This window comes from Miniopterus schreibersii, assembly GCF_964146895.1.
Source record: "Miniopterus schreibersii genome assembly, chromosome: 8".
Classification (NCBI taxonomy): Eukaryota; Metazoa; Chordata; class Mammalia; order Chiroptera; family Miniopteridae; genus Miniopterus; species Miniopterus schreibersii.
The window spans coordinates 40,751,383-41,000,178 of record NC_138109.1 but is presented as its reverse complement, the minus strand read 5'-3'; the positions used below and the strand labels follow the sequence as shown (position 1 = coordinate 41,000,178).

Here is a 248,796-nt window from a genome sequence, read left to right as displayed (position 1 = left end):
TCTCACATCAATGGTTCTCTCTCTCCCTCTCCCTTCTTCCCTCTCTAAAATCAATAAAAACATATGTAAAAATAATAAAGCCTAAAATCAATTTTCTACATTGAACACAAACAGTACCCCTAAAATACACTTCATTTGTTCAAAAGATTTTAGCAATTCTCAATTAAATGAATTAGTAAAAAGCAATGAAAGAAAAACACTTTAAAAATTTAGAGGAAATTGAAGAACAAATAAAGCAAATTTGAGTCTCCAAATATTTAATAAATAGAAAAATTAGTATCAACTATAAAATTCTGCTACCTTAAGTGCTAGGAATTTTTTCCTTAAATAAATGATATTCAAACTTTCTCAGACTAAAAGACCATCTCCAGGCCCAGAACTTAATCAAAATTAAATATTCTACACTTATAGTTGCTCCACAAACACTTTTTGAGCAAAAGGAAAGGCAAAGGGAACAAATATATGCAAATGAATACTTCATTGTCAATTTATAAATGATAAAAATATAAATAAATAATGACAAGGAAGATTAGATATTAAAATATTTCAGGAAATTCTTATGCTCTTCTAAGGAGTTCTAAAAAGGTTTTCTTGGAGTTTAAAAGAAAAACAAAAACATATTTGCTATTTATATAATAAAATAAAAAGATATTTAGAAAACACTTATATGAACATCTACCTACACTCAAATGGGCATATCATTACTTTTAAAATTTTTAAATCTCACATAATTTTCGTAAGGTACAGTCTTGATCATTTTATTCTAGTACTCAAAAGTATCTGTGGTTCTCCACTGCCTACAAAGTTTAAACTCAGTCTGACATTCAAATTCATTCTCAGTGTATTGTCTGAGATTTTATTTACCAGTGTTTTCTTCCACTACAAAGGACAACTTGTAGTTATCTAAACACACCTTTGCTTTTTTTTTTTCTCACTTCTTGCTTTTGTTCAGCATACTATTCCATCCTGAATGTCCTTCCTCAACTTCACAACACCCCATCCCTTAGCCATCACCCATCACCGTCATCTGAGGGTCAAAGTCCAAGCCAATACTCCAAGATCCAACCAAATTTCAGCTATGTTATCTACGGGCTGTGATAATTTGGAAATTTATTTTGTATCCATTCTATCATAAAATGCTTTCTGGTCCATCTAATGGTTAGTTGTGCAAGTATCTATAAAAATGCCCTGGGGGCAAAAGTTGTGTCTTATCAACTTTTTATCACAGTATCTTGGATGTAGAAGTTGTACAGTTAATATGCATTGAACAAAAGTATAAAAAGCGTATCTTATAGTTTTCCATTTGTATAATTAAAAAGAAAAAACAAAAGTGCTTTATTTTATAAATATTACTTTACAATGATTATTTACCTACAGTATCATTTAAAATTCACATACCAAAGAGAAATTTTTATTTTAAATTTTCAGAGAATATATAAGAATCCTATATGTAAAATTACTCAATGAATTTTTAAAATATACATGCACAGGAAAAAATGATGAGGAATATACCAAAATGTTAATAGTGGCTATCCCTGGACTGGGGAATAATAGAAGAGTTTGGTTAGTCGTTTATTTTTACATTCCAAGTTACCTACAGTGATCATATATTACTTTTATAGTTAGAAAATTTTAAAAATTATTTGAAAATATCTATATAAGATCATGTGTTCTTTGGAAACTAATCCTGGGACCTAGAGCCATTCTGATGCTCCTTAGGACAGCCCAGTTACTGTTGTGTAAGCATTTAGGCTCCTAATTTGTTGGGACATCTTTTCTTGCCCTTTAGCATGCTACTGGCATGGATATGGGAGACATGTATTATTCTGACTGCCTAAAAAGCTACATAGCAGCAATGAAACTCACAGCAGCTATTTAAACTGTGATCATAAGACTGTTTAGAGTTGAAAGGCAAGTCAATTGAATTGTTTGTTTACACACAAAAAAAGGCTATAATAAAGAGTTGTCTAGAATCATTTCAAAATTATGCAGCTAAATGAAGTTTTCATAGAAATGTATTTCAGCTTTAAGTCCCTATGAACCTTAAAGAAAAGTGGCTAATATTTCTGATAACCTTGATGATTGGTACACACATACTATGAATCAATTTTCACATAGCACAAAGCACTTTGTTCTTTTCAGGAGTATAATGGGATTTGAGAGCAAAAAACAGCACCAGGTCTATTCGTTGGCCTATAAACCAAGTCTCATAATTAATTAAGCTCCTGCACGGTTTACAAAAAACCTAAGTGTGTGTTTGTTTTCCCAGAGCCCAGGTTCTAGTTCTGAACTAATGGGTCATAAGAGGCATAGTCAGCACCTTCTTAATTATTTTAGTTATTTGGCTTGATCATATCATTGTGACATTAAGGAAACCTTTATCAGTAATGGTCCTACTAGATAGATTTCCAATTCAAACAGGCCGTGGAAAATACTTATTATTTTGCCCTAACCTGTTTGACTCAGCGGTTAGGGCATCACCCTTGTACTGAAGGGTCCCAGGTTCCATTTGGGCCAAGGGCATATACCTCAGTTGCAGGCTCCATCTCCGCCCCAGTGGTCAGGGTGTGTGCGGGAGGCAACCAACCGGTGAGTCTTTCTCACACCGACATTCTCTCTCTCTCTCTCTCTCTCTCTCTCTCTCTCCCTCCCCCCCCTTGCACTCTCTCTGAAAAGCAATGGAAAAAATATCCTCAGGTGAGGATTGAAAAAAAAGAACACATTATTTTATCAGCTAGCTCCCCTTCTCATCTTCCTCCGGTCAAGGTTTCAGGAGTTTTCTGTTTTGTTTTGTTACTTGGGGTTTTTTGTTTGTTTCTTTATTTTTGGCAGAGAAACTACTTCTGCAGCTTCAAGCCCATGAATCTAAGGGGATGAGGGGCTGCAAGTTTCAGCATCCTGGTTTCAAGACCACACCACATGTGGCCCACGCTGGATCTATCATATCTCACTCTACCTACTCTGTAATTGGATAATGGGGTGGGAGCACGACTAGAGGAAGGCCAGTCAAGATTGCTCTATGAGGAAATATAGCCAATAATACTGAGGTAATTAAGTATGGGCACTTGAAGGTTGGGCGCTTGAAGCAGTGGAGGAACCACTCTGTAACATACATGATTTTCTAACCACTTTGCTGTACATCTGAAACTAAAACAGAATAATGTTGAACGTTCTGTGAAACTCTTCAAACAGGATCTGGGATAGGGGGACCAAGGGGTGGAAGTCAAAGTGCTGAAGACCTTTTTCCCCTCAGAGGGTGAATCTATGTGGTTGTGAGCTGCAGCCAACAGGAGCCAGATTCTCTGCCACATAGAAGAACATAGTCTGCAGTAGAAGACAGAATTTGAATTTCGGGCCATATAAGCAGGTGCTCTGGAAGTATGACAGTTTATTATACAACTAAACATGATTTCTTCACTGAGATCCTGTTTCACCAATGGATGGACACTAAGCCTCAATGGATTCAGGTTCCTGTTTGTTTTCCTTAAGTTCACTTCTAACTTCTAAGCAGGGAACAGTGGGTCAGGAAGGTAGGCAGGGCCCAGGATAAGCAAAGGTTCTGACCTTTGGTCATCTGGTGACTTTGTCATCTGACTCCTCATCCTGTCTTGTTTTTCAGGTGTTGATCTACATGGATTCATGCCAAAGGTCACTTCAGGATCAATGACTCCCCTTGCTCCCCTCTGATTATGTTCTGAAATGCACCAAGTAATGTTCTACAAACACTTCTCTGATCTTGAAGCAGCCTGGTGAAGCTTTCCAAGGCTCAGAGCCATATCTGTGCTGCTCTCAGGAATTAACCTGTTGTTCCTACCTCTTACTGAGTGAAGTGGGAATTCTAGGAGGCTGCCTCAGAACTGACTGCCCTCACCACACAGCCATTTCTACATGCTGCCCCGTACTACCCCAAATGCCACAAACATTGGGGTCTTCTCTCCACCGCTAGCTCTATCTAGGATAAGGGAAAATGACTCTTTCTACTCTGTGATTCCCTCAGCTCTTGAAATCGCCCCCAAACTTTTCAGGAGTGTCTGTTGCTGCTTCCCTATAGGGTTCAGTCCTTGAATATAAACTTCATAGATTACTTCAAATTTCTGTTTCAATTATAGGTTGGCTGTACAGCAGCCCCCTCTATCTGCGTGTATACATTCCAAGACCCCAGTGGATGCCCGAAACAGCAGATAGTACCGAACACTATACATACTATGATTTTTTCCACACATACATATGTATGATAAAGTTTATTTCCATTTGCATGAAGTATCTTTTACCATCCTTTAACTTATAGTCTATGTGTATCTTTTGCTGTGAGGTGGGTCTCTTGTAGACAGCATATATATGGGCCTTGTTTTCTTATTGATTCAGCTACCCTATGTCTTTTGATTGGAGCATTTAAACCATTTACATTTAAAGTGATTATTGATAGGTACATACTTATTGACAATTTATTCTTTATAACTATGTTCCTTCTTCCCCTTCCTCCTCCTCCTCCTCCTCTTCTTTCTTTTTCTCCTCCATCAAGAAGGCCCTTTAATATTTCTTGTAATACTGGCTTGGTGGGAAGCTCTTTATTTCTCCTTCAATTTAAATGCTAGCCTTGCTCAGTAGTCTTGGTCATAGGTCCTTGCTTTTTATCACTTTGAATATTTCATGCCAATCCTTTTTCACCTGAAATATTTCTGTTAAGAAATCAGCTGACAGTCTTATGGGAGCTCCCTGACTTTCTCTTGCTGTTTTTCAGATTCTCTCTTTGTCTTTTACCTTTGCCATTTTAATTATGATGTGTCTTAGTGTGGGCCTCTTTGGATTCATGTTTGGGACTCTGTGCTTTTTGGACTTGTGTTTCCTTTTCTTTCACATTAAGAAAGTTTTCAGTCATTATTTCTTCAAATAGGTTCTCAATCCTGTTCTCTTTCTTCTTCTTCTGATACTCCTATGATGCATATGTTGTTACGCGCAGGGGGTCCCAAGGGTCCCTTAAACTATCTTCATTTTTTTTAATTGATTTTTCTTTCTGCTGCTCTGTGTGTTTTCTTCTACCTGGTCTTCCAAATCACTGATTTGATCCTCTGTTTTATCCAACTTACTGTTTATTCCTTCTAGTGTATTTTTTTTTCAGATATTTTATTCTTCATTTCTGACTGGTTCTTTTTTATGGCTTCTATGTCCTTTTTTATGTTTACTATCTCTGATTAAGTTCTCATTGATTTCACCCATTCTTCCCCTAAGTTCCTTGAACATTCTTAGAACCATTGTTTTGAACTCTATATCTGGTAAATTATTTGCCTCCATTTCATTTAACTCTTTTTCTGGAAATTTCTCTTGTTCTTTCAAATGGGGTATGTTTCTTTGTCTCCCAATTTTGACTGCCTCTTTGTGTTTGTTTCTAATGTGTTGGGTATATCTGCTATGACCCCATTCTTGGTAAGGTGGCCTTATGTAGTAGGTGTCCAGTGGGGTCCCATGGCACAGTCTCCTTGATCATCTGCACTGGGTGCTCCAGAAATGTCCCTTATGTGGGTTATATGGGCCGTCCTGTTGTAATTGAGACTTGATTGCTATTGACCCATTGTGTGTGGGGTCAACCCTCAGGCTGGTTGACTGTGAGGATCAACCCTGACCATAGTGTATGAGCTGCTATGCAGGTGCTGAACACCCAGAGTGGAATTTGCCTAAGCAGGGTGTGATCCTAAGAGATCCTACCAAGGTCTCTCTTTGGATATGCCACTTGTAAAACTAATTGGATCCCACTTTGATATTGTCTGAAGCTGAACTTTTATAGTTCCTTCTATTTTCCCTGATACTGTTCCTTTCTTTACCAGGAGTGGGACAATAAGTTATGCAAACAACTGAACCCTAGTAAGTTGAGTGCCTGCCAGGAGAACATTCATATTGGCAACTTTCACCAAATTTGTAAGATTCTTGTGGTAAAATGAATTACAGCTGAATTCCTTAATGTTTCAAAGTCAAATACTCATTTAGATCAATGGTTCCCAGACTCTGGATTTCAAAAGTGAAATTTAAAAAATGTGTGGTGAACCAGCATAGATTTGCCAACTTTTTCTTTTGCCAAGTAGGGTTTAGGGGAAATACTGTTCTCTACTTTCAGCATCATTTCACAAAATAGAGGACATTTTTAGTCAAAAGGGTAGGTGGGACATTTTCTCAAGCTTAAAAAAAAAAGGCAGGGGATATTATTCCCCAAGAACAGAGAGTAGGCAACTATACACTGTATCAGTCAGGATTCTGACAGGGAAAAGATGGCTCCTTCAAAGGGTTAAACTAAAAATATTTCAGGGAAGAGACTATATATAGAAGCACAGGCAAAAAATTTTTAAATCCAACAAGAGATGGTGAGTTACCAGAGACTAGCCACAGCCGGAAGCCATTACTTCTTCTGGGCTTAAAGGGGTGAGGAAAGGGAAGTGTTTCCAGAACCAAATGAGAGTTGGAGTTGGGACAAACACAGCCACTGCCAGAACCATGATGAGGAGGGGAAAGAGTGGGGCTAAAAATGCCATATCTATTTCTTTCATCCGGTCTGAACCCAACTGGAACCAGAAGACAAGGGGCCAGAGTGTTGCCGTCTACAGAGTCATCCTCCTAGAGCACAGAACAGGTCATAAAAGGGTAAAAAAAAAAAAAAAATGGATTCAGGGTGGGGGGTCCACTAGAGCACATTGATATATTCTGGTGGGGGCACTGGGACCAGACAAAAGAAAGGGCCCGTATGTGAATATCTTTTTTAATTTCAATTGCAGGAAAATTGCAAGAGAACATATTTTAAGATATAATAGTGTTTGTTATTATGTGCTTGGAATATTTGTCAGTTAGTGGCTCAGTACTCAATAGTGTTACACCAAGTGGTGCTCAAATGGGCAACTTGTTCCACTACGTTATTTTTAGCACACTCATTAAAAACTCAACTTCACATAGGTATAAAATAGAAGCAACACTCAACAGGTTCATTTAGTTTGGAACATTTCGAGTGAAGTCAAGAATGACAAAATATAACAGTATCCATGCCTCAGAGACTTCTCCTATACCAGAGGTTCCCAAATGTTGCTGCACGTTGATATTATATGGGTTCTTTAAAAAAAGTAATGATTCCTGGCTCACGCTCCAGACATTCTGATTTAATTGGTATGGGGTGAAACTTGTCATAGGAATTTTTTGATACACTTTTTATTTTAGACGTTTTAGATTTAAAGAGAAGTTGCAGGTATGATTTCACTCATATGTGGGATATAAAACTGAAAGCAACAAATGAACAAACAAGAAAAACAAACAAAAATTCATAGACACAGACAACAGTAAGTGGTTACCAGAGGGAAGGGGGTAGGGAGGTCTTAAAAGGTAAAGGGGGCCAAATATGTGGTGACAGAAGATGATTTGACTTTAGGCGGTGGGCACACAATGCAATATGATCATGTATCATAAAAATGTACACTTGAAACCTATATAATCTTATTAACCAATGTCACCCCAGTAAGTTTAATAAAAATTAAAAATGAAAATTTATAGAGATAGTAGAATTCCCAAAGTCACATAGCTAATAAATAGTGGGGCTGATATTTGTAACCAGAAATTTGGTGTATTTTTAGGCTCTTTATTCATTAACTTACCCCAATCCATCCTACAGCTCATATTGCGGTTTTGGATTATTTGGAAAACATTAAATGGAACTACACACTTTTTGATTTTGTACCAACCCCTTCAAAATGGGAAGAATATTGTGAAAACACAGCAATTCTTTTGGGGAAACCCATTGTATTCTTGAATTGCAGTTGGTTTGCCATGTTTCCCCCCAATCCTTCCTATCTCCTGAAATACAATGTTTCACTATCATAAGCATTTAATAGCTTTCCTTTTCCCTCTGGGACCAGAGGACATCAGGTGCATTTTGACATAATAAAGAAAAGTACCCCTTTGAATTATGAAGTGCTGCTATTCACTGAACATTGGCTTTCCTTTTAATATAGAATCACTTAGTGTTTCTCTGTTAGACCTTCACTGATGACCATTTCCCCTTGAGACATACATGAATGAATCAGACAATTTATTAATGACGCTGAATTGGGAAAATGGTACCTTGATTCCTGCTTGTAAGTTTATTGTACCAAAATAAAAGTACACAATTTTAAAGAGGGCACTTTTCTGTGCTTGATGAGATAGGACACAGGTGGGTCTTCAATGAACTTTTAAAGAAATCCTTGATTTATTTATTTTTAATTAGTGAAATATTATGAAATCAAACATATACCTGCACATCTTGAGCATTTAAGGAAATGGTCAACATTGTTGCAAGGTAACTGGCTGCCATCTTTTGAGAATTTAAACTAAACTAAAAACAAGACAACTAGAGTATTAGGAAAGAAAAGCACAGGGAACAAATAATTGCTTTCCATCCTTCTGTTTATATAATAAATGCACTTAATGTTGCCATGGCAAAGGAGCCAGTTTGTTTTTCCCATTCCTGTTTGGACCCATTATTATATCCAACATGATAAAATGTCATATTTTACCATCATCTTTCTTGGATCATTATGTTTATCCATCTACTCTGCATTTACTACTCTCCTCACTGTCTTTTTCGTGGTAATCCTTACCTAGAAAAAGGCAATTTCAGGTGAGGGAAATGGCTTCAGATACAGTTAGAGGAATCGGGAAGCAAAGAATGATGGAATGGAGGTGAGGGGAAAAGACTTCAGCATTTATTTCTCCAGGAGGGCCTTCCTAATCTTAGAAAGCCCCTCAGATCCAAAAGGAAAACACTCTAAAAATGCCATTTAAAACAAATTACACCTTGTTGATAAGCTAAATCAACTTTGTAGAGGTCTATTTTGGCTTTCTACACACAGATAACCATAATGATGGAGGTCATGTACCCTTTTGTCATAATTAGGCTGAGCTCATCAAAACATAAAGTCTAAATTAATGCAACTAATAACACAAAGACTCTATAATAGTCATACCACATATGCAGTATTCTGCCCAGTTCATGATGCCACATTTCGTCAGCACAGTAGCACACTAATGACTAATGTGTTTTCAAAAGATGGCAACCAAGGTCTTGCAACCATGTTTCCCACTCGTTAGATCATTTGTGTATTCAAAATAATTTTTTTCTTTCTTTTTTTTCTTTTTGTTTTTTAAAAAAATATTTATTAAGAGCATATTATGTGCTGAGCACTGATCTAACTTGAAATTAAAAACAAACAAAAACAAACATGAGTAATACTTTTTTCCAATCTCTGCAAAAGTTCACATTTTAATCCTGCCAAGCAAGAGACAATTGAATGAACAGGGTGTTTCAGTTTGGAAAAGAGAAGGCTGAGTTTAGAGAGCTGTTCCTGAGAAGCGAGCAAATGTAGGAAAATGCCACAATCTGTAGGAAATAATCAGTAAGTGTGAGATAAGTGGTTTCTTCCTGTTTATATGTTCTAAGGCTTCAGTGTATAAACAATCAGTTCAAATGTTCTTTCTTTTATTCCCATTCTGCCAACCGTGAGGGCCAAAGGATGAGGTAACCTTTCTTTCCATAAATCCTTCAGCTACAGACTCTGGTATTCTTTTTTTTTCTATTACAGTTGACATTTGATATTATTTTGTATGAGTTTCAGGTGTACAGCATAGTTGTTAGACAATCGTACACTTTACAAAGTGTCCCCCTCAATATTTCCAGTAACCACCGGGAACCATACATAGTTATTGCAATACTACTGACTATATTTCCTATGCTGTACTTTACATCCCCGGGACTATTTTGTAACTACCAATCTGTACTTCTTAATCCCTTCACCTTTTTCACCCAGTCCCCTAATCCCTCTCCCCTCTTGTTAAAACAACCCTATGAGACAAAGGTACTATGGGAAAGCTCAGGGCAGGAAGGGTTTCAGCCTGGAACAGCCTAAGAAGAGTCCGGCAAATGAACAACCTGGATTCTACCATCAAATAGTTGAATAGTTTTCATGTGGCACAAGGAGTAGACTAGACTTATACAAAGTTGCAAACACTAAATTAAGACTAATTAATGGATACTATCAACAATAAGCTTTCAAATAAATAAATAAAAACTTGCAAATTTGAATGTGCATATTATGAAGCACTGGGGGGGATCCTGTGAAATGGAGGTTTTTTTAGGTCCTGTGTGAGGCCTGGGATTCTTCATTTCTAATAAGATCCCAGGTTGTATTGATGCTATTGGTCCTAGAACTGTATCTCCTATATCACTACTCAGATTATCTGACAGTGAGTTCACTAAGACATGCTGGGTTGCCAGTCACTGGAGCTATTTAAGCAGAAGCTGAATGACTGTCAGGAATACCACAGAAAGTGAGAGTGGGCTAAATGTTCCCTTTCAAATCTAAATTGCTTGATTCAGGGCTTTGTACAAAAGAATTAATTTTACATGTGCTTGGTCCTTTTAAATATTAAAATACTTGTACATAGATAATAAATTAAAGTGAGAGTTTTCTTCCTACCTCAATAGATCTGAAAACGGATCTTATGCATTAAGTGCCTTGCCCCAAATTCCCTTTGTCATACAATGAGAGTATTGAGCGCTTACTCGTAGCCAAGACCTGTCCTAGGGTTGGACATTCAGCACGAACAAAGCAGATTTTTGTCCCCCCAAAATCACAGCCTACCTGAATAGCCTACACCACACCTTTGTGATAAATCACCCTTGCTATTAGCACATGGAATTAAAGACTCTAGGATTAGGGAAAGCTGATTACAATGACAATGAGGTTTGGGGGGAGAGAAACTATCATTTAAAGTGTCAAGTGCCAGAGGAAAGCACTGCGTTAGGATGGATAGCATGACTCTGGCACTTTGACAAGACAACTTTTCACCCCACTCTGAGAAAGTGTGATTAAAAGGGATCAAATCATCTTAATGTCTACAAACGAAACAAAAACTCTGAAAAATCCCGTCCTTGCCAGACAATCTACCCTTCTTAACCCCAACTTTGTGGGATGGGACAGAGACCTCTTGTTAGACCTTTTAGAATCCTTCATACTGGGGGGAAAAAAGAAGAAGAAGATGATGAAGAAGAAAGAAGAGAAAAGAAAAGAAAGGAGAAAAAAAAAACAACATACTGAAACCTTGGTGGAAATTAAAACCCACCAAGATATTGCAGGCTGATTAGCACTTACCACTTGTGTGTTCAGTTTTGGTATAAAGTTAACCCAGGTTTTTTTCTTTCTTTCTTCAATGATCTGATGCATACAACGCCTCACTATTAATCTTTCTGAAGCCCCTCACTAATTTCCTAGATGATCCCTATCATATTTTATCTGTCTTTCTAAGACTTGAAATACTGCTAGGCCCATTCTGTCTCAGTCTTACTATAAGGTCTTACTATAATTAAGACAATCTCTTAATTATTTCCCTAAACCATCTTTATTTTCTTTCCTTCAGCCTATCATTCTTCTTACTTAAGATTTAAGCTCACACATTACAGAGAAAGTTGAGATAAGCTGAAGTATCTTTATATGTTTTCAGGTCCCCTCATTGTGTGTCAAAGGTTGGGTTCTCTGAGAAACAGACTCTGAAATGGAGATTTGCATGCATATGGTTTATTGGGGAGTGATCCACAGAACACCAACTGTGAGAAAATGAGGGAAGCAAGGTTGGGTAGCTGGTAAAGAAGAAAGGCAATACAGCTGCCACATGTACCTAAGACAATGTCACAAGGAATGCCGAAGGTGGGATGACCCTTTTAGATGTCCCTATTTGAGGCAAAGGGGCCTAGATCAATGAGATGTAGGTCACTGCTGAGGTGGAGGCATAATCTTGAGTAATTTGACTCTTTTTCCAATAGTTAGTTCTAGGGTTGGACTCAGCTATGAGATGTCAGCACTCCTGGAAGCTGAAGAACTAGAGTCTTGGTTCTTAAGGTGCAATCTGAGCAACACACCACAGCATCTATTACAATATACCTCTTGTGCTGCTTGAATCCATTTGCTTCATGTAAAAAAATCACCTCATCTGGGAAGAGCTCTTCCATAATTCTGATTCGTCTTTTCTCTTGGTAAAACTTTTAAGATAAAGGTTGGTGAGACAAACTGTAACTTCCACCACTGCAGCTGGTCTCTGGACCACAGTTGGTTCTATCGTCACTGTCCTATACTTCCAATTCTAAACTGCCTTTGCTCAGCTAGCACCTCTGCTAGTCTAGGTAGCTTAATTGGTGGGTGAACCAGACTCACATTCTTGAGATGCATGATCCTGTGTTCACCATGCCTTTTTTTCTCAGGCCATGGCTACTTCACCTGTATATTTACTACCAATTTAGGCAGGTTAGTATCAAGAGACAACCCAGTAGATTATCTGGATGCTAAATATATTTTTCCCCCATGTCACCATCTAATAGCAGCCCTACCACTTCCAAGAGTTAATCATCCATGGCAGGATAGTGGTTCTTTTTTGCTGCTTGTCTCTTAATATGAGGAGCCTAAAGCGACTGATGTTCACTGAAGCATGATGTTTAATGGGACGTTTACTATGAAATTGTTACCCTTTTGAAATGCAGGAATTCTAGCTCAAAGCACAAAACAGATCACTGGAAGTGATGGTGAGCAGGGAAGTCCCTACTTCTATCTCTATTGATAGGGGACACAGCACTATATAATAGTCATTGGTTTAGGATGTGTACTGCATCCTGGAGGAGAGCACTCCATCCTTTCAGGTAAGCTTTCACCATAGCTGCCCCTTCAAAGACCATTTCATCACTCTATCTGCTTCTGGATAATAGTCTGGGTGAAAGAACCAATGATCCCATGGTCATGTACCCACAACCATGTCTTCTTTGCTGTGCAGTGGGTGCCGTAATCCAATGCATTGCTGTAAGCTCTCATTCAGTGATGTGGACTGACACACTATAGGGAAGAAAGGCAAACTAATACCTAGATTATGTGTCAATTGCAGTAAATATGTAATTGCTCTCCATCCAGGGTGAAGAAGCACAATATAACCAACTTGCCTTCAAGTGATTGGTAGGTCTCTCAGAAACATGGCTGCGAAACACTCTTTACGAAAAGGAGTAGTTAAAGAAGCCCAAAGTCAAGATAGAAGATAAAAACAAGACTACTAGAGGAATTTAAAGTCTCTGGTACATATTGCTATAGCAAACATTAAAAACTCCCCAACCCTCAGATAAATTAATATAAATGTTATAGGCAGCATGAATGACACAAGGTGTTAGACTGGTGAGGTCCAACTGGACCTGGGTTCAGCAACCTCGGTACTTGAGTTCTGGCTCGGAAAGAATTCAGAGCCAAGACTCAGACTATAAGAGAATGCTTATTTATAAAATCACAGAGGTAGAAGAAGTAATTTGTAGAAGAAATGGGCTGAGGAAACAAATTATAGAGGTAAAGAACCCAGTGGGCGTGGCTCAGCAGTTGAGCATCAACGTATGATCCAGGAGGTGGTGGTTCGATTCCCAGTCGGGGCACATGCCCAGGTTTCAGGCTCAATCTGCAGTAGGGGGCGTGCAGGAGGCAGCCAATCAATGACTCTCTCATCATTGATGTTTCTCTCTCTCGTTCTCCCTTCCTCTCTCTGAAATCAATAAAGATATATTTTTTTTAAAATTATAGAGGTAAAGCAAGGGACCTTGGAGCTGGGGAGTGAGGAAGGTAATGGTAACATGCAGGGGGAGGGGGGAGGCTCAGGTGTGCTCCCAGGGAGGGAGAGCATATTGGGTCCTCGGTCCTAAGGGTTTTAAGGGTAGAGATTTTAGGGAGGTCCCAGGGGAAGATCTCAATGGAATATTCAGCAGTTTTCCAGGTGTGTGTCCTTTCAGGGTTGTGGTCTCCACTGGTTGATTGGCAGGTACCAGGGCAAGGGGTCATATTCATTGTGAAGAATGGTCATTTCTCATGTCTCTTTCCTCTAAATACCATTCTTGCCACAGCCCAGACTGAAACTATTAGGACTGAGAAGGGAAAGTTTGAGAAAACCCACAGTACATTAGGGAAAACAAACTCTACTAAGAAAACAAAAATCCAAGATGCATAAGGGAATTTGTTCTCACAGAAAAAGAAACCTGGAATAGTCCTCACAGGAAAATTCATATTATCCCTAGGACAGACCTCAAAATAAATTGTGTTACCAATGACAAATTCTTAAGATTTTTAAAACTAACATCAGGACTACCAGAACATGTACTATGCTCTTATAAAATGCTTCTCTCAGTCCTCTACCTTGTATGTTGTTTTCTATTATCTCTCTTTGGAGTCATGGACAGCAGACTTGCACAGTAATAAAAATCGTAATAAAAGCTATTATCTGTTGAATAGTACCAGGTGCCAGGCTCTTTGCTAAATATTTTACAGACATTAACTATTTTAACCCACACAGCAATTCCTGTAAGTTGATAGTATTGCCTTCATTTTACATACAAAGAAATTAAGAGAATTGCAGAAAGGTTGTATTGGCTGAGAGGAAGCAGAGCCAGGATGCAAGTTCCTTTTCTTAGTGACGTACTGTTTTGTTTTTGTTTTTTTAATCCTCACCAGAGGATATTTTTTCCATTGATTTTTAGAGAGACTGGAAGGGAGGGAGGGAGAGAGAGAGAAACATCGATGTGAGAGAGACACATTGATGTTTGCCTCCTGCACATGCCCGGGACCGGAGCCCGGGATTGAACCTGCAACCCAGGTACAAGCCCTTGATCAGGAATTCAACCTGTGACCCTTCAGTGTGCGGGCCAACGCTCTAACCACTGAGCTATCGGTCAGGGTGGTGCTATACTGTTTTTATTGCTGATGAAAATAGAGGATAGACCAAGTATAAACTTGGCTATTACATTAGCATTTGACCTACAAAAAAAATATGTCTTCTTTCTCATGTTCTCTCTCACCCCTAAAACTGAACCCACAAGTGATGAGCGCCAGGAGGTTCCATTGAAATTGGGATTGCATAAAAAACAGCTTGGAAATGGGTGTTTAAATGTTGGTTAATTGGGTTGAAGTAAAGAGTGGAATGGAAGACATTAATTTAAGGCCCAATGAATGGCCAAGTTTAAGATGTATAATCAGAGATAAAAAGTCCCAAGTATATCTGCTGGTCTGTAAATGTAGCCGATTTTATTTATTTAAATGTAATCAAACCTTCCTCACTGTTGCATTTTGGTAGAAATCTTGATGATAGATGATGATAGATAGATGATAGATAGATAGATAGATAGATAGATAGATAGATAGATAGATAGATAGATATAGATAGAAATATTATATATAGTTAGATAGAAATTTATATAAAATATGTGTATATATATATATATATATGTATAAAATCACCAGTTATCCAATATTTATTTACTATACCGTCAACAATCCAGAACCTAAGAGGAAAACAAAGAGTTGGCAAAATGTTCTCTTTGCACCCATAATAAATACAGTAAACAGGATGTACTTTGCTCAGTGCACCATCCCTGCAGGGGCCCGCACTCAGAGCTGACCAGACCTTATCTAACTCATTGCTGCTCACCGGGCAACCCATTTGCTTTGCATTCCACTGCTAATAAGAAGTAAATAAAAAGGGAAGATCATTGGAGGCAAAAAGTGACAACGGACAGGCAAACGGTGAAACTAAAAAGTACAGTCACAAGTAAGTAGTTGCTTCATATACTGTCGCTAAAATCCCTTTTAATTCTAAATTTCAAAATGGAGCTTCAAAGCATGGAGTCTGGAAAGCTAATATCCACAGTGAGCCTCGCTCCCCTCCGAGACAGGGCTTCCTCACAGCTTCATTACCTTATTCCCCATCGCCCGCTGCCGGCGTGTACTCTCTGTACAGATGACGTCGCAGAAATGTTCAGACCCGCCGTGGCTCCAAAAGAACATTTTTATAAGTGATGTTGGAGGCTGACTGTACAAATTGGTCAAAGGAGCACTATAGGATCTGTTGTTACTAATCTGTTTTCAGAAAAATACTCCAAAATGACACAGCTTCTAACCAGAAAGGGAAATAGGCTGGTCTGAGCGTGTGTGTGTGTGTGTGTGTGTGTGTGTGTGTGTGCGCGCGTGTGCGTGCATGTGTGTGTGCGCGTGCGTGTGTGTGTGCATGTGTGTGTGCGCGTGCGTGTGTGTGTGCATGTGTGTGTGTGCGTGCGTGTGTGCGTGCGTGTGTGTGCGTGCATGTGTGTGTGCGTGCATGTGTGTGCGTGCATGTGTGTGTGCGTGCATGTGTGTGCGTGCATGTGTGTGTGCGCGTGCGTGCGTGTGTGTATGTGCGCGTGTGTGTGTGCGTGCGCGCGTGCGCATGTGTTGGAAATAAAGGATTTATGTGAGTGACCTTCAAGATCACCTGTCTCCACCCAAGAGGCAATGCTCTGTAGCAACAGTTGGCGCCAGTAAAGCCGAGGGTTTCCGCGCAGGCTTCAGAGGCCTGCGGGCCTGGGATGCCCTGGCTGCCTGTCTCCGCTTCCTCGTCTGCAGGGCGGATACCGTCACGGCGCCTGCGGCCGAGAGAGAATCCGCACCAGGCGTGCAGCCCAGCGCAGCGTCTGACGCCTAGTGAGCGAGCAGCAGGCACCAGTTACAAAATTTACTAACAATGCGCGTGCAGTGAGTGTTCTTTCAAGTGCCCGGCAGCAACACCCCGATTGTTCCCTATGTATTTTCTCCTTACCTTCCCCTATTTTATAGGCAGAAAATTGACACTTAGAGGAGGTAAGTTGTTCCAAGTCACACAGCATGTGGCAAAGCTGAAACTTCAACCCAAGCAGTTTTAAACCAAGAGTTTTAAGCCCAGTAGTTTCTAACTACTAAATATAACTCCATTTCAAGTGCATTCTCTCTGCCCAGCATCTTTAATACCAAGCTTCTGTCCGAAAAATTATCTCATTGTGGTTTTAATTTGCATTTCCAAGGTGACTAATGAGTTTGAGTGCATTTTCATGGTTTTGTCTGTCTTTCTCTTACTGATTTGTAGAAATACTATTTATTCTGAATGCTGATTAAGTAATTATTTGCCATTTTATGTATATGCATGTATTATATCTATACAAGCTCTAGAGTTCTTCAAAATCCCTTTTTCTACCAACCTACCATCATTCTTCAATGTTTAAGAAAATCAGTGCAGTTTTATAGATGTTTTTACAGTTTTCATTGTAATTCACATATTTATAATTCCATACAGCAAAGCTTGGGAGTTCAGATGAGCACCCCATTCCTCCAGGGCTAATAATGGCCAGAAATGCATGTGGGACCCAGATATCCTGTGTCCTAGTCCTGGTGCTTTTCCACTAAGCTTTGCTTCCCTCATAATTTTTATAAAAAGCCCTTTGTGCTCTTCTGTGTACTTAGTTCTGAATTTCTATTTTTAGATATACTTTCTGATTTGGAAATTCTGTAATTAAAGAATGACTTCAAAGCAATCTCCAGTTGAATAATATGAGTGTGGGTTGCTTGTTTTGAACATCAATAATATCAAGAAGCATTCTATTTATTGCACAAAAATAGTCATCCAATGTCCTCTACCCTAAAAGGACCAAGTAACTTTAAAAGCTACTCTAAAAGTATAGAGAGTTGTGGGAAATGACTAAATAGCACTGAAAGCAGTACTCAGCTATGAAAAAGTTCAAAAATTAGGCAATCAGGGTGGTAGAAAGATGTGAACTAGAGGAACCAGGACATAGGACATAGCTCTGAACAAGTCCCAGGATTTATAATGTGGACAAGTTATGTGCTTAAGTTCTAAAACCAGCTGCTGGGCATGTTTTGTTTTGTTTTGTTTTGTTTTTAATCTTCACCAGAGGACATTTTTTCCATTGCTTTTTAGAGAGAGTGGAAGGGTGGAGGGAGGGGGAGAGAGAGAAACATTGATGTGAGAGAGGCACATTGATTGGTTGCCACTACATGCCCCAACCAGGGCCAGGATCCACCCACGCAGTTGCCCTTGACCAGGAATCAAACCCATCACCCACCCTTCAGTACATGGGCAGATGCTCCAGCCACTGAGCCACAGCAGCCAGGGCTGGGCATGTTTTTAAAGATATTCCTATTGAACATGTTTGAGGGCAGGCGGTCTCTTCATGTGGCATCCCTCTCATGTGTGGCACCTGGTGTTAGCCAAATGGCCCCAGGCACTTTTAGTGCTGCAAGGCTCCTGAATCCCAGTGCCCTCCCAGACAACCTAGGAAGCATTCAAGCAATGTCTCAAAGTCCTACTCATCAAAAATATTTCTCTGACACAAACACTGACTTACAATCATTGTAGGAGTGGGAAAAGTACAGTATTGCTGAAGGGCACTTTGGCAATTTTATTCATCATTCCTCAAAAAGGTATTAAGCCACCTCTCTGTGTCACACAGTCTTCTAGTTGCTATAGACACTGCAGTAAACAAAGCAGACCCTTTTGCAGCTGATAGTCTAGTGATTGGGGGAGACAGGAAAAAGATAAGTTTATCTGGGAAAGAAAAATTAATTTTAATTAAAATTAATTAAAGTGTAATTTTAATCCATAAAAGGTGAAAATTTCTATAGAGAAAATTTAAATAATAATGGAGATAGCAGATTGAAGTCCGATATAGTTTGTTTGTTTTTTTCTTTTTTTTAAATTTATCTTTATTGTTGAAAGTATTATAAATGTCCCCCTTTTTCCCCCCATTGATCCTTCCACCCTGTACCCCTCCCCCCAGGCCTTCACCCTACTATTGTCTGTGTCCATGGGTTATGCATATATGCATACATTCTTTTTTTTAATGTTAAGGGATTTTTAGTATTCAAAAAGTAAATAACAAGATAATGACAAGTTCACTCTGGAAACAATGGAGACTGAGGGTAGATACAATGGGTTTCTTTTAAATACAGTCATTTCTTGAGGAGGAATGGGCAGGCTCAGAGCTGCTCTCTCTGTTCCCCCTCCCATCTACAGCGGTGGAGACAGAGACAAGGTTGAAATAACTGATTAGCAACAGCCTGACACTGTGTGTGTGTGTGGGGGGGGGGGGGGATGAGTATCAGGTGGCTGGGGGAGGCAGAGTTTTTTAGTTCTTGGCTGCATCAGACTTTCTAGAGCCTATCCCCTTCATCAGTGGCACAGGGACCCAGAATCAACCATGTAACTAAATGTGAGCTAAGGCTCCTTGTTTCCCTTCTGGATCTTCACTGATAAATCAAATACATTAGCAGCTGAAAGACATTGCGGGTAATAAACAGCCCTAAACTTGGCTAATAATCTGTTACATATAAATCCTTATGTTAATCTCTCCCCACCAACCCACCCACCCCCTCCTTCCCTCTGAGATCCCTCAGTCTGTTCCATGCTTCTATGTCTCTGGATCTATTTTGTTTATTGGTTTGTTTAGTTTATTAGATTCCACATATGAGTGAGATCATGTGACACTTGTCTGTCTTTCTCTGACTGGCTTATTTTGCTTGGCATAATACTCTCCAGGTCTCACCATGCTGTCTCAAAGGGTAAGGGATCCTTCGTTTTTACAGCTGCGTAGTGTTCCATGTTGTAAATGTCCGAGATTTGGATATAGTTTTAAATGAAATGGTCAGGAAATATTTCCATGAAAATGTGACATCTCAATAATAAGATTAAAAGTTTATAGCTACAAAAAGAAAAGGCTGAATGAAAACTCACAAAGTGCTATTTGGGATTTTCTTTTTTTTTCTTTCTATAAAACTTTTTTAATTGATTTTTTTTAGAGAGAGAGAAACATCAGTTTGTTGTTCCACTTATCTATGCATTCATTGGTCAACTCCATGCATTCATGTGTCCTGACGGGGTATTGAACCTGAAACCTTGGCACATTGGGATGACGCTCCAACCAATGGAACTACTGGGCCAGGGCCTATTTGTGATTCTCTTTAGAAGATATGATTTGGTGTCATTTTGTTGTGTGCTGTGTTCTGTATGTGCACTATTATGATTTTAATTAATTGGAATTTTGAGAATTTAGTCAGTCATCTCTATTTTTTAAAAGCTCCCTCAGTCAATTCTGATGCATAGTCAGATATAAAGTTTTTCCCTTCCCACCTTATATTTTAGATTCCCTGGTCAAAAAGATCCCAATAATTCTGGTCATATTGAATTCAGCATTTCAAGTTATATACAGTTTAAATCTTCCTGAAAGTCCCATCAATTAGATTGTTAAAGAGTCTAAATACTTCGTAATGCATTGTAAGAAGTAAACGATGTAATTCAAATGAAGAGGTTAGCATCCTGCGCGATAAGCCGTTAGCTACCATCACTGTTGCTGTGCTTGTGAAAGGCATAATGGACAAAAGCTATTTGATCCGGACCTTGAAAAAGAAAAGGGATATGGCTAAAGGACAGGTAAAGGGTTTTCCTGGCAAAGAGGATGCCTGGCTGAAGCCACGGGAGTGCGCTCAGCGCGAGCAAAGGCAACTCTCCCTCCACTCCGTGTAGGTTTACTGGGCTGTCGGGCCGCGAGCTCCGCGAGCCCTGGGACTGTGCCCGCCTTGGCCACTGCTTTACCCCAGAACCCAGCCCAGCACATTACACGGAAGACATCTAGATACTTGCTGCACATTCAAAGCAGTGTGACCACAAGTAAAAGGCATCCACTTGAGATGTGTCCTCAAGCAATTTCTGCAGCATCAGTCATCATTTTAATAAGATGCTAACTAGAGCCATGCTGAGAAAAGAAGTCAGATGAGACACACTAACTAAAGCTATACCAATAAAATGTAATCATTTGTTGGATTTGTATGCAATAACAATTCACTTATCTGTTGTGGTTAGGAAATTAGAAAAAATTTTAGGATGGAAATATCAGTCTAATGCTAAACTTTTGAAATTTTATTTTAACAAAGGTGGATGGGATTATTTTTATTAAAAATTGTGGCTTTAAAATACTGCATATGAGAGTCTGTGTCAGTTATGATCACTTATAGAGTCTGTGTCAATTGTGATCGCAAGTTGTGAGCAGCCCAAAATACTTTTGGTTAACTTAAGCAAGCAAAGTATTTTATTGGAGTGTTTTCTAGAAGTCCCCCAACTTAAAGGAAAATTGGACAGACGATCTTGAAAAAGTAGGGACCATGCAGTCCCAAGGGTCTAAGTAGAAGAAAAAAATTAAATATCTGTTCAGGGTACAACTTGTTCCCAGTTCCAGTGGAACCATCACTTGAAGTGTCCTCTCTTCTTCCGAACAAGATGAACATATGGTCCAAGCCGGGTCAGTCACTCTCTTGTAGGAATCTGGATGTTGAACACAGCGATACAAAGCTTTTGGGGCTTAGTCATCCTGGTGGTATGCTGTCATGGTTTTTTTTTTAAAGAACACAATGTTCTCTTATAGTTATTTTTCTAGGTTTATTGAGAAATAATTGATAGACATCACTGTATAAATGTAAGGTGAACAGCATGATGGTTTGATTTACATATATTGTGAAGTGATTACAATAGGTTCAGCTAACATCCATCTAATACAGATACAATAAATAGAAAACAAATTAAAAAAAGAAAAAGAATTTTCTCCTTGCGATGAGAATGCTTAGGATTTACTCTCTTGACAACTTTCCTATATACCCTGTAGCAGTGGTACCTATAGTCATCGTGTTTCACCTTACGTCCCTAGTACTTAGCTTGAAAATGGAAGATTGCACCTTTGGGCCACTTTTGTCCGACACCCCCCGACCCCCCACCTCTGATAACCACAAATCTGATTTCTCTTTTTTATGAATTTTTAGTTTTTCTTATTTAGATGCCACATATAAGTGAGATAATACGGTATTTGTCTTTCTCTGTCTGACTTCATTTATTACAATGCCATCGAGGTTCATCCATGTTGTCATCAACAGCAGGATTTCCTTGTTTTTTATGGCTGAGTAATATTTTACCATATATATATATCTCACAACTCCTTTCATCATTCATCCATCTGTGGACACTTAGGTCATTTCCACGTCTTGGCTATTGTGACTAATGCTGCTATGAACATGGGGTGCAGATCTTTTTCAGTCAGTGGTTTTATTTCCTTTGGATACATTCCCAGAGGTGGAATTGCTGGGTCGTATGGTGGCTCTTTTTTCAATTTTCCACGAATTCTCCATAGTCTTTTCCATAGTGGCTGTATAAATTTACAATCCTGCCAACAGTACGTGAGTGTTCCATTTTCTTTACATCCATGCGAGCATTTGTTATTCTTGCCTTTTTTATGTTTTCCATCCTAACAGCTGTGAGGTGGAATCTCTTAGTGGTTTTAATTTGCATTTCTTTAATGACTAGTGATGTTGAACATCTTTTTATGTACCTGTTTGCTTTTCATATACTATGTTCTTTGGAGAAATATCTATTCAAGTATTTTGTCCATTTTTTAAATTGCGTTACTTGGTTTATTGCTATTGAGTTGTATGAGTGAGTCCTTAATATATTTTAGATATTAACTCCTTATCAGATATATGGTTGGCAAGTATTTTTTTCCCATTCCATAGGTTTTTTTCACTTTGTCAATAGTTTCTCCTGCTGTGCAGAAGCCTTTTAGTTTGCTGTGGTACCATTGTTCATTTTTAATTTTGTTGCTTATGCATTAAGTGTCATATACAAAAAATTATTACCAACACTCATGTCAAGGAGCTTTATTCTTCTGTTTTCTTCCAGGAGTTTCGTGGTTTGGGGTCTTACATTTAAGTCTTTAATTCATTTTGAGTTCATTTTTGTGAGTGGTGTCATAATTATTTTTTAAATTCATCTTCAACATAGCACTGAAAAGAGGGGCAAATACTTGCTCAGTTTTATAAATATAAAAATGGAGCTGCAGATAATGTAAAGTACATAGATGAGAGGGCTAGTGCTAGGCCCCGGGTGTCTGGTTTCCATTCTAGAAGTTAGTTAATAGATTCAGCTATGTCAGTATCAGGAGACCTACAGAATCATAGGTCAGAGGCAGCTTAAAACTCAAGGAATCACTAAGGGATATAATCAGTGTATGATAGAAACAGAAAAGCATGAAGAGAATTCTGCCTGTAGCTGTTGAGTATGCACAAACCCTTGAGAACAGTGTAAGTAAATAAACGGCAACAAAGAGAACGGTGTAAGTGAACTAAATGGGAGCCAACATAAATGTCACCATGCAATCACTTTAGCAGCAGCTTGGATAAAATACTGAAAATGTGTTTACCAATTTTCAGGTGACACAAAACTGAGAAGGATTACTAATATACCAATGACAGAAGCAAGATTCAAGCTGGAACTCTTGGTTGGAATTTAACTATGGTGAAATTTAACATAGATTTTTTCCCCCTTATATTTATATTTAAAATTCAAATTTACAAACATGGTAAAGGAGAAGCCTGGCTTGTCAACATTCACAGGATTTGGGCTTACTGCAAATATAGAAACACTAACAATGATAATGGTAATAATACTTATCATTTATTGAGCATAGTGCTCAGCACCATACTAAGTTCTTTATATGTATTATGTCCATTCTCACAATTCTCAAAAGTAGGCATTATCATCATCATCATCACCATCATCACCATCCATGTCAGAGGTGAGAAAACTAATAAATCTGGAAGTAAAATGCCCAGAGTCCAACGGCTTGTCAGAGTTGAAACCAGGGGTGAAACCTATCTAAACCCATGTCTTAACTAATTATGCTACTCTTATTCCTTAAGAACAAATGACATTAGTAAAAGAGTCAAGAAAGTCTCTTTGCAAAACTCACATCTCAAGTGGAGTGTTGTATGCAGTTTTCTGGAGATCAATAACTTTTATATTTATCTATATATATCTTTTATGAAGATACAGTCACAGTTTATCCTGAGAGCATTGGAAAGCATGCCATACGAAATAGGAATGAGGAAACTGAGAGGAAGAGTTTCAGAAATGCCTTCAAATATACAAATTTGAAAGAAGAATTATGCACGGTGCTGAGGAAGAGGCCCAGGCGTTGGATTCGCCGGCCTGGGTCCAGCCCTTGGCTGTGACCTTGCATCAGTCTCTTCATCCCTAGAATGCACGCAGTGGGCCCTTCCTGGCCCTGTTGCCGGGAGCTCTGGAAACAGTGCCTGTGAAGCTCCTTGGCGCAGCTGGGGAGCATTGAGGTGCTCCCGAGAGACTTTCATTGTTACTTCTGTGGAGTTAGAGGGAAGCGGACCTTACCTCGACGTGAGCAAGAGCCTTTAAAAATGGCAGCTGTCAGAAAGAGAATTAGCAGCCTCGTGAGACAGTGAACTTCCATCCCTGGGCGCATTTAGCCAATGTATATATTTCCTTTGGGGGAGTATTACACTGCATTAGATAAGTTTGGGGATCCAAATCCTTTAAAGTTGAGTTTCTGAATGAGAACACGTGCTTTCTTCCATCTGTAAAAGGTGCTGACGGGCGGGCAGTGGGACCCATGTTTTGAGCCATAGCAGTGAGGTGAGGGTGCACAGAGACACCCCACCCTCTTGCCCACTCCCCACTGGGCTCGAGGGCACACCCTTTCCAGAGGTCATCACTCATAAGGTAAAGGACAATTTGTAAGCCCAGCTTGGTGGGCACTCTTCATGTTGTGAAGTAGGTGACTTTGGCATCAATCATACCACAGCTAAATGACCCAGAGGAATAGAGTTGGTTGAACAGAAGGGAATGGAAAGACTGCCTGACCCCACGGGACATTTTTTCGCCACTGCACACCTTTGCCCTTTCTCCCAAATAACAGCCTGTTTATGGATTGCAGCACCTGGTCTGAGTTGCTCCATTTTACTACATCGTGCTAGCATGCCATTGGTGAATTGATTTTGTTTCTTTTTTTAAATGAATGTTTGGTAATACCTCATATTACATGATGTTTTGAAGGCCTGCGTTGCTCTTGCTTTATCTTTTTAATCAGAGTTCATAGTAGTGTATTTATTTACCAAGGCAGAAAAAAAAGTTTTACTGTGTTTCTAAAGTCTGCAAGTTCATCTGGGATAACAAGAAAAGAGCAATTACAAACACTGGGGAAGTGTTCAGGGCATTTTGTTTACAAGCCAGAGAGATGAAATCTACCTCTTTGAAGTTACAGTCTAAAATGAAGTGATGAGGTCTTCTAATATCATGGGATGCTGAGTTTCTATCTTGGACTTTGGAAAATTTTCACATTGTGAAATTCACTGAAGACAAAATACATTCTGTCCCACATGTTGCTCCTCCCGCCTGGAACTCTCTTCCCCTCTCTCCTGACTGGACCATCCCCTACTCGTCCCTTGGGTCTCTGCTGAAAGGTATCACGTCTCCACCAAGCCTTTCCTGTCTACTTCGCATTAGGTTTCTACATCCTCTGCTTTCAGAGCACTCTCCCAGTTTTCTTCTGCATGTCCTCAAAATTGGTAGTTCTGTATTAAATTATAACATATTTGTTGAATGAATGAGTGCATTCTAGCTTTTTACATTAAAATCAAAGTAAAAGAACTCAATGTTAAATTCCTAATATGGGAAGTTTCCTCTAAAAGTTAAAAGTTCAACTCATTTCCCCACTACTTTTTTTTTTACAACTTTGGTTTATATTTCTTGCTTAAAAAGTATGACCCTATGGAATTTTGTCTGTAAGTAGATCCTTTTTGAAGGTATGATTCTGTTTGTCCATCAAAGATTCTTTCAAAGGTCTTTTGGAAAAACAGGGCATCCAGGTCACTTTTTGACTGACCAAGTGGGCAAAAACACTCATGTGCAAAGGTCACAGGCAATGTAAACATTATAAAGGCACGAGGCCTGCCACAGTTTCATGACTGCATTTCCTAATACCTCTTCCTGGGACTATAATGTTGTCAAGATAATGTTTTAGAAAAAGTAAAAATTTAACTCTACATGCTGTCATATTTAACCAATAGCAGTGGTTTCCAATCGGTTTGCCACAAGGATTTGCTTTTTGTTTTTTATATACTCTGAACTCATAACCCTACTCTTACCGTAGATCCGTCAGGGCAGGGCCCAAGTCCACCTGTTCTACACTTTACCCTTAGTGCCTGACACAGACACGGTGCTCAGTGAACAATCATTGAGTAAATTAGTGGATCCTGCCTAAAGTATGCTTCTGTTTGCACAGAGGTAAATTAAGGGTGATCAAAACAATAAATAAATAGAAACTTTTGTATCAGCAGGGGAAGTTTCATTATAAAATAGGTAGCTCTTTAATCCAGCATTTCTTGATTACCAATCAACACGAGTATTGTTTCCTTACTGCCACTTACAAGAACACATTTGGAGCTCCTCTGTGTGAACTGCCTTCAGAAGCTCTTTCTGAACTGTTAAGAAAGACTGTCTTGATTCCTACTCACTCTATTTTTTGTCCCCAAATGATTATCAGATGTCTCAATCGCCCACTTTATTTACCATGCTCAACTTTAAATAGTCTTTGATAAGTATTTAAATTGTTTAATTATTACAAAAAGTTTTTTAACACTTTTGAAATAAGGGTAGGACCCTTCTCCCATGCTATTGCTTTGATAGAGAAAACACTTGTTTAAATATCGAGAGTGTTCATTATTTAAGTTTTTCACATAGAGTTTAATTCTTATCACATAGTCATATAAGAGTTTTCATTCTAAATCTTAATGGCAAAGTCATAAGCAACTTTGGATTATCAGTGGTACATCATTATGATTAAAATCAGAAATTTCCCTCTGTTTGCTTCTTTGGGAAGCGAGCATGTGATTAGAAAGGACTCCTCTCGGGATTTACATATTTGTTTACAACATCATCAAGGTTGCTAATAGTTGCTATTATTAATAAATGTTCTTTCATATCATGGAAATGAGATTAGAACTGCTCTGAGTTGCCTCTCTGGGCAGAACTAGAACCAATAGGTATAAGCAACAAAAGACCAACTTTAATTTATTATTAGAAAGGACCAGCCAATCATACGCAATATCCTACTTAAAATATGTAGCTGCCAGGTTTTTTGGCCTCTGGTTTTTGTGTTTTCAGCACAAGGGGCTTATCATAAATCCTAGAAATGGTATGTGAGCTCCTTGGTGATGGTGATGAGGTAGGGGTAGTTACCTTAGTCTCTCTTGGGCTATTAAAGTGCCAGCATTAGAACACTAAGAGTTTGAAATATATTGCTATTATTTAGGGAGAGAGATGCTCATCTAGTGGCTCAGCGGAATTTGAAGTTTCAAATAAAAATTATGTACTAGAATTTAGGGAAAGGATGCCTGAGGGAGGGTAAAAGGGACAGCCAGACAGAAAGAGAAAAAATCCACCCCCGCCAACACCAAATAAACCTTTTTCATTTTGTTGGCTGTGTGACACACTTAAGAAGACTTCCTGGCTGGCTCCAACCTAATCTCACATCAAATATCACTGCTGTGTGCTGAGCACACAGCTCATGCATGGGTCTCTCCATTTTATTAGCTCTGGATCAATAATCCTTGGAGGGGGGTGGTCTAAGACAGGAGTGAGAATGAGAACAAATACAGTGTTTGCTTACTGGTTGGTATGAAGTTGGGGTGCCCATGGGAGCTGTTTTGACTGGACCCAGATAGGTCAGCCTAGCCCAGTCAGAAAGGTTATTATGTATCATATAACTGCACAAGGACCTATGCATACATACTCTTTGGCTAATTGCTACTAACGGTCACTCAGTACACCTAGTATGCTGAGCCTAGTTGGAATACTCTGTCTCACTCTTTCTGGCTGGTAAGTCCGGGAGTTAATGCCAATTTCTCAGTAGAGCTCCTGATTTCATCCCTACGTTCCTTCAAGAGAACCTGGGGACTAGTCATCTGTTGAAAACAGCGCAAAGTCCAAATGCCCAGGCCCATCATAATCCAGCTCCAACCTAACTTTCTAGACCAATAAATTACCCTTGTCATGAATCCTTACTCCAATTATCTAATCCCCTAAACTCACTCTGTGATTTTCTAACTCTCAACATTTGCTCACCATTGATACCCTCCAGCTCTCCTATTGTCTCAAACTTTCAAGAAGCAGCTCAGACATTTACTCTCACAAACTGATGTTGTCATAGACCAGAGCAGGCCGAGTAACTCCATGCTTTACAAGACACAGGCAAAGCTCTGGCTCCCCTAGACTGGCCCACCTGGCTCAGCAGAGCCCAGGTTCATGGAGTAGTTGCAAACTGGCAGTGTGAAGACCATGTCCATGAAAGTATTTCCTTTGACTCAGTTTGGGAATGCTTGATGTTTAACAAAACTTTCTGAAATAGTTGCCACTGTTTAAAAAGTAGAGTATTCCACATGTTGTTTTTAAATCTGGATTTCCAAGTTCTTTGGAAATAGAAAAATACTACATCTGAGCTTACTCTCCTGCCTAGCAAAGATCAGCTAGCAATGAGTAGCAGCTGTTTTCTCATCTGAGGCTGGTTTTTCCTATTTGCTACAGTTCCCAGGGTTCCTATATATCTTATACCCAACTTATTTTACTCATTTAGATCACATAACTGGGCATTTGAGTTTGCATACCACCTCACCTCCACACACATACACACCAAGAGATTGTCAAAGCTCATCCCCCAGAACGCACGGCTCTATAGAGCTATAGCTCTTCCCAGGAAGAGCCATGAGAGAGCCGAGCGCCGAGCAGAAACAAGCTGGACACCCTAACTTGGCTCAGCTCTTCTCCCAACCAAATGTCATGTCCTTCCTCCCATACCAGAGAGGCATACAGGCCCTAGGCCTTTGTGAATTTTGCTCTCTCTTTTTTCCAAGGTTGCAAGACAAACTACTTACTTCTATTGAGCTATCCATTATTTTAGTACATTGTTTTTGTTTTTAGAGTAGTTCTAGATTCACAGAAAATTTGCTAAAACTATTCCCATATACCTCATAATTAATTTTCTATGTTATTAACATTTTACATTACTACAGTTCATTTGTAACAATTACAAACTGATATTAATACATGAGTATTGACTAAAGTCCGTATTTTATTCAGATTTTTTCAGTTTTTACCTATTGTTCTTTTTCTATTCTCAAGATCTTATCAGGCAAACCTGAGATGAATTCTGACTCTGAGACTTGTTGAATGTGTTATTGGGAAGTCACTTTATCTCTCTGAGCCTCAGTGTCTTCAGCTATGAAATGAGGGTCGTTCATTCATTCAGCAACTTTTTTTTTTTTGCACTTACTACATGCCAGGCACTCTTGTTGGTGGTGTGTAACATGCATTAGAGTCCTACTCTCACTTGGCTTATATTATGTGGGACAAAGGAACATAGTAAAAAATAAATGACATTGATAAGTACTACGAAGAAACTAAACAGAAAAACAGAAGACATTGGAGATAGTTGAGCTCTATTTTAGATTATGTGGTCAAGGAAAACCAAATGAGGAGGCGGCATTTAACAAAAGCCCAAATATTAATAGAGAGCTAGTGATACAAAGGTCTGGGGGGGGAGATTGTTCCAAGCATGGGGTAGAGCAAAGTCAAGAGCTGTAAGGTTAAATGAGCTTGACGCATTCAGATAACAGAGAGAACAGCTGGCACTATGTAAAGTAGACAGAGTAGCATGCCAATAAAAGTGAAGAAATAAGTAGAGGATAGATCATTCTAGGGGCTTGTGGACCTTGGTAAAGAATTTGAATATATTCTAGGTGTAATAGGAAGTCACGACAGTTATCAAGTTATTGCCTTTCAGCTCCAAGTTCACCCTTCTTTGCCCCGAGTTAGGGCTAGTTCCTGTGAACACTTTTCCTTTGCTAGTTGCAGTGTTAAGCTTTGTCAATAGAGGGCAGTAGAAGGACACTGCAGAAGGAAGTGCAGAAAAGCATTTCAAGTGCTTTTTGTTTTGTGATGTTACTCTACACACAACTGCCAGTAACAAGTTAGAGACATAGGGTATTTCTCTGTGAGTTTTGCTGGCACTCCAAAGGGGGATTTCCTAGTGAGTTTGGCCACCTACCCACAGGGAAGCCTCCAAGTGAGTTTCAGTGGCATCCCTATAGGTGATTTCCCAGCAATTCTTGCCAGCACCCTAGAGAGTGACTCTCAGAGGTCAACTTCCTAGAAAATGTTAGTGCAACCCCAGTTGGCTTCCCAGTGAAGATTACCAGCAATACAGCTGGTGGTTTTCTACTTGCCATCATCTTAGCAAAATTCACTCTTCAGGGGGCCTAAGTCTCATACTGGGGATGGCAATCTGTTGCCCTTGGAGCACAGGTGAAGATCTATTAGAGCTAAGAAAAATATTTCTGCCCCCTGGGGAAGAGGCAGGTATACATGCTGACCTCCTAACCAAAAAAGCATAAAACTTCACACTAAAGGTATATTTACACTGGTTCCTTTTATCTGATTAATTATGTCTGGCTAACAGAAATGAAGAATGCCTCTGATGAACTTATCAGTAGACTGAACACAGCTGAGGAAAGAATCAGTGACCTTGAAGATATGTCAATAGAAACTTCCTAAATTGAAAAGCAAAGAGAAAAAAAACCTGAAGAAAAAAAGGAATAAATATCCAAGAACTGTGGGACACTTACAGAAGGTGTAACATAGGCTTAATAGGAATAACAAAAAGAGAAGAAAAAGAGAAAAGTACAGAAGAAATATTTAAAGTAATATTGGCTGAGAATTTTCCAAAATTAACGTCAGATCCAGGGAGTTCAGAAAATACAAATCAGGATAAATACTAATAAATCTACATGTAGGCACATCATATCCAAGCTGTAGATAATCACAGACAAAGAGAAACTCTTGAAAGAAGCTAGAATGGCGGAAAACACCTGCCTATTGTGCACAAAAACAGGTTCTACAGAAAGTAAATCCCACAGGTTGAGCTAATCATATATTCCTGACTGGGCAGGTCATGATGGGTAGTCACGCCCCAAGCATAATACTTGTTTAATTCACAGATTGGAACACTTACTATTGTTAAGATGTCAATTCTTCCCAAACTGATCTACAGGTTCAATGCAATTCCAATTGAACTCCCAGAAGGATTTTTTGTGAAACCCAGTATGTTATCTGATTTTCAGACTTATTATAGATAGAGCTACATTAGTCAAGACAGTGTGGTGTTGAAGAAATGGTAGTCATAAAAAATCAATGGAACAGATTATGGAATCCAGAAATAGACCTACACATACATGTAAATTTATTTTTCATAAAAATGCAAAAGCAATTTAAGGATTAAAATCATCGTTACAGCAGATGGTGCTGGGCCAATTGGATATCCATATGTAAAAAAAAAAATCTTGATTCATAACTCATACTCTACAAAAAAAAAATTAATTCAACTGGACCATAAACTTAAGTCTTAAGTTTTAAAACTTCTAAGTTGACCAAAATCATTATCCAGCAAAGAAAAAAAAAGAAAAATTAAACTTTATCAAAATTTAAAACTTCTGCTCTTCCAAAGGTACTGTTAAGAAAATAAAAAGATAAGCCATGAACTGGATAAAATATTTGCAAATCACATAAATGATAAAGCAGTGTATCAAGAATATAGATAAGAACTTTCCAAATTCAATATTAAGAAATTAAACAACTTAATGAAGAAATGGGCCAGACATGTGTATAGACATTTAATAAAGCTATAAAGATGATAAATAAGTACCTAAAAAATTCTCAACATCGTTAGGCATTAGGGAAATGTGTATTAAATCCACAATGAGATACCACTACAAGTCTATTAGAATGGTTGAAATTTAAAACCTGACAATTCCTTGTGCTAATGAGAACGCAGAACTGGACTTCCATACATTGTCGGTGGGAATGCAGAATGGCACAGCCACTTTGGAAAACAAAGTGGCAGTTTATTACAAAGTTAAGCATGCACTTGCCATTCAACCCAGAAAGCTGGCCCCTAAGTATGTAACCAAATAAAAAGATTGATTGGTGCCAGACAAGAATATAGTCAGCACCTTGGCTATTATCTCTGGTCATTATGCAATCTTATTTGGCTAAATAATATATCCTGAAATTACTTGAAATGACATATCTGGTTTTTTTAGTTGGAAAACAACTTTATCCTCAGAAAGATTTAAAATTAAGCATAGAAATGATGAAGAGAATCAACCCCATAATATTAACGTTTTGTATTAAATTTTCATATTTGATATTTTATGTACTTATAGTGTTAAGAAAGTTTCACTTGTTAGAGTTAGCACGTTAATTTAAAACATGTAATTGAGCAATTGATTTAGTCTTCTATTTTAAGTTGAAATTTTTCTTATTTACTTGCAGAAATGGAACTTAAAAAAACAACAACCCACTAAGTTCAACATCCTTACAGGTTAGAGAAGAGACCCCTAACCTTAAAATTGCTAAACCATTGAAAGATTTGCAGTTAAAGAAAAGTCTCTGTTCAGTTAATGTAATCACCAAAAGCTCCACAGGAAAACAAATATTGACTGTTCCTGGTAATGAGTTTAACCACAAATCTATTCATTATCTTCACATTATAAAAGACTTCACGAAGGAAGATAGAATTACAGCCAGCTCCCAATGTTATCTTACTCACACTCTACGGGAACAAGAAATGCCATTTGGGGCTAGAAGGACAGAAGAAAGGATGAGATTCAGCAGCAACTTTGGCCCACATGCTACATATTAATCTCTCTCTAAACAAGTGACATTCTTTTTACACAAAGCAAATTTCAATTCTGAGTTCATCTTTATTAAGTCATTTACTATTGGCTTAGATTAAAAACAAAACAAAACAGTAAATACAGCCAGGGGGAACATTTACAACCTCTGTAGCTTGGTAAAGGGCTTTTAACCTGTGCTGCACATAAGGAGGGTTGATTTTGTGGATAAAAAAGGGGTGCTATAATAAATCATAAATTCCTACCTGGGCAGGTCATGGTGGGCGGACAGGCCCTAGGAATATAACTTCTTTAGTTAAGGGCTTATCTTTACCTAAGGCAAGCCCTGTCCGTTGTTTCCGTGCATCTAGGTTAATACATCTTTGAAAAGGCTTGTTTCAGACCCCTCCTCCTAAAACGTAACCACCCTCAAGAGAGAGCACATAATCTTAACTGTCCTGTAATCCAACCTCTGCCTCCCTTCCTCCCACCTCCATGCAATTTTCCTTACACTTCTCTCCTTAATATCAAATGCATGGAAGACTGCAGACCTGTATTCTCCCCAACATGTGAGATCTTGCTTCCTGGCCATTGTTGTCAGTTTGGGCTCAAATAAATTCTTATAAAAAATTCTTTCCAGGTTTGTATGTTCTTACATTGACAGAAGAAACACAGAAGTGAGGTTTCCTTTACACCTACACATAGAAAATTGTAAGTGTGTATATTGTAAGTGTACAATTTAATGAACTTTCACTAAGTTAAAACTGCTCTGTAACCATCCAGGAAATGAACATTCCAGGATTCCAAGAGCCTCCTGCTGCAACCACAGCCCCGAGGAAACAGCATGGGTTAGTTCTGCCTGTTTTTGTGTGGTCTATAAATGAAATATATATTAAATCTATAAATGTAATCCTTTAATATGCACCCATTTGGACCCGATGGCCAGTCAACTCAACCGTCACAGGAGATAATGATTGTACCCGAAATTCTAGACTATGATTCACACTTATGACAGTAGAATCACTTTTCTGACTCTGACAGAAGAGAAAGAAATGAAATTGTAGAAACGCCCTGACCTGTGTGGCCCAATGGTTAGAGCAGCAGCCCAAGCACCAAGGAGTCTCAGGCTCGATTCCCAGTCAAGGGCACATACCTGGGCTGCAGGCTGAATCCCCGGCCCAGTAGGGGTGTGAGTGGGAGGCAACCAATTGATGTGTCTCTCTCACATCGATGCTTCTCTCCCTCTCTCTTTCTCTCTCTCTCCCCATCCTTCCCTCCCTTCCATTCTCTCTAAAATCAATGGGGAGAAAAATATCTTTGGGTGAAGATTAAAAATAAGAAGAAATTATAGAGGCTTTTCAAAATCAATTAAGAATGAACCCAAGTATTCCATTTTTCAAACAGTGCCATAGGTAAGAGACTATGCATTTTAAAATATTAACCAGATAGCACAACAAAGCATATAAATATTAAGCTATCAGCTCAAACACTCTTCATTCACATGTTGGTACGAGCTGTGCCATACCCAAACACGCTGCAAAGGGAGAACTTGAGAATTTCTCATTGTATTGAAAGAGACAAACTTGAAATATAGACATTTTTAATAAGACACCACATAATCCTAATTTGCCAAGGATTAAAATATAGGCCACAATGAAATCTCTTTAAACAAAATAAACCTATTTTTAACTAAAGCTTTTTAATCTTACGACACTAACCCTTCTCTAAAAAACTCCGTATCAATTAAATTGTCATTTTTAAAAAAATCATTGATTTTAGAGAGAGAGAAAGGGGGGTAGAGAGAGAGAGAAACATCGATTTGTTGTCCCACCTATTTATGCATTCATTGCTGGATTCTTGTATGTGCCCTGACAGGGATCTGAACCCTAGACCTTGGTGTATGGGGACGATGCTCTAACCGACTGAGCTGTCCAGCCAGGGCTTAAATTGCCATTTCAGATTCAGAGTTCCCACTATGTGCTAGCTGTAGTTGACCTGATTAAAGTATTTCTCACTCCAAAAAAAGAAATCCAAACGGAAATCAATTTCACCTTATAAAGCATGTGAAATGAAACACTTCTAATTGCTAATGCTGCCCAGACATACATGAGATTCAACAGGTCTCTAAAAGCTTTTGAGCACCTGGATAATTACTTGGGTTGTCTCAAAAACAATGGGGTTTGTAATTGCACTGATTTGGCTTAGAATTAAAAAGCCCTTAAGAATTGGCTGTTGTCAGCAGTTCCCAACATGCATGAAGATAATTTCAGGTAATAAAAAAATATGTCTTTAGAAAAATATAAAAAGGAAACCAAAATTTTTTCTGACATTGCCTTAATTAGTCCTCAAAGTTAACAGTCACTAAAACTCAGGAACCAGCAGCTCCTGCTGCCTCCATCTAGGAGGGCCACTGCACTTACCCTCCACCTCAAGCCTCTCTTTGTCAGTGACCATAACCTGGCCATAGTCCCACCTAGCTCATAACTATACTTTCTAGGTTAAGAGCTATTTCATTTATACTTTTTATTTCTCAAACTATAAATCCCAAAGCTAGTTGGAATATTTTTTTAATAAAAAAGAAGAAAAATTAGTGCAGATTTATTCTATCCAATTTAAAAGCATATGATGAAGCTACACATTTTTTAAATTGTGGTACCAGTTCAGGAACACGTAAGTCAAAAAGAACAGAAAAGAAAACCCAGAAACAAACTAGGTGGATATAAATGTTAACTATATGTTAAAGATGATATTTGAGATTAAACAAATTATTTAACCAGCTTACTAACTTCCTGAGATACCTGGCTAAAGATACCAGGAGAAATACTCTTGCCTGATATCATTTACCAAAGTAAATTCTAGGTGGGTTAAAGATAAATGTATTTTTAATGAACCTAAAACTGCTCCAGGAGGATATGTTTTTCTTCTCTTGGAATAGAGAAGACCTTTCTAAGGAAATATGCAAATTCAGATGGGGGTGGGGGTATAAATTAACATATTGGGCTACACAAAACTCAGAAAATCTTGTAGGTAGAAAAATTACATAAATAAAGTTTAAAATCACAGGACTGCCTTTTGCTAGTCTATTATCTGATTATATACATATATATACATATATATATTTGCCAAATATAAGAAACAATACTTACAATCTTAATATGTAAAGAACTCTTTCAAATAAATTTTTAAAAGGTAAACACTCTAAAAGAAATGTAGCAACTCACAACAAAGAGAAAAACAAATATGAAAAAAACTCAGTATTATCAATTTTTAAATATATGTTCAATTTAAAATAACAATGAGGTTGGGGTTTTTCCTGAATTAGCAATTCTCTTAAAATATAAAAACACATATTTTGGTAGGGAAAGAGCATTCTAAGAACTGCTGAGCAGGACGTGGTCCGGCACAATGAAAAATGGGTAGACCCTTCAACCCACCTTTGCTCTTCTAGAAAAGCATCTTAAAGAACTAATTAGGGATGTTCACAAGATTGATGTTTACTTCAGAAATCCACACAGCTCTTTCTCACCTCTTTTGGATCTGAACTCAACTGGCTTCTTCACCGCGAGGCCTACCTGGCCACCCTATCTAACATTGCCAGGCCCACGTACTATTTATGCCCCCTCCCTACCATATTTTTTCCCCATGCCACCTACCATATCATGTATTTTACTTTTTACTTTACTTTTCAATTACATTTGGCATGTAATATTATTTTTTTAATCTAGTTTTTATTTTTCTTCTCCCCTTGAAATATAAATTCTATATGGCAAGTGATTTTATCTGTGTTGATCACTGCTATCTATGGCCAGGGACAGCCTTAGATTTTTTATGGAGCCTGATACTTATACAATTTTGGGGTCTTCCTTAAAACAAAGCAAAACAAAAAAACTGTTTTTAAATAAATTTAAAATTTTCAACTTAAAAAAACCCTGAGAAATAAAACATATTACAAAATCTAGAAAATCAACAACGCAGGTAAACTGAAACTCCCTTATAATTGTCATTATTTTGGTATTGGCTAGACTCCTGAAGATATTGTCCCACAAAGCCTGGAATAACTGATTATTTATTTACTTATTTTTGCAGTTCAGAGATCATTCATTTATTTATTATGTTTTGCAGATTTATTGATATATAAATCAACATACCATGAAATTCGCCCATTTAAATCATGCAATTCAATAGTTTTTAGTACAGTCGCAGAGTTCTGCAAGGATTACCACAATCCATTTAGAAAATTTCATCACCCATAAGTTTGCATCATACCTATCACTTAATTACATATATGGGTTGTTTCTGCTTTTTCCACCCCCCACTTTTTGTTTTTTGTGCTTTTTCAAATTGAGATGAAACTCACTTACTACAAAACTTACCCTTTTAAACTGTCCAAGGCTTCTATTACAGATCTGTACAACCATCACCATTAATTCCGGAACACTTCCCTCATCTCCAAGAGAAACCCTGGACTCGTTACAGTCATTCCTCACTTCTCTCTCCCTCAGCCCTGGAACCTACATACATCCGCTCTCTTTCTATGGAGTTGTTTATTCTGCACATTTCAGATAAATGATATACAATATGTGGGCTTTTGTGATTGGCACTTTTCCCCACTTAATACAGTGTTTCCAGGGTTTATGCCTATTGCAGCACGTATCGGTACTCCATCTGTTTTTAAGGCTGAAAAATACTTTAATATGTGGATAGACGCAGTATCATATTATCCATTCATCGGTTGATGGATTGAATTGTTCCCACTTTTTGGCTGTTATGAATAATGCTGCTCTGAACATTCATTTACAAGCTTTCGTGTGATATATGTTCTCCTCTCTCTTAGGTATATGCTTAGGAACAGAATTTGTGGGTCATATGGTTAGCTCAGTGTTTAACGTTTTGAGGAATTGCCGAGCTCTTCTCTAGCGGCCACACGGTTCTGCATCCCCGCAGCAATTCACGAGGCTCCGATTTTTCACAGCCTGGTCAGTGCTTGCTCCTGCCCGTCTTTTCTGTTCTAGCCGCCCTGGTGGCTGTGGAGTGGTATCTCAGTGGTTTTGATTTGCATTTCCATGATGTCCAAACACGTTGAGGATCTTTTCATGTGCTCATTGGCCACTCGTACATCTTTGGAAATATGCCTATTCAGACCCTTTATCCATTAAAAACAAAAACTGGGTTGCTTGCCTTATTGTTGAAATGAAATGGGAAGCCATTGGCACAGAGTGACATGATCTGACTTATTTTACAGGCTCTCTGACTGCTGCACTGAGACCAGCCTGAGGGGGAACCGGTCAAGGCTGGGAGAGCAGCTGGGAGGCTAGTGCAGTAACCCAGGCGAGACACAGTGTCCTGAGCCAATAGTAGCAGTGAGGCTAGGAGAAGTGTTTTGATTCTAGACACATTTTGAAGGTCGAAGGGCAAAGATTTCCTGATGGCTTGCACGTGGGATGTGCCATAATGAGAAGTTCTGAAGCGCTCTTTGTCCTGAGGAATGGAATGCTAGGGAGTGTCGGGAGTTTGATTTCAGACAAGCCAAGTCTGCGCTGCCTATTAGGCATCCAAGCGGCGGGTTTACCCTGGCAGCAGGGTATACAACTCTGGGGTTTAGAGAAATCTGGACTAGAGATTAACATGTGAATGGAAAAAAAAGGGTTCTATGGAAAGTAACCTCATGGGGTGATCTGAACATAAATTCCTAACTAGGCAGGTCAGGCCCCAGGCATATAACAAATTTTAAGTAAGAGATTTTTTTTTTTTTAACATATCTTTATTGGTTTCAGAGAGAGGAAAGGAGGGGGAGAGATAGAAACATCAATGATGAGAGTCATTGACTGAGCCCGCAACCCGGGCATGTGCCCTGACCGGGAATCGAACACCCGATCTCCTGGATCCTAGGTCGACGCTCAACCGCTGAGCCACGCCTGGCAGGGCAAAGGTTTATCTTTTCCCCCCATTTTGCTTCAGTTTGTGGTAGGCAGTTAAACAGACTTGAGCAGAGCAAGGACAATGGGCTAGGTATAGAAGGTCACCAGGGCGGAGAGCCCTCGGTGCCTAGCAAAGGACAATTGTAGGGTGGGACCACACCCCCAAGGTGGCCTTTCCTGCCCCAGTGTATCACTGGTTAGGCGGCTTGGACCCCCTGACCTTTCCACCCCGGAGAGGACACCTAGGCCTCAGTTGTCTTTCAGCACTAGGCCCAGAAAAGACCAGATGCATTGAATAATGACCCCTCTACCCCGGCACCAACCAATCAGTGGAGACCACAACCCTGAAAGGGCACACCTGGAAACCTGCTGAATATTCAATTGAGATCTTCCCCTGGGCCCTCCCCTAAAATCTCCACCTTAAAACCCTTAGGCCGGAGGACCCAGTGTGCTCACCCTCCCACCTGCGCCCCCGCCCCTCCCAGGTGCCTTACCATTACCTCCCTCACTCCCAAGCTCCAGGGTCCCTTCCTTTACCGCTGTAACTAGTTTCCTAAGCCCATTTCTTCAAATTACTTCTTCCACCTTTGTGATTTTTATAAATAAATGTTCTCTTAGAGTTTGAATTATGCTCTCTTGGCTCTGAACTCTTCCCTCGCCAGAACTCAAATACCAAGGTTGCTGAACCCAGGTCTGATCTGACCCCATGGGTCTAACACCTGGTGCCTTTTCTGCAGCCTACAAGATGAATGTTTTTATTTTTTTTCAAGAGCTTAAAACATTTGCAGATAACTTTTTTTCCAAAGACAAGAGAAAGCAGATCACATGTAGTTCCTATTTTTAAAGACAAGCAAAGGTTAAGGGAGACAAAGTAGAAGGAGGCTGGAGAAAACAAAGGCAGGGAGAAGAGTGAAGGCTGACACAGAATGCATAAAAAAAGAAATTACTTTAGTGCTGGGCATGAAAATAATAGACTCTGATTCTTTAATCTTAAATTGTAAAGAGAAGCAAAAAGGAAAACTGAGACATAGTTTTCTTCAGTCACCAAAGAGGAATTTAAAATAAGCAGCAGCAATAACAAATCCCATTACAATTCGTTTGAAAAGCCCAGGTAAATCCAAATGTGATCAAGAAACTATACCCTCAAAGATAACAATCGTGTTCCCCAACTGTCGGGATGAGTATCTTTGGGATAACAAGGGAAAACAGCCCGTTCTAATAATCCGACTTTAGACATGAGTTTGGGACAAAGGAATTTATAAAATTTCCTTAACAGCTTTGCCTATATGCCCAATATTAAAAATGAGTAACTGTTTCAAATGGTCATCGATAATTTTGCTCTGTGCCTGGTGACCACAGGGAAATTTAAAGGAATTGAAATTTATTTCCTACTTTTTAAAAATATGGGGAAAGGTTTGAAATGTGAATTCCTCACCAACTTCAGTTTTTTAAAAAAGACATTTGTTTTCTACTTCTGCAAAACCAAAGAGGATGAAACTGGACAGATAAATGGGAATGTTTTTTAAATAGCAGGTAGGTACATGCTTTCTCCAGACACACTCACTCTCGGCCCCAGATGAAGTATCTCGGTGCATCCAGCAGGTTTTCTAAATGAAAATGCGTATGTACAAGCCCTTGGACAAGAGACGTTTCTTTTGGAACTTTTTTCTTATGGGCATTTTCTTTACTTGGTATTATCAAATTTCTATCAAAATTTAACTTTAGCCCGGCCAGGCATGGCTCAGCGGTTGTATCGACCTAGGACCCAGGCGATCAGGGTTTGATTCCAGGTCAGGGCACATGCCCGGGTTGTGGGCTCGATCAATGACTCTCTCATCACTGATGTTTCTATCTCTCTCCCTCTCCTTTCCTCTCTCTGAAATCAATAAAGATGTATTTTTTTTAAAAAAAGTTTAACTTTACACTTAGTTGGGCAACACAAAAAATATCTCACTCAGTTTCTTCCTAATCTAGCTGCCTAAATCCACCTGTAAGACATCAGCTGTTCCACAAATATTTTGTGCATAAGGACACGTTATTTCTTTAGTATTTTATATCAGTGCTTTCTTCTCTATAGTGCGCAAAAACTCTTCAGGGCATGTACAGAACTATTTCTAAGTGTTTTTTCCCTTTTCCAATACAGCAAACTCTTGATTAACCAAGCCCCCCACATCCACCTCTACCCTGGGAGTGTTAGGCACAGCAAAGCTGTCACTGGGGCTGGATTCCTTCCAGTCAGCACACGTTCCTGGACGGCTTCACTTCAGCTACAGTAAATAGGGGCTCAAAATGAGTCAAATTCACATTAAGATTATCCAAACAAAAACACTAGGAAAGTAAATCTGCTGGTCTCCTTTCTAAATACAATGTATTCCAAAGTAAAATACATTTTAGTTTAAAAACGTACATAAAAGTCTTTGTTAAAGTATAAATGACAAGTTTTACTTAAAAAGTAATCATCCTCATCATCCATATGTAATGCATTCTGCAGCAGTCTTGGGGTCTTTCACATCACGTCTGGGTCACACGTGTCACTGCTCTCCTCCTGTCACTTAAACGCAGACTGTAAGTCAGGAGCTATTAGATACCGGAAATTTTGCAAATAAGGTACTTCATGAGGCAGAATGGCAAAAAGAAAATTTAATTACACAACTTATATTCATCTACCAAAATAGTATTTCCCAGTTGTGAACTAATTACAATGCTTGGAAAATGCTAGCATCCTCATAAATATTTTGGTTAAATTATGGTGCAAAATCTAAATTTTGTGAACTTTGAAAAAGCACATTTCTGTGACATCTAAGCATTCCCCTGAGAGCATAAGGAATGTTATTCATGTAATGAAGCATTTTATCTATACTCTGGAAGAGTCTTCATGAAGAAGATACCTCAGAGGTAAAAATATCCTGATGAGATGGTAAGAAAAAACTGAGGGGCCCTGGCCAGTGTGGCTCAGTTGGTTCGAGTGTCATCCCATGCACTGAAGGGTGGCGGCTCAATTCCTGGTCAGGGAACATACCCAGGTAGGTGTGCAATTCCCTGTCAGGGTCTGTGCAGGAGGAAGCTGGTCGGTTTCTCTCTCACTTCGATGTTTCTCTCTCTCCCCCTTCCTTCCTATCTCTAAGATCAATAAAAATAATCTGTGGGTTCCTAAGTGGGGGAAAAGAAACAACTACAGAAAGTAGGACCGGCTGAGAACTCACCCTGAGGAAGGGATGAGATGTGACAGGGCGCCCTTGTCTCCAAAACATTATCATCCTTCTATCAACTGTTGGAATGCTTTTTCCACTTGACTTTGAAACACTGCCATTTTCTGTGAGTCGTTGGGTTCCAAGGTGTGACCTTGTAAAAATGCAGCTGCAGCACTGTGTGGCGTTGTACCATGAAGGTACTGATGTTTTAGATGTGGGGAAGATGATCCCAAGTCATTCATTCTTTCTGGGAAGGCGTTTGAAGAGATTTTCTTCTTGTCACCACATGGTATCAGCTGTACTAAGAAAACTGACTGGTAGTAGGAAGGGGGGTGATTTTGGAATATGAAGAACCCCAGTAAGTGGGGCAGGCAAGGAGGACCCCGATCCAGAGAGATGGCCAGCAAACCTCACAGGGGTGTACCTGGGCCCTAACGGCATGAGGGGGGTGGAAAGGGTTGCAAAAACTGAAGGCAGACCTTGTTCTTAGGAAAAGAGATGGAAATTTATACTTTCCTCCCTCCAAACTGTTCACACTCCCTTATTTCCAAGACCCAAATCTCAGGCAGGTACCAAGGTCAGCTACATTAGGGTTTAGTCTGACACCAAAGGGTTGGCCTGGGAACTCAATCACCAATGCACAGTATTGTTTCTTTGGGAAGAGTGTTCCAAAATATACCTGTAAGCCAGATGTTCAGAATGTGATGGAGAATCTTTTTACAAGATTATTTATTTATAGACAATTCTTGATGTGTAATCTGTTTTAGAATGTAATCAATGTGCTTAGAATCTCCAAAATATATTCTATGGTATATACAAAAAAAAAAAAAAAAAACCTACAAAAAAAAACCCATTTATAAGCAAAAAAATGTCCAATGTTTGTGTCGTAAAGTTGTTGTATTGTACATTCATATATAGCAAAACTTACCATTGACATTTATTACTTCAATGATACATAGGCACTCCAAAATAAACGTCTGTTTTCAGAAATATAGCAAATCCAATAATCTACTACTTCGACAAACCATTACATTATTAGGGAACAGGTACAAATATTCTATAGGCAAGTACTTTATATCATTCTGAAAATACAATCAAGGAGCAATGCTTTAATGCTACACATTAAGGCTACCTGGGTTATTTGAAATGTGTGTTAAGCAACAAAGACATTCTTGCAAAAGGTAGCATAAATTAAACACTATTTCCATCTTAGGAAAAGAAAAGCTATTATAAGCCAACTAGACATTCAAAATGGAATCTTAAATCTTATTGCTATTATTTATTGCAGGACAGATTATCACTTGAAGCTGCCCATTTCAGAACACCAAGAAATTCTCACTTTTTTGTTATCTTTTAAGTAATTCTATATCAGAAAAAAAACTTTTAAATTAAACTTTTGTGTTTAAAGTGAAATTTATTACAATACAATAAGTACAAGTGCTATTAAAAATGGTGGTTAAAATTATAAAGTGTATATATAATTATTCTAATATAAATATTGGAAATAGTAACTTCAACAAGTCTATATGTACACAGAACACTGAAAACATAAACTCATGCACAAGGTCAAAATATAACTTTGCATACTGTCCTTTTAGGTATCACTTTTATCTTCTCCTGGTCCCAGTATGATTCCCCAATATGAGGGGGTATGCTAATTACTCCGATTACAAACTTAAAGGGTCAGTGTTTTGAATGTTCGTCAGTTATCAGACATTAACAATACTCTAAAATCACGGTTTATACTATTCTGATCAAGTGGTTCTAATTCCCGTATTTCCCTTTCTCAAAAGGTCTTGAACATAAAGTCGAGCTAGAAAAACTGTGATTATAGGATCCAGCATGACATGTATTCCTAATGATTCATTTAAAAGTGGCCTAAAGTGTTATTACATATATAAAAAGTCCTACATGACACAGAAGATAATAAGTACATCAATATGTAAGTAAAATTAAGCAGCTCACCCTCTGCCTGCTTGCTTACTTGGTTCCATGTCTCTATAGAAAGGAGGCACCAGGTCATGAGGAAGCAAGGGCAAATCGGAACTGCTGGACTGTGCGCTTGGGGGAGGGGGAGCGGCACAGCGAAGGGGTGGGCAGAAGTGTCCGCTTACAGAGGGAAACTAAACAGAATGACCTATCTATCCTTCCTCATCCTGCTAAAGCAGGGACTGGTTCCTGGCCTCCCTCCACTCAGCCCAGCCAGGCTCTGGGGTTATTCTGTTCCCAGCACGGTGAAAACAGCCACTGCCTTTCAGACAGTACAAAGGCATAGTTAGCTGTTCCTACTGAGAACACTTCATAAATGTAAGGAACGGCCTTTGCATCACAGCTGCGGGCATTTCACAAGTACCCCAGAGAGTCTGAACTAGGCTGGGCCTCAGCACGGGGCAGGTGAAACAATTTTCACAAGTGAGCAGGTAACACCCAGGGAGGTTAAGGGTTCAGCGCAGGGAAGAAAAGGAAGCTGCATGTGATGCTGAGTCCTCTATGGCAGTGCTTCTCATCCGATTCACTTGGGATCTCATCAAAATGCACAGGGTCTGGGGTGAGCCCTCAGGTTCTGCATTTGTAATAAGTGCCTAGGAGATGCCAGTGCTCTTGGTCTACGGACCACACTTTGAGAAGAGAGGGTCTACCACACAAAGAGTGTGCCACCTGTCCCTCTGCGCCACAAGTGTATCTTAGAAATCCTGAGCAGAACTGAGACCTGCTCCTATTCAAGCACATCCCCAGGCAAAAGGTGTAGATGCATTGCATACGCGAGCAGCTGGCTACAAAACCATGTTAATGTATTTTCTGAGAGCACCATGAATACATGAACAGCTAAATAACATAATTCAACTTGAGTAAGTGGAGTGGTCTATTTGCTGGTAGTAAAACAAATCTCTTTCTCATGCAGTCCTCCTTAAAGTGAACATGATATAAAAGTATAAAACCCCCCAGCATATTGAATTTCATAGCAAAAGGCCACATGTGCACACACATACATATAGTATGAATTTTAAGAAATTAAATGCACTTCATCAGAACATAGTGCTACCACTGCTCCCAGCTAAAATCATCTCCTCTTCCAAATACTAGGAAAAAACCTTGAATTGTAAGGAAAATGACTGCATTGCCTGCCAGCACAAGGCCACAGGCTCCCCATTTGATCTGAAACACAAGAAAAAAGGGTTAAATCTTTACTTTCATCATATTATATTCTTTGCAAATCTGTTATTTTCTGCATTAGAAACATCCAATGAAATATTATATAAAACTGCTAAAAGGCTTAAAATAACAGGCAGGAGACAGTGAATTATTTGGTAATTAGTCTAATTACTTTGTGGTGCTTGTTAATTAAGTCTAGTATCATCTGTAACATTTTCCCCATTAGACATATTTCTCTACTTGTTTTCAGTAGACAATGATGGCCTTAAGTAAAATGCACGCAGCAGATTATAAAGGGTTCAACTGCAACACTGGGTACTGAAAGTTCTGTACAAATTGCCTCCTTTCATGAAAATGGGAATTGGACAGTTACGAAGTTGTTTCTTTTCTCAGCAAGAAAAGATTTTAAAAAATAATCTGCATGCAAATGAAAACAGCTTTCCAGCGTGGCAGATGATTTTACAGAGGTACTGCTGGGGATGAGAGTACCCTCTAGTGGGCATTTTTTGTTTTAATTTAACCAAAAGAAAACATTCATGAAAGTTGCTTCATAAAATAGAATGCAGTAATGAAAGGTAAAAATATAAATCTTTAGAGCAAAATTTAGAAGTACTTAGTCTGAGGTATAAAAAGAATAAAGTCATGACAACTTTGCATTCAAACACTATCAATGCTTCTCTACTATTTAGGTTCTAGATAGAGTTCAAATTGGCAATGTATTCAAGATCCTTCCCAATCAGGCTTCACCAACCTTTCTAACCTTGATCTCAATCACTCCTTTTTGCTCCATCATATTGGACTACTGCTCTTTATTCCACATATTAATTACATTTTCGCACTTGGGTGCCATTCCATTTAATAGCCTTCCCTATTTTAATCAAAACCGTATTTATCAAAAACCACATCAAATGCCAGTTAGAATTTCTCTCAGTGTTCCCAAGGCATTCTGATACTGTTTTAATTATCACGCAGTATATTATACGCTTACCCATCAGGCTAGTTTCTGTGCTCTTTGGGAACACAGCATCTAGCTCTTATTCCTGGTATCTTACAAACAGCAGGTATTACAGAAATATTTACTAAATGAGTAAGTAAGACTTGTACATATCTAACATTTAATGCCCCAATAAATTTCATGGAATCGTAACAGTATGTAATTGGAGGACTCAAATCAGAGTATGAAAGAGTTAATGTCAAAAAATGGAATAAATATACCCACAATGTTTTTTTCTTTGTATTTTCTAATAGCTATACAATTGCCCCTTAACATATGCCTACTGCATTGACTTGAGAATTGTGTACATGGTCCTATTGAAGGTAAAGAAATTGATATGATGTGATACTATGAATATAATAATATATATTTGATCTTCCTCTCCTTTCTGGCACAGAACTCTTAAAACACTTGGAATTTCCTAAGTGATAACGGTGATAAAGGTGATTTTTATGTTAATAAAGTGACTTTTGTAAAGCACCTAAGGATGGGGGCTGGTTGCCAGAGAGGCCAACCATGTGCTTAGAGGGTCAAAACTTTTAGTCCCACCCTTCCCTGACCTTTGGGGAAGGGAGAGGGGCTGAAGACTGAATCAATAACTAATGGCCAATGATTTGATTGATCATGCCTATGTAATGAAGCCTCCATAAAACCCCAAAATGAAGGGACTGGGACAGCTTCAGGGTTGGCAATTTGGTAACTTGGGCAGAGTGATGCCTTCAGGACATGGAAGCTCCCCTATGCATCTCTCCCATTGAGCTGTTTGTTCCTTTTATAATAAACTAGTAACACAGTGAGTAAATGGGTTTCCTGAGTTTTATGAACAAATCAATCATATCCAAGATGAGGGCTGTGGGGACCTCTGATCTAAAGCCAGTCAGTCAGAAGGACAAGTGCCAACCTAGACTTTTTATTGACAACTGAAACAGAGGGCAGTTTTATGGGACTAAATCCTTAACATGTGGGATATGATGCTATCTCTGGGTAGTGTCAGAATTGAATTGAATTGTTGGGCACCCAGTTGGTGTTGAAAAATTGCTCTTTGAAGGTTTGGGGGAAACCCCAGCTCCACACACATTGAAACTGGGTGATTGAGACTCAGTTAGATGTTCATTTTGAAACTAGAAAAGTACTGCTATTGTAGTTTTTGTAGATTGCCCTAAGATAAAAGGCAAGGACTTATGCACAATTCCAGAAAATACCTTGAAGTAGAAAAAGCAAGAAATCACTTGGTCTAGTTAAAAGTTGTAAGAAAAACTAAGAAAGCATTCTGAAAACATGGCCAAGGTATTGATAGGTAGATCTAAAACGTGGAATAGATTAACTAAAAATAAGCCTGGCTTTGAATTTTAAGTCTAAGCAACGAAAATAAAATTGTGGTTCCAGAAACAGGCCTTTGAAGGAAACTCAGTGACAACCGGGCAAAACAATACAGAACAAAACTCACCACAGCCACACGAGCAAGAATAACAGGAAATCCAAAGGCAGAAACAACAATTCCAGTAGTGAAAAAATATGCCAGTTCCCGACAGGCACTGCTTGTTGCATCAGAGTCATATGTTGCTCTTTTGGCAATGAAATAGGGAATGGGAGAGATGGCGTGAAATATCAGAACGAACAAGGGCCAGTAAACACTGTTGGTTGGACCGAGAAGAAATGCAAAAAGAAAAGTTAAAATTAAGACATTTTACTGTTTCAAAGTTACTATTATTTTAATATTATTTTAAATGTCTAGGCCCCCATATTATTTATTCAATTGTCAATGTTAGCACTTAAGATGATTCCTATCAGGAACAGATAAGATGTAATAATTAAAAATTACTAGTCATTAATTATAGATAACTAATATTGTGCTAAGAAATTGCACAATTTTAATCTAGAATCTTTGTTTTGTTATTACTGAGCTGTAATTTCTTTAAGAACAGCAGCTTAACTTAGACATCTTTGCTTTCCCTATAGAACATAGTACAGTGCTTTGCATATGCTAATAAAGATTTTTTGAGTGCTTGCATTGTTAGAAAGCTTTCAATGGCTTAGAATAAAACCCAGATTCCTTGCCCTGACCTACAAAGTCTTACATAATCTGGTCAACTAATTTTATTCATTTTGTGCCATCCTCCCTACATTCACTTAATCTGTAGCCACACCAGCCTTCTTTCTGTTCCTTAAACACTCAGCCTCCCTCCCCCCCCACATCTCATGGTTATCAGATTGCCCCATCCCCAGTGGTCTACCATTTCAACACGATGACCACCATCCCCTGAGCCCCTATGCCCTTTACCCTTCGCTCTTCCTAACACTTCTACTTCTGATAGCATATACATTTTGAAATCTGTTATTGTCTGTCTCCCCCACTGAAATAGACTCCAAGAGAGCAGGACTCTTTTCTTATTTCTTAATCCCCAGTTCCCATAACAGCATCTGGCAAACAGTAAGCTCTCAACCAAGAGCTGTGAATAAAGAAATTTGTTGAATGTTCCCTCTGCCTGAAATACCCTCCCCTGAATCAGCCTGATAAACTCTAATTTATCCACCAAGTCTGATCTTAAAGACAGCTTCTATGCAGCCCTCCCTGACTCTCCCAGGGAAACTCTGACACTCTGATGTACTTTCTTGAAGCTCTCACTGTACTTTTCACATATCTTCACTGCAGCTGTCTTCTTACTAACCAGATTGTTTACCTCTCTCTCATATTCCTTGAGGACAGGAATATGTCTCTTCATTCTTGTATCCCCAGTTGATCCAGAGTAGTTATTCAATAAATGCTTATTAAATTAATATACCAAAACGTTTTAAAAAATATTTTTATTGATTTCAGAGAGAGAGAGGAAGAGAGAGAGAGAAACATCAATGATGAGAAAGTCATTGATCGGCTGCCTTCTGCACGTCCCCAGCTGGGGACCGAGCCTGCAACCCAAGCATGTGCCCTGACGGGGAATCGAACTGCGATCTTCTGGATCATAGGTCGATGCTCAACCGCTGAGCCACGCCGGCCAGGTGAATATATAAATTTTTAAAAGAGCTTTTCTCTGCACAAGTACAGCTGACCTATGACAGGACTGGGTTCATAATTTGGGCTTCACTAACTCACTGGTTAGAGGTTGGTGTTACACTGACCAAATTCCCTAACACTCATCACACACACACACACAATAGTGACAGACACAAAAAGAACAGTTTTTTTGAAATAACTTACCCATAATCCTCTAAGGCACATCCCAGCATAAGAAAAGTCAGTCCAACAGCCCCACTGAAGGATAGTAACACAAGAGCTGTGAAAAAAACCAAGAATTATAGGTTCCAGATCAGTGGTTACCAGGGCCTGGGGAGGAGGGGAGGAACAGGGAGTGACTACTAATGGGTGTAGAGTTTCTCTTGGGGGTGATGAAATGTTTTGGAATTAGATAGTAGGGTTGGTTGTACACCTTGTGGATACACTAAAACCCACAGAATTTACCATTTAAAAAAAGTTGATTTTGTGGTATGTGAATTATATCTCAATTAAAAAGCTTAAATAAAAAAGTAAAAGGTCCCAAATTTAAGTAAATGTAGCAACTGACTTATTTCATTAGTTGTAGAGGTAGTCAGATGTTACATCTGACTACAATATCATTGCCTACCTATGTCCACCACTTTTAAATTATTAATGGAGAAAACTCTCAAGAATTTCCAGTACCCAACCTCTATCTAATGTATGAATTCCCTCTATATTTGTCAGAAGAGGTCAGCCAGCCAATCTGTATAACTCCAGTGAAATGAAACTCACTACCACCTGAGGCAAGTCATTTCATTCCGATAGTTTCTAAATGTTGAAAACCTTCTTTCCTTAAATTATATACAAGACTGCTTCTCTGTAATATATATACTTAGATCATTTTTGCCTCCCAAACCTTAGTACCTTAAGTGTTTGCAGACTGCCTTCATGTCTTCACAGAAAATGATTCTCAACTACTGAATAAAATATTTATTTCTGGCATCTGTAGGACACTAATCTCTGAGGGGAAAGGAACATATCTGTGTCCTTATGCTGCTGACTTGTTAAAAAATTTGAGCTCTGAGTCACCAACATGGGTTCAAATCTTCTCTGCCACCAACTGGTTATGTGACCTTGGGTAGAAGTCGAACCTCTTTAAATCTGATTTCTCACCTGTAAAATAGTACTAATGGCGCCACCTTATTAGGCAGCGTATGGTAATTAAATGAGATAATCTATGTAAAGTGCTTGGCAAAAGGAGGAACTCAGCAAGTAAATGTTGATTGATGTAGGTATCTGCTCATTTTAGCAAAGTTCTTTGATAAAGGTATAAATCAGAAGCATAGGACACTATATTAATCAAATTTCCTTCCAAAAAAATACATAACACTCAAAATTAGTCACTGATTAAACTAATTAGCATTCTCATTGCTTCCTGTTACATTAAGAGATTTGGAGGTAATGTTCTATAGGAAGATGCAAGTGTCTTTAAAATACATCTGGAAGTATGCAGGTACTAGGGAACAAGGAAAGACAGTTAATTTTATATATTTTTCCATTTAGTAGATGTCACTTTTAAAGAAAAATGTACAAAAGTAAGTTTTCATGTATTGTTTCATTACAGACAATCTCTTCCTAGCTGGCTTTGTTCCCCCCGGGCCTGACCATCTGTACTGCTCCCTCCTCCAGGACGGCTTTCAAGGCCAGGAGCCACACACTTCTTTCTGGTCTGTGACACTCATCTCTCAAAATTCACAACTGTGTGTCTCTGGTTGATTCTTTCTAGTCTTTTTTTTTCTTCTTCAGGAATTGTATCCTCTACATCTCTGCAAGTTGGAGCTGACCAGGATTCCAACTTCATCTCCCTTCACTCTATACTCTTGCTGAGATGTTGCATTCAACCCAAAGCTCCCTGGCACCACAAGGGCCTAGCCACACAAAAGCTGCACCTCCAACTCTAATCTTGACTTGTCCACCTGAGTAGCCAGCAAGGACCTCAAATTCAACATGTGAAAAACTGAAACATCCCCACCCCCTTCTCCCAAACACACACTCTCCCTTTGAAGGGTCTATCTTGAAATACCAACACCATCATTGCACTCTGCCCTCTAGGAAAACAGCAAGTCAAGGGGACTCAATCTCCCAGACCTCACTGCTACAGGCTGAAAGCTTGTACTTTATCCCCACCCCGACCCCTCAAAATTCATGTTAAATCCTAATGCCTAGCGTGACAGTGTTGGGAGGTGAGGCTTTGGGAAGTGAGTAGGCCATGAGGGCATTAAACCTCATGAATGGGATTAGTGCCCTTATAAGAGACTCCAGAGAGCTCCCTCACCTCTTCCACCACATGAGGATACAGCAAGAAGATGGCTGTAAATAAACCAGATGCAGGCCCTCAACAGACATCAAATCTGCTGGCACCTTGATTTTGGACCTCACAATCTCCAGAACTAACAAATGAAGTTTTGTTTAAGCCACCCAGTTTATAGCAGCCCTCTTCTCTCGAAGCCTCTGCTCCTGCGCTAGCACAGGTCCTTGTCATCTCGTATCTGCCTCTAGTCATCTCTTCCAGTCCATCCTCCACACAGCAGACAGTGATCTCTCCAATACATAAAGTTGGTGTCACCCCTTCACAGTTGCTTTCACAGCCTACAAATTATTCTGGCACTTGAGGCTCAACGTGGTCTGACCCCTGACTGACCTTACCACTCTCCCACTAAGCTCCTGGAAAGAACAGGTGTGCTCTTTCATGCCCCCTGCCCTATGTCACATGCTGTTCTCTCCACTTGGAATAAACTCTGTCTGCACCCCATCCTTTGCCGGGTGAAGCCTTATTGACCCTTTTAGCTTTAATTCAAGGGCTGCCTCTTCTGTAGAAATGGTTCTCCTCGTCCCTGGAGCAGGGTTAAGGGATCCCACCTGTATTAGTTACTCCAGCTGCTATTAACAATGTCCCAACTGGGTGGCTTAGAACAATAGGAATTTATTTTCTCATAGTTCTGGAGGCTTCACGGTGTAGGCAAGGCCATGCTCTCTCTGAATGTTCTAAGGAAAGAACCCTTCTCTGCCTCTTCTGAACTTCTGGTGGTTGCAGGCAATCTTTGGTGCTCCTTGGCTTGCAGCTGCCCCACTCTACTTGCTGCTTCCATCTTCATATGGTGTCTCCATATGGTATACCTGTATGTCTCCATGTCCAAATTTCCCTGTTCTTGTAAGAACACCAGTCATTGGGTTAGGGCCCAATCTAATCCAGTGTTATCTTAACTTGACTGCATCTGCAAAGACCCTATTTCCAGATGATGTCACATCAACAGGTTGTGGGGAGTTAGAACATATCTATTTGAGAAACATGATTCAACCCCCTAACACCATCTTTGTGCTCCCACTGCATCTCAGCACACCTTAGCCAGCTAAATAGTAACTATTTCCAAGTCTGTCACCCAACAATAACTTCCCACTTATCTTTTTATCCCAAGTCTCAGGCATACAGTAATCCCTCAAAAGTTGAATTACCTGCAAAATGCTTCCTTCCCTGAATCCTTTTCCATTTCATAACCTAGCTTCCTTCACAATTTCTAACACATTCACACATAAACATCATTATTTGATAGTTTCTGGGCATGACTGAACACAGAGCAATACTGAGAAACTACTTGTCCTAGGTCTTCGGCACTGGCTCCAAATGGCTGTCTTACCCAAGGGACACTGCCCAAGTCAGTCATGTTTACTAAACCGATGTTGAATATATATCACCCAGAAATAATAAAATGTGTCTGCTGCTAACAGCTCACGCACTCGGCTAACTTTCATAGTGAACATACCCATCCGTGCAAACACACTGTATACAAGCTTATGGCAAGTGGCGAGATCTTCGGGTACAAATGTCAAAACAGGAACTGCAGCAAAGAAACAAGTTATGCTCTCATTCAAAAGATTATAAACCTAATGCTTTCCTCCCCAAACAACAGGAAGCCTTCCAATAACGTCTCCCGGCGCTGGCACCCCCCCTTCCTCTGAAGGCACACAGATAAGGGAAGCGGTGTTCTCGGTACCCCCTTATCAACCGCACCCCCGTTTTATCAGCTGCACCATTCAGAAACACATGCTGCACAGACACCACCTTCTCATCGGTCCTAAGATGAAAGCAGAGATAATTTGCTCTCCACAATTACGAGAAACTCAACATTTCTGGGCGCTTTCCATGACACCTGCGCGCGGTCAACTCTGCCTAACTGGAAAGAAATCGCCCAGGAGCCAGAGGATGAAGCGTCCCAAAGCCGAGAACACTGGAGACAATGGCTCTTCTGGAAGAAATGGGAAACTGCGGAGCGGCAGGAGAGGAGAGAAGGCGCGTCAGGGAGGACAAGTCAGGAAGTGGGAACCCCGTTAAAACCCCCGCGGGGGACGGGAGGGGGAAGGGTGGGACTCGGGGAGCCGGGGAGCCGGGGAGCCGGGGAGGGGCTGCTCCGGGGCCGGGGGCGGCCCGGGTCTCCCAGGCAGGCGCCGCTCCCCCAGGGCGCCGCCCGGAGGGTCCGGGAGCGCCAGGAGGGCGTGAAGGCGAGCGGCCTCGCGAATAAAAGGGCGGAGGTCCCCCAGACACCCCTCCACCAGCAACCCAAGAAGCGCAGGGAGCGGGCGCGGGCATTCCCGGCCGGAGGGGCGGGAAGCGCGGCGAGTCTGGGGGAGGCGGCTCCCCGCCCACGCGCTGGGGCCGCAGCACCAAGCTTAGCCGGGACGGAGGCGCGACCCCGCCGCAGGACCTGCGAGCCGGCGCCGCGGATGTACCTTTAATGCCCGCCATGTCTCCCGAGCTGGGGCCGCGGCTGCTTCCGGTTTCCTGCCCCAGTCCCCGCCCAGGTCCGGGCAGGGGCGGTACCGTGAGTCCCGAGCCCGCCCCCGCCACGCAGAGCCCCGCCCCAACTTGTCCGTAACCCCGCCCCCACCCGGGCGTAACTCCGCCCCCTCTCGCAGAGCCCCGCCCCCATCTGGCAGAGCTTGGCTCCAGCCTCTGGATCCATACCCTGGGCCATCCTGGCAAACCCACTTTCTCAGAGTAACCCCGACCTTGCACCGTGATCCCATCTCCTAGCTCCTGAGCCCTCCTCAGAGGGCCATTCTGTACTCACTTTCCTCAAGGGAAAGTAAAGTTTTGTCTTGTTGGGACAATATGCAGAAGAGCTTAAAAATCATCCAGCCTTTCCTGGCCGAGCGTGGCTCAGCGGTTGAGCCTCGACCTAGGATCCAGGCGACCCGGGTTCGATTCCTGGTCAGGGCACATGCCTGGGTTGCGGGCTCGAACAATGACTCTCTCATCATTTATGTTTCTATCTCTCTCCCTCTCCTTTCCTCTCTCTGAAATCAATAAAGAGATATTTAAAAACAAAAACAAAAACCATCTGGCCTTTCCAGGGTGTAGGACTTGCTTGCTTCACACAGCTCTTTGGAGGAGACTGGGTTGGGGGCCACTTACCCCCTCATTCTAACCATAATATATTACTGCCCCTCTTAGACTGCTTTTTCTTAATTTTCAACGAAACTGAAAGATAAAGGGGTTCGTGGGAACCCAGGTTTCCATGGCTACCTGGTAAGTACAAATTCTTACCACCACCACCTTTCAGATTCCTGCTCTGTTTACTTTTTTAAAACTCTACACTGAGCATATTATAGTCTCAACACGTTTAATTACCTGTTTGTTTAGTTTACATTTCTGGACCCTTCCATGTCTCCTCATAGATGGAAGGTACACTTATTAAAACTCCCAGGATCAATCCCTCTGCCTCAGTATACAAGTTCTAGCTAGGAGACCAGGATTTCTATGCCGATTCTTTTTGAAACAGTATTTATGTAGCATGATCAAACTGTGTGTGCCTATAGGGGCAAAGGTGGCAGTGGGGGTGGTTAGAGTATAAATCTAGGAATCCTGTCAGGTTACCTTTTGGTACAAATGTGTTATATGCTTTTCATATTCTTTCCCCATAACTTTTTAAAAATGCAAATCATGTCAGAAGGTGTAATTCAAGCTGGTCATTATATTCCTACAAAAATAACAGATTTCTACAAATATTTTTAAGCCTTTTAATATACATTACAAATATTTTAGACCAATCACATTTTGTTGTGTGTAACATATTTACAAAACAAAAATATATTACAATAAATACGAATGAAATGGTGAATTTGATCAATAAGAAGCTCTGTCACAACCAGATATTTAAAAGGAATGCAAAAACCTGTTGGTCTGCATATGTTAAGGGTTTTAAGATAAATAGGGGCCCAAAGTTATAATGCATTCAGAAAAGAGATGGGAGAACCCAAAATTAAGTTAGGTAAAATTCTTTCTCATTGCTAATTATGTAATGTTTAATAATGTTTTAAACTGTGAACATTGATGAATTATCCAAACATGATACAAAGCTAATATAGTTTTATCATTTCAAAATGTGGCATTCACATAATATCCTTTTAATTATTATCATTATATACTGTAGTTCACACAATATCTACAAATGTGAATGAGAAAAAGAACAAGTCACAGCAACATGTCTCACATTCCAATTTTAAATAAGACAAGCACATACTGAATCAAACATTATTTTATAATACGTTAATAAATAACACCTAGTTTGTTATGGTTACCTTGAACAGTTTACAGCTGTATATTTAACAGGAACATTTTTTGCGAGTTTCACATTGTCAGTAAAAAGTAAAATAAAAAACAAACCCTTTACCAAAAAAGAAGAAAGAAGAAAGAAAGAAAGAAAGAAAGAAAGAAAGCAAGAAAGAAAGAAAGAAAGAAAGAAAGAAAGAAAGAAAGAAAGAAAGAAAGAAAGAAAGAAAGAAAGAAAGAAAGAAAGAAAGGAAAGAGGAGGGAGGGAGGGAGGGAGGGAGGGAGGGAGGGAGGGAGGGAGGGAGGGAGGGAGGGAGGGAGGGAGGGAAAGAAAGAGGAAGGAAGGAAGGAAGGAAGGAAGGAAGGAAGGAAGGAAGGAAGGAAGGAAGGAAGGAAGGAAGGAAGGAGGGAAGGAAGGAGGGAAGGAGGGAAGGAAGGAGGGGAGGAAGGAGGGAAGGAAGGAGGGGAGGGAGGGGAGGGAGGGGAGGGAGGGGAGGGAGGGGAGGGGGGGAGGAAGGGGAGGGAGGGGAGGGAGGGAGGGAGGAAGGAAGGAAGGAAGGAAGGAAGGAAGGAAGGAAGGAAGGAAGGAAGGAAGGAAGGAAGGAAGGAAGGGAGGGGAGGGGAGGGGAGGGGAGGGGAGGGGAGGGGAGGGGAGGGGAGGGGAGGGGAGGGGAGGGGAGGGGAGATCTACATAGAACATGACGCATTTTTTTCTTTTTTCTAATTTGGAACATAAAGCATTTTGACATGCTGCTTTTCTGGTACAGTTTGCCACAACAAAATTAAAATAAAAACAAAAAAAAATGATTGTCTTTGAAAAACAATTTTTGAAAGCTTTTCACAATATTGAGCATGAAACCTTTTAAAATTAGCATGGAAATCTTTTTGCCCATCTGCTTTGCATATGTATACTATGCACACTGCATCTGTGCACACCAAAGAGATCTAGTACAGTCACAGGATAACAACTGCTTACCCCTCAAAATCACAAACAGCCAAAACACTGAACTGAAATCCAACCAGTTTGAAGTCTGCAAAGGTTCATTCTTGCTTTGCTTTCACAGATGTCCCTGTATGAATGTTGTTCCTGTGGATCCCAAACAACTTTTAAAACAATAAACCCCACTGATAATCCAAGGGGTCCGCTTTCACCAGGTGGGGAGAGGAAACTGGAAATCCTGACAAGCCATCTGCCTGGGTCTGAAGGTCAGCACAGCTCTCTCACTGCAACTGCACCTGCCTGGCTACTAGTGTTCAGTGCTGTCTTCTATCCTTTCACCACAACCACTCACAAACCTAGAGGACACTCAGTCCACACTAGATATTGGTCCTGGTAACTTGTGAATGTGCCAAACTGTTTTACAACAAGCTAAGAACATTTTCTCAGCTAAGTAGAAGGAAGAGCATTAAGCCTTATGGCAAAATTAGAAGTTTCTTTCAAATCAGTTGAGTTGTTGTTATGGTATTAAGACTTTTTTCATTAGGCAACCAGTCTTCTAAAGGGAAAGGAAGGTAGCAGCCCAACTTTCTGACCAGGAATAAAAATTTTTACATCCTCAGAGTCCCTATTTTCTTTAACCAGCATTTTCACTAGTTTTTAGGTTATTCAGGAAGAGTTGGTGTTCATCACTGGATTGTAGTATAATCACTTCCCACAATTCAAGTTCACTTGCATCTGTTAGTCCTCTTAACCAAAAGAAGTATAGTGTTATGCTAAAGATGATAATAAATTTCCATTAAAAAAAAATACTGGGTCGTTGTATTCCTGGAGTTTAAAGCAATTGCTCAAATTATATCTTTCCAAGAAAATCTAAAAACCATTAGTTAAAATCCACCATGTAATCCTATTGTTGTAACGTTTGCTCATTAATCCTATTTCCAGACAATGAGATGGGTGTGATGCTTTTGGTGGCCTGTTTTCCATTTCCCCTCAATATGCTGAGTAGGCTCCTCAAAGGGCAGGCTGGAATGTTGTAACTCAGCACAGTCATCTGACTAAAAGGTCCTCTCCTGCTTTGGACCTTTTATGGTGGGGACTTGAGAAAACAAACATCCAGGAAGTAATTCATGAGTCATTTAACAGTTTAGTACTGGATACACGTTACTGGAGTTCTTGGTTCATCTTTGAAAGCCTCAGAATCGTGACATACACTAAGCATTAGCACAGGTCTGCAGCAGAGGTGGCAAAGCTCATAAATTAATACAAGGGCTTTTGGCCTTGATTTTCAAATTCAGACCAGGCATCATTGAGCTCCATGAAAATCATCTTTGCATATTGTTCATAGGGTTGTCCAGTAGCCTATAGAAAAAACAAAACACATATTAGGTACCACAGACCAAAATTTTATTTATATTAAATTTTCACTGCTAATATGTGGGCTCTATGTTATTGAAATGTTTTTCTATTAAGCCATTTCTCTTCTTACAGCCCAATCTATGTGACCCTAATTACTATGACCTCCCCAGAATGCCCTCCCCCTGGAAATTCACATATGGTAGTAGTAATCAGTCAATGTGTAGATAGCACAGAACTTATTGGGCAGCAAAAGATTCTTCTCTATTCTCCAGAAATTTTCCAGAATTACCTATGAAATGACAAAGGTTTATGACAGCCTATCTCCAATTGACTGCATTTCTAAACTCCCATTTTCCCATTTCAAAAAATAGCTAAGTTCTTGGAGACCCTAAAAATGATTCACTGGTGAATCTTATACCTCTCTAAGGAAAGCCCCTTTCCGTTACTTGTAATAGTTTTATTTTTTTTCCATCCACTTTATAAAGTATAACTGTTTGTTTAAATACCTGATTATAGCCCATGGACTTCATTTTATCATATAAATGGCCTAGTAACCAGTAAATTGAAAGTATGCTGTTTTAACACACGTTTATAAACCAATGAAATGAGGGCCAAACAGGCAATACAACAGGGTAGGTTATGCTCACCTTGTCTGGATGCACCACCAGCACAGCCCGCCTGTACACCTTCTTCACCTGCTCGGGCGTTACCAGGTCTGCCATGCCAACTGGCTTCCACTTGGTCTCCCCAGCCCACAGCACAGTGTGCATTGTGGAGAGAAGTGCTCTGATGTTTCTCTCTTTGCCTTCAATCCATTCCAGAATCTGTAAATGCAGGGGAATTAAGAAATTCAGAAGGTCTTTATTGGGACTCTAGGAGGCCCTCCTGCTCTGGCAACATCCAAGTACCTGAGGCTCCCTGCATTCTCCAAGATGTTTCCTCTACCTGGAACGCGTTTCCACCTCCACTTCCTGCCTTCTCTTTTTCGTTAACTCTTCATCATCCTTCAAAAGCCTGCTCAGGAATTTCATACTGTTCCCCTTAGAGAGCCTGAGTTCCTTCCTCTCTGCCCTACCCCAGAGTTAATTATTCAGTTCTAAATTATACGCTCCATGGGGACACACACTACGTCTATTTTGGTCTTTGCTATCTGATTCTGTCTAGTATAGTATCTGGCACACAGATGCAAAAGAAATACCCCTTGAAAAAAGGAATTTCTCTGGGATACTCCCTAGAACATGGTTCTATCATAGTATGTGCCACACTTGATTGTAACTGTCTGTGTGTCCACTGTCCCTGCCAGGAGGCAGAGCTGTTTGAGGAAAGGTTCTGTTTCGTATACAACACTGTATCTCAGAAACCAAATAACTCTCCTGGCACAGAACAGAGCTTGAAAAGATTTGTCAAATGAATTCATCCATTTAGTCACTCATTCAAACTATTCATAGTTTGGATCTTCACATTTTGAACAAATGGGGTGATTAAGTTAGTGGGTTCGTAACGATGCATCAGTACTGAGCGCATGACAGGAGCTCAGTGCATATTTAACGTCAAATGAAGGGTTTAGTCAAGGTCAATGATGGCTACTCTCCCAAATGACTAAATGCCCTGTACCAACGAAATAACCAAGTATGGTTTAAAAGACATACATCACTTTCTTTTACAGAAAACTGTCAGAGTTTGCCTAATGAACAAAAGTAATCAAGATGGAACACAAAATTTTTGGAAGGACTCTAAAGCTCCTGTGATGTTAACTGAAGTGAAAAGCAAATACAAACAAAGGATTTTCTACTGTACTCAAAAAAGTATCCGAGAGCCTATACATCTTCAACAAATGTTCAAATCTGTCTAGATATGTGTTACATTTTTTCAAAATCATTGACTGGCTGTGCTAGTCATTTGTAGTAACAGATTAGACCCTCATCCTCCAGTTGGTTTCAGTGGCAGCATATTTAGCATTTTGTCACATAGGAATTGGACCTCTCCCTCTATGAAGAGCAGTCCTACTCTCTTGATATTTACAAACTCTTCCACACCCTTACACAATTCATCTACATAACCACTCTTTTGTTTCCAGATTAACCTGGGTCCACCTGCCACACAACATCCTCATCTATGAACTATCATCTGTTTTCTCATCTGTGAAATAAAGGCGTTAGAGTAGCTGGTTTGCACACCTTAAAAAAATGGAGAAATATTCCTTTTCCCCAACTCAAATTTTACCTAGACTACCAGAATCAAAAACAGATAAAAGCGGAACTGCTCTGGTTAAAAGTAGAGGAAAGCACTAAGGGGGCCAGGGACTAGGAATGCGATGGCTCCACACCCATGACCTTGTCATACAGGATACACTGAGTCAGGGACTCACTCACCTTTAATTTTTCAGGATCCATTTCCTTAGCCATTTCTTCCTTTCTCATCTCAGCTATTGTTCGAGGCCCCTTTTTGTCTTTGTGTGCATTGAAACCTTGACTAGAAAGTAAGTCTTCAAAGTCAGCTGCTTTTTGTTTCCCTTCTGCAATATAATTTTTAAAAAAATCATTAGTGTTTTTACTCTTAAATATAATACCATACCATTGTCTCCTAACACTTAGAGTCCTCAAGGTGCTTTCACATGCATGAATCCCCTTAATCCTCACATTTACCGTGGGTAGAGTATAAAACCGTCATGCCCATTTTATAGATGAGGAAAGTGAAGTCTAGAGAACTTAAGAGATTTGTCCAGAATCATATACCATGTCCCTGGCAAGCTAGGACGTGAGGCTAGGTCATTAGACTAAATCCAATTCCATAATTCTGTTTCCACTGTACCATCTATTTATATATGAGGGTACTAATGACTCTCCCCTACCCCGTGCCCCAGTCATACAATTAGTTAGTATCAATAATGGAACTAAGTCTGGGTTTTGGTACTTGAAATCTATGCGTGCCACCGCTTTCCTTCCTACACCCAGCTGACAGTTTTGGTCCATCATAGTGGTCTTTTTCTCCAAGTCTGGTTGTGGCCTCAGTCTTTCTCAGTCTGTTTGGAGAGGCAGCCTAGCATGGCGGTGAAGAACAGAGACTCTGGAGATAGGCTCCCTGGGGTCTGAATTCCAGCTCTGCTGCTTATTAGCAATGTCACCTTGGGGCATGTGACTTATCTCCATGCCTTAAATCTCCTCATTGGTACTACTTACCTCACAGGGTTGTGTGAGAACGAATGTTAACATTTAAAGTGCTTAAAAGAGTACTTGGCTATTTAAATGTTTATTAAATTAAAACAGAACCAAAACACAGCAGTCCATGCCATCAGTGCCCATCAACCAAAGTTGGTGTCTGAATTGAAACCCCTGTGCCATCTCTGTACTGAAAGGCACTCTGTACACACATCACACATGTACACACTGAGACTAGGGATTATGTCTGTCCTGTTCTCTGCTCTATCAGTGTTTTCTACACTGAAGATGCTCCATAAATATTTGCTGATGGAAGACACTCACCCCACATCTACTCAATTTAAAAACGGAAAGGGAGTCACAAGACTGGTGGAAATGTCCAAAGAATATCCACTGCTCACCAAAGAACAGACATGATGCTACATCTTCCCAACAAAAGAATCCCTATCCTGTTAGTATTATGAGAAGGCACTGAAATCATGGCTGTAGGGTGTGGCAGTTAAGAGCAGGCTGTCTGGACCCAGATCGCCTGTATGAATTTAGGAAATTGCTTTATTGACCTTTCTCACAAATTTCTCATCTACAACATGGGGTAAGTTTTGATTCTTATATGAAATAATACATGAAAACTATTTAGAATGGCACCTGACATAAAGTAAGTAGGTACTCAATAAATGTTAATTACTGCTACTAGGAAAAGTAGAAGAATTTCTCTCTGTGGAGTCCATAGGAGGGAAAGGCCTGTTTCCTCATCACGTTCCTATGCATTTAATTCTTTGGTATGATCACATCAACCGGAATGCAAAATGTATCATACCAGGCCTTTCAACAAACTGAAATTTAACCATTCCTGCCATGCAAAGTATGTTTTACTCATCAAGAATCCCATTCAAAAAATAAAAATAAAAAAGAATCCCATCCAGAGTATCCTCCAGCCTTAGCTGTTGGCCCATTTTGTGTTCTTTTAACTTTCTTGCCTCTGAGAAGAAAACCATCACAGGAAACCCAATGGTCTCAGAAGCATCCACCAAACAGAGCATAAGAAAGGCTCTATGTCTAAGACAGATACACTCTAATCAGGACCCAAGGGCAAATGTGAACAGAGTATTTGAAAAGGTTCCCAACCTTTCTCTTCTACCCCCCCTTTCAAAGGAATGACATCGTCAAGATCCATGCATCCCTCCACTTATCCATTCAATATTCATTTAGTGCCTGTGGTGTGCCAAGAGCTATGTTATGTGCTAATAATAACAGGGCAAAAATACACACAGTCCCTGCCCTCCATCTGGACTCAGTGTGGTGAGAAACAGACAAGTGAGCCAACGAATGACGTAAGCGTTAGGAGCGTGGTAAACCCAGGTACTCTAGGCACAGAATTGGAGGCAGCAGTCTTGTGTCTCTAAAGCTACAAAATTGCCTCAGAAACCATTGGAACTGTTTTCTGACTGCTGCTGCAGACGTACCCACGCACAGGTAGCATGACACACGGCCACATATCATCATCCTTACCCAAATTCGTCGGTCCTTTCCCACGCTCACTCTGGCCCCCAGGCATGGCTGAGAAGCTCACGTTGTAGTTGGGCCGGTTCTGGGGAGAGGAGTGCGGCATGCTAGGCTGTGGCTTAGACTGTGTCTGCTGCCAGTTGTAGCCACTTCCCTGCTGCCACCCTCCACCCATAGGTTGGGGAGAAGCTTTCTGAGGTGAGCTGAGAGGTGGAAATCCCCCACCCAATCCAGTTGGTGTGGTGGGCTTGCTGGCAAATGAAGAACTACCTATAGGAAAAAAAGGGGGGATGGGGGAGAAATAAGGTAATGCTATTTTGAGTAGCCTCTACGTCTTGTGTCTTGAGTTATTGTTTGCAATAGCTTTAGTGGAAATTGCCTTGACTAATAGCATTATTAACATTCCTAATAGTTTAAAATTAAATGCAGGTATATATTTCCTTTAATCCCCACAATGACATTTTATTTATGTATTAATAGCCCCATCTTTTCTTTAGATGAACCAACTGCAGCTCAGAGCAGTTAAATGATTTTCTCAAAGCCATACAGACAGCAAGCGATTTAGTGAGGCTTGAATCCAAGTCTTTGACTTCAAGCCAGAAGAGCCTGGGCTCTTCCCACGATTCCTTCCCTCTCTGCCATCCCATCTTCTAAGCAGATTTATTTCTTCCCTGGGGTAAAAACTACCAAATGATAAAAACAGGAAATAAAACAAAATATGATCACTCATTAAGGTGCTATTTAAACTTCAATCATCAGGATTAATCATTGTTTGTTATAAATACAAGCGTGGTTAATGCTCATGAGTAAACAAATATGTTTTGAAATTTCACAAGCAGTTTTCAGTTTCACACTACTTGCATTTCATTGCAGGAGAGTAATAAACACTGCCAACTTTGAATAGGACAAAGGATCTTATTCAACCTTTAAAAATGATGTTACTTTGTGCCAGGGATTTAAGTAGAATCCTCATTCCATAATCTCTTAATTTTTAAGTACTCACTGAATACAGGCTGGGTTGTTTCCAAAATAAGAAGACCAGTTGTGGCTTGTGTTTAAAGAGGTAAAATGAGACACTGAAATGTGGTCATCTCCAGGGACCCTTTCATGCACCAAACCCAAAGTAACAGTGATAATAAAATAACTAGCATTTATAGAGCTCTTCAGAGTTTACAAAATATGTTTACGTATATTATTGCCTTCAATCTATGCAACACTCTTAGGAGGTAGGTAGTATTTATTGGCCCCACATTACACATGAGGAAATCAAGGCTCAGAGAGGTTTACTGAAGTGCTCGTGATCACACAGCTAGTCATACATATTTGGTGCACCCAAATTAATTCCTCCCCAAATCTCTGAGCTTTTCACTACAATTCATCCCTTCCTTACTCTCTTCTTTCTATAGATATTTTTTCCTCTATTCTGGTCTGGGATTCCTCCTTTCTGCACCGAGAATGCTGTATCATGGCCACTGGACTTGGAGTCAATCTGAGTTTGAGTCTCAGCTCTCTCTCTCACTCATGCATTCAATCTTGCATGCCTTTATTTATTCATTCATTCATACATTCATTCGTCAGCGTTTGTTGAGCATCTACTATGCGCCATATACTTTGTTGGGCACTCGAAATAGAACTGACAACAGTGTATAGAGGATCCTTTCACTTCTGAAACCTGATGAAAAACTTCACCTCCTTGAGCCTCAGACCCCCCATCTGTAAAAGCAGAATTACATATGCGTCACAGGCATACTGTAAAGACACAATGTCTCTATGAAAGTACTTCAACAATCCTGAATTAAGTGAATCGAGAGGCATATATATTATAAAGTAATGCAAGTTCATATGCCCAGCAATGGCTAGCACACACTACTACATGGTAAGGGCTCAATAAATGCTAGGTAATAGGAGAGGTCATGACAGGGCATATACTATGAAGCTTGGCATTGGCCCCTCTCAGTCTGTGACTCAAAGCGTGAAGCCTCTCTTCATGAGCCCTTGGGCCCACCTGTCCACAGGACATCAACATACAAACCTTAGGCTGGGTATTAATTCTACACTGAGATTTCATTTTATATTTTAAGGATGCTTACTATCTTTCTTCTAAATATATATGTTTATTACTTTAAAATTCAGTAAATATGGACAAGCCTAAATAATTTTTTTAAATGTTTCCATATTCCTATAACATTCTAATTTATTTATTCATTTCTGAAACACTATTGAACATCTGCTACCTGCCAGGCTGCAGATACAGTGGTGCAAAGGTTGATGCTGACCCTGTTCTTACAGGGCTCATCAACACTGTAGGATTTTCTCATGTCCACCCTTCCAGAATATTTCTACCCATGTTCAATAATGCTTATTTTGTTGTAGATGTTAATCCTCACCCGAGGATATTTTTCCCCACTGATTGTTTTAGAGAGAATGGAAGGGAAGGGGAGAGGCAGAGAGACAGAAGCATCGATGTGAGAGAGACACACTGGTTGCCTCCAACCTGCCCCAACCAGGGCTGGGGATTGAGCCTGCAATGGAGGTTAAGTGCCTTTGACTAGAATCGAACCCTCGACCCTTCAATCCCCAGGCAGACACTCCAACCATTGAGCCAAACTGGCCAGGGCTATAATTCTAATTTTTAATGCTACTGAAGCAGAGAACTGACAAAAATACAAAGCAGCAGCAAAACCTAGAGGCCATTGCTATCCTCATTAAAAGCTAAAGCATGGTTAACAGCTTTAGCTGCGCATTAAAATCACCTGGGGAGCTTTGAAAACTCTATTTCCAAGCCACAGCCAGATCCATTAAATCAAAATATCTAGGGAAGGACCTAAGGCATAGGTGTTTGTATCAGAATTGTTAAATGTGAAAATACCTTAAAGAGAACACTGTCTTTTGTCTTTTCTAAATTGCAGCTATATAATTTGGAAGTTTAATTTTTACCTTGTAGCCCTTGCTCATATACCTGTTCACTGTGTAGGCTTTAGGAAAGTCCCTTAACTTTCCTAAGTTATGGGACTAGAAAAATGAAGAAATTTGGGAAACCAATTTCTCCAGCAGTTGTAAAAACTACTGCATTTCAAACATGACAAGAGAACTCCTGAAGTCCTCCTAGTAGATTTGTTCCAGTGATATGCATGCAGCTGTTCTGAAACTATTTCTGTTGTCTGACTATTAATGTTGTTGCAATCCAGGGAAAAAGAAGATACCCATATGCTATAGGGGAAGGCAAGGAAGCATCCTGTGGTACTGGATGGAATTCTACATATTTATACCCATTCATCTACTATCTCTATCCCCTGAAAGGTAGAGAAATGACACCCACCCCAGTACCAATGAACATACTTAGTGTACAGATTTTGGTTTTAAAATAGCATTCCCCGCAAAAGGGAGCAAGGGTACTTTGGAGAACGGCTGGTTCCAGGACTAGGGTATAAAAATCTCAAGACAAGCCTGGAGCCTCTTGTACTATAAGAAAGTAAGCTCTCAAAAGATGGAACCTAGTGAAAAGGACATGGAAGCCAGAACAATGGGGCTCTCACAAATCAAAACCGAGACAATGTGAGCATTAAAGGAAATAATGGCAGTAATGAATGATAACCCACTGAATCAAAAAAATTCATTTGTCCATTCTGATGTGAAGGTGAGGGAGAGAGGGGGAGAGAGAAAGAAAAGACTTTTTTCCTTACAGTGAAATGCCAATTAACAAATGCAGAAAGAAGAATCAGAAAAATCACAATTTTACCAACATCATAGTAACGACTACTTCCGGCAAGAATCATTAACGAATGCTCAGATCAGTGGGTAAAAGTCACGTGGAAAGGAAAATATTCTCCAACAGGATTATCTGAAATAGGACAGTCTCAAATGATCTCCCACAGGTTACTAATGATTTACAAAGGGAAAAATGATCATTTTACAACGAAGGAAACACAGACATCACCTTAAGCAAGTGATTAAATTTAACAAACTGAGCCTTTCTTAACTGGCCCGGGCCCTTCAAGTATCAGTATCATGAAAGGCAAAGGAAGATTGAAGAATGATTCCAGGTTAACTGTGTAAAAGGACATGAGAACTAAATGCAAGACATAATGTTGGATTTTAAAAAATAACTTCCTATAGAGGTCACTCTTCAGAGAGGCTTTCCCTAACCACTTGGTATCTAAAACAACACCCCAGCCCAGCAGCCATCACTCACCATCACTCTCTGCCTTAGTTATTTTCACAGCACTCTGCACATGGGCTACGAGTGAAAACTTTAGAGCTAGGACTTTAGTGTTGAAACCTTAGGGCTCAGGAATGTTACTTTACCTTTTGTGCCCCAGTTTCTTCATCTACAGAAGACTCTACTTCAAAATTTATTTCATTATTGGGAAGATGAATAAATTTACATATGTAAAGCACTTAAAATAGTGCCTGGCACACAGTAAATTCCCCAATAAACACTGTTATTATATGTTTATTCATTTACTATTTGTTTCCCCTTCTAGAGCATAAGCTTTAGAAGGCAAGAATTTTGTTTTGTTTCTGTTTTCTTTTGGTTGGCTGGTTGGTTTTTATTAAAGCCGTATTAGCACATTGAAGGCACTCGCTAAACAGTTGTGAAATGAATAAATGGATAAAAAATGAACTGTCAATGAAGTTTTCTTCAACGTAGAATTTCACCTGATGTTGTTATTTAAAAATTTTAAGCTTACATTAAGATACAAAGAAGGGAAAATAATTTTGAGAGTTCTTAAAATAATTCTAAAACATATATAATAAAGGTCAAGGTTCTGACACAATTACTGTCAAAAATGGTAGTATGCTCTCATTTCCTGAGACAATTTGGCTCCAAATACCCCAGGACTTTCTGAGAACCTGAACTATCCACAGGGCAAATTTAAACCTTTGTGTCAGGGCTCACCCACTTTGTTTACCAACTCTGCACTGCCCAGAGGAGAAAGGAAAAAGGAGGGAGACAAGGCTTCAAAACATCCAATGAACTACTTGAAAAGTGCTTTCTTGGTGAAATAGTTTGAGAACACTGCAAACTGTATCCCTTTTGGGAAGCATCACTGTGACCATGTATTCTCAGAAGTTTTTGCAGTAATCAGAAGTCCACTGAACCCAGTGTTTCCAAAATTACTTGCTCATGTAATGCTTATCCTCTAACAACAATTAACATATGATGAAAAATACTTTGCAAATGTTATACAGAGAGTCTATTTTTTGTAGGTAATTTTACAAACTGACCAGACAGGCACTGTAGTCAATGAGGAGAAGATGGGTACCAGTGTGAGGACCTCACTGGTAACATCATAAGAAGGCCTATGCACAGCTGGCCCCATGTAGCTCAAATCTACCTGACCAGCCTCATCTCTCAGTGTTTTCCTACACTCTCACTACTTTTGCTGCAGCCAAATTCTGTTGTCAAATGCCCCTAAAAGTTCTAACTTTATTAATCTTACTAATCCAAAATTAGGCACTGGAAAAGTGGATTCATAGGAGTGAGTTCCAACACAATATTTGAAGCCTGTGTGTGTGTTTTTAAAGCTAATCTCTGGTTTTGGAGTACATACACTTAAGAATATACAAGATTTTTAGGTACCAGCTTATTATAACACTAAAGAATTAGATTTGAGATTTTGCAGCCATAAGTAAATATCTTAACCTGTTAAGTTTGTACCTAGTGTCCCGAGGTCAGCAAAAGGATCGAGAGTCTGGGGTTTGTTCTGATGGGTGGGAGTGCCATGCAAGGATCCTGTTGGGCTGGTGGCAGCTGACTTGCTTCCCATTCCAAAACCTCCTGAAAAGGAAATAAGGTCGTTGAAAATGAGTTCATTGTCTAAGGCTAAATTCTGAAATTCAGAAACCTAAAGCTATGGCTCATTTTGTCTCTAAGGGCAAATTAGGACAGGATATGGAAATGTGTTAGAAGTTGCTAGGCCTTGCTTTTCTAACTTAAGTGAATAGTGGCCTGGAGCAGAGACAGGGCACAAAGAAGGCATATATGTGGTTTCCTGGCCACACCTGTGAACTATTATGTCCAGTGTTTACCTCTCCTGTCACCTGACTCCATTCTTTGTATGGGATCTGTATTCAGGCCTGGATCTGAATTCTGGCTCTGCTATTTACTGAATGAGTGACCTGGGGCACATTGCTTAATTTCTCTTGAGTTTCAACATTTTCTCATTTGTTAAGTAAAGAAACAGGAACTGCTTCACAAAGTTGCTGTGATAAGCATTTTGTGTGTGTGTGTGTGTGTGTGTGTGTGTGTGTGTGTGTGTGTGTAACTTGCACAGTGCTGGGAATGCAATCACACAAGATGGCTCTCTCTCAATAAATACCACCTACCCATGAGAAAGACAACTTATCACAGACAAATCCAGCCCTCAAGCAAGTCCTTTGCGAAGAAGGAAGACAGTCCAAATTATTTAGCATCTACTTTATGCTAGAAATTTTCATATAAGTTATTTCACTTAAACTATACAACTATGTGGGACAAGAATTATGATCCCCACTTTGTAGATAACAAAACTGAGAGTCAGACTTGTAAGAAAAAAATCCAAGAACTTCTAAGTGGCAGGGTTAGATAGATACCCAGATCTGCCTAATTCTAGCACCAAAACAGACATTCAGCAAATGAGACTTAGAAAAGTAAAATAATGTATAACACACAGCACTACCATGTCATCAAATGCAATGGGGAAGTTCCACCAGAATATGAGCCTTTAGGAAAAAGCAACACAAATTACATAGGCGGCTATTATATCCTGCAAAGCACTCACTTCAACTTGGATGGCTGGTCATGCTCTTGCAATTGGTTACATATGCACAAAAAATAGCCTGCTGACCTTTACCTGGTTTAGTAGGCCAGTCCCAACCTCCTGCAACATCTGGCTGAATGTTCACAGCAGGTGTACTTGAAGCTAAAAATTAGGAGGAAAAAAAGAATCAAAACACGATAGCTCAGAACCCACTTTTCTAAGTTCACACAGGATACCGTCCATGAAATCTGCATGGCCCCCCGAAGTCCCAAGGGATTCATCCCTCCCTCTGAGCTCTCAATACATTCTGCAGCACTTGATAATTTGTGCATTCCGCTATGATGACTTACATGAGGGTTGGTAAAAGCCATTCAGGGTGTCCCAAAAAAATGTACACACAGTTTAACAGCTGATAGCTCAACTGATGTTTCTTTCTTTTCAGATTTAACCCACTGGAATGAATAATGGCAGCCAAAGTGTGTATACATTTTTTGGGACACTGTGTATATTGTTTATCTCTGTTCCTTCTTTGGCTCAACTTTGCTTTACCTCCATACCCATACACTCTGAAATATAACTGTGATATGTCTGTCTTCACTAAATTGTGAATTTCTTGAAGGCAGGAACTACCTGATTCATCGGTGTGTGTCCCACTTCTATACTTATCCGAAAGGCAGTGGGCAATAAGAAAAGATGAAAAAAGCAAACCAAATTTGCCTTAGGTTGGCATGAACAAGTACACGAGAGGCCCGATCAACAGAACTGAAGTTTTGTTTTCTTCTCTGCTGTGACATGAATTGAGAGTGACCAGTCATTCAGAACACACACCGGGCACTGACTATAAGCCATCCACCATGCTCATATCAGGGGTATATCTACTGTCACTCGAAACAAACTCCTTACAGCTTCAAAATACATCTCCTAGCCCCTCTCAAAATTCCAAATGTAGAATTTATGTTTTGCTAAAGAGAATCAGGAATATTAAAAGAATACATATTGGCACCAAGTTTTTTCTGAATCTATAAAACCCAAATAAGAAACAGGATGTCATAAGAAAGTATTTCTTTCTAAGGCACCTCTAAGTTCTGTCCATAAAATCAGTGGGTAAAATGCAAATACTAAACACTGCAAGTCAGATTTAAAACCTACACGCACTCACCACCACCACCATCACCACCACCAAAAGAATCATCAAATCAACAAGATTAGCATTACCAAGCCTTATATTTACTTGTTTGCTTAGTACAAACCAAGATATCTTGTACCTTCCCATCATTAAGTTAAAAAAAATGCCATAATCAGCAATCACAGTTCTTTCCTTTCTGTTCTTATTCCACAGTAATCCCTGAAAACTGAGGTGGAAATTAGGCCATTTTGCTAACATTTGCTATCTGACTTCCTTTACACTCTGATCTTAGTCTTACACCGAACTAGGATGTGGAACTAGGTGTCAGAACGTCAACCTGATTACTAATCAAACCCACAAATCCTTATGACTACATACCATATGCAAGGGACCATGCCAGGGAACACTGGACTAAAAGACACATTGCCTATTCGCAATATTGGAGATGAAAATATACAAATTAAAAGATAATTACCTAATACTTTTATTCTCTAGCTTACCTTTTATTACAGTTATTTGTTTATTTTTTCTTCTAACACTATGCCCCAGTGCTTATTCTCTTCAGATGTTCAATAAGTATTTGTAGAGCTCAAAGGTAATATTTCTTGATTTTCAGAAGAGACTGGTGGTGCCTTGTGGAAATCTAAGGAAAATGATTCCAGGTTTCCAGCGTGAATGGCTGGATATAAGAATGGGAACAGGTACCTTTTGCTGATATAGAAAATTCTGGAGATGGGCAATTCTGACCTCCCAGTCTGACATCTGAGTCTCACATGTATGTTATCCTCTATGAAGAATATGCAACTGAACCACTAACAGTGGAGTGATCACAGATTTCCAAGCAAGGATAGTGGAAAATTCTTAAAACTCACTGGCAAGACCCAGGCCAAAATGAGAAGTGAGGCTTCAAAACAAAGGGGTGCTAACTGGCCTACATTGGGTAATAAACAACATGTTCTAACCAGCTCACAAGAAACAGAGAACCTTGCCCTAGCCAGGAGGCGCAGTTAGTTGGAGCGTCATCCCATACACCAAAAGGCTGCAGGTTCGATTCCCAGTCAGGGTACATACCTAGGCTGCAGTTCTATTCCTGGCTGGGGCACATATGGGAGGTAACTGATCAATGTTTCTCTCTCACGTCAATGTTTCTCTCTCCCCACCCCCCACCCCCATTCCTCTCTCTCTAAAAATCAATGGAAACATATCTTTTGGTGAGGATTTAAAATAAATAAATAAAATTATCTTTTTAAAAAGAAACAGAGAACCAGATCCAGAACTGCCATGCTGAAATATGAACATCCATGCCCATGGGACTTAAAAGGTAGTACTCTTATAAAAATAATAAATTCAAAGTATCAAAATCAGGAAAATATATAACCTTATTATACCTAGCATTATGCATCAAAGAGGCTTAGGTAGGAACAAATGACTTAATTCATTTTATATTTACATATTTAATAGAATGATAGATAGATATCACCTACTGTGTGCCAGTAATTCTCCTAAGCACTAGGGAAGCATCAATGAGCAAAACAAAAATCCCTGCCTTGATAGGAGAGACAGACAACAAAAAATAAACATAACATGTAAGCAAACTATTAAATATATTGAGGTTGATAAGTACCATGGAAAGGAAACTGTAGGGTAGGGGCAGGGGCATGAGTTGTGATGTGAAATGGAGCAGTCAGAGTAGATCCCACTGAGAAGGTGACAGCTGAGCACAGATCAAAAGAGGTGAAAGAGTTAGCCATGTGATGTCTGGGGAAGAGGAGACAGCCAGTGTGACAGCCAGGAGGCCAGTATGGCTGGAATGGAGAGAGCAAGAGGGAGGGAATAGGAAATGAGGTCACTGGGGTGCTAGAGCACATAGGTCCCACGTAGGCCAGTTTGAGAACTTTGGCTCCCATGCCAAATGAAACAGGGAGCTATTTTGAGCGGTGATGTGACTTACATTTTAAGTAAGTGAGCAAAAACAAAAGCTTTAACCTCTATCCCTGCATCTTTCTCCCCAGGGAAACCAACTTCCAATCAGGAGAGTCTCTTGGGTGGACACTACTTCAAGGGCGAGAGGTGCATTTCTTGTATGTTGTCCTCATATGACATACGTACACCTCAAATAGTTTGAGATTTAAGAATAATTGGAAATCACCCACAAAGGTTATTGCTACACTGACTTTAGTCAAGTTACAGCTTGACCGATGTTGCATAACTCACCTTCCTTTTGCATTTGCCTAAATTCCAGGAAGTCAAGCTGATGACTGGACAGCGATCTCCAGACAAGCTCATGGTGCCTTCAACAATACATCATTTTCTAGGTTGAGGCCAATAATGTTCAATAGCCTTCAACATCAAAAATGAGATATAGTTCTCTAGCTCAAAGCCATTTGTCCCTCACTGAAGAGCTCCAGTTCTAATCTGTTACCTAAGTGATACCCTTTTGCACTTACAAATGGATGTGACCACTGTTCTTTCCACACAACTGAAGTCTCTAACATAAAAATATAATGTGGACCACATATGTAATTTTAAATATTCTCTTTTTAAAACTGATTTTTTAGAAAGAGAGAGAGAAAGAGAGAAACATCAATTTGTTGTTCCACTTATTTATGCATTCATTGGTTGATTCTTGTACGTGCTCTGACCGGGGACCAAACTGGTAACCTCAGCATAGGGGGATGACGCTCTAACCTTAACTGAGCTACTGGACAGGTATAATTTTAAATTTTCTAGTTCTCGCATTAAAAAAGGTTAAAAAGACATTGGTGAAATTAATTTTAGCAATATATTTTATTTAACCCAACATATTGAAAATATTAATGAGTAATATAAAAAATACTTATGAGAAATTTTATACTCTTATTTTGTACTGTTTTAAAATCTGAGATGTTATTTCATACTTAGAGCACATTTCAAATAGACTAGCCACATATCAAGTGTTCAACGGCCGCTTCATTTTAGACAGAATAGCTCTAATTCATCTAACTTTTGTTCTGTAGGATACTGATTTCGTGGAATGCTCATATCACATTTTATTAACTTGGCTCATATTTTTCCACATTTCAAAGATGTCTCCAACTAGGATGCATCTTCCAATCAACTAAAAGTAACAGTATTTTTTTTTCTGCCTTATCAGTACATAAAATAGACATCCTACAATCAATGGTAGCATAAAGCTGTGCATGTAGCTCTAATGCAAAAAAGAATCCCACAGTCAAATTAGTTTTAGAAAAGCTGAATAAAACAAAGTTAAACAGACTTATTTATGATAAGATTTCCAGAGCTTTTAATATGGTAATATGAATTGTTAATTTCCAAAAGAGAGAGATGCATTATGTAGTTCTTCCCCCACCCCACCCCAAACACCTACAGGATGCTTTTAAATCTAAGTATCTACTGATACCTTGTGAAAATCTATGTTCCACTGAACACAATATAAAATACTTCTTACCAAGCATTGTAGGTGAAGGACTTCTCGTAGGCTGAAGAAAGGGGTCACTGGAAGCACTGGATGTGTTCAGGAAAGAACCCAGCAAATCTGGACCTGATGGTTTAGGAGGTGCTCCAAATGGGTCAAAGGCAGCACCTAAAAAACAAAAGACAAAATGTGTTTCTTTGTCCTGTGAGTTCATTCATTCAATAAATACTGAAGAGTTGTCACTATAACCAGGCCCTAAGCCAAAAACTTGAAAAATCAGGATAATGTCTGCCTCCTGGGCTGTTCCACAAGCCCAGCCCATCCTTAAATATCCTCTGGGGCTAACAAAAATTTGTGAATCAACTAAGAAAACTAGAACAGAGGCAGCTGAGGTTTCCAGCAACAATGCCACAACACTAATATTGTATCATTTCTTAGGGTTTACACTGCCTGTCATAAAGAATGCCTTAGCTGATCTTCAATACCTCTGTCTTCTATCAGACAGAAGTGGTATTATTTTCATTCTATAGACAATGAAACTGAGGTTTAGAAAGCCAAGTTGCTTGCGCAATATCAGGTAAATAATAAGGCTGAAATCCATGCTCAAGTCTTCTGACTCCAAATTCTATGAATTTCCCAAAGGCATATCACATTTCTCCAGGTGTGAAATGAATTTGAAGGAAACCATGCAGAGCTGCATGTATGTAATTGCCTTTCAATATCTCATTATTGGGCAAGAACAAAATTCCCTTTAGCTCCTTATAGTGAGATGTCCCTGCCTGTTCTGTAAGTATCACACTAATGAGTTGATTGCTTCCTGGAGTGGGACTGACCTATTTAAGAATAGACAACTAGAATCCAACAAGGTAACAAATAAATCACACTCTCAAAGCCCAGGTAAGATATATGGTTTAACATGTTCAGCTATGATGTCATTGCCACAGTGCTCTCCTATGATCTGCTGGGCAGCGAATTAGCCTTGCGTAGCACTAGTAAATCAAGTATCTGTCAGGCACTCTGCTACACAATGTATATCCCTTATAACTTAATACAAAACTTTATCCCTTCTATAAAATGAGAAACTGAGATTTATAGAGTAACTATAAGAGGACATTGGGTTAATTCCTCTACATCTAAGTTTGATGCCAACTAATGAAGGATGCTAAAATCTTCTATTACTTGGTACACTTTTAATAGCAACTTATGTTAAATTAGAGGCATTCTCCAGTAACTAAAAGTGAACATCCCAACACACAAGACCTCAAAATTTAGTCTTTACAACAATAGATAAGTGTTATCCCCTTTTTACGACCAAGAAAAATAAGGTTTTATTAATAAGGCTACATAGATAGTTAAGTGTCGTCCTGGGATTCAAATCCAGGCCTTTAACTCTGGACTGTGTTCTTTTCACTTCCTACTTGAGTTCTAGATCTGGGTTTGCCACCAATCAGCTATGTCCTTGGATAAGTCAATCAATACATCTAGGCCTCAGTTTCACTGTCTATAACCTGAGATATAGATTTATCGAATGCCTCAGAGGGCTCTGCCAGTTTTGACAACTGGAACAGAATTATCTGCATGGGACTATAATGGATTAAATTATCGAAAATCACATAAGATGCACCATCTTAACAGGTGAGCATTGAACATTATGCTATCTTGGATCTTAGGGATTTTTTATAACCCTGATAGAGCTTTTATTCACTTTGGTGAGTAAGAACTGGGTGGAAGGAAATGAAGTATAGAGGAACTACCCTGGGATTCAGGGCACCTCACATCCTGGCTCCACCAATAACATGTAGGAGCTTGAGCCTCAGCACCTACATTCTATGATTCTGAGGCTCACTCTCACAAAGAATGCCTCCAGCTGCACTACCACGAATCAATGCCTGCCCAAGGCATTCTGAGAAGTGAAAAATAAGCTTGGGAAAGGAAGTTCCTACAGGTTACCATATGCCTGGAATGTTCAGACATTTCTCTTCACTGTTCCTAATGTGATGTTATCTTGGTAACCAGGGGCAGCTGGTTCTTGGAAGCTATAATGGGCCTCCGCTTGCTCAGCTACACTGTCTTGCAAATATCAAAAAATTGTGGATGTCCAGCCATAAGAAAGGTTGAGCTTGTAGCAATGACAAGATGAAGTTAACAGCCACATGGGCTCCAACTCCATACCTGGCACCAACAGCTCTGCTACAGTCAGCTGTGCTGCTCGAGTCCCTCATACAAATCGAAGTAACCAAGTACTTCTCTGCACAGCCAAAGTGTATTCAGAAAACTACAATTCCAGGAAAGCATTACAGGAAAAACGGGGAAAGCTCTGGAGTCAAGTGGCCTAGTTTTGGACCCTGGCCCCATCAATTACTAACTGTATAAAAGGGATGCTACTAATCTGACTCTAAGCCTCTATTTCCTCAACTATGAAGTGGGGGTAATAATAGCACTTACTTACTGGGTTTTTACAAGAACTGAGTCAACACTAAGTGTTAAATCCCATGTTTGGCAAATAGTAAATACCCCACAAATATCAGCTGTCATTATTAATAATAATTCATCATTCTACATCTCCATACTCAGGTACTAAAGCCCTGGAAAAAAAAATTAAAGGGTGAGAAGCTCACACATTGACTCTTACCCTGTCCTACCTTCTATTTCCTCTTGTGTTCCCCATTTATTATTTATTTATTTTTAAATCTCACCTGAGGATATTTTTTCTATTGCTTTTTCAGAGAGAGTGGAAGGAGGAAAGAGAGAAAGAGAAACACTGATGTGAGAGAGACACATCGATTGGTTAGCTCCCACACGTGCCCCGACCAGGGCCAGGAATCAAGTCTGCAATTGAAGTTGCCCTTGGCTGGAATCGAACCCAGGACCTTTCAGTCCATGGACCAATGCTCTAACCACTGAACAAAACTGGCTAGGGCTGTGTTCCTCATTTAAATAAAGATATAGACTTCAGAGGAACTTAAAGGGAGACCAGAAAAGTCTAGCTTATTAGAAAGGTTCAATTCTATCTGCTTGGCCCAAAGGTTATGTATTTCAAAACAGAGAAGTACAGTGCAGCATGGAAAAAATTACCTTCTCCCACTCTTAGGGTTGGAGACGCGGAGCTGGAGGTGGCAGACCGGCGTGGTGTTGACTGGGCAGAGGCAGGTCCACTTGGATGAAACACGTCTTCCACCCCAGACTGTCCAGATGGGGCAGGGCCAGTCGCACCTGCACCCCCAAACAGGTCACTGAGCAGTTCAGAATTGGTGGGAGGAGCCACTGGCGGGGAGAAATTCTTACTCACTGTTGACCCTTCCAAGCCCAGAAGGTCCACTTCCTCAGGGGGTGGAGGGGCAGCTGGCTCCTGCTGCTTTTTGCTGGTCTTTTTGGTTGCGTGATGTTTGTCACCGTTGGCATTACCATGTGGACTGGAAAGGGTCAGAAGTTCATCGTCTGATTGCTCACTTTCCTGATTCACTAGGGCAGCATGGTCCTCTTCACAGAATGATTTCTCTGATTTCTGATCTAAGAAAGGCCAAGTATGCCAACAAGTGGTTAGCTACTGGCTACAGCATTGTTGCTGTTGTTTTTTTTAAAAAATAATTTATATATACTCCAGAAAGAGAGAAGGAGCTACCCTGAGCAAAGTGCTTTCAGACCCTTTCCAATAGAATACTTGATGTATTTTACATTATATTCAATACACTTGCTGAACATCTGAGAGTCAGTATAGCAAAGGGGTGAAGAGCAGAACTCTGGAGTCAGATAACCTGGGTCTGAATTCCAGCTCCACTGCTTACTGGCTCTGTGACACTGAGAAAATTACTTTACTTCTCAGTGCCTTAGTTTCCACCTCAGCAAAATGGGGGTAATAAATGCTACCTAACTCACATGGCTGCTGTGAGAATTACATGAGATGATACATAGGAAGTGCTCAGATCAAGAGTAAGTAATACCTAAGTGTTTATATCTTTTCTTATTAATAATATTATTGTTATCATTATTATTATCTTCCAGGCACTGTGCTAGGTGCTTTGAAAAAAAATCTCCTATTTCTTTGCTGACTCCTCTCACTGTCTTTTACTTTTCCATGTGGCTTGTAGCCAAAAGCAAGGCCTTTCTCCCACAGTCTGGAACAGATGTGACCACACAGCTAATGAAGGAATAGAGGGAATGGCTCTGCTTAGGATGGTCCTTACACCAACCTGAAAGAAGATACTTTCAGCATAAAATAGGCAGCAGGAAAGAGGCATCTTCCAGGGAAGAAATAGAGGTGCTGGTGAGTGACTTTCCGGCCCTCCTTGAGACAGCTCCTCCTATGGAACTATGTTATTTAATGTCAGATAGATCCACATTCCAAATTAAGTACAGATGCATGTCCCTTATCCCCAATTCCAAAATGCAAAAAGCTGTGAAAAGGGAAAGGTTTTCCTAAGTTTGGTGCAAACTAAGTTGGCAGAAAAATATGACCAGAGCTGATGTGAAAGTATTTATAGTCTCCATTTATTTCACTCAGGGTTATTATTTATATGTTTCGCTGCAGAAATGTTAGTATGTTTGATTACAAGTTGTTGTTGGAGATGCCACTGGGAATGCTAAGTCATATACAGTACATGTACCATATCACCTTTCTAAAATTCAAAAAATTCTGCATTCCTAAGCACACCTGGCTCTGCAAAGCTAGGAAAAGAAACTGTGCATTTGTGCTAAAACCTATTTCAAAGCCTAATAGGAATTGTTTTTATCTAGATTTCCCAAGTTTTCCATTTTTTAAAGTGTGCTATTGGTCCTATTTCTGAATGTAAGCCTTTCAATTCAAAGGAATTCCAGGAACAATGTTTTCACCAAACACAGAAAATTCTGTGTAGAAAACGGGAATATTGTCTTATGTTCACACAGCTGAGGAAGGTTCATCAAGAAAATTAGACCACTACCAAAGCCAGTTTCCTACCCATTTTATAGAGGAAATCTTTACTACTCAATTCTACCTTGAACCTCGCAGTTAACTCTAGCAAATTCTAAAGCAAGGATTGAGACAGCATGGGGACTTGGGCCTGAGGGGAAGGAATGCCAGACAGCCCGAGGGAACACCAGATAAAATAACCACACAAATGCAACCACACCTCCACTTTCGTGCAGATGTGGAAACCATTGTTCCACATGCACCGTCAATTAAGGTTTGACCCCTGTACTACCTTCCTCGGGTGGCAGCGGTGAGCAACACTGCCCTCTTGCCCTCACTGGGCGGGTGCAGAGGTCACTGCTAAGCAACTCAAAGCAATGAGAAAGTGGTGCGGCCCTGACAGAGGAAAAAAATCCACACCTTGCCCTACTTTTACATAGGCCCACTTTATCCACAGCCTATTAAACAACCCAACAAAGCCACTCGGGAGCCATTCGGGAATCCTGTCCTCACATGCTATCTCCCTAGTACCTGGTGCAAGTCGAATAAAATTTGTCTGGAAATATCTTGGGTGGTTCCTTTTGATTTCCATCTTGGGGAACCCAAGGAACCCAACCAGTGACAGGAGGGCAGATGGGTATCAATTAGAATGCCAATGCCAGTCTGCTGATGACAGCAATCTGAAGTATTATGTTAGAAAGATTCTGAAACATCTCTAGGTTTAGCAGAAAAGGATACTGTGATGGAGCCTGATTTCTGCCATGATTGTTAAAGCAAGTAGCAGAGGTGTGTGGGCAAAGTGTTTGCCTTTCCTGCACCAGGGGAAGCTCAGGTCTGCCCCACTAATGGTTACAGCCTTCTGGGAGAAAATGACAGATTTATATTTTTAGAATATTTAGCTGAGGGCGGGAGATAGAGTTAATTTGTGTGTCAGCAGAGTAAAGGAAGATCCTAAAAAAGATCATGCTTATTTGTAAACCCAGGAGAAATGTGATCCAAAATACTGCATCAAGAGAAAAGGTAGCATTCAGCTTAAAATAGCCTTTTGCATCAGACTGAGAGCATTTATGGACTTGAAAGTAGGGAAGCTGCCTGATCTGAAAAAGGAATGAGCCAAGAGAGTGTCAAATAAGGAGGGGTGGGGATGACTTCTAAGTGCTGCTTTACTTTAGGCTGCTTTGAGAATTAATCACCTTTATGAAAGAACCATGTGACTTAATCACCTAACCACATAATGTACAGAAATGCTTGGAAGTACCTTGCCAACAGAGACTGGAAAAGAAGCCACCTTGCCCAAAATGCCTGGGGTTGTCTGGAGGGATATCTATTGGAGCCTGTCCTGCAAGACAAAAGGCCATGGAGTGTCAATGAAGCAGAGGAAGTCAGTCAGTGTGATAGATAACACCGAGGCTTCACGCTGGAAACAAAACCTTCAGGTGACTCATACCTCCTAAGGCCAGAGTGTCCTGATGCTCCTGGTGAGACGAGAAGAGAATGCTGGGATTGATATCTCTTGTGCAGTAATGTTCCCATGGCGGGGTTAAGTCGACCACTTTGTCCTGGGGCTGTAGTTCTACATCCAGAGTCACCTGAAATAGCTGAGGATATTTTTCTGGTACATCACATGCATCTAACTCAGGCCTAAACAGGGAAATAAAAAGATCAGATCAGTGAAAGACAATGGAACCAGTACAATGTTCAGCACAGACACCATTGGAGGCTGACTCCTAGGTTAACTCTGAGACTCACTTCTAGGGAAAAAGCAATCAGCATTCATTAACCAAATTACTTTATTGGTCTGAGCTTCAGTTTCCTCCTCTAGAGAAAAGAGGGGGAAAACACCTACTCGAAGAATTTGGATATGATTACATGCAAAAGCATTCCAGAACACGGGTGATACATACAGCCAGTGTGCACTGGCACGGCCAATCAGTTACTAAAACAGTGAATAGGCCCAAGGTCACCACACTGAGCTCTTGGATGTCTACTCCTACCCTGACCCAGCAACTCCCATCGATCACCCCAGCTTCAGCCAAACCCCCGAGCTCTCTAGACCAGACTGTAATACAGCAACCAAGGGTTAATGTCTGATGCAAGGGGGTCTCCCAGGACCCTGCTTGAATGCTGTGGCCTAGTATCCAGTGTGAAGGGCCATTGCTCATATCATACTACTGATGACACCGCCACCCCTGTTGGAAAACACAAAGGGTAACACAGAGGCAAAGGATCCCAGCATTGATACTTTGTTCCCTCTTGTTCCTTCACATGGAATTTTAGGCCTTTCTATTTGAAGTCCCTTGAACCATTTTTGTTCAAGACAAATGAAAACGCCAGCCTCTCTGTGCTGCTGAGCTACGCTCAACAGTCCTGCGGCAGATTCAGGGACGCTGCAGCATAGCACCAATGAGCCTCGGGCACCTGGCTCCCAGCATTTCACAGCTGCTCGCTTGAAACGGGTTTTTGGCCCAAGCAGCACTCACTTGGTGAACTTTAAAACCGTTGTTTCCAGTGGTATGAATCCAGTATGAAACTGAAGCTGGAATATCTGAGTGTTGGTCACCTAAAAATACATGAGAGAAGCACATTATAATCAATTGGTGGGAAGGGAATCAGATCAAACGATTATATTTTGAGGAGCCATGCACCTCCAAATATTTCTAAGTCTGAACCTTTTTTACTATAAACATTAAATGACTTCCCCATTTGGAACAGGCTTGGCTTCATTTCTAGCCTGTCCTCTCCACAAACTCTGCCTTGGCAAGCCATTTCCTCATCTGCTAATAGCCCATGTTCTTGCACATTCTATTCCGTCCATCCAGTATGCCCCTACTCCAACCTGATAAACTCATCCTTCAGAGCCCACCTAGAAAGGTCAGAGCCCCTCTGTAGCCTTTCTGGGCCACCAGTGGCTAAAACAAATTGCTCCCATTATAGCATCTAATCCTCCCTCTAACATGGCAGTGGGTATTTGTACATGCATGAATTTCCCCGGCTAGGCTACGTTGTGTTTTTTTGGTTAATCCTCGTCAAGGATATCTTTTTCCCACTGATTTTTAGAGAGAGTGGAAGGGAGGCAGGGAGGAGGAGAGAGGAGAGAAACATCAATGTGAGGGAGACACATCAATTGGTGGCCTCCTGCATGTGCTCTGACAGGGGCTGGAGATCGAACCTGCAACCCAGGTACATGCCCTTGACCAGGAATTGAACCCGTGACTCTTCAGTGTGCGGGCCAACGCTCTAACTACTGAGCCACGCTGGCCAATGCAAGGCTAAGTTTTTTAAAGGCAGGGACACAGTCTTATTCTTCCCAGTCCTAAACTCCTAGGCAATGACTGATACAGCGCATGCACTTAGCAAATAATTGATGAGTTAAAATGCAATTACGTGTAGTAATATTCCAAAAGTGGCAGTCACCCGAATGTCCTCAACTGATGAAGAGATTAATAAAAGGCAGTATAGTCATACAATGGAATATTATTTGGCCATATAAAGGAATGAAATATTAATAAATGCTATAACATAAATGAACTTTGAAAACATGCTAAGTGAAAAGAGCTGGTCACAAAAGACTATATATATTGTATGATTCCATTTATATGAAATGTCCAAAACAGACAAATCCACAGAGACAGAAAGTAGATTAGTGGTTGCCTAGGGGATAGAGGAGGGGAAATGGGCAGTGACTGCTAATGGATACAGGGTTTCTTTTGGGTATGATGAAAATGTTCTGGATTTAGACAGTACTGATGGTTGCATAAGCCTTTGAAAATACTACAAACAACTGCAGTGTACACTTTTAAAGGGTGAATTTTATGTTATGTGAATTGTACTACAATAAAATAATTTAAAAAGTGTAATTACTTAATCCTATATCCTTAATAGAAGTAGCCCCGCATGCTGATCCAAATGGGACACTGTAAAAAAGGCACAAGCTTCTAAAGAGCAAGGTGTGCTAGAAGTTCTTGGGCTGCCACCTCCTAGCAACATCATCTGGGCAAGTCATAACCTCTCTCAGCCTCAGCTCCCTCCCCTGTAAAATGAGGGGAGGTGGGCACAAGCAGTCTGTAATGGCTCCTTCTGATTCTAAAACCATAGGATACTCGAGCCTAAAGTGATGTAGAAGGAAGACTCTGAAATACTCCCACTGAAGGCTCAGAGGAGCTTATGCCACGATTCCTCCTGAGACCGTACCTTGGCTTGTAGCCGGCTCCCGATGGTTGACCTCAAGTGATACATGGAAACAACCACATCTCCTTGCACAGTGATGTTCAATGGAATGAAGATTTTCCCATCTTGGACACGGTATTCCCTTTAAACAGAGACAAAAACATACATGAAAGAGAGTCTGATTTGGTACAGTCACACAGGTATAGACCCCTGTGGCTCTGGCCAAGGGACCTGTTTGCTCAGGTCCAGACTCAGGAACCATTTCCCATCTTGGGCAAAGTAGGAGCACATCCCGTGCCAACTGGGTGCAGACTGGTTCTGCCATGGGATGGCGTTGGTCTGGTGCCACGGCCTCTCTATCCCATTTGTACTTCTACATCAATAATCACCTGCCCCTACCTCGCAGATCTCATTTTCTTCAAAGACATCTAGCCCTGATATATGCACCACTCCATAACTTTAAATTAATGGTAAAAACAGAGATAGAGGGAACAAAAAGTCCAACGGATCAGTACAGAAATAGCAATGAAAGGCTCTGCGAGGGTCTTGGATACTAATCCTCAAATTCAGTCTATTCCAAACTAATTTCTTTCATGTTACCATCTCTTCACACTCCCTCCCACCTCCCACTGGCAGGTGCTCTTTCTTTTAGATTCTATTATGTCTTTAATTACATCACCATGCACCTAGTTCTTCACCTAGAAACATCATTCAGCTTTCTCTTCATGTTCACCAAGTCTCATCAAGATCATGGCTTTTTAAAATATCCAGGTCCTCTCTCCCTAAGCAGTGTCTTAACTCTCGTCAGAGTTTAGGTTAGTCCTTTAGCTTGTATCACCATTTGAAAGGGGGCTATATGATCCCTTGATTTAGTTGTACTTTTCTATGGTTACCTCCTGTGATAAACATTTTTTTTGTATCAGTCATTTCACAATGACATAGTTCTCACAGGTAGAATATAATCCAACTTACAGAAGAATAGAGCAGTTTACAAGAACTGAAGTATCATGACTTACTTCATTCGTTCAAAATCTGTGCAGGTTGAATATATTTTGGTTTCTCCAATCAGTACATCACAGTAAGGGCGACATCCGTTTCTCTGTTTGTTAAAAAAAGGGACTGGACTGACAGTGATCGACTTAATCGTGAGAGGCTTGAAGTGAGGACGGTAGGGTTTGTCTGCCAGGAGGTCACACATATAGCCCAGGTATCTAAAACAGAAGATTGTCATTCTGTTGGGGCCCACCACACCAGAAGAAAGAAGTCATAGATCTTTGCGAAGACATTTGTTTTTGTAAATTATTAACTGACAATAAAAATTTACTATGCTAATTACTTTAATATGAACTAGCGAAAGAGAATGCAGCCAATAATTGAGGAAAGCTTTTATCTAGTGACACTGTTGTACTTCCCCCAAAGAACAGATGGAGGGGTATTTGTTAAATGAAAAAGCTTATGGGAGCTCACTACTGGCTCCATATCTGAACAGCTATTCCTCTTTGATCTAACAGATTAGATTTAGCAGTTAAAGGCTGGCACTGGGAAATTTTTAGAATTTTATCATCAGAAGCACTTTTAATCCACACAAAAAAAGGTAAGGAGATGCAAATTTTAAATAAAAGGAAGAAACTGTGACTGAAGATAAGAAGTCAAGTATCTAAAAGGTTGTGTGTGTTTTTTTAAGTACATGACACCAATTCCATTATGTCTGCACCTACCCCGCGTCTAGCTTACTTTACCTCCTGTGGGATGGCGAGAGTCCGATTCCTGGTCGCTTTGCATATAACAATCGAACAGCTGGGCCGGGAGTGGAGTAGAGATTACAGAAAATGAACATAGCACCAACCAGAATTGACGATGCTGCTCGTCCATCCTGCCAAAGAAAATGCATAAACTTGTCACAAACATGGTCCGATCAGCCACTCACCACTGAGAATGGCTATGCTTGCCATTAAAAGAGAGGAGCTGGGGGTGCGAGGGAGAGAGGACAGAAATCCTTTTAACTGGGCATGCCTGTCAGTTCAAAATTGTTTACTTGAAAACCAAACTCAGTCCCAGCTGTTCAGCTATTTAAATCGCAAAGCAGAAAGGAGAGATTTATTCTTCGGATGAAACTGACTCTCTACTCACCTTGAAACCCTGCAATATAAATTTGATTTGCATATAGTTACTGGAAAATAATCTAATCGTCAATGTAACTTTGGAATTGTGACATCAGAACTAACAGTTGAGGCCTCTTGGCTTAGAGCTGAAGGTAGAGTTCACAGGCTAGGTAAATATTGTATTTTGGAATATGCTATGTATATATGGCATACAATATATGTTCCTAGATTCATATAAAATCATATAAAAGAAGCGTCGCCTGATTCAACCTCATTCAGTGGAGGAATATATACAATCACATTCCTGACAGATGGTGACCAACCTCTTCCAGAACACTGTAAGTGACAGGGAGCTTAGTGCAACTTGAAGTAGGCCAGGCCAGTTTACAAGGTTCTTCCTTACATTGAAAAGGCTGAGTTGAAGTCTATGCCACTCAATGATCTTCACTCTTCCTTCTGGGAAGACCAAGAGTAAACTGACTCCTTTCCTCCTGTAACAACCCTGACATATCTGAAATACCTCCCTTTCCATCAACACTTTTATTTGCCAGGTGAAAACCACACCCAATCTTCAATGGTCCATTTTATGTGTTAACTTGGCTGGGCTACGGGAGCCCATACACTTGGTAAAACATTATTTTTGGGCATGTATGCGGGGATGTTCCTGGAAGAGGTCAGCATCTGAATCACTAGATTCAGTAAAGACATCCACCCTCATCCAAAGGGAGGGGGCATCATCCAATCTGCTGAGGGCCCAAACAGAACAAAAGGTGAAGGAAGGGCAAATTCTCTCTTCTTGAGCTGGGACCTCCACCTTCCCCTGCCTTCAGACATCAGAGCTCCCAGTTTTGGGACCTTTGGACTCCCACACTTACACCAGGAGCCCCCTTGGTTGTGAGGCCTTCAGACACAGACTAAATTATACCATTGGCCTTCCTGGGTCTCCAGCTTGCAAAGGGCAAACCCTTTGCAGTTATGGGACTTCTCAGCCTCCATAACCAATGAGTCAATTCCTATAATAAATTTCATATTTCTCTAGGGTGTCCCCCAAAAATGTATACACACTTTGACAGCTGATAGTTAAATTTTGAAAATGAAAGGTATTTTAATAAACACTGCCTTTATAATTATTCATAGCATGCATACATTTTTGGGGAAACTATATATATATGATATCCTACTGTTTCTGTTTCTCTGGAGAACCCTAACATAAAATCCCTTCAGTTCTTCCTCATTTGATATTCCATTTCAAGAGACATCATCGTTTGGTGTACTTCCTCTGAACAAGCCAGTTTTAAAACAACCACCTTAAATATGCTGCCCAGATGTGAAACGTAAACTATGACATGTGTTCTAACCAAACTAGGGAGGAAATATCATCTTCCTTAGTTTGGACACTAAGTTTTTATCAACATAACCTCAGGCCACGCTAGTTTAAATGCAGGCTAAGTCACACCATAAGCTCGATTGATCTTCCCATACACTAAAGCCCCTTGTTCTTTTTCAGATGATGGTGAAGCTAATGGGCGAATGTATTTAATATTTTAGAATCAGAATTCAAGACTGTACATTTATCCCGTGTTTAACTTCACATAGTTTCTGTTAAACAACCAATCTCCTCAAACCTTTAAAATCTAGATTCATTATGCGAATCTCCCATTCTGAGAAAATCGGTGAGACTGATCTCCACGTTGCCATCAAAAATGTTAATTAAAGGGCAACCAAACGCAACCTTGGGAGGCTGCTGATCTATCAGCCATCTACCTTTGGAAGCAGATATTCAACCACGATTTCACAAGATATGTAACAACCTAGCCCAAGTTTCTCCATCTTGATTACAAGAAACTGGTAAATGCCTTGCAGAAATCCAATAAACTCTCTCTACTAATCTATTAGTCTGTTGCAAAAAGTTCAGTTGGTTTAACATGTGCATTCATAATAACCCAATTTTTGGTGTTTTTTTCTAAGAGTTGAAAATCATCTGTGCAAAAATTTATATGAGAATTTTGCCTGAATTGCCATCAGGCTCACCAGCTGTAACTTTCCAGGATCAACCTCCTCTGTCTTTTGGAAACAATCTCCCTTTGATTGCCTGGCACCACTTCTTCGAGCTTCCTCAGATTACATAAGGGATCCATAATTGCTTTTCCGAGTGCTTTCGGCATTCGGTCACATAATTTAAGTCTGGAGAGTAGATATTGTTCAGTACTGCGAGGCTCTTTTACTATCTCACTACCTATCGGCTTTGTCTTAATTACTGCTACTCCCTTTCCAGCTTGACATTTGTTCCCCGATAAAGGAACAGAGTAAAGGACTTAAGATAAGATTATATCATGTGCCTCAAGCATTTATTGTTGTCCTTATTCCAAGGACATTTTTCTTTAAAAAAGACATTTTTCTCAATCTTAATTTTTTTTAGAATTTAATCTTCCAGACACTCTTCTACCAGACTCAAGGTGCTTTGAAATGGGTCCCTTCCTTTTACCTGCCATGTAGGTCTTCTACAAAATTTTATTTGTTTTTATATTAGAAGTTAAGTATTTGAAGTGGAAAGAAGAAAAAATGTTCTGCGTTTCCCCCTCTTAGCCAACTAGCTTTCAACAAGAAGAGGGAGAGTGATCCAGTAATATCAGAGTAGAAACATGCCCTGAGGTTTTCAGAAGCAATGAGTATTTCCAGTATTTACGCTCATTTGTTTATGTTGTCAATCACTTATTCAAATCTTTCATACCTGGGGTGCAAAGGCAAAGAAGACATAGTTCTTGCCTATAAGATGCTCTTAGTCTGGAGGGACAATAGGGAGTTCACCAAATGCCACAGAAGGCATCTAGTTATATAGTAGAAATGTCCATATGGTGAAAACACTCAAAAGAGTCAAAAAGATTTTACTGAAAGTTGAGTTTTAAACAATAAGAGGCCTCGGAAAAAGGGCTAGAGAAAGGAACTCTGTAAAGTGAGTATGTGACTACTTACAAGGGTATAGGTGTCTTTTTATTTCATTTTTATTCAAACACAAAAAGTAAGGAAAGCACAGGGAATATAGTCAATAATATTGTAATAACTGTATAATGTCAGATGGGTACTAGACCTATCAGGGTGATCACTATGTAAGTTATATAAATCTCTAGTCACCATCTCCTGTCCTTGAAACTAATATAATATTGTATATCAACTGTAATTGAAAAAATAAAAAATAAAAATTTAAGAAAAAATAAATACTCCAATGTGTTTATGGCAACTTTATTCACACAAGCTCAATGGCATCTTTATCTGCTCTTGTCTCCACACATTCAGAATCCCTTTATGATGTGGTTTATGTACATGTCCGCCTGTCCCACTAGTGCTCAAATTTCAAGGCAAGAATAATAAGGTCATTCCTCATTTTTATATCCCCCAGATCACCTAATTCCTAAGTAGGAGCTCAATAAATGATCTCAACTTAAATGTTACCTGCTCATCAATCCGCATAGGGCCAACAGTATTTGAGCAAATTATACCAAACAGCCAAGACGATGACAACAACAATGAAGCTTACTCACCAAGCAGTGGACAACACAGACGTTTTTGGGATTCTGTAGTAGCCAGTTATACATATTCCGACACACAGCAAAGAGGTTGTGCAGACTGGGGGCCTGCCTAATGGGCCAACTGCATTCTGAAACCTAAGGGAACAAGGAAAAGGAAATGAATTCCCCTAGTGACTTCTTCTCCATCAACAGGTATGACACCGAACAACTGCTCCTGGGAGTGACACTCTAGCCTCTTTTAATATAGCCAGGAACAGCTGAGAGCGGTCCAAACACAGGAAGAAGAGTTACGGAATCCAGCAGTCTTTTCATTAAAAAATTCTGTTTCCATAAGGGAATGAAAACACATTTTTAAATACATTTTAAATTCAGCTAGACCATTTAAACTACATATTTGGGTTTGTTTTTTTTAAATTCTGTGAGGTTACCCAAAATTTCATTTCAATTAGCAATAATTATGTCTCAGATATATCTCGTTGGCTATAATACTACTGTACAACATTCCAAATTTAATTTCTATTAAGTATAAAATGTTTTGACCTACCTACTAGGTGTTTAATTACAGGTTTACCATATAAACTCTAGACTGTTCCTTATTTTATACCAGCTCTCATGAGCACATGAAAAGTGCAGCAATATGAGCCAAACCTTGTTCAGGGCTCTTAATTCTTTCTCTTTTAATGAAAGGACACGCAGCTCCATAGGGCCAACCTTCACCATTTTTATTCATCTAACACATATTCAATTATCACATTTTATAGAGCACCGACTATGTTCTGCTTGGCTCTAATCTGTACAGCAATCATATAAGACAGGTATTGATATGATCCCCATTTTGCAGATGAGGAAACTGACTCTCAGAGGTTGTCTTGTCAAAAATCACACTGCTGGTCAGTATAGCATTGCAAGTTGGTCTTCTGAATATAATCATTGTGCCACAACAGTATATACTGGTTGAGATTATTATTTCCTTCAAAATACTAGGTATCACCCTCAATTGATATTCACTAATTTAACTAATGAATAATAAAGAGAAGCTTAGACTAGGGCAAACTTTGTGAACTCTTTAAGGCTTTCTTTTTTAAAAACTGAATTTACTGGGGTGACACTGGTTAATAAAATTATATACAAGCCTTTCTTCACAAAATGTGGCAAATGATGCCTACCTACCTACCTGACAGGATTGTGGGTACTACATGAGAATGTATTTCAAGGGCTTAGCTCAGTATCTGACTCACACAAAGTGATCTATAAATGTAGCTATCATTATTATTGTAGCAGGTAACTGCCAGTACAAAGCCCTGAGGTCAGAGAGAGCCAAAAATGTTTGGGAAAAAAATGAATGAGACACTGTATGGCAACAGCGTAGACTGAAGGGGGTCAGATCCTACCTACAAGGCCTTGTGAGGAACTGGGAGAAGTATTTTAAAAAAGAGTGATTCTCAGATCTTCATTTTCCAAAGAACCCTCAAGATCCAGTACGGGGATTGGATGTGGACGACATGAGAGTAGTCAGAGAGATCAGTGACGAGGCTGCTGAGGAGTCTAAGGAAGGGCTGGTGGTGGCTGAGGCTCAGGAGGGTGCAAGGAGACTTGAGGGATTAAGAAGCAAAGAAGGAAGTGAAATACCTCTACACACTAGAGTAGGGGACTGATCTCATGGCGGCCGTGCATGAGTGAGGAGGGGCGTACTTATGAGAGAGATGGAGGGGAAAGAGTCAAGGATGATTCCAGGCTTCCGGTGTGAATGGCTGGATAGAAGAATGGGAGCAGGCACCACTGGCTGACATAGGGAATTCTGGAGAAAGAATGGGTTTTGTGCGGATGGTGTCATCAGAAAGTGTTTTACAACACTAACACCACTGGCCTATGAAAACCCAAATGTCTCAAATGCCTAAAATTTAACAGTGGAGCAAGGGAAGGAGGAGCAATCTGTTTGGTTTGACCTTTTCTGGTAACCAGATAATAACCACTCCAAATATTAAATTATGTGTGGTCTCTTAAAGCTGACATCTAAAAGAAAACACATGTTTCTCTCTCTGGGGCTACCAAGAGAGCCCATTCTTTTTGGTTGATTTGTAACTTTTTTTTCCTATAAGATGATTACAGGGTAGTGGGAGGGAACCTTTCTGGTAACCCATTTTTCTATACCTTTGGGAATGACAGATGTGGTTTATGAAACAAAGTCGTTGCAATGCTTGACATAGCTACCAAACGCTGCACGGTCACCCAGTATCGGGCTTTTGTTGATTTGAACTCTGCAACATATTGTTCTTTTTACCCAACATGATTCAGGGCTGTATCTGGCCCATTTTTTATCCCCCAAATAGATTCCCCACTGATGTCTCTTCAGGGAATGGAGATAATATACCGATTTAAAAAATAATTGGGAAGATAAGTTTTTGCCATCAGAGGAATTACAAAATGTACATTTCCACAGCTTGCTTCCTGTCTGCAATGTTTTTTCTCCCCTAGTAAATCACTATTCTTCCTTCAAAACCCAAGTTCAAGTGCTCTCTTGTCTCTGACAGTTTCTCTAACACAACCAAAGGCAGAAATATTTAGTCAACTTAGTCATCTTTGTACCCAGGCCCTTGTCCACTTTCATCTATTACAGCTCTTATAGGTAGAGCAACAAGGGTAAGCCCACAGGCCGGGTTTCCATCTTGGCCTTACCACTTACTACCTAAGCCACAATTCTCTTGTGTGTAAAGTAAAAATGGGTATTACAAGATTGTTGTGAGAATTTAGTAGCACAACGACATCAACATAGTGTCAGCATCTTGTCAAGCTGTATTCAAATTAACTGTTTATGTCTGTCTCCCCTCTACACTAAGCTCCATGAGAAGAGAGACCGTACGTAACTTATTCATTTTTGCAACCCAAATCCAGTTTGCATGTACTAGCTGAATGGCAGGTGCTCAGCAGGTATTCGCTGAGTGAATGAATGAGTAAAAGCACGAGCCCCACTTGGCAATCTCTTCTTGTAATCAGATTTGTCTGCATGTGCAAGAACAAGTGAATAAATTTTGCTGTTTTTTTAGATTGCAACTATGTAAAAGTGTAGGAAATTTGTTTTCCCAGGCAGTATTTTTAAACATTTTAGAAACTGTATGTCACCCACACAAACACTGCCAATATTTATAACAAGTCTCAGTTAAAAGTTCGCTAAATTGTTCTTAGCACAATAGGCTAATAGCTCCAGAATAATTAAATCAATCAAGTAAATAATATTAATTTAAAGTGCTCTATAATTACATATTTACTCGATATATAATGACACATCATTAAGCAAACATACAATTAGAACTTTTTTAAAGCATGTGCTCTGTCTAAAGGGGAAAAAACATTAAGGCATAAACAAATCCAAAACATTCTAAAGAGGAATTCAATCACTGCAAGCTATTTTTTTCCTCTCTCTCTGGAGTTCACAGTTTCACACAGTAAGCACTATCTTAGGGCAAGTGACACTTCGCTGTGCCGTCCCCAGTCCTTTTGAACACCTCCCGGAGCTGCAAAGCATCAGAGAACACCATAAGGGTTGCAAGACTGCCATGATGTCACCCAGTGGGAAAAGAGGCCAAATGAGAACCCGGGCTGGATGCCATTCAATTTTCATCTGTCTGTCACCCCAAGCATGAGATAAGATGGCACAAGCATCCCATCTGCTGAGTATAAGAGCAAAAGGTGCTATGGAAAATCAGACTGAAGAGCCATATCCAGTGTATCCAGAATCTGAAACCATTTTTGGAGGACAGGGGTATTTTGGTCAATTATTATTATTTTTTTAAATATATCTTTATTGATTTCAGAGAAAGGAAAGGAGAGGGAGAGAGATATAAACATCAATGATGAGAGAGTCATTGATCGGTTGCCTCCTGCATGCTCCCAACCAGGGATCGAGCCCACAGCCCGGGCATGTGCCCTGATCGGGAATCGAACCCCGATCGCCTGGATCCTAGGTCAAAGCTCAACAGCTGAGCCATGACCGGCGGGCTGGTCAATTATTTATGGCAGCATTTTATTATTACCCATGTTGATCATGGCTACCACTTACTGAATGCTTACTCTATGACAGGCACTGCAATCAAATTTATTTCTTAAGAAAACCTAGAGAAAAATGTTCTAAGTATTTGTGAGATAGGTGTTCGTATTGTCACCCCCATGTTATACAGGAGAAAACTGAGTTTCAGGTGAGGTAACTTACCCAGGAAGGGGAACAGCTGAGGTAGGAACCTAGTGTAATTTCTAAAGTTTAAAATTTGTATGTATTATGCACATTATACCTCAATAAAAATAGTAAATTTGTGTGTTCTCTATTATACCACACTGCCTGATGAATATTTACTACATTTCCATCTTACATCTTGAGGCTTCATGTAATGGCTATATTTTACCACGGTTACTACATTCGATTCACAGCAGCCACAGCGTGGGGACCCCCGGCCGCCCGGCTGCCAGGCCGGGGTTTCTTTCTGCCCCCTATTTCCTGTCCTCACCCTTCCGCATCGCAGCAGAGGGAAAGAGGGAGCGTCGCTCCTCTACCGCCAACCCGGCACCCACCAGCAAACCAAAGCAGAAACGACGGGAGCTTTAGGGAACCCAGGAAGGAAAAGGCCAAAAGAAAAGGCTCACCTACAATCAAGGCCTCTTAAAGAAGCTCAAGTTGATCATATATCTTCCAAAAATCCAGTTGTTCCCAAAAGGGAAGAAATCGTGCAAGGCCATGTGGTTTGGAAAGAGTCAAAATGAAGGGAGAGTCTGAAGGAAGCTGCAGGGCTACCTTTCTGCGCTGACCGACAGCAGACCTTCCTTCCTGCTTGGGCAGAGGGAGAGCGGGCTCACAGGGGCACTGAGATGGCATCGGTCCGGATGCCAGGACGTCACAGCCAGGCCGGATTCGACGGCCATTCACCCAGTGTTCTATTTATTGACAACAGCATGATGTGTAAAGCAGGGGTTCCTGATGTTCTGGGGCACAGCTCTAAACCATCTGTGCAGAAAGGGAGCCAGTGTACACACCCGTACACACCCGTACACACCCGTACACACACGGAGTGGATGGGTCCAGTGTTTACTTGGAGGACGATGCGGAAAAGCTGTGGGTATAGACAGCGATGATGATGACACAACACAGTGGTGTATTTAATGCCACTGATTTGTACACTTGCAAATGGTTAAAAGGATACATTTATGTTATGTATATTTTTCCACAATTATAGTTTAGAAAATGAAGTGGAAGCAGATGCTTAAACTCTCTGAAGCCCATCCATGGACCTAAATACACAGTGGACCCCTGTCTTTTCAACTCAGATTAAGAACATCTGGTTTAGATGATGCATCTCATTAGTTTCCAGGACTTTATTGTCAACGTCAGTACTTATCGCTTCCTCAAGGTGGTACTGGCTAAGAAGAACTAAAAACTGACCTTCAATACCTCCTCTGTAATTCTAAAAGGTATTCTGGCACCTCACTTTGAATCTGGGACTATCTGCCATGTGCTGTTTTGAGCTGAATCTTCTGCTAAAACTGAAACTAAACGCAGAGTCCTATTTTAACTTTCTGTTACTTAGGCAAATACTAAGAAAACTGCTTTTTTATTATTGCATATGATTCCTGTCAAACCATGTGACTTCTAAGCATAAAAGCTAATCAAAATATAGAATCAAATCCCTAAGCAAATAAATTCTTCCTAGAAACAGCACGTCTTTGCCACTACCACCAGTATTCCCAAACACATCACATGGTAAAAATGTAAAGTGACTGAGTTCAGTTTTTAAGGCACAAAGACAGACAGAGCTGGATGCCTGTGAGTCTATAAACAAAACCAGTCTCCTGTTTAGTCTTTTCCAACACTGGGATTTATGGAACACTCTGCCATATACACTTATTAAAATAACATTTAACTGCAGACCTAATACTCCACTGACCTGAAAGGAGGAAGAAACGGCTTTAGTCTTCATGGACTGGAAGATGAGACGCAAGACAGCTTTTCTAAGTAATGCAACAGTAAGACGCAAATCAATTCATAGAGTTACTACTTGGGGACAGAAAGGACCAGAAGCTTGAAAAAGCCACGTGAAAAATAGAGCTAAGATGAATATACCATTTTGGGGCCTAACTCATATGCAACTGAGGGTGCAGGAGCTATGCCAGAGGGTCTAGTTCTAATTTGCAGAGCCTGGGGCTATCTCTGGAGGGCTGAGGATATCATGAAATCCTGTATTTTAGGGAGAAAGGATTGGAAAAGCCTTGTGGAAATCCTCCCTTTAGTGAAGTTAGGCTAACAAAGAAGGGGTGGGGGCAGTGTGGTAATGGATGGCTTTTTAGGGAGAAGGAGCAGCTCATGCAAAGAGACAGTGTGTGTGCCCTCTGGTTGGAGTATGAGGTTTCTGGGCATGAGAAGAGATGAAGTCAGAGAGGCAGGCAGAGGCCAGGTCATGAAGAACCTCTTAAGACACATTCTGCAATTTGCATGGAAAAGAAATAACACCATACCTTTCACCTACACAAGACTTACTGTCCTGGCCGGTGTGGCTCAGTTGGTTAGAGCATCATACCATGCACCTAAGGGTCACGGGTGTGATCAGGGCACATACCCATGTTGTGGGTTCAATCCTCGGTTAGGGCACGTGTGGGAGGCAACCGATGTTTCTCTCCCACATCGATGTTTCTCTCTCTCTCTCTCTCTCCCATCCTCTCTCAGAAATTGAATAAAAAAAAATTTACTCTTAAAAAAAAAAAAAGACTTATAAAGGTCCAGCCCTCACTGCTGTCTCCCTTCACTAATCTCCCTCAGTAGGTACTGTACATATTTGCATTTGTCCTGGGTTCTCTCTCCAACTGGGCTTACGTGCCTTGAGAACAAGAATCAAATATTTATTTTATATCTACGTGTTTAACAGTCCTTGACACATCCATTCATCTGTGAAACATTTAGCCATCCCAGGCACTATTCTAGGTATCAAATAAAATAAACACGCTTCCTGCCCTTTTAAGGCAAGTGAGAGCAAGCAGCCCATGGCAGTTTCAATTCAACATATAATTCCTGGTTCCTCTGGTAAGATTGTTAAGCTTGGTCACAAAATATGTAGTTACACTAATAGGTATCTTTATAGTGACTGCTTTTATAAATACTACCCAAAGATACATCTTCATATGTATGAATGCTTCTATAATGATATTATATCTTTATTTACTTTCAGAAGGAAACTGTTCCAGCCTATCACAGATCTTTTAAGATCAAATAAAATTTCTATGAACAATTGTGCAGGATGTTCCACATTCCTTCAGTTTTAAAAATGATGGCACTGATTTAGTCTCCAAAATAGAAAAAAATCAATTCTAAAGATTTGCATCTGAGTTAGAAACAGAATAACTACCCACACTTTTGTTTGACATCAATTCACTTACTCTGAAGGTAATAGATGGAGTAGAGCTGGTAGGGCAATTAATTATAGGGAATTTTAAGGAGCTGCATTTAAAATCTCTGTTAGAGAGTGCCAAACCGCTTCAGATGGTTTCATTGGTGCTTCTCAGAATGGTCCCCAGGGAGACAGAGTAGCAGCACCCAGGAAGTTGTTAGCAATTTGGATTCTCCCCGCACTGTGTCCCGCTGAATCAGCAATGCTAGGACTGGTATTTAACAAGCCCTCTAGGTGATTCTGATGTACACTGAAGTTTGAGAACCACTGGGTTATCTCTTGCTATTTGGAGAACACTCTGAGAAGGGAGAGTCCTTAACAAAACCCTCCCTTATCATACTGAACATTAGGGCAGGAATCTTAAGAGAGCATGCAGGTCAACCTTCTTATGTTTTTTACAGATCTGGAAACTGAGGCCTGGACACTATCAATGGCAACTGAAATTTGGAGCAAAATGTGTTCTGGTATCAAAGCTGAGATCCCAGATACACAGATACCATTTTACAGTTTGGAAACCAAGTTTCACTTTTAAAGGGTCCAACGTACAGAAAAGCCCTTTGATTTATTAATAGACAAGACGTAGTTGCAGAAACAATTATATGTAAAGGCTAAGTCTAAATATTTGCAGATGTTTTTGAGAGAGAAAAAGCCTTATCTTGGTGAGTAAATCAAGAACTCAGTGACAGGAGACTAGGCTTTGGGTGATGAACACACAGTACAATATACAGATGATGTATTCTAGAACTGTACACTTGTAACTTACATAGCATTAAGTACCTTACCCTAATGTAATTATGTTACTTACATAATGTTAATCCAATAAATGTAATATTAAAAAAGAGAATTTAATGGCCAGAAATATCAGGCTCGACATTAGATTCAAACCAAAGCCAGCTCTCATAGCTCCTGAACTAGGAATATTTCTCAGTCTATTTCCAGAAGCTCCTTCAGAGGGCAATCCATCTTTTCCAAGTAATACTGTCAGCCTGGGGTAATGGTTAAGAACACAGGCCTTAAGCCACTTACTAGCAGTTGTGGTCTTGGGCAAGTTACCTTACCTCTTTATGCCTCAGTTTCTCCATGTATCTCAGAGGGCTGTTGAGAGAATTTAATGAAATACTGCATGTCAAGTTCCCAGCACAGTGTACATGCTCTATAAGTGTTGGCTGCTGCTCTCACTACTATTAATATTAGTAATAGTATTACCAAACCTACCATGTAAACTCTTTATGTGCTATCTTCATTCATGAAAGAAGCTTTTTTACTGAATGTCAGCAAGCTAGTTTCATTAATACTAGTGTGTCTGTACTGGTCTAGTTACATTGCCTCATCTCAATGCCCAAGTAACAATAAAGAAAGGTTAAAGGCATGATTAGTGTTATAGTACAAAGATAGCCAAATGCCTCATGTGGCAGTTCAGTCTCCAACTGAGCCTCATAGTAACTGAGCAACCAACCACAACTGATTTGAGGCCCTAACTTAGATGGTATTTCACTGACAGATAAACTTTCCTGCAAATATCTTCACCCCAAGAAAATCTTCAGAATATCTCAGTAAAGCCTAGTGAATATTTTGTGGCTAGAAATGTCCAGCGTGTGTAGTTTTTCAGCTTCATGTGCCACAGGGTGAAGGCTTTGAGGATAGCTCTTAGGAGGAGAAATACCCTGTTATGTCTCAACCCTGTGATCCCAGAGCTAAAATTCCTTACCCTGCTGTGAAACTTGGCAGTTCGATAAGACTTGGGTGACAGATTGTACACCGTGTAGTGGTCAAGATGTCTGGAATCCAAAAAGCTCCGAATGTCATCAACCTGATTCCTGAATCCTATGTCGACATTATCCAGAGGAAAGGACATCACTGGAGGGTCACACAGAAAGAAAACAGGTTAAACAGGTCTGCTGTCATGATGAGCAGCAATTGAAAACTGAGCAGTTAATAAACATGAGAAACTTACCAATAATTCTGGAGGTAACATAAGTGAAGTCTAAATCTCCCTTCGTGTAGCTAAAAGCCAGACAAGAAAGGACACTCATTAAAATGATCTAAATATGACAAGATTGCTCTCTCTCAATCACCTGCCCATCATCAACGGGGAAGCTTCCCTCTAGCTGGCACATTTTAACTTCCCTCAAGTCTTCTCTCTAACAAGGGAGCATTGTTGAGAGAAGACAGCCTACACCCTAAAGAGCTTAAATCTATCGCTTCCACCCGTGCACCCCAATAGTCTTTACAAACAGATGCCACTTTACGAACAGAATCCACTCCGAAAACAATACTTATTTATTAACATTGTTCCAGGTTCTTTGCCTACAGGGAAATATCACCCATAGGTGTCAGCAGGTAGGGGGTAGGGGAGGAAGTGACTGAGAAAGAACAAAGGGCATGCTTTTTCTGCCTACCAGGCCCCGGGTGGGGATTGAAGGTAAGGGACAAATTTTACCTTTGAACAAAGATTAAAATGTTGATTAATATATTGGACTTGACATTTGAATTTCTGATTTAAAGCTGCACACTGTAACTTAGTAACCCTAAAACTTTGTAATACCTAAGAATAAAAATTTAAAAAATTCATATGGTCTTATAAAAGTTTTCATACAGTGACAGGGTAGAAAATTTCTCCCGCTAAATAAATTTTAAAAGGCTATTAAAATACAAAAACAAAATTCTGTTTTGATTGCAACCCATTAGTATTGCTTATTCAGATTGCATAAACATGATTATCTCATTTAATTCTCAAACACCCAAAGGCACAAATTCTACCAGGATACAAAAGTAAAGCTCAGAGAAGTTAATTAACTTGCCGTAGATCACACAGTTAACAAGGGTAGATAATGCATTAGAACTCAGGATGCTGATTCAAAAGCCAGGGATGGCAACCCAGAGTACTCTCATGTATCAATGAGCTGAGTCCTCCCACCCTGAGCTTGTAGCTGCTGAAAGACTCAACTTCATGGCTTCAGTGACATTGCTCAGTCAACCAGATCCCATGAAATGACATCCCCAAATTGATAGTCTTTGAGCCAGACAAGCAAACGGCAGGTAACCAGATCCTTTGGGGGCACAAAGGTCCATTAATTCAACCAGGAAGAACACACACACCTGGTAACAGATTGTATAACTCTGGAAGATGTGTCTTTGAGGGTGTCTTTCAGGTTGTCCTTTAGGTTACTGAAGAGCCTGCCTGCACCTCCTTTCACCATGTCAAAGAGACCTCCCCCATAGCTGGGCTCCATGTCTGGAGACGAGGCACCTGCCAATGAGAAACAGAAAAGGAGCTTGATGGCACAGACCACACAGAAGACCAATCCCACTTTGTTCCTAAAATATATGCGGACCACCTTTGGCAGTCTGGGACAGATATTCCTGGAAGTCACGTCCTGCTCTCAGCTTACTGGCTCTGTGTTACAGCAGTGCTGCTGGTCCTTAGAGATCAAGGCAAGTCCCGCATTAAGTCCCAGGGAACCCTCCAGAGCATCACAACCAGTACTGTAACCACTAGTCGTATATGCCAACTGCACAATTGCTATGGGGCTAGTCCAAACATAAAGTACACACCAAATTTCAAAGACAGAGAGGAAAAGAAAAGTAAAATATCTCAATATTTTTACATTGATTATGTGTTGAAATGATAGTATTTTGGACATATTGGATTAAATAAATTACAATATTAAATTAATTTCACTTGTTCCTTTTAACTTTTTTCATGTGGATACTGGAAAATTTTAAATTATAGATGTGGCCTGCATTATGCATCTTTCGGACAGTGCTGATCCAGAGAGACTGCCGAGGACGAGCAGCGGGCAGCTGATAAGTGGGTCCGGGGGTCTCCTCTGCCCTTTGATGGAGTTGGCTATGTTAGAAGAGCTATTCCATGGCTATCCCTCAAAATAATAGTTCACCTGTATCATGGAAAATACCTTCTGAAGGGCCTTCATGACAGCTTTTAGGCCTGAAGATGCATGGTGGTCATTAGTGTTATTTGTCAAGTATTTCAGGTTCTCATCCCTTCCAGCTTCATAAAATTGTGCTTGCTGGCTCCTTGTAGTTAGCTCAAAGTTTCTCAGCCTTGGCACTATTGACATTTGGAGCCAAATGCTTCCTTGCTGGGGAGAGGGGCTGCCCTGTGCATTGTAGGGTGTTTAGCAGCACCCATGGCTGCACCGGTATGCATACTTCATAGGAAACAGTTAAATGAGTGCACATAAAGCTATTCACATAGTTCCTAATATATCTAAGGGTGATAGGTTGTAGCTATACTACTATTTTGCACTAAAACTTATACAGCACCTACTCTCTGCTAGGTATTAGAAATTCTAAGTATTTTATATGGACAAACATTGATAATGTCCACCACTTACTGAGTTCTCCTAGGCACCAGGAACTCTGCTTGGACTTTTATGTCAGTACAATTTCACATAGTGGGAGAGGAGGAGAGTGTAATTATACCCATTTTATAGATGAGAAATGGAGGCTCAAAGAAAGGGAAGCAACTCACCTAAAATTTCAGCTAACCAGCGGTAGAGCCAGGTGTGTGAAATTCCAAAGCCTATGCCACTTCTACCATTTTTCACTATTCTACAGGTCCACATCAACTCTCGATTCTAACACTATAATTAGGATGATCCTTGCCTGCCTTATACAGAGCCCTCCCTCTCCTGTTCCTTGATCTCCTCCGCCTCCCTCCTGCGTGCCTTTCATCTGGCAGCTCTCAGCAGCAGATGTCCCTTAACAAGCACTCTCATAAATCACTGCATCTGTCAGACCAACCAAACCAATATCCTTCTGTGGGCGTCCTAAGACTCTGTCACCCCCACTGCTTCCCAGCCCTGAATAAAATGCAGGAGCTGGTGTGCTGGGCAGCTCCACAAACTGCAGCCAAAGCTACAAATCTGAGAATGTTCTGGGTTCTGTTCCCCTATGATACAGGGCACATTATCTCCCTTTAAACACATCCACATAAAAGTCTGTATTGTGTCTTCATTTTAAATATAGCAAGGATAGAGCAGGATAAAATGTTTATAATTCCCCCGTTTCCATCGCACATTACCACTCCAGCCTGAATACCCTTCTGATATATTATTGTTCTAAGAGATGACACCAAATTTATTATCCAGACCTCTGTCTGACTCTCAGTTTCATGCTGGAGAAGAACTCCAAGGCACCAACCTATTAAAAGATATAAATATCCTCGATTATATAAAAATCAAGACTGTCGCTGCCATTCAGGCAGCATGCTCTGTTCATTAGAGCCTTGGAATCCCTGCAGAAACCAGACCCACTGGTCAGAGTACATCTGTAAGCTTCATATTCCCAAATTATATGTCAGACTAGCCAGGACACAGAAAAGGGAAGAGGAGCATTATCTGATCCTGACCTAACAGTCCTTTTAGGTAGGGATGCTGGCTCTCCCTGCTGAGCTACATGAAGGCCAGAAGCACAGACCCTCCAAAGGATATTTGAGCCTCAGCAAGTTGAGAGAAAGGGCAAGAGGTTTCAAAGAACGGCACAATAAAGAGGGAAATGGTACAGTCAGAAGGTGGTGCAGGAGTAAAACGACGGCGGTAGGTCAGGAGTTGACAAACTACAGCCCGTGAGCCAAATCCAGTCCACTATTTTTGAAATAAGTATGGCTTTTTTATTTTTAAATGACTGGAAAAAGTCCAAAGAATAAGGTTTACTATGAAGGTCAAATGTTAGTGTCTATATGTAAAATTTCACTAAAACACAGTCAAGCTCATGCGTTTACACATTGTCTATGGCTGCTCTCACCCTACGATGGCAGAGTTATATAGTTGTTACAGAGACCTATGGCCCACTAACCTAAAGTATTTATTCCCTGGCCCTTTACAGAAGACCTTTTCTCATCCCTGCACTAGATGGCTGAAAAGACTTCCATTCTTCGGAATCCAGAGCTTGCCACCTCAGACATGTTTCTAGGTGCTTCAGCTAACATGCACTCAGTGGGCACACACATGCTGGGCTTACCGAAGGGTCTTCGCGGACTTGAGGGTGTCAGATGGTGGGAGTGAGGGGGCAGAACTGCGTGAGCATGAGGGTATCATCCAAAGAGGAAGACCCAGACCAGTGCCTTAAGGCTCAGGTAGGCTCTTGTTCTATGATATCTTGTCATTTTAAAACCTAAGCCCACCGGAGACAAGCATCAGAGACCTGCACCCTGCCCTCCCCATCATTTCTAAGGGTGTAATAAACAAGCTTTCTTGGGATTCCTAATGTTTACGAGACTACAAGCAGCATCCTATCCCTCCCAAGCCATGGGAGCTCACCCCGTGTATAACCTGATTAGTTCTCATTTGTACCCTGACATAAAATTTGTATCTCCTGGGAGAGAATCTGCTTCCCACTGGACTGTTAGTTAGCTGTTTGCTCGATTATTTAAATTGCGCTTCATTCCAAAAATGACTTGAGGTGATTCGATAGTTCTTTGTAACAGTTCTTTACATAGAAAGTGTGTATATATATATATATATATACACACACACACACACACACTCACACACACTTTCTATTAAAGTGTGTATCTATATACACTTTCCACTTACTTTATTTTAAATTTATCTTTATTGTTGAAAGAATTACAGATGTCCTCTTTTTTTCCCCATGACCCCTTCTACACCGCACCCCCCAGGCCTTCACCACATTAGTATCTGTGTCCATGGGTCATGCATAATGCATAGAAGTTCTTTGGTTAATCTCTTCCCACTCACCTACCCCCGCCTTCCCTCTAGGATTTACTAGTCAGAACAGAATATATTTTTAAGAAGACTAGCACAAATGTTGAGGCTGGTCTTAATTGCCTTACTATAACTAGAATACAGAAAAAGTTAAGTGTGGTCTACTTTTCATAAGCATTTTATTGACTGTCAGCCACAGGCAAAACACCATGAGAAGTACTGTGAATGAAGGAAAATGTTGACAAAGGCCTGGCCCTGGAGAGTCCATAACACACAGTTGTGATTCCCCACGTGTACTCCCCCTGCTCAGACAATGTAAGTGCCCATGACACCTTAGGCCACATACAATCCTACTTGGTAACCCCTAAGTAGAGATGCTCCCCCATAAGGTACTGTTATCAACAGAAAAGGATTATATGTAAATCCTTAGCAAAAAAGATGTTCATTGAGGTATTGTTTATTGAGATAGTGTTCATGGAGGCAAGAGAGTATAACTGATGTATTATTCTACATAATTGGCTACCAAATCACTATTTAGAAGAGTACAGATACTCACGACAAAGGGCTAAGTAAAAATCAACAGAATATAAGCTATGCATGATATAATCTCAAGTTTGTAAAAGAAAAATATTTAAGAGGGAAAAGAACCCTTGGCAACAATTAAAGTTCTTAGGACATCAACCTTCCTCAGTGGGTCCTCTGGGCCTCCACAAAGACACTTCCACAGAGCATGACCTTTCCCATTTCTAGAACATCACTGCCATCCAACTCTAGTGTCTGTGAGTTATTGTTATTCCATAGTGTTCAGGATGAGCTGCTTAAAGGGTAGCTGATAATTCAAATTTTGGCATCATGATCGGTTCCTATTCATGTTCCTTTTCACCAATGGGGCATTTTCCTCTGTGATTATTTAAGTGTCATAATGCTACAAGCATCCTTTCCTGGCTTCTACAAAGTTGGCAAATGCAGGACAGACATTCCCAAAACTAAAGGGACCTTGCAGAGATGCACCATCAGTCCCTATCCTGGGAAAAGGCTGTTTCTTCTCCACAACACTTAGGGGTCAAAGAACCAGTGTCATCACCACAGAAGGCTTCATCATCCTTTGTACACAACAGATTTTTCATCTCCTGGCTTCCCACAAGTAGAGAAATGTATCACATGGAGATAACACCTACATATGTCACAGAGAATCCCAATGTCTCGGCTTCCAGAATCAAAGACAGTTTAAACCTCATTCCCCATTCATCCTACCTCTGGGAAGCTTAGAGAAATAGGATGGACTCTGGGGAGAGAGCTTACACTGCACACTTAGTTTTTCCACCTGAAAACTGTGACCTTAAGCGTATTTTACTCCTCTGAGGCCTCCTCTCCCTTTATAAATTGGAACAAATTAAGAACAAAAGCTTTCCTACATGTCTCATGGCACCAAAAGGATCAAGTGAAACCATGTATGTGAATGTGTTGTGTGTTTTTTGAAAAATATATATTTATTGATTTCAGAGAGAGGAAGGGAGAGGGAGAGAAAGAGACAGAAACATCAATGATGAGAGAGTCATTGATCGGCTGCCTCCTGCACGCCCCCCACTGGGATCGAGCCCGAAACCCGGGCATGTTCCCTGACTGGGAATCGAACCGAGATCTCCTGGATCCTAGGTTGATGCTCAACGGTGCTGAGCCACACCCGGTCAGACATGAATGTGATTTTTAAGCTGTGAGATTTCTAAAACAATCAGGAATTTTAATTTTAATCCTTAAAAATTCATTTCTCATGCAAACAAGTCATTCAATGACTGCCTACCACAGAATGCCCAGGAATCCAACTAGAAATAACAATTTCACAGAAAAAAAATTTTTAAATCAAGTGGAAAAAACAACAACATTCCCTATGCCAGATGAAAGGTTAGTCAGAAGACAAAGCTACCCCAGTCAAAACATGGGCGTTACATCAGCCAGAACTGGTTTGGCTTCAACTTTTGCTATGAGCTGGGTATACAGCCCAGAAAAGTTAAGTAACTGATCAAAATCCTGATTTCCTTATCTGTAAAATGGAAGCCTTCACAGAATATCACATAGGACGGTGGTGAGGATTAGGTAAGATAAGGTTCTGTAAGTTTTAGCACAGTGCCTGGGGTGTTGTCAGCACTTAGGGAATTACAGCTTCCAGGCGGCTCTGGGGAATGGAAAGAAGAAAGTCGTGGAACTTGCTGTCTCCAGCAAAGCTAGGCAGCCTCAGGAAAAAAAAGTTTCCGGGTTGACGAGGCCTATGTGAAGCCATGACTCAGAAATGGGGATCACTTAGTTGATGACAAGGACACTTTAAAAAATGTCCAAAATCAACAACAAAAAAATTGGAAATTAGAGTAAATTGTGCTATAAATATTATCACCTGGTAAATAGTTATATGTGCATGTGTATGTTTGTTTGTTTAGGAAATAAAAGGGGGCTGCACTTTATGTATTTACATATTAATTTACATTATCGTACCAGTTACAAAATAGTTTATCATCACTCCTGATACCATCAAATCAATGTACACAGTATTTCTATACCCACTTTTCATGGCTTTGATGGAAGGAGCAGCCCCAGTTATATAGCTATGAGAGTGTCACAGACTCAGGGTAGTAAAAAAAAAAGAATAGTAAGTAAAAAAAAACAGTAAAAAAATAGTAAAAAAGAATAGTAAAAAAAAAGAGAGAGAATGAATTAGATGAATCCCTAAGTCCCCTCCAGTTCTAAAATTCTCTGACACTGTCATCATTGTAAAAAGGCCATCTGTTAAACAGGTACTCCAGGCTACACACTCTGCCAAGGAGTTCTCAGAAACTACGAATTTAGACCCTCACATCTAAGTACAGTGGCAGGTGGGAGTCCCACTGAGGAAACTGAGGCTTTGGTGAACTTTAGTAACAGTCCCAGCAGAATGTGACTAGACCTATGTTTGGCTGAACCTGAAGGCTCCCCTTCCCCACCTCCCCATCCTGCCTTCTTTCACAAGGGACTTTGTTTCTCATGCGCCCATTCTCCCGCGTCACTTTGCACCTCCATCCTAGGATTCAAAAGAGTCTGACTTGTATTAAAATAATTTGCGAATGGGTGTGCCCCCCACCAACCCCAGCGTCTCTGGGTCTTTAATAGCAGGGACCATGTTCCATGCTCCTTCACACCCCTCTAAAATCTTAACAGGGTATTTGGCCCAAGTGAGCACTCAATAGATGTATGTGAAACTGGGCTGCTGTAGAGTGCAAGAATCAGAGAGAAGATGGCAGGGATGGCCAGGAAGACCAAATAGATCAACCTTGGCAGAGACCTGGTCTTTGCCTAACTGGCAAATATAACCAAATGCTTTCAATGTCTCCTCACATGTCTCTGAATTTCTGATTGTAGCTCTGTATCTTCTGGCACCCACAGAGCAAGCCTGCTTAAGCGATGGGGATTTCATGAAACTCAACAAGTTTTATTGTGCAGAAGACTAATATTTGATGAGCAGACCCGGGAGAAATTTTTATCTTCAGACCGATAAGATGAACTAATTAAGTAATCATTACTAGCTTCTCTTCCCCCAAAGGATCTAAGAGGTGTATAAAAAAAAAAAAAAAAAAAAGAATGAGAAATGGAGTCAAAGTGAAGACCACATTGAGACCAAAATGGACTCTGTGGAGAATAAAGGCAAGGCTGTCAGCAAGAGGGAAAGTGCAGCTAACTGGATGTAAAATATTTTATTCCTTCATGGATCATTAAAATCAGGCCACTGCTGCCAATCAAATTCTAACCAATAAACTCTCATATAAAACATATATAGATGTGGCTTAATACGATTCAACAAATATTTTAAGTGTTTATGGTATGGTATGCTACGGAAACATTTCTATATAAGAGATACTCTCCAACACGCCATCATTATGAAATAAGTATGATGAAATCTATTTAAGGAGGTGAGGACCCCCAATGGAACTCTAAAGAGAGGACGGTTCTGCCCACCACATGGCCTCTCAACTCCAGGAAGTGAGGGACCATCAATTTTTCTCTCCTTTGTCTAACCAAAAGGTCAGGGCTTAAATTGCATTAAATGTACTATGACATTTCCCTCTAATTACTAGTCTTTGCCTGGAACAGAGAAAACATCCTCATTGTTATCTGACCCTGTCCATGATGGATGACAGAGAACAAAGGACCGACAGCCTGCTTCAAGAGTGCCACAAAGGGAAAGCATCCAGCAAAAACTTCTAACATTTCAGTTCCATTTAAAAGAGCGGGGAGGCAACAGAGGCCTCCAAGAGTAATTGAGAGAACAATAACAGTCCTCCCAAATAATCCTTGGGTACACACTGCCTGTTACGCAACTAACACTGTTTAACAAACATTGTTACTTTTAGGAGAACACTGTTTGTTATGCAAGTAAACTCTAAGAGATGTTTCTCAACCCTGTATCCTTCCAACAAGACTCTTCTCTTAGCTCCTCCTACACAGAAATCCTGGAGCTGCCACTGCAAGGGGACTTCTTAGAGAAAGATCCAATTGTTACTTTCTAGAGAGGCAGCAACTGCTGTAGATAGAATTTATTGTTTACAAGATTAGCATCAATGTACATATACTATATACTACACATACACACATATGCTACACATACACCAAAGGAGCCCTACACGGTAAGCCCTGTGCAAGAACGTATATTTTTGCTCTTATTTTTTTAGATAAGGAAGCTGTGTCTCAAAAGGGCAGACTCATTCCTGCAGGGTTACTCAGCTAGGATATAGCAAAGTGTGATGCCGTGCATTTTTCATTTCATCAGGTATGGTCAAGTACATACAGCCACAGCAATGGAAGTCCTGCTCGAACCATTAAAGGAAGCAACTCATGTTTATAACATTTCAATACTTAATGGGTATTAGAAATGTATCCCCATGCCTCAAATGGACATACCAGGAAGATTAAATGATTTCCCCCAATTATTGCTATGACTGTTTTTTAAAAAACAGCTTTATTGACATATATAAAATTGACATTAAATAAATTACACATATTTAAAATGTAAACATTTGATAAACTGACATATATGTGTGTGGGTACACAAGCACACACACATCCTTCTTTAACTCTAAAGCCTGTGTTCCTCTTATCATATCCTAAGGAGATACAATACAGAGAGGTGAATTCTGGTTTTTACCTTAAAAAAGCTTTCATTTAGATTTATATATATTATATGAATATACAATATATATTATTTTTGCAATATCATATTTTGTTATATATAATATATACTTTATTATTTAATAGTATAATATATCTAATACAGAGGTTATTCATATTCAATATGGAAAATCCGGGCACATCTAAGGATATATTTCAAGATCATTCTAGAAAAAAAGAGAACGACTTAGAAAAGAGGATGGGAGCCCAGTCGGGCGTGGCTCAGCAATTGAGCATTGACCTAGGATCAGGAGATCTCGGTTCAGTTCCCTGTCAGGGCACATGCCCGGGTTGCGGGCTTGATCCCTAGTCAGGGGTGTACGGGAGACAGCCGATCAATGACGACTCTCTCTGAAATCAGTAAAGATATATTTAAAAAAAAAAAAAAAGAAAAGAAAATAGGATGGGATTGGGGATGAAGGGAGAAAAATAGAAAATTTACAATAAAACCAGAGAATGGCCTTGTGCAGTACAAAGTCTACAAAGCAGTATGATTAACTCACTTCTCTGCACCTGAGGTTCACTAAAACCAAAGGAAAAGGAATTTAAACAGAGAGGAAAATAAAACAAGAGAACAAACAAGGATAACCACTGTTAACATGTTAGAAAGCTGTAGATCCTTCCATTTTTAGTTCTGTGTTTTTCTATACATTGTGAACCTTGAGAAAGAAGACACATACTAAGGAGGACTCCTGCTGGCTAACTGGGCTCAAATTTTTAAAAATAGAACCTAGCAGCCATTTCTACAAGGGCCTCTCAGGCAAACCACAGCTCAGGGAGAAGCCTGCATGGAGCCGCCTGCCTCTGCACTGAACGGCCTGCCTGCACTGTGTCTGCCACCTGAGCCAGCCCTTAAAGGAGTTCCTGGGATCTTACTTCAACCACTAGAAATGAGGCTTTCCCCATCCAATCAAAGCTGCCCAGTTCCAACCAACCAGAGCAGCTCTATTCTAACCAATCAAAACAATGCCTTTTGGACCAATCAAACTGAAAGGATCTGGAGTCCTCATTTGTATGAGGGCGGCCCAATCAGAGGCAGGGACTTTGGTTTATATAAGCCAGCTCCCCTCTGGCTCAGAGTGTACTTTCCCTTTCCACAGGAAACTGAAGACTTTGTGTCCCTTGCTGAGCTGAAACATGGAAGCTGTCTCACTGGAGCTAAGTGGAGCAGACAGGCACGGAGCAGAACTGACTATCAAGAAGCGGAGCAGAGCTGTTTGGCTGGAGAGGGGCCTGGACCCAGAGCTGCCTGGCCCAGGGCTGCCTTGCAGCTGTGCTGTATCACAATTGAGCTGTTTCACACTGAATAAAGTTTCCTTCTTCACTGCACACCAAATTGGGAATTTCTGTTGGTGCTGAATTGGCGTCAACGGCCATGGGTTGACAAAGTGCACACATAATTGGCTGTGTTCTGTGAACACAAATACAGAAATAAGATCATAATATATACAGTTTTGTACCTGCCATTTTCCCCACATAATACAAAAAGTATTTTCCAAGTCATTAATATTTTTCCTCTAACATCTCTCATAGAGCTGCAACATAACTATTAACTGATATTCTTTGCACAGACTCACCAAGTATTTTTATGTATATAGATGCATATAAAGTGGACAGAAGTTCAGAGAAGCTTATTTCCAGCTTGAGGAGAGGGATGCAGGTGGCTGGAAGTAGGAAAGAGAAAAGCTTTATGGACAAGGTGGCATTTGAATTGCAGTTTGGGTAGAAACGGGCTACAGGGCATTTCAGGCTAAGGGCAGGGAGCTAGCACAGGTGAGGAGACCACCAAGTCGAGGACAGGCATAGAAAGGAAAAGGGTCATGACTGAGCACCAGTTGGAACTGCACTGCGGACTATGCTAGAGCACTGAGAGACGGACATTACTGTCCCCACTAGGACATTACTGTCCCCACTAAACAGATGGGGAAGGAGGGCACTCAGACGATAGTACTCGGTTGGTTGAAGGCACTGCCCAGGAACGCATGCTGTTTCCCAGCGAGCTGGGAGGAAGTTGAGGGTGTTAGAGAGAAAGGCAGGTGAGCCTGGGAAGGTGAGTGGTCCTCAGATCCCAGGATGGCGAGCTGAAGAGTAAGAACTCTTACCTGCTCTCATACAACTGCCGCGGGGCTTCGCTGTCACACCAACATAACAAATGACCAAAGAATGGTCGTCAACAGGCTTCCAAGAAGCTGTTCTCAGAGCCAATTAATATTGCCTCAGACAAGTGGAATTTCCCAGGGAGAGCACACACTTTAGAGCATATTTCAAAAGCCCGAGATCCATCAGAGGGCACCTGAAGGAAGTTTCAAGGCAGCACCTTCAGCTCCTAATCATCAGATAATGTAGTAGAAGGAACCCCTGACAGGCGGTCTGTGAACAAGCAGTGCCGAGCATGAAACTGCTCAACGAGGCGAAGCAAACTCGGAGTGAGGGTGCATGTCAATGCTAACTAAGCAGGAAATGCAGAGACACTCTGAAGGTGAACCCCGGGGGAAGAAAAGCGAGAAAACCACCACCCAAAAAAAATAAAACCCACAGCAAGCATTCGGAGGCAAAGCTGCTACCTAAGGGCAAAGAGAACCTGCAATTCCTCTGTTCCACTGTGTCTCAAAAGTGTGCTGAGGACTTGACTGCTGGAGACTTTCTCATAAAGGTCTGACCACTACCCTCCTCTAGTGGAAAAACCAAACGCTGAGAAAATTCAAAGTCAATGATGGGAGCTGGCTGGGCCAGACATGGGAGACTACCTGGGTCTGGCCTCGGCACACAGCAGACATGTGCTAAATCTCAAGGGCACACCTGTACCCGCTGGGGAGTAGACTGGTTCATAGCCTCTCTTCAGCACCCCTCCACTCAATATATGACCTTCTATGTGTTACTTGTGCCGAAGAGTCTCAACTAACAAGAAACACACCTGGAGGAACCAGGAAAAGAGAAGCGTTTGGTACTAGCACGATATGCTTGAAGGGACAAAGGCTTTGCAGAGAAGCAGGCCTGGATTTATGACACTGACACTCCTTCCTTACTACCCTTGTAACTAATCTCTCTAAGCCTCATTTTTCTCCACTGTAAAATGGGGGCAGATAATGTCTTCCTTCCATGTATGGGACAAAGTTTAAGAGAGATAATGCCAGAGAAGCCTCTGCCCTCTGAAAGGCAATCATAAACAGTATTTGCCTATGCCCGCCTGTCTTACTCTCACATGGGAAAGTGAAGGAGATCCTACGGGCAAAACCACCATGAGGAAAGGAAAGAAAAAGGCAGGCGGGAAAGGTGTGCATCTGGGAACTGCCACATTCTTCCACTGATTCAGGGGAAAGGCCATCACTGTCTATAACCTTATGCAAAGAGAAAGCCTGTGAATAGCTTCCCCAAAGAATCATCACGAAGATTACCTCCACCATCTGTAAAAGCATAGTCTGTCACATTCACAACTTAGCAAGTGGTGACTTGAGGTGGAGGTGTATGTGCTGTCACTGAATTAACTAGAACATTGCTCACGGTGGATCACCAACTGGGACTCTCAAATCCTTTCCTTGTTTGGAGATTTTTTTTTTATCATATGGGGAATGGAACTGCACAGAGGTGAGACATCCAGGAAATGGTTCTCAGAGGGAAACCCTCCCAGGGCTACCTGAGGAAGGCTTCCCAAGAAAAGAAAGGGAGTCCCTCCGTGACTCCCATGTTAACTACCTGCTCTGGCTGTCTTTTTGCCTTAATGATGCTCCAATAATTCTGACAAGACTGGATATAAATCATGACAGTGGAAATCCTAAAATAAAGCAAGATTAATGCTATGACCTCAACCTGGGCATGAGGGCTCATTAATTGGAAACCATGGACTTAATTGAATCCTGGGCACAGCACTGCCAGCTGGATTACATTTTCTGAGACATGTTCCTGCACCTGCATGAAGATACCTGAAATGCACCAATGACAGGGAAGCCAAACATTAGCTGTTGCTGAGGAGACACATAATTGATTCTTTCCCTGGCATGCCAGCTACCCAACCATCAGAAGAGTCTGCGTCATGCTTCAGAGAGTCCATCACCATCATTTCAGCTCTTCCCCGTCTTCTGCATGCTCAAGGGGTCTATGTAACCTCTCTGAACCTCAGTTTTCATAGAGTAATTGTTAAGAGGACACATATATTTCTGTATACAATACATAAAGTATATTTTGAACTGAAATATATTTATACAAACATTTATACAAGCATATATATATATATATATATATATATATGTATATGTATACACACACACACACAAGAAGTGCACAGTAAGAAGTAGCCGTATTATCATTCCATCTTCACCGTCACCCACTATTGTAAGGAGCCTGGAGGGGGAAGGAAAACAGGAAAGAACTGTGTGGCTTCTCTTCTGCAGGCTGCAGAAATGGCACCACAAATGGCACAGACAGATCACTGGACACCCAGGGCCTCCCCGAGGCCAAGGGAGCTTCTGCCTCTGCTTGGCATTTGGCAGATACAGATTCTGTGTCTCTTCTGTTTCCTGCAGTCTGGTCTGTGTGGGTCCATCTTCTCTTAGGACAAAGATTTACAGGCATGAATCCTCACTTGTACAATACAGTGATTATAGACAACAATAATTATAATAATCAAACTTGTATATAATAAAACTTGCTAAGAGACCAGATCTTAATTATTCAAGCCACACACACAAAAAATGATAATTACGTGACATGCTAGAGGCGCTAAGTATTGCTATAATGGCAATCACATCACAATATATAAATGTATCAAATCACGTCATATACCTTCAATTTACATAATCTTATGTCAATAATGTTAAAAGAAGTTCTTTTCTAAATTAGCCTCTTCTCTCTGCCCAGTGCCACCCACCCTACAGGCACACAGTCTTCAGGGTCAGCAGCTGCAGCTCTGACTTTGATTCGCATGTTCACCAGCCACGTGCATAAGCATTTCAGCGATGGCAGCAAAGCACAGGAGAGGAGAGGGCAAGAGCTCAGAGAACCAACCCGCGAATATGCTCTCCATCTTCCCCCAAAAAACCATTCTACACGCTGTGCAGACCTGCCCATGGTCAAGACCCTTTAAGGTACGAAGCACATCAGTGCTGACGAGCGCAGGGTCACAGCCTTCTCTGAGAAGGCTACGGCGGACAGAGCTGATTAATCATTAGCACTGCCTGGTCTCCCTCGGTGCCTTTCAGATCCCAGATAACATGATCAGAGCTCACAGGCTCTGAGATTTCAAAGATGGACACAGCCACAGACAAGGTCTTGGTAAAGGAGGGACAACATGAGAGTCTGAAAGCAGGTTCCTCCCATCACGAGTGATGTGTCCTCTGCAGAAACCAAGAAATGGTACACAAGTGCAGGTGCACTTTAAAGGTTTGGTTTCCTCTTTTAAAAGGAAGAAAGTGGGTTTCCGCTCGAATATTTTTTATACATACTGAAGAGGGAGATCCGGCCCTTTGGTCTCTGATCTCAGTCCACGCTTGACCCCTCGAACAAGCCTGTCTGTGTGTAGCATGACGGGACGAGCAAATGTGGCAGCTCCAGGGGAAATGCATTTTCACTAGCTCCCCTGCGTGCCAAGTCCAAGTGAGATGCTTCGCACGCACCACCTCGTCTCACCCTTACAAGGACCCTGCAGAAAAGGCTACGTTGGTCCTTCTTCACAGGTGCCGGAATGAGGCTCAGAGAAGTTCATAATCTGCCCAAAAAAGCCCAGCAAGCAGTGGGATGAGGGATTCCCAAGATTAATGCCAGGTCTGACTCCAGAAGGCAGAGGTGCCAGACCACTGGATCAAAATAGCTTGGAGGCCTATTTAAAAATGCAGAGTTCCTCCCAGCCAGGCATGGCTCAGTGGTTGAGCATCGACAGGATCCAGGAGATAGCAGTTCGATTCCCGGTTGGGGCACATGCCCGGGATGCGGGCTCGATCCCCAGTGGAGGCATGCAGGAGGCAGCCGATCAATGACTCACTCATCATTGATGTTTCTCTCTCTCTCGCTCCCTTCTCCTTCCTCTCTCTGAAATCAATAAAAAATATATATTTTTAAAAATGCAGAGTTCCATAGTTTTTCTGAATCAGTCTGTCTGAGGGAGAGGCCCAGAGTCTCCATCTTTCATCAGTCCCTCAGGAGCTTCTGATAAACAGGGAATTGTACCAACAGGGCCACAACCCTATGTCAAATGTCCTCAGGATCTTAAATGAAGATGGCCGGGGTGGGGGAGAGAGATACAGAGGAGCTTACCACTTACTGAGCACCTTTTACCTGCCAGATGCTTCCCATATACTCTCATATTTAATCCTTAAAGCAACCTGTTGTAAAGGATATTATTATGCCCATTTTACAGAGGAGAAAATTGAGGCTCACGAAAGTTAAATAACTCTAGAAAGGTCACATACCAGGTCTGCCTGGCTCTAGATCCTGTGCCCCACCACTATCACATTCTTCATTTCCCATCTGACAGAGACAAGAGTAGGGCTCTCAGTGCCATCGCCAGCATCACATGGGTGGGTGGACCTCTAAAAGAGCCCCAGGAAGACCTCACTCAATATAAACCAGGCAGCAGAAATGGCTATGTCCTGGGGGCACCCAAGTCTTCCCGCAGCAGCCACTGTCACTGCACTTTTCATGGGAGTGGGAGCCTGGATTTGCCAATGACAGCGGGGACAGCATGTCCCTTCTCCATGCACTTCCGCATTGGCATCTACTGCCTCCCGGGCACGAGCCCTGGCATTTGGGAATTTCCATGATCTGACCCATGAGGGTAACCAAAGAAGTTTATGTTCCAAATACCTGTGTGCCCTTAAGCAGGCGGATTTCCCTCTCTGGGCAAAGTCTGTTCCTCTGTAAAACGAGGAGGTGAAATTAGCTACCCTCCAAGGTCCCTTAACACTGGGTAACTCACACAGACTCCCTAAAATGTGAGTTAAACTGTGATGTATGCAGTTTGCTACCGGGCAAGGTGTGGGGAGGAGCCCCACCAAACTGGACACTAAGGGGAGCCACGAAGGGTGGCCTCAGTCAAACAAATGCATTCAATCACGGTCAAGGCTTCTGTCTTCTATTTCTGTCTGGGAAGCCCTGGTGAGGGCTGCTATATAACAGGTTGGCCACCTGCAAACTCCTCCTGTCCTCTTTCACTGAACTTGGCCTTACTCTCAAACTGAGTGACTACTCCCCATTCATCAGATGCCCATTTTTATAACCTTTAAACATCTGCATCTTGCCCTTTAACTCAAACTACACTCCCAGAAGGCAAGCGGGTGGGTTAGAGAAGACTGCACACACAGTGCAGAGCACAGAGCTGTGGACACACTGACAGTAAGAGTATTCGAGTATTCTGCTACTAAAAATAGCAAACTAACTAAAACCAGTTAACATCTGAATGCCTACTATGTACCAGGCATTGTTCTAAATGCTTTATAACCCTATGAGGTACGTATTATTGCTACCTTATATTTTGTAGATGTGGAACAGATAAAGAGAGGCTACCTTATTTGCTGAGGTCACAAGGTTAGTAAGGCAATGTGGATGGTCTCCACACCACTTGTTAAATGAATACATCTAGAGAACAGTTGGGGCTATGTGCCTTTGGCATCAGACAGCCCTGGCCCAAACTTCAGCTCAGCAATTCACTTGCTGTTTCTTTAGACAAGTTGCTTAAACCTTTCTGTGCCTTAGTTTCATCTGTAAAGTGGGCCAACAGCATCTACCTTGTGGGGTTATGCTGAAGATCAGAGATTTTAAAAACCTACTGTTGTGCCTGGTCTAGTAATTTAGTCACGGATATGTTGAGCTGCTACTCAGTAAAAGGCTTTGTGCAAGGTGGTAGGAAAACAGAAGCAAGCACAGTCCCAGCCCTCAAGCTGCTCATAGCCCACTGATCAGATAAACATAAACAAAAAAAGAGTATATACCACAGGGGAAGGACAGTATTATTATGCACAGGTATCAGTGGAACACAGAGAAGAGTGCCTGAGGGCAAGGAAAGCTGAACAGTCTGCAAGGAGGAGGGAAACTAACCAAGACAGGTGAGCAAAGGGCATTCAGGGCCAAGTTATTCCATTCTGTCAGCTGATTAAGCCATACCCCAGGGCATCGACCTTGACCCTATTCTCACATCTCACATTTACTTTTGGAAAATAATGTCTGTGCTACCTTCAAATTTTATCCAGAATCCAAAATGTGTGTAGAACTCCTGCTTATCTAAGACAGAGTGGAGGGACATGGGAGAAAAACATATAAAAGCATAATATATAATGAGTGTATGTATATGTATATATAAAATATACATAAATAGCCAGAACTACCTATGAGGCATAGAGGGCAGGGATAGAAGATGGATTTCTTTGAATACAACTTATTTTATAGATCTAAATTTGGAACTCTGTAAATACTCTACATAATTACAAACACAAATTGAAAAGCAACCCCTACAAACTGAGAGGCAACTGAACCCGACCAAGTATCAAATTGATGATATAACCGCACAGAGAAACTATCTCAGGTGACTTTAAGACACAAAGTAACTGTCTTAAAGAGACATATATCCAGACCAAAAAAAAAAAGAAACAAACAACCTTACAACCTTAGACTGTTTTGGTGTAGTGTTGATTGATATTGTTATTCTGTGACTGTGTGTTATGGCATAAAGCAAACCAGGAATTATATATTGGTGCAGGTAAGAACCAGGATTCTTGGCATGGGAGAAAGGAGCTATCGACGTAAGAGATACTGAAATAAAAGATTGATGAAATTAAGTTTAAAAAAACACACACAACAAAAAGCAAACAAAAATATGATCCTGAATATGAGTTGGAAGTATCATTATGAATCCATGATGTATTTTTCTCAGTAGGTTGCCAGTTTGATTTCAGGTCAGGGCACATGCCGGGTTGTAGGCTCAATCCCCAGTAGGGCGCGTGCAGGAGGCAAGTTGATGTTTCTCTCTCTCTCTCTCTCCCTTCCTCTCGCTAAAATCAATAAAAACGTATTTTAAAATAATAATAAAGCAATTTGTTTCTAACTCTATCTACTGAAAAGGGCTAGACACAAAGACCAAACCAGTAGCAGTGAGCACCTGTCACACCAAGATTGTGGTCCTGAAACACCATTGCCTTTTCAAAAGAACTAGGGCTCTTTGAAAAAAGGCTGATTCTAATACTGGGGTGGAAAATGTGAAAGATGAGCCTGGTTTGTGACACCAGAATGCAAAAAAAGAGTCAATGACTACTGCAGTGTGTCAAAAGGACTCAGACGCTAACTTAAGAGGCTTCTATTAGCCAAAGATAGGTCCATTGGAGCATCAGTAAGAATAACAACTGCAATGGATTGAAACGTAAGCACATGTTTACAAGCATGAGTTCATCATAAGATAAAGGGGAAAATAGAGAAAGAAAAACTTTATTAGTCACCCTTGGAGAAGACTAAGGAATCAGTTTTTGATTTTTTAAAACTGATAAAGAGAAAGAATCAAAGTCTTTTCCTGCTTTTGCAGCTCCTAATAAAACAATGGAATTACGTAGTGATCACAAAAGCAGAATCATGCATTATACACCTCCAATGGAAATACAAAACACAATCTATGAAACAGTCTTACAAAAATCTAATCTGAATCTAAATCTGATCAAGCCTCTAGATCTACCTACCAGGCAACACAGGGGACAGAGAAATAGCTTAAGAGCCACCACAGTGATGCAATCAGCAAAACCCAGATGTTGGGGAAAACTTACAGCACAAATAACCCGATTTGTCAACAAAGATACCGCAAGGGGACAAAAAGAAATGAATAGGAAACTTTAAAAGATATTAAGAGATGTCAACCAACTTCAGTGCATGAACATTATTTGGGTCCTTGTTCAATAAACTGTAATAAGAAAAAATTAAGACTCCCACTTAGAAGAATTGGGAAAATTTGAACGGAGTAGATATTGGATGATAGTAAGGAATTATTATTATATTCTAGATGTGATGAGGATATTGTGATAATGTTTTTAGAAGAAGCCCTTATATTTTAGATACACATTGAAATATTTAAGAATGAAGTGATATCATGCCTGGGATTTACTTCACAATAACCCAGAGGGGCAGGTGCAGGTACAGATGAAATGTGATTGGTCATGAGTAGGTAACTTAAAGCTGGGTGACAGGGACATAGGTTTCAGTTTTCTACTTATGCTGTTCCCCCTTCCTACTTCTGCATATATTTGAAATTAGAAAGCTATATATATTTACATATTATACACATTATATATCATAATATATAATGTACATATTTTATATACACACATACATATGGATATAATCCAAATTTTCTTACTACCTATGGTTCTTCCAACCATAGATCTAAGTCACCATCATTTCTCACCTGAATTACTGCAGTAGCCTCTTAACTGATGTCTTCACCTCCACCCTTACCTCCCTGCAGTCTGTCAGGTAGACAGCAACAAAAGTATCCTTTTAAGAAATAAGGTAAATGTTTCTCTTCTGCTAAAATCTTCCAATGGTCTCCCATCCCACTTAGAGTAAAAATCAAAGTTCTTATTATGGCCTACAAGGCTCTAAAGAGTTGATCTCTGCATAGCTCTGTGGCCTTGTCTCCTACCTCTCCTTCCCTGTCTTTTGACTGCAGTCACATCACAACTCTATTCAATATATACCTGCCCCAGGGCCTTGGCACTTACTATCCCACTCTTCCTCCAGGGGGCCACATGGCTGTCTTTCTTTCAGACTTCCTACAAGTCTGCTTAAATGTTTTCTTTTCAGAGAGGTTTTCCAGATCACCCAACATAAAGTAGCACCCCCACCATATCACTCCCCCAACTTCCTTTTTCTAGTTTATTTTTCTTCATGGTATTTTTAATAACTTTTTTTCCCTGTCTCCACCTACTAGAAAAGGAACTCCATGAAAGGATATGGTTTGTTTTGGGCACTGTTCTTTCCAAAGTGTCTGGTCCAATAAATATTATGATTTGGACCTTAAATTCTGAACTGTAATCCTCATCAATCGGATGTCTCCTGCATGCCCCCCCACTGGGGATCGAGCCCAAAACCCAGGCATGTGCCCCAACCGGGAATTGAACTGCGATCTCCTGGATCATAGGCTGATGCTCAGCCACTGAGCCACGCCGGCTGGGCCCGCAAGGCTCATTGAGTAAAAATGCTGCAAGGAAATTAGCAACTTGGGGTGCGAGTACTTATTAGGGAAGCATCTGTCGCCCTACTCTCAGCAAAGGTTTTGTGGCACAGGAGGTTACAGGGTAAGAATGGATGATGCAAAGAAATCTGAACATCACCTTGTCTCCTCCCACTATTCCTACAGGCAAATGCCAAATCCATCCCACCTTTCCACACACCCGCTGCTGGCTAGTACCTTAGTTCAGGCTATTTGCATCTCCAGCCTCCTAACTATTCTGCAAACTGATCTCCTTACCACTGGCCTAGAACCCTCATCCTCTCCAAAAGGATGTGTCAAAATGCAAATTTAACCTGGTCATTCCCCTCATTAGAAACTTTCAGGGACTCCAGGTAACTGGGTTTTAAAAACCTTGAATCACTTGGAAGCTGCTCACCTCTGCGGCCTCACCGGTGTGCCTCCGGATCCTCCAGTTCTTTGTTCTAGCCCCAGGGAACTGCGGGCAGTTCCCCAACAGCCCACCCTCTCCCTTCCTTCTGGAACTTTGCATGTTTTCCTAGGTTCCCAGGTGTCCTTAACTGTCTCAAGTATTTTTGTTGTCTTTTCTCCAGCAGCAATTCTGTCTGTGTTACATTGTTACATTTTGTACCTTATCCTAAGAAAGGCCATTCTAAAAGACCTCACATTATTTCCCACTTTGCCAGAGGCTATCACAGGATTAAGGGTTTTTTATCGTTTATGTTCCCTGGTTCTTGTGTCAAACACGATTACATCTTACACTTGCAGTGTTCCTGTCTGCCTGGAAAATCTTGCGAGTATAATCTCATTTGGGAGTCTTCTGTTGATTTTGATACAGTTTTGTCACAGCCCTCTCCCAAAGCAGGGATAGTTAAATTAACCTAACAACAAAACTGCCATCTTATCCTCAATTATCTAGTCCAAGAGATTAGAAACGTATCTTCAAAAGAATTTCTTATAATGAGCGAATCAGATCCGGACATGGCAGAAGCCTAGGTTACTTTGTGAAAGAGATTTTTTATTTATTTATATTCATGTCTATGCTTCTTTTTAAAATTTATTTCTCAATTAGAGTTGACATACAATATTATATTAGTTTCAGGTGTACAAATAGTGATTACACATTTATATAACTTACAAAGTGATCATTCCATAAGTTTACCCCATCTGACATCATACATACTTAAAACAATATTATTGACTATATTCCCTGTGCTGTACTTTACAACCCCATGACTATTTTTGTAACTGGAAAACTGTACTTCTAACCCCTTCCCTTTTTTTTCACCTACCAGCCCCCCTTCCCATCTGGCAACCATCAATATGTTCTCTGTGTCTATAAGTTTGTTTCTTTTTCATTTGTTCATTTATTTTGTGTTTTAAATTCCACATATAAGTGAAATCATATAGTATTTGTCTTACTCTGACTTATGTCACTTAACATAATACCCCCTAGGTCCATTCCCGTTGTTGCAAATGGTAAGATTTCATTCTTTTTTATGGTTCAGTAATATTCCATTGTATACATGCACCACTTCTGTATCCATCTGTCAATGGACACTTAGGTTGCTTCCATATCTTGGTTATTGTAAATGATGCTGCAATGAACATAGGGGTGCATATATCTTTTCAAATTAGAGCTTTGGGTTTCTTCAGATAAATACCCAGAAGTGAAATTGCTGGGTCATATGTTAGCTCTATTTTTAATTTTTTGAGGAGCTTCTGTACCGTTTTCCATAGTGGCTGTGCGATACATGCTTCTTCTTTAAAAAGGTGATACAAACAACCTACAAACCCTTAATAATGATTCTCCAAGCTCTGCACTCAATATGATATAACCAAACACAAGGTAATATTAAAGAGTAAAGCTTGAGGGAACGTCAAGTAGTCTTGACAAATTCTGGACTCAGGGACATTATGGAAAGCATTATTAGAGTTAGTATGGAACAGAATTTGCAGTTATTTCCTTAAAATGTTTAAAACAATACTCATAGAGGAACAATCCCTAAGACATTGTCCTAAAGATGGCACTGGCACTTTTTAAATTTTAAAGCTACTCTTGTTTTTCAGGAGTTATAAGTAAAACAACAGCTGGAATGGAGTCCTAATTCTGTCACCTGCTACCTGTGTTGTGACCTTGGGCAAGTCACCTATTCCTCTTGAGCCTCGGTCTCATCAGCCACGAAATAAAGAAAATTAAACTCAGCTCATAAGGCAGCTGTAAAAGTGAAGTAAAATGATGTTCGTGAACGTGCTCTGTAAACTAAAAATACGGCATTGATGGTTTGTGCTCATGCCCGATGCTGAAGGGCAATGCAATTAGAAGATAAAGCTCTTCCTAGAACTTCAGTCCTTCACCTAAGAGCCCATTTATTTCACCACGCTCTTATGTTCATTGTTATTGGAAGTGCATCAAAAGGATCTCTGCTGAGCCTGGGCACATAACAAATAAGCCCAGAATGTACAATTCCCACAATTAATTACTGGATTTGTGTTCTTTTTGCTTGCTTCTTTTAAAAGAACATCTCAGTATGTGTGTCATAAACCTTTAAATGAATAGCTGAATTAAAATCAGATTAAGAACCCAAGTGCCCAAACTGGAACCACGTGCAAATCCACTGGTGATTGATGGGCTGCTGCCAGTTGATGCACATCTGTGAGGCTCCAGTGACTATAAATAAAAGGATCTGCCATTGTTTTCAGAGCAGCTCAGCCCCTCTGCCAACAGAACAGCCTTTGAGTATCCTCCAACTTTCTATCAATTCCAGGTTTCAGCCTGATGGAATCATCTGATTTCCAACCCTTTGAGTGCTTGAATGAATTTTAAGAGGAAAGGGTAAGCTAAATATTTTTATAAACCACTGCTAATATCAAAAACATTGCTCCTTTCGTAGCTTCAAAGCTCCTGGAAGATCTCAAAAGAATTCTGGCCCTGGCCTGTGTGGCTCAGTTGGTTGGGTGTTGTTCCATGCACAGAGAGGTTGTCAGTTCAACTCTCGATCAGGGCACATGCCCAGGTTGCGGGCTGGATCCCCCAAAGGGGGCGTGCAGGAGGCAGCTGATCGATGTTTTGCTCTCACATTGATGTTTCTTTCCTCTCTCCCTCTCCCTTCCACTCTCTCTAAAAATCAATTTAAAAAAATTTTTTTAAAGAATTCTGAAAGGAACACTGTCAATGTGACCACTTTCAAAGGTGAGTTTAGTGAAGTGAAAGAGAACAATGATTCACTGAGGAAATTACTGCCCATTCTTCCAAATATACCTCAGCAAGGGGGAGTCTGTCGAGCAGGACAGCATCACCCCAGCATCACTGAGGCTTATCCAAAAATGGCACAAATTCCCCATTGGTCCTTGGGGACCAGGGAGGCACCACTCACAATGGGCTCTGTCCCCACTCTGTAACAAACCAACTCTACGATATTTAACGCTCAAATGTGATATTAATTTTATTTCTTGCCTCTCTTCCATTTTCCCCACTCTGGGCATTTGCTTTTGTTACTCTGTCTACTGGGGGCCTCTTCCTGGCTTTTTGCATGATCGATTTCTTCTCATTTTCCCGAACATCCTACTGTAAATGCTACCCATTCAGAAAGGCGTCCCCTCCCACCAGCTCTAAAGCGGCCCCCATCACCACCCCACAATTTGCCAAACAGTTGTTACTCTAAAATATCCAGGTTTCAAGTGTCCCTCCTGTGGCCTACATATCCTGATTTGAGGTTGGAAAAGAGACTTGACCATAGAGAAGTGGTTTCCTCATAGAATGCCTCACAGTTAATATCTGTATGTATAACCCATTCACCATACTCATAAGAGGGAAAAAACAAAACGTTAAAAAGCAAGTCTATCATATTAAATCAGAGCCTAGAAAAGTCTGTGATCAATCAGAGCCTATGATCTCTAACCAAGCCCAGCAAGGCTGGCAAACATAGGCAGGGCACCAGGTCTCAGGAGATCCTGAGAGACTCCAGAACCCAAGGAAACAGTTCAGGCCCAGGAAAATAATGCACATGAGGCAGTGGGCGAATTAAGATTCCCAGTCTGGCATCAGACCGACGTGGAGTCAAATTCCAACTCCACCACATGTAATAAATAAGTCCTTTGGTATCTCTGTGCCTCAGTTTCCTCATGCAAAAGAATATCCCGAGGATCGTCGCTCACAGCAAGATGCAGCACAGGGACAATAGCCTTTGCATAGTTAGTCACTGTATCTTTTTTCTGACCTGAGCTCAGACTTGGCGAACAGGATGTAAGATCCAGCCTTTCAATTTGGGGCTCACAGCCTACTGAAAACAACACTTCCTGCTCAAGTTATAATTAAAAAGTGTCCGGTTATTACATGGCATGAAAGGGCTTTATGAAGTGTTAATGAGCAACTCCAATTTGTATGGCATCAAAGTGAAGAGGGCAATGACTTTGGGCCACCAGGGCACCGGGATAAATGGGTGGCAGTGTCATCATGCATTTGCTAGGTGACCTTGGGGAAGCTATTCATCTCTCTGGAAAAGTTGATCTGCAAAACTGGGGATTAATAATAGTACTTGTCTCCCAGGATTCTTCTGAGAATTAAATAAGATAATGCGTATTAAGTATTTAACACATGTACGGCAAATAAACAGTAAGACCCAAATAAATAACAGCTATTTTTACCATTCTGACCTCATCACCAAAGATTCTGAATTTCAGTCTTTCATGAAGTTCTGAGAATTTCTCTTGACTTCCGTGGGAGGTCCTGTTTTGCCATCTTTCCTAGAAATGAAACTAAATGTGATTAAGTTCTGACCCATGGGATGTGAGTGGAAGTGAGAGTGCAAATTCCAAGGTGTTGCTTAGAGAAAAGGGGTAGGCTCAGGAACCGACGTGTCGGTTGGCCATCTTAGATAAAGAGAAAGAGAGTAACACCCTAAGGAGAATAAAGCGTCAAGACAGAAGGAGCTTAGGAACTAGTTATTTTATATATTAGAGCTGCCATTCAGATCAGGCTTTTATATGAGCAAGAAATACGCTGTCATCGGTTTAAGCCATAATTTTGATGGTCTTTGTTAACACACGGCCAAACTTATAGCCTTGTAAACATTGTGACAATGTGGAGAAAGGAAGAAGAAAGGCACAACGTGGTAGACCCTGGCACACAGTAGGTTCTCATAATTACTTGCAGAATTAAACATCCTCTCTAGGACTCCAGGCAATCAACCTAAATTTGGAATGTTGAGATCAGCTCCAAAAACAAGAGGGATGGTGGCCAGCTGGAGGGTGTCCATGGGAGAATGATGAGGGCAGTGAAAGGTCGAAAAAACCCATCTCAGGAGGAAAGACTGTAAGAGCTAGAAGGAGAAAGGTAATCCAGACCAACAGGATTAGGTTTCAAGTAACTCAAGGGTAGTAAATTGAACAGGGCTCCTCTCTTTGGACTCTAGTTTCCTCATCTGTAAGAGATAAGACTAGAAATCATTAAAATCCCTTCTAGCTAGAGCAAGAGGGAGCTATAGATTCAGAGCAGTTTATGTTGCACCATAGGACAGAAATACAGCCCACTACATATAGTGCTGAGGGAAAGAAGGGAAGATTTCCAATGAACATCAAAGACAGCTTCCTAGCCATGTTTCTTATCCCAAATTATAACGGCTGCCTTCCAAAGTCCAGAGTTACTTGACTGGAAGAGTTCAATCAGAGGTGAGACAGGCTCCTAGAGGAAGAGCTGAGTTTGGGGAGGACCATGGAGTTAAAACAGGCTCAGCTCTTGTGTACAGACTGGTCAGCAGACAGTCCTGGATTTCAATGCAGTTCTGTCACTTACTTGGTGACATTCACCTTTTTTTGAGTCTCCATTTCCACATTTTAAAAACTGAATAGTAAGACAGGACTTGAGATATATTGTGTTAAAGGAGAGAATACATGTCAAGCGCACAGCACTGTGCTAGGCTCGTGGCTGCCTGTAGTAGTCATCAACATCATATTAGCTTTAGAAACAGAGGAGGAAAACGTGAAGAGCTCAGGAGATAAGTCAGTCATCCTGGCGTAAGCACCAGCAGGCAGAGGGCTGGAATCTGTGGACTGGGCAAGCAGTGGCACAGCCAAATAAACTAGGCTGGCCACATACATGCTGTGAAGTGCTACTCAAAGAGTAGGAGGAGAAAGAGAGCTGGCAGTTGGAGGCTGATCAGAAACTGGGAAAGGACTCGTCCAGGCTCATCTGCCCACCCAATATGTATTGATTATCTATGAGCAATTATAAGATGAGAAAAATGCACAATGAGGAAAATACAGGGTATAATCAGGGCCCAAAGAAGCAGCGGCTGACCCAGATTTAAAGGCTCAGATAAGGGTTTTCCAGAGAAAGTGATTACTGAGGCAAAGGTGTTTGGAGTGAAGGGTAGGGAGAGTGCTCAAGCTGATGCTGTGTTTACGGAAGGGCGGAGAATCTCCCACTTCCCCTTTGAAATTCCCACGTTCCATGTAACCCATAAGACTGCTAAGTTCTTTCCCACTCTAAGGTTCTACAACTATGGCTTCGAATGAAAAAGCAAAATAAATTAAATGCCCTATACATTTGAGTTCACTACACTTTGCTGGTTTTCTAAATAGTGGTGGGTGTGAATGTTGTTATAAAAAGGCAACATGTGGTCTCTTTGTGGTGTTGGAATTGTAAAGTATCTTGACTGTGGTAGTGGATTGATGAACTCACACAGGTAATAAATAGCACAGAGTGTGTGTACACACATGCACGCACACACACACTAAGACCAAACCAGGGGAGTATGAGGTGGAATGTATCAATGTCAATATCTTGACTGTGATATTACACTTCAGTTTTGAAAAATATTACCACTGGGAGAAAAAGCAAAGTTTACAAGGATCTCTCTGTATTGTTTCTCACAACTGCATGTGAATCTACAATGATTTCATTAAAAATTTCAGTTATGTAAGTAGCTACAGAAAAAGAATATAGTTATATAAAATTGCAGTTATGAAATGGAAATTCATTGCTGAAACTGTAGCAAAACATATATAAAATGTTCAAAGTACTGGTACTCTACTGTCCAAAAATCCTTTTATAATATTTTGATATAGTTCTTTAATTTTTAAACTACTATAGATCCTTACAATGATTTTCCTGTGTGAACATATAAATATGTGTGTGTTTATATAGTTTAATTCAGTATATAGTTTGTTTCTTATTTATTTCAAAATTTTATATTTCAAAGATCTTACCATTATATTAAAAGTTTGTTAAACAATTATTTCTGATGGCTATTTAATAATACCTTATTGGCATATCATAATTATCAGAACTAATCTCCTGAACATTTTGGGCTGCTTTAAATTTTTTCCCATGATAAGTAATTCTAAAATAAATTAAATCTAACTGGCTGCTGACATTACTGAGATGAAAGAGAACAAGCCCCTGAAATGTTAGAGAGGATCTTAGAAATCATCTGACCAAACAATCCCCATAAAACACACACCCACATATAAACCACTTTGTAGTTATGGAAACTCTCTGCCTATTCTCACTTTGGGAAGTAAGGACAATGCACCATCTCAAGATATATTTAAAAACAAAGAAAACCACTACCAACTTTGCTCGAAGTCATTTTTGACCCCACAGAATCAAGCAGGAAAGGCAAAAATAAAGAAACTAGAGAGAAAAAATGTTTGAAGACTGAAACACGGCAGATAAGGTTCATACTTCTGAGTCTCTATGAAAATGGGGAACTGAACAATTTTAATTCTGTTTCTTCATCCATAAATGTACCCTCCTCCTCGCAGGTCCTCAATAAATATCTGTCCTCTGGATGAATGACTGAAGTTACCGGCACATACAGGTAACTCAGCGGCTCACTGGGGCACGAACATTCAACGTCCCTCCACCTTTCCAGTCGGCTCCTGTTTGGAATGTCCTTCGTCATCGCTGTCCTCACCGGAAGAAATCGAGCCTACACCTCAGAGCTAGCACTAGGGTCCCCCTTCAGAGACGCCTTTACAACCCACTAACTCACTTCTCACCCCTATTCTCTACCCCATCCGTACTCTGTCATAGATACATAAACGCCTGTCTCTGCTCATGGGGAGGGGGCAACCTGACGGGTGGTCTGCTTTTTTTTCAACTGTGCACAGGGCTTCTCCATATTCACAGGTAAGCACCCTGACTAGAAATCGAACCCGCATCCTCTCGGTGTACGGGACAGCGCTCGAACCAACTGAGCCGCACCGGCCACAGCTAGGTCAACATCTTAATCCTCGCAACGATCGTGTGAGACAGATATTCTTTACCTTACCCTAAAATGAGCAAAGTGGCAGGGGCAGGATTTGAGGCCAGGAAACACAGATCCAGATCTGAGTCGTCACCGCAATAATACTGTCTTCTGTGCTCCTCTAGCGTGGATACCATGGCTTTAGTTTCCTTTTCTTTTTTATCTCACAGCACAGTACTCAGGCTGGTTGTCACTTAATAGTGCTTGCTGAATGAACCAATGCTTGAATGAACAAAGAAAGTCTATCTTGGGTTCCATGGAAACTGAGACATGAACTTGAACTTCCTAGGACTTTGGCTGCTTCCAGGTAATAACTCTACCTAAACAGAACTATTTTATAAGTAGTCTCACACACTGTTAGTAGGAACTTAAGTTGGTACAGGTTCTAAAGCAGCAATCTGGCAAGATCTAGTGTAATATGAAGTGGGTGTGTGCTTCCTCCTAGCCATTCCACTTCTAAGAAGAGTTTACCAAAATATATGCTCAAAGATATTTACTGCCTGTCAATAAAGGAACTGGGGCTTCAAAGCAGACATTGGAGAAAATGAGGTACATCTCTAGATACTAACGTAGAAAGTTATCCAAGATATAGTGTTAATTAAAACCTAATTAGCCCAGCCGGGCGTGGCTCAGCGGTTGAGCATCGACCTAGGACCCAGGTGATCGGGGTTCGATTCCTGGTCAGGGCACATGCCCGGGTTGTGGGCTCGATCAATGACTCTCTCATCATTGATGTTTCTATCTCTCTCTCTCCCTCTCCTTTCCTCTCTCTGAAATCAATAAAGAGATATTTAAAAAAAAAAAAAACACAAACAAAAAACCTAATTAAATAACAGCATGTATAGGATTCCAGGACATACAGATACACATTATATATGAATGTGTGTGTGTGTGTGTGTGTATATATATATATACACACACACATGTGTGGTGTGCAGGAATCTGCTTATGTCTACGTGGTTGTGTATACAAGCTTGGATATGCACAGAAAATTCTGTAAGTATATACCAGAAACCATTCATGTTAATCATGGAGAGTCAGACTAAAAGCTGGGGAGAAAGGAAATGGATTTTTTTCATTTTTATACCACTCTCTGAATTGTGTGTTCTGTGTAAAAAAATTTTTTTTTCATGAATATGTATCAGTGCTATAAGCAAAAACAGGGTTTGGTTTGGCTTTGGTTCGTAAGATACAAGAAGCCCAGCTCTCAGACAATGGCTTGAAAACAAAGCAGCACATGAAATAGAACTGTCTTCTGTTACGACTGCAAACGCTCAAAAACAAGACTGTGTGTGAAAGGCTCCCGGGCTCTGTGCGCCAGTAAGAGGCATAATGGAGACAGTTCTTTCCTGGCACACACTGAGAGATGAAACCAGCTCCTGCCCTGTCAGAAGAATTAATGGCTGGATTTTAAGACCAATAAGTAGAGTGAAATCCTGCTATACTTTTCGAGGCAACCTAAGCTAATTTCCCTAGCAGTTAAAACCCAATTTCTCCTGTGCTTTCCTGCCAGCGTGTCTCCCCCTAAAGGAGCTGATAGATCTTGGCCACAGGATGCAAGACCTCAGTTCTCCTCCTTGGCAGTCTCTGCCCCTCTCCAATATGTCAGAAGACCTGGGCATGCTGCTGGCTGGGCTGTGTATCACTCACTGAACTTAATGGAGCATCTCACCTCTAAAGCATTTCGTTGATACCCCCTACTTCACTGGATAACTGTAACAACTAAATATGGTAGGATATCAAAAAGCATGTTGCCAAAACTAAGATGCTGTGAAAATGTTAGTTCACTTGAACTTGAAAAAAATAAAGGCTGACCATTAATGCTGAGCAGTACAGTTGCCGACCTCATCTATGGCATGCAAATCCAGCGCACAATCTGGAATGCACAGAAAGCCACCTCAAATGCTTTCTCAATGCAAGCAGCCAAAACGGTCTGTTAAAAGCACAACTCGGACTTCCTTTGCAGTCATTCTCTCCTGGCTCACTAAATGCCAGTTACACCACCTACCTACCCCTTTCTGCAAAGCTTTCTCCCCTTTCTAGGTCTCTGCAATTGCTGTACGTAATACTTGAAATGCTTGCTCTACACCCAGTTTTTTTTTTTTTTTTTCCTGTTTGTTCGTTCAGGTATAAGCTCAAATGTTAGCTCCCCAGAAAAGCTTTCCTGATCACGGTCTGTTGAAAAGGCCTCTCTCCTCCCACCAGCACCCTGGGTTATTCTCACCTCACCCCATCCCCTCATAGCATTTAGCATGCCATATAATCCTTCATCTTGGTTTCCTGGTTCATGGTATATCTTCCGCACGATCACGTAAGCTCATAAACGCTGAGGTCTCATCTGTCTCATCCTTCACTGTATCCCCTGTGCCTAGAACAGTGCCCAGGCACACTACGCAGTCGGGAGGCACTTATGAAATGAAAGAATAGCGCCGTTCATTGCAAAGTGCTTTCATCTACATTCTCACACTGCACCCTGCCTGCCTGCGGAACAGGCAGGGTCAGTGAGATTTTTCTCACTTGAATTACCTGCCCAAGGTCTCGTTTCGTAAACGACAAAGCTAGAGTTTATATCTGGGTTTCTGACTCGTGATTCCCTAATACCCCCATGGCCCAACAGCATCCAAAAACTGGACTTGGAAGGGTTGAAAACAGAGCAATTTATCTAAGCTTCAGCAACAGGGGTGAGAAGGAAAACGATCTGCAGGGCTGGGGTTAGAGAGACAGGGAGGGGAAGGTGGCGAGCTATTATTTTGTACTCCCTTGTTGCGAATTAGTAAGCAATAGTCTTTCCTTCATTGGAATGAAATACAGTCGCCTCGGGGATGGCGGCTTATGAAACCTCTCATCGCAGAGCCACAGGATGGAACATTTTGCTAATTGAAACAGTAAGTGAAATTTTAGGTAGGTCAGATACAGTTACCCAAATTGGAAAGTGACACCAGCGTTCACACTTATTGGACCACATGCAGCAAGCTGGGATCTAAGTCATACACACACCCACACACAGCCCCCAAAACTAGAGTCATCCTCACACCTTATGGCATAGGGCTCCAAGTCTCCCAGATATGCTGACTCACGGACAGGGGAGAAGGGGAGAGGACCTACAAGGGAAAGGGCCGGAGAAACGAGAAGAAGAGAGCCGAAGGGGAGCAGAAACCAGGGAGGAGAGAGGGACCGAGGAGGTGAACACGGAGGGGAAGGGGAAGGAAGAGAAGGAAGGGGGACTGGAGAAGAGGGAGGTCATGACAGAGGAATAAAGGGCAGGGAGAAATGAGGACTGTTATACTGTTGTAAGGGTTTTGCTGCAATGCTCAAGTGGCCAAATACGAGTACAGGCAGTCCTGGGGTCAGGGTTTTTTCCAGGCATTTGTCTGTTTCCATAGAGACCAAAAATTCTTGCATCAATAATCACCTTTCAAATCTCACTGGTGTTTGAATTTTTCTTCCTGTGCTCCCATCGCCAGGCAAGGAACCAGAGGCTCACCCAGTGAGAACAGGCATAAGGGCAGGCTGGCTACCCTACACCATCCTAGCCTCCGGCCTCAGGCCTGGACTCAGCCCAGTGCCATAGAGCTTCAGTTCTAGCGTTTCCACGGATTACCTGACCCCTCCCCTAGGCAAGCACAGGGCCTGCTCCTGCCTCCTGCCCTCTCCACAGCACTCCCCTGAAGAGCTGCACAGCCCAACGGGCAGCCTACCAAAAAGCTGAAAGCCTGGTGAGACCTTGTGCCAAGCTGACAGTGTGTATTCAGCTCCTCCACAAGGTGCCCGTGGTACATTTTGCAGCATAGGAAACCAGTTGGTCACATTTTCCCTTTCTGGACAAGGCTGGAAATATTCCCTCTTCTCTCGCCATCCAGGCCAGATGTCTCTAGCTTCCCCTATACCTCCCACCCCACGTCGGGTCAGCTGTCAGTCTGTCCATTCTTCCGTGTGATGCTTTCCAGAGCTGCCTGTTTTTTCCGCAAGCCCTGGTTTGGACCCCCACTATTTTGCATTTGTTCTCCTGATCCTCCAGGCAGTACCCCCTCCTTCCTAAGTCAGAAATTCCTAAGGCCCAGGAGTCTGTGTTTTCCACCAGCGTCCCAGGGAAATGGGACACAGCTGGGAACCACAGATGAGGTTCAACCTTTACACCTGCAAATTACCTCCGGGATTCCCACATCCCTTTCTTCTCCCTGGAGCTGCAGGAAGACATCTGGGGGCCAGGGGCACTTTTTCCTTGGGTGCCCATTCCCCCATTTAAAAAATTATATATTTTTACTGCATTTGTATAAAGAATAATAATTCCTAACCGTTAATACTCATTTTTAAAAGTCTGGTTTTTATTTATTTTTTTCACCGGGGGAGGGGAAGCATCTGTGTCTCATAACTGTTATCCCTAATGTACGCAAGTTTGGTTTTATAGATGAGCCAACTACAATATAGGTAGTTTGCTATCTTGGCCAATAAGGGGCCCAGGGAGATTAAGCCTAGTAAGCCCTGCCATAATGTTATAAATAGGGTCAAAAAATTTCAATTGCATAACATGAAGAGCCTCATTATTGCAAAAATAACAAAAAACAATTTTTTCCAGCCAGCCTTCTGTTGCTATATAAAAAAGGAAAAAACCCTTTTGTCATCTATTAGCTGTATAGAGAAAAAGTTTATTACAAATAAATGTGCACCAAGCATTCATTTTATCCTCTTCTCTCCTCTCTCTGCTGCAGAAGATAAGAACCTTAGCCTGCTTCTTCTGAGAATAGGGTTGGGAGCCAATAGCCAATCACTTTGTATTCCCGTCAGCATCATCACGGGGCCCATTTCCATAGGGCTCTACTGTCACTTAGTGCTTCTCAGGGAAAAGTACTCCAAGTGGTAGCCAAGAGCAACTGTACACCTTTGGGGGCCTGGGAGTGTACACCACAGTGGTCTCAGCAAGTATAAAATTCCGGTTTTTAAAATAAATTAAAATTAAAGCAGTTCTGTGGGCCTTAAGATTCTTGTGGTCCCTAGGCACTATGCCTGTTGGGTAAGTTGGCCCTGCCTCACCCCTACTCCCAAATCTTCAGTGCCCTCCCATCGCCTACAAAATAAGGGCCAACCTCCTCAGCAGGCTCGCCCTGATCTGGATTCAACCTCTCTTCCCAGCTCCATCTACCATAGAACCTCCCACTATATGAGCTCCAGCTTCTAGGCGTAACTGCAGTTTCTCTCACCACATCACACACGATGATGCCGCTGTGCCTTAGCCCTGGGCCTGAAATAACCTTCCTTTCCTTCTCCACCTACTGACTTCTGGCCCAAACATCACATTCCCCTGTGGCCTTCCCTAGTCCTCCAGGTTGACATCACAGCTCCTACTTCTGCACCCTCATAGCATTTTATATGTATATTTATTATACCACTTATTCACCCTGTTGTTTGCCAAATACACCCAATTCTAATGGGCATTTCTTTCACGACATAACATTTCTGAAATCAGGAAGTGGCTATAACATATGCCACCAGGTAGAGGACTGTGCTGCAGCAGGCCAACAACAATTTTCTGCACATGCAAACCCAACACCACACAGAAGGCACTGACTGAGTCATCTGGCTGTTTCCTTGGTGGGGTTATTTGCATTGTTAACACCACACACAGTTGAATTTTCATTTCTATCCCTAGTACCTTTTAAAATTATATGTTTATGCATTATTGAAATAAAAAATGTTTTGGACCTAGACTATGGCCCATAACATTCCAGGTAAAGCAATTAAAGGTAGTAAAAACTGCCAGATCTCTTGGCACATGTCATGAAATTTTCTAATTCTTTGGACCATGAAGGACTTATTCCTCAGATACTGAGCTGTCTTGTCAAAAGCTTCCAAGTAAATGTCAAGAGATGCTGTTTAATATGCAATAACTATAATTTAGTTTTTTCCTGAATTACAAGTTTTGCCAATAAGGAAATGTATACAATGTAAACTCCAGGATTCTTCAATCCACCTTGAAATTACAGATCCTTTCCTAAAGAGGTTCAAGATGGTGAGTACAGGTTATAAAAAGCAGTAAGTCACCACAAAGCTTACATATAACTACAGATAGCTGAAGATGATACAAAGAATTTTTAATATTACACCTGAAAATAGCTAAGAGTCAAACTTTGTGATAACAATGAAGAAACACACAGATTTACAGATAAAGTTACCTATTGTTAGTCTGTTAAAAAAAAAAAAAAGTATGCATTTAGTGTCTCTTATTTTTCTGCTGAAAAGCATTACCTGAATGATGAATCATACAACAGATTGCATTTTTTGGCCAAAAGAGCCCAGTGTTTCGGTGAGCTACTTTCTTTACATTTCCACGTTAGAAAACTCTTTGGAGGTCTGAGACTATGTATTAACCCTCTTTCTCTTCCCTCTAGTGTCCTTGCATCTGAAACATGCTTATTATTGAACTGGTCTATCTTTTTGCCAATAGTTTCATTTCTTTCAAGCCTGGGCTCATTTCTGTTAAAATCTAGCTGTATGATTATTTTCAGTTCGGATGGACATATTTCATTATAAATGCCCTTTTAAAAAATTCAAAATCTATCCTGCTTTCATTCATTCGATGAGTATTTATCAGACTCCTAATAAATGCCAAGTGGCGACAAGAATGCAAAGGTGAGCAAGACACAGCTTGGCTCTGAACTTCACTCAGTCTAGAGGGAGAGACAGGCCAGGCAACATATCACAACTCAGAGCGACCACAGCTCTGACGGGGATGGACAGGCTGCTTCAGGGGCATGGAGAATGGCCATCTTGTGCAGCCTACAGGTTTAGGGATCCTGAAGTCAAGTCCTGAAGGAGTAGGAGATAACCTGGAAAGTGGGCATCTACACGGTAGTGCAAAAGTAGGTTTACAGTTGTGAGTAGGCAAAACAGAGAGTTTATTATTGTATTATTATTTAGTAATTATTGTATCATTTTCCATACAAACCACTGTAAACCTACTTTTGCCCCACCCTGTTATTTGTTAAAAATAATTTTTTCCCAGTCAGATTCATACTAAACAGGGAAGTATTTCAGCATTCATTTGCACTATACTTTTTATTAAATCAATCTTCACCTGAGGATATGCTTTTATTGATTTTAGAGAGAGAGGAAGGGAGAGGAAGAGAAACATTGAGCAATTGCCTCCCATAGCGCCCCAACCAGAGATCGAACCCACAACCTAGGTATGTGCCCTGACTGGGAATCAAACCCCACAACCTTTTGGTGTATAGGACAATCCTCCAAACAACCATTATGAATTTGGTAAGTACAGCCTAATGTTGGAACACTTAGTGACTCAAGATTGGGAGTCCTGTTTTTTGCAAATTCTACCTTCCATAGAAGGTGAAATGCACACAAGAGAAATATGGGGCTTCTGAGCTAATGAATTGAGATAGCTGAAGTGCCATTGGGATATGAGAGGATGACCTTTGAATGACATTTTTTTCTAGCGAACAATTCCAATGAAGAAAAAGTGAGCCAGGGCAGGTAGCGAGCTCTCTGCAAGTTACATCTGAGTAGGCAACTGCTCTGGAATCTACCACTTGAGAATCTGTCTACTTAGAAAGTCATTACACTTCTCTGAGCATCTGTCACTCTTTTACCTAAAAACAAATGGGGGAAAGTCAAAGTAGATAATATTGTTTCTATTTCAACAACTGGTTGATATGCCTACACAAAAAGACAGCTTAGTTCAATGGGAAACACTTAGACCTTACAGCCAGAAACCCAAATCTGGCTGTCACTAAGCAGCTATTTTACCTTTTTAGTCTCCTGCCATCTCTAAGAATAAGTTTCCTCATCTGATTGGGAGAAAAATTGCAAATATGTTCTCATGTTGTTTTAAGCCTCAAACTAAAGCTCTATTATGATTCCCATTTTATAATGGGGAACAGGTTTAAATACTTTTTAGGTTTTACGGCTAGTCACAATAGTGCAGAGGTTTGATCCCAAATCCTTAGACACATCCTGCTTACTCTACCTAGTAGAATTCTGGGGAAATGAAATAAGATTACTGTCCAAGTGTTCAATCTATAACAAGTAACTATACACATATAAGGTACTGTTAAGACTAAGCTTTAAATTCTCTAGAGTGAACTTGACATATTTTCTTCATTCATAAACATTTCTTTTACAGCAAAAGCCCCATGAACCACCTAGCCTATGCAGCACGTCACAGCACAATCAGATGAATGAATGGGCAGAGTACTGCTACTTTAGAAATGATCCATGAGTTTAATTAAATATCTTAAACAAATGAATACATTTACACTGCACAAGGCCACTCATTGAGGATCTTAGAAGAAAGAACTATAATTAGACAAGACAGATATAGTTGCACTAGTAAATGAAACTTGCTACCCACTGAAAGAAACTCCCAATCTCTCATCCAAACCAAACAGCATCCTCCCAAACTGCACTCAATTGCAAATATGCATCAAAATAATCATAAAATACATAGTGCCACAATAAAGCCACAGCACTCCCCTGACCAGAAAGGGGGGGAGGGGAATAAATCCCTGCAACCTCTTCATATAGTGCTAATTTGATTAAACTGAAGAATCAACTCCTAGTAATAGCACTTTAGAGATAACAATATTCTTTTTTGTTTTTTTAAATATATCTTTATTGATTTCAGAGAGAGGAAGGGAGAGGGAGGGAGAGAGATAGAAACATCAATGATGAGAGAGTCATTGATCGGCCGCAGCCCGCAACCCGGGCATGTGCCCCAACCAGGAATCAAACCCCGATCTCCTGGATCCTAGGTCGATGCTCAACCGCTGAGCCACGCCCGGCTGGGCAAGATAACAATATTCTTAATAAAAATGCTTTCCCATTACAATAGTTTGTCAAGGAAATTCGTTCTTCTTTCAACCTACAGAGAAACTGATTTCGTGAAAAATATAATCTTCAAAGAAACAAAACTTACCATAGGGCGCTGTGTGTTTGAGTTACTGCCCCTATTAAATGACAGCCCCCTAGAGGCCAAAAGTGTCTCATTAACTACTATATTCCCCACAGTGCTTGGCACAGTACCTGGCATTTAACAACCTCAGGAAATATGTGTTGAATTTATTCTAGAATGTAACATACTTTAAAAACAAATTCCATTTCTAAATGTGGAAAATCCCTATAAAAGTTAAATACACAAAATTTCACAGTTTTTTCATTTCCCTGAAGTGGGGCTCCTCCACACTCATTTGGAAACTGTTCATTTTCATTTCAGTTATTTGTCTACATGTCCACTACTTCCAGAAAGGATTACAGTGGCATCATTTGGAGTACATGAGTCTTTATTTAAGATTTAAAGGAGATCATATCCAGTCTAAAGATGGTTTGGACTTTGATATGTCACAGATTTGGAAAAACATGAATCAAATAACCATGTACGACATCAATACCCAAACTCTTGAAACCATCAGCCCCATCTTAGCTTTAATTTAAAATGATCCTGAGAGAACATCCCACCAAAATCTTATTTAACCTCCGTAAGAGCTTGTGTGGGTAAAACTCGTTTTCAGGCCAGAGCACTTGAATATTTGTTAACAATATTTCAACCCACTTACAGGATGAGAAAGTGGTAGCTCAGGGAGAGCCAATGCACAATTAAAGCAGCAAGCATTTCCAAAGTGCAGGAATTAAACTCAGCTTAATTTCATGACTTTCCAAACAACCCAACCTGAATCTTTCCTCTGCAGTCCTCAGTTTTCCAGTATTAAAGTTATCAATGTAGAAGAAACCACTCAGTACTTCAATTATAAATTATCTCTATGTAAACAATCTTCAGATCCTAGCTCCTTGAAAAAGTAAGCAAACAGCTATAATAATACTCCTGGTCCAACATGTATATATTAAATGAGTGCTTTACTATGCAAGTCACCAAAAGAGCATCCTCAAGAGCCAAATCCAACTCGTTAAAATGCTTTATAGAAGATGCAAGCCCAGATTCAAAGTATGGAGGCATTTCCATTTTCCTTACATGTAAAGGTTTATGAAATATTAATACACTCAATGCAAAAAGCTAAAGAAAAACAAGATGAAAGCCAACAACACATGAAAAAAAAAATTCCATTGTGCAAATCATAAAAGCTGTGTAAAGAGGTTCTAGATCCCAGACAAAAACTTCTCAAGACACAGCATTAACCCTAGCAGACAGCATTGAGAAGGGGGCAGAGCTTCACACAATTGCAAATAACATCAGCATTACCAGAACAACTGGAATAAATACCATGCCCAGGCTGCAAAAACAATCAAAGCACACTAGCTCCTTCATCTCTCCCGCTCAGGCAGCAGGGTAGAGAGCGTCTGCCTCTCCCCGCCCTCCTTCCCAGCCGCTCCACGCGCCACCCCCTCCCCTTTCCTACCCACGCCTCCCCTCCCCTTTTCCACCCACCCCTCCCTCCCCTCCCATCCCCGCTCCCAGCAGGTGAATCCAGCAGCCTAGCGAGATTAAGAGGCGCTCGCTTTGGTCACTGGGCCTCCGGGCTGAGCTAACGTTTCCTAGCTCCCTGGACTAGAGAAATTAGAGACGCGAAGCCCTGGTGGTATTAGGTGCCTTCGCCTCTATGCCGGCCTCGCCCAGGCCGGGGCTGGGGTGGGGGCCGCGGGCTAGGGGCTGGGCCGCGGAGCTCAGCCCCGCGCTCCCCGCCGCGCTACCTGAGCTGTCCATGGTGCTGGCGCGGTCCGGAGGCTGCCTGGCGGGACTCCGCGCCGCCGCCCCGACATTCACTCTCTGCTTGGCGCCACCCCCGCCGCTCCCCGCACTTAAGTCCCCGTTACTGTCCACCAGCTGCAAGGATTCATAACCATCGTTGCTGGTCTTTTTCCGGTAGTTCCCGAGGAGGCTCATGGGCAAGACCAGAGAAGAGGGGGGAAAAAATCAACCTGGGAGACGAATGGAGAGGTGGAAGGTGGAAAGGGCTCAAGGAGAAATTTAAAAAGACACACACACAAAAACAAACAAAAAAAAGAAAGAAGGGAAAATTATCAAGTGCCCGACATGACGCAAAGAGGAGGGAAAGAGGGAGCGGCCACGGTGGCGGAGCGGAGAGGGGCGCGGCGAAGCCACCGCCCTGGGCAGACCGCGCTCTGGGCGCCGGGCGCAAGGGAGGGAGGGAAGGGAAGGGGAGGGACGGAGGGGCGGCGCGCGCGTCCCCGGAGCCGCCGCGGAGCCGCCGGGCCTGCCGAGCTCCAGGCGCCGGGCCAGCCGCCCTGGGCTGGAGAGCGCCCGGGAGCAATCCCTTCGGTGTCCCCGCCGCCAGCGGGGCAGCTCCGAGCGCGCTGCCGGGGGAAGGCAGACAGGAGAGGGGGCCGGGAGGGAGGTTCTCGGGGAGGTGGGCTGAAGGCGGAAAATGGGGCGGGGTGGCGGGGGGAGGGGACAACTACGACCGGAGGAGAGGGTGTTTTCGAGAGTGAGGTAAAGAAAGGGGCTGGGTGTCTCTGGCTGGTAGGCGTTGGGGATGGGGGGGGGTCTGTCTCTTGGTAAGATCCAGACACGCCCATTTCGTATAACTTAACCTATATTTTCTGGAAGATTCGGGAAGTCAAAACCACCCCGACGGTGACCGTCCTGAAGGACTGACTTGTAACTCAACAGAACGGCGAAAAGCACGCGTGTTAGGTCAGGCTCTGTGAATGCGAGGACAGAAAGGGACGGCAGTGTTCCTGCACCTTTCACGTAATGGGGATGATCCCTAAGGGACATGTCACAGAGCCGCTATTCCAGCGCCGGGAGGCAACTGGGGCGCGTTCCACCAGCAGCACGCGGGACTGCTTAGGCACTGCGGGAGGAAGGAACTGGGGCAGGGGGGGCACGGGTGAACCTGGACAATTTCAGATCTGACATCATTTACCTGGGGACCTAGAGAAAGGACCAAACCACTCAGCTGGCTTGAGGGGACGGTTGGGAAGCTAGTTAAACAAGGATTTCCTTTCCACTCTCCAGCCCCTCCCCCTTTTTTCTTTCATGATTTTGGGCAAAGAAAGCAATCAGTCATGACTAGAGGAGAATTTATCATGAAGGTAATGAAGCTTAAGGGTCAGGGCCCCTTTCTTGCCCAAGCCCCTTTCAAGGCTGTGTATCTAATTTAACACTTGTGATTTCATATTCTTATTCTTAAAGTGGACCCCAACATTGGGTAAGTTTCAAGCCTTACAAAGTCTGGATATAACTCTTAAGTCTCAAAATGTAATCACCAAACGTTCATTTTCACCTGAAGACCAGGTGAAGATCTTGATTAAAAACTGCCCTTTTTCCCTACTAGGATTTGGAATGACTAAGTGAGAGGCTTTTCCAAAGTCAGAGTTTCAGCACCAAAACAACAAAAAAGTGCATGTTTGTAAAATTGTCTTAAGCCCATACACAAAGCCAGCGTTGCCTTCTCACCTTTCAGGGCTTTCTCCTGCTGTTATGATTTTGGTCTCCTAAGGGCACAAAATCAAACTAGATCATCTAGGAGACCTCGATCCAAATCATTTGGAACCCAAAGAGTTTCCTGGAAGCTATAGCTCTATATAGGTCTACATAAAAGACATTAATTGGGTTGGGAGACATTTTCTGTTCAAGGATCACGCAAATGCAAATTCTTGTAAGAAGAGGATGACTCAGTAGGGGCCAGAGTGCTGTCTTATAACGTGCAGTAAAATTGTGCACATGAAACCTGTATAATTTTGTTAACCAGAATCACCCCAATAAATTCAGTTTTTTAAAAAAAGAACACTGTTTTATAGACTCCCCAGTCCCTGATCAGTTGCCTTCCTAACTGCATTACCTGGTGAAGGTATGTCTGACCTGAATTGCAAATCAGTTAATGCTCATTTACAAGACCAAACCATTTGAGTGGTAACAGTTAAAATTGTAATAAAATTTTAAACACAATCTGTCAGATTGAGCTATTTTAGTTACTCAACAGAAGTAATACTCTGTAAAGTCTAGTAAATAAATCTTTTCCAATTACATATTAAATAATATTTTCCTGCACATTTCCTTCTCATTTAATTCATTACTGACCCACAGGGACAGTAAAAACCCAGAGTCCATCATGTGCCTTGACAAATTCTGGATTTATAATCTCCGGATTAAGAGAATTTAGAGAAGACCATTTTTTAAAAGTGAAAATTATTTTCAAAAAGAGCACTCTCAGTTATTTTTGTTCAACTGTTTTCAGACTTGCAGACATATTGCTGGAAGAAGTTTAGATGAAACTTATGCATTTGTATTTCTGGATATATATCTCCCCAGTTTGCAAATTTAAAGAAGAAACATGAATGGGTTACAGGGACCGTTTTATTTTTATCTTTACTCTTAATTTAACATAAATAAAATCAATTAGTATAACTATTAACAACCATACAAAATTAGGGATATAAAGAACCTACTGGGGCAGGAAAAGACAATAGCTAGATTAATTTACAACATTCTAAAAACTAGTATAAGGCTTATACTGGAATATACACCAATTTCAACACTAAAATATTTTTATCCTAAGATCAAATTCATAAAGAGTTCACTTATCCATGAAGATCTCTTTTTGTATTCTATAAAAACAAAGCATAATAAAGATACCTAACACATATAAGTAAATACTTAATAAATATTCTCTATTATTACTATTATTGATCTGGCTTGGGCACAGCTCTACCCTTGGTGCTTGACAGTCCTAGTTCCTCAAATGGGAGGAACTCAACAAAGGCTCAGTATTACTTTTTCAGGACTATACTAATGGAAACTTTTACCTGTGATTCTAAATGAGAACTTGTGCTTAAATTATTCCTTTTTTTTTTTTTTTTTTTAATATATCTTTATTGATTTCAGAGAGAGGAAAGGAGAGGGAGAGAGATAGAAACATCAATGATGAGAGAGTCACTGATCGAGCCCGCAACCCGGGCATGTGCCCTGACCGGGAATCGAACCCTGATCGCCTGGATCCTAGGTCGACGCTCAACCGCTGAGCCATGCCCAGCTGGGCATTGTGCTTAAGGAAGGGAGATGGCACTGGTGAAACCCAAGGTGAACATTTAGAGCCAAACTCTCCTGTTTTTCCAATATCAAAACTGCTCCATAATTTACCTTATCTCAAGAATACCACATCATACATCGGGCAGAGCCAAAGGATTAGATGCCCTCTTTGGGGGAGAGCATCCTTTCCCTTTGCCTTTCTATTGCTGACTTCAGTCACTTTCATGAATTTGGTGAAGATTATCCACACTAAGGAATATTCAGGAGCCAGGCCCTATTTCTCTCCATCTCCTCCACTCCCAAAATGCTCCCCTGACACAGCAGATGTCAAACTACTTTTGTGGTGGGGATAGGAGAAGACGAATATATGACACAACCTCTCTGGGATTATGATCTGTACTTTTTGACTTCCAGGAACTATAATACCTTGGTTAAAACTGAGGTTTTGGAACCATATTTCCTAGTATTGAATCCTAGTTCCTGGGCCTCTTAGCTCTATGACCTCAGGCAAGTTACTTAACCTGTCTGTCTCACTTTTCTCCTCTGTAAAATGAGCATAATAATAGTACCATAAGAGTAGGGTTGTGGTAAGAATTAAATGTAGTAAGTGCTTAACAAATGCTATTATCACTGTTGTTCTACTCTTTTCATATGAGTAAGTCATTTTTTCAAAAATGCAATTTCTATCCTTAAAATTAGGCTAAATTCTGTCCTGCCTACTTGTTATCATTATGACGTATGATAATAAAAAAAGTGTTATGTAAAATGTGAAGTGACTGCTTTGCCTTGAGTTTTTAGACATTTTCATGCATGTCTTTCCCATTAGACTTTGGACTCCTTGAGGACAAAAATTCATGTTTTGTTCATGTCCATCTCACACTCATTAGAGACTGAGTAACTATCTATTAATAAATTAATGAACAAATTAAAATGTATTAGTATCACCTAGTCTAGTTTGTGTTTTTTTTTAAAACTAAATGTTGTGATCTACTAGTAGATTATAAAAACTTGGCAATTCATGACCATTATTTTAATAAAAATGAAACAGGTTGGAAAACATCAGTTTGGGCACATGGCAAGATACTGTTTCTTGAAATATTATTTTAGGTTTGTGTGCGGGGTGTGTGTATGTGTGTGTGTGTGTGTGTCTGCTCAAAAATGACATAACTGTATTTCTCACTATGGATCCCAGTATTCAATGTTTGAATGTCTATATATGACAGAACCCCCAGTACTGAAAAGTTCTAGTTCTCCCCCAATTTTTTAATCCTCACCGGAGAATATGTTTTTATTGATTTTAGAGATAGAGGAAGAAAGGGAGGGAGTTAGGAAGAGAGAGAGAGAGACCGGTTGCCTCCTGTACACGCCCCAACAGGGGATCAAACTCACAATCTAGGTATATGCCCTGACCGGCAATCGAACCTGCAATCTTTTGGTGTAAGGGAGGATGCTCCAACTAACTAAGCCACTCAGCCAGGGCTAGTTTTCCTAATTTTTAATGGCCTATACACTGTGACATCTGAATTCACTTGGATAACTGGACAACAAAGAATTCTGGCTAACCAGACAGTAAATGAGAACAGAGCTTCTACTGTGTTTTCTCTGTTGCAAAATGTATTATGATTAGATTTCTAAAATGCACTTCTTTAATTTTCTGCTTTAGCTAACAGAAATCAATGAATAGTATCGAAACTTTCTTTGGCAACATGACTCAGGTACATAATTCCGATTGTCTTCTTATTGAATAAGGCCTGTGAATATAGTGGGTACAAAGTACTGAAACTGAGACCAAGGTACTCAAACTGGCCACCAGAAATATTTTGTTTGCCCTGTACTAAAAAAAATAAAAATAAATTGTTTTGCTTAGATGCCTTCATAGAAGGTAGACAGGCTTCAGTTTGAGTGCCACAGTTCATCACCACTTCCCAATGTATGATACCCAGTCTGTCCCACTTGCTCCCACTGTCAGTCAGCCCTTTCAGGTATTTGACTTTGAGACCTGTAGTGTAGTGGCCAAGCCAGAGGAGTAACACCACCAAGACAAATGCCAAAAGCCATGTCTTTAGGCCACAGTCCAGAAGAAAGAGCAATAGGCTGGGAATCCTCTCCTGCCTCTATTATTAATCAACAGAGTGGCCTTAACAATCATTCTCTTTCTCTTGGCAATAAAATTGAAGGTGTTAAATTACTCAATTTTCCTATCCTTCTCAAAACTTTAGTTGTCATTTTCCTCTTTCTCCTCCAAATAAAGCCCAGAGGGAAAAACCATGACCATTTAAGTGTTCCAGTAGCTAAATCCCAGTTACTCTTAAGTTCTTCTACAGAACGCACACATAAGTGGTGGAAGCTGACAAGAGTTACACATATAGAGCAGAAATTTTCAACCAGTGTGCCACAAGAGTCTTTAAAACATTCAATACCTGACTACTTAGTTAGGGGCACTGACCTCTTTTCCCTTACACTGTCAAATTAAAAAAATAACAACAGCCCATTTTTGAATGCCCTGTCTTGAACCATATATAGGTCATATAATAGAGTTGCATCTTATTGGTCATGTCACATAAGGTTGTGTCTGATTGGTTAATTCTTGGTACCAGAAATACTTATATACAAGTACAGGCATCTCATTTTTTTAAAAAAGTCAATCTGGAGCAAAAAGGGTAGGTAATTACTATTATTATTTTCTGTAAATCAATCAAAATTACACCTTTTTGGTCAGACTGGCAAAAATATATTTTTTTGGCATGCCACGGAATTTTAGTAATTAGTTTATGTGTGCCATGGGATGAAAAAGGTTGAAAATCACTGAGTTAGGGCAATACACAGAGAGACAAGGAAGCATGCTAGAAAAAAACTGAGTGAGCTGACAATATTTAATAGAAGATAATCTCAACAATTCCTACAATATTCCTGAGGAATGAGGGTGTCTGTTTCTGGAGTGTGATGGAGTGCCAGGTTTCCCAGGAAATAGGACAAATTTTCCAGGCAAGAAAATGTACATCTTGGTTTCCCCCCCCCCCCATTGTTATAGTTGTTTATTCAACTGGCCTTGAGGTCATAGATGGTATTTATAATGTCCATGTTCCTCAGCTGATAGGGTTAAATGATACAAACCTTTCCCCCTGTGGGGCTGAGCCTTGGGATTTTTTTTTTTTAACTTATTTATTTATTTATTTGAATATTGTCAAAATTATTACTGATGTCTCCTTTTTACCCCCTATATCTTATATTTTAAAAGATAATTCCCTGGGGAAAAAAGGATAACTCCCTGAAACCTGTGCTTCCTTGAAGCTCTAGTAGTAATAACTGCCATTGGTTACTTACCATTTGCCAGGTACCTTAACTAGTTTAACTTTCATCTTCCCAACAAGTCTGCAAAGATATTATCCTTATTTTGAGGCAAACAAGAGGTCAGGTAACTTGACCAAGCTCACACAGCTACCAACCAGTTAGTATTCAAACTCCTGTCTTTCTGACCATGCTTTGGCCACTATACCAATCTGAAGAGGTGATTCTAGTGGTCAAAGTGAAAGCTGGAGGACGCTTGGGTCATTCCTTGGATTTAATCTAAGTAGCCAGTGAAAAATAGTTTGGACACCTTATGGGAACTACCTTTGCTTTGCTACCCACATGGCAGGTTCTGCTCAGTGAAATCTGAAAGTTTTCAATTAATGTGACTTCCTAGTAGGCAGTCTCATTCTGCAACCATCTGGCTTAGAGGAATTTGTATGTTGTGCTCCTGAAAATTGATACTTGGCTACTTTTTGGCATAGTTTTAAATCACTGGAAGGAAAAAAAACCTTTGTTTTCATTAAAAGCAAACTTCTAGCTTTAAAAAACACTTCTAGCTTTAAAAGTTCACACATGTATGTGTATAAATGTGTGTATGCAAATTAAAAAGGCATCAAGGCATGGTGGAAAACCACTAGCTTTGGAAGAAAAAGTACAACTATGCTTGAGCTCTGGACCTGCCACATGCAAGTTTTCTATAATCTGTTTACCACTCACAGCCACATTTCCTTTCTACAAAGTTGAGGAGACTACTTTTCCTCCCGCATAGGAAGGAAGAATCGAATGAAATAAGGTACATGAAAGTATATAATATACACTAAAGCCCAACTCAAATCCTGTATTTCATCACATTTAAGAAACAATGCATTTTAAATCATAACATTAAACAGGAAAAATATACTACTGATGAAGTATGACACACATGACATACTATCAATTTTAAGACACTTCAAGCCCAGCCGGCATAGCTCAGTGGCTGAGCATCGACCTATGAACCAGGAGGTCACGGAGGTCACGGTTCGATTCCCGGTCAGGGCACATGCCCGAGTCGTGGCCTTGATCCCCAGCAGAAGGCATATAGGAGGCAGCTGACCAATGACTCTCTCTCATCATTGATGTTTCTCTCTCTCTCCCTCTCTCCCTTCCTGTCTCTGAAATGAACAAATATATATATTTTTAAAAGACACTTCAAGATTGCATAAGTGTTAATAGATAGAAAACTGTTTTAGAATTGATGTAAGAAATTTTATTATTTGCCTATGTTAGCTTAAGAATACTGTCTATTTATAATTCAGGTATTTTGAGCAACTCTGGTAGGTAAAGACAATATTCATCATGTTTTGCCAGGAAGCCTAGCACAGTGCCTGCTAAGTAGTAGGTGCTCAATAATATCTGCTACTTGAATGAAAATGCAGACAATTGTGTGGGAGGCCATGTTAGTTTGCAGAAAAATTCCCCATGGATTGATTTCCTTAGCTAGCACACTTAAAACAGTTTCATTTGCTAACATTCAACTTACCCTTGACTTTTCAAGGACAGACTCACGATATAACAATGTTACACCTACATTACCATTTCAAGAGTAAGTCACCTGTCTCTTTCATCTGTCATCTTACAAGCAGGGAAACTTCAGTTTCTCAAATGGACAGACACCAACAGACTACCATAAACTAGCTCTGTGCTCAATTGCTATCTATCTTGGGGAAAACAGACTGAAAATGTTTGCATGGTGAACAGTTTTCCAAAGTCAGGTGCAAATCTACACTGAAGTGAAAGTTTTCCTAAATCCTGGATACTCCCATATTTGGCTCTGAGCTTACTATATATGATTTTATGCTCAAAATACTTAAAATGTGGATGCTTATTCTCTGTAATCCCTTTGTGCCCAAAGGTTCTGAGCCCTAGAGCATGCGGGAAATCCTCTATGATGGTGAGAAAGGCAGTGGTCATCACAGATGCATACATAGCGAATTCTTGGGGTGCTGAGTCCCCAGGCGATTTCTAAGGCACCAAACCACTGCTGCCCACTGACCACATATTGGAGGGAAGGAGCTAGAACTGCCTGAGCACTAAATTAAGAGCCTGGGTTTCTCATGTATTTATCCATCTAAACATGAAAGGTCTTTTGAGAGGATTACCATGCCCAAATCATACCTAGGGAGACCAGAGCTCTGAAATGCTACTGAGCATGGGCTAAGCAGTGATTGTCAGTGATCTTCAATATTTCTTTCCATCTTCTATGCTAATAGAACCCTTGATCTTTAGCTGGGCACAAGGTCATACAGTATAATGAATATATTTCTGTCTTTCATGTCTTGAACCTGCCAGATGCAAGTTTTCTATAATCTGCTGGTATATACATGGGACTAAGTCATGGTCACTGTACTATAAGCAAAAATGATAAGTGCAATTTCTGGCATTCAACCTTAGAAGGGAGGGTGGGTTGTGTGTGCTTCTTTCATTCCTTTTTCCTTTCTTCTACGTAAAATATGGAGCTCCAACAGGTATCTTGTAGAGTTCAGTGAATGTTACCTTTGTTATATCTTGTCATTGTCCTTCGACTGATACACAGCTGAGTCTACTGTGCATTAAGTCCAAAGCCAGTAATCTCTCCCCCTCACCCTGCTCCCCAGAGACTGCCTTCCTCAGCAGAGCAGCCCAGAGCTTCAGGACCCTTACTATGTTATCAGTGAACTACCTAGAAGAGTTGCCCCTTCCTTAGGGTATATCCTTTCTTTGAGCTGCCCAAATAATTTCAGTGCAGTCTGGAATATTTTAAGTCATCAAAGTTGATCCAGAACTTAAAGCAAAGTGTCAGCATTTATGCCATAGTGGTTCTGAGCCTATTTACCTATAATCTGCTAGGTATGTACATGGGACTAAATTGTGGCCAAATGAGAGAGCATGCCTCTCCATTTGTGCTAAAAGTAAATGAGGAACTTGAGTGGTAGGTTGAGGTATCTTATTTTATTATTTTTTCATTTGACTTTCCATTATGGAAATTTTCAAACATACACAAAATAGAGAAAATTATATAATGGACCCCTTTATACCCATAATTCAGCATCAACAATTACCAAGTCATGGCCAATCATGTTTTACATATAGATGCCTAACTACTTTTAAGCAAATTCTGGATTTTGTATCATTTTATCAGTAAATAGCTCGGCATGTAGCATTTTAATTTTTGTAAAATACCTTTCATATTCCCTCTGCACTAGAAGCAGGGCAAGGTGACATTAACCTGTCTGCCAAGAGGCTAAAGCTATCCACTATGTACCTTCCGTGAGACTGTCAGAGAACCCTGCATAGCCTTTCAGTTTTCTTATTTCCCAGTGGAAATGACATATCAGTCCACTCAACTTCCTGTCCCCACTCTCAGCCACCCCCATACCCACAAACTCACTTCTTCAAGCACTAGTTGTGATCTTAGGCCTTGCTACCCAAGAAATCTAGAAATCAGCCTGGAATTAAGTTTTTTCAAAATAGGAGAAATTTATGGACTATTAAGGTTGGAAGGAGTTATAAAGGGTAGATTAACCCTTTCAATTTAGAAATAAGAAAACTGAGACAGATAACTGAGCAAATTGATTCACATCTGAGCTTTCAAAACTGCAGATCCAACTACGTGACTCAGCAACTTAAAACTATCCAAGGGTTTCCACTGCCCTCAGTCTAAGGCATTTGGTGTAATGGACCCTTCACATTCTAAGACCAGATGCATCCCTCTGGAGACTCAGCCCTCTCCACTTTTCCCCTTCCCCCATCCTGCCTCTAAGTCCACAGAGCTTCTTTAAGATCCTCTGCCTGGCCAATTCTTGCTTGTCTTTCAGATCCCTGCATCGGTAGCACTTCTCCAGGAAACAATCAAAGTTCTCAAAAGCAAGTTAGATATAATTCCATGTGGTCCCACAGAAGAGTGTACATACTGGAATGTACACTTAAAACACACCACACTGAAATTTCGTTACGTGTGACTTCCCACATCAGATTTTGAGCCATGTTTGGTATCTAACTCCATGCTTGACACATGCAGACACCTAATAAATACCTGTTAAACAAATGAATGACTACTGCCACTGGGAAGAGCCCATAAAAGACATATGGGAAAATGCTCTCTATAGCACCCAATGTAGGTTAACCATTGCATTTATAACTGTGTAAGGCCACAAAGCTACAGGAAATATAGGGGACTGGTTTTCTGACCCGTCCATATCAGAGCTTTTAGCATTCCATCACACTGCTTAATATAAATTCAGTCAATAAAGTCACTGCTATTTTCCTATGCAAATAAAACCACTTCTACTGGGTTAAGGAAAATACATAGACTTGTAACCTTCTGAAATCATTTTAGTTTAAAATTTTTGACTTTTTGATCTGAGTAGGAAATTCAGGCACTGCAGATCATTTTTCTGAAAGTATTACAGGTCATCATTTTTAAAGACTATTTCCTTTGGGCTAGATATTGTTTATGAATTACGGAACACGACACTTTCATCTTTGGCTCTGCAATCACCATGCCCAAGTGCTACAGAGTATAGGGAACCGGGTGTGGTGAAAATTGAGATGGGGAAGTTTTCAAAAGAAGGTGTTAGATCACAAATTACAAAAACAAAATGCCCAAGTGGTGGTAAGTATGTTTTAAGCTCCTTACCTTTCAGATAATGTTAGAGCTTTTCTATAAGCTTTAAATCTTTGGCTGCAAAACTGCAGCATAGTAGTGTTGGTTTTCTATTCAAGAAAGATACGAGGACCGCATTTACTTACACCACCATCTTGACTGAAAGCCCCTATAGTTTGTTTCTTAACTGTATTAATAACCTACTTCCTATATCTAAGATTTTAACTTCCTGTGCATCACCTCACTAGAGTTACATCAAGCCCAATATATCCCTCTCATCATTTCTGCTGTAGTTTCCCACATTTACCAAACAAGATGAAAGAGATGGTCCATGGGCTTTTCAATCTTAAGAAGTAATCTACAGATGATCACAAAAAGCAAACAAACAAAACCAGATGACCACTGTTCTATCTAACTTGGAATTCTGTTATTCAAATTACAAATGCAGAATACTAACTAACAAAACGAAAAATTAGGTTCTGGTTTTGTGAGCGGAGAATACACACACAGGAAGTCAGTTTCATGTAGCACGTGCTCACTGATCCCCCAAGTTGCTGAGGGTGGGGGATACATTAAATGATTCCATAAGTGTATGCTGGGCATCGACTCTGTGGTAGGCATAGTGTAATGTGAAATGACTGACTCAAGGTGACTCAATGTCTGGACTGGAAGTAGAAGAATTTCAGATCTCTTCACTTCTAGAACAATGGGTTTTTCATTCCACCTGGCTACCTCATTTCTTTAAAAATCTAAAATAATCCTCTAATCCACCAAAGTGAACAAGAAAGGTAATTTTAAAGAAAGAGGAAGAAAGAAAGGCCAATGTGTGCCCTACCCACTATATCATTTATTTACTCTGGAACTTGAATTAGCCTCCTAAATCAAAAACATATTTTCCTGTTAAGTAGAGTTTGAATGGTTAAAAGTGCCAGTATCTAAATATCCTTTTAATAACTGAAGGCCCGGTTATTGTTATGAAATATTATCAATTTTGTAGTATTTTTCAGACACTAAAAATGTAGAAAGTTGGCAGTCATGTTAAGTGAAAAAAAAAATGATCACAACAAAGTAAAGCACATATATGGATATATAAAGATATCACAGGAAGGGGATACGATACACTCAAGCTTGAACAGCAGTTATCTCTAAGGGACGGAATGATAGATGGTTCTTACAGGTTTCCTCTGTGCTTTTCTGAATTTTCATAATTTCCTTTGGGGAACATATATACTTTTAAAGTACAATGTACTGAGTCCCTGCTATGTGTCAGGCACTATGCTAGGTACTTTTAATGTATTATTTCTAATCTCATAGCTACCCTATGAGTTGGGTATTACTATTTCAATTTTGAAAATGAGGAAACTGAAGCTCAGGGAAGTGAAGGAACTTGTCCACCTTGTTAAGTTTACGAGGAGGGATCCAAACGTGGCCCCTCCCCATCTCTCCCCTCCCCTTCCCGCTCTCTCCCACCCTCCTTTCCTTCCTTCCAGACAAAGAGAAGGGGAAATATATTCCAGGTAGAAGGAACAAAATGCTGAGAACTCAAAATCTAGTGTTTGAGGAAGCAAAATAAATCCAGGATGACATAACGACACAGTACCAATCCCATGTGTGCATGTCTGTATGTGTATGTGTGTGTGAGTGTGTGTACAAAATATCCTCACCACATCCTCAGTAGGCCAAGTCCTGTAGAATTGGGAGGAAAAGAGGAGATACCTCCCACTGTTTCTTTCTCCTTACTGCACCCTGTCCCCACCACCCCAATTAAGGTAAGTCTGCTCTCCAGCATCCCCCCTCTCTTGAGCCCTCTCCTTTCACGTTGGTTTCCAGATTTTACCACTGAGCTCGCAGCAGCAGGAGTCCCAGCTGGGTTCATTCTCTGCACCAACGCTCCCACCCGCAGTTTGGAAAAAGTGTTCTAAATTTAAACCACACAGCATTAAACTAAAAATGGCGTAGAAAGGGAAACAAACTACCTTGTACTGGGCTCTTGGCAGATTTCACAGGCATTAGTTACCCTTTTTTCCTAAGCATAAGTAGTCAAATGATTCTTAGGTAATAAAATAACTGTCTCCAAGTTTGCATGAGATAAAGGTGTCTGTCTTGAAATGACAGGGAAGAGGCTAAAGGGGACATAAAAGAGCAGGGAGTTAGAAGTGGTGACTCATGCGAGATGCATCTGGGGTTCTGAGAATGTCCTCCAGCTCCAAGGCTGGCGCTTGCTGGATTTTTCCTCAACCCCTTGCTGAAAAGTCAGAAAAGTAAGACAAAACTAGAGTCAGGGTCCTGAGTGTCAGTCCCTATTGCGTGAGACACTCCCCCAACCCTCAAGTAATTTTCCCTTTCCCAGCTTCAGTTTCCTCATCCCTAATCATTCTGAAAAGACTGAAAAATAACCACTTGTTTAATTTTGATGGAAAATTTGGGGTAATGTGAAAAACATTTCCACATTTGGGTAATGATGAAAGATGAATAGCTTTTTCCAGGATGAAGAACAAGACACTGGCTGCCGCCACTTCTATTCAACATTGTAAGAGGAAGCTTAGCTGGTGCAGTCAAGGTAGGAATGAAAGGTGTAAGGGTTCGAAAGAAAGAAATCAAACTGTCAGTATCCACAGAAAACCAACCGCCTACATAGTAAATCCCCTCAAAATCTAGAGACTACTAAAATTAATAAGTGAACTTAGCAAGGTCATTGAAACAAAGTCAAATAAAAATCAACTGTATTTCTATATCCTACCAACAATTAGAAAATTCAATTTTAAAGTACCAGTTACCTTATTAAAAAAATAATTACCCATGACATTTTTTAGATGTGTAACTCCTACATCCCAGCATTTCTGCACTTAAAGAGGGCAGCTGATGCTCAGCTCAATCTCATTGCTGTAGATAGTTCCAATTTTTTTAAAGGAACCAAAAATATAGAGTATATAATTTCAAGAAGTTTTAATGTTGGCTCAAAATTTTTTTTAAATATTAAGGAGGCCAAAATAAAGCCATTTTATAACTCTAAGTAACACAAATGTACATAAATATAATATATGTTTTTAGTTCTCTGTTTAGTATCTCAAAATAAAATTCAAAGACAAATAACCTAACAAAATTTTTTAAAAGATATATAACATACCAATTATAATGTAAAAGAGAAGTGAGAGAAAAGTTATTTATAATAAAACAATATGGATTTCAATTTGTAAGTGGTCTCACTGGCCTGTATCAGGGGACATAATAAAGTAATCAGATATGTGTACCTATATGTACACTGCACGAGACAGGTGTTTTGTATTGAAGTGTCAGATACAAGTGTGTCACTTTGGGTAAGTGACGTTCTGAACAAAATTAAGTACAATCTTTCCTCAGTTTCCAAGGCGTTTTTAATCCTGGCAATTTCAATGTATATGTCAAACCAATTTATGTTCTAGGCTCAGAAAAGTACAGAAAGTTTTTACTTACCTCTTCAGCAAAACATTTGAAAGTTGCAAGAACGTGAGATAATTTGTCATGGGACAGAACAGTCTGGAACATTCTGGCATATCTAGCATTTCTGGTTTCTGCCCAGTAAATGCCTAGAGAGCCCCTTGCATATTTCCAGTTCCCCACAGGAAACAGTACCATACCCATTTGAGAAATAGAGACATACCAGGCTATAAAACCAGGTTTATCACATGCTAGCTAGCCCTGAAACCCAAAACTCACTCAGCCATTTTACATATCACTCGAGCCAAAATATCGTTTCCTCAACCCACACAGTCACAGAAGCAGTAATAAGAATCCTGGAAAGAATTTGCACTCTCTAAAAGTATCAAAGTAAGTGCAATGGTTAAGAAAAAAAAGTTTTTGGACTTCCTTACACTTACTTCATTTTGAATTACAGACTAGGGAATGGACACCACTCTTTTTAATATTTTGGGCCTAACAGTCTGGATCTGACCATATTCAAACTCTCAACTGAACTAATAAATTTCAATTAAAAAAAACAAATTCCTTCAGGAAACACTATCATAGCTCAATGCTCCAATCCCAATTTTACCACATTAAAATGTGCTGTGTTTTATATGCTGTATAACTTCATTAGCTCACAAAATGTCCCACTTATTTTGAGATAAAATATAGAATAACTGAAAACTTGAAAAGAGAACTATTTATCCTGAACTCTTGTAGAAAAAAAATTTCCACCCTAATTTTCAAATTCTCCACTCCTGTCCTTCCATATCTATTTCTAAAACCTTGTTACATAAAATACTCAGAGAACTTACTTAATAAAAGAAAAATTTGGAGCTTAACTTAAGATATCTTTTCCAAATAAACACAATCTAGAAAATTAGTCAAAAGCCATCATTTTCTAAAGTTCCTGTATCCCTTTTACAATAAGTAAACTAATTCGAATAATAAATTATATTGAAAATCTTATTAAAAACTCTGCAAGTTTGCCATACTACTTATTCTCAAGCCCTAGTCTACCATGTGAATGAATGGTTTGGGAGATAAAATGACCTGGGAGTGAATTCTGGCTCTGCCACTCACTACCTATGTCCCAGTACAAAATTCTTAATCTATTTCTTTATATATAAAATGCCTCCTACCTATCAATGTTGTGGAAATATGTAAAATTCCTTGCATACAACTTTTCACATATTAGTTGTTCATTAAATAAGAGCTAAGGCTATTATTATAATTAGCTGTCATGTTTGCCAATACCTGCTTATTTAACTCATTCAACTATTTTTTTCCTAGTAGACTCTCACATATGTTTTTTCTGGCTTGCAAAGCATTTTGATATATGCTGGATAAATAGTACACAATGTCCCTTGTATAAGACAGCCTTGCCAGACTGTCTTAAGAAAGCATATACCAAAAATAGGAAAAAGAAGCATTTATTAAACCACAATTTTACATTTACTGAACACTGGTCATGTGATGGTAGCTTATAAAAATTCAGTTTCTCCTACCAACACCCTGAGTCTTTATTTGCCCCTGTCAACCTCTTTAAATTTTACCTGACTCTCTTTTTTGTTTTTGCAAAGGCAGTGACTTCTGAACAATTCACATGTTAATAGTTTTTCTGTAGTACTTTTAAGCACGAAGGCTCTAATTTTCAGTATATTGTTTCATATTCAGGTCACCAACTGATCCTTTGGAACCGACAAAGAGCTCTCATGGTATGGTTACCATGGTCACACCCTCTCTTAAACATGCACACACACACCCCACATCGCATCACACTCTCAGCTGGTCTCTGTCAACACTTCACCTCGAAGCCCAGAAAGGGCTCTGTGATCTCTAAGAAATTAGCAAGGAAGAGGTTTGGAAGAAATATAACAATTTGTAATCTGTATGGGGGCTTATATTCCTTTTGAAAATCTGAGGAAAACTCTATTCTTATATATAAGCAAAACAGGACATGCATATAAAACTGTATTTCACAGATTCCTTGCAAACCAAATTAAAGAAGCTATGACTTATTACAGTGTTTCTCAAACTCTTTTGACTAGGATTCACAGTGAGAAACAGAACCTGACATCAATATAGCCCATACCTACATACCAAAACAAACATAATATCTAAAACAGAAGTTTCAGGAAACAATATTTATCCTTACCATGTGTAATGGTTTCTAGCATTTTCTATTCAATTTCATCTTTCTAAATGTTGCCTGTAACCCACTAAATGGATTTCTTACCACTCACAATCTGAAGAACAGTGATCTAGTCTAATATTTCTCCATTTTTGAGATAAGGAAACTGAGATCCAAAAAAATAAAGTCCTAGATCACTAATGAGTTTATGGCAGAACAAGCCAGACCTAACCATTCTGACTCCCAACCAAAAGCTCTTTCCAAAAACAAAGCGAAACAAAAATTCTAAACACCAACTCACTTCAAAAAAGCAGCTGGGATTTGAAACTGAAAACATGCTGATACACCGAGAAGCTGGGAGTGTTTCAATTCCAAACCATGGTGAATATTAACCACCTCAGCCTCCATTCAGGCAATAATTTTTTCAAAATCATGCCACTGGCCTAGCATGACATGGCATATAAACAATTTTTTTCTTTCCAGTAACCCTTTCTCCAGCCACTGAAAACAACATAGGAAGAGACAACGGTTCTCCTTGAGTTCCTTTAAACTACTTCTAATACACACACACAGGTTTTAGTTGTCCACCAGAGGCTGGTTTACAAACAGGAGTGGAGAGGCCCTCTTTCCACTTACCAGGCCAAAGCATGGCTGTTTTCTTCCCTGCTAAGGCTGCTTCATTAACATTTAAACATCTAAACCACACAGATCAATACGTGGATATGAATGATCTAGAGCCTATTCGATGTTACTACCACCACCACCAGCTACCCGAAGCCCTTTTTAAGCCTCAGTTACAGACAGTAGGGTGGCTAAGAGCCTTCATTGCAAACAGCCTGGTAGCTTAAAATACCAGTCCCCCCACTGACGTCAGGCTGTGTGGTGTGTTTGTTTGTTTTCTTTTCTTATTTTTAATTTATTATCTTATTACAAGCCAGACACAGTGGCTGGGGACCGGTCAGCAGAAGGCCAAGCCGGGGGCGCTGCGCACAGGGAGGAGGCGTTTGGGGGCCCGTGTCGTTGCACGGATCACCCCAATAACTTCCCTCGGGCGCGAGTCACCTGCGCGGGGGCTGCGTGTCCGCCTCCACCTGCGCACCCGAGCCCGGGTACCCACGGGCAAAGCGCCCGGGGAGGAGAGGACTGGGCGCTCATTGATGCGCAGTGGCTCCCGGGAGAGAGCCGTGAGAGCGCGCGCGGAAAGGGGGGGCAGGCAAACCCTAAAATTAGCGCTCAGGGAGCAGCGGCGGGGCATGGACGCGCAGAGATGGCGTCCTCTGCGCCCGCGGCCACCGGGAGCTTTCCCCGGGGAGCCTGCGTTCCCTGCGCCTTCCCGGGCACCCGGACCCGGAGCTGGCCCAACGCTGCAGAAAGGAAGGGCTCGTCCTGGAAACAGGAGGGGGGAACACGTGCAGCCTCCTGAGACCTTGGGGTCTATCGCTCCTCCCCCAACTGCGGCAGAAATTTTAAGGAGCCTCAGAATTTAAAACCGTTTCTCTCCTCCACCGTATCTCCAAAGGAATTAGCGATTGGGGGTGGGGGGAATGTTAACGTACCAAGGATTTAGGGGGCGGAGGCTGGCGGAATAGGGGGAGCTTGCATCCCAATATCTCTCTGCAAGATAAACAGTTCTGAAGGTCAGTAAAAGCTCCCCACTGAGTCCTCCTAAAAAGATTTCATTAAGGGATTCTCAGTCACCGCTTTTCTTGAGAACCCAAACTGTGTAAGTCCCAAGTATTTCAGATATTCCAATTCCAATAATGCACTGAAAACCTACACATTAAGTATTGTGAACACTCCCAATATAAAATTACCAAAAACCCTGGTAGCTATCATAAGGAAATCTGTGAAATGGAAATACTCAGCTAAGAGTAAATGAATGCAAAAATATGGTTATATTTAGTAGCACAAAAATGGAAAATTCAATGGCACAATATTTGAAAACCAGAAACCAGTCATTTTAATTTTTATATATATTTTTAGAAGCCAGTCTTTTAAAAAGTCATGTTTATTATGTAACTAGAACGTTAAAATGACATATGCACAGGAAGGCTAAATCAGTCATTAACACAAACTAAACATGCCCGTGGAGTGCCATCTCACCTCTAGCATCTTCTTGCCTTCCCTCTGCAGTTGGGCCCTTACCTTTATTTTCAGAATCTTTCATTCTTTGCTTCCTCCCTCTGCTGCAAATGGGATGGAAAGTCCAGCTAATTCTCCAACCCTGACTTTCGATTTGTCATTCACAGAGAGTCAGCGGTCTCAGGGGGCGAAGTCCCTCCACAGAGGTCTACCGGGGCTCTGATAATTGCATGCAAGTCAATGTGCAGGGTTATAATTTTGCTTATGCTGGAGCGGAAAGGATCGGGATGAAGGCAGACGTAAACACAACTTCCAAAACATGGCATGGAGTTGGATCTGGAGCCTAGGCATGCCTTTCCTTCCCTTAGGTTAGGGAACCAACTGTTCAAGCGCCTCCTGGTCCCCGGACAGATGTGATTCAAGTTGAAAGGGGAATGTCTATGCCATGCACCAGGCTTATTTTCAAATGGAGACCTTGACTTTGGAGGGGAATTAGGCCCCTGTGCTCTGTTTCCTCTTGTACATTCATTCATTCAACAGACATTTCTTTTACCTCTCTGTGGACCAGGCTCTCTGCTTAGTACTGGGGCTACAACAGTGAAGGGGACTAGCCTCAGTCCTCAGGCTGCTCACACTGTTACAATACAGAGGCATGCTGTACAATACAATGACCTATGAATCTGCAGGGACATGTGTTATTGAACCCACTTCACCCAGGTGTAAGCGGATACTCAAGGAGGCTTTAGTGATTGGTTTTAAGCCACTGAGTGGCTGAGCCAGAAATGGGTATGAGAAACCAGACCGTGAGAACCCTCTGTTAGAGGGCAAGGAAGATTTGAGTAAATCTTTCAGGCATCCAATTCAAGCTTCCTTTCAATGATTACACAGCTCAGATTCCTCCCTTCCTTCCTTCCTTCCTTCCTTCCTTCCTTCCTTCCTTCCTTCCTTCCTTCCTTCCTTCCCTCCCTCCCTCCCTCCCTCCCTCCCTCCCTCCCTCCCTCCTGTCCTCCCTCCCTCCTTCCAAATGGTATTTGTGCCAGGCACTGCTCTACTTGTTAGGGATTCAGGAATATAGAAAAACAGACCACGGCTATTACACTCTGGTGGGAAGATTCAAACAGACAACAAACACACCAATATACGCATATAATAAATGTCAGCGAATAATATGAAGAAAAATGAAGCATGGTTACGGGGGAGCAGAGGTACCATTTTTGACAAGGTGGCCAGGGGAGGTGACATTTAACTTATTTTATGGAAAACTGGTCAGGATCATTACAGTCCCTTCCAAACATCTTCACTCTGAAGTTGATGTTTTAAGTTTGGAACCCTCACAAACTCCTCTGCTCCAGGTGCCCTCACTGATGGGTGGTGTTCATTCCCTCATTATACAAATTGGTAAACTGATATCCAAAAAGCTTAACTGGCCCAATTGAGGACCTCACTAAGTTGGCTGAAGAGCAACAAAAAGAAATATATCTACCTATTGCTCTCATCCCCAGAAACTGCTGGGTTAAATACAATATTGACATGGAAAATTTGCTGGGGTAGGAGTTGAGGCAAGAGGGTTGAAGACCTATCTCTACCTCTATTAACTGAGTGGTGCAGGGCAGGTGACTTAGCCTCTCTGGCACTAGTTTCCTCATCTGTAATGTGGGGCTAATCATACCTGCTTGTGTATGTACCAGGCTGTTCAGAAGATCAAAAGGGGGAACAGATGTGAATAGTGCTTTGTAACTAAGCGCTATATAAATGTAAGATACAATTATCAACATGCTTGGGCACACTTAAGAGAACTAATTGCTAGTATTCACCGGTTCATTACTACAGCCCAAGAGTCCAATATAGCTATAGAATGAAAGCTATCAGGGCCACTAGGGGTTCTGGAGTTCATTTCCAGCTGCCACAATTTAGACTCCTCTGAAATTTAGGGGAAATTGTAAGTATTTAATTTTTGGTCCCATCTTTCCTTGGCAGTGGATAATACCTTTTTCCACCTCTTTGACAATGTAAGACCAATGAAGAAAATCTGTCTTCATTAGAATTCCTTGCTGCTTCCAAATGAGCCATTTGGCCCATAGATCAAGCCAAAGGAGCAGGCATCTCTATCTCCAAGGACCAAATCCAGGGCAGCCTAAATGCGCCTAGTGGGAGCACCTTTAGAGGCTGAGAGAGTAAGGGAAGAAGAAGGTGGTGAGAAGCCACCATTCATTCACTCTTTCAGTCAATAAATATTCATTGTGCCAGGCACTGCCCTGAACCCTGGAAATAACACAGTGCTGAACAAAACATTCTCTGTCCTCAAAGGGCTGTGGTCTCAGGGCAAGAGGTTCCACAAGGTATGCTGATCTACTGAGCTAGGAAAAGGAATGCCAAGGCTTGGGCCTTAATAGGCAGGCAGGGGCTCTAAAGCAGGAGAGAGTGGGCTCAAACATGGGCTGTGCCATTTACTGGCCCCTAGAGTAAACCGAGATATATTCTTGCACCTCTCTAAGTCCCTATTTCCTGATGAAGATAATAATGGTACCTACCTCCTAGGCTCGGGCGAGGCTCAAACAAGTTAATGCATGTAAAGTACATAACACACTGCCTGACACATAAAGTAAGGACTCCATAAATGCTATAAGACTAATATTAGTACCTTGCGACCCAGGTCAAGTTTACTCCTTCTGCACCTCCGTTTCCTCACAAAATGCAGAAAATAATAACCAGCCGGTGCTATTGTGAGAATTATGTACCAGGAATAATATAAAGCCCTTGGAATAAAGGAGTAGCTCACCCCTGCAGCCTCACTCAAGGCCCTTTTTAATCAAGCAGGCTTTCCAGGAAAAAAACTAAGGCTGGGAGGAGTGAGGAAGTGTGAGAAGGGTGGCTATTTACATTAAAAAGGAAGTAAATTTTTTGAGAGTGTGGTCATTTTCAGAGGTACCTGCATTTTACCCAACATTGCATTTTGAAAAGTTTCAAACATTAAAAAGGTTGAAAGAGCCTAGCCGGAGTGGCTCAGTTGGTTGAGCACTGTCCCATGCACCGAAAGGTTGCCGGTTAGATCGCCAGTGAAGGCACACACATGGGTTGCTGGTTTGATCCCCAGTCGGGGAAGTGTATGAAAGTGACAATCAATGATTCTCTGTCATATCAATGTTCCTCTCTCTCCCTCTCTGTCTCCCTCCCTTCCTCCCTCCCTTCCTCTTTTTGAGCATGTCCTCAGATGAGGATTGGGGGGGGGGGAAAGGCTGAAAGAAGTGCACGGTAACTCCATTTTCCAGTACATTTTGCTATATTTGCTGTATTGCATATCTTTCCATCTCTCTGTCCATCCTTAATTGCTAGTTTACTTTAAAAATTAAGTTGAAATTAGTCTGAAGACCTCTTCAAATTAAAAAAACCTTTACTTTTCTTCCTGACACAATAGTTACAGAAGCCTTAGACCTCCTGATTCTGTGGCCATTCCAAGGTGGGTCAGGTAAATTCTTAGAAGCTTTGTCCAGTAAATCTAAGGCCACACCCAGTTGAGGGACAGGGACGGACTCAAGCATTGGAGCTTTCCACAACAAGGCAATGTCTCTGGCAGACCCTGGACTTCAAATAAACTGGTACCAAGGACATTATAAACATGCATTAATGAAAATGATGCTCCATCTCACTAACTGGGTTTAGGGAAAGCTTCAGGTGGGCTCCACAGGCCACCAAGTCCCTTCACAGCTCTGCACAGTCCTTGTCTTGTTAGATGCTGCTTCTGAGTCATTAGACTGGTGAGTCATGCCCAGCAGGCCATCTTGAGAGCAAAACCAAAGAGAATTTTCAAGAACAATCAGTGGGACCCTGAATTGAAAGAGAACAGGCTTTTTATTGTACCAGCAAAACAAAAATGAAAGGAAAAAAAGCTGCTGTAATATTGTGAGTTAAACTTCCCAGCTGTACATTTTAATTTGAAGAAAAACTGAGCAAAAAAAAAAAAAAAATGCATTTACATTCCCTTAGCAATTTGAGAGCAAAAGAAACTTGGAGGCTAGGTCCCAAATTAGGCAGACCTAATGATCTTTCTATCACTTGCCTGGAAACTCTTCTAGCTTGGTCATTCATTCCCAAAACATATAGGGTGGGGTGACAGGAGGTAGCTAGCTTCATCTGAACCACCACATGGGGTCTTCTTCCATCAAGCCAAGCCTCTGCTTGGTTTGCTCAGACCATCGAAGTGACCATAAAAGAGGCAAGAGAGAAAAATTGCCTACTGGTGGGTGGCGGTTTGTAATTAGTAGAGTCGGGACAGAAGAGGGTGGCATGACTACAAGGAAAGCTACGTAAGCTTTCATGAAGCCCAGCCACAAGGCAAGGAAAGGGAGTTAATATATGAAATGCCTATGTGTTCCAGGCAATCTCCTTATCATCATCATACACTGACTGAGAATTTATTATTTCCAAGCACTGTCTTTACGGCAAGGACTTGCACAGCATGCCGCCTGGTTTTGAATTCCAGCTCACTAGTTGTGCAACTTTGGAAACATTACTTAACCTCTCTGTGCTTCGGTTTTCTCATTTCTCTTACAAAACATGGTTATTGTAAGAATTAAATAAAATAAAAATATGCACAGGTTTAGGACAGTGGCTATAACATAGTAAGCAGTGTGTACATATTAACTCTTGCCATTTCATCTTTTTAGATGAGAAAAGAGAGGCAGAAAGAGGCAAGGGGACTTGCTAAAGGACACAGAGCTAAAAAGTTGCAGGGCTAGGACTCTTCCTTCTCATTTCCTTCTCACAACAACCCCAGGAGGGAGATATCTTCTTTTTATTGATGAGAGCTTGGAAACCCAACAGGGATCTAGTAACTTGCTCCTGCCACAAGTGGCAAATGAAAGAGTTAAGATTTAAAACCCTCATCTGATGACTTAAAGCTCTGGCACATCCCACTAGTCATTCTCAATCTTTAGCACACTTCAGATTTACTGCAGGGCTTGTTAGAACAGATTGCTGGACCCCAGCTCAGAGTTTCTGATTCTGTAGCTCTTAGAGTGGGTCCAATAATTTGCATTTCTAACAAATTCCTGGTGATGTAGATGTTGCTGGCCCAGAGACCACACTGGGAAAACTACTGCTCTACAATCACGCACCTGTATGCAGAACAGGTGGTAGGAGAAGGGATAGGGCCTACAGATTATAGTTCAACAAGGTTTTAAGCCTAGGAAATATACCTTGCATTTACATAGCCTTTCCTGTTTATAATCTCATTTGATCTTGCCAATATCCCTAGGCAGTGATCATTATTTCCATTCAATGTGATTTGGTTTTGGGGACATACGGCCAAAAATAAAATGGCAGTGAGGGATGAAACCACAGATCATCTGGCAAGTATTCTGTCCCCTTCTCCAACTAACTTGTCCTGGAAAGCGTTATCTGCTGATGGAGACTGACTCTATCCCAATCTGTGTCTTCCCAGGGGATATCGCAGCTCAGGAAAGGGCTCTTCACCCCAGCAGGGTTTGGAGGAGGTAATTCCTAACTGGGGGATCTCAGGACTCATTTTCCGCCATCACTTCAAGGGGTAGGCAAGTCTACTGCTCACAAAATTCTTCCACCAGCTGTTCACTCCCTTTTCTATAACCTAAAAGCTTAGATGTTTGACTAAAATATGGCTCTTTGGAAAGGATAAAAGCATATGGAGGAGTAATTTCCACTGGGCACAGCTTGCGTGATCACGTTCCTGTTTAGAACCATTTGCATGGTTTGGTATATTTTTAGAACTGTTTGGACATATAAGTCAATAAATGATTACTATCCAGAATATTCAAAAAACTCCTATAAGTGGGTAAGAAAAAGACAAACTATCAAGGGGGGAAAAAATGGAAAAAGACACGAACCGACATTTCAGAGAGATCACACATGGCCGATATTCATGTGAAAAATCTTCAGCTTCATTATTTGTAAAGGAAATTCTATATAAAACCATGCAGTACCATTTCACACCCATCAAATTGGCAACCATTAAAAAGCCTGACAGTACTCAGTATCAGCAGGGAAGTAAGGAATCAGGAATCTCATACACTACTAGAGGGAACTAAATTCACTCAAATATACTGAGGTCAACTTAGCAACACCTTTCAAAATTCAAGAAGTATATACCTTTTAACCCAGTAACTGTCCTAGGTATTTATCCTAAACTTACAGTCACAGGTGTTCAGACTATAAATTTCAGACTCACACTCTTTGGAGATATATGTATCCCCTAGAGGATTCGTTCATTACAAACATATGTATTGAATGTCTGCTTTGGTTCAGGACAGTGTCAGGCTGAGAAAATGCCAGGAGTCCCCAAAGGTATGCTACTTCTCACAGAACTCCAGCCTTCTGTAAAAAAAAAAAGGTGGGAAAGAGGAGTTGGTGGTGCAGAAGGCCTTCTGGTTAGTCCAGAAGGGTGAGCTGGCCCAAAGGAACTTCCAGCCATGGTTTTTCCCCATAGCTCATTGAACTTTCCAGGCCCATGGCTGAACATATTTGTGGTATGAGCATATGGTGGAAGACTTGAACTAATATTAATAAAAATAATCACCACCTTGTAAGCCACTATGATCAAGGCATTTTATATACATTAACTCATTTAATCATCACAGTAACATTAAGGCATAGGCATTATCATCCTTAGTTTACATATATATAAAGGAGTTTTAGATTTAGAAAGATTTAGCACCCTGCCCAAGATGACACAGCTTATTAGTATGTCACTTACTAGTGACAGATTCAAAGCATAGTCTGACCCCAAAGCATATGATTCTAGATGCTCAAAATGATGGTGATAGCCTCATGAGAAATTCAGGCTACCTTTAAAAAGTTTTTCTTTTAAAATTGGAATGTGCGTTTCTTTGATTGCATGATATTTATTAACTTTACTTCGCCCTTCCACAAGTATAGATATTGGAGATGTGGCAGGAAGGGTGCCATATGGATACCCACACCTGAGTCTGCCACTCACCCATCACATAACCTCCTGCGTGTCACTCTATCTTTTGTTTCATCTTCTTCATCTGTAAATGGGGAAAATAAATCATCTTCCCTCCCTCCTTCCAGGGGTGCTGTCAAGATCTACACAAGATTTTGTGGTTGACCTATTCTGTAACCTGTAACATATCTTGTAACATGAGACAGTATAATGACCTCATCCCCAGGTTGTACAGGGGATTGTAGAGAAATGTAGTGACCAGCCAAGATCCTAACTAAGGAAAGAGAGGTCTAGATAGCATGGCAATGGGAACTCTAGAAGGGGAACAAAGAGAGGAGATGATGGCTGTGTATACAATATAGAACTGGTTTTTAAAATTATAAAACTGGGAAACTTATTCTAACTTAATTTAGCACAGTGGCAATATCCATTTATTCCTCTCTTGTAAACACTGACACAACACATGGAATAACACCAGGCATGTAATTATCACTGAAGGAATACTTGTTGCAATTCCCAATCTATTCAACTACTCGGGCAAGCTAAAGAAACGGGGTGGTCAGCCTTGAGCCCTACTAAGTTTCAGCAACAGTTCTTGGTGCCAGTGGGGAAGGAATTTAACTGGTGCATTGATGAAAGTAATAACACACATCCTTTGAAAGCCACAAGAGGACAACGCCAAGCCACAGAGTCTCCCTAACTATCAACAACAGAAAAGCTTGTTTCTAACGCAATAAATATTCAAAAGATAATTACTGCTGCTCTTTGTCAAATTTATCTTTAGAATGCTTACGATACGCATATGCGCCAGCACTTTACATTTGTTAACTCATTAATTCACTTAGCCCTCAAAATAACCCTGGCGTGGGAGGGTGAGGGCTACATCAGTGACAGGGCCCTGGTGCAATCCAGCCTCTGCCCGTTCGGATCGGCCATTTTAGAAATCAAGGCACGTCAGTGTCTCAGAAGAAGAATCCTCAGATGATGGAAACAGATGGAAAGGACAAGATGGGACACGCGCACAAACACACACACGCAAACAGGTATCTACAAAGTACCAAACCCTGACTTAGCCTAGAGCGGAATGAGAAGATGAAACCGATGAGACCTTGTCACGTGGAACCTATAAGGCCAGGTGAACAGCGACAAACGCCCTATGGGTGATGAGATTCCAAAAGAGCCGTTACAGGTGGCAGGAACCCCGGGAAAGGCTTCCCGAAGGAGATGGCATCTGTGCTAGTCTTGACGGATGGGTAGGAACGGGCCGGGGTGAAAGACGAAGGCATGGCCGTTGCAGATAGAAAGAAGGCAGTGTGCCAGCCAGCAAAGCATGTCATGTCCCTGCAGAGAATACTTTCATGGCTTCCCAACCCACTAGGAATAAAATCCAAACTCCTCGTCATGGCCTACTCAGACCCTGGGCCGGGCCCTGCTTCCCTCACTTTCCCCGGGCACACTGGGCACCTTTCCGTTTGTTATTTCCTCTGGCAGGAACACTATCCCCGGCTCCACCCCGGAGTACACTGCCTGGCCTCCGAGAGCCTCTCTGTCCACCTGCCATGTAACCAGGGCCCCTGCCTTTTCTCCTCTCCCAGCTGACTGACTCCTAAGCACACGTACAATTTCTAATGGGGATTTTTACCCATTTTATTTGTGTAATGTCTCCTTTCCCCTCTAAAAGTAATTCCACGAGCTGGGGCCTTGCCTCTCTTGTTTATTCCAAGCCCTGGCTCACAGGGGGGCTGGATAAAAATTGTGGAATGAATGAATGGAGTGAGTCAGTGACTGAATAAATGTGAATTAAGGCCCTGATGAGGACAGGACGGAATGTGTTCAGGAAATAGTTTATCATGGCTAGGGCTTAGGAGATAGCAGGGAGTCACCCCAAACAGGTTGGAAAGGGGGGTGGGCCCGATGGGGGAGGACCTTGAAGGGAGCATTGGGTCCAGATTCATTCCCCCAACGGGTACTGCATTGCAGGTGCCGGCCAGGTGTGGGAGGTGCTGGGACGGCAGATGCAAACCTGAGTAAGACTGTCCCTGAGGCGCCCGGGATCCCTTCAGTCCAGAGCCAGATGGAAAGGCAGGGACTTTGCGGAAAAGAAGCTGCAACCACCTGGACCAACGGGAGGCGCGTATGGGGCCAAGGGGTGGAGGGGGAGCGAGCTCTGAGCCGAGACTGGCCCCTGCGGGTGGTCGACCGACCCCAGGGGAGCTCGGGGACTCGTCTCGTTCCCACGGCCGAGGGTCGGGGTGCAGGGTCGCCGGGCTGGACCCCCAGGCTGCGCCGCCGCAGCCCGCAGGTCCGGGGAGGCCGAGAACTCGGCGGGAGTTGCGGCAGCGGGCGGCCGGCGTCGGCCGCACGCGGTAACAGGTCCCCCGGCCGCGCCCACACTCACCCCGCGCCGCCCTGGGAGCCGAGCGCGTCCTCCACAGCCGCCGGGTGGCCTTCCACGGCCGCAGAGAAGAAAACAGCCTCCGGCTCTTCTTGCCGCCCTCCTCAGTTGCTCCCATCTGTGCGCCCGCGCCCCTCCCCCGCCGTCACCGAGGGTCGCCTCGGCCGCCCCCGCTGCTGCGCGTCTGCAGGTGCCGCGCCGTCGCCGGGGCGTACGCAGCGGCCGGGGGAGGAGCCTGCGGCCCGGGCGGTGGGAGTGGAGGGGGCGGGGGAGGGGTAAGTGGGGGCGGGGCGGGGCGGGGCGGGAGGGGCCGGGGGGCGGGGGGGGAGGACAGCTGCTGGGGCGGGGCCCGCGGGGCGGGGCGGGGCGGGGCGGGGCGGGGCGCGGCGGGCGTGGGCGCCGAAGGCTGAGCTAGTTCGGGGACGCGCTGCGCGCCAGGCAGCTTCCCAGGTGAAAGCGTGGCCCAGTCTTCCTGCGGTCAGATGTCCATGGAGCGAGCGCCCAAGGACCGCTGCACATCATTAATGAACAGAAAAACCTCCAGGGGTGTGATTTTTGTCCCCAAATTACAAAGATAATACGGAAGCTCTGAGAGGTCCAGGAGTCTCCCCAGAGATCACACAGCTGCTAAGTGGTGACGATCCTCACATCCTGGGCGCTCTCTCTTTTCCACACCCTGCTGCTGCCTGAGAATGATCTCACATTATGTTAGTTTGGGGGTTTTTTAATCTGACAAATATTTCCATTTTCCTCATACAACAGGTTATGGATGGCTCATGGATTTTTGAGCGCCTGTTCCATGTCCCGGCGCCTTTACACACGTGCCACTTGAACTTCCCTGCACACCGCGGGGCGGGGGCGCTCTCCACTTGCCGGAGGAGCCTGACTGGCGGAGCCCAGGCTGCCTCCACTCCCACCGTTTTGTCTCTGGCCTGGTTTTGCTTGTACTTCGGAGGGTTTTCGAGGAAGGTCAACGCCAGGTGCCTTTAATACTGCTGGCTGCAGTGATAATAGCTCATGCTTACGGACTGCTTTTCATGGGCCAGGTTTTTTACGTTCGTTACCTTATTTAACTCTTCCAATGATACCCATGGGAGAGAGATTATTACTACCCACGCTTAATTAATGGAGGGCACAGAGCATCGGGGAGGTCAGGGTACACATATGAAACATTAATATGTTAGGTTGAGTCATGAAATTGCTATTTTTGTAGGCCCAAGCAAATATCATACAATAACTACACCAGATGATCAATAAGAAAACCACCAGTGGAGGCGGATGCAAATGGAGGGACTTCAGACGCATCACCCTGAGAAAGACACCTCGCCTTTGCAGTATTTTGGCCAAGACTGCGCCACCGGAATCCAATCATAGGGAAATCTGAGTGAGGACTGAACTACTAAAAGTTGGGGGGTGGGGTGGGTATTCTTTAAAAGCATCAGTGGCATGGAGATGAAGAAAGGCTATGGAGATGTCCCATATTAGAGGAGGGTGAAGACACATGGCAGCTCAATGTAATGCCTGATTCTGGACTGGGGCTTGTGTTGGGGTTTTTTATTTAAGACTTTCAAGGGCAGTACAGGGTCAATTTTCAAAAGAATTGAAATACGGAAAGCAGACTAGATAAGTGTTTATCAATGATAAATTTATTGGAGTTGATAACTATATTGTGGTTCAACCCAACCCATGCTTTCCTGACTACACTAATTTTCTCATGGTCCCTTGGCTCAAGGTGGGAGGCCTAGGATCATCTGCCAGGTCTCAGAAAAACTTCCCTATTTCTAGGAAGTACACATTAAGGTATTTAGGAATAAAGGGCCATGATTTATTTAACTTAGCTTTCTTTAAATGGTTTTTTTTAAAAAAGGTGTGTGAAGCCAGCCAATGAGTCTGCTTACCTGTGTTCTGCAGAAATTTAGAGAAAGCTGGCAATAGTAAAGCCATGTTACGAGCCTTAATGACATTGAAGTCATCATTAAGGTCCCTGAAAATGGCTATAAGAAATTTTAATAATGAAACCATTTTCATGAGACATGAGCTGATTTTAAAACTTCACTAACTAGTGCTGATGACTTGCTGGAATTTCTAAATGTTAGTAAAACAAAATCCCATAAAAAAGGTGTGTGGGGGGAGTATGGATGAATGGGTGGGGGCGTCAAATGATAAAACAAATACAGCAAAATGTAAATAATAGGTGAATTTGGATAAAGAGTATATGAGTATGTCTTATACTATTTTCACTCTTGCAACTTTACTGTAAGTTTAGCATTTATTCCCAAGTAAAATTATTTTTAAAAATTTAAGTTCCATAGGAAAAATAAATAAAGTGGTAAGAATCACTCTACTTAATATTAAGGTCTACTATAAAGCTATAGTTATCAAAACAGTGTGGTGTTGGCAGGTTAGACACAAATATCAATAAAACAGAATAAAGAACCCAGAAATATACCCACATAAATATGCCCAACTGATTTTTGACAAAGGTATAAATAAAAGCAATACAATAGAGGAAAAATTGAATTTTCAACAAATGGTGTTACAACAACTGGACATCAGCTGACCAAAATAAATGAACCTTGGCCTAAACCTCACACTTTATACAAAAATGAAGTCAAATGGATTGCAGACTTAAATGTAAAATTTTTGTAGGAGAAAATCTAAGACCTGAGCTATGGAAATGTTGTTAGATTTGCTACCAAAAGCACAATCCATGAGAGGAAAATGATAAATTGGACCTTATCAAAATGAAATACTTTTGCTCTGTGAAAGACCCTGTTAAGAGGATGAAAAGAAAAGCTACAGACTGGGCAAAAATACTTGCAAAGCACATATCCAACAAAGGACTAGTATTTATAATATACAAAGAAGCCTCAAAACTCAAGTGTAAAAAACCAAATAATCCAATTAGAAAATATACAAAAGACATAAACAGATGCATCACTGTTTTGTATATTAAAAAATATACAAAAGGCATATCACTGAAGGTGATATACAGATGGCAAATAAACACATGAAAAAATATTCAGCATCATTAGCCAGTAAGGAAATACAAATGAAAGCCACAATGAGATATCACTACACACCTCTCAGAATGGCTAATATAAAAAATAATGACAACACCAAAATGCTGCCAAGGATGTAGCGGGAGAAGCTGTACCACTCATACATTGACAGTAAACATGTAAAATGGTATAGACACTCTGGAAAAGAGTTTCACAGTTTCTTGTAAAACTAAGCACACAACTTCTATAAGACCAGCAATTGCACTCTTGGGTACTTATCCCAGAAAAAAACCCAACAACAACCTATATACAAATGTTCATAGTAACTTTGTCTGTAATAGCCCAAAACTGGAAACAACCTAGGAATCCTTTAATGGGTGAATGGTTAAACAAGCTGTGGTACATCCATACCACGGAATACTACTCAGCAATAAAAAGTAACAAATTTTTGACACAGGCAACAAACTATATGCATCTCTAGGGAATTATGTTGAATAAAAAAAGCCAATCTCAAAAGTTACGTACTGTATGATTCAATTTATAGGACATTCTCGAAATGGCAAAATTATGGAAATAGAGGAAAGATAGTTGCTGCTGGGGAGGAGGTGTGGCTATAAAAGGATAAGAGGAGGGGTTCTGTGATGATGGAAATGTTCTGTCTTGACTGTATCAATGTCAATATACTGGTTGTGGTATTGGACTACAGTTTTGCACAATGTTCCCACTATGGGCAAATGGGTAAGAGTGTACATGTGAATTTATAAATATTTTTAAAATTAAAAGTTTAATCTTTTTTAAAAATTACATGTCTATAATTTCATATAGTTCACTCCAATATTTAAAATGTGGTTGAGCCAAGATTCAACCTAAACCCATGCCTTCATGGCTACACTAACTTTCTCATGGTCCCTTGGCTCAAGGTGGGAGGCCTAGGATCATCTGCCAGGTCTCAGAAAGGAAGCATAAATGACTCAGAGAGGTCACAGGAGCACAGGGACTCAGGGACGGCTGCATTATTCTCCTATTTGGAATGAGTCCCTTAGTGGTTTAGCTAAGTGACACTCTAAGAGTAAGTATGGGACAGCCCAATTTTACTCTTTCTCCAATCCAGAAGAATAGGAAGATATAATACCAAAAAAAGAAGGGAAGTGGGAGAAACTATCAAGAGGGTGGCCATTGAGAGGCGTCCTCTCTCTCCGTCAGCAACAGGCTGAGTTTTCTTCTACACCAGCCTTCATTGTCCATGGCATCCAAACTAAAGTCTGAAAAATAAGCCCTTAGAAGAAATAACCTAATTTACAAAACTACTCAGGAATAGCAGCTACATACCACCAACTAATACCCTAGACAAGGGTTTTGCTCTGCTCCTCAGACTTCTTACCTGGCCTTAGGGTTAGGACACCTAGAATCTAGTCCTGGTTACCCAAACCATCTGTGAAATATTGGTTCTGCTCCTTCCCCTCCTGGCTCCCTATTTTAATGGTCACCATCATCCCCAGTCCTATTAGTGAAGGGGATTTAACCAGATGACATAGATGTCCCCTTCCAAGGTCTCCCACCATCCTTCCCTGTATGTCCTGACTAACTGGTTTTGGAATCCTGCTGAGTGTTAATAGCCCCAGTGGGCCTGGCTTAGAGACTCACCTTTTCTCCCATTGTCCTGATACATCCAGTGCATTAGAACAGCTCCTTGGAGGGGCCCACTTGCTCACTGCTTAGACTTCACTGGTCAGGGAAGGATGAAAGAAACATTCTTTGGCTTGCCCTTTTTGTGCAAACATCATGTGGTTTCATGGCAGTCCTCCAGCCTAGAACTAAAACAAGGCCAGAGTCTCTGGCTCCCACAGACACAGCTTGCTCCAGGCAGATCCAGTGGGGCGTCTTCGCCGCAGTCTTTGGAGTCCATGGGAAAAGAATGCTGCCTGAGAGACCTTCCACCCAACCAGAAACACCCAAGTGCCCTCAGGCACATTCATGAGCACTAACAACATGGAATTTCTTTTCAAATGTCAAAAATGCAAAACAAGCCCACTTATTTGCACATCTGGCTCACTGAGCACAAGGGGAAAACAAAAGGGAAAAAATCCTTTCATTTCATTCACGTCATTGTGTTTACGAAGCTAGGTGCAGGAATATGAAACTGACAGTCCTCAAAGTCAAAGAGATTCCAGATTCTTCTGTGTGTGTGCATGTGTGTGTGTGAGAGAGGAGAGGGGGTAATAGAAAAAAACCTAGACTCTCCAGCTACACAAAGCTGAGTGAATCCTGGCTCTGCTGCTTACTAACTATGTGATCTTACCCAGCTTAACTAATTTCTCTAAGTCTCAGTTTCCCCATCTGCAAAATGGAAATAGTAAATAATTCCTACCTCACAGGGTTGGGATAAGTTTTACTATTATATGTAAAGTATTGAATAGTTTCAATAAAGGCTAGCTTATTATAATACTATGTCCATTTAGAGAGACAATGACATAAAAAACAGTGGCACCTTCTTTTGCAACAAACAAGTGTGTGTGTATATTTGTGTGTGTCTAAAGAGAAAGAAATGAGAAAATCTTGATTTGGGATGAAGGTCACACCCTTCAAACTTCATGTTTTATTTTTTCTATTATGCCTGAAGGGTCCTGTTACCTACCCTCCCTTACGAGAGTTCCAGAATATAAACAAAGCTGTACCACCTAACGTCATCTCGAGTGCCTGCCAGTGTTTTATGTGACCCCAGTGGCAATGCCAACGGGGCTGTTATTAGTGCAGGAAGCACTTTAAACCTATTTTTCAATCTGAAGTTCTCCAAGTTGACACGATTACATGTACTCCGGATTTAAAGAGCAGTACCTACAGAAAGCCTCCCAACCGTGACATTTTCAGCAGTAGTATCTAGTGTGAGAGGAAGGGATACTGCTCACATAAAATGTTTTCAGGGCTTCTAAGAGATTTGTTTTAATTACCTACTTTTACATAATAAATCACTCCCAAACTTAATGGCTTAAAACAACAACAATCATTTGTTAGCAAATGATTTTGCAGTTTAGGCAAGGCTCAGAGGGCACAGCCCATTTCTGCTCCACAGGAGGTGAGCTGGGCTGGTCAGGGCTTGAAGATCCATTTCTAAGAGGGCTCAGTGACATAGCTCACAAGATGGTGCTGGCTGTCACCTGGGAGTTCAGCCAAGAGCCCTGGTTCTCCCCCACGTGGTTGCTTGGTCTTCCTCACAGCACGGTGGCTGGGTTCCAAAAGGAAAAAAGCAGAAACTGCTAGGCTTCTTTTTTTCTTTTTCTTTTTTGATTGTATGCAAAGTGAGTTTATTGGGATGGTTCCCCACTCATCCTGATTCGGGAGGTTTTTAGTGCCGCTAAAGGAGCCTCCTTCTGTAAGCCTCTTTGGCCAGCAGAGTGCAGTGGAGCAGCCAACGCAAAACTACCATCTGTGCATCTAAAGACAGTGGTGATTTTATAGCATCCTGGTCTCTTCACACCCACGAAATAAGAACTGGGGCTCTGCACCAGGCACTTCTTAGAGTGCTTCCTAGTCTCTTCTGGAGAGGGATGAAGGAGATCCTTAGTAAGAGGAATGTTGTTGTAGGGAGGCTGTCACCGCCCGAAAAGCAAAACTGCTAGGCTTCTTCAGACCTTGGCTCAAAAGTCCCCATATACCTTGGCTCAAGTCCCCAAAGGTACTTCCTGCACATTCTATTGGTCAGCTCAGCCACAGGCTCAGCTGTTCAAGGGAGAAGCCATGAGCTTCACCTCCTGGACGGAGGAGTGACATCACGTAGGAGGAGGGCAGAATCATTTGAAATCACCTTGAGGGACTAGCTACCACAGGCTCCCGCCAGCCTGAGAATAACCCCGACCAGCGATTGGTGGGGTGATCCCCAGCGCCTCTCAGAGAACAGAAGCCCTGTGCTGAGCAGACACTCCTCACGGAGGTCAGGGCTCTGCAGGAGGCCCACGAAACGGGAAGATGAGCATAAAAAGGGGACAGTCATTCAAAGGTAAAACTGTAATGTCACAAATTAAAACGTAGAAACCTCCTTTGACCACCTACAGTGCTGAAACCTGAGCGATGGGAGAATACCAGGCGTGGCATGGAAATCCTGGGCGGAGTTTAATTTACTTGCCATTTTAATGTCCTTACGCAAAGTCACTGGATTATCTGACCCTCGCTTTCCTCATCTGTAAATTGCGTGTAATAATATTTGCCTTCTTGTCCACAACAGGGCATTTCCAGCGACCCTGGAAAGCAGGGACTTTCCAACAAAAGCATTCGTGAGAGTACTCGGTTGACAATAATCCAATAAACTACTTTGCAAATGTTTTAGTAGTAAATGATGCATTGACTCTTAAGATCTCAGAACTTTAAAGGGAACAAAACCCTTGGACCTCATTTTCTGCCAAACCTGTGCCTGAAGCCAGCTGGTGGGGACGATGGGGGTGGAAGGAATCCATCGCCTGCAATGCAGATTGGTCAGGGCCGGTGTCAGGGGCAAAGACGGGGTGGGATGGGAAGGTGAAAAGAAGGGGTAGAAGTCCAGTATGGAGCGGTTTTTGATTTTTTGTTTGTTAATCTTCACCTGAGAATATTTTTTCCATTGATTTTTTTTTTTTTAATGAGAAAGTGGAAGTGAGGGGTAGAAGAACATCAATGTGAGAGACATATTGATTGGTTGCCTCTGGGACACTCCCCCCCCCTCCCGCCAGGGCCAGGGATGGAGCCTGGAACCGAGGTATGTGCCCTGCCCTTGACTGGAATCAAACCCACGACCCTTCAGAGTTTTCGTGCCTACTTCATGCATTATAATGTTATTATAATATGCCTTGTTATAGTACTAATTCACGCCTTCAAAAATGCTGATTTATCTTTAAATTGACCTAAAAATATAAAAGATGTTTATTGAGAGGGGCAGTATGACATAACCATTAAAATCACAAGCCCTGGTAACGGACTGTTCTGACTCTAAAGTTCCATTAGGGAGTTGCATTAACATTGCTGTGTCTAAGTTTCTCTTCTGTAAATGGGAATAAGAGGTGCCCATTTCCTATGGCTGTTGTGAAAACTAATGAGTTATATGTAAACATTCAGAACAAACCTGGCAATGAGTGAGCTGTTTTTTTAATAATACCCCATGCTGTGCACTGTGTTAAGACCTTTACAGACATGACTTTTTTTGTTATTGATTTGAGAGAGAAGAGAGAGAGAGAGAGAGAGAGAGAGATGGATTTGTTGTTCCACCTATTTATGGATTCATTGGCTGATTCTTGTATGTGCCCTGACCGAGGATCAAACCCACAACCTTGGTGTATCGGGACAATGCTCTAACCAACTGAGCTACCTGGCCAGGACCCAGATATGACTTATTTATTGACAACAACCTATGAGCGTCAACTAAGCACCTACTGTGTGTCAGGGACTATTGTAGGCTCTTGGGATTCATGAGGAATGAATCAGATACAGATTCCTGTTGTGTGGAGTCCACATTCTATTGGGTGGGAAGACAGACAGTGAGCAATAGGTAAAATAAGTAAGCTGTGAAGTCTGACAGAAGATATAAGTGCTGTGAATAAAAGAGAAAGTAGAGCAGGGTGAGGGGACTAGAAATGGGATGGTCATGCTTGACCTGGTTGAGAGAGAGAAGTAGAGCAAAGACTTGAAGAGAAAGAAACCATCAAGTCAGCTATGCAGGTGCCCAAAGGAAGAGCATTCCCTGCAGAAGGAACTGTTGGATTAAAGGCTCTACCTTGGGAGCAAGCCTGATAGGGTGGAGGAACAGCAGGGGGACAGGAGTGGATGGAAGAGAGGGAGCAAGGAGGTCTGTTATGGGAGGAGAGGCTGGGGGCCCCCTGAGGGGGGGTACTGAGAGCTCGGTAGGCTACTGCTGGGCTGTAACTTCCCTCTGAGCGACATGGGAGCCAGCGGTCAATGGCAGGAACCGTTATCGATCCATTTACTAATGACTGAGCTGGGGCAGAGAGGGGCTAAGTAACCACACAAAGTTATACAACTAGTAAGCGAATGGTTGGGATTCTTACCCTACAGCTTCTTACCCTTTTTATGGGGCACAGAGGGAGAATGTGATCAGGGGCAGGGAGGGTAAGCGTTGAGGAAATGAGGCCTGCATGCCCGCCTTTGTAAAATGAAGGGACTGAATTGATGATCTCAAAGGTCTAGACACAATGGTTAATCCTTCACTGGCCTCCAGAGAACAGATGGACTAAAAGGTTTGGAAGATATATGAGATGGCCATTGCTCTTGCGTGGCCAATTGACCCTGATCTTGTGTTCCCACAAAACCTTACGCATAGCTCTGTCATAGCTCTTTTCATATTGTATTGAAAATATGTGCTTAACAAATCTGTCTTTCCTTCACAGACTAAGGCTCCCCATTCTTGCCTCTGACACTCGGCTTATTAATCACAGGATTGTCTGCACTTGGCAGCGGACTTGGCCAAGAGGAGGCTCTCAATAAATATACACGTACTCTGTCTTCGTTTTACATCAGGACAAAGGACTTTGGTGCGGGGAAATGGTGATCATGAGTTAGTCCAAAGAATAGCAACGGTAGAAAGTCACCGCTGCTCTGGGCTGGAAGGGCAGAAGGCGTTACAGCAGTCCCGGGGTTGGGATCACCGGACAGAAGTTGGAACCAAGGGGATACCTAGGAGAAGAAACAGCCTCTGCCTCAAAATGTTTTCTGACCTGGAACTTAATGTGCAGCCTAACACAGCCAAGACATCTCCCACTTTGAAGGAACTTTCCCAGGAACCCTTCTCCCCTATCTTCCCTACAATATCTGGAGCTTAGGAGCAGTGGGGACACTGATTAAAGGCAGCCAGCTGAGGGCTGTCTCAGAGGGCCACTTCAAAGATGAAATGCGAGATTACATTTACAAAGCATCTAAGCTTGTCTGGCATAAAGCAAATGTTCAAATTGTGCTGATCCCCACTCGCCCCTTTCAAATGACACAGAACGTGTTATGACAAAAGGGTTTGGATTCAACTCTTCTCCATCAGAGAATTTGCAGGTGGAGACTGGGAAAATGGTCAGCGGGCAAGGGACCTTCCTAGAAGTTTTTGTCCCGTGGCTCAGAGTTTAACTGTACGCCTTGGAGGATGGGAAATGAAATGCAGGGTGAGTGATGACAGATACTTAGTTGAGAGGCCTTCAAGGTGGAGGACAGGACCATGGGAATGGCTGACAGGGGTTGAGGGAGGGTGGTTTGGGGTTCTCTCCCCTTCTTTCTTCAATCTCCCTTTTGAAAGTGACAGCCCAATTAAGTGATAATGATTTTTTTCTTCATGTCTATTTCTTTTCTTTTTTTAAGCTTTTTAGGAGAGAATCTTACTTATATAACAAGAAAAAATGAAGTGTCCAGGTTTAGGCCCACTGAAAGATAAGACTGTGTTGGGGAGGCTTTACGGTGGGTGGCAACAGGCAAATGGAAATACGATGAGCTCTGGTAGGGACTGAGCTGCAGCCGTGTGGGACAGCGATGGCCTTTCAATCCAGCCTCACCGTCTGGTCTGCAGTCCTTACCTCTTTTGTTCCACTAGAGAGCACTTTGGCCATAGTTAGAATCATGTTGTGGTTCCTTCAGAGAAAGCTGCATGCTTTTAGAATGTGTGCACACTCCTTTTGGGGGGTTGAAGTACAATCATAGTTAAAATTGGAGTTTTTATCTCCCCTCTGTTTGCCTTGTATCTTTGTTATCGTGGTATTATTTTGCTTTTGTGACAGAGATGGCTGGTGCTCACCAGTATCCATGTTTCTCCCCATCATGGGGACACAGCTAGGCGACCTTCCCAGCCTGACTTGCAGTTGGTCACAGCCATGTGACTGAGTCTGGTTAAGGGAATGGGGAGAAGTGCTGTACACTACTAAGAACCCTCTGAAACCTCTCCCATAGCCCTCCAGCTCTCTTTTTTTATCAGCTGCTTGGAGACTGAAGATCCAGTCGCTGATCTTGAAACCCTAAAGGATGATGTAGCTCCCAGAGGGAGGGAGCCTGGGTCCCTGAATGATTGCATAAAACAAACCCCTCTCCCTTTTCCATCAATCACATTGGACTGCAATGTGAGCAAGAAACCCCTTTGCCATGTCCAGCACTGAGATTCTGCTGTTGTTTGTTATAGTAGTTAGAATACTCTTTACTAATATACCTATAGAGGCTACACATGGGGGGAGAAATATCTGACTCTGACTGGTACCCCTGGCAACAGGATGCCAGACGGACACTTCCAAGGGAGGATTAGCTGGAGCTGCATATCAGCATCACTTTAAGGGGCCACAAAAAGCAAATAAGATCATTTCATGTAACCTCTGAGGACAAATTTCTCTGAATTATGTTGGCTGATTTATGTTTCCATCTTCCATGAATAACTACCTCTGCTTCTTACCATCAACTGCAGGTTGTTAATGATGATGGAGAAGACGGAACTGGGTAGACAGAGTGAAAGGTGTCAGAAGGTAGAAAAGGGTTTGACAATCTGAATATTGGAGAGAGCTTGCTTCTATACGTTCGGCCTGATAGATTAGGTTGCCCTCTCCTGTGATACTGATAAGCCACCATGAATTCTTTCTTTCAGTAAACAACTGCTTTGAATAGATACTGCACTAGTCCCTTAGGATACAACTCTGAACGACTGTGGTTCTTTTACTCAAGAAGCTGGCAGTCTAGTGGAGGAGAAATACATTACACAACCGATCACCCAAACAGATAATCATGCTAGTAGAATAGGAGACATGAAGGAAAAGCCCAGCATGCTAGCACTGTTAGGGCATATAACAGTGGTGGGGGGCAGAGATGAGAGGGAAAGTCTCCCTGAGAAAATGACATTGACTTTGAGACCTGCAGGATGACCAGTTGTCCAGGAGAAAAACATTCAAGGTACAGGAAATGAAGCTGAACGTAGGAGGACTGCTGTTACATAACCAACACCTTTATAATACTTATTACGTGTCAGGCAGTGATCTAAGTATTTTACATATATCTGTGCAATTAATCCTTCCAGCAGTCCTATGAACCTTCCCAGATCCTTCAGGTATTGTTCAAATACCATATATTCAATGTCTACCAAGATACATGGCCATGAGAGGGTATTCATTTAAAATTTTAAAATTAATTTATGAAAGTTTACTTCAGCAACTGAATTCTGAAAGTTAAATGTAAGACTTTGTTCATATCCACTACACACATACGCACTTTTTTTAACATAAATGGTATCATAATCAGCATATTGTGCATATTTTTCATTAACAACATATCTGGAAATATTTCTAAAGCCAAGTACAGTGATATGATGACATCCATTAATCTGAATGCAATAATGCATTTCTATTATAGGAGCTAAGATTACATTAGTTGGGGTTTTTTCGAGGGGAAGGGGGTGGAGGATTTTTTAACATTAGGTTGGGCTAGTGCCGCAGCATCTAAAACCTCAGAATGTTTTTCCTAATACTTGTTATAAGCCAAGTTCCTCCTATTCTATATCTACAGCTGAATTTTTTAAACCTAAATATAAGACTTGGCATTCGTTTCCATTAAGTTGCATTTTGTTGTTTTGACCTAGACTCCAGATCTTTTGAAATCCTGAGTCTTTTATGCAGTGATCCCTCCCAGCTGTGAACATAGTCAATATGATTTTATTTCCATGTCACTGAAGCATCCAAGGCCAAGAACAGAGGCTGGTATATCATGAAACAAATGTGACCTTGCTCCAGACAGAAGATCTGCCTCCCCTTGCACTGATCTTTACAGGAATGTTGTTCTGGGACCGTGTGTTCTGTGGGGCCTGACCCTTTGCTTTCCCCTCTTCTCCATCTTAGCTCTCCCTGTTTAGACCAAAATCGAAAGATGGTCAAGCATGGTGAAGGAGAGAACATATCAGTTTATTTTATTACTCCTTAAGAGTTTTGGTGACAAAATTCAACACAGGAGGAGTTTGAAACATGGAGATAAAATATGGTTTGGAGGTGTACTGAAGACTCCAATCAGAGATCAAATATAGACCAGAAACTCATTTGATGAATTCATTATTTATTAATTATATCCCCAGTCAGGAGAAGATGAAAGGTGACACCCACTCTCCTTGTCAAGAATCAACAAGCACAGAGTGGAAAGAAGAGTACCTCTCATACATGTTGCTTTTCCAGAGCCTCTAGTTTGCAATATGTGAAGTCATCAATGGGGTTCACAGATGTCAAGCTCTGTCTCCGTCCAGGCACATGGCAGGGTGCAGGTCCCCACTTTTCATAGCCTTCCCCAGAAGCAGTCACTATTAACTATTCGACATATACCTTTCTGGATCTTTCCCCTACATTAATATAAATAAATATGAGTAATAAAATATCATGAGAAAATTCCTCCTTTGCTACATACAGTTCCCTGATTCAGACAGCTTGGCTCTTTTGTGCTCACTGCCACAGTGAGAGAAGGAAGGGAAAAAACTCATATAGAGGCTTGTGAGAGTCTTCTCCTGGCTTTGTTTGTCAAAAGTCGAAAGCCTTTGGCATCAAAATGAATCTTGGTATATACAAAGCCTTTGAAGAAACATAAGTAGAGGATTTGAGGAGAGAGGGATTGCCCACTTGTCATTTTCCCTGCCCCCAGATATTCCCCTGGAAGGTGGGGAGCAGAGAGACTGAGAGAAAGTGGTAAGGATACAGATTTTGGAAGGTCCTGGAGTGAGGGGCTGGAGGCCTGCCTCTGAAGCAGCCTCCTGAGAAGTGGTCCACAGGCAGTCTCTCACATAGTCCAGGGCCTTGGTAGGAAGCAGGAGCAGCAAAATGAGTCCTGAGACTGAGGAATGACTTCTGTGCCTATGGGCAGGGTGGAGAGGTTGCAGGGAGGACCTCTGGGTTAACAGGAAGGGAAGACCCGGAATCAGACATAATGACATAAAAATAGCAATACTTCTCAAGTGGATCCGCAGATTAACCACAATCCCTATCAAAATCCCACCTGTCTTTTTTGTTTTGCTTTGTGTTGTTGGTGGTGATGGTTTTGCAGGACTTGACAAGGAGAAGGTGATCTTAAAATTCTTCTGGAAACGCAAAGAGCCAAAACATTCTTGAAAGAGAAGAATAAGACTGAAGGACTCACATTTCCTACTTCAAAGCGCATGACAAAGCTGCTGTGATGAACACAGTGCTGTGAAGTTTCTGCTTCTGCTGAGTAGCCCCGGACACTATGACCGTAGAGTCACATACTTTGATCCAGTCTCCTAATCTATAGCATGGGATCTGTGTAGGATACAATGCTATGATCTGCTCACATCATCCAGCTGTTTCACAAATAAAATTCAAGAATGTCCATGAAAATTTGGGGGGGGGGACTGCTGGACAAATAAGGTACTTGAGGGTATACAAAATGAGGTAACATGGTGCAGTGGGAAAGAAAATGAGACTGGGGGTCTTGCCCTGCCACCAACTTATCCAGGCTACACTGTGTTCTCTATTTTCCCCGTCTGTAAGCTGGAGATAAAACACTTGAGTGGCTGCAGAGTGGCTCGAATGAGAAGATCTGTGAAGATGTATATTGTCAAGTGTCAAAAGCTATACAAATGTTAAATGAATTCACTAGTTATAAGCAGAAAAAACTTTATTTCTATCAAATCAAAAAGTATGAATCAGCTTCAAGCAAGATAATCAAAATAATAATACAATTAACAGTTAGAAGAACGCTTACAGATTAGGTTGAGATACTCCGGATTAAGCACACACACACCCAAATCAAGAGGGCCAAGGGCTTCCCCACTGAGGGAAGCACTGACTCATTGTAAACACGTGACTTCTGGGGATGCGGAGCTGACATTTCACAGGACAGTAAACCAAAGGGACAAGTTGTCACTGGGTTAGAGAACTGATTTGAGCTTGAAAGGAATCACAGTGAAATGCCATTGGAACTCAACAATTCCCCCCGAGATCTGTTCTTCTCAAAAACAAGAGTTATATAAAAATCAGTAGTACAAATTCTCATAAAACTAGAAAAGCCTCTAAACCCCCACGCCTTGGAGCTTACATAAAACTCAGTTTTTTTCTTCCCTTTTCTCTAAATTAAATAGTTTGTTTTTATTTAGTACATTTCTGACTTTATAGCCTAAGCTTTAAAATAAAGAAAAGTTAAATGAAATAGAATTAGACACACACTAACCCTAGGGAGAATCTTCAAGGTGCACCGCTCCTTTGAAAAGTTTTAAACAGGAGACTTTTTATTTCAAAGACACTGAACTTCCTGGGGTAGCCTAATGAGCGCTAAGGAAGGAGGGGATATCCAGGCCACACAAGAGCTCTCTCCCTTTGGGGAATGTTTTACCATCTATCTTTTTCTCGTTCTCTCACACACACACTAATTAAATTGGGGAATTCCCTGAAGCATACAGATAATGGCATTTATTTTGGCAAGAATTGTGCAATTTGTTAAAACAAAGATAAGGTATGGCATTTATAAACAATTGTAATTATAATACATCTCAACAGATGCAGGAAGCAGATTTTTCTTCATGGCTGAAATATGGCTTCATGGGTCCCCAAAATCTGGGTCTTGCACACTTCTCCCCTGGAAGCCAGACTGGGTCAGTTATCTACAGAAAGGGATAACTTATGACCAAACCATATTCTTCTTTTGAGACAAAGGAGTTACTGAAAATGGAGGGGAAGAGGGAAGCAATTCATATGTGAACAGGACTCTGCCTTATGAATGGCCTCTCCGGCAAAATTAACTGCAGCAAGAAAAGATACTGTCTGATAAGTGAAAGGTGATAAATGAAATTCTCTAGGTAGATACAGATGCCTCCCGAGAGCCTGTAACCCAGCAGAGTACAGATGAGACACCCGCCCTCCGCATACAGTGCGCAGCTACCCCGGGGCCCATGGAGCGCCCACGTCCTGGCTCAGCACCAGAGCGTCCAAAACAAAGGTTCCAGGTGGCAGCAAACACATCATTTTCCTATGAATGAGAATGGAGAGCTCAAACTAAAGAAAGGTACCAAAAAGGTCCTTTTGAATTTCCCAGTTAATCTGTATAGGTACGGGAAAACACAAGTTCACATAAACAGGATCGTTTCAGTTTTTAAATACAAGGAGGCAAGGTAATTGAAATAATATCTATTATTTAGGGTAACTGTTAAGGATTTAATTAGACGATGCATGTAATGCACTTAGCATGAAGTAGCAATAACCAGCAACCGCTAAGAATGCCTATACCATAACATTTGGAAATCTGTGGTCTTTATGATTTGAGCAAAGACCCCCAGCAGGCTGGCAAATTGTTTAGACAACTAACTAAAGTCAAACACTGAACTCCAATGAATTAAATTTTATAAAAGCCCTATTTATGGGTTTACACAGGCATCTTTCTATCTAACATTATCCTGTCTCAATAACATTTTAAGTGGCAGGAAAAGCCACAGCAGCACCTCTCTCACCCATTGTTGTTCTTATCTTTTCCCTTCCCTACCAAAGAGGGGGACACACCCTGGCTGAAGCTGGAGGGTGACAGGCAGTGACCCTGGGGAAGGTGGGGAAGGCGGGGAAGACAGGAAGCCATCCCCCCCCCTCCCCCCCGTTTTGCCAGAACTGTGCATGCTAAGCAACACTGCCTCCACATTGGATGGCAGGCCGAGGTGTGAGTTTGGCATTCAGAATCATGTTAACGTCTAATGTAATATAGGGAGATGATATAAAGTCAGGATTACCCTGTGTTAGGTACACAATCACCATTAGTTCACCTGCCAGAACTTTAGGAAGGATCAGTTTATTATCAGGGCCTTGTTTGGGATGGCAGAGAGGGAGTGATCTGCTCTGATCTCAGGAAGAAAAGCAAGGAGTATCTGGAGAGCTTCCAGCTCAGACCTGGGCGTGAGCACCACGGCTGAAGGTGGCTGAAGGGTAAAGGTCCCTTTAAGGGCACAAAGCCACGGACACAAAGGGGTTGGTGAGGGACATGAGCTCGCCTTCTCCATAGATTAGCCTGGACTCAAACCAGCCTATTGACAGCCTTTCATTTTATTTCTAAATGAGTAGTTATGGAGGATGGAGGCTCAGACTTTCCTCTAGCAGCTTCCTTTGCTTAAGCAAAGGGAAAAATAAGAACAGTGTCATATAAAGCTGAATGTCACCATAGGGAACTCTGCTATTTTTGATGTGAGGCCACTCGAAAATACAAGCAAAACCAAGCAGGGTCACGCCCTGGGTTGCTTTGGACAGAAACAGGCAGTTAACATCCAGGAGCAAACTCAGGCTGCAGAGTCAGGAAAACCTGAGTGTGAGTCCTGGCTACACTGTTTATTGGCAGCAGGAGCCTGGGCAACACACTTCAGATCTCTGACCTTGACCTCTTTCATAAATGTGGGACCATGCCCTAGGAAAGATGAGATACAGGTTGGGGCACAGTATCATGAGTACGTGAAACACAGAGTTTATTCTTACGTTATGTATTTATTAATTATTGTATTATTTTCATAAATACAACTGTAAACCTACTTTTGCCCCACCCTGTATTTATAAAGGTTCTAAAAACTACACATATCACTCAGTAGGCCTTCGATAAATGGTACCTATTTTATGTTGCATTACTGTCAAAGGATATTAAAGAGCAATGTTTCCAAGTTCTAACCAAGCGGGAAGCCTGTCAGCATAAGGGAGAGCAAAGCGAATTCTGAGCTGGTTAGAATCACAGCCTGTGAGGACAGGTAGGAATCTTAGAGACCATCCGAATGATTTCTGCTAACAGCGAAGGAACCATGTGTGTAACAGTAGAATGAAAACCAAGAAAAGGTGTCCCCTGAATTTTACTTTTCTCAAAATAGTTTCTAAAAAATTGAAGTTTTTACAAAATCATTCAAGGAGTTTGTTGAAGAAAACCAGAAACATATCTTTTTAGGCCACTGGACATGAAACAAACATCGTCTTTCAAAGGCCATGGAAAGGGTGTTTGTCTTTTATTGGTCTCACCTAGCAAAGGGCCCCTCAGCTGTTGGGCAACCTCAGAAACAGCAAACACTACGGGACACGCTGAGTGACCCTGACACAGGCTGTAGCTGTCTGCTTTGCTGGCAGGGAGAAGGGAGAGGAGGGCAGAGGAGCGGAGTATGGAACCAGGGATCAGGCATTTCCCACTTCCTACCCCTCTCCCCAAAACTCCAAAGGCAATGATTGCACTGATGTCCCTCTCAGGAACAGTCAAGGACCCTCCCTGGGGATAATCACAATGCATGAAGAGGGATATTTATTTTTAAGGCAACAGGAACAAATTTCACTGTCCTTCCCAGAGGAGAGCAAGAATTAATTATACAAGGTGGCCACCAAGTCTGGAAACCAAGCAAATCCTTAATAAAGTGATTTATTGGTATTACATTACAGTGAGTGACAAAATAGTAGTATCTGTACTTTTAGACTTTATGGCCACCCTATAGAATCTTTGGACTAGAAAAAAAATTAAGATTTTGTTTTTCTCATAACCGTAACACTGTCATACTTAGTCCAGGCACAGCTAGCCTGACATGTTTCCGCAACCCCACAGGCTCCATTCCCTTTCCCAACTAGTTATAAGATGCTTGGGTCACTAACAGGAGAAAAACACTGTCAGCATCAACATTTAGCAGCATTTTCAAAATACATTTTTTTTAAAATCTTGAATAAAAAGTAAACTATTCTTTTAGTCCAGTAATTCCATATGGTCTTATCACACCTATACATAAGATATGATCTTTTAACATTTATGAAGGTGAATGTTTCTTACTTTTGTGAGGATTTACAAAAGACTGAGGATTTCATTTTTCCACAAAAAAAAAAAGGAATGGTCTCCACCCATGAGAGTTGGACCAGCAGTTTTAAGTAGACTCTCCAGGAGCTCGGTTCCTGGTGTATGAAGTGATCTGGCATGATTCCCTAGCTCTCGGCTCTTAGAAAGGCATTTCAGAGGGCTAAAAGCAGTAAGTATCTTTAGGGAGAAAGGGAAGGGAAGAAACAGATGTAAAACAAACCAGTCTAATAAAAGTAGCAGAAGCCAAATCCTTTCATTCCAGGATATCTGAAGAGGAGAGATTCTATGGAACATGGATGCAGAAAAGGAGATGTCGTTCCTAACCAAAAAAATAATAATAATATGTTGTAGATACAGTCACTCAAAGTCAGAGAAGTGACCACTGCAAGCAGTTGGCTTCAACCTCACTGTCTCCACAGGGGTTCAAACCAGAGATCGTGGGACAAAGCCTGTGTTTCAGATCTTGGCATTCTCAGGCCTACTGCTGTGCTGGTTCAACAGCCTTTGGGGGGTAGGGAGAACCAGAGGCTACCACCATCATGGGTAAAAAGGCTACCACTATGGCAACAAAATGAGCATCAAAAATCAGCTAGAGCTTGGGTTATACACCGTTTGAAATCCAGCCTGTCTTCACTTTCTTGTGAAGGGCTTGACAGATGGGCAGCGACTTCTTCAACACGTGTAGGTGACCCTTCTATCGAAAGGCAGAGAACAGCCTCTTCATTAACTCCTTTTACTCATTAGTTTTCATGTCAGTTCATCATTTAGACTAGAAAAGACACTGCAAGCTATCTCGGCTAGCTTCTAATTGGACACGGCACCAATACTAACATACAGCTGACAGAGCGGCCACGCCTTCCTGGCTCTTCGCGGGCGGGCTCAGTACGCTTCTTTGGACTGAATAGGTGTGATCTTGTTCGAGAAAAGCGTGTAAACATAGGGCCAGATTTTGTTAGTCTCCGTTCCAGAAAATTGGTGGAGCACTCCTCGGCTCCTGAAAAACAAAGTCCAACACACAAAGGCATTTTAGGTTTCCTTTTAACACAGCATTAGAGCTGATCAAGTCCCGGGTAAAATGCAAGCAGCCTCAGAGTCTATATCACACACCGCCAAGAGCCAAAACGGCTCCTTCAATTGTATCGGCGCCCCCCACTGGGTGTATCTAAACAAGGCCATAGATTTTGCAGTTCTGGCACACTTGCCAGGATGTCCCCTTGCCTCCCCCCTTTAAAACATATCAAAGAATAACATTATTCTTTGGGGATAATGCCAAATCTGCCTTACTACACACTTCTGAAAAGCTAACCATTGACAAAATTTGATATCCTAGACCCAAATTAGGATAATGACCATAAAATACAGAATGAGTCACCATGACCTGATCAGGAACCTCTGATCAAAGGCTTGCTAAATTATGTGGAGGCTACAAGGTCAGAAACAGATTAGAGCAGAGGCTATAAACTGCTGTCCTGAGTGCTGGACCCCATGTGGGTTTCATTCTGCCTATATGCTGTGAAAATTTTTTTAATTTGTCGCTAATATAAAAATTGGGATGTTTTTCCCACGCAAAGACCCAGATTTCTGCTTCTCTTGAAAAACAGGGATCATTGGACACACTGAGCCTGGGGGCCCCAGTGGTGATAATTGGCTGGAGCTGCCTAGAAGCCATACAGTTCCATTGTCACTCAACTGTCCCTGCACTCTTCCCCACCCCACCCCACCCCCTCACCTCCCAACAACCCCCCCCACCCTGCCCCCAAGGCTTGACACCCATTTCCAGCAGCATTCTGCAACTTATACTTTTAGCTTTTCTTTGTTAAACTCCCTCCAGACACATCGAGGCCAAAATTCCCTTCTAATCTTCTATCCAAATAAGATATTTATGTGTGGTAGTGTCAAAATGTAAAGCATTATCTCAGCTACTTAAAAAGAAAAATGAAAAAGTCTTCATGCAGTTTCCAACCAGACAGGGGTGGTCAGGTCTCAGAGCCTGTACTGGGCGTGATCTCCCACAAACAACTCCAGCATTTCATAGGACTTCTGCAGATGCACTGGGCTTTTAGGGTTTCTCTAGCTGAAAGAAACATCACCCCACCTCACCCCAAGGCCCTTCCCGGGAAGCGCCCCACCTCTCTTACTGGCCCACTGCCCTGAAAGCAATGAAGGGCACTCACTTGTATAATTCAATGACTGGCTTTGCCACGTCCTTGTACTGTCTTAGCCTGGCAGCAACTGCTTCCGGTTTATCATCCTCCTGCTGGACCAGCAGTTCACCAGTGACGTCATCAACCCCCTACAAATACCAGAGAAGCCAGTTAACGTGGGCAACAGTTGGGCCATTCCACAGGTAAACACTTTCCTGTGCAAAACCACGTGTGCACCTTTGATTCCTACCACGTAATGAGTTGGGCCTGGGTAACAACGGTAACAGTGAAGGCACTTGAAAAGAAACAGCACCCTTAACAGCATGTTAACCTCACTTTATGAGAGCTGACATTAAACCTTGATTAACTTCTCAGATCTTTCCAAATAGGTTCCTGTGCTGTTGATAAATGACACCTTCACGCAGTTTAAATGTCCATGCAGCCCCCCTCTGCCAACAAGACACTTTTAAACAGTGTCATTCTGGCCCTCTAAATATTCCAAAAACTGACTTGCTTTCGAAAGCCTGAGTTCTTAATATAGGAAATAAAATATTTCAAGGAACCAGCTGGTTTACTAATCTAGGAGAAGGTATTTCAGTCCTGTCTTCGATAACTTTCAAATTCTATCATGTAGCTTCTCTAAGAGTCATCTTACTCAGGTTATTTTACTAAATCAAATAACTTATATAAAGGTAAATTAAAATAGGCATGACTCATACACCCATGATAATCAGGAACAAACATCCTGAGAACTGAAAAATGGCAATTTTTTAAAAATCCTGATTTTTGATGTGTTTCAGGAACCATCCTTAAAAATAGCAAATTTGACACATCAGAATTTTGCCTCCCAAGTCTGTGGCTATTATGCACCAGGGGAGATAGTCAAAAGACATAAATCTGTCAAAAGGCAGGCTAGAGCAGAACCAAAAGGCTCAGGCAACTCAACTGGATAATCAGAAACTAGCTATAAATTTGAAACACACCAAAATTCCATTACAGCTCAGGGTCTTGGGTACATCACTTACACCGGTGATTTATTGGTGAGCCACATAATTACTACGTGTGTACTCCACGGCCATTACCTGACACCAGGAGCGATGGGGATGGGAGAGGCTCTCTATCACCTATATTCCCCTCTCATCTTTCTTCCTTTTGGCTGCAAAGCTCAGAAGTCATCTCTAGGGCTTCAGAGGACCAGCAAATACAGCTGCTTCCAGAAAAAGCAGGAGGGGGCTAGGGCAGCAGCAGCACCCTTCGGGGGGCGCTGCACCGCAGGGCGGGTTGGGTGGGCCCAGACAAGCACTTCCACTGCTGTCTTTGGAAGCAGCACTGTAACTGCAGGTGTTCTTTTGGGAAACCAAGTCTTTGGAAAGCAAGTCACTGTTAAAGCTTCTCAAGTGTTATGAGAATCTTTGCAAAAGCAGGTCTAGGCAGGGTCCAAATGCAAACCGTGTGTGTTGAACTTCAGTGCATATTCAGAACCCCCTTTTCTCCCCCACCCATTTTCACCCCCTCTACCAGTTTACTGGGATGGAAAGGAGAAAGAGATCTAATAAAGAAATTCCAGAACTACTTACATTTTAAAAAGAAGACTTCAATAGGAGACTAGTGCTCAGCCCAAATGAGCAAGACCCATTGGAACTTTACTGAACCTATGGCACCCAGGAGCTAGGGAAGGCATCCTGAACAGTCACGGCTAGGTTGCTTTCTTAAAAGACTATTAATATTTCATATTCCTAATAAACATGAGAGTACCATTTTTTCCCAAAATCCCATCCAGCTATCAGTGTTATAAACTTTAATTTACATTCCTTAACTACTAGTGAATGAGCATTTTAAATATTTGTTGGCTATGTATATTTGCTCATTTTTGAACAGTCTCTTCATATCTTTTACCCACTTTTCAACTAAAATGTTTTGCCTCTTTCTTGTTAGCTTGTGAGAGTACTTTGTATATTCTTACATGTACAAGAGGTGGATTGAAGTCCAGGTTATACACCCTCCCGCTAGGGGGGTGAATCCAACGCCGGCTGAGACGATCTTTGAGTGTTTCGAATGGAATGTTCAGAGTGATGACTAGATCCAGGTCACAGATTCTGTCCAGGGCTTCAGCCTGAACTAATGTCCTAGGAAAACCTAAATGCCAAACACAAAACACAACAAATGCAAGGCACTTTTCAATTCCAATTAGTCACTGAAATATTATCTACCCCCACAATTTAATATGATTAGAAAATAAGCTACTATAGAGTGTGGTTCCAGCATTTGGAATACTCAAAGAGTAAGGAGTCACATGATAAAAGTAGAAAATGCACTAAACTAAAAATCACTAGACTACTAGTCCCAGCTCCAGTTTGGCTCTCCTCTTAACTACCTGTGTGACCTTGGGTAAGTTAGATCACCTCCAGTTCCTCTTCTGTTAAAGAAGTGAAGGGTCAAACTTACATTGTGCCCTTTGAGCTCTAAAAGTTTATATTATTCTTAGTTACCACCAAAAATGTGTGTGTGTTTGTATGTATGGGTGTGTGCACAATTAAAGTAGGATCTTTCACTCAGGCTTCATTTGAGTCTGCACCTTAACAAGGTGGGCAAAAGCCCAATCTCAAAAAGAACTGGTGCTTTTAAAGCTATTTGGATACTGCAAAATTTATAAACTCAGCCTGGTTTTCCACACATGAGAAAATAAATAACAAAACCGAATTTGGACTCATGAGCATCTCTTATTTTCTTTAAGTGTAAACTCTGGGTGACCTCGGGAGTTACATGACTCCAAATCATGTTTTTTTCCCAGAGATTGACCTAATTTAAATGTAACTCGAGGTTTGGCTCTCTACCATGTGCCTGACCCAAGGTATACACACGTTCCCACTAGACAAAAGGGTTGCTCCAGCATTACAGATAGCATCAGAAGAAACTGCTTTCGCATTCTCATAGCCGTCCTCTTTTGATCCAGCTTGCATTCAGGCTGGTTTCAAGAGAGACACTCAACAGAGACATTGGTATTTCTGATCTTGTCATCCAGGCTCTTGTGCCAACAGCCACCCAACCACCCTTCCTCCCACACTGACTCTGGCTAAGCATCTCCCTCCTATGAAGGCACCCACACGTTGGGAAATTGTGCTGGAAAGTATGCTCATGGCAGCTTTCTTTTGCAATGAAAAGATGGGTGATTCCTTTCTACTCTTCTACACTTTCTAATTTTTTCTAATTGAGCATATAGTATTTTCAGAATGGAAAAAAATGTTGACTTTAAATAAAGAAATGCTGACTACTAGAATTTTTCAAATCTCAGCATAATTTCTATTAGATCCAGTTATGACTACTTGACATTTGGGGAAGTGAAAGGTCAAGTTGTATTGGCCCAAATCAAGTACACCATGGAAACCTTGGCCTTAGCCTTGGAAGGTAGCAATGCCTGGCATGCAGAGGGCAAACATTTGAATGTAACACTAGGGTAGTTTTCTTCCAGTTTTCCATTTAGTGACCATATTTATTTGACCAGTCTGCCTTATTTTAAAATCCTAACTTAATTCCATGAAATTATACGACTCTTTTGAGCTCTGTAAACTCAGTATGAAACCTTCTTTCTATTATGGAATGGCTTGATTGCTTTAATATCAATTTATTATGCAACTTCTCTTTTGATTATTAAATTTAAAAACAAACTGAATTTTATAATTGGGGCTAAACAGCACCTGGGTGTATTCTTGAGCCCCAAATGTATGATAGCTACCAGGCAGATAACAATGTGATGCTCTGGGTTGCCAAGGAGCAAGATTTGGAACCCATGAAGGCCATCAGGGCTCAGTTCAATCTATGGCTACATACACTAGAGGGTGGGGAAGGAGTCTCAGAAGAGTCCAGGTAAAACCATGCCTCCTTTATCTTTCCCATCAAATACCTTTATAATACTACATACTCCCTCAACCAGATCCTTTCCTCTGCCTCCCTTCCCCAACAGCTCACTAGATCCAAATGGGGATGGTAGAGAGAGGACACTGGGAGCAGACCTGGGCACTATACTGCCTTTTAGTTGACTTTAGACCTACTTCCTCTACAATGCACCAGAGTCTGGCCTGGAAGATATGCTTTCTGATACGAGGATTTAAGTGTGTCTTACTCCCCATGTCCTCCTCTGGTACACTGCCTGGTGCATTCTACACTGAACCTCCAGCAAAGAGAGTGCAGTGAGCCTTCCACATGAAGGCACCCTCCCACTGATTGCCAGGCCAGGCCTTTCCATGCATAACCCATTCTTCACTGAATCTTCAAGATGACAACTGGAATAAGACAGGTTCCTGCAGCCAAAACCACCCAAAATCAATCTCTGTGCTCTTTCCTCAAATCCTTAAAAAAAAAAAAAAAAAAAAAAAGCCATTTTCTAAAGCAGTAGCCAATGACCCTGACTAGAGCACAGAAAGAAGATAACAGAACTTCCATTGTGTTATTTTTTGGTTTTGCTCATTCCTTTTAAGCTCCTATTTTGGAGGATCCATTTTATGAGATATATAGTAAAGTTGTCTGCACACATAATTTATACATAACTATCTACATATTGAAGATGAACACTCAACATTTTTACTGGTAAATGTGTGCGAAGAGTTTTAGAGGTCATGCCACTCGAGGCCTGAGTTCTCAGCCACAGGCCCTAGTCTTGTGCTCTAGCATTGGGAGCCACTACCCTAACAAGAAAACATTGTTCTTTATCCTTTGGACAGAGGCTGAGAGCTGAAAATAGTAGTCGGAAAGAATAGGGAGCTGTAAACGAGAACACAACAGTGCTGGCTGGTTTGACTCAGTGGTTAGAGCGTCAGCCTGGAGACGGAAGGGTCCCGGGTTCAATTCCAGCCAAGGGCGTGTACCCCAGTTGCAGGCTCGATCCCCGGCCCCGGTGGGGATGTGTCTCTCTCACATTGACGTTTCTCTCTCTCTCCTTTCTACTCTCTCTGAAAAAGCAACGGAAAAAATATCCTCAGGTGAGGATTAAAAATAATAATAAATAAAATAAAAGCGAACATAACAGTTCTTCCAACAAATAAAAGCTCAAAAATTACTCTTAGCTAGGGTTCCCTTGTCTAACAAGGTTGCAAGCCCATCTGCTCAGCTTCCCAAATGTTTCTTAACTCTGGGGCCCTCTAGAGGAATGGGTGTGAAATGCAACTGTGTACAAAATTAGCTGAACTCAGAATGAATGGATTTCAAAAACATTTTGGGTAGTCCCTACCTACTGGGCTCTCGCATTCAGAACTGCTAAGGACCAAAGAGAATAGTTAATTCTGGTGGCTTAGGGGTCTTCTGTTAGGACAATGGCTCTTATCATGTCCTTCCAACCTCAAAATAGGTTAAAGTGAAAAGAACCATGAAAAATACAGAAGTCTAAGGAAAGTTAAAATGAAAGAGTTAGTTTTAAGATGTTAATATTGTTGGAATGCAACCATTTCAATAGTTTAGAACAGAAATTTTCAACCAGTGTGCTGCAAGAATTTTTAAAACATGCAATACCTGAGTATTTAGTCGGGGTAGTGACCTCTTTTCCCTTAGATTGTCAAATAAAGGAGAAATGACAACAGCCAACACAACAATAGCCATCCAGTGTGAATGAATCAAAATTATACCTTTTTGTCAGATCGGCAAAAATATATTCTTTGGTGTTTCACAGAATTTTGGCAATTAGTTTATGTGTGCCATGAGATGAAAAGGGTAGAAAATCACTGGTTTAGAAGTATCAACAACAGAAATCAATCATTCCACAACTTCAAGGGTTCCCCAACCCTTTGATGGAGCACATCAAAACTATCAAGGACGATTTGAAGGAGAAAATAAAGGTTATGGGTGCCCAGATTCCATCCCAGGCTTCCTAGAATGCATCATCTAGTCACAGGATCAGGACTTAGGTATTTTTAAAAAATTATCCAGGTCATCCTAATATTTCCCCCTGATTGATAAAGAACCACCAAACATCTCAGTGACTGCAACAGTGGAAATATAGTATTAAGTACTTTTATCTGCCCCATTTTGGGGGGTAGGTTTCACACCACTTCTAAGCAGATACAAACCACTTCAAAGAATGGGTCCTCTTTATCTCTGTTCAAAGGAGGAGAACAGAGTAGGGAGATCCCAAATGGAGGCCTTTCTTTCCAGATTCAGTAAGCCCCTAACTCCAGTCACTTGTTTATCCCAGTCCTGTCCAGGGTCTTGTCTCTAAAGCTACTGTGGCAGGGGAGAAAATATGGTATATTGGTGAAAACAGTGGGCCAGAAGTCAAAGATCTGGGTGCCAGAGTTGCTGTTTCAAAAGTGAGGAAAAGCAGCCCTAAGCCAGACACACTCAGAACTCAGTATAACTGTTAGTTATGAGCACAAGCTTTGGAATCAAACACACCTCGATTTCAATACTGCCACCACTGTGAGAACTTCCACAAGTTCTGTCACCTCTCTCCTTAGTTTTCCCAGATACAAAACAAGGATGTATTACTTTGCTAGGAATGCCATAGCTAAGTACCACAGAACAGGTGGCTTATACAGCTAAAATTTATTTTCTCATAGTCCTGGAGGTCAGCAGTCTGAGATCAGTCTACTGGCAGGGTTGGTCTCTTGAGGCTTTTCTCCTTCCATTGCAGATGGTGATCATGTCCCTGTGTCATCCTTGGGTCTTTCCTCTATATACAACACATAAATTTGGAGAAATAAAACTCAGTTCATAAAGAAGGTGATGCCTATTTCATCAGGCAGCAGAGAGTTAAGAGACAATCCCTATATAATGTTTAAGACGCAAAGTGTTAGGGGCATAGTGAGTGCTCAGTAAGTGGCTGTGGTTGCTCTTGGTAGGGCCCTCCTAGACCTCAGCTGGTTTCCCAATTCAATCAAAAGGCAGCTGGAAGGAAAGGTCCCCAATTCACCAACTTGTCCATATTTAACTCCTTTTTTCAGAGACTTTCTAAGAATTTGGGAGTCGCTGGTACTCTGTGCTCTCTCTGCCACAATTACAGCTCAGCATTTCCAGTTAGTTACACAGACTCCGCATCCTGGTTGCCACCCGCTCACACGGGAGCTCAACACAGCTCGGAGCCTGGGCACAGTATAGCTGCTCTGCTCTGAGATTCCCACTCTGTGGGTTACCTGCTTGCCCCTTGCCCCTTCCATCACCTACTGCATTTTTTAATAGCAAAGCTTCTAAATCTACTTTCCTGATCCACTTTAATACCTTCCTTATTATGATAAACTTTCATTTGAATTTAAGTTGAATAGACTAGTAAATTAGCACAAAGACACAGCTTCCGAGGAACGAACTCACACCCAGGTCGTGTTAACTGTAAGAGAATGCAACTCAGAAAGGGGTGACTTGGCCGTCTTTTCTTCGCGTGAGCGCCCCGTTTCTAGAGGCATTCACACAGACACGGCAGCTCCGCCTGGGAGAAGCTGGACCGGACGGCTCTGAGCCCACCGTGCAATAGCAATTCAGCAAACCCAGGATAAAGGTAAGTGTGAGCTTTTATAGCTATAAGAATGGAAGGGGCAGCAGGGAGACAGAACGTCACCACCGCCATCAGCCAGCAGGGTGCTTTCACATCGGAGGATGAGCCTCCTTGATAACAGAAGAGACAAGAAAGCAGCATCCTAATGGGAGACCAGGTTTCCTTTAGGGCAGAAAGAGAGGACATTATGCCAAGAGCTAGAGAGCACGTGGAAGGAGGGTGGAGAAAAGTATAAGGGAAGGTTCCAGAGGGGACAGTGACAGAGTCAACAATCAGGGGGAAGGAGGAGGAGAGTCAGTAATAGAAAGATAAAAAATTTTTTAAAAGACATTGAGGGATAGCTTACCTTTCCATTAACAACCAAGCATCACAGGGATGAAAGGCACGTTTGAGACTGACTAGCCTCAAACAGCATAATTCTCAGGGCAGACGTGGTGTCCTAATCTCTGGATTTGTCACCAAGGCCCTGGGGATGGGCTGGGGCTCCCACTGAAGTTTGAAGTGAAATGTGTCACAGGTCTGGAGACAGGCTTTCTGTCACTTGGGTAAATAGTATTTGTTTGTCTATAAGACCTTTAAAATATGGAGATTCTTCGGCCTATGGATCCTAACTCCAAAGCTTCAGGGCACGCCGTATGAAAGGCGTCCTAAGAGGCAGGCGCTCCAGCTCCAGCATTCCTTGAACTGATTTCCATCAGTGTCTCAAATTGGGCTGTGCAAATCATGCAAGTAATTCAGGTATGATTTTCACATCAATCGACTGCCAAGAACAGAACGTCAGATAAGGTACAATCTGACCAGCACATTTTAAAACAATTTTTAGCACAGTGTCATTATCCAGCCATACATATTTTGAAAAATGAACATATTGTCAGAGGAGCATAGTATAAAGACTAATGGAAACCTATCAAGCAAGAATGTCCCTGTATCAGGACATGAGATGTTCATATTAACTTGGGGGAGAGGGATTATTTTGCTCTCGAATACATTTAGTTAGCATTTGCTGTCCACTGACCCAGGTTCTCTTCTAGAGAACTCCTCCTGGTATGAGACTAACTTCCTTGGTATTTTGAATTTCTAGGATATTGGGATTTGAAAGGAAACAAATTAGCAGATGTACCGAATGTTAAAACATGATCTGTGGAAATCTTGTAACAGAAAATCTTTATCTAAATAAGAATGGCCATTTCAATGCATATGTCAAGTATTTAAGTGCGTTCAGACTAAAAGATTATCTTCTCTTAAGTGATTTCAACTAGGCAGGCTTCGATTACATTGGTGGGCCCAGGGAGAACTTGCCACTCTAGCTGTGGGTATGTGTTCTTCTTTAAATGTGCTTGCTTGTAGCCTCTTTTAAAATTAGAAGCTCCTTGAGAGCTGGGGCTGTTTTTATTCCTGAAGCATCCAAGATACCCTCAGATTCCATGAGGATATTGTATTCCTGGTGGGCCGGGATTACTGACCCAGTGGACTAGATGCACACTCAAATTCTGTCAACAGGTGGCAGCATTAATAATTTTTCCTTTTAGAAAGAACTACAACCAAGTTCTGGTATGCTTTTATTTTTACTAAAAGTAATCCTCAAAGACATGCTTTCTAAATGACTAGCATATTCCAGCTTCCTTACATAGCCTATTCCGAATGAATATACCACATTAATTGTTGAGGAAGCCAGAAAACCCAATAGGCACAATAAAATAAAGATCCCATTTTAAACACCAAAAGTTTGTTTTCCTCCCTGTTAACTACACATGAGACTGTTTCATCACTTGATTTCTCACCAGGAGTATGGAAAACCTACCTCATGCTTCTATACCAGGCTATCCCTTTCCCTCGTCTCACAACCCAGCCTAGAAAAGCTTGCTCTGTCCTGTTGAATCAAACAGCCAATCTGCACTGGAACCTAAAATTTTATGTAGTTAACTTTCTCCCCAAATACGGCACGCTCTATCATAAATGATGGTGCCTACAGGTTGCGTTTTAGAAACCCGCACCCCTCAAAAAAGATTCACTAAGTGCAGGGAGATGTCACTAAGTTCCTGACTGGCATTGTGTTCCCAGCAGTGCTGGCCACTGGGCCTTGGCACCTGCTCCTCTCAGTCATGCCAAAAGCCTGAGGAGGGCAGCTGGTGCCCCAGCAACAAGCTGTAGTGGTGGAAGGGAACAGGGAATTAGGACACTTCTGTTTTTCTAATTTGGAGTGCATTCACTCCAGAGGAAGGGCACAGAGCCAGAGTCCACTGCCACATTCCCCAACAGAAAAGCAAGCCCTCCACTTGATGAAAATAAAACGGCATTTCTGAAGGGGAACATCCGCCTCTGATTGGCAGCTTGTGAAAAGGCCAGGCAACATCAGGCCCCTTTCCTACCTTCATTAAGAACGAAATTTTACCATTTGCAACAGAACGGATGGACCTAGAGGGTGTTATGCTAAGTGAAATAAACCAGCCAGAGAAAGACAAGTACCATGTAATTTCACTTATTTGAGGAATCTAAAGAACAAAATAAACGAACAAACAAAACAGAAACAGACTCATAGACTTGGAGAACAGACTGCTGGTTATCAGAGGGGAGGGAGTTGGGGGGCTGGGTGAAAAAGGTGAGGGGATTGAGAAGTACAGGTGGGTAGTTACAAAACAGTCATGGGGATGTAAAGTACAGCACAGGAAATATAGTCAGTAATATTGTAATAACTACATGGTGCCAGCTGAGTACTGGAAACATCGAGGGGAACACTTTGTAAAGTATCTGACTGTCTAACCACTATGCTGTACACCTGAAACTAGTACAAAATAATACTGAATGCAAACTGTAATTGAAAAAATAAAAAATAAGAAGATCTGGGGCCAACACAGAAGACAGCATCCATCTCTTTCCAGTTTGTTGAAAAAGCAAGAACCAAACTGCAAATGCAAGCCATGGTTCATCACAATCAATCGCTAAATGATTAACTGAAGTTGAAAGCAGGCAGTTCAGTTATTCTATTATTTCACAGTCCTCCCTAACCCAGAGGCATTCACACCATTCACGTCATCAACTAGAAGCCTCAATAGCAAGTTGAAAGTAATCACTATCAAAACCTATTTTACGAAGGCCTTTTTTCTCTCATCTTATAATTACCTTATCTGTTTACACAATATTTGCTTGGATGTGTATCTAAGACCTCCATGTTCCACTTCATCCCGTTTTTATTCACAGATGGTGAAAAAAATACGCAGCAGCTGTGCTCCAGATGTTGGCAAGCAGAGCTCCGGCTACACCATATCGCTTTGTGAGTTCCACATTTCCCACTATGCTGAGAGCCCTGGGACCCACTTCCTGCTCACCGAACCCTTCCTGGGACACTTGGAACGCCTCTCTACTATATCCTAGAGTTTAAGAGATTTGTAGTAAATGGGTCCTGCTTCAAGGAGCTTGTAGATAAGTGGTAAATGATTTTCAAACCTAGATATGCTATAATCACTATTTACTGATCCACGGAAATAGAAGAGATAGGTATTCCAGAAATTTTGGTTTTAAACCATATGGCTGCCTCTTCAAAGTGGCTTAGTGCAATAAAAGATGAATTCCTATGAGGTAGGCATTCCTGGGGAAATTTCTGAATGGCACTGAGATCCTCTGACGTCAGCATGATTTTTCCTGTTTAAGGATATAGATGAATACTAGCTCATAACCTTTGTTTTTAAACATGTAAAATCGTTGACCCATTTTCCCAGTAAGGGAAAGGCACAGTGCATTAAGGAAGGCTCTGTCGTCTGCAGCTTCCTTCCTTAGGGCCTCTTCTGTTTAAGAATTCTGCTTGCTTGCTCTTCAAACATAAGTCTCTATGAACAAATTAGGGGGAGACTGGTCCCACTGCATCTAAGTTAGCACAATAGGAGTTTATAAATAATTTCACCATAAGGCCCATATTTTTTGCTCCAAGCAAAACACACAGGCTGAGCATCCCCTACATAGGTTCAGTGACAGGCTGCAGGTGTGACCTCTCTATCATCGGGCATATATTTATCAGCCTTTTCTATTTGCCAAACACAGTTGCAGGTACTGGCAATACAGCCACGACCACAACAGAGGCTTTCGGAGGCCTACGTTGGGGGTGAGGGAATAAGGAAGGTGGCAGGCATCAAATATACAGATAAATATGTAATGTCACATGGTTATAAGGTAAGGAGGGCGCGGCATGGGCAGATAGGATGGTACATGAAGGACTCTCTGAGCTGACCATGTTTGAGTGGAGGTCTGAACGCAGCAATCCACGTGGGTATCTGCACGCGGAGTGCTGGAGGCAGAGGGCACAGTACATGCAAAGGCTCTGCAGCAGAGTGTGCATGGCATTTACAGGCAGAAAAATTACCAAGTAGCCACAGAATATAAACAAGGCCTTGCTCTTCCCTGCCCTCAAATAAAACGCCTGAACATGGCTGAAGGCAAAAGGAAACACAGGAAAAAAATTTAAACAAAATACGATAAAAACAAAGAATATTCAATATAATGTCCAATATAACTGGAATTCTTGAAACAGAAAAACTGAACAAATGAATAAAAAAGAGATAATACAGGAGAACTTCTCTAAAGGGAAAGAGCTGAAATGCAGATCAAAAGGACACACTGCATAAAGGAGGGGGGAAACATTGAGGGATTCTGTAAGAAGAAACAATTCTTCAGGAAGTTTATATATAGAAAAAAACCATATTCAAAAGAGGAGGGGGCAGTCAGACTGGCCTTAGGCTTCCACAGAGCAATAATTCAGGCCAGAAGAAGATGAAACAATGGCTACACAGTTCTGAAGGACACAAGGGCCACTCAAGAATATCACGGTCAGCCGAACTGTTGAGCAACAAAAAGACACTTTCAAACACGCAAACCCATGGAACATAGCACCGCACAAGCCCTCTGCAAGGAAGGAGGGAAAGAGAAAAGAAGGGAGGAAAACGTATCTTAAAAAATCCAGTCAATCAAGTGATGAATGGAAAAGTTGTGTCAGAAAGAGCAGCTTTATTCAGATAGAATTCATTACCACACAAATCATTCATTTAAAGTGCAGAATGCAAGGGTTTCTAGTATAGTCACAGACATATCACCAAGAGGTAAATCAGAATAAAATGAACAGAGAAGTAGTAGTACGGGGATGGGGGGAGGGGCCCTGCAGAAAATTCATTTAAATGTTTTAAATGTAAGACCAAAAAATGGGAAATAAAGAAAATTTATAATAAATATTAACAACAAAAGCGAACAAAAATTGGGATGAAGGGGAGCAGAGGTAGAAGGAAGTATATCAAGTATACAAGAGGTTACTGTTCACTATCAAGAAGCTATATGTATCTCCTGTCTAAATTTGAAATGTGAAAATTTTAAAAATATATGTCAATCTTCTAATGGCTTTTATAATCTTAAAGAGCTCCCACAGGAATTACTATCCCTGGTGATGAAGAAAGGATTACCTGAAATTCAGTAATAATTCCTTCAGGTTCACTTTAGCTTTAGCTGTTCAATTTGAGTAAAATTAAATATTTTTCAAAAGTATGTAAAGTATGATGCTGTTCTTCTGCATTTCTATCTGCACATGTTCATGGAGCAGTGTCTAGAATGATGGTCTTCCCTTGTTAACTGTGGGGAATCCTGGCTAGTGGGATTTTAGGTGCTTTGTTGTTTTTCATCTCCCCATATGGTTTGAATGTTTTACAGTGATCATGTTATCACTTTTATAAAAACACTGTAAATAAAGATAAAATTAAATACTCTGCATGTTCCCACACTACAGTCTATTTTTAACCCTAATCAACTTGTTCATCTTTCCAAAATCTGGATTTTCTTATTAGTGATAACAAAATCGACAGAGTTTTAGATTGTTTTGCCTTTACATGACCAGGTAAGGTTTAATGAAAGATGAGTGGTTTTATTTAATTATGTTTTCCCTGAGTGTACTTAATAAGGAGTGAATGTGATCATCCTCAATTATTGGAATAACAACACTTTTTAAGTTCGCAGCGGTTTATTATGGAAATGTGAAATTCTAACAAAAGCTTCACACTGATGATGATAATAGTACATATCTACCATTTGACCACCGGCTACATTCGAGACCTGCACTAGAAGTTTTACATTTGGTACCCAGTCCCTGCAAACCTATGCCAGGCATACTCCTACTTTATGGGTGAGAAAGGTGACTTTGTTCAAGACTACACAGAACAAGTATTTAGGCAGGCCTGACTCATGAGTTCATGCTTTTGCCACCACATTACCAATCTCTTAGTCCGGTGCTTTGTGCATACTAAGTGCACAGTAATTGTTTAATTTTAAACGAGCAAAGCATACCTCAGATGTTCTGGATGAAGCTTTGCAAGAAATTTTCTTAGTTTATCCAATTCCCAAGATACCCGTTTCATAAATTAGGGAAGCAGACTCTCCTAACACCTAAAATTAGGATTTGAAGAGAGTCTCATCCTGTATCTTTATAGACTTCCAATTGACTAGCAATAACAAATGGGATTAAGTGCAACTGAAAATGTATGACAAGACATGCCCCAAATATGGAGAAACCATAGTTCAATGTCTAAAGTTTATCTAAATAAAATGTTTTAAGCTAGTTGATTTTTAAACGTTGATAAGAAAGTTAAAAAGTAAGTTATTCACTCTTTCAAACTCAAAAGTTTTAAATTTTGTTTTCACTTCCAACGCATATTCAATATTAACTTTGACACTTATTCATGTCCCTGTTTTGAATTTCATGCTGTATTTAACTTTTGGCCCACCCACTATTCCAGCCTCATCCGCTCATATTTTCGACTCTAGGATTATCCAACTATTTATGGTTTCCAGAACATATCATGTTGTTTCATGTCTCTATACCTTTTGCACAGAATGTTCCCTCTATCTAAAATGTGCTTTATTCCCACTTTCAAAATTGAGCTGTTGGTGTCACCTTCTCCAAGAAGCCTTCCTAACAGCTGCATCTCTCCCAAGAGGGTCACAGCCACCTTCCTCTCTGTGCTACCTCTCATTTTTCGCTCCCTTGGCTAGTGCTCCCAAGATCCTGTACTGCAACTGTTTAGGTAGCATTGGCCCCTCCTGGACGGTGAGGGCAGCACATGTGCCCCCTCAGATGGACCAGTGCCAAGCACATCGGGACACACAAAAAATGTACACTCAATTCACTTTTTGATCTCTGAACCATGAGTTTTTCTAGGGTATGCTCAAATATCTGGATACATATGTTTTCCATATGGCCCTTACTGCTTACATATTAAAATCTAGTCATTCTTTGAAAAAACAAACCAAATAAAGTCAGGATTGTCTATGATAGTGTTCCTCATCCCAGAGGCAGCAGTCAGATCAATCAGAAGAAATCTACCAGAAACGGACATGGGTACAGGGTCTCAGGAGAGAATCCAACTTAGATATTCTTGAGCTCATATTGGCAAAATTGGTAAAAACCAAGTTCATATAGTTTGACTTTAGGTCAAATAAAAGACAACCCTCACTGCCTAGGGTTACTCAAAGGCTGAATCACCACTAGATTCAAATTCCAAGAGGACCAGGTCCTGCCCATTCTTTTGCTATGCTATGATGTCTGGGCAGTGCCTGGCACAAAACTGGTGCTCAATAAATAGTTGTAAGACGAAGTATAGATACCTAGAACCAAAAGAAATCTGCACAGTCACCTGGGACTACTAACAAAGGGGTTGTAAGATCTTTAATGGAATCAGCAGCCTACTATAAAGTCTGGACAGGCTATGCACTCTGGATAAGGTATGTCAGAGGATGAGCCTGGTGAGGCACCAAAGGTTTTGATCTTCCAACCTCTGCTCGGCAGACACAACTGCCCAGCACCCTAGCAGAGCCCTGCAAATTCTACGCCGCTCTCCATCCCCGAGGGGCCACGCCACTCGCTGCAGATCTTCCATTCAGGCTATCAGAGTACACGTCGCCGCCTTAACAATGACCTAGGATACAAAGGGGGCGGGGGGGGGTAAAAGAGGGTGTAGAGGGGATACGTGGTGATGGAAAAGAGATACAAAGGTTACCTGATAATATGACTTTCCAGTCATATGAGTACGATAGTCCATAAGCCTCTCACACACAGGCGTGCACACACAAGCACATGTCGGAGTGAGACAGAGTCTGATGCTTTTGTTTGTTTGTTCATTGACCTTCCAAACCTACCATACGTTTTATTCTTGAAACACAACACCCTGCATTCACAAGGGCAACAGAAAAACAACTGCTCTTGGAATTTCTTCAAAGATGTGATTCACGAGTTATGTGATCATTGGCCGTTTTTTTCGGTAGGCATATGTTGCCCAGTGGGATCTGACACTCTTTAGAGTATCTGATTCAGAAAGAAAAATATGGAGGGGATAAGGTCGGAGCAGTTATGTCTCAGTCCAGTGTAATAAAACACATTTGCAAAACCAGAACAAAATACTCCAGGTCCAGCAACTGTAGTGTGGTTTCCCGGCGCCCAACTTTATTTAGGTACCTAGGGCTCTGAGTGAACACGTACCCTGAAATAGCTCAGGTCTGAGCTCATTTAACCCTCAGGGAAAACAAACATACCCAAAACACTGCACACATTCAAGCAGCTCAGGCTTCTGCTTTAAAAAAAAATCCCAGAATTACCTACGGAAAGCACCAGAAAGCAACACTGCTCAGCACAAAACACACGGACCGTGTAACCATGGACCGAAGGACAACTCTCATTCTAAAGGTATCTTTATCGCCAATGAAAAGGCTTAAATTATATTCCACTTATAATTCCAAACTTTGAAGCTGCTTTCTGTGAAACCAAACTTGGGCAACAAATTTAAAATATTCTGATGCCTACACCTAAAATCATCTGGCAGACAATTCTGTTATATTTTGCTACCTGGAGATAAATTAGGACTCAGTTTAAGAACATACAGGTTTACTGTTCCAGTGCACAGGTTGGCATTCAAGTTTAGAAATGAAAGCATCTGACACCAACAAACCTCCTTGCTGGCCCACCTTATTGCCAGCCCTCTTTTAAAAAGTAAAGAATTTGTATTTGTTTTAAAGAGCTGGTTAGTATTCCCTAGTCACTGTTTCACCTTAAGATCACCTAACAAGCAGTAAATACCTTTTCTATGAGACTAAAAAACACATGGTTTTATAACAAATTTAGAAGTCTTGTGCATTACACTCCTCTGGTAGAATATTTTTCTTAAAAATTAAAGAAAACTATTTTTAAAATACTGCTCTCACACATTTAACTTCCAAGGAAATTAAAGAGAGGAAAAAAAGAGGGGGAAAAAACCTCACACATATATACACATATTAACGCATAAAAGAGTGTTTCTTACCCAACTGGAAAGTACACTGTGAAGGCGAGGTGGTGCAGAACTTTTTTAGCAAGGACATAGCTGACCAAACCACAGAACGCCACCAAGCCCATCCTCCAACCCCCTTGGTGTTCCCCTGGCTTACATCCACTGGCCTCGTTTCCACCCACCATTTGCCTCTCTATAGCCATATGGACCAAGATGATGCGTCATCTGTCATCCAGAATTTTCTCTCGACCTTCGCACACTCAGTCACCTTTCGCACACTCGACAGGCACATCCTTGGCAGAGCACGTGCCCTGCACCCAGGAGTTTAAGGCTGAACACAGAACACAGCATTTCTGACACTCCTCACTTTGCCAAATGGATTTATTCCAGAGCTTTAAAGAAAATCAAAACTGAAAAAGTGACCAGATGGGTGTTCAAGGAGAAACGTACAGACGAAGTCAGTTAGTAGACTGACGTACTTGATTAAAAACAGACCCTCGATACAGAAGAACTCTGATTATTCACCCTGAGAGAAAAAGTTATGGCAAAAGCAAAGCATCGAAAAGATACATAAAACACTCCATAACTGAAACTGACTTTCAGCTTCGCATAGCTAAATGGTTTTTTGTTTTGTTTTGTTTTTTGAATCCTGACCCAAGGATATTTTTTCCATTGATTTTTAGAAAGAGTGGAAGGGAAGGAGGGAGGGGGGAGAGGGAGCAGGTTAAGAGGGAAAGGGAGAGGGAGGGAGAGAGGGAGAGAAAGAGAAAGAAACACTGATGTGAGAGAAACACATTGATTAGTTGCCTCCCACATGTGTCCCAACCAGAGCCAGGGATCGAACCTGCAACCCCAGTAACTGCCCATGACCTGGAATTGAACCTTCAACACTTTGGTGCTCGGGCCAATGCTCTAACCCCTGAGACACACCAGCCAGGGCCATAGCTAAATGTTTTTTAAACTATTTTTGAACTTACTTCATGCAGTCACCAAGAAAAAAATTAAGACCTGTACATCGTACAAAACAACTAATAAACAGAATCTCATACGTAAATAGCACTTACTATATGCAAGCATTCTTCTGAGCACTTTGCATATATTCATTCTCTGGATCCTTACAAACCCTTTTCTAATCCCTGTTTTCCACGCAAAATAGGATGCACAGAGGTAAGGTATCTTGCCCAAGGTCACACACACACTGCCCGTAAGTGGCAGAGCTGAGATTCGAAACGGGCAGTCTGAAACTACCTGGGGTTAGTTATTACACTAACTACCTTCCCGAAAATGTGTAACATAGATGATCCCTCTTTGAAACAGATTTTTAAGTTTACTAAAAAAATTCACTTTATAAGTTGAGAAGCCTTACAATTAAAAAATTTAAACTCTGGAAGTTACCGTTAGGTGGTAGCAAAGCCAAAGTTTATCAGACATGGCAAATACCTACCCAAGAAGTATTGGAGGGTGAACTTTTGTGAGTTAAATGTGTAACATCTGGAGAAGTTAACCTGGCTGAAGAAATGTAGGCAAGGTGATGACAGTCAAGAAACTCAAAGGGCTTGGAAGACAATAAAAGAAAACCCAGGGCTGTGGTGCCCAACATCAGTCACAAGCCTGTTAATCCTGCTTGAGCTCTTCTCTCCCAAATGGTGTCTCCTTTCCATCACACTGCTATTGCTTAAATTCAGACCTTCAACATCCCTTGGTCCAACTATTCTACCAACGTCTTATTTGGCTTCTGGTCACCACCTCCTCCCCGCCCCAGCACCGGATCTCTCCTCTACGGCTAAGCAAACAGTCTTTCTGAGATACCAATCTATCTGATCGTGTCATGCTCCTACTTCATAACTCCTCAATGGTCCCTACAGCCAACAATTTCCAGTTCCACCATCTCTGTAGGAAATCAAATACCATCCACTCCAGGCTTTCCCTTGCACCTCCTGCCCGTGGGCCCAGGAAATACTAGGCTGTAATTAGTCTTAGCCAGTTCACAATGTCCCTCTGCTGGAAAAAATATGCCTTCCAATCGCTGTTCATCAACCTGCAGAATCTCTCTCTGTTCGTCTCTTTTTCAAAGTTGTTCCAATTCCTCCTCCCACCAACAGACCATAATTTTTTCCTTTATGTCCTCAGGGTACCATACATACATACTTCTATTATACTTCAGTAATTAATTTTTTACATGCCTGCCTCCCCTATGATGATATAGTCCCTTAAAGAGTAGAGACAATGTCTTACCATTTTATCAACAGCATTTAATAGTTTCTGGCACACAGAAAATAGTATAGTATTGCTTAATAAATAAACACATGCCTTCCACAAGCCCTTATAGCCTTTCTCTCCCCCCCCCCTTTTTTTTTGAAGGCTCTATGAGCCATACAGTTGTTTTTTAAAAATTTTTCGTTGTTGATTTTTAGAGAGATGGGGGGGGACGGGGGGGGAGAGAGAGAGAAACATCGACATGAGAGCGAACATGACTGGCTGCCTCCTGCATGCCTCCTACCAGAGATCGAGCCCGCAACCGGGTCATGTGCCCTGGCCTAGAACAGAATGAGCAACCTTTCAGTGCCAGGGAGGATGCCCGACCCACTGAGCCACACCCGGGAGAGCCAGCCTTTATCTTAACAAAAGTTTTCAATTCAGTCTACTGATTCCCTCCAGTCCTATGAGGACATGGTTCCACATTTTGTAAACGGAAGGTCTTCTAAAAAGATATGATCTACTTTATAGTTAACTTTTCAGAACACCTACAAAGTGAGGAACATATGTTGAATAGTAGTTCACAAAGAATGCTCCACAGAACAAAGCCTAGAGGCTCTCAGTGGGTGTTGGGAATGAGGTGGGAGATCTACGGTTAAATAAATTCAGAAAGGACCTCATGATGTCTCCTTCTGAAAGCCTTAAACCACATGATCATATTAAAGGTTTGGGAAAATCCTGAAGTAAAGGAAACTGGTTAACTTTGACACTCACTAACTCTGGGCAGGTAACCGAACCCTACTTTGCCTCAGTTTTCTCATCTGTTAAATGTGGACAATGGTACCCACTTTCATAGTTATGGCAGGGACTGGATGAGATAAGATCAAGTGTTCAAAACAATTCTTGACTTACAGTGAGTGTTAGCAATTTTTAATTTTAAACTGACATTTTTCTAAACATATTAGAACACAAAGTCTGTTTTCTGGTCTAGCCATGATAAACACTGCATGCCTCACCCTTTGAGAAACACTGATATAAAATAAATACTCCACCAGAGTAGTCATTTTGGAGATTCATGGCTCTAGACTTTAGGAGAAATTTAGGCGAGCTGATAGTTTAAATGTAGGACAATTCCTCTGGTTTCTCTGGGGCTGGCAAACAAGGTTTCAACTGTCACAGCTTCCGGAGGTTTCAGTTTTACCAAATTAAGGTAGAAATGAGCACCCTGTGTAAACTACAGAAAACTGCTCTGCAACAGAAAGAAGTTTGTTAGAGCTAAATCTCACTGTCGCAGTTTTTGTTCATAAAAAGAAGTATGCTCATCGTGTTTCTACTTTCTCTTTTTCAACATTCCTTTTTATGTTAATCCTCACCAAGGATATGTTTTCATTAATTTGAGAGTGAGAAGGAGGGAGAGAAACATCACTGTGAGAGAGAAACGTCAAGCGGTTGCCTCACAGCACCTCAGCGGGATCAAACCCGCACCTGGGTCCGTGCCCTGGCCAGGAACCTAGCCCACAGCCTCTCGGTGCATGGGATGGTGCTCCAGCCAAATGAGCCACACAGCCACGGCCGTCATATTTCTGTTTCCTTTGCACTAAGGAATCTTGCTATTTAGTAAAATGAAGAATCCACCCAGTCCAACTGTTTCCTTCAGTCATTCAAAAGATTTTATACAGGGCAAACGTAAAACTTGCTGAAGTGCAACGTTGTGCCACATTTTGCATGGGGGCATCTGTACCCATTTTCTTGAGTGAAATATCATAGTTGTCATCCAGGAATCCATAATGCCTAAAAGGTTTAGGAACCACTCAGTTTTTAAATCAGGTCCATGTATTGTTTAAATACATATTAAAAATCAAACTATCAAGGGTATCTACGGTGAAAGGTAAGTCTCCCAATCCTAATCCTTACCCAGAGTCAACCACTATTATCAGCTTTTTATATCTTTCCAAAGATAGCTTATGCATGTGTTTATAAGTATTTATAGTAATATTATACCATCCCTCCATTTTCACATAAATAATTCACGATATGCACCATACCACCACTAGCTTTGTTCACTTGGTAGTTTATTTTGAGATCCATCCATATTAACACACAAGTACAGGTTATTTGGTTAATGAACATACCAAAACTGAAGGCATCCTACGACAGATACTTAGGTTGTCACCAATGTCTTGCTATTTATAAATAATGCTGAAAATAAACATCCTTGAAGCTATACCTTTAGGCAAGAAATCCAGCATAGAATTGCTCAATTGAAAAGTATAAAGACTGCTAAACTACCCTCCGAGGGGTGCCCATTTTATACTCTCAACAACACTTATTTCTTACATACTCAATACAAGATTGTCAAATTTTCCCTTTGTTATCTGACCAGTGAAAAATAGTAACTCGTGGCTTCCGTTTGTGTGGCCTGTTATGAATGAAAGAACCTCTGATTTCAGAGGTTATCCTCACGACGACTTAGTCATGGCAACAAAAGGCATCATCAAAACTGGAACAATAACAGAATTCAGCTAAGGACAAACTATTTCCAGAACCCCAGCGTGCCCACAGGCCCCACTCACCGTCCAGCAGCCAGTGCTGACCCCGCCGGTTCTCCAGCTCCGACATCATCAGGCGCGTGATCACGTGGTCTGGAACCAAGAGCCCCTTCTCTATGTACTGCTTTGCCATATCACCAACTTCTGTCAGAGACAGGAGAAAGGCGACACTCAAAAAACAGCTTCCAAAAAACTAAAAGCTTACAAACTCTTTAATGACAGTTGCCTTCTCTCCCGTTCCTCCCGGCTGGTATGGGGGGAAAGGTTATAGGTAGATGTTTTTAGAGTGATGTTTTAAACACTGGCTTCAATAATGGTGGCACTGTCTCTCTTTTGTCTCCCCCCTCCCCCCAAAATTATAAAAGCAGCCCCTGAAGATATACACAGACAGAAATAAAAATAGAAGAAAATATAAATTAGACATAAAGTGAAAATAAGAATAGGAAACAACGCTGGAGTCCAGAGAGACGGTGGGACACAAAAGGCCGGGAAGGAAGCCCTGGCGACTTCCCGAAGGGGAGCCACAGGCTGGATGCTGAGACCCCCCAGTTTATGGTAACAAGGAAATGTGATCAACTACGCGGCTCACGGGACACAGACGACTGAAGGAAGCTGAGAAGCACCACCATTCCTTAGAGGCCAAAGGAAAAACATTTCCGCTGCTCTTCTACAAAGAACGCTGGATAATACAAACAGCGGCTCTATTTCTTCTCAGGAGCCTCAGTATATGCCAATGGCACCTGCTGACATGACTAACAGAAGCTCAGTGTCACCAGCAGAATGCCACGTTCATAAAAGGATGAGAATTTTTTTTTTTTTCAAAGAAAAATATGCTTCTATCTTAATTGAAAGTAACAATTCCTTATTTGTGGAAGTTCTAAGTTGGGTTCAGCAGAACAAATTATCAGTTTAAATTGGTTAAATTTCTAGGAACTGAATTTTTTAAAACCAAGATTAAGTCCTCTGCTCTCCAAGGAGCTGACAGTGGACCATTCAGAACCACATTCTTGACAAGCCAATTAAGTTCTTTCAGCTGTTGTTGTTAATCCTCACATGAGAATATTTTTTCCATTGATTTTTTAAAACAATTTTTTTAAAGAGAGTGGAAGGGAGAGGAGGGAGGGGAGAGGGAAAGAGAGAGAAAAACATTAATGTGAGAGAGACACACTGATTGGTGGCCAATGCTCTAACCACTGAACCACACTGACCAGGGCCCAGTTAAGTTCTTATGAAAACATAAAGCAGAATTATATTTCTAGGGGGTGAAAAAAAAGCTCAAGAATCACTTTTCCCCCACTTTCACCTTGAATTTAAGGTAGAGCCTTTCCTTCCCAAGACTGAGTCTACACTCCTAACCCCAACTTCAACACTGAAATATGAGCTGTGAAGAGCTCCGTATCATTCGATTACTACTACTGGACAAAAGTAGCTCAGTCAGGCCCATGACGCAGGTTCAGTAACTCGCTGAAAGAAACAGAACACAAAAGACAACAAACCACATTCCAAAATGTGGCTGAACATGAATGTGAAAAACCCACTGGTTCAACAAGTATTCAGACTGCGTACTATGTAACAGGTAATAGTCTACCGACATGGCAGTAAAGAAAATGTTGCTGATATTTAAGCAATCTTACTTTCCTTAAGAGCAACACTAACAATCATTAACAAGTACATACTATGTCCCAGGCACTGTGCTTTAAGCATTATATGTATCATTTCATTTAATCCTCATAGATCCTCACCTTCACCTGGGAGGTAATAGCCATTTTTTTATGACAGCTTTATTGAGATATAACACACACCACAACATTCACCATTTTGAAATGTACAACTCAGTGGTTTTTAATACATTCTCAGTGTTATGCAATCACCACCACTATCTAATTCCAGAACATTTTTATTACCCCAGAAAGAAACCCTATACCCACTGGCAGTCACTCCCCATTTCCTCCTTTCTCTAGCCTCTGGCAACTACTAACCTACATTCTGTCTTTATAGACTGTCCTATCCTGCACATCTCATATAAACAGAATCACACGATATGTGGTACTTTGTGTCTGGTTCCTTCACTTAGCAGAATGATTTCAAGGTTCATTCATGTTGTACAACATATCAGTACTTCATTCATTTTTGTGGCTGATGTATCGATATATATTTTTGTACAGATATATCACATTTTGTTTAGCCATTTGTCCATTGATGAACATCTGGGCTGTTTCCACTTTGGGGCTATTATGCATAATGATGCACTGAACATTCATGTACAAGTCTTTGTGTGAACATACGCTTCCAGTTCTCGTGGGTGATACCTGTAGAGTATGTATGTTTTATATCTGAAAAATGCCTGGAGTAACTGACAAGTTCGGTCCTGTCCTACTCTGCAATGGTCACACCAACCAGCCCCAGGGCTTTGTTCTTAAGGTGGATATAAACAACAAATACACACCTTCCAAGGCGAGAGGCCAGATGTGAATGGCTCCACACATCCCATGTGGAAACAGTAGAAGAGTAGGGAATGCCTTCTTTGGAAGAGAGAAGACCCAGCGAAGGACATGATAACAATTTACCCATGACCAGATATTTGACACATGGAAAAGGCGTTATTTTATTCAAAACCCAGGATTTACAATTAGGACTAGTAGTGGGAATTACAAGTGGAAAGAAAAAGTTTCCTAAGGAAATGTTTGAATGGAGACTGTCTAGGAAGGGATACTATAGAGGGATTCTGACAACTGGACTCAGAATTGGGCAACATAATTTTCCAACTATTTTTGGCAGCCGTGGCTTTTCTTTGGAGCAGGACAGGCATGTCCTCGATCCGATACAAAATCAAACTTGTACCACATCTCTCAATCCCCACCATGAAAACCTGGAAAGGCCAACAGCCAGAGCAAAATGGATTTAACAATATATTTTCATCTGAACGAAGACCTCACTGCAACAGCAAACAGAAATAAAACATGGTTCAGAAGTAGAGGCCCATTCCCGAAAACATGACCTTCACCTGCCCATGTCAGTTTGCTTGGAAGAAAAGCAGTATCATTAAGTGCTAATGCTAGCACGTTTAGATGCAAACACGGCTGCTCCAATTTCTCAAGTAGAATTCCAAAGAAAGGCTGTAGACAAACACACGTTGTCTTTTTGTTCTCATTGCTTATAAACTGAGGGCAAACTGGATACGGAAGACAGAGCTGAACAAGTGTCCTCAAAGCAGCAAATTCCCCATGCCTAGCCAAATGGCCAGAAACAGATAACAACTCAATGTTCTTCTCATTGTTCAGACCAGGAAATGCTGAGAGCCCTGTAAAAGAGCTTGATTCCCTCGTAAGGGCTTAGAGCTAGGAGAAACCAGTGCCACTCCCAGTATAGTCCTTTCTTCAAAAGGTCATTGAAAATGCCAAAACACACGCATGCACACGTGCACCATACGAGGTGTGGTCAAAATGAGCTGTAGCTTTGTGATTCTGCCAACTACAAGTTCTTTATCTGCCATTCTTAAGAATATTTTGGCACTGAATTAACTACTGGAAAAAAATTACTAAAACAAAGAAAAGCTTCATTCTATAAACCGTTTATCCCTGATATCACTTTGATGAATCTCTTCTGGTTAAGAAAATAAGCTTTAGAACAGCTGGTGTGGCTCAGCGGTTGAGCATCGATCTAGGATGATCCAGGAGATGGAGGTTTGATTCCCGGGCAGGGCACAGGCCCGGGTTGCGGGTTCGATCCCCAGCAGGGGGCGTGCAGGAGGCAGCCGACCCATGTTTCTCTCTATTGATGTGTTTCTATCTCTCTGGCTCTCTCCTTCCCCCTCTCTCTAAAATCAATAAAAATGTATTTTTAAAAAATATATTGGTTAAAAACTGGATACCAAGGAACTTTAGAGGTGAAAATTATGGAAGAAACTCCTAAATTAGGGCATTTTGGCACTTAACGACTCATTTCAGATGTCCAGTACCCACCCTTTAGTTGGCCTTGCTTAAAGGCAGGTTTTCTTTTCCTTCACACCAAAAAGACATGGTCTTAAAGCACTCCATGACACCTGCTATTGGTAGGTATGAAAAAAATTCTGAGTCTGATGTAATGGTCAAGAATATATATTTTAGAGCCATACTTCCTGGGTTTAAATCCTGACATTGTCACTTAAAGGCTTTCAAGACCTTGGTCCCATTGTGTTTTTTTGCCTCAGTTTCTCCATCTATAAATTGGTAATAATACCGCCTAGGGTTGTTTTCAAAGTTGTACAGGGTTAATATGTGTAAAGGACTTGGAATAATGCCTCTTTGCAAATTTCACTCAAGGATATGGAGATAGGAAGTATTTGCTCCTACATGCCTGGTGTTGTTCTAAGGTGTTTATATACATGAACCCATTTAATCCTCATAAATATCTATGAGGTCAATGTTATTTTCCCCATTTCATAAGTAAGTCAACTGAAGCCAAAGTATTTCAGCTAATAAATGGTGGAGCTGGAACTCAAACTCAAGCAGGCTGGCACCATTTTCTTAACCACTCGTTACACTACACTGTCTCTCAATGTTTGTGAACATTTCCTTGAACAAAAGCACTTTGAATGTTAGAGTACATGTGTAATTTGTGATTTATAAGAAATATACATATGGTCCAAATGGGGCTCAGAGCTCCCAAAACCCTTGGAATTTCCTGAGTGGTAAGAGCAATGGAAGTATCTTTCACTATAATATTTGGTGGTCTCCTGTCCTTAGTTCCTGAAAACGTTCCAGAGCCCTAAAAGTGAAACAGTGTCTTATCATTTATAATAATCTCCTTTCCACAAGTGGGTTATATTAATGAGGTGACTGCTGGAAAGCACCTAAGGGTGGGTACTGGTGCCAGACGAACCATGAACAAAAGGGTATACTTTCACCCCCACCCCCTGACTTCCTAGAAGGGGAGAGGGGTTGGAAGTTGACTCAATCACCAATGGTCAATGAGTTCATCAATCATGCCTAGGTAATGAGGTCTTTATAAAAACCCAAAAAAGGGGGATTCGGAGTTTCCAGGCTGGGGAACCACAACACTTCAATGTGTCAGGCCCCAAACTCCATGAGGGCAGAAGCTCCTTTGTGCAGGACCTTACCTTCTGTATCTCTTTATCTGACTGTTGATTTGTATCCTTTAATATCCATTGTAAAAAACTGGTAATCTATGTAACACTTAAGAGAACTCAGGGTTCATGATATTTATAAACTTAATTTATTAGATTTATATGAATTACTTAGTGAAGTTGGTCAGCCAGGCAATTGAATTACTCTAAAAGGAAATAAAATACATTAAACTTGTAAATGCATGGTAAAAAAAATAAAATAAAAAATAAAAATAAAAATAAAACAAAAAACTGGTAATCTAGTAAGTAGATGGGTTTCCTGAATTCTGTGAGCTGCTCTAGCAACAGAACCCGAGGAAGAAGTCATGGGAACCTCTGATTTATAGTCAGTAGGTCAGAAGCATAGGTGACCACCTGGGCTGACCATTAGCATCTGAACTAGAGGGTAGATTTGTAGGACTGAGCCCTTAACCTATGGGATCTGACCCTGTCTCCAGATAGACAACCTCCTCCTCTCCCTCCTCTAATCCATTGTCCAACAACTTCCAGAGGAACTTCCCCAAACACAAGTCAGCATAAGTCACTTCCTCCTCCAACACCAACAAATGCATTCCCTGGCCTACAGGATGACATGGAAACTCCTTAGGCTGGCATTCAGAATCACTCTGATTTCGCCCGGAAGCGCTCCTCAAACCTTACCTCCCACACAGTTCCTTTATTGCCCAACCCTTGACCCTTTCGCTGTGCCAGGCACAAGTTGAGTAAGACTGTGGTCCCTTCCCTCAAGCAGTGTACAGACTCATGGAGGAAAAGTAGGTCAGGAGATAGGCAGTGCTCTGACGGTGATGTGGCCAGGACAGGGACACAGAGGTGGACACCTTAATCCAAGCTCAGACCCCAGGAAAGCTTCCTGCCCTGGAGCTGGGCTTTGAAGGGCTAGCAAAAGTTGGCTGGAAGAGTCACCCTTCAAGTACGACATGTACCAACCACCTCACAGCCATGCATTTTCCACTTCCTTCAGAGAAGTAATCTCCTCTCTTCTGTATTCCACTAGAACCTGGGCTGAGGTTAGTCCATAGGTGCCTCTGTACAGATTAGAAAAAATATGTCTCCCGTGGAAGATGCCATTCCCCCAGGCTGACTCAGCTGTATGCCAGGAAACAGCTTGAGAGACAGAACCAAGGCTGGACTGCAGGCCCCCCCCCACACATCCTCAGCCAGGTGCCCTCCCACATCCCACGAAGGTCAGTCTGTACAACCACATGTGGTCGTGCCTCTACCTACATCTCACTCTTCTTGTTAAGTGGAGGTTTACATACCATCCATACCAGATTATAATCCCCTTGAGGCCAGAGACTCTTATTTTAAGGATCGACAAGCCACTCTACTTGAGATACTATCTAAAAATAACTTGAGATACACTCTACTAAAGATACTAGCATATCTTCAGGCTCTCCCTCTTCCTGTCCCCAAGGTCCTACAAATTATTAGAGGAGCCTCTTCTCACTACATCCCTCTCATATCTTGTATCTACTGTACTGTTCAACAGTCCTGATAATCATAGTTGTGACTTTAAGGCAATTAAAACTCAAAAATGCCTTCTCATCCACACAGTAAGGATTATGAGCAACAATGTTTCCTTTCAATGTTATCTTACATTCTAATTTGTGGCCAAGCCTTAAATAACTGAGTAAAATAAATTACTGAATTAAGCAACATCCTATTATATGATCAGTCTACATAAATGAACATTTAGTTCTCACAACCATTGCTTCAGTCTATTCAAGCTGGTGAGGAAAGATCATTACCACAGGTTGCATTTGGATCCCAAGCCTGACCTCCTAACAAGAAAGGATCTGTTCCTACAAGTGGATGCTTGCTCCTCCTGAAGCTATCTGACATTTCTAAACACCCACAAACTGTGTATGAGTCAACTTTTCAAGATTTCTGAGCTTAAGAGTCCAAAATAGTCTCTAACAAAAGCAGCAGAAAGTTTAGCATGAAGGAAACAACTTACTTCCAAACTAACACTGTAGGTCCCTGAAAGTCACCCCAAGTGAGGGGTTATACTAGACTAGATCACCCCAAAAATATGCTGCCTGTCTTTGAGCCATCTCTTCTTCTGGTGTCTGTGTGACACAGATAATCTTTACTCTAAAGGTTTTCTTTTTTTTTTTTAAATATATCTTTTTATTGATTTCAGAGAGAGGAAGGAAGAGGGAGAGGGAGCGAGTCATTGATCAGCTGCCTCCTGCAAGGCCCCGATGGGGATCCAGCCTGCAACCCGGGCATGTGCCCTGACAGGGAATCGAACCTCAACCTCCTAGATCCTAAGGTCGATGCTCAACCGCTGAGCCACACCTGACCGGGCACTCTAAAGGTTTCTGATAAATCACAAGACTTTAGGGATTGCAAACTATTTCTAAAGAGCGTAACAAAGATAGCTTTATAATTTATTTAATATAAAATAATACACTTTGAAACTATAAAGTAAGACTTTACTCCTATTCGCTCTTCGTTTCTTTGGACATCATCAGGCTAAGATCCCCATGGGGTCAAGTCACTGATCACGCATCTCTCCTGAGGAAACGTGACTTCGCACAGAGTACACCTGTCTTCAAAACCTTTCTTTTGCTATTAGTCTTAGGGTACAATATTTAGCTCATCATAAGGACAATTATTATAGGTGTATTAGCCAAAGGAAATTATAGCTAAAATTATTTGAATCTGTGACCTATATTATTATTAAGTCAAAAGAAGGTGAATAGAAAAAAATTTTTCTTGTAACCTAGATTTGAACCCAAATTTATGTAAAGTACAAATGTGCATCTCTTTACCACTACTAACTGTGAGATTAAAAATGAAATTATAACGTGATTTCTTTTTTTATTAAGGTTGATTGACAGATAACATTAAATTAGTTTCAGGTGTACAACATAATGATTTGATATTTGTATTATCAAGTGTGGAATGATCGCCACAATAGGTACAGTTAAGATCCATCACCATACATAGTTACAAATTATTTTTTCTTGTAGATAACTTTTAAGATCTACTCTCTTAGCAATTTTCAAATATACAACAGAGTATTATTAACTATAGTCATCATGCTATATATTATATCCCCATGATTTATTTATTTTATAACTGGAAGTTTATACCTTTTAACCCCCTTCACCCACTGTGCCCACCCCCACCATTCCCCACCTCTGGCAACCACCAATTTGTTCTCTGTATCTATGAGCTTTGTTTTTTGTTTTGTTTTTTTAGATTCTACATATAAGTGACATCAGACAGCTGATTTATTCTTGATATCTGCCTTTGATCATGGGAAAACACTCTTTTAAAAACACTGGAATGGCTTCATAATGAGGCAAAGATTCAGCGTGATAACAAGGAATTACCATCAGGCTGGGAAGCGAGTCTTAGCTCTCAGTGCTGCCTCTGAGTGACGGCCCACAGGACTGAACACATCAGTGTACTTCACGTATTGTGGCCTCAAGCTTCCTCCTCGGCATGAGGGAGCTGGACCCTTCTAGCTGTCATCTTAGAGGTGGAATTCCAATGTCCTGCATCTGGCTTTGTGGCCATGTGGGCTTCCCCGGGATGCCTCAAGCTACACTAGTGTCATTTTAACCACCGAATTTCTATCTCTGTGGTGAGGTGAGGGACCTCAGAGATCAAGGAGAGTCTCCCCGCTTTCATGGACAGCCAAGGCATGGATCATTAAACCCATTCTAGATGTGAGGAGTGGTATCCAGACCAGAATTCAGACCAGAATCGTCTGTTGATATTCTGTCTGTCACAGCTTGCCTGGGAGACTTTCTGGGAAAAGGGACCAATGAATGCTTTGCTAGGCCTCTCTGCTCTTTTCTCTTTAGCCAGACTGGATATTTACACTCAGTCTAATTTTGTAACTCTGGGTCCAGAAACGTGTTGGCAATGGGTGTGTTTCTGTAATAGCCAAGATAAAAATATGCATGGACAAAAGCCATGATGGCTTTGGGTAGGGGACGGGCCAGCATTACTGAGAAGATGATCCAGTATCTAAGCACAAAGGATATCCAGCAGATTCTTCATCATAAGCTTTCTCATTCCTCCAACAGATGCGTTATTATCTGACCCTCCGCACTGATTCAAAGAATAAAACAGGGCAGTAATCTCATTTTAAGACTTTAAATAAATCATGAAAGAAAAAGATGTTGGGGTTACATAAGCCAAAAAAATATTGGATGTCCTACGTCAGGAGTATTTTCTTGGCCCAGAATAGGAACACATGCACTTAAAGCACACCAGGAACATCTGGTGTAGGACCATGTGCTGCCTTATATAAGCAGCAAAGGAGAAAAAGCAGATTGGGATGCAGGCAACAGAAGCTGGGCAAGGGAACAAATGGGAAAAGGCAAGTAATCTGAAAGGTCTGCCAAAATTATAGATGAGTTTTAGAGACCCAAAATGTTTAGCCATCTCCTCAAGCCCACGTTCTGCACGTCTGCCTTGGTATCCACCATACCAGGCACTTTCAGCTTCAAATCTCTTGAGCTCTCCAGATTTTCTCTGCCTCCCCCATAACCTTATCACAACCCAATTACCAGTCCCATTCAGAGGATAGGGAGGAATTTCACTTTCAAAGCAACATGAAAAGAAATTCCTTCCCACTGCAGAAGGCCCGGGGTGTAGAACTGGCTGCGCCAGGCACCTTTTCAGCTGCCTCTCTGTGCAGGATCTTGGCCGCAGATCAGCACCAGGGAAGCTGCTGTTTCCTCCAGTGCCATCTGCTCAAACAGGATGGACTGCTACTGCTGCCCACGGGGGACTCTCCTCCCTCCCTTCCCCCTCGCCCCTCAGTCTCTGGCAGGGCTCTCTGGTGGAGAACCACAACATGGACACCAAAATGTGCCATGCTCACCAGCCTCCCCAGGCTGGCGGCAGGCTGTCCTGCAAACAAAGGGAAAGGGGATACAAATAGCTGATGCTAACACTTTTCTGACAGGGCTCCCAGTGGGGTCATAAGGTCCACTGAGTAAGGTGACATGCAGTCACCCTTTAACACCAAACAAGAATAATAATAGAATTTCTGGCTATTTATCCAAATAATTTGAAAACATTAACTTGAAAAGAGATATATACCCCCATGTTCATGGCAGCATTGTTTACAAGAGCCAAGTTATGGTCAAGCTGAGCATTTACAGGGACAGGAGAGTTATCTAAGGTTCAGTGTGGTGATGTGGCACCCCAGGCAGGAACAGATCCATCTTGGGCTGAGAAATTTATTTCAACACTCTTATGGGTTACATTTTTCAAAATTAAACAAAATAAATAAATAAAACACTGGGCCATGCCTTACTCTAACCCCTTGTGTGCGTTATCTCATTTAATTCTTACAACACTAAGAGGGCAGTACATTATTCTTGGTTTGCAGTGGAAGAGATGGAGATATGAAGCGCTTGAGCAACTCCCTGGCCGGCCTCCCAGACAGTGCCATCCTAGAGGCTGCACCCTTCACACATGCCCTATGGTGGGGTGTCCTCCCTGCCTCCAAAGCATTCCTCCACTTCCTCAAGCAATTAATTAGTCTCTTCCTCCCAGTTCCTCCCACACTGGAATGCTTTGTTCAACCACCTGCCCTCTCCCCTTCTGAGCACCTCAAGAGCGCATTTGTTCAGCTGAGTGAATTAAACTAAGCCTCAGGGAGCTAAGGATACCTTCAATAGTTTTTAAGTTGATAAGTAAATAAACAAAGGTGGGATTTTTTTTTTGAAAAAGGAAGAAAGAAAAACAAAATAAAATGTAGCAAAAAATAATAATAATAACCCTTGACACATGAGGGTCTATCCTAGGCAAAGGGAAACTAAGTCTTAATAACACGCCTCTCTTTCTTAGATACCTGAAAGGAAATAAGACACTTTAAAATTTTTAATCGGGTTAAAACACTCACACTAAAGTTTTAAAGCATCAGTCTATGCTTTGTTCCAGGTCCTTTGCTTGGGGAAAGCAATCTAATAAATTTTGAGCTCAGTAAAGGTGAGGCTAGGGTTTATTTTGGGGTTGGCAGTAAAGAGGTAAACTGTTCTGGATAAGAAAATAACAGGTATTGGAGGATTGAAATCTGGGAGACAGAAAAAGAACAAATTCTCCAGAAGGGAAAAAAACAGGGTAACAAACTGAACACTAAGCTGCGGGAGGGGCGGGCAGGGCTAGAGGAGTGTGTAGGGGAAGACTGGCAGGTCGTAGGGCAGAGTGTCTCACGTGCCATGGCAAGATGTGGCCGCCTGTGCCAGACTCTAACCCCTCGCACCCACAAACCCTCAATACAATCACCTCCTGCAGGCAGCGTCCAACACAGGGTGAAGGAATGCAGCAAAGCACAGCCCTTACAAGGCTGGCAAGGAGAAGTGAGGAATTCCAGGGAAGCATGAAGTCCGAGGAGGTGGTGAGGGAGAGGTGTATGGACGGGGAGGGGGGTAGACTACCATGTACCCACCGAGCAGCTGATGAGGACCCAAGTCTTTCTAATTCCATAGATAATGCTAGAGGACCAGCCAAGTGCCACAGACTGTCACCCAGTGTCACCAACCACTCCCACTGGGAGAGCACACCTGTTCCCACGCAGTGCAATCAATCCCATGCGACACCTCGTAATGACTCAAAGCCAACCACCGGGATTTTGGTTTGCAAATCTCAAACTCAGCCCAGGCTGGCCCCGGAGCAGACGCAGTGCGAAGAGCAGAAAGCACTGGATTTCACCTTGCGACGCGGGAAGTCCTACCTCACCAACTAATCTACAGACGAGCTGCTAAATTACCCAAGAGGAAACATTAAACCCTGCCCATTAAACCAAGGATCACTCTGGGGGCAAGGCGATCTACGCGCACAGTTGCCTCTAGTCACTATGAGTTCCTAGATGTCTGAGGCTGTTTCCCTCACAGATCAAACTGCACTGGCCCCTTGATTTCAACCTCTAAGCTTATTCTGTACTCAAATTTCTACATCTTCTTCTGCTACGTACTGTTATCCCAAATAGCACAGACATGAAACTGAATGCTCCACTAGATACACTAATTTTAGACTCACTTTAAAACTTTCACTCTTTCTCCACCTGCCAAATGAAAGGAGGAAAACAAAGAGGCATATACAGTTCAGCTGCCACAGCTGCTCTCTAAAAATTGGTACAAAGAAGGTGACATACATTCTTTTTGAGACAAGAATTTCCCATTCTTTTTTTTCTTTTTTTTTTAATGCTAAGCCAGAAGATAACTGGGGTCTTTAGGAATAACCAAACTCACCCTGGCCGGCGTGGCTCCGTTGGTTGGGCGTTGGTCGTCCTGTGTACCAAAAGGGTACAGGTTTGATCCCTGGCCAGGGCACATGCCCGGGCTGCGGGCTCAATCCCCAGAAGGGGGCGCACAGGAGGCAGCCGATGGATGTTCCACTCTCACATTGATGTTTCTCTCTCTCGGTCCCTCTCCATTCCTCTCTCTCTAAAAATCAATAAAAATACTTGGGGAAAAAATCAAACTCATGCAGTTGAGTCACCTCACCACGGCAAGGCGGTAATGTCTGGCAGCCACCAACAAAATAAATTTATGTCTTAAATTCATTCCATTTCTCAAGTACGTAATCGAATTCCACTACTTTGCAATCTAAAAACAAAAGGATAAAATGTTCAGATAAATTTAAATATAATCAAAGCCAATGATAACTGCTATGGAGATTATCAATTTATTCATGTGCACCTATTTTACACAAAGCATCCACATCGTTCATGTGAGAGAGAATAACTATTTCTACTACTTTGTGCAGAAAGTATAATTGGATAAATTTGTGTCAAAAAGAAAAAAGATGAAAAGGAGGGAGAGAAGGAGGGGCGAGGAAAAGGGGGGGGGGAGGCCACTGCAATAGGGGTAATGCCCCAACAGATAACAGCTGCCCTGCCTTGTGTAACACTACAACTGCCAAGAATAAAGCTTTAAAAAATGGATTCTGCAATGTTTTTTCTGCCTTTCACAGGACACTAATTATGAAACAGATTTCTAAGACATGTTTATAATCAGGCCTATATAACTAAAAGCAAATTGGAGTAGAACCAGATTTACAGAAAGATTCTATCATCATAATTTAACTTCTAGAAACACCACTTCCCACCCCCTACCCCCAGTGAGTGGGTTTCTGGCTTCTATCACTTAGAACATCTCGAGCCGACTAACAGTAGTTCCAGCTATGGCTCAGCCACCATCTGTGGCTGTCTTTCACAATCCTGGCCATCAAGGACAAGCAATATTTCAGTGCTATTTGGCTTGGCTAGGTTCCTCTAGACATAAGCTAAGTGTTCCCATTTTTTATTCTCTGGGGTTTGAGCTCCAGCAGTGTTTGAAACATGACATTCAGAACCTAAAACTGAACTTGATTATAAGATTTGGACTGGTACTCTGAGACAACTAATAGAAATATCTATGCGGGGGGGGGGGGGGGGGAATCCTTCCACTAGGCTCTTAAAGTTTATTTCCTCTACAAAATACCATTGCAATTGAGGTGCAAAGTCAGTCACCAGAAAATATGTCTTTTGGGATATTCATCATTTTAAGCTGGTTATTTTCAAGAAATGAACAACCAGGAAAAACCACTGACTTTCCCTCTAACTGCCAAAAAGGAATTTAGACAGAAGACCTGCTCCAGGGAGGGAACTATTATCATAGATAACTGTAGTTTAATATGAATAAAGTGTGACAGACAGGGAGGAACCTAAGAAGTCTTCCCTGTGCCCCATTGTCAAGATGGTCTAGCAAACACTTATTTACCAAATACTTGGTTTTCAATCTCCATGTGAATTGCCTGCTGGCCCCTTGAAGTCCCAAATCACAACCCTTGCCCACCCTCTCCTTAGCTTAAGATGGCATACAAGCCTTTAACTGCCCCATCTGTCCTTGGGTCCCATATTCTTAGGGAACCCCCATATGTACATATGCAATAAATTTGGTCACTTTCTCCTGTCAATCTGACTCATGTTAATTTTATTGAGTCCAGCCAGAAGAACATAGATGGGTAGCTGGAAATCCACCACCAACAACAAACACTGACGCACTGGCATGCTACTGTGGTAGGCAGTTAGATAGTCATGAGCAGAGCCAGGATGATGGGCCAGTTACAGAACGTCACCAGGACAGAATGTCCCAGACACCTACTAGTGAAAAAGAACTGGTAGAGCAGATACTGGAAATATTTAAGACCTCACCTCTGAGACCCCCCCTCTTCACCCTAGAATGGCAGGTATTGGAGATAAGTATTGTTATTCAGGACCTCGCCCCTAAGACAGTCTCTACCCTAGAATGCCTCTGGTCAAGCAGGTCAGATTCTCCTGATCTTTTCCCTCCTGGCATGTAGTTAGTCATGTGGTAGCCCCCCACCCTTAGAGAACAAAGGGGCTGGAGGAAAGCTCCACCTAACCTCCATACAAGGACAGAAGATTATTGGACAGGCCCTGATAGGTCAGCTTAAAGAAGAAAGCAGTTAACCCCCTCTCTGAGGGGTTAAAAGGAGCCCTAGCCCACTCCCCACTAGAAATTTCTCATAGAGTATACTTTCTTTTTGCTTTCCCAATAAATCTTCTCTAGTGAGTTGTAAGTCTTGGCTCTGAATTCTTTCTTAGCCAGAACTCAAGTAATGAGGTTGCTGAACCCAGGTCAGACACCTGGTGCCCTTCCCACCACCTACAACACTACTAGGGTGAGATGAGTGAGGTACTTAACTTGGGCAAAAAAACGAAGGGGCAGGGGTGAAGGGGACACCTCTAGTAATCAAGACAAGTAATATTTTGATGCAATATTTTAAAGTACCAAAATTTTTTTTAAAAAATGAAAATTTTAAATAAAGCCCCTCCAGTGTTGCTCAGTGAATGAGCATTGACCCATGAACCAGGAGGTCATGGTTTGATTCCCAGTCAGGGTACTTGCCCAGGTTGCAGGTTAGATCCCCAGCAGGAGGTGTGCAGGAGGCAGCCAAGCAATGATTCTTTCTCATCATTGATGTTTCTCTCTTTCTCCCTCTCCTTTCCTCTCTCTGAAGTCAGTAAAAACTTTTTTTTTTAATTTTAAAAAATAAAGACAGGATCCAATCCTGCACTTGTACAACTCACTGAAGTTACCCTAATCTCAGTCCTATTGGATCTGGTCTTTATTAAAAATGTTGGTATTAAAAGCTATGGTACATTTACATGGTGAAATGCTACTTGGAAATCTCACCCTTCGTGACAGCATGGATGGACCTAGAGAGTATTACGCTAAATGAAATAAGCCAGTCAGAGAAAGACAAGTACCATATGATTTCACTCATATGAGGAATCTAATGAACAGAATAAACCAACAAACAAAATAAAATAGAAACAGACTCATAGATAGAGAGAACAAACGGACAACTGTCAGAGGGAAGGGGGGTTGGGGGTCTGGGTGAAAAAGATAAAGGGATTAAGCAAAAACAAAACAAAAAACTCATAGACAACAGTACAGTGATTACCAGAGGGAAAGGAGGGTGGGGGAAGGTAGAAGGGGGTACAGGGGGGATAAATGGTGATAGGAGGAGACTTGACTTGGGGTGGGGAACACACAATACAATATATAGATGATGTATTATAGTATTATACACCTGAAACCTATGTAATTTTATTAGCCAATGTCACCCCAATAAGTTCAATAAAAATTAAAAATTTTAAATTAAAAAAAATAAAACGTTGGTATTTTGTTCATTTTATTGCATTAAATTGCCACTTATCTTAATTATTGAGTCTGGGGGGAGGGTGTTGGTGGCCCCTTAAATATTTCACTCAAGGAGACTACCCTTGGCCTGCCTCAACCCTGCTACCACACATTAACTTAATACTCACAGGAAACCCTAAGAGGTAGCTCTACAGTTACTCTCATTTGTGAGTAAACAAAAACCGTGAGCTACTTTGCCTAAAATCACAAAGCTGGGGTGGCCAAGTCCGATTCCAAACCCAGCTATGTGGCTCAGAGCCCATGCTCTAAGATAGCATACTTAACCTCTCAGAGCTCTGCATCACTAAGGCATTCAGCATTAATCTATATACTCTTGAATTTTAACAAACAATATGTGGAAAACAATCCAAATAAACTATAATTAATGACAATTTGGGCAAATTTAGTCTTGACTTGTTCATCACTGATCAATGTCCTACAACGTTTAGACTATGAGTTAACTCCACCAAACTCCTGGAATTTTTCTAATTTCTGAAATCTTTAGCCATCTTAACCCTTGGAATTAGCCAAGGCAGAGACAGGATATCTGGATCCTCACTTAAAAGGACAGGACTACAGATTTGAGTAACCTGGAGTAGCTGGTGACAGTAATTAGGTTCTGAGATTACCTGGGTACATACCCTCAAATACGGTGTTAGGAGGCTAATTGAGCTACAGTGTACATTGCAGGACAATGTTCATAAATACTCCCAAATAATGTGTTCATTTACAAAAAGCACAGAATTTAGAAATAAATCCACTTCAGCTACAGTGGTCTCTCCACATTGAGCCAGATGTTAGTGGCGGTGGACATTGCAGTTTAAAAGGGTCATGACAAAACAAGCTAAAAAAGAGTCTAGAAATGCTATCATGGGAAGAATGGTGGAGGGAACTAGGGCTATTTTTCTTGCAGAAAAAAAGACAACTTAAAAGTCTTTAGTTGCAGAAAATAGCACCTATTTTCAATTATCTGAAGAACTAGTGGATTTAATTTATGAGACTCCAAAAGACTGAAGTTGGACAAGTGGATCACAGTTTATGGGTAACAGTTTCAAGGAGCTGGCTTTCATCTCAGTATAAGGAAAAAAATCCTTCAACAATTAGACCTGTCCAGCAATGAAAGAGCCTGATCCAGGAGGCAAGTTGGCTGTCAGCAGCTATAGAAAGGATTCGGCACAGAATGGCCACTTGGACTAAAGGACTTAAAATCCCTTCCAATTCTAAGGCATTAAGAAATGGAACAAATCATTAAACTTAACACATTCATTGTTATGCATAGTGTTTAGTTCCTAAAAACCCTAGAAAACTAAAACAAAGCCATGAGCTTAATGGAAAGGAGGTCTTACACTCTCATTTATTCCAAGCTAGATTCTTGATTTTTTAAGATTACTAAATCACTGAAGTAATGCAAGTTAAAAATCAATCTCCCTTTTGGAAAAAACAAAATATGTCCTGAGACAGTAATTATAGCTACAATTTAAGAAAACTTGGAAACTACTCATATATGCAATCAATATTTTATAGCTATCCTACAAATGACATTGGCTATTCTTACAAAGATCTATATGTATCATGTAGGGAAAAAAAATACAGAAACAGTTGAGTTAGAATTTAGGAAAACAAAGCATAGTGGAAGTCGAAAAGACCTTTGGAAAATCTATCCAATCAGACAAACAGATAAAGTCCAAAAATGGTCCATCTTAATGATGAAACAATTTTTAAAAAGCAATTTTGCATTCAGGGAGTCTTCCAAAAGAGGTACACACGTAACTTTAATGTAAATATTTTTGTTTGGACAGGAATGGAAACAAGACACACTGAAAGGAAAATAGAACATAAAACAGTGAGCGAGTGCGTATAGCCTTTGCTACACTCACATAAGCGCATAGCCTAAATCCCACTGGATTGTGACTCTATTCGATGCACCACATTCACTGGGGAAGATTTTAAATGAAATCAAAGCATTAGGATTCCAGGGCAGGGAACAAACCACAGAGAGAAGCCTCCTACTCGCCAGACATTGTACAGAGATGACCCCATGTGACCCTCCCAATAACCCACAAAAAAGGAAACCGAGTTAATTAACTTCTCCGAAAATTTACAAAGCCAGTAAGAAGTTCAGCCAGAGGTATGTCTGACTCCAAAGCCCAACTGTATTTTCTCTGTGCCATATAGCCAACTCCTGTGTCTACCACTTGCTATGCCAAAACCCACTGGATGCTTCCACCTGGAACTTCCCACAAATATGCAGGTCTGTTACACTCCTTACCCTCTCCAACTCGGGCTGCCCTCTTTCGGTTAAATCGGACCACTTTTCCACCCAATCATTGAAGTCTAACCCTTCAAACATCTGCAGTTGGCTCTGCCTTTCCCACCATTCCCACACACAATCATAGTAAGTCTGCCATCATCTCTACCTCAGCTCCTCCCAAATCCCCTTCTTCCTCTGACTTTTACCCTGTACCCGATCTAAACTACTGTGACACAACCTTAGCTGTGCTCCACTTTCTCTCCACTACAATCCACACCACTAAAGGAGTCTCAGGAAGGCACTGACTCTCACAGACTTCCTATTTATAAACTCAATCTGGAATTATGCATATAAGCCCCAAGGGACATTTCCAACTTCATGCATATAATTCCTCCGACTCTTTGGTGTCAATCAAAATATGCTTAATTTTAATTACCTACTCCCAGATATGATATGACCCCTCCATCAAAAACACCCTGCTCCCACTTTTCCACCTTCCAGAACCTTACCTATCCTTCAAGGCTCAGTTTTAATGCCTCTTTCATTTAATGCCTCTTTATAGCTTTCATTTATTCTTTCATGCAGAGGTGTAACAGACAACTATTAAGCACTTACTGTAGGTTAGACACTGGAGATACAAAAATGAACTCAAGAGATTATATAAGTAACTTCTCTCTTCACTGTTCTTAATAAAACTGTTTTTCATTCATTTTTATAGTGCTCAGTATATTCTACATTGTAAAACAATTAATTGGGCATATGTATTACCTCATCAATTCCTTAAATATGGAGGTCATTTTTTATTCCCATTAAGAGGATGCTATTGGAATACACTGACTTAACAAGTACTTACTGACATTTAAATCTATTCATTTGTCTGTGGATATTGTAACACCCTTTAAACTGTTTTCCCTGGTTTCATTGTAGAACCTTCCAATTCAGTTTCCAAATAGCCTGAGTGATCTATTAAAAATGTAAATCAGATTGTCAGGCCCATATTTAAAAACAATGGCTTCACCTTGGAATAGGCAATGGTTTATTATCTGTGACACCAAACACACAAGCAACAAAAGAAAAAATGTATAAACTGGGCTTCATCAAAATTAAAAACATTTGTGCTTCCAAGGACTTCATCAAGAAAAGTAAAATGGCAACCCTTAGAATGGGAGAAAATACATGCAATTCATATATCTAATAAAGGACTTGTACCCAAAATATATAAAGAACTCAACAATAAAGGGCAAATGAAACCATTAAAAGGATTTGAATAGATATTTCTCCAAATATATACAAATGGTCAATAGCACATGAAAAGACATCATTAATTCTTAGAAGTAAGAAATGCAAATCAAAATCACAATGAGATACCACTTCACAACCACTAGGTGGCTAAAATGAAAAAGACAGACAATTAAGTGTGGACAAGGTTGTAAAGAGGATTGGAACCTCATTTGCTTCCACTGGGAATGTAAAACGGTGCAGCTGTTTTGAAAAACAGTTGGCAGTTCCTCAAAATGTTAAGCATAGTATTACCATACAACTCAGCAATTCCACTCCTAGGAATGTACCCAAGAGAAATGAAAATATATCCACACAAAAACTTGTATACTAATGTTCACTGCAGGGAACAACGCAGGTGAAAATGTGGTATATCCATACAATCGAATATTAACCTGGCAATAAATAGGAATTAAGTATTGATACATATTATAACACAAGCGAACCTTGAAAACATGCTGAAAGAAGCCGGATACAAAAAGTTACATACTATATAAATCCATTTATATTAAATATCCAGAATAAGCAAAGCCATACAGTCAGTAGATTGGTGATTACGAGGGGCTGGAAGGAAGGGAGAATGGGGAATGATTGCTAATGGGTACATGGTTTCTTTCTGAAATTAGACAGTGATGATGGATGCACAACTCTACAAAATGTGCTAAAACCACTGATTTATGCACTGTAAAAGGATAAATTGCATTGCATGCAAGTTATGTCTTAGTAAAGCTGTTATACGTAAAAACAAACAAAAACAACAACAAAATCTCAGTCACTCCCCATCAGTTATATTGAAGCTCAAACTTCTGCCTCAAGGCCCTATGCCTACCTTTCCAGCCTCCTCTTCTATCATCTCCTCCTCACAGTGCTCCAGAGACACCTGCTTCCTCTCCTCTCCACCGGTGGAAAGCTCATTCCTACATCAGGTTCTTTCCACATGCTGTTCCCTCTGTCCCCAAATCTTCACATATCTCCTACTGTCATTCAGAGCTCAGTTTACACATCACGTCAGAGAGACCTTCTCCAGCTCCGCAATCTAAGGCAGTCTTCCCGGTCACTATCTGTCACTGCCTTGTTGTATTTTCTTCACAGTACTTATCCAAGATATAAGGTAGAAGGCATAAGGAATACAAGGTTATCTTGACTGTTTTTCCCTTGTGTATAGCGCATCTTCCCTCCTGCCATGTAAGCTATCAAAACATTTGTTGAGCTGAACTGACACTAATGGATTTACTATTCAGATGGCAACAGGCTAAAACTGAAGTTATGAAATCGATCGTCTTACAAGGAGGTGATAATGAATACCATGTTATAAGTACAGATTAGAAACAAGAGAAATTTCAGAGAAGAAAATGACATGTAGCTGCAACAGCTGTGGAAAAAGCTTCACAGAAGTGATGAGACTGAAAATAGACTTTGAGAGATTAGTAGGTGTGAAAGGTGGAGAAAGGCACATCGGAACAATGCCCTCCCCCTCCTGGTCCGTGGCTTTAACTCTTCGCCCACACACATACACCCCATGATTCACGAGAACACAATACAGAACCGAGAACTTGAACCTGAGACTGTATGTGCCTCGTGGGTAGAGGCTGAGTTTAAGTTTTGGATGCCACCCTATACCTAATGCAGGCATCGAAACAGCTGTCACGTGACTAACGAAATACCAAGTTCAGGTATTATTCCAGCACTCTTACCATTATGATAAAAAGCAATTTCTACCTCCTCACAATTACATATGGTTTCTATTTTAGAACTTTTGTTCATTTTTTTAAGGAGGGAGGAGGAAGTCAGTGTTTCCTTTTTTAGATTTTTTTTAATGTTTTAGGGACAGACCAACAACAACAAACCATATACCTCTAGCCTGCCCTTACAGAACCCACTGAATCTCAGTGCACCTGTGAACTAAGCTGCAGTAATTCCCTGCTGCCCACTGTTCCAGGGTGGCACTTATGAGACACGAAGTGGATATTTCACTCGTTACTGGAGTACCTGAATGGCAGGATGACAAAATGGGAAGTTTTATCCCTAGCTGTGCAGTCCCAAGTTTGAATGCTAGCTTCTCTATCAACTGGCTGTTTGACCTACGGCAAGTAACTCAACCTCTCTGGGGCCATTTCTGTATTTTTAAAGTGATGTGGTGACAACTGCTCTGTAGATCTGTGTGTGGACAAAAGGGTAATATGCATATGAGCCAGTATGGGCCAAGCACACACGTGACCCACTGCAAATGTTAGCTATAATCACCAAGTCACGAGAATTCCAAAAAGGGCCAGCGTCACAGGTTGCTGGTCAAGAAGAAAGTGCTGAAGGACAGAAAACAGTGATTTCTAGATTCTTGGCAATTTGATGAGCAGGAGTGACTCTGCATTATTTCAATACTATCACTCTCATTGGCTAAATAAGGGATGCTTGACCTGTCATTTAACTAGTATAAAAATTCTTGTCATTTAACTAGTATAAGAATTCTTAGAATTTAGAAGTAAAACTGTTAAAATATAACATCAGCGATCTACTTGGACTTCGTGAAGCTATACAAATGAGACCTTCTGTACCATGTCTTAAAGACCAACCTGCAAACTAAACTGCAAGTGCTGGTGAAGGCGGGGGGGGGGGGGGGCACAGAGTAATCCAAAGCCTTTACTACCTGCTCATGCTTTAAAAAAAAAAAAAATCTAGTTTGCTGAAAGACAACACACGGCTGATATATCTGACCCACTGTGAAAGCATACTGTCTAAAAACTTTACAAGACAAACATAATTTCCAAGCCCTTAAATCTTCTCATGGCCCACACAGAGTGCTGAAGGGTAGACTAGCATAATGTAATACCCTTTAACAATTTACTTGGTAGATTTTAAAGGAAACAAGCAATTCAATATGTCCTTTATAATGGATGGATTTATAGCTAATAGTTTCATGATCAGCTGCCATCACTTGAGTTCCAGGAAGTTTGAAGCTTAAATGTTTCATAAACTCTGGTGGCACAGTATCTGTGTGTGCCTTAAAGATAAACACAAGTAATGGAAGCTGGAAAAGGTGATATGGAGCAGAGAGTATAACCCTTTCCTCTGATACCACTCTAGCTCACCTGCAGTCACTTGGCACAGCATCCCAAAGATCAACTTTTAGAAGGTAAATCTGAATGTCAGTCCTATTTTAAAACCCTTCAATAGCTTTCCAATGCTATTAAAAAAAAAAAAAAAAAAGATCCAGTCTTTTCTAGGACCCTTATGGCTCTATTTGTTCATCTCTCTCACCTGACCTCTTTCCACATTCCCGTTGCTCACTAGGATCCAAAAATACTGCCTTTCTTTCTGTTCCTCAAACAAGCTGTGCTTGTTTTCACCTTAGAGCCTTGGCACTTGCTTCTTCCTCTGATCCCAGGTCATTACATGTTCATTCCTACCGCAACTCATCTCCCAGAGAGGCCTTTCCTAATCACGCCACCTACGATAGCCACCTTAGCTCTCATTGCTAACTCACCCCTTCATTTCCTTCGTGGCGTGTTCCTCTGTCTAATACTGCCCGTTTGTTCCATATGGACTCACCTGTCCTCTCAATCATCCCCTCACCTCCCCGGGGACTCGCATTTCTAAGAACAAAGGGATATATGAGTAGGTAGTCAAAAAATATCTGCTGAATAAATGGAATATTATAGAAATTAAAAATGCTTTTGAAGAGTCCTGGCCGTGTGGCTCAGTTGGTTGGAACACTGTCCCATACACGAAAGGTTGCGGGTTGATTCCAGGTCAGGGCACATACCGAGGTTGCGGGTTTGACCCCCAGTCGGAGATGTACGAAGGCAACTAACCAATGTTTCTCTTTCACATCGATGTTTCTTTCTCTCTCAATAAAATCAATGAAAACATCCTCAGGTGAGTATTTTTAAAAATGCTTTTGAAGAAGCTTTGAAAGCACAGAAAAAATTACCACAATACCACTCTAGATATATACCACAATATATCTAAGTGGGGGGGCAAAATTTATCAACTAATATAACCCCAAGTTAATTTGTTGGGAGTAGCAGGGCAAAGACACAGGAAAGAAAAAAATAAAATAACTTATTAGAATTTTCAAGTGTCAGGGTGGTATTATGGGTAATTTTTATTGCCTCTTCAATTTCTTCCACAGTTTCACATTTTCAAAATTAAAGGCATGACTTTAATCAGAAAAAGCTACTTTTTAAAAAATGACTGCACTGAAAGAATGCTCAGATTCAGCAGTTCCTGTGGATAAGGCAGACCTACTGTCGTGGAACACTTTATTCGAGTCACAAATAGCTCTCTGCAAATGTGTGAAAACCTTCAAAGAAACCAGAAAAAAAGAGATAACAGGATGTGGAATGGACCTGCAGACTGAAGAGATGCCTCAGAACTGGCCTGACTCCTTGACCTGGGCTACATCCCTAGTCTCACCAAGCTAGAGAAAGAATGGAATATAGCATATTCTAGAAATCCAGTAACAAGCCAAGATCCTGTAGGGTCTACACAAAGGTTAACTATACAGAGTTGTTTTAGATACATTGTTGAACTCTATCTCATGTCTCTCTAACACAGATTCTCTATCCCCCAATTTTCAGAAGTTTTCACTTACATAAGAAAAGACACACATTTATACTTCATGAGAACCCCCCCTAAAAAAACCACCAAAACCCTGAGCCCTCTGAACTAGGTCATCTTTTCAGAGAAGACAGACTCAGACCATAGTCTAATTTGAAATGCTAGTCCTGTCTGCAAACCCCAGCAAGAGCTGCAGTTAATAATTAAGAGCAGAATCAGGTTTGTTCTTCAACATCTTTTCTCTCAGCCAAGTCCAGGATGCTTCAAAATGAACATTTCCTAACTTTCCTGCACTTGAGATATAGATCCAGTACAGAGAATGTGATTTTTAAAATATATATATAATATATATATATATATATCTTTATTGACTTCAGAGAGAGGAAGGGAGAAGGAGAGAAAGTCATTGATCAGCTGCCTCCCACCCCCACCGGAGATCAAGCCCACAACCCAGGCATGTGCCCTGACCTGGAATCGAACCAAGATCTCCTGGATCATAGGTCGATGCTCAACTGCTGAGCCACGCTGGCCAGGCAAAAGAATATGATTTTTAAAAACACCACTATCTGTCTAACCCTGAACACAGGATTCTCACATCCTTCGGAGGAAGGTTTCAGTCACCCATCACTCAACAAAGCAAGCTTTGTAAGTTTCAATGGGACTCACTACTGAGCCTGTTCCTGGGTAGATGATGAGGAGACCTCTGCTCTTGTCTTCTTGAGGGAAAGATTTCAATCAAGAGACAAAGTGTACAAAAGCAAGCAAGAATTTATTGGCCACAGCAAAAATATACTTAGGACAGTGAGACAAGGAAGGGCACAGAAGAAGCAACAGGAGAGCCTAGGCTGGGCTGCTTTGGCTCACGGGGAAGTCAGAGAAAAGGGGGCCTTGGAGACAGGTTCAGGGGGTTAGCCCAGGGCAACCTGCCTCTGCCCATTGCTCCCCTGGTTGCAAGTCTCATAGGGTCCCTTAGAGGTTAGGGGATATGTGCCTGTTGGGGAAGGAGAGGGGGAAGGGACTGGCATGGGCTGGGCCATTTACTATTAAGTGTCCTTGGTTTAGGGACGATAGGATTTATTAGGTGGCTGCAAACTGCTGTTTAACTGTCTCAGTTTCCCTATTCCACTTGTTCTGGAATTTTCCTAGCTTTTACTATGCTATAGTAAGTCCACATGTGTGCGTGCATTCACACACAGAGGAGCTAATATTCCTTATGACAGATGTAGGACCCAGCTTCTGTCAATCTAAGAGAACTCTCCCTTCTATTTACTCATGCAATGAGCTGAAGAAAACGTGAGCCAAAGATTTGGGGGTGAGTCTTCAAGTAAGGTATTTGGTAAGTCTCAGCCTGCACCGCTCCAGGCAGACTGGGCAGATCCAATGTGTGAGAGCTAACATAAGGCTAATCGCAGATTCACAGTGAAGGGAAGCAGAGTTTGCCACCCCAAAATATGCCTCTTTGGGATATTATTTTAGGTTGGTTAATTTTAAGAACAGCAGACATGGGAGAAGCTCTGAAAAACAAGAAGTTACCCTTTGTAAAGTACATTTACATTTGTAAGGGAAATCTCCATTTGTGAGGGTGTTTCCCTCACTGTACCAGGCAGTGGAGAAGGCTTGGATTGAAATCTGCATAGCAATCTTACCTTGTTTACTGTATTTTTCCTGGTAACCTCCCATAAGTGACTCTCCACCCATAACATCTTTAAGTATTTTTTAAATTGAGTTTTAGAGAAAGGGGGAGAGAGAGAAACATTGATATATGAAAGAGAAACATCAATCGGTTGCCTCCTGCATGGATTGAACCCACAACCTGCATATGTGCCCTGACCTGGAATCACACCAGGCACCTTTTGGTGTTCAGGGTGGCATTCCAACCAACTAAGCTACACTGACCAGGGTCACCCACAACATCTTTCTTTAATCTTTAATTGAAGGTGGTATTTAGGCTTCTGCCATTTTGGACTGTTACTCAATTTTCCTGGGTGTCCCCCATGTATACAGGAGGTATACATGTTATTAAACTTTTGTTTTTCTCCTGCTACTCTGCTTTATGTCAATTTGATTACTTGACCAACCACCAGAAGAGGAAAATTTTTCCTCCCCAAAAGTTGGGAAGCCAGGCAGGAAGTAAGCATTCCCACCTTGTCAGCTTCCCTGAACTCTATCTTTGGGGCTCAGTGGAAGTTAGACATGGTGAGCTACTTTTAGATTGGCAGGAGAAAATATTGATGAAACTAGTTTCTTGAGCAAGCACAACTCTGGTAAAGATTGAGTTTGAATGTTCTTGTTTTCTGTTGATCCTGTTCCTCCCAGATATGGTAAAAACAGGACCCTTCATGGTTGTAGTTTTCTGCCAGCCAGAGGATGCACACCCATCTGGCAGGCAGAGGAATAGGCTGTGGATCTGTAGAGAATTTTTAAAAAATAAAGGTACCCTACTTTGTTCAAAGGGGCGGGGGGGGGGGGGGGACACATGGTTCCCTGTATTTTGGAACAAATGTTTCTAACTCTGGTGACATAAGGTATGTAACCAATAAGGGCTACAGGAACTATAAAGGAGACAGTAAGACCAACACCCAGCAGACATATGGCTTAGAACTGGCAGAACACCAAGTCGATCCAACATGGCAACTAATTTCACCTTATAATGACCTCCTAGCCTCATTATACTCCCATTGTAATAAATTAGCACACACCCCACACCACCATGATCAGCTGGCACCATGGGCACCATGATCGGGAATGGAAATATATATGTTACCTTTGTAGTTAATTAGTAAATAACAGAAAAGAAACAAAGAAAAGGCCAGACATTATAAGCATGGCCATCTGGGCAGCTTCACCAGGAAGCTGCAACTTTGCACTTTCAGGAACCACTGGTCCATTCCCTCCAGATCACTAGGGGAAGGGGAAGATGGACACATGCGCAGTCAAGTTGGGGTGATGTAGGGAAAATACTTGCCTGTCAATCTAACCTGGGAACAAAGATAATTGGCCAGAGGGGGTGGAACCAATGCAAGTGTGTGAAATCATAGGTTAAAATTCCCAAAGGAATTCTCTTTTGTTCCTCTGGCTTTGCTCCTGCTTCCTTGCACTTGCCCCTGTTCCTGCCGTAACGGTGTGGTCCAAAAAGCTGCATGGCCCAAGGCCATGTGGAACCCCTGACACACAACGGACTACAGCTGGGAGCACAAACTAAGCTAGCCTGATGCTGGACTGGACTGTGCAAACATGAAATGGAAACTTCAGGAACAGCTTTAATCCTAGCCCTGCTGAAGACACAGCTGGACTTCTTCCTTGGTGGGATGGAGGGAGAGGGGACCTTGAAAACAGAGATTTAGTTCCACAGAAATAAAGCTTTTTACAATACCTCATTGTCCTGCATGAGTCTTAGAAAATTCCTTTTCTCATGACATTGCAAGAAGCCTACTTCCACTGGCAACCGGTTGGGACACAGAGGGCTTCCCACCAATAACATAAGGACACAAAATGGCCAACAGGGCCCTTTCAAGTCATCTCAACCCTTTCCTGGAATATTCTTCCCCCTTATTGAATGCCCTACCCCTCAATTAAATGAGCCTCAATAATGGAAGTAAATACTTTATCTTATAATTTGAAAAAAATTGGGGGGTAAGCTAAAATTCTCAAAAATATGGAAACTAATCTAAATGCTTTTCAGGTTAATGTGATTTGGAAAAAATATTCAGAATTAAAAATTGTTGGTTTAATTAAAGCAGACATATTTAGAGTTAGCATTAATATAATACTCTTATTCTACCTAGGCTTATAAATTTGTCAGCAAAAATAATAACTTAGAATGATAGCTGACTTGGTCTCACATTTCATAAAGTTTTTGTGAGTAACCTAAAATAATTTTTCAGAACAAGTACAATAGATGTAGGTGGAATAAATAGTTTTAAAGTGAACTTTTCAGCAATATTTGTTTTATGGTATGTCTACTTCAATAGTTTCCCCAAATATTTTGGCAACTTGAAACCTTAGAGTTTTACTAAGTTGGATTAAATGATGGAAATTATTAACTACCTAGATCATTTCCAAAAAAGATTAAATACTGAAGTAGTTATTGTTAAATAAGTCTAAGTTTATTTACTTTAGCCCTTATTACAGAGATTAATTCAGGTTTGCTAGTAAATACATCTTATGTCAAACTGAAAGATTGTACTATTAAAAAGGGCATCTTTCTTGAAGTCATAAAATATATTTGCCAGTAAAAGAGCCTATGTTTCTAGTTTATGAAATGTATTCATAAATTTGCCAACCTAAAGAATCCTAATTGTTTACTTTTTTTCATTAGAAATCAAGGTTTTTAAGGGTTAAAAATCCCTACATATGTAATTGAAACTACTGGAATAAGGGAAACAACTTTGAATGGAAGTAGAATGTGTTTTCAGTAAAACAAAGAAAAAAAACTTTGGGGGTGGGAGTATGAGATATGGAGATGCATTTTTGGAAAAGGACATGAAAGTAATATTGTTTAAACTAGAACTTAAGGTTATAAAGGGCAAAACTCAGAATATACAAAAGTTGAAGAGAAAGAGAAAGCTTTACCTTGTGTAATTAAACCGACCACAGTTGAATTGTTGTTATAAGGGTTTTTAAAGTAAGCTTTAATATCAGTGCTATCCTTGTGTAAAAGCTAAAATTTAATTTTCTTTTATCTGCTAAAAGAACGAAATTTTGTTGGACAGTCTCCTCCTTATTAGAGATTGTAAAAGGTTTTCCTTTTAAGTAATCTGTCAAGAAAGCAAATATCCTGTTTTAACAAATTAATTTTCTGTTTTATGGGGGGTTTTTTAAGAAAGAAACTTTGCCAAAGTGTGGTGTTTTTGGGTTTTTTTTGGTATTGATTTTGAGAGAGAGAGAGAGGGAAAGAGAGAGAGAGAAACATCAATTGGCTGTGTCCTGCACACCGCCTACCAGGGATCAAGCCCATAACCCAGGCATGTGCCCTGACTGGGAATCAAACCAGCACTGGACGGTGCCCAACCAACTGAGCAATACCAGCCAGGGCTTTTTGTTTTCTTAATCACATTCTTGACTATTTAAGAAAACTGAAACTTCTCAATAGTAAGCGTTAGGTTTTGCTAACAATTATGTAACCTGTTATTTGTCTTTGAAATCCTTTATTGTAGCTTTAAATAATTAAGCATTGTTTCCTTATGACGTATGATCCTATTTAATCAAGTGTTTTAAAAACTTTTGATATTTTTTTGACAACTTCCCAAAATTCAAATTTTTAAATAGTCTTTTTCCTAAACTAAAAATTACTTGGAGATTTTCTAAAAGGGCCCTTGAGTCATTTCAAAGGATCTTTCTCTCCTTATAAAGGGGAATATTAAACTAATTTGGCTTATTTGGTATGTTGAATTGCATGGGAACCAAGGTCAAATACGTGATGATAAACTCCTAGGGTATATGTACGGGTAAAAAAAGTCTGTGGGAAACCCAAGACATCCTCTTGGTTCTTTTAGGCTTTCAGGCAAACCCCCATTTTCAGTTTTTTTCATTCCTTCATCCACCATAGGGCAATTAAGCTGGACTTCATTCCACTGCCACTCAGTACAGGTTATCAATATGTTCTGTTGTATGTATGTCTTCCAGATGGGCTGAAGCCTTCCCCTGCTGCAAGGCTGATGCCCTCACAGTGGCGAAGAAGCTGTTAGAGAACTGAGTCTGTCTCTCTCAAATATGACACTCCAGTCAAAGCCGTGGTAATAAAACCAGTGTTTCCAACTGTATCCTATTGCAAGGAAAACAGATTTTTATTGAACTAAGAGTTTCCAAATTCTGGAGGGATCAGGAAGGGAGAAAACATAGATGTTTTAATTCTGTTCACAAAGGTATAATTTACCAAATCTATCTAAGTCATAGGTAGTCTAAGAGAAACAATATTCTTTATATTTGGAAAACAAAAGACTTAAAAAATCAGCAACATTTCAAACAAAAAGTCATAAAAATTATAATCACCCTTATCAGTTTATTCATTCCCATGTAAATAAGACCTGTTCTGCTTGAATCCAGTTTTTCCATTAGTTCTCTCCACCTTGACTGATGATTAAGACTGATAATGATAATTCCAAGAAGTCTGCAAGTCCTTCATCAAGGCCCAGTGTAGTGCGTGCCTTGAACACTAGAAACTGTGGAAGGTATAACCCAAGGTCTCCCATTTGGGGTAGACTCAGATATGACCAGACAGCTTTATGGAACTAAAAGAGACTTTGGGAGCCAATAAAAATTTGCCTCTTGAAAATACTGGCTTGATACCTTGCTTACAGGGTTCCCAGCAGCCTAACAGGTGAGTAAAGGTCACTTCCTAGCAGGTACAGGATCCTCAAGATATTTGGGGCCTTAAAAAAGAGAGGACTATACCCAAATCTATAGATGCTATAAGTGAAGCCTAATGGGAAGTCCTTAGCTTGGCTTTTCTGGCCTTGAGAGGTTATTAAAAGTTCAACCTAAAGATTCTTTATGAAAAATTCCGGCAAAGAAGATTTAAAAGAGCCTATATGGTTAATTACTATTCTTGTTGAACTTACACAAATAATTAGGCCAGATTTATTGAAACTAGACTTACTTTGCAAATAAAACAGTCTTAATTTGGCTATCTTTGGAAAAAATGAGTGTTTTAGAGGGAAGTAGTTTGTTTCAGTAATATACCTTTGTGGATATAAAATTCTAGTACTAGTCATTGTCTTGTAAGATTTTGCTCCTATCTGTAAACTGGATGGGATCCCAAATTACTCCAGTTTCCTCAAATATTTGGCTGAACTCTCCAAACTAATGTTTCAAATTTTCTCCCATCCTTTGACTTGGAACTAAAACTGCCCTTTTTCCTAAAGCCCTGCAGACTACAACTAGCCGACTTGATATAAATGTAAGAGAAACCATCGAAAATTGCAACAATAGCTCATGTTTAGACAATCTCCAGGCCTGACATAAGCCACTAAGAAAGTTTTCCAGAACACCTGATGACATCAGAGACATTTCAACCTGCAAAGGATGCTCTGAGCCTGACATCTAGAAATCTTCTTCAATGGCTGTCCCCTTGGCTCAGAACCTGATCTATAATTTGCTCCAATCATTAACCTTTGTTTTTCTTTTGTTTCCATAGAGATGCCTCATTAATTACCTGATTGCTTGTTCAATATAGGTCTAATGTTGGGAGCCCACCTGCAAGACCACATCCTGAAATGAGACATACCTGCCTAACTGAACTGACCTATTCTCAAGACTGGGGCTAGTTTAATAGGATATGGAGCCCGGCCGGTGTGGCTCAGCGGTTGAACATCGACCTAGGATCCAGGCGATCAGGGTTCGATTCCTGGTCAGGGCACATGCCCGGTTGCGGGCTCAATCAGTGACTCTCTCATCATTGATGTTTCTGTCTCTCTCTCTCTCCCTCTCCTTTCCTCTCTCTGAAATCAATAAAGATATATTAAAAAAAAAAAAATAGGATATGGAACAATCTATCAACATTGCTTCTGGAATGTGAAATTTCTTACTTGAAGTTTCAAAGATGGGAATAAAGGGAAGCAGAGCTTGCCACTCCAAAATATGCCTCTTTGGGATAGGGATTATTTTAGGCTGGTTAATTTTAAGAAACAGCAGACAGGGGAGAGGCGCTGAAAACCAAGTCACCCTTTGTAAAGAATATTTACATTTGTAAGGGAAATCTCCATTTATGAGGGTGTTTCCCTCATTTTACCAGGCCTGCCTTCACTGTCAATGGAAAAGGCAAAAACTTATGTCTGCATAACAATTTTACCCTTGCTTATTAAGCTTTTACTGGTAGCCTCCCATAACTGACTCTCCACCTCGATCAACTTTTGTCTTTAGCTGAAGATGGTATTTAAGGAGATGGCTTCTGCCATTTTGTCAAGTTACTCAGTTTTCCTGGGTCTTCCAAATGTATACAGGATGTAAACATACATGTCATTAAACTTTTGTTTCTCTCCTGCTAATCTGCTTCATGTCAATTTTATTATTAGACCAGCCAGAAGGTGTTAAAGAGAAAGCCACAGGCCCAAAATGGCATCACTGGTGCTAAAAGCCCATGATACCAAACCTAGATTTAATACCTGATCTAATTACATTTCAGCCTCTCCAGAAACAATCTTAATCAACCAGTCTAGACTTTTCTGGTCAACGCCAGTAAGGAAAGCTGTCACCTGGGCCTCTAAATCCTCGAGAGAAAGGAGAAGCATCTCAATTACAAAAGCAGTGACAGAGATGTACAGTACAGCACAGGCAATACAGTCAATAACATTGTGATAACTGTGTGTAGTGTTAGATGGGTACTAGATTTATGGGGGTGATGGGTTCATAAGGTATACAAATGTCTAATCACTATGTTGCACACCTGAAACTAATATAATATGGTATGTCAACCGTAATTGGAAAATAAATTTATTTTTTAAAAAGTATTCTCTTTTAAATAAAGACCAATATAGGAATAAAAATGAGAAAAAATGAGCATGATAAAAACCCTTCCCATTCTCCCCATCCCCATCCCCTTTCAAAGGAAAGATGAAATCATTTTTCTTTTGTTAATGGCTCCCTTGCCCAACCCTTCTCCCTATAAAGTCTTCCATTTTGTAAACCCCTGAGTTCCCTTCAGGTAGCTCGATGGGATGTTGCTCCCTTCATGAATACTTACTAAGCCAATTAGATGTTCAAATTTACTCAGTTGAATTTTTTTTTAACGAAGGGTAGAGGAAAACTTTTCCTCCCCAAAAATAGTAAGTACAAACTTTTACCATAAATTCGAGCTAATTAAGCAGAATGAATTTGATCACTGAAGGCTGTTTGACTCCCCTGGGGAAGATATAGTTAGAATTCCTGATCCATGCCTTCAACAGACTTGAACTCCTTTTATGCATCAGTTACTTTGCCAAATCCCCTCTCCTCTAGGTCCCTCAGTGGGAACTGGAACATGGTGAAAGTAGAAGGGACAAGGGGCACAGGGTCATCTTAAATACTGCTATAGCCCCTAGCACCTAGAACACTTTCTGACACATACCAGGTATTCAGTAAATAGCTATTGGATGAATCAGACAGAATTTGCTGTGTTGTAACTGTACGTGACTGTAGCAACAGAACCAACAAGTTATGTGCAGAAGAAAGAGACAAAGTCCGCCAGGGCAGATGAAGGAAGGAAGATTTCCCAGAAGCAAAGAGTAATAGCCTTTCCCCGGAGGAGCAGCTTTTCAGCAGGCAGAGGCTGCGAGCAGAGCCATGTGGACAGGAGGCGTGTGCCCTAATCGTGCCCTGATCGAAGCTGGAGCAGATGGCCTGAGCTACTTTCCAATTCAAATTCCTACCAAGGTTTTATTTCCTGGGGTTTTGTTGGGCTTCATCAACTCCTTCAAATCTTCAACTATAAAGGGGGTACATACACAGGGGTTGTTGTGCTTCTTTTAGCTAAAAGAAAACAGCAGGTAACAAAAAATAAATACTGTGGAATGTTTTGTTTGCTAGGCAGTAAGACTCTTAGACCTCCTGAGAAAAATAATCCAAGAACAGCCCCCAAATCCACTAGAAACAAGCCACTTTAAAAACAAATTGCTATCCTTTGTTTTTCTTCTTCTCTGGGTTCATGCAAAAACTACTTGATTCCCAACATGAAAAAAGAAAACAGTAATCTAAACATTTTGGTCACTTCTTACTCCAGGGAGAAACTGGGGGTGGGGGTGGGGGTGGGGGGGAGGTGAAGGTATTTGAATATTTGAAAGAGTGAAAACTAAAATTCAGAACAAAGGAAAGTTAAAATGAAAAGAGAGAGAGAGAATAAGGGAAAAGAGCGAGTGGAAATTTTTCAAAACCTCTAAGATGAACAGAACTATGCCCCTTCCCATCACATTCTCTTTAAAAATGTAAAGAGCCCTGGCTGGTGTGGCTCAGTTGGTTGAGTGCTGTCCCATGCACCAAACATGCCCAGGTTGTGGGCTTGATGGGGGGGGGGCAGCCCATGGATGTTTCAATCTCTCTCCCTCTCCATTCGTCTCTCTAAAATCAATATAAACATTTTTAAAATAAATAAATAAAAATGGAAAGGGCAAATAATCCAGTCCCAGGATGGACGGTGTGAAGCCCTTCATGCCAGAAGGAAACAAGTCACAAAGCCAGGTGCAGAGAATGCTAAGAAATGGGCTCAGTCCCACTCTCTCATTCCCTCCCCTCACCATGCTCGCCTCCATCTCCCTACCAGGGACAAGCTGACCTCATCACAGAACCCTTAGCATGACAGCCAGCCTTCCCTCCCACACTGCTCTGCCCCAAAACGGAAAGAACCATTCTAAACACTGAAAGAATAACATGCACTTAAATGCGGTATTAAAATTAAAATCGACCTCATTTAAGTAACTATACCTCCCAGAGAAAATTCAAGGTGCAACCTGGGACAACAGAACTTCTCCTTCCAAGGGATGGACATGGGGAACGAGTCTTCTTGAAAAATCAAAGTAAAAACTTGCTTTTACTACCCGCTTAAGAGATAACAAAACTCTGCCTTTGAGACACTTAATTCCTAACATTTGAGCTTGTTTTCCAGCACAGTCCTCCATTCACCTCTTCAAACTAGTGTGTGCTCCTGTAATGAAGATCCCTGCATAATAACCACCTTGGACACAGAGCAGAAGCGATTGCGAAGCACCCCGCTTGCAATAACGAGCTTCCATAAAGGAGTTGCTAATTATAAGCACCTACATCCCAGGAGGGTTAGGTACCTCGCAGCAGCACCACAGCTACCTCTCGCCTTTTAATGCCAGTTAATGAACTGGTGTAGCGGTGGGGTGGGAAGAGAGCAGAAGGGCCGTCCTGAAAGCCTGAGAGATCAGGCGATCTTCGTCCCCAAATTCTTCATGCCAGCCAAGGGAGGCAATCCCAAAAAGCCAGTTCTATGCAAGCTGGATTCAGTCTGTCATTTATCAGATCGAGTCTCCTACTAGTCTCCAAACGGCCGGGCCCAGGCTTGGAGAGGGGGGAGATCATGGTGAAAATTCACCTTGGAAGACGGCAACGAACTGACAGGCCTTTCACAGCCACCCCGGGCTCTGCCCCGGGGCCCGCGGCGACCCCAGCGGCCGGAGCCGCGCGCAGCCCCGAGCCCCGCGGCGCCACAGGTTCCCGGCGCGCGCCCGGGCGCACTCCCACAGGTGGGCGGCGCTCGGCTGCGGGGCCTGCGGGAGGAGGGGGCTCGGGGCCACCCGAGGCGCCGGAGCGGGGGGGGGGGTTGCCTTAAGGAAACAGGGGAGCTGGGCGTTGTCGGCTGCCAGGTTCTCGCTCCCTCACCGTGGCGGTTACCGGCTTTTCCCCGACGCGGGAGGAGCCCCGGCGGGGAGAGGAGCCGCGCGCACCTCCCACCCTCCTCCCAGCGAGCGTCGGCCTGCTCCCCGGGCGCACGGCCGCGGGCCACCGGCCGCATGCGCCCCGGCACGTAGGAGCCCGCACAGCCACACGCGGGCGGGGGCAAGCGCCCGGGGCCGAGGAGACCCGGCCCCTCTCCCGCCGGCCGTCCGCCCGGCCGAACCCGACCCCACTCCGGTTCACCCCCACCCCCCCCCGCCCTCACCCGTGTTGGCTTTGATGTTCTCCCGCAGGAAGTGGCCGCTGGAGAGATGCTGGAGGCCAAAGTTCTGGGCGATCCTCTGGCACACGGTGCCCTTGCCCGACCCGGGCGGGCCGAGGATGACCGCGCGCAGGAGTTTGGAAGCCATTGCCTTCGCGAGGAGCGGGGCGGCCACGCCGGCGGGCGGACGGCGGCCTCGGAGGAGCCCCGGGAACTTTGTTTCTTCTGCCCCCGCTCCGGCCACCCTCCGCTCGCCCCGGGAGAGCCGGCCGTCCCTGCAGGGGAACCGGAGAGTTTTGAGACAGCCCCTCCCCTCGGCCCCGCGGCGGGGCGGCTGGAGGCGGGGTGAGGCGCCGCGCTCACCTCCCCGCCCCCCTCGCCCCCACGCCGCGGGCTGCGACCGGGCCCGCGCCCCCGCCCCCCGCAGGGTCGGCCTTCGGGGCTCAGAGGCCCGCCCGGCCAGTCCCCCCTCGATCCCGCCTCCGTCGGTCCCGCTCCCTACGCTGCGTCCGAGGGACGGGCGAGGCGGCGAGTACCCCCGAGCCAGCGGCACGCGGAGGGGAAGCCCGGTCCGCGGTGACTCCAAGCGCACGCCCCCCCCGCGGCGCCCCACGCAGCGGGCGGCCTACGGGCTGAGCCCCTGCCGGGTCCGCGCACGTGGGCAGCGTTTAGCCCGCGCCCCGGCCCCTCCCCGCGGCTGTCACATCCCCGGAGTCGCAGCGGCCCCGCCGCCCGCGCGCCGCCCGGCGCCCACCTCCGCCGAGGGTTTGACAGATGCGCTCCCCGCCGCCAGGAGCCGGAGCCCCGCGCCCCTCCACCCAGAGCGGTCACCCAAACGCGCGCCTCGGCGGGGACGCGGAGCTCGGACGGGCTTCCAGCCCGGATCCCGCTGGGCGGTGCCGCCTCCGCCCGCCCCCGCGCCCGCTCCCGCGCCCCGACCGGCCGCCCGCGCGGGCCTCGCGCCTTACGTAAGCCGGGGGACCCGCTCCGCGCCCCTGCCCGCGGCTCCGCCACCCCGCCTTCCCTGGCCCACGTGCTCCCCGAGACCCAGTAGGGGCTGTGGGGGCGAAGGGAGGTGGGGAAGACACAGGGGACAGAAAGCGTTTTTTTGTGGTCGCCTTGGAACCTGACCGACTGTTCAGGGGAAAGAAAAACAACTTGTTGAGCGCCTACTGTGCGTCAAGTTGGCGGCTAGATTTCCCGAGGGTATTCACGGGTGTGCAGGGGGGGCTTGGGAGTCTGGCCGTTCATTTCATTCATTGATCCATTCATTCAACAAACGTTTATTGAGTGCCTACTGTGTGCTTGACATATAGCTGTAAACCAGACATGGAATCTTGCTCTCGTGGAAGCCACGTTCCAGCGGGCGTTTTGAACCCTCGCCTGCCTGATCCCAAAAGCCTAGGCCCCTTGGGGCAGAAGGAAGGAGGGGTGAAAACTCGCCTGCACTCAGGACCTGATAGCCAGCTGATTCCAGGGCTTCAGGGCCCAGCTGTTGACACCACACTTACAACTAATCAAATCCGATTGGCTGCTATCTCCCCCCTCCCCTCCTCTCCCCCTCTCCCCTGCCCTCCCCTCCCCTGCATATCCAAATTCATAATCTTAAATCAGTTCCCACCCCACACAGCCTTCATTTCCCCCTGGGACTTGTGTGATAACTGCCCACCCATTATCCTCTGGCTTCTGTCAGTCCATCCTCACAGCTGCCAGAGATATTACTAAAATGCAAATCAATTTCTATTATTTCCCCATCTCAGATACTATTGTCCCTTCAGGATAAAGTAAAAATAGCCAGCAGAGAAAAACAGGTGCCTTCCATATTCATTTGCATTCCACCAACTCCCCTTCTCTACCCTCCTTCCACAGGCTTCCTGTCTTTGGGAAATCCATCGCAAGGTTCTGAGTGCCATCAGCCCCGGCTCACAGATGGGGAGGGATAGTGTGGAGAAGAGCCTCTAGATTCCTGGCTCCTCTGTCTGTGTTGGGAGGCTGGGGTGGGGGAGAGCCTAGCACAGTATCATTACCCCGCCCCTGGCAGCCCTGGTCCCCAACGCACAGCCAGCCAGCCAGCACCAAGGGTCTGGCTACCTAGGAGCACAGGAGAGCCACCAGTGCGGGGGCAGCATTTGTTCTGTAGGCTCATCCTCTCTAAAATATCAGCCCTTCAGCCCTTCACCTGGGAACAAAGAGGAGCTGGGGGTGGGGGGAGTGTAAATCTCCCCACTTTCTTCTGCCACATGTAATACATAGCAGATACTTTATGCTGGTCCTCAACCCTGAGCATGCCTCAGTCACTCCATGGGTTTATTGAAACAGGCTATTGAGTGCCACCCCAGTTTCTGATTCTGTGGGTCTAAGGTGGGCATTTCTAACAAGTTCCCAGGTAATGCTGCAGCTGTTGATTTGGAGACCACACTTTAAAAACCACTTCCCTGGCCCCGGTCCTGGCCAGTGCAGCTCAGTTGGTTGGATGCTGTCCCATGCACCAAAAGGTTGCCAGTTCAATTCCTGGTGAGGGCACATGCCCGGGCTTCGGGCTTGATCCCCTGTGCCAATCAATGTTTTGTTTTCACATCAATGTTTCTCTCTCCCCCTCTCCCTTCCTCTCTCTCTAAAAATCCATAAAAATATTTAAAAAAAAACAAAACAGAAAACACTGCTTTGGCTGGTATTGCTCAGTGGTTTGAGCGTTGGCCCACATCAAAGGGTCTCAGGTTCGATTCCCGGTCAAGGGCAGGTACCTGAGTTGCAGGTTCGATCCCCAGCCCAAAGTGTTCAGGAGCCAACCAATTAATGTGCCTCTCTCCCATCAATGGCTTTCTCTCTCTCTGTCTCCCTCTTTCCCCCCACTTCCATTCTCACTAAAAAGAAATGGAAAAAATATCCTCAGGTGAGGATTAACAAAAATTAAAATTAAAAAAACGGCTGTTTTAGTGAAATGAGCATCGAGACATGGGAGATGTGTGGTCTCTTGATTCCTCTGACTGCTTTGCCCCTTTGTATCTATCAAAAATTAATTCTGTAAGTTCCTACAGAAAGTACAGCTCCTATCCACAGAAACCTTGACCTGTCACCCAGTTCTTTTGCCTACTTTTGAAATATCTTTACCAACATCACCCTATAGTATCATGGAGCAGTGTTGGCCATTCATGTGCTTTAGGAGCTTAGGAGCTTATATTGTGAAACAGAAAGAATTGCGACATAGGTAAACTTATTAGAGAAAGCCAGCTGGGAATGGAACCTAGCATTTCACAAAAGAGCACCCAAAGGACCTTCTCCATGCATAATCACATCAGGACCCCACAGCTCAGCTGCTGATAGAAAGCAGTAGACTCGGAAGAAATGGGTTTTGGAGTCAAACGCCCCTGGGATTAGTCTGCAACAGCACCATTTGCTAAGTCTGCAAGCCTCTTGACCTTTTCAATCGGTAGTTTGCTTATCAGTAAAAGGGAGATAATGCTTATCTCATAGACTGATGGTGAGGCTGAAATGAGATAATGCATATAAAGGACTTACCACGGTGCTGGGCATATAATAATTATTTCATCATAAGTATCATTACCATCATTAACCATGGAACTAATTATTTAGCCTCTCCAATCTCAGTTTCCAAATTGTGAGGGATAAATGAGCCAATGTGACAAAGAACCTAGCAGGCTCCCTGGCCTTAGGAAATGATAGCTATTCTTATCACAAATACTCATGTAATCAACTTCTTCCTACTTTGCCTACGGTTTCAAACCCATTTATAATTTACCAGTCTACAAAATAATATGCATCTATGTGTTTGTCTTCCCTATAGACAAACTAAGCTCTGAGGGCAGAGGCCAAGTTTTATTTATCATTCTATCCTCAAAAATATACAGCACTTTGCCTGTAATCAGTACTCTGTTAACGTTGGCAAGCCTCCCTCCTCCTCCCTCCACACTTAACATTAAGCTGTATATAAGCCTCTCTGCAACTTCACTAGATGGTAATACAAAGTCTACATTTACACTTTCCTCCATCAGATTCTCACAAGCCCGCAGAGAAGGTAATGTTCTTGCTCCTATTGTACAGATGAGAAAACTAAGGTTCTAAGAGGTTAGGGGAACTGCCCAAGGTCACAGAGCTATTAAGTGGTGCAGCAGGGACTCAATCCCAGATTTTCTCATTTTGAGCATAACACTCTTGTTTATTAAACTTCAGTCATCTATATACTACTTTCATAATTTTGCCATACCCTTGCCTCACCTTGGTTCTTATCTGCTCACCATGTTTCTTTATATCGACTCAATTTGTATAAATAATTTATTTGGAAAAGAAACTATATATAACTTACAAACCATAAATAAAAGGATACACTAAAATGGATACAGGAAAAATAAAATAGGGTTACCATATTCCAACTGGAATCTATTGACTACTCTTTGAGTTTCTGAGTTTAATCTTTATTTAAAGCATAAAGCAAGGAGGTTGTTTACCAACTGTTAGAGAGGTGTTTAAGACATATACCATCTAAGCGAGACTTTCTGTTTATCTGTGATTGCATAGCTCAAAATGAAATTAGAAATGGAATACTTCTTAAATATTAAAAATATTAAATACTATTACCTAAAGCCTTCCCTCTGAGATAAGCCACCAAGATTTTTTAAAATTTATCTTTATTGTTGAAAGTATTACAGACGTCCTCATTTTTTCCCCATTGACCTCTTCTCCCCAGCTCCCAATCCCCTGCCCCAGGCCTTCACCACACTATTGTCTGTATCCATGGGTCATGCATACATCCATATAAACTCTTTGGTTAATCTTTTCCCACCTGCCCTCGCCTTCCCTCTGAGATAAACCACCAAGATTTTTTGAGGTCATTTGTTATCACAGAATAAACTAGCCTATCTTGACTATTATATCCTCAGTCTTTGATTCTGAATGTTGTACAGAAGTCATATTGATTATACTCATATAATATGATGCAGAATTCCTTCACCCTCTGGGTCTCCTTTGGATGAACATGTTCCTTCCAAGGTGAGATGCACAGCAACACATAAGACATTCTAGATGGAGTCTGATAAGCAGTCTCTTGACTATATTTATTCTATAGCAGGATAATATCTTCCCATATTTCAATCCATGG

At 41.5% G+C, this 248,796-nt stretch overlaps 3 protein-coding genes across 9 annotated transcripts; all 3 read right to left on the bottom strand.

Annotated features, from left to right (window-relative positions):
- Window positions 1-40,275: 40,275 nt before the first annotated feature.
- Window positions 40,276-53,535, bottom strand: LEPROT (leptin receptor overlapping transcript). Of its 4 annotated transcripts, none has more exons than XR_013999408.1 (5): window positions 53,466-53,535; window positions 48,903-48,978; window positions 47,154-47,340; window positions 41,572-44,715; window positions 40,276-41,482 (listed from the first exon to the last, which is right to left on the bottom strand). XR_013999408.1 is itself a non-coding variant. In XM_081145340.1 (4 exons), the coding sequence occupies exons 1-4, from the start codon at window positions 53,479-53,481 to the stop codon at window positions 44,599-44,601; spliced, it is 396 nt and encodes a 131-aa protein (XP_081001466.1). In that variant the 5' UTR covers window positions 53,482-53,535; the 3' UTR covers window positions 40,276-44,598. The 4 variants fall into 4 exon arrangements, 1 of the variants encoding a protein (XP_081001466.1); XR_013999409.1 differs by having other exon boundaries at window positions 40,276-40,945; XR_013999410.1 differs by having other exon boundaries at window positions 40,276-40,919.
- A 2,472-nt stretch (window positions 53,536-56,007) lies between these two features.
- Window positions 56,008-165,902, bottom strand: DNAJC6 (DnaJ heat shock protein family (Hsp40) member C6). Of its 3 annotated transcripts, none has more exons than XM_081144045.1 (19): window positions 165,784-165,902; window positions 98,736-98,886; window positions 97,591-97,640; window positions 97,345-97,493; window positions 88,225-88,347; window positions 84,323-84,456; window positions 83,600-83,794; window positions 82,608-82,725; window positions 80,897-80,976; window positions 79,864-80,057; window positions 79,675-79,755; window positions 76,604-77,038; window positions 73,562-73,696; window positions 69,081-69,149; window positions 67,907-68,026; window positions 62,251-62,514; window positions 59,956-60,098; window positions 58,231-58,407; window positions 56,008-57,586 (listed from the first exon to the last, which is right to left on the bottom strand). In XM_081144045.1, exons 1-19 carry the CDS (start codon window positions 165,896-165,898, stop codon window positions 57,485-57,487), a joined length of 2,835 nt encoding a protein of 944 aa, XP_081000171.1. In that variant the 5' UTR covers window positions 165,899-165,902; the 3' UTR covers window positions 56,008-57,484. The 3 variants fall into 3 exon arrangements, with proteins under 3 accessions (XP_081000171.1, XP_081000172.1, XP_081000173.1); XM_081144046.1 differs by lacking the exon at window positions 165,784-165,902 and adding an exon at window positions 156,512-156,717; XM_081144047.1 differs by lacking the exon at window positions 165,784-165,902 and adding an exon at window positions 137,579-137,786.
- A 14,457-nt stretch (window positions 165,903-180,359) lies between these two features.
- Window positions 180,360-244,588, bottom strand: AK4 (adenylate kinase 4). Of its 2 annotated transcripts, none has more exons than XM_081143713.1 (6): window positions 244,435-244,588; window positions 243,684-243,955; window positions 208,216-208,335; window positions 188,649-188,821; window positions 186,716-186,834; window positions 180,360-185,535 (listed from the first exon to the last, which is right to left on the bottom strand). In XM_081143713.1, the coding sequence occupies exons 2-6, from the start codon at window positions 243,826-243,828 to the stop codon at window positions 185,421-185,423; spliced, it is 672 nt and encodes a 223-aa protein (XP_080999839.1). In that variant the 5' UTR covers window positions 243,829-243,955; window positions 244,435-244,588; the 3' UTR covers window positions 180,360-185,420. The 2 variants fall into 2 exon arrangements, with proteins under 2 accessions (XP_080999839.1, XP_080999840.1); XM_081143714.1 differs by lacking the exon at window positions 244,435-244,588 and adding an exon at window positions 244,183-244,362.
- Between the last annotated feature and the right edge of the window lie 4,208 nt (window positions 244,589-248,796).

Bases quoted from the DNA above. Each gene is read 5' to 3' on its own strand.
- LEPROT (XM_081145340.1), bottom strand. The intron at 47,341-48,902 runs GTAAGTTATTTC...TCCAACCAACAG, and splicing joins TGTGCCTTAGAGGATTATGG to TGTTTACTGGCCCTTGTTCG. The intron at 44,716-47,153 runs GTGAGTTTTGTT...CTTGTGTTTCAG, and splicing joins TTCTTGCTCGTGTGGCTGTG to ATCAAATGGGGAGCCTGTGG.
- AK4 (XM_081143713.1), bottom strand. From the start codon at position 243,828: ATGGCTTCCAAACTCCTGCGCGCGGTCATCCTCGGCCCGCCCGGGTCG. The intron at 186,835-188,648 runs GTAAGAATATAC...TGGTATTTGTAG, and splicing joins TCAATCCACCTCTTGTACAT to GGGGTTGATGACGTCACTGG. The intron at 185,536-186,715 runs GTGAGTGCCCTT...TTTGTTTTTCAG, and splicing joins CCAGTCATTGAATTATACAA to GAGCCGAGGAGTGCTCCACC.
- DNAJC6 (XM_081144047.1), bottom strand. From the start codon at position 137,771: ATGAGCCTCCTCGGGAACTACCGGAAAAAGACCAGCAACGATGGTTAT. The intron at 97,641-98,735 runs GTGTGTGTGTTC...TCTGGCTTTTAG, and splicing joins GTTATACAATCTGTTACCAG to CTACACGAAGGGAGATTTAG. The intron at 84,457-88,224 runs GTGAGTAAGCTT...TTTCTTTGGCAG, and splicing joins TCTGTGTTGTCCACTGCTTG to GATGGACGAGCAGCATCGTC.